The sequence below is a fragment of the Cydia splendana genome, chromosome 15 (assembly GCF_910591565.1).
Source record: "Cydia splendana chromosome 15, ilCydSple1.2, whole genome shotgun sequence".
Taxonomy (NCBI): domain Eukaryota; kingdom Metazoa; phylum Arthropoda; class Insecta; order Lepidoptera; family Tortricidae; genus Cydia; species Cydia splendana.
This window is the reverse complement of record NC_085974.1, coordinates 16,457,070-16,709,947: the sequence shown is the minus strand read 5'-3', so window position 1 is coordinate 16,709,947 and position 252,878 is coordinate 16,457,070. Positions and strand designations below refer to the sequence as shown.

The 252,878-nt window shown below is 38.0% G+C and overlaps 4 protein-coding genes across 6 annotated transcripts; 1 reads left to right on the top strand and 3 right to left on the bottom strand.

Moving 5' to 3' along the window:
• Nucleotides 1–9,368: 9,368 nt before the first annotated feature.
• Nucleotides 9,369–172,251, top strand: LOC134797741 (potassium voltage-gated channel protein Shaw). 3 transcript variants are annotated; one of them, XM_063770097.1, is made up of 10 exons: nucleotides 9,369–9,580; nucleotides 97,486–97,543; nucleotides 117,045–117,179; nucleotides 122,463–122,673; nucleotides 130,791–130,908; nucleotides 152,025–152,219; nucleotides 153,925–154,605; nucleotides 156,119–156,254; nucleotides 165,570–165,695; nucleotides 169,071–172,251. In XM_063770097.1, the coding sequence occupies exons 4-10, from the start codon at nucleotides 122,465–122,467 to the stop codon at nucleotides 169,469–169,471; spliced, it is 1,866 nt and encodes a 621-aa protein (XP_063626167.1). In that variant the 5' UTR covers nucleotides 9,369–9,580; nucleotides 97,486–97,543; nucleotides 117,045–117,179; nucleotides 122,463–122,464; the 3' UTR covers nucleotides 169,472–172,251. The 3 variants fall into 3 exon arrangements, with proteins under 3 accessions (XP_063626167.1, XP_063626165.1, XP_063626166.1); XM_063770095.1 differs by lacking the exons at nucleotides 9,369–9,580; nucleotides 97,486–97,543; nucleotides 117,045–117,179; nucleotides 122,463–122,673 and adding an exon at nucleotides 163,770–163,790 and having other exon boundaries at nucleotides 130,794–130,908; XM_063770096.1 differs by lacking the exons at nucleotides 9,369–9,580; nucleotides 97,486–97,543; nucleotides 117,045–117,179; nucleotides 122,463–122,673; nucleotides 130,791–130,908 and adding exons at nucleotides 131,003–131,023; nucleotides 163,770–163,790.
• Nucleotides 172,252–188,545: 16,294 nt separating this feature from the next.
• Nucleotides 188,546–189,193, bottom strand: LOC134797369 (uncharacterized). Its single transcript, XM_063769591.1, has one exon. The coding sequence runs from the start codon at nucleotides 189,191–189,193 to the stop codon at nucleotides 188,546–188,548; it is 648 nt and encodes a 215-aa protein (XP_063625661.1).
• Nucleotides 189,194–217,721: 28,528 nt separating this feature from the next.
• Nucleotides 217,722–218,873, bottom strand: LOC134797299 (ommochrome-binding protein-like). The gene has a single exon (XM_063769527.1). The coding sequence runs from the start codon at nucleotides 218,834–218,836 to the stop codon at nucleotides 217,871–217,873; it is 966 nt and encodes a 321-aa protein (XP_063625597.1). The 5' UTR covers nucleotides 218,837–218,873; the 3' UTR covers nucleotides 217,722–217,870.
• A 5,016-nt stretch (nucleotides 218,874–223,889) lies between these two features.
• LOC134797768 (ommochrome-binding protein-like) lies at nucleotides 223,890–224,775 on the bottom strand. Its single transcript, XM_063770131.1, has one exon. It carries the CDS (start codon nucleotides 224,654–224,656, stop codon nucleotides 223,916–223,918), a length of 741 nt encoding a protein of 246 aa, XP_063626201.1. The 5' UTR covers nucleotides 224,657–224,775; the 3' UTR covers nucleotides 223,890–223,915.
• Nucleotides 224,776–252,878: the final 28,103 nt, after the last annotated feature.

Sequence of the window (252,878 nt, the reverse complement as noted above, 5' to 3'; positions counted from 1 at the left end):
GATTCACGGGGAGGCACACATAGAAAGATTTAGACGGAAATGTTTTCTGTCTTTGCCGTGCAAGGCACGTAGCGGCGCTAGTGCCGCGTGGTGTAAACTTCGTCGCGTAGAATTATTATAGATGATGACTTGATGACAAAGCTTAACCGGTAGATGGAGCGCTTATTAATTTTTAGAATGTTTTAAGTTATATCGATTACTGATAGTACGATCAGGTATAAATTAAATTAAGTAGTTTAAGAGGATAGACATCGGAATTATAGTAGGGTAGGCAGTGCCTTTTTGCCTTTATGAAGTGCACGCCACTGCTCGCACATCGTATCAGCATTGCGATACAGCCAGGAATTGGCGCCAGAATCTTTGGTACAATGCCTCAGGGGCCTATTTTAGATTTAAGCTAGTAATTAATTTCATTTAGTGGTACCACTGTATATACTTTTTCTCAAATAAAGGAACTTTTATTTAAAAATAAAACTCCGCAATCAAAGCGATCGTTCGAATTGTTCTAATACAATAGGCATTGTGCCTCAGCCGTTTAAAATTCTTATTCTTATTCTGCTTTAAATCGTGCTGCTTCTTTTTTGCAGTTATTCAGAACAGGATCAAAGCGTCTCGGCTTGCCAAGAACTAGTTTTATTGCTAGGAGAGAAATCTTTAACCGTTTTGATATTATTCGTGGATACATACTGCCGTGTTCGAACTTCAAGATATTCACAAGAGACGACACGTACTAGATTCATTCTAGATACGTTGTAATTTAGATATCAACTAGTTCTCTTTTGCAGCGCAATTCGGGCAACCAATGTCACTTTTACGTTAGATAGCGTAAGATATCTATTAGATGTGAATTGGATCTCTAAGTCATATTCTGAGGAAATCGTTCAAGAGTATCTCCAGAATCGAGCAAATGTCATATTTGACAGGTTAGATCTTAAACATATCGTTATCGTATCTTGGTGATGTCTAAAAGATATCTAATAGATGTCTATTTCAAAATCCGAATCGGGCCCATAATCAGTTTTTATCACAGATAACTTTGAAGTTTCCCTGAGAGAAAGAATGTAAATCGTCTCAGTCAATTAAAAGGAGATAATTATTATATAAAGTAATTGATATAAGAAATCATCAAATTTTTAAGAGCAAAATTTAATGACTAAGTGAGTTTTAATATCAAAAAACGTAATTATAGATGCAAAATTTTTTTACCTGTATATGTAAGTGTTATTTTGGAGACGATGATAAAGTATACGTTTGTGTATGGAAAGCATAATGATTTTAAATGACCGCTATATTGTGAGTTTCAAATATCCTTCTAAAATTAAGAAGAAAATGGAGGTTATATTTTGCTACATTTTATATTTTCAATGAAATTATAATTATACAAACAAAAATAAGAGAGTTAACTAGTATATCCTCTAGCCGCCCATACGTCGAACCTTGCCAAGCAAAATGAAAATTTATTTTGTCAACACAAAGTTCAAATTAGAATGGAACAGGAGACCTTTTTATAGGTTTCTGGGCGGCTAGAGGGTATGGGAAAACATGTAATATTGATAAGAAATATAGTATGAAAATGGTCTGAAATACACAATTACAATTTCAAAAACAATACCCTGTCTGTCATTAAAATTCGTCGTTCAAATCTTAGAGCATTTAATAACTGGAGACGTCATTGCTGTCATTTTCTGTACGAAACAGTCTGCCGATTTTTGCGGGTTAGGGGACGTCAAATAAGTACTTATTGCTATTTCTACATGATTTGTACGTAACGTACAAATAAACATGTTATAGAAATAGATATTATGTTTACTACACTCGCTCATACTCTGTTAAGAAAAGTTTAAATTGTTATAAGGATATTGAAGTGTGATTTAATTCTTGTATCTATGAAAATTAAGGTAAGGTAGGCACTTATTTAATATTATTAAATAAATGCCACAAGATAGAAGGACCCTATACCAGCCCTATACTTTTAGAAAGTCAAACATTGACATAGGGCCCGATTCGGATTTTGAAATAGACATCTATTAGACATCTTTTAGACATCACCAAGATACAATAACGATATGTTTAAGATCTAACCTGTCAAATTTGACATTTGCGCGATTCTGGAGATACTGTTGAACGATTTCCACAGGATATGACTTAGAGATCCAATTCACATCTAATAGATATCTTACTCTATCTAACGTAACAGTGACATTGGTTGCCCGAATTGAGCTGCAAAAGAGAACTAGTTGATATCTAAACTATAACGTATCTAGAATGGATCTAGTACGTGTCGTCTCTTGTGAATATCTTGAAGTTCGAATACGGCAGATAGTGTTCATCAATCTATGTTTTTAAATACCATAACATAACACACATCTGTGTCAATTCTCAACATTATGATTTCAACATTCATTTCAAGACAGTTTCAATTTACAAGCAATTAAAATAATTAAATTTCAAATTGAGCCAGAACCAATTAATGAAAATTGTTTATCTAATTTCGTTAGTTTTTAAATTGTAATAGCAATTGTGTTCTCAAATTTTGTATTTTACACTCAAGATTTTTTTTACGATCATTTATTTTATGATATGAACAAAAAGTGGGATATCATTAAATTTATACATATTTGTGTAGGTATGTAGTTTCTGTTTTTTTGTGCCAAATTATTTAGAAACCCAGAGGCAAAACCACACTCAGTCAAGTTTTCTAAAGACACGAATCAAATAACGAGGTAAAAGCCTCGACCCTTGAGTTGTGACCCTTAAAGTTCTCGAAGTAACTAGGAAATGAGGTCCCTGAGGGATCCGGGTGTTACTTGGAACTGGCGTAAATATGTTCAATTTTTTATATCTTATACCTTTAAACGACCAATTCTTGTTTATTTATTCATTTATTCATTCATTCATTCATTCATTCATTCATCATTCATTCATTCATTCATTGATAAATTCAGTCATTCATTCATTTATATATTTATATAGGGTGACCTTAGCCATTGGACAAACCCTGAAATCCCACGTAGGGTTACTTCTCAGAAATGCTCTAACTGTAATATTTTTTTAATTAGAACAAAAGATAAAAAAAAAATGATCAAACAAAAGTTATTTCCAATAATCGACAACAAAAAGAAACACACTGTATTAATCATTGGCAGTGCTTTTGACAATTTGTTTGAAAATGTGCGGCAATCATGACATTTGTCAAAAGTCAGAATCTTATTAATGTCATAAATAAAAAAGATAATATAAACGTGTATATTTCGGGGATCTCGGAAACGATTTCGATGAAATTTGCTACATGTGGGTTTTTGGGGGCGAAAAATCGATCTAGCTAGGTCTTATCTCTTGGAAAACACGCATATTTGAGTTTTTATGTGTTTTCCGAGCAAAGCTCGGTCTCCCAGATATGTTTTTATTATATAGGAGGCAAACAAGCAGACGAATCGTCTGATGGTAAGCGATTACCGTCATCCATGGACAACTGCAACCCCAGAGAGTGAGAAGTAAAAATAGTCCTGCAAAGCGATTTTTAACATACCTTACTTCTAATAATAATGTCGTTTTTATGTAACCGTTAAAAAAAAAAGTATTTAAATAACAAGACTTAAAAACTATTGTTACCTACTTTGACTAGATGTGTTATCTTCGTAGTTCTTTTTTTTTTGTTTTATGCTTTGGCTGTACATACAAGTAAATTTCCACTAACCCGTATAAATGACAATGTGGTTCAGTGAAGGGGACGGACTGAAAATCAGCGCTGCGCAGGCAATTTCTAATGAAATGACTGACGCGGCGTATGCTGAGCCCGTTCCTTTTGCCGCACAAATTCTTTGGTAAATCTTTTATATTATGTAACCAGTGTGCTTTTTGTGTTGCAATAAATGGTTTCTTATTCTTATTCTTATTCTTAAGTACGTTGACGGCCTTTAAGATGGGAGTATGAAGTACATTTTTCCAAAGATTCTAAAAATACCTTTAACAACATAAATAATTGTTATGGCAGGTGTCCGACCTCTCTACAATAGCCCAGTCTCATTGTCCACCCAAACTTCAATCTACAGACCGGTATACTGTTCACTTTTTCTACAATAGTCCCAATGCCTGCTGAGACCGGTTCATGCCCAAGTAGCACAGATAGCTCTATAACTACTCACTTTTAGTTCTATCTAACGCTCTGTGCGTATTAAGACACTTATAAGAGCACACTCGTGGTCCTACAGCTGTATAATAGATCTCAGTGATATTTATATAGCTTAGGGCTGATTAAAAGCTGCATTACGGCTCTGAAAACTACCATTAATACGCAAAGAGTGATATAAAGGTATATTTGCTACGACCCTTTACAGCTTTAAGGGTTATCAAATGCTTTAACCGTTATAAGGTCTGTTTAGTGGATAAAATTACGCCATGTGCTGTATAAGGAGGTAATTGTGGACTTTTATTACGTTGACTTATTAAGGGAGCACAAGTGAACTATTATGAAGCTAATAGACGTATAATGGAACACATGTGGCACATAATACAGCTTGTCGCTTAACATGTTTACCACTAAGCAGCTTTTATTACACTGACTTTTAAGGGAGCACGAGTGAACTAATATGAAGCCAATAGACGTATAATGGAACACATGTGGCGCATAATACAGCTTATCGCTGAACGTGTTTACCGCTAAGCAGCTTTTATTACGCTGACTTTTTAAGGAAGCACGAATGAACTATTATGAAGCCAATAGACGTATAATGGAACACACGTGGCGCATAATACAGCTTATCGCTGAACATGTTTACCGCTAAGCAGCTTTTATTACGCTGACTTTTAAGGGAGCACGAGTGAACTAATATGAAGCCAATAGACGTATAAATGGAACACATGGGACGCATAATACAGCTTATAGCTGAACATGTTTACCGCTAAAGCAGCTTTTATTTCGCTGACTTATTATAAGGGAGAACGAGTGAACTATTATGAAACCAATAGACGTATAATCGAACACATGTGGCGCATAATACGGCTTAGCGCTGAACATGTTTACCGCTAAGCAGCCTATTATACTACCATTGGGACTGTCTGCATAGCGGCTGTTAAAACGTTCATAAGATGCCTTATAACTGTTTAGAGGTTCACTAGTGTATCGAAATAACGACTTGGACTTTATAGTGGGATATATAACAGTCGTATGCTGCATATAAGAATTTTAACGGTTCACGTTGCTTTTTAACATTGACCGCCATTTTATTGTATATAACCTACAAAATTGAAATTGCTTTTCCAACTTTTAAGGGTAACAATATGGTTTTGTGCCTGAGTTCTTAACCTAAATCATTAGTTTAGTACTTCCTATAACGTATTATTAACTTTTTATCTCATAATTCTGTCCGAACCACTGAAATAGTTTTTACACACAGCTTATTTATATCATTAATTTAAATAAATACTGATTATTTTCGTGGCGCACTGAAATTTTCTTAGATAATGTATATATATAATGTCAATAAACTTGCATTCCCAAACATCTTTCTCGCATTAATATATAAAAGATCATGTACAAACATTTAACTAAACACTTTAACAAAATGACTTATGGTGTCGTTGCGCTTAACGTTTTTGCTTCAATATAAATATGTTCACCTCTGCGTTCGTCGTCACTATACTAAATATAATAGCTGATTTTTAAGGCAGAGGTGTAAAAGTATGTTATTAATTATCTTTTATTCAGCCCAACGTCAATCTTTCCCGGTATTAGGGCGCACATGTGACATATTAGCTGAATAAAGGGTAACTGGTGGTCTCTTACCCAGCCAATATACACCTCTTATAACTCCTGTTACCCCTTATAATTCCGTTAAATTGCTGCTACAACGCTCTTAAGTAGCTATGTGAACTTAAGGCTGCCTAATTTGTGCCCATTTAAGAGTTATAAAAGCTGAAAAGACGCTTATACAGCTCTTATGCAGTTTTTATATTCCAGCTTCAAGCGTATTCGTACTTCATTATGCGGCTGCTATACAGCTAATCTGTGCTACTTGGGTGGGTGTCTATTGTTGCACCTGTGAACGGGTTCCAGCAGGCGTTCTACATGACATTAAAGCTCTCCAAGGGGCCTCTACGTGTTGGATGTATATCCCCACGCAAGCCTATCAAAAGAACGGGATTTATAGGCACGTGAAATCCAAAATAATGTAATGGGACTGAACAATAAGATTGAAGTTAAAAATAAATTACTCCTTATTTGATGGAAACGTTCCACGGATCTAATTGCTCCTTTTGTGAAGGTGCCATTAAAAAGGGTTTAATTTTAAAGGCCCTTTTAGCACTTCAGTTCCCTTTGTTGCTTTTCGAAGGATATAACACAATGTGGAGGTTCTGTTGCAATTTATAACGCGGCTCTGAGGGAGAGCAGAATGAGTTACCGAAAAATTACTTTTTCACATTACCTATTCGAAGAAGGGCTTTTTCTTCCCCGCTAGGAGGGATCAAAGTGGCACATTTCTTCCCTGCTAGGAGGGATCAAAGTTGTACTTTTCTGTTCCAGGACACGATTTTTTCTTTCTTCCATACTATTTTTTTTGGTCAAATAATACATATTTTGGAACATAAAAATTTCCTCAGGATTCTACTTTAGAATCAGGATTCTATTGTAGATATTTCCTTGACGGAAATATATCATTTTGATCCCTTTTAATACAAACTACTATTTAAATAACAGTCCAAATTGTACGTAAACTGATATCAGAACTTAGACCATTCAGTAACTGGAGACGCCTTGGCTGCCATTTTCTGTACAAAACAGTCTGCCGATTTTTGCGGGGGAGGGGCACGTCAAATGTATGGCTATTTCTACATGATTTGTACGTAATGTACAAATAGCCATGTCAGACATAGTCAGTCCATAAAAAAGTTTGCACAATTGTGCAAGGTTTTCGGCAGAGGGGTAAGCTCTTAAAGGCGACTCCGGTTATTAAATGCTCTAAGTCTATGCATCATAATGATTTGTGAGTGAGCTTTTCAAAACATCGTGAATGGCGCGCGGTGTTTTGGAAACTCCGTCATGGTTTGTGACTGTTAGCCATTTTGTGAATTTGCAGCAAATCGGTCTATTTTCTACGTCTATTTCAGTTATAGGCATACCTGTGCTAACTCGGGGCACGGACACTAAAGTGATGGTAAGTATTAAAGTTTTTTGAAGTGAAAACTTCTTCAGCGGCGCTGTGCACTTATTGTGATGGGGAAAAAATGTTAAACTCGCGACAGCGTATACGTAAGACGCTTCGTAAGACGGACGCGTGACCTGATCGAAAAACTGTTACAATGTCATTGATTTTTTACTTCTGCCGGCACTCCCGGAGTGCAACCCGTTGTTTTTTACCTTAAGAGGCTCGATATTAGACATGATATTGAACCTGTTTACAGTAATACAGGATTTCTAATAAGCAAATATACGTCAATAAAGTTTAATAATAAACATCGATTAGTATTCGTGCCCCGAATTAGCTCAGGTATAGTTATAGGTATTGGCCTTGGCTCATTATACCTTAAGATGGGACTTGAAGCCAGAAAATTAGAAAGGAACAAAAGATATGGCGCAACGCGCAAAATTTGCGACGGAATGATGGCCATCGCGCGGGTTTTAACGTTTTTCCTCAATAAGATATGAAAATATATTTCTGTTTAAAATTGTATTCGTCATATCCCCTTTACGATATCACTAGCTTTAAATATACTGCTGTGGTATACAAAGTAACTATATGTTACTGAAAATCAATAAGAAAATTATTAGTTTCTATAAAACCAACTTTAACCTAGTAAGGTTTTGGTTTCAGGGTGTTTAATTTTGTGAAAATGTGTAAGAATGTAATATAAAATCCAGGAGTTTTTTATATTAAATTGGCTAAATTTTATATTAAGTTTATGGCGATGCGCTCTATAAAATTAAACTAAGTAGGTACTGTAAAATGGGGTGAGTAGGGATTACGAGGGCAGTTGGGTTATGAATGGGGTGAGGAGGGATGACAGAGGGGTGAGTTGGTTTTTACAGGCTACTGCTACGTAAATTATATATTCTAATAACAAATCAAGCTATTATAATGTTCATAATCCCAAAGTGTCGATCGATCAATTTTCAAAACTCACTTTAGTAGGAAATCTTAATATGAAATGGAACTGAGTACACAAAATCATACAAAAAAACTAAAATTCAAACGACCGGAACATTTATTACGTATAAAAATCAGTTACTACGTGTATAAATAAAGTCTTATTAGTTTTAAAATCAAGTTATAAGTCGTATTTGAAACATACATATTATGCCACTATCAGGCCTATTCGGATTTCGAGATAATAACAAGATCTTGAGACGATTTAGAGATCAACTAGATCTACATTAGATATCGACTAGATGTGACTTGGATATCTAAGTCATAACTTGTCGAAACCGTTCAAGAGGACCTCCAGAATCGCGGAAACGTCAAATTTGACATATCTATCTTACAAATATCTTTAAATTATCCGTATCGTAACTTGTTGAAGTCTAGTAGAAATCTAATTAATTTTCCGAATCGAGCCGTATGTCTTAAATTGCAGCTGTATCTTAAATTGCAACCGTGTCTTAAAACTATCTTGTGATATTAACAGCATAACTCAACTGACAATCCGTATATTCTAAATGTCTCTTCAAGCGACCTACTTTTATGCTTTGACAAACTATATGTCAAACACCCTGTATAGATTTATTATTTCAACCCCCTCCAACCTTTTGACAACACCTTTTGTAGTGTTAACGCATTTCCGCTTACTTAACCCTATATTTCCACATTTCACTAAATTATATTTATTTTCAAAACATCCTATATCATACTACGCTTTTATTCCAAAATCGATCTTAACCTACTTCAATTTCGGTTTATTTTAAATTAAAAGTGAAATAGATATGAGATATACAAGTCGATACACTTAAGGCGCACTGCTACAATCGCAGTGATGCTCAATTAAAATTCGTACGTATAAACCTGTAGCGTAAGAAGGACAAAAACATTAACGTTTTACAAACTTCAAACTTACCCTTTACTCACCCACAACGTAAATTCAACTTTACGTCAACGGCAAAAGGTTTAAATTTCAATAACGCAAACATTGACGATAGGTTATTTAACCGCTTATGTGTGTGTCGATGTAATTCAGGGCTAGTATTCTAAACGCTAAGCAAACGCACGAGAGCATTCGCCTCAAAAACCAGTATAATTACAACCCAGCTCAGTAAGAAACGCGTAAGCATTTCCCACGCTTGTTATGCTGGTTTTTAGAGACGATAGCTCGCGTCAAGTTGGATGTATTACCAATACAGCAGAAACACACAAGCGTACCTCAACGCATGCGTGTGAAAGCCAAGTCTTCAGTACCGCTTCGTCCGCCGAGCTGAACGCACGTCCCGCGAACCGTTACACATTCAAATATGAATATCGAATCCGTACAGTGACATCTATATTCTAGTTACAAAATAGTGTTTTGTTATACAGTGTGTTTGTTTTTTGAGTGTGTTGAATATTTAATGCCACTGGTGGTGGCGTGCGAGTAGTCCGTGAGCGTTATACAGGTTGGTTTTTTTAATTGCTTTTTTGCGTGTGCTTTTGAAACGCAACTATTATAGTTTAGATGAAGGTTTTATAATTCTATTATACTGTATTTTATTTTATAAGTCGCTGGGGATCCGTATTTGGGTCACCGGCTCATTTCACTGATTATTATTTATTCACTGAGGTTTGTTAATTGGATTTGAGCCGTATGTGAGGTTTTTTGACAAAGGTTATACGAAAATCATTTTTATGCAGTTATAAATAAGATTGAATTAATATTTGTCAGATGTTTTAAGTTTAAGTGAAACAGGATGAAATTGTATCTATTTCTCTAACTTCATTTACCTTATCATTAGGATTCTACTTTTTAAATTTCATATTCTCATATTTACTGTATTTTCCCGATGAAGCTCCTCGTTACGGACCGAAACATGTTGAGCAATGTTCTAGACGTATTAAATATAAATAAATAAATAAATATTATAGGACATTTTTACACAAATTGACTAAGCCCCACGGTAAGCTCAAGAAGGCTTGTGTTGTGGGTACTCAGACAACGATATTGTATATAATATATAAATACTTAAATACATAGAAAACAACCATGACTCAGGAACAAATATCTGTATCGTCATACAAATAAATGCCCTTACCAGGATTCGAACCCGGGACCATCGGCTTCATAGGCAGAGTTACTACCCACTAGGCCAGACCGGTCGTCTATTTCGTATTCGAATGTTAGTTATTCGATCTGTTTCCGATATGATACTGATTAGTCAGTGTAAAAAGTGACGTTTTTTTAGTTGAAGAAATGTCACTTTGTAACACTTACAGTAAAATATCATGTCGGAAACGGATCGAATAGCTAAAATTCGAATACGCCTGTTCGACTTATATAAAATACGTGAGTAACTAGTTTTAATATGTTTGTGTCTCTCAGAAGGTTTGTTATTAAAATTAATATCAAAATCAAAATGTTAATTAAATGTATATCATAACTGTGACAACCCTAAAACATTAACAAACTTAATTATTACAAGATACAAAGGGCGGCCCCAAGGCATTCTTGCTACGGCGTAGACCCTGCGTAGGCTCCGTAGCCTGCTACGCCACGTAGGCGGCTACACGGCGGGTACACTCGGATTCAAGCCAACGTTTCAAAAACATATTTACACGCCTCAAAGACACTCGGCCCGATTCAAACTTTAAGATATGTTAATTAATAGATCTAGAAACGATATGGATTATATGTCAGTGTCAAATGTGACGTTTTTCGTTGAAGAAACGTCACATTTGACACTGACGGCTCGATTCGGAAAATGAATTAGATTTCTACTAGACTTCAACAAGTTACGATACGGATAATTTAAAGATATTTGTAAGATAGATATGTCAAATTTGACGTTTCCGCGTTTCTGGAGGTCCTCTTGAACGATTTCGACAAGTTATGACTTAGATATTCAAGTCACATCTACTTGATATCTAATGTAGATCTAGTTAATCTCTAAATCGTCTCAAGATCTTGTGATTATCTCGAAATCCAAATAGGCCTGACTGACAATATGCTCGTACAAATAGTACAGTCACCTCCATTAATATCTTACACAACGAACGCTGCAAAAATATCTGACACGATTTTATTTGTATAGCCATAAGAGCGTGTCACATATTTTTGCGGCCTTCGAAGAGTAACATAATTATCATTACAGGTGACTGTATATTACGATACAAGTGCGAAAAAGTGGCGATAAATTAAAAGACGACCGAAAGGAGTGTTTTAAATCGACACGAGTTGTGAATCACCTATTCGCACATTTTTTTCGTATTGTACTAATTACCGCACTAGTGCGATAATTAGCTCATTATGCAACTATGTCACAGAATAAATAATAGAACTAGGTACAGAAGACTCACTCTCTAACAAAACGCGTCTGTTACGATCAGGACGGATATGGCCGCGACAGCGCCACGCGCGACTTATGGCTAGCCACCAAAATTGGTGTGGAACGAAGGTACTTTTAGCTACCTGTAGCAAAGCGACGAAATCGCGGAGTGAGCCACGCCTGACTATGTTGAAAATTTAAAGGGCCATTATGTAACGTTGTACATTACACACATGTGCGAATAAATACACATTTATTCAAGTTTTGTATACTCATTCACTCATTCATTCACTCGCTCAGCGATATTTGATTCGGAGTTAACTTATCCATTGATGCCATTATGATTCCTCTGAGTACTAAATAATAACGTTTACCCAATACATCTGGAAATGGCAAGTCATTAATCAACCCAACGTACCTATTTCTAGCCAATTTGCTAATGTAATATCGACCTTAACGTGAGGGTTTTAGGTTCAGTTTCAATTGTGATTGTGTACTGATTGTTGACGATAAAGAAATGAAATAGTTGAGGACTGAAATGCTTTTAGGTTTTAATAAGCTTTGACCTCGAAGGTCAGATATAGAGTTATATGAATTACCTGCGCGCGTAAAAGCAATCACGTTTTTAGGGTTCCGTACCTCAAAAGGAAGAGATTTGATTACAGACCAACAGACAGACAACGGTCAGGTGAAAGTAAATAAAAGCTTGTAAAAAACGGAACCCTTATAGGATCACTCGTGCCTCTGTCTGTCTGTCTGTCCGTCTGCCCATTTTCTCCAAAAGTACTGAACCAATTAAGTTGAAATTTGGTACACATATGTAAATTCGTGACCCAAAGACGAACATCTTAATGAATTTTAAACATGGAGACCACTTTTCAGGGGTAAATGAGAAAATTAAAAAATAATGTTTTTATACTATATCGTGTTACACATCATATGAAAGAGATCATTTTGAAAATTTCAATTGTATTTTTTATGTCTTTTTAAAATAAATAGTTTAGAAGTTATTCAAGAAAATACCAAAAATTTACCATTCCTTCCCCCCCCCCTTTTATCTCCGAAACTACTGGGTCTAAAATTTGGAAAAAAAAATAAACAAAATAGTTCTTAATCTATAAACGACAAGAAAACCTATTAGAAATATGCAGTCAAGAGCGAGTCGTTTTTGATCCGACCCCTACGTGTTTTTTAAAGGCAATTCAATCGCGTTTCACATTTAAAAAATACATTGTTAAAAATTGGGTAATGTACGGAACCCTTGGAACGCGAGTCCGACTCGCCTATGGCCGGTTTTTTAAATGTATGCCTGTCTCTTTTGCACGCATGAAATGTTCATATGACTTCACATTTGCTTTTTTTTTTTCAAAAATAAGCTTTCCCGATCTGTAAGAAAAACACGTTCAATTTTCAATCGCTAGTCAAAGACACTATGTAATTCTATTTCTACAGAATGTGTACGTCATAATCATTTACCTGCTTATCTAGAAATCGTTTCAATAACCTGCGCGTATCTTCCACTGTATTATCAATCTTATTAATAAGGAAAAAAGATTCATTTTACAACAACGACGAGGAAGCAAATATCATGGGAAAATGATCGTTCCGAAGGCATTCGGCTACGGACGTTTAAATGACTATAAACGCTCAGTGTGCTCGACAATATGCGTTAAACAAAAAAGGACCTTATAAACATTGGCGCTTACGTCTTTTTTGACAACGCTCCAAAACGAAATTCAATATTTAGTAACGTAAGTTCCGATTTCTTTAAGGTTGATTTTTGTACGCAACGGCACAAATGGTTCACAGTGTTCGCATTAACCTATATTGAAGGTTTGTGTCAGAGGTCGCATCGGGAAGGTATTTTGGACCTTTTGATTTGGATATAAGACTTTTTTATGTTTTAAAAAACAAAGGAACAAGAAATATAATCGAGAAGATTCAAACACAAATCCACAATGATGCTTATGAAAAAACGTGACGACTTTTGAGTTTCATAGCGGCCGCTAGTCGCCGCTTGAATGTACCATTAAGTAACATAGTGAACTGGAAAACACAAAAGGCTGTATTCGGGAGATACGGTAGGTGGTTATATCTTGGATTATACTGTTACAACAGCAAATAATTTACGCAATCATATTATTTCTAGATTTATTGATTGAACTAGTGCCTACGTCAAATCAAGGGATTAGTTGTCAAGCGGACCCCAGGCTCCCATGAGCCGTGGCAAAAATGCCGGGATAACGCGAGGAAGAAGAAGATTCCGAATACTTCCAATGAAATTTGCCATCATTCCAATTTTGGTCGCACTTCATATATTTGACAGGCAATTTTGTACATTTTAAACTTGACTAGCGACCCGTTCCAGATGGCCTACCGCGAATCACGTTCGACGTGTTGCCTTTCTACCGCACTTGTAAATTCGTGCGTAAGTGTGACAGGGAGGCAACACGTCGAACGTGGTTCGCGGTAGGCTCTCAGCTTCGCACGGGTCACACAAAACCTTAACAAATTATACACCTAAACCTTTCTCAAGAATCACTCTAATGGCAGGTGAAAAGCGCATGAAAATCTGTTTAGTAGTTTTTGAGTTTATCTCGAACACATACACGGGTGTGTAATGTTTAATATAATTATAAAAAAACTATCATACATTTGTTATAACGCCATTTGATATATTATTGTATGTTATAATGTAATTTTCATTGTACGTTTCCTTTATTATATAGTGATTTCATCTAAACTGTCATTGATATAATGCCTAATGTAATATAATTTTCAAATAGTATATAGACATGTTTTATAATGACATTTGTTATATTATATTTTTGTATAACGTAACACTTCATACAATTTTATCAAGTATATATACATATATCGTATAACATTTTTTGGCATATTTCATTGACTGATAACGTAAAGTTTTACATACTTTTTATAACTAGTACGCAGGCCTACTGCTTTTGCTAGCTATTTTATTGTAGGGAGGTCGCAGTTCTAACCTAACCTAACTTAATTTTTCACGGATTTCGTTCTGCGGGGGCCGCAGTTCAAACCTAACCTAAACCACTTTTTTGATAGAATATTTTATTCTACGGAGGGTCAAAGTTCTAACCTAACCTAACCCTCCTTTTGTTAGGTAGTTATTCGTTTGTGCGGAGTCGCAGTTCCAACCTAACCTAACCCATTTATGCCATGCAACTATTATGCTACATAAATAATTATGTGATGTCACTTGTTATAACAAATAATATGCTTTAGAGTATGTAATAATTATGGCAATGTATATTAAACGAAGTGTAAATATACCCTATGACCATTATACCAATAATAACATTATGTATACCGTTAATTAGGTATTACGGTAGTATGCCATTTATTACGTTATTCAAAATAACGATATATCAAACTATAATATATGAAAAGTAATTATAACAAATGTAATGCACCCCACATACACACAAACAGACAGACGCGGCGGGGGACTTTGTCTTATAAGGTGTAGTGATAACACTTCTGATAAAGCTAAGAAGCCGATATTTGGCATGATAATCTTTGATAACGTAGCTTTAATTTCAACTGTAGGTTTATATTTAATACAGATTTCTGCACAAACTAGACTCAATTTTTGTGGAATACCTCTGTTCTCTTCTTAGACCACGACTGCTCTGACAAGAGTATCCGACTAAGAAGAAGAGAACCTAGTCGTCGCGAGAACCTTCCACGGGGTGGGTTTTGTACCCTATCATCCAGCACACCAGAGCATATTGTGAACGGAACATTCATACATATACGCACGCATCTTAGTTGCTATGAGTTAAGAATTAAGTTCTCTAAGAGAGGGAATATGAGTATGTTATGTGATGCGGAGAGATTGTATACAGGGGTATTAGACTTAGACGTAGCATTGTAAACAAAATAAAGATAAAATATTTACATTATAATGTGGTGGCACCATTACTAAACCCCGTGATTATTCTATAATGTATGCCATTGCAGTACTAGGGCGATAAATAGATAATATCAACGTGTGAACAGAAACCGGTATTTAATAGAGACTGATAATCTTTGTACGAAATTCTACCGTAAAAATTAGGACACCTCAAGTTGGTTAAGCTTACGAAAGAGAAATAAAATATATGATATGAAAACAAAGACCTTGCGCCACAGTTATGGAGAGAAAGAAAGCAACATAATTATGTAATGATACAAGAGTCAGAAGCCAAATGTACAGTCAGCACCGACAGTAGCCAATGAATCGGACATATCAGTGTCAAGGGTGACGTTTCTTCAAACTAAAACGTCACTTTTGACAGTCATTCCCGATCCATATCGTATCTTTAGCAAATTTTTGACGTTGCTTAAAGTTCGAATCAGACCGGTAGTCTGATCCGCTACTTTTGACCGCTACTACTGTACCACTGTACCTACCTCGTAAGTAATCAATCAATCAACCAAACAATCAAACAAAGCATTTATTTTCAGGCTACAACAATAATAAAAAACTTAAATACTAAAAAATAATTTTCGGGACGCAGTTTTCTGTTGCGGCGTCACTTGCTCTGGTGTAGGATTCGGCAGATTCCCACGGAACCGCCGAAATATTCGGCCAGAAGTCCGTGCTCGCGTTGGCTTCCAGCAGCGGCCGCGGCACGCGCACCACAAACGAACTGAAGTGCACGTAATGGCACGATAGCAGCTGGAACACTTTCAACTCGTAACAGGTCTTCTTGTGAAGATATCCACATCGTCTGCCGTGGCGGAAACATGCAGGCGCGATACGTATAGCGCCGTATTCGGCGAGGCAGCCCTCAGTCCAGATGTAATATCTGACTCCGCTGTGCCACACTGGCTCTTGCGAGGCCGCCTCTCCTTCGACGCCTGTGTGAATCCTTTAGTAGTAATGATGTTTTATGAAATCTCATTAGTTTCCATCTTAGTAACTACTGCACATTTAATGTATTTTTAATACAAAAGACATTATCATTCATCTATCATCTATTTTGACCGACTTAGGATTACATAATGCATCAAAGTGCCTATATCCTGAAACTACCGCTTAGCGGAGCCTTCTATAACAATGAATAGGTACCGAGTTTAATGAAGTTTGACACTCGTTATTGTATACTAGTCTTTGGTATAATGGGTGGCGTTGTATTGATTTTATATGTTTTTGTTTCAACTGTTTATTACAATGTCGTGAGTGGAAACAGTTCATGTGGAAATAACATGTACGGTCGATGTCAAGCATATATTATGTTTACATTATTTTGTACACCTTATTCCATAGGTGATGAATCTTTTTAGGTCATTGGGGTTAAACTGGCGTCTTTCCTGTGGACAATACGAAAATTAACGATTTGGGTAGTTTTCACTGAGGCGTTAAATCATACAGATTTTAAGAGTTAGAAGTTTGAAACATTCTTATATTATAAGGGTTCGGTAAAAGCAGATTTTAAAGTACATTTGCTTTATGACGTCCACAGGAAAGACCCATATCCTTTACCTACATATTATAGGTACCGTAAAATGGTCCTAATTTGCTCCTTGGTGGGTAAGTATGCTTCAATTAAAAAAAAGGACTTAACGTCTAATATATTCAAACAGAATATTGCTATTATTTATGTACTCGGATAAACGAAATTTATATATATTTTGAATTATACGTTAGTCATAAAATTAATCTCTCTTTTTAGATGAGGTCCATTAATTTGGCAAACGATGGGGTAACTTTGCACCCCTAAGTAAACTATAGGTTGGAGCAAAAATACCCCATACAATGGGTATCTTGTGCTCCTTAATCATAGCTTCGTTTTATAAAAAACAACATTTCATAAAGTTGATTTACCGATAAAATATGTTACATAAGACTTCTTATCCCTTCGAGTGGCATTGTCCTCCTCGAGGTCTCTACGGTAAGTGGCGGTGGCCGCGAGACGGACAGACATAACAAGCCGGTTGAATGGCGCAGCCATTTTGGAAAAATATACGTCAAGTGGCGGGGCCTCAACGGGTGATCATCGCGAATTTGGCGCGTGTTAGAAATATGACCGTTTCCCAAAAAAAATCTATGAATGATATATACAAACTATATATCACTGAATTCAGCATAAAATGGGTTATTTGATTGTATACCAATGAATTCTATTCTATTTATGTGAATTATGCTAGACTTGTTCTAATCTCATATTACCAATTTTTTTCTACTTTCATGTAAAAATACGTATAGTTACGAAATAAAACAATTGATTGTAGAAAAAGCAGTCTTTATGACAAAACAATACATTTAACACGATTCACACAGTTTATTTCACTTTTTATCAGTGCGTATTACGTTTGAATGTTCGCGGCTCGACGACGGTCGCCGCGTAATGGGCGAGGTGGGGCAGGAACATCACGTCATTTCTAACAAACTTTGTTTTACGCGGGAATTCGACCGTTAGGGAATACCATCCTTGTTTATTGACGAATGCATCTTGCAAGAGTGAGCAAGCAAGGCATAGTTTTCACGGTTTTATTTTAGGCGCGAAATGCAGCGTCGCACAGAGGCCGCGAGACGGTCTCTGCCAATTACGGGCTTGTTATGACCGAACCTTCTCGCGGCCTCTGCCACGCCGAGGCATATTTAAAAAAATGGCCGCGCCATTTGTCCTACCGTTCAACCGGAGGTGCTGCCACCCGAAGGGTTAATATTCAATTTGTCTGAATATTTAATAATGCCAGTTTAAAAATGTTCAAAATTTCCTTAAAACCGAGCAAATATTGGAGCAAAGTAGGGCCATTTTACCGTAGGTATTAAAACTTTTACTCTAGTTAGTCTTATCCCCCACATTGTACTTTTAATTTTTTGTTTTAACGTACTGCCCATGTATGACACATTTAACCACTAGATAATCTACCAAACTCCATTTACTCACGTTCCTAAAAATACCGTTTACCGCCGTTTTTAACAGTTGAAAAAGTTTTACGTGCCATAAGATCGCGGGTAATAATAAGCAGGGTAATAAACCGGGAACGCGGTTTATGAGGTAATATTATGAGGTAATAAACTGACCGTGATTAGAGGCTGATATAATTGCTTATTTACTAGAGGTATAATTAGGTATATACCTAGATAAAATTGATTGAAGGATATTTTTTGCCATTTCTTTATATGATAATTACTAGATTGCGCCATATATTAATCTTATAAATATGGCAGTAAATTTACTGTGGCTACATAATTTACTTTCACAATCCGCCTCTATTTCAAATTATCTTTGGCTACTCGCATTTGCAGCTTAGGTAGTTATGCTTATATAACTATCTGTATATTTCATTTCATTTAGGTTTTCTTTAATTGGCTGTTAATATCAAATAAAAAAGGAAATTACATAAAGTATATATTACCCTTACTTTAAAAAAAACTTAATTATCTCCCTATTCAATACACAATTTGCAAGAAACATTTTTTCCGTTACCAAATTTCAAATAATGAACAAAGAAATAGGTTGCCAGGGCCGTGAGCGAAGATACGATTGGGTCACACCGCCTATTCGAAATTTAAAAATCTTACTTTGATTTTGTCATTGATTGCTGGTGCTTACGGTGACATTTGATTGGCGACTTGCAGTAGTAGATGTTTGTTACTACGCTACTACTGGAGCTGTTTTTAAAAACGTTCTAGACGCGACAGTAATGTGGTAACGAACTAACCTCACTGTCACTTGTTTGTCATTGATTGCTGAAGCACTACCACCAGTTTTAACATTGACATATTCACTCACGTTTAAGTAACTTACTTTCTATGCATCTCGCTCGTACTCGCATATTAGTGCAAGCGAGATGTATAGAAAGTAATTTACGTAGACGCGAGTTAATCTGTCAATGTCAAAACTGGTGGTAGCCGTACTGGTGACATTTGGTTGGCGACTTGTATTAGTAAATGTCTGTTACCACGCTACTGCTGCGGCGCGGACGCCAGAGCTGTTAAACGTTCTAATCACGATACGACAGTGCCCAATGCAGTAACGAACTAACTTCACCGTCACCTATATCCCTAGTGATCCTAGTGTAAATTTGATTCGATAACGTGACGTGACGTACGCGTAAGTGTCATTTTGTATGGGATTTAGAGTTTCCAAAACGTCCCGCTTGGCGCGCTGTTCAAAATCCCATACAAAAATAGACATATCGCGAACGCTCGTCACGCTGTCGAATGGAATGTACACTAGGGGTTCTGAATGGATTCCGACCACAGCAGCGTTAGATTCTGGAAGAAAAGCATCTACAGAAAACGGACTATCTTTTAAACAACACACATTAAAGCAAACAATAAATAAGTATAAAAAGGGTGCCTTTTAAACTTTCTCTTCTTTGTGGTCGGATCCAACATTCGATATTAGATCGGACAATGTGAACACGCTCTTCCTGTGTTAGGCTACTATACAACCTGTATCTGAACGAAAAGCAATAGGGTATTTTCCTACTAGTCAAATCAGTTACTTTTTTAGAACTGTCAAAACGATTTGCTAATATGGAATTTATATGAAACATTACATCGTGACGTCACGGTCAACTCGCCTACTTTTTATATTTCTATCCGATTTATTAAATAGAACTTGTGTTTAAAAATAACTCTGATCTGTGTTTTTCTAATAATTATCTGGTGCTTTATTTCATGCATGGTGTAAAATAATTTATTTTAAATAACTCAAACCCGTTAATGTTTAGGTCTTACCAAGCAACTGTTCACGCAGGCGATGTGTCATAATCGTAACATATCAATTACATGTACGAATCAAATTGAGATTTTTGTACTGCGAATAGGCCTCAAAGTAAGCTTTGTTATAATTTTCCGCTTGGATTATTGCAAACAAATATTGTTAGCGTTATGCTCTAACTTTTGATGTTACACTGTTGGCCGTAGAAAAAGGTAAATTATATTTGTAACTTTGCCTATGTGCTAGATCAGCGGTCGGCAACAAGCGGCCCGCGAGCCTCCCTGGCTATATTGTATCTATAATATTGACAAACGACAATGTCTGCTAAATCATAAATATTACCAAAGTGCGGCCCGCGTCAACTTCGTTAACTACTATGTGGCCCTTGGCTGCTAAAAGGTTGCCGACCGCTGTGCTAGATGATAAAGTAGAGTGATTTTAAATGTCGTATTTTTCTAAGTCTCTAAGTCTATGTATCGTATGTTCCACCATCATGTAAAAACTACTTCTGACCAATTTCTGACATACAACTAAACTTCTGATCAAAATTCAATTTTATGACGCAGGTGACAACAGGGTAGGTACGTTTACTTTATTTCATTTTCTTATTTTTTTCGTCTGCCAACAAACCACATCATGGTTTGGCAGAAATATCAATGTAAGAATAATTAGTTGTAAGCGCGACTTGTGATTACACACTTATTTTATTTTTTTAATTAAAATTAAATGCCTATGTCGAGGACAGCCTGACAAAGAAAAATAAACAAAAGAAAAGAGTAGAAACATAAATAAATAAAACATAGATAAATAGTGTAAAAGAAAATGTAAAAATGTAGGTATATGTCAGGAATAAAGGCTATTTCTATTCAATTTCAATTCAAAAAAAATAATAAAATAAGCGTTAATCACAAGTATTAAAACACGAACGCTATTAAATTTGTTATAACCAGTTTTTTGCACGGCACTATATAAAAATCAATTACTATTTTTGCAAGGGCACTAAGATAATGGTACATATGTTAAATCGAGCGTAGACGAAGGCTGACCTACTCTTCAACCGCTCAGCTTCAAAAGGTCGTAAAAGCGTCAAGATTATAGAATTTTTTCGTCGTTTTGTGCATAAATATGTATCGTGTTTCTTATTTACGGTTATAGACGCAGGGATTTGAGTTTGTAGGATTTGCGAGCATATGTTAGGTTGCATAATAAAGTTGGGACTAGTAATATCTTTATACTAACTGAAAGAAAGGATGATTCTAGTAAGGGTGACATTTGGAAAGTGTCTGCAGTCGCGTCACTTTTCATATAATATCAGTATTTTTAGAGTTTTGTAGTCACCTAGAAACCCTTATAGTTTCGCCATGTCTGTCTGTCTGTCCGAGGCTTTGCTCCGTGATCGTTAGCTGCAATTTGGCATGGATATATATATCATGCTTTGCGACAGAACGGTAAAATAAAAACTATAAAAATACTTTTTTTAGGGGACCTCCCATTAGGGTGATTTGCTTTTGTATGGAGAAAAAAAAGTAGTAATATTTTTCCTGACTTTGCTCACCAATGGAGTCTCCCCACACTAAAAACTATCTATTTGAATTTTCAAAAGAATCGAATAACGTTTAGAGGTTGCACAAGTTGAAAAGGTAGAGTGAGAACCCCATACATTGCGTGAAAATGAACTATGTTCTAAAATGACAAAATATAATGAACTGATACTAAAATCGAATGAGAAAACTGAATTTTTCGTCTAAAACACGATAAAAGCACTATTCCTCTGGAAACAGGTGGAAAAACTGAAAAATCTTAATTAGAACATTTATCTAGTAACCAGAATCCAAGTTTCCCACTAATTTTAAAATTTATTTATATGTAGAAGGTTCAGTCCCGCCGCTAACTTTTGAACCATGGGTCCAAAAAATATGAAAGAAATCGTAAAACAAGACCTTAATAAATACTTTCAATGAAAAATATAGCGAACATGATCTGTCTAGTCGCTTTTGAGTGATTGCAAAAAATCTTATTTTCTTAGTAAAAAGACGTACAAAGCGCTTGTAATATACATGTACATGATACTACTAATAGCCCCCGTCTAGCCTATTTCGACAGATTATTTTTTTCTGACTGGGCTGCTTCTATCTTCGTAGCGTTTATCTTATTTTTTTCTGAAGGATAATTATAGAATATTTGTAAATTACAACTTCCGTTAGATTAGACAAAGTTTATTTAAATCCCACGGCACAAATTATTTACTTCGGAATGTTTGCCCTCGCCTGATTTTATTCAGCGCGAACTTACAACTATCGGGCGTCAAAGTAAATATTTAGTTTCAGTTTTATTCGGCTGAGGCGTAAACAGAACAAAATGGCTGCCACAGACTATTTGCCATTAGATGCTGCATATACAATGTGTATATTTGGTGTAAAACCAGATATAGAATTTAGCCGTGTAATCATTAACAAAGAAGTTTTATTCATTTACACTTAATTATGGCCCCGTCATTATTTTTAGAAATTATACCGAACAGCGATGTACTGCAAACATGACGAGACATAATATGAAATATCATTACAGGATACGCGCTTTTTATACTAACTGCGAACAAGCGTTGACAGTTACATTAAAAAACTCGTATCTCGTAACTTGTATGTCTCTTTGCATTTCGGACCGAATTATTTTTCGGCTAGCTCGATCTCTACAAGATTCGAACTTTAAGATATGTCAGTTAATAGATCTAGAAACGATATGGATATGATATGTCAGTGTCAAATTTGAGGTTTCTTCAAACAAAAACGTCACTTTTGACATTGACACATCTAATCCATATCGTTTCTCGATCTATTAATTGGCGTATCTTAAAGTTCGAATCGGGCAGTTATGCATTTTATAAATCACAAAATTATTGAGTATCTTATCTACAACCAATTATTTGATCAATACTCAACTGGAAACAACCGAAAATGTTAATTCCATTTTTGTCCCAAATTTATCATGAATAGGAAAGTCTACCCGTATTTATACAACGTTTTACTTACATTATATAGAATTTATTGGAAGGATGTAAGTGTTTACACAGTGGATGGACTCTCAAGCCGTTCCTTAGATCCGATGGGGCTCGGTAAATACTGCTTTGACCCGGCCATTTATTCTGCCTTGACGTGAGGAGCCCCTTTTATTGGATGCATTGAAACACGGAACGGTTATTTGATAGCCTATATTGGCATACATAAAGCTATGGCAAAGTTGTATGTCATACTATATAAAGTTAAAATTAAAGACCTGCCGGCAAATTATGGATGGCTTTATCGATCTTTATCCGCGTGATAAAATAACTGTCAATTTTCACACCGTACGATAGAAAGTAACGAACACCGTTTTATCACGCTGTCACAAACAAGAACGACCATAACATCCGTTCTGTAGGGCTAAGATGGTCGCCTTTTTATCGTCTGTCACCATGCCTGTCACGTTCTAACAAATATGAAAGTGCGAAGACAGGTGATAAAAATGCGACCATGATATATATATTGAAAGATAAGTATTTTAAATCAGGTTTTTTGACGGTGGTTCTTAGACACGTTTTATCAAAATCGGTTCATCCATTTTGATGCATTTTTTTTTAAATTTGAATCTCTCTTCTTCTTCCTTGCGTTGTCCCGGCATTTTTGCCACGGCTCATGAGAGCTTCGGGTCCGCTTGACAAGTAATCCTGACATTTTTAAATTTTGAATGTATACGTTTATATCTTAGAGTCTATTCGGAAAGAGAAGAGTCGTGGAATGTATTGGGCCCCATACATTTCACGACTCTTCTCTTTCCGCACAGACCCTATCTGAGACATAAATATGGAGATAAGCATTATGAATATTGCCTAAACCCTTTTCTATGAGAGGCTGCATGTGACCAACAGTGGTACGTAGTAGGTAACTATAGTACCGTAAAATGGGGTGAGTAGGCGCAAAACTGACATTCAAACTTCGATAACATTTTATTTTTACATATCCAAACTGAATGGTGTATATAATAAGTTTACCGGACGTTTGTATTTTAGTTTTTATTTTATTTTGGGTAGTTCCATTTCATAACTTTGACTATAAACAAGAAATCCCACCTCACCCCGTAGTCCCCCGTAATTGGGGTGAGATGGGTTTTCATACAAAGGTGATTTTGGAAGATTGTTGGATCGATTTTTTTAAATTATGAATATTACTATAGCTCCATTTTAAATTGGAATACATTATTTTTGTAGCAGTAGCCTTAAAATTCCATCTCACCCCCCTTTCATTCCTTCTCTCCCCATTCATAGCCCAACTCTCCCCGCGAACCCTACTCACCCCATTTTACGGTACTTAAAAATTATTATCTTTCTCAATCAATACCAAAATAATATATGTTAATATAACGAAGTTCAGAAAAGGTATAATTTTAACATATTTATGATTTACAAACGTATTCGCTCTGTAAGAATTTTGAGAAGTGGTAGTTCGGTAAGACTTTAAAATGTTTGAAATACTTTTTTCACCTCAGCAGCTCGAACAAGGGTACTTTGCTTCTTAAAAACAGTGAGCAAAATGCGATTTTGCTCACTGAGTCATTTTGTCTCACTCAGTGAGCAAAATCGCATTTTGCCACTGATTGTGTCTCACTCAGTGAGCAAAATGCGATTTTGCTCACTGAGTGAGACAAAATGACATTCAAGTGACCTTTATAGTCATTTCAACATGCGGGGTCTAATACAAGTTCGATATACTTGGGTTCTATTATCTCTGTCCCTCAGGTCCCTCTAGGTATGTTCTCACTGCTTAGGGTGAAAAATTTTGTGTACTACACGAGATCAAAGTTATTTACATCTCGTGCGCTTTTGAATCCCTTACTACGCTCAAGATTCTAAATTAGAAGATTATAGAATCTTTCGCTTGCACGGGACTCAAAATAAGCACTCGAAGAAATATCAAACTTTGATCTCTTGTTGTACAAATAACTATATACCACCGTCTGTTCCAGGTTGTATTTGTGTTTTAAAGCGAGGCAGCTACAAGTTATAAGTTTTGAAGCCTTTGGCTGTTTCTGGCATTATAACTTTGGGAACCATAGAACAGTTTGAGTGAGCTATTTTACGAGTTTATATTTAGTTTTGTTGGTTCCGGTGTCTGTAGTAAGTAGAATTTTATTATTTTTATAATAAAAAACATAACACTACAAGTATATGCCAAATGTCAAAAAAAGGTAACTAGTGCGTGTTAGTAATCACTATCCTTATAAAACAAAGTCCCCCGCCGCGTTTGTCTGTTTGTGTGTTTCTATGTTCGCGATAAACTCAAAAACGACTAAACGGATTTTCATGCAGTTTTCATGCAGTTAGTATAATATAACCAGCGACCCGCCCCGGCTTCTCACGGGGTAAGAAATACACCTAAACCTTCCTAAAGAATCACTCTATTGATTGGTGAAAACCGCACGAAAATCTGTTCAGTAGTTTTTGAGTTTATCTCGAACGTAGAAAGACACAAACAGACAGATGCGGCGGAGGACTTTGTTTTATAAAAAAAATGTAGTGATGAGTAGGTATTTATAGTTCTATACATATGTACTTAATGTAAATTACAATAATAGCTTGAAATAAAGTGTATAAAACAATTATTGGTAAAAAATAATAATCTGACTTTGACACAGAATTTACCAGATTTTCTTACTTACAAATTTTCAATTTCCATTAACTAAATTGTTGAAAAAGCACTCTAAATTTATAGCCACAAGGTCTGCATTACTCTGGCTACATTTCGTACATTGCCGACAGATCTGAAGCAGGGTTAAGTAAATAAACTGAACTAATGTTAAACATCAGAAGATGTTGAAATCCCCTTGATTTGTGAAGTCTGTTAGATACTCGTGGATTCAGTGGAAATATTTAGTCGGCTCACTTATCGCTTGCTCTTATGCCAGCATAGTATTAAACACAGCACACACACACAGTGCAAAAACACAGCACACACAGCAGTACACAGCAGTACACGGTGCAGTGCAGTGTGTGTGCAGTAGAACAGTGTAAAAACCGGACAAGTGCGAGTCGGACTCGACCACCGAGGGTTCCGTACTTTTTAGTAGTTGTTGTTATAGCGGCAACAGAAATACATCATCTGTGAAAATTTCAACTGTCTAGCTATTACGGTTCGTGAGATACAGCCTGGTGACAGACGGACGGACGGACGGACAGCGGAGTCTTAGTAATAGGGTCCCGTTTTACCCTTTGGGTACGGAACCCTAAAAATTATCAGTGGTCCAACTGCCTTTGACGTGTACCTATGCTACTAACAATGCGATGACAGCGACCTAAAAAATAAACGAAGTTTCGGAGTAGACGAGTTACCCCCAATGCTATTCCGACAATGTGCCGACGAATTAATTTTGCCTTTCTACATATTAATTAATCAGTCTTTTACAGAAGGAACTTTTCCCGATATGTTAAAAAAATCAATTATAAAACCGATATATAAAAAAGGCAACAAAACCGACCCCAGTAACTATCGCCCCGTGGCTCTTCTACCAACATCTTCTAAAATATTCGAGACTGCTATGTACAACCGCGTGTACTCTTTTTGTGAAAGGTACAATATTTTTGATGACGCTCAAAACGGCTTCAGGAAAAACCGTTCTACTACCTTGGCTGCATACAAATATATATTAGAAATTTTAAATATACTTAATGAAAAAAAATACGCAATTGGCATATTACTAGATATGTCTAAGGCATATGATATGGTTCAATACGACACACTATTAAACAAACTATATGAAATAGGAATAAGGGGAATTGCACACAATTGGTTCACGTCTTATCTCAAAAACAGAGAACAGTGTGTTGCAATTGAGTTTTTGGATCACACAACGGGCGAAATAGCATGTGTCAAATCTGATCAACAGTCCATCACGCATTCCATCCCTCAGGGTAGTGTAATCGGATGTTTGCTTTTTTTGATTTACATTAATGATATCCCGAAAACAATAGCCCAATATTGCGTACTTTTCGCTGACGATATCTCAATTCTAACTTCATGTAACGACAGCACGAATACAAATCAAGATATAAATTCCATATTAAACTCTGTAATAGAATGGATGGAAGACCACAACTTAAAACTAAATATTTCAAAGACGAAAATTATTCAATTTAGGCCTCATCAAAAAAAACCGCTATCATTAAATTTCGACATAAATGGCATAAAATTGGATTTCGTGGACTCGGCAACATTATTAGGTTTCGTTATAGATTCAAATATCAATTGGAAGGAACATATAGCCAAAATTAAATCAAAATTATCATCTTTCGTGTACGCATTGAGGGAAGTTAAGAGATCTACAGATTTTAACTCCGCGATTACATCTTACTACTCTTACGCATACTCATGGCTTACTTACGGCATCATACTATGGGGAAATAGTACTGACGTCGAAGATATTTTCATCCTCCAAAAAAAGTGTATACGCATACTCGCCAATATAAAAATCCCAGAGAGTTGTATTCCTTACTTTAGAAAATATGATATGTTAACACTAGTTTCCATATACATTTATGAGGTGTGTAAATTTGTCAGGAAAAACCCGCAACTATACACTTCTATCCTAGATCAGACCCGCCGTTACGAATCTAGGTTCAAAAATAATCTAGTTACAGTGTCAGGATCTACAATGAAATTACACAGCACAAGTCCACACGCCATGACAATTAAAATTTATAATAAATTGAGTGACACCTTAAAAGGAGAAAAGAACAATACAGTATTTTTTAAACAATTAAGAAAGAACTTAGTAGACAAATGTTTCTATCATATAGAGGAGTATTTCAGGGACAAAGATGTTTAATGCGCGTAAGATTTGTATTTATTGTTATTTATTATTTATTGTAATTAGGATAATTTAGTTTTTAAGTTCTAGATAATAAGTTTTCTGCTATGCCCCATCCGGGTTTAATAATATGACGTGTATATTTTGTATACTTATGTTATTTAGCATGAATAAATGAAATGAAATGAAATGAAATGTATGCAGCTCGGGTGCGCGCGACCCCTTCCCCCCGTCACCCCCGTCGAACGACTGTATAGACTGTGGTATTAACTTACACACGGACGGACCGATAGACATGACGGACGTCACTAACGTCACTAGGTGACGTTTGGATGTCTACTGCAGCTGTATTAAGGTCACAGTCCATTTCCAACGTCAGCAGCACTACCATTCATTTTACTATGGAAATTGACAATAACACCGACGCGTTCGTACTAGTAGTGCAGATGCGGGCAGAAATGGAATGTTACCCTTACGGTTGTGGCGTTGTTGTTGCCGCTGTATCTGTCATTTCCTTGATAACTTAAATAATAGAATCAACGTCATAATCGCGGCAGTAACGCGGCGGTGAACGTCATTTAAAACGTCTTAATTTCATAGAATTTTGACGTTTATAATAAAACTTGCACTATCTGGGGCCCGTTTCTCAAAAGCTTGTAACTTGTAATACAAGCGGATGTCACTTTTTGACAGCTTTTGTTAGATAGTGACTTCCACTTGTATTACAAGTTACAAGCGTTTGATAAACAGGGCACTGCCGGCCTAGCCAAGGTTACAATCGCTATCGCTTCGACAACGAAAAGCATTATGTCTCTCTATCACTCTTCCATATTAGTGCGACAGTGACAGTTGCGTTTCGATCGCTACGGAGCGTAAGCAATTGGCATCTTGGCTATGCGGCCTGGTCTATCAAAATCGCTGTCAACTTAGCTTGGTCTGTCTACTCTTACATTTTGTAACAAAACTGAGATGCAAACGTGTAACATCAGTAAATTGTGATGTCGACTATGCACAGAACGTTCCCCGGATAATCCGGCGTTCCGGTGTCTGTAGTAAGTAGAATTTTATTATTTTTATATTAAAAAACATAACACTACAAGTATATGCCAAATGTCAAAAAAAGGTAACTATTGCGTGTTAGTAATCACTATCCTTATAAAACAAAGTCCCCCGCCGCGTTTGTCTGTTTGTGTGTTTCTATGTTCGCGATAAACTCAAAAACGACTAAACGGATTTTCATGCAGTTTTCATGCAGTTAGTATAATATAACCAGCGACCCGCCCCGGCTTCTAATGGGGTAAGAAATACACCTAAACCTTCCTAAAGAATCACTCTATTGATTGGTGAAAACCGCACGAAAATCTGTTCAGTAGTTTTTGAGTTTATCTCGAACGTAGAAAGACACAAACAGACAGATTGGGCGGGGGACTTTGTTTTATAAAAAAAATGTAGTGATGAGTAGGTATTTATAGTTCTATACATATGTACTTAATGTAAATTACAATAATAGCTTGAAATAAAGTGTATAAAACATTTTTTGAAAATTAAAAATTAATCTGACTTTGACACAGAATTTTAACACATTTTATTACTTACAAATTTTCAATTTCCATTAACTAAATTGTTGAAAAAGCACTCTAAATTTATAGCCACAAGGTCTGCATTACTCTGGCTACATTTCGTACATTGCCGACAGATCTGAAGCAGGGTTAAGTAAATAAACTGAACTAATGTTAAACATCAGAAGATGTTGAAATCCCCTTGATTTGTGAAGTCTGTTAGATACTGGTGGATTCAGTGGAAATATTTAGTCGGCTCACTTATCGCTTGCTCTTATGCCAGCATAGTATTAAACACAGCACACACACACAGTGCAAAAACACAGCACACGCAGCAGTACACAGCAGTGCACGGTGCAGTGCAGTGTGTGTGCAGTAGAACAGTGTAAAAACCGGACAAGTGCGAGTCGGACTCGACCACCGAGGGTTCCGTACTTTTTAGTATTTGTTGTTATAGCGGCAAGAGAAATACATCATCTGTGAAAATTTCAACTGTCTAGCTATTACGGTTCGTGAGATACAGCCTGGTGACAGACGGACGGACGGACGGACAGCGGAGTCTTAGTAATAGGGTCCCGTTTTACCCTTTGGGTACGGAACCCTAAAAATTATCAGTGGTCCAACTGCCTTTGACGTGTACCTATGCTACTAACAATGCGATGACAGCGATGTATGCAGCTCGGGTGCGCGCGACCCCTTCCCCCCGTCACCCCCGTCGAACGACTGTATAGACTGTGGTATTAACTTACACACGGACGGACCGATAGACATGACGGACGTCACTAACGTCACTAGGTGACGTTTGGATGTCTACTGCAGCTGTATTAAGATCACAGTCCATTTCCAACGTCAGCAGCACTACCATTCATTTTACTATGGAAATTGACAATAACACCGACGCGTTCGTACTAGTATTGCAGATGCGGGCAGAAATGGAATGTTACCCTTACGGTTGTGGCGTTGTTGTTGCCGCTGTATCTGTCATTTCCTTAATAACTTAAATAATAGAATCAACGTCATAATCGCGGCAGTAACGCGGCGGTGAACGTCATTTAAAACGTCTTAATTTCATAGAATTTTGACGTTTATAATAAAACTTGCACTATCTGGGGCCCGTTTCTCAAAAGCTTGTAACTTGTAATACAAGCGGATGTCACTTTTTGACAGCTTTTGTTAGATAGTGACTTCCACTTGTATTACAAGTTACAAGCGTTTGATAAACAGGGCACTGCCGGCCTAGCCAAGGTTACAATCGCTATCGCTTCGACAACGAAAAGCATTATGTCTCTCTATCACTCTTCCATATTAGTGCGACAGTGACAGTTGCGTTTCGATCGCTACGGAGCGTAAGCAATTGGCATCTTGGCTATGCGGCCTGGTCTATCAAAATCGCTGTCAACTTAGCTTGGTCTGTCTACTCTTACATTTTGTAACAAAACTGAGATGCAAACGTGTAACATCAGTAAATTGTGATGTCGACTATGCACAGAACGTTCCCCGGATAATCCGGCGTGAAGGCTATATAGTCGAGACCGCGCCGGACGCCGGATATTCCGGCTCTCTGTACGGCAGAAACACGGTTTGCAGGTTCAGACTTGAAAACGATGCTTAGGATCGAATACTGGATTAACGTATATAATAAAAGTAGCTTTTGTAAATGGTGAAAACTATCCTATGGTTGATAGATCATCGATTTATGACGATTTTTGACCCCCCCCCCCCCCCCCTTAAAATCATCCAAAAATCATGCTTCGAATGACCCCATTTCCTCCTACGTCATGCTACCATCATCCGATGTCCAGACCCCCTATTTATGAATAGCCCAGTACGAATGTTTCAATATTTTATCCGGAATCAAAACGCATTTTTTTAAACTGACATTTAACTAAATATTTTCTATTACAGGTACGAGTAATAACGGAGTTTTCTACACACGGAAACAGGAAGTTTGTCTTATTCAATTTGTAATTACCTTATTTAATTGTATACCTACCTTATTATATTCATTCAGTTTAAAACTGTTCCAAACATCGTGAAATAAAAACTTAATAAATACTTTCAATGAAAACTATAGCGAACATGATCGGTCTAGTCGTTTTTGAGTTATTGCAAGAAACCTCTTCTCTTAGTAAAAAGACGTAAGTACAAAGCGCTGCAAAGGTACTCCCTTATAGATACTTACTAATAGCCCCCGTTTGGCCTATTTTGACGGAATGGTAACTACGAAACCCTACACTGAGCATGGCCCGACATGCTCTTGGCCAATTATTTCTTCAATGATCGCACGTATCAAGTATAAGTCGATTTAATATAAGGTAGCGTCGTTTACTAAACTTATCTCACCGGATAAGATTAGAAGAAGACTCTCTGAATAAAGAACCTACCTAAAAGGCCGTCTCATTTATTGCGAGAGCAAGCGAGTCTCGGTCATCAGTGTGTTGTGACCCTTAGATTTGTACAGTCTACATAGTTTACAGAGATGTTTACAAGCCATCGTTCCAAATATATACTTACACGCCTCTAAGTCTCTGACAATGAGGTCGTGGAAATATATTTTCAAACGTTAGCTTGTATACCTATATTATATCTGTGAACTCGACCGTACCTAGCAATGCGCCAAAGAGAAGTTTCCAAAGTTGCGAAATTTTCCATACGGAATGTTCTCAGAACTTAAATTTTACGAACCATAAAAATTATTCAGGAAGTCGCTGGACACCGCCGTTATCAATTATTTTAACTGACTGTCATATTTACGAGTTTATTGAAATAATACTAATAGTAAATTTTTTGATAATTCTCATATGGAATGTTCTCATGGGAAATTTAATTTAAATTCTCGTGTAAGTTTCCGGAAATTCCCGAGAATGTTACTGAATTTTTGAGAATGTTCTGCAACTTGTACATTGCTAACCGTACCTCTTCGGGACATTTATTTGTAGGTAATCAAAGAGAGGTTTCTTTAAAGACTGGAGACTAAACTCATTAACAGACTGAAGCTTTTACGTTAAACTAACTGGAGTTCTTCAAATCAAAACTCAGAAGATTCGAGTTTCTATCATACCTCTCACCATCTTCGGCTCTTAATACTGGCTCACCCGAGCGATTAGGTCCATCCACACGTTAACTTTTGTGGAGCAACGTCGAGTAAAGGATGACTCACATAAGACCTTCGTTTCCGTGACCTTCGACGGCGCTTCGTTTTCTATGGAAAGCACCACGTGATCACCGATCAACCGTCATAGAAAATGACATGTCGGACGCCTCGGCCCGGGCACGGCCTGGTCTAGCGTGACTCATCTTTAATACTGTACCATAGTAAGTAACAAAATAAATAACCTAATGTTACTTACACAGTGTTGCTCCACAAAAGTTAACTTTGGTGCGGATGCTACCAACTCGCCAAGCATTTGGATCAACATAGCTCAGATCATATCGATAAGGGCTCGCCTTAAGGAGGGGATTGAACGCTATTCCTCGACTAGGTTATCGATATTTTTAGCCTCGATAAATAACAAGAGGAAAAAAGTAACGTTAAACGGTTTTTATGAAGTTGATAACGATTTTATTTTGTGAAAGAAAAAAAACGTTTAACACGGGTATTTAATGCTTGTTAGACTGTTAGTGCCAAAACGGGCGATGTCACTAATTTCCTTGATGTTTAAAATTACCTTCGGATGTGGCGTTGACACCGACGCTGTATGTGTATATTTCTTTGATAACATGGCTGACGTGCACCGCTGCATTACTGCCACGATTATGATATTAAATTCGTCACTCATCTAATCAAGAAAATTGAGAGATGCAGCGCCTGCGTCGAGACCAAAGCAGTAAATGTTGCAACAGTAATGCAGCTGTCATTACCATCAGAATTTCATCTTTACAGTGGCCGCGACTACGCCGCAGTAGTACCTAGGTTGTACTATATGCCTAAAATAACATATTAACAGTAACTATCAGATAAGCTACTGCCTGCAACATAAATAAGAAGCATGCTAGCCTATAAATAAGTTATGTTTAGATTTACTTGCTGTCTCTATACTTGGATACCGGGAATATTTATAACACATCTTCGGTAATGTTTCGTTTCACTTAATCTCCATGCGACCCTCCAACTATCAACTCATCTGAAGGCAATGCCGCTGCTGTAATATTACAGTTGCCTTCCGAATGTCATTAATTCGTATCATTATACTCATTATTAATCGCCACAACATATGTTTCATACAAATGTGTGTCCTAAAGTTGCCAAAATGTTCAATTATGATCTTTTTACCGCGGTATTCTTTTTCATTCTCTTAAGTCCACTTGCACCAAACACTAACCCGGGTTAACCGGTTAAACCTGGAATTACCATGGTTACCAGTACAATTTGGCACTGGGTTAACGGTATAACCGGTTAACTCCGGTTTAGTGGACAACGGCACAAAAATGTCATGTATAAACTCTCCTTATTTAATTTGCACGTCAGAACTTTCAAAGATAACATAATAATAGTATAATAAACTCACGTCTCTCAATCTCATTTTACTCAACCTCATTTCTAAGTTAACCCGTCACGTATATTCAATTCAACTTTTGACACTTGGCAAAGCAAAACCGGCATGTGTGGGGAAATTTAATAGTCTAGTCTGAACTTTCTAACCTTTGATCGTATACGTGCCACGATAGAAGGTGGAATGAAGATAGAATTGAATTGTGGTAAAATATGGGTAAAATATCTTTAGATTTTTTACATTTAGGAATATACGTGTCTGTATAGAACTAAACTCCCTACCGAATATAGGTAGAATTGATAGGTAATATTTTGGCGAGCTCCACCGATGAAGCCAATGAATAGGTACCAGGCACACGACCGGTCAATTTTAAGTTTAAAATGGAAAAGAATGGTGAAATTTGCCTCATCGCAGTACGGTTTATGAATTGTGGTAAAATATCTTTAGATTTTTTACATTTAGGAATATACGTGTCTGTATAGAACTAAACTCCCTACCGAATATAGGTAGAATTGATAGGTAATATTTTGGCGAGCTCCACCGATGAAGCCAATGAATAGGTACCAGGCACACGACTTGTCAATTTTAAGTTTAAAATGGAAAAGAATGGTGAAATTTGCCTCATCGCAGTACGGTTTAAGATGGCCAGTTACATACTTGTAATAATATATACGTAGGTACAGATGTTGTGCATAATTTTTTCCCTTTGTATTTTCTCGGAAACGTTCGTATCTTCAGTCAAGTACTTTTTGTACCGATACTGACTGAAATAGCAAGACACGTTCGTACGTTTCCGTGAAAATACGAAGGAAAATAATTATGCACTACAACAAGTTGCATAACCATACTACGAGAGCTAGAATGTTTTATAAAAGAAACATGCTTGACCCACATTTTAATTATAACTACGGAAGCTTGCTTATCTCACAGAAATAACTTAGAAAAATACCAACTGTTCCTTATAAAATATTCTTCGAGAAAATGAAAAAATTAGACACCTTTTAGTGACGTGATGTCCATCGGTCCGTCCGTATATAAGACAAGGCCTGATTGAATCAGACTCCATGTGTGGGGAAATTAAATAGTCTAGTCTGAACTTTCTAACCTTTGATCGTGTACGTGTCACGAAGGTGGAATGAAGATAGAATTGTGGTAAAATATTTTTAGAATTTTTACATTTAGGCATATATGTACGTGTCTGTATAGAACTAAACTTCCTACCGAATATAGATAGATTTGGTGATGTTTTGGCGAGCTTCACCGATGAAGCCAATGAATGCCAGGCACACGACCGGTCAATTTTAAGTTTAAAATTGACGGAAAATAATTATGCACTACAACAACTTGCATAACCATACTACGAGAGCTAGAATGTTTTATAAAAGAAACATGCTTGACCCACATTTTAATTATAACTACGGAAGCTTGCTTATCTCACAGAAATAACTTAGAAAAATACCATCTGTTCCTTATAAAATATTCTTTGAGAAAATGAAAAAATTAAAAACCTTTTAGTGACGTGATGTCCATCGGTCCGTCCGTATATAAGACAAGGCCTGATTGAATCAGACTCCATGTGTGGGGAAATTTAATAGTCTAGTCTGAACTTTCTAACCTTTGATCGTGTACGTGTCACGAAAGTGGAATGAAGATAGAATTGTGGTAAAATATTTTTAGTTTTTTTACTTTTAGGCATATATGTACGTGTCTGTATAGAACTAAACTTCCTACCGAATATAGATAGATTTGGTGATGTTTTGGCGAGCTTTACCGATGAAGCCAATGAATGCCAGGCACACGACCGGTCAATTTTAAGTTTAAAATTGACGGAAAATAATTATGCACTACAACATGTTGCATAACCATACTACGAGAGCTAGAATGTTTTATAAAAGAAACATGCTTGACCCACATTTTAATTATAACTACGGAAGCTTGCTTATCTCACAGAAATAACTTTAAAAAATTGCATTTGTTCCTTATAAAATATTCTTCGAGAAAATTAAAAAATTAGACACCTTTTAGTGATCGGTCTGTCCTTATATAAGACAAGGCCTGATTGAATCAGACTCCGGATATTTACATTTTCTATATAAAATACTGTTAAGTCTGATAAAAATAAATAAAATACAAAAATCAAATAAGCCTTTATTGCTGCTCTACAGTGACAACCATATTAAGTATTTCTTTTCCGACGATTGGGTTTTGTAACAACAGCTTGTCTTTCGACAAAGGCCCCCTCTAAAGATTGCCATTTCTCCCTATCTCTTGCAAGTCTAATCCATCCTGGGCCGGCCACTTTTTTGAGGTCATCTTCCCAGCTGTTGTCTGTTATATTATAATAAAGTTAATCTGTAATGTTGATGGAATTCTTCATATAGGCATTTTTCTACTCCAGCACTCTAATTTGAGATTAAATGACTGCCAGTGAGATCGAAATCAACTTCATAAGAAGTGCGGCGCACGGGGCCCCGGCGATGTGTTCTTAGGATCCTAACAGCAGTGTTCTTAGGAATATTCATACAATATTATGCAACTGTTTTTTAGGGTTCCGTACCCAAAGGGTAAAATGGGACCCTATTACTAAGACTCCGCTGTCCGTCCGTCCGTCCGTCCGTCCGTCTGTCACCAGGCTGTATCTCACGAACCGTGATAGCTAGACAGATGAAAAATTTTCACAGATGATATATTTCTGTTGCCGCTATAACAACAAATACTAAAAACAGAATAAAATAAAGATTTAAGGCGCTCTTATACTCGAGTTTTACGTTTTTAAGGGGGTGAAGCAGACGCGTGGTAGAACGGGCAGGCGGGCGCCCCGCGCGGCGCACCGCACCATTCCCGCGCAGCACGTCTACGTCCTTATTCTGACGACATCGGTATTCTGAATTGTCAGTTCCGGGATTTTTAGTTCGGCAATTAATATTGAATAAGATTTATTAGTAAATTCGAATTTTGATGAGTACTTAATGAAATTAAAAACCGGAGTCGGCCTCGCCCACCGAGCCCACCGAGGGTTCCGTACTTTTTAGTATATGTTGTTATAGCGGCAACAGAAATACATCATCTGTGAAAATTTCAACTGTCTAGCTATCACGGTTCGTGAGATACAGCCTGGTGACAGACGGACGGACGAACGGACGGACAGCGGAGTCTTACTAATAGGGTTCCGTTTTACCCTTTGGGTAGGGAACCCTAAAAATGGTAGGTAAGACGGTGAGTGTACCTAAATAATTATTAATTATATACAATATGAGTGTATACTTGACTGATCATGTTTTTGTAAAAATCGATTTCGACTGGCAAAACATATTATTTTTTGGCAACCGGGTTTTTTAACCTAATTAGACCCCGCTGAATCCGAAATTACCGGTTGCTTGATCGAATTCTTGACTGGAAGTGAGATAGTTGATATTAAAGGTCCCTTTTTTTAGTTTTTCGTAAATAACTCGTAAACGGTGGCCAATATAAAAAAAAAATGTTAAACGTTAATAATCGACACAACATTTTCAATAAAAAAAGATTTAGTACATTTTTAGCAGGGATCAATATTTAAAAAGATAATAAAGAGGGAAAGTTAATAATAATAAATTCTAAGGTTCCTTGTTTTTATTATTTCGTTAATAATTTGAAAAGTATGACTCATAGCAAAAACAAATTTTACACAAATAATAAACATAAAATTTCCTACAAGAAACATGTAGGTACCACACTTTTCGCTAGGATCAATATTTAAAAAGACAAAGCATCCGGTAAGTCAATTATAATCAATCTTAAAGTCCCTTTTTAGTTTTTTGTAAATAACTCGTAAACGGTGTCCCATAGCAAAATAGGTTTTTATGAATAAATAATCTCCATAAAATTTTCTGCAAAAAACATCTGAACACTTTTCTCTAGGATCAATATTTAAAACGACATTAAAGGAAGAAAGTTAATCACAATCAGTTCACAGGTCGCTTTTTTTTCGTAAATAACTCGTAAACGGTGCCCCCGTTGCAAAAAAAATTATACATAAATATTGAACATAAAATTGTCCACAAAAAAGGTTTTGTACACTTTTTCGCTACGATCAATATTTAATGAGGTATTAAAGGGGGTAAGTTAATTATAATCAATTTCCAGGTCCCTATTTTAAGTTTTTCGTAAATGACTCGTAAACGGTGGCCCATAGCAAAATAGGTTCTTAATGTTAATTAACCCCCCTTGGCTAAAAAGTGGCCTCCATGTTGTTTACGTAAGATGTCCGTCTTTGGGTCACGAATTTACATGTGTGTACCAAATTTCAACTTAATTGGTCCAGTACTTTTGAAGAAAATGGGCTGTGACAGACGGACAGACAGACAGACAGTCGCACGAGTGATCCTATAAGGGTTCCGTTTTTTCCTTTTGAGGTACGGGACCCTAAAAACTAAAAAAAGTGACATGTGAATTGATTGTAATGAACTTTCTTCCTTTAATATCGTTTTAAATATTGATCCTAGAGAAAAGTGTTCAGATGTTTTTTGCAGAAAATTTTATGTAGATTATTTATTCATAAAAACCTATTTTGCTATGGGACACCGTTTACGAGTTATTTACAAAAAACTAAAAAGGGACTTTAAAATTGATTGTAATTAACTTACCGGCTGCTTTGTCTTTTTAAATATTGATCCCAGCGAAAAGTGTTCTACCTGTTTCTTGTAGGAAATTTTATGTTTATTATTTATGTGTAAGATTTGTTTTTGCTATGAGTCATAATTTTCAAATTATTAACGAAAAAATAAAAACAAGGAACCTTAGAATTTATTATAATTAACTTTCCCTCTTTATTATCTTTTTAAATATTGATCCCTGCTAAAAATGTACTGAATCTTTTATATTGAAAATTTTGTGTAGATTATTAATGTTTACAACATTTTTTTTATATTGGCCACCGTTTACGAGTTATTTACGAAAAACTAAGAAAAGGGACCTTTAATATCAAATATCTCACTTCCAGTCAAGAATTCGATCAAGCAAATTCGGATTCAGCGGGGTCTAATTAGGTTAAAAAACCCGGTTGCCAAAAAGTAATATGTTTTGCCAGTAGAAATCGATTTTTACAAAAATGTGACCAGTCTAAATTATTCAATTTGATTAATTTTATAGTCTTTTAAAATATGTTTACACAATTTATCAATCGTGACTGAATTCCGGATAACATATTTGCATATTTATACTGTGATTACCCATTTTATGAAACGTCCGCTAAACTAGCACAGGTCCGACGCTGACAGTGGTCACGGGCGTACTGGCGTGAGGAATAGGCGCAAGGTATTGCCGCGTAGGGTGTAATTTAGTAGGCAAAATGTTGAATTCATCAAATGATGAATGAAAAAATTAACGTATCGATAAAAGGACAAGCAATAATGAAGATTTACTTAAAAGCTATCGACTGAAGTAAGTTTCATATACATTTTCGTCCTAGTACTTTTAACATAAGGAAATAAAGACAGTGTTAGGCATGTTTTCAACTTAAGATTCTATCGAGAAAATAATGAGCCGTCGTGTTTCTGACAAGCAATAACGTAGTTTAAGGACTGAAGTTATACATACTAGAAAATAATGCATGAAATCCTTGTAAAAGTCTGTAAATATGGTGACAAAAAAGTGCATTTTACTACACACCGCGCCTTAAGTGGGGCTCCCATACAACAAACGTGATTTTTGACCGAAGTTAAGCAACGTCGGGCGGGGTCAGTACTTGGATGGGTGACCGTTTTTTTTTGCCGTTTTTTGCATTATGGTACGGAACCCTTCGTGCGCGAGTCCGACTCGCACTTGCCCGGTTTTTTTTTCTGACTTCTAGGCAAAGATCTACAAAGATCTCAACTTCGTTTCGTTTTGTAACTTCGGCCTTTGAATTTCAAGGATCCTTACTTTGTGCCTGTTGCACAAAATACTATTATTTAAGCCGTGATGTTACTATGGCTTTCACATTCAATCTTCTAGTGAATGCATCTTACGTAACGGCGTCTGCGTTGTGTTATAAAGGAACCAAACTTGACCCATATTCAATTATGAAGCCCGCTGTGCTGTCTCAAAGAATGGATACAATTGCTATTTCAAAACTACAAGATAGAAGAACTGGTGGGAGACGGGTCAAGACCGGGATACGTGGAAAGGGGGGAGAGAGGCCTTTGCCCAACAGTGGGACACTCTAGGCTCATATAAATAAATAAATGAGAAGCAATTTCTTTATGCTGCAGTGAAAAGTTATTCATTTCTTTACGGGTTATCCGCAGATGGTCTAGAACGCAAAATGACTAGTGTGTTGTTTTGCCCACTTTTTATATCACCACATTTTACATAGGTAGGTTGGGGTCCCTTTGTTTCCCATAAAGTTTTAAGTCATAATGTATTGTTTGTCATATTATCGTTAGTCATAAAACTGAAACCGTTAACTTTTCAGGACTTTTGTAAGGTTATTCTATAGATAGGTTAGGTTTGTTTTATGGCAATCCTGAAAAGTTACGCGTTTCTGAGAAAAACCAATTATGACTAACGAAAATTCGGACAAACAATACATTATGACTTAAAATTATTTGGGAAACAATAGAGATCCAGGTAGGTTAGGTTCGTTAGGTATCTTCAAATGGCCAAAAGCCAAACAGCACAGAATAGGAGCCCCGCGGAAGCGGGGCTCCGTCGACATCGCTATAAAGTGGAGATAAAACGAAAAAAATAATGTGGGCATTTTGCGTTTTAAACCGTTTGCAATGTAGACTAATTGCGATTTAGGCAAAACAACACACTAGTCATTTTGCGTTCTAGACCATCTGCGGATAACCTATTTCTACGGCTTCGGGTAAAGTAGCAACGAAAACTAGTACCAGACAGAGTAGATATGATAAAGATAGTTTATTATTCAAGTAGGCATATTACAATGCGCTTATGAACGTCAAATAAAGCTACACCGGCTCCAACCCTACACCTCTGCCTCGAGAAGATTTGAATCCCCCCTCAATTGGAGGAGGGTATCCCAATATGGGACCGGCAACAAACTCGGCGGGCCACGTCTTTTCAAAATATTACATCTTATAATTAACATGCATTACGAGTAAATAAGAAAAAATACAATTTAAATTACTATGTAGCATGTTACTCGAATATTCATGACAAATTTCATGTTATTTCGGAATGTCGTCTAAAAAATGTAGCTAAATTCTCGCAAAATACCCCAAAAATGCTATACAGATGTAGTGTATAATTATTTTACATCGTATTTTCACGGAAACGTGCGACCGTCTCTTGCTATTTCAGTCAGTCTCGGAACAAACCGTACTGAGGTTGACTGAAATAGCATGACAAATAAGAACGTTTCCGAGAAAATACGATGGAAAACAATTATACGCTACTTTTGTATAATATTAGAACACAAATACAAGTTTCACAAAGAATTCGATCGATTGAACCACACGCAAGGCCTTGAGGCAAAATCTATTCACTAATTTCCACGAAACTTCGTTAACTCAACTCCTGTTTACAATTCAACTGTTTAAGTATTAACCTTCCCTTGGTATGCTCTTTTTACATATTGCGCTTGCAATTTCAATTATATACTTACGATTTTAAGATCAATTTTGAATGTTAGGTGGGAGTAGATATGAGGTTTTGAAAGTTAAAATCCCCTAAGCATGTTCTTCTACACCCTACGCTTGTAAAATCAATGATATGTTTACGACATTAAAGTCTATTTTTGAATGAAAAGTATCAGTAGATATGAGGTTTTGGTAGTTACCTGCGACGCTAATGTAAGAAAGTCATAAGTGTAATAAACTTAGAATGAATTTACACCTGCCTTAATATTTAACTAATTATGGTATGTACGTTTGTATGAAGAATGTGTGAGTAAGGTAAGGGATAGCGCTAATTGCGGTCCTGCTCTTAATTAATTGTGAGTGGTAACATTAGTAATGAATAGCAAACAGTATAGATACAAGACCGGACAGGATTATTAAAAAAAGCTTTTTGCTTTACAAAGACTTACTTGAAATCGGAACTGACACCAATAAAAATACAATGTTCTAAGTAATAAAATAGATTTTGATTTTCCATTCTAGATAGATTCCATCATAGAGTTAGCAAAGCTCTTCTATATTTCTAGTACCTACAGTCAGCATCAAACTGCTGCTGCTGATGAAAGAACGTCCTAAAAGTATCTGCCAATGGCTACTTTTCCAAATAGAGATATATCTCTACAATTCGCGATTTAAATATCTGTCACGTCACGGGTCTAGCGGGATTTACATTACGAAATTGGTGGCGTGAAATTGATTTCGTGACGGTAGTTTTATCAACAGTTTCACGTGTAATGTAATATTTTCGTAATGCATGCATTAATTGCATGAAAGCAAATCAATTTCGTCTCCTGCGCGATTTTTTGGGGAAATTAGTGTCATGCAACTAATTTCGTAGTGTAAATGCGACGTGAAAACTTAGTGTCTGCGCTGTGCGTTTCGAAACGTGTAGTTTCGATGCTGATGGGGCCATGGTCACTGCAATACTGTGAATTACACGACACTAATTATTTCACGAAATTACTTTCGCATACCTATATCGAAACTACTTTCGTGAACGGTGAAACTGATTTCTACATGCATGACACTAATTTCGTAATGTAAATCCCGCTTTTATGAAGTGTACTAGATGAAAACCCGGCTTCGCTCGGGTAAAATAAATAATAATAATAGATACTCATTTTGAATTGAGTAATTATTTACTTTTAGACTTCAAACCTTCATCATGGCGGTTACATACCTATCTCATCTCAGAAAACTTTAAATCCGTAACATACAGTTATAACTCTAAAAACTTACTATTTCGATATATCTAAAACAAATATGTAATTAAAAAACCTAACCTAACCCACTTTTCTGGTAACAGTTCGGTTCTGTAAGGGTCGCAGTTCTAACCTAACCTAACCCACTTCTGGTTGCAGTTTGGTTCTATAAGGATTACAAGTCTAACCTGACCCACTGTTCTGATCGCAGATCGGTTCTGTAAAAGCCGCATTTATAACCTAACCCACTTTCCAATCTCAAAAGAGGGAACCCTTTTGTACCTACCCTTCATGGCACTAAAATAAAAGTACATATGGAAATTATGACTACGATTTCATTCTTTAATATTAAAGCCTGTCCGTTAAATATTAAATTCGATTACAAAAAAAAATAAACAAAAACTGGATAAGTGCGAGTCGGACTCGCCCACCGAGGAGGGTTCCGTACTTTTTAGTATAAGGCAACAGAAATACATCATCTGTGAAAATTTCAAAAGTCTAGCTATCACGGTTCATAAGATACAGCCTGGTGACAGACAGACAGATGGACAGTGGAGTAAACTGAAATAAAGGTTCCGTCACACAGGCGCGTTTTCCAGGCGGGGCGTGAGCGTTTTATATGAAAAAGCGGCGCGCCCCGCTCATGCGCCGCCCGCAAAACGCGCCTGTGTGACGGAGCCTTAAATGTCATATACTAAGAAAACCGGCTAAGTGCGAGTCGGACTCGCGCACGAAGGGTTCCATACTTTTTAGTATTTGTTCTTATAGCGGCAACAGAAATACATCATCTGTGAAAATTTCAACTGCCTAGCTACCTATCACGGTTCATGGGATACAGCCTGGTGACAGACAGACAGACGGACAGTGAAGTAAACTGAATAAATGTCATATACCTATTAAGAAAAACCGGCCAAGTGCGAGTCGGACTCGCGCACGCAAGGTTCCGTACCATTACGCACAAAACGGCAAAAAAAATCACGTTTACTGCATGAGAGCCCCACTTTATTTATTTTATTCTGTTTTTAGTATTTGTTGTTATAGCGGCAACAGAAATACAATATCTGTGGCAATTTCAACCGTCTAGCTATCACGTTTCATGAGATACAACCTGATGACATACAGACGGACAGAGGAGTCTTAGTAATAGGGTCCCGTTTTTACCCTTCGGGTATGGAACCCTAATAAGAGTGTATAGATTTGTAACCCGTCAGCAATGTAAGTCCCTTGGAGATGCAGAGATCTAGTCTAAAGTCCCACTTACCATCGGCACTAACAGCCTTGTATGCTTGTTTGCCACCAACATGGCATTTTAAAACATATGAATAAAAACTTACTCATTTCATTTGTCATATCCAGTCTAGCATTGGCCCCGGTTAAATATTTATTTAATTTTGTTTTTAGTATTTGTTGTTATAGCGGCAACATAAATACATCATTTGTGAAAATTTCTACTGTCTAGTTATCACGGTTCATGAGATCATGCTGACAGACAGACGGATGGACAGATGGACAGCGGAGCCTTAGTAATAGGGTCCCGTTATTACCCTTTGGGTATGGAACCCTAAAAAGTGATCATGGCCTCCAGTTCCCCAGGCTGGAATCGAACCAGCATCCCCTGCTATAGCAGCAGGTGCCTGTGCCATTCGGCCACCGGGCCCCAGCGGCATAGGTCGAATTTTTCCAAGTATATGCACTACTTACTGAAGGCTTATGGTGCCCCCTGGCCATCCCTGAGCCTAAATTAAATATTTTCTGAAAATAATTTGTTTTGTGTTAATAGGACAGTGAAGTCTTAGTCCCGTCCCATTGCCCTCCCCGTCCCGTCTCCCGGGGGGTCCCGTATTTACCTTTTGTGTACAGAACTCTTAAAAATCAACCTTGTTTACTATGTACTAAGCTTCACTATGACTCTGAAATTTTAGCAGTATATTGTTTTAGTTGTCACCTGACTATTTATTAAAGTCAAACTCTGAAGTTGTTATTTACACTTTTATTTGAATAAGCATAAAATATATCTTATTATATATACTATCTATGTATATATCTTATTATCTTTTAACCTTATATTCAACTTACATTGTCTCCGGAGATCACTTATTAATAAATTAGCTTCATTCAATTCACTTTCCGATTCACTGATACGCCTCAAGTTTGATTCTTTGAAGCTAGTCTAAAGCACACATATCAAATATGTCCACCATACACTGTAGTTGTTCACACTGTTTTACACTGTCCATATAATCAGAGTGGAGTCAGCCGGTTCTTTAACTCGAGACTTTCTTTGAATTACTTTTGTGACTTCTTCTCACTTCACTTTCATCTCGCTCACTTATTAGTTTGTCATGAAAACTCCTTCAAGGTTGCTTTCCGTCCAGGTGGCTAGCAGTGCCATGTTTGAAGCCTTTCTGAAATTAAATACAACTTAGTAGACATATTCAATATAAAATACTTACGCTACCATGTGTTTACATACTAACAGCCTGCAAATATGTAAGGTCTAATCTGGGGCTATATACAACTCGTGGGCAGAACCACGGCCGTAACACGCGGGGCGAGCACCTCCTGCTGGTCCCGCGCTGCCGACTGGCCAAGGCTCGGAAGTCACTCGGTGTCATGGGTGTAAAAATGTATAACACACTTCCGAAAGAGGTCATTAACTCAGCTAGTGAGGCAATATTTGTTAGCAAACTTAAGAAAATGTTAATTGGTTTAGCTTGTTACACTATAAGTGAATTTATGTCGAGAACTGCTGATCTCTAAAAATGATATTATTTATTTATAAGAACTGAACTCAAATGTAACTACTTAATAATTTAATCTAGTGATAAATTGATAATTAAGTAATGTATATAGCTTTGTGACGTGTAAAATTATTTATGATTTTATAAATAAATATCTCAATCTCTCAATATCAAAAAATGTTTGTCCGGTCTGGCCTAGTGCGTGGTGACCTTGCCTATGAAGCCAATGGTCTTGGGTTTGAATCATGGTAAGTGCATTTAATTGTATGATGAGCCCAGATATTTGTTCCCGAGTCATGGATGTTTTCTATGTATTTAAGTAGGTACTTCCAAAGAGACTGAGATTTGTGTAAGAATGTCCCTATAATATTTATTTTTATTTATTTGTCAAATATATTTAAAGTGTTGACACTACATACATAATACTGATTATAAGGTAATGTATGTAGGTGTAAACTATCTCATACGTTAAGTAAAGAGAAATTGGACGTTGCTCACGACGCTATAAGTTATGAACTTTGTAACATGTAATGCTAATGTGTCTCACATATGCAATACAATGAGAACTATTGTCTTATAAATTAACAAAATAATAAAACAAATACTTACTCGCCCAGGTTAAACCCAAATTTTAACATCCGTTAAACTTGTAACTTCGGTTTCTACAAAGGCTGGTAAGTACAAAACGTAATGTAAATCACTGTTTATCGTTATTTATACAATTTTTACACTTCAAACTACACATTTCAGGGTGATTTCAGGCCTAACTGATTTTATTTAGTTTAGATTTCAACATTTCAACACTCAATTATTCAACACAATGTAATGACGTTGACGTGACAGAAGACCGTTCGGAAACTCAAACTCCTCTTTAGAGCGCTTCAATGTCACAATAAATGGGATGGGTGCAAGATGAGATTGACGCCAATTTCTTTTCGGTCGATTTGATCATCCCGTCGACGCCTTTTTAGGCGTAATTAGAAAGAATGACAGAGATAATTTGCGAACTCTGGTGTTCGCGGTTACAATCCAGCTAACTAACATGGAACATATTCTGAACTGAATTCTGAACGCATCCAGCATAGCTGTCAAATCTCAACCAACAAATTGAGCCTTTAGCATTGATTGTCGAAATTTTTTCACTTTTAAATGCAAAATACGCGACAATACGAATTTTGCGGATACATGTTCTCGATTCAAAAGTGATATTTTTTCAAGCTCTTTCGATTGAGCATAATTTCTTTTGGTTTTTCCGTCAAAGCGGCTCGCGTTTATTAATATAGATATCCTATTCCCTTTATTTTTAATCTTTGACGCAGACTTTGTAATGTTTATACTACTGAAAACACCTAAATGTAAGAATAATTTGTTTCTAATACATCAATGCCTACACTACCTACACTACCTACATATAATGTTGACACACATTCCCATTTTGTAAACATTCAACACTTATGTAATTTTGTTAGCGTGTCACACGTCACATGTATGTCGTTTATTATTTACCTACGTTACCTGGTTAGTGGTTAAGTATATTTGTTCCGTAGTACACTTTTTTACCGGACAATGTGCCAGATTGCCTGTCAAATGTCAAAATTTCGACCAAAATCTGTCCTTGGTTGAGGTCTTGGTAGCTCAGTCAGACAGCAGAGCATTTAGTGATTAGAGATTGCACCGGATATTCGGTTACTATCCGGTATCCGGCCGATATTTTAATAGCCGTCCGGATACCAGATAGTGACCTACTATCCGGCCGGATACCGGATAGTAACTTTGCTTAATTTCTGAGTAAACAAATTGGATTTAAGAAACAGTCACGGTTATAATCGTGCTCGTTCATTAAATTTTGAAACCATTTAAATTTAAAACTCGCACGAGCACTCATTTCGAACCTAGAAATGAGTCCGCGCGAACGTTCACTACGAAACATATCAAAGCCTGCACAATGCGCACCTGAAAAACCGAAATGTAGGTATAGTTCCTATAGGCCGAACATCCGGTATCCGGCCAAACAACTATCCGTTGCCTCTCTACTAGTGATCCAGTGGTCGTGAGTTCAAGTCTTACCCAAGACAGTAAATTCTTCCACTTTTCATTTTATTCTAACCTTAATAGCATCGTTTGCACACGTTTCTGCTTGATACAAAATTAGATTTAAGCAAAGCTTGTGAAAGTGTTAAGTATATAAAAGTCATAATTTGATACAAGTTTAACGTTTGAAATAACCCTTGCATAGTCTGGCCTATCAAAATCGCTGCCAAGTTAGCTTGGTCAAAGATAGAATATATGTACAGGGTTTCCCATAAGTGACACGTCACAGTGACACTGGAGGTAGACCAAGCCAAGAGGACCCAAACCAACTTAACATGACCTCTGTAAAAGTGGCACGGTTTTCGAGTTATTGCCAAATTAAGGTTTGTCATGAATTTTGACCGTTTTTACCATTGTTAGTGCCAGTGTGCACTCGGAAAGGTCTCGAAGTTAATTTTTTTATGTATACGGCATCATGAATAGTTAATTAAGATAACAGAATAGGTATTTTATCGATAAACAATGTAAAATGCAAAAAAGTACTGTTTTAATCTTGAATTAAATTCACGGCAAAACATTAATTTCGACTTTGACCACCTGTCGTGAAAAAAAATTACTAGAAAAGCAATAAGCAAATAACTTCAAAATATTGCGCATGTTATGCAGAATCAAAAATGGTATAACACATGTACCTTCCTGCAATAAAATATGAATTATCATCTTTCGAAAGCCTCATAAAAAATAAGTTAAAACTTGGAAATCTGCAATCCGTTGCTACTTAGTAAAAATAACGATTTATGTTAAGATATTTCATTCTGGATACAGAACTAAAAGAACTGGGGTCATGTTAAGTTGGTTTGGTTCCTCTTGGCCTGGTCTACCTCCAGTGTCACTGTGACGTGTCAGTTATGGGACACCTTGTATACGACTCCGTATAAAATAAATAAAGTCTAAGAAAAAAACGCCTCCGAAAATCAAGAAAAAATTATTTCGACAATACGCCTCTATACTAAAATCTCTTTGGCTCGGTCTAACTCTATAATGTCTATAGTTTAATAAAAGATGGCGCCACTATAATCCGTCCTCACCAGCCTACATAGTCTTCTTTTGACGGCAAACTGGTTGGAAAAGCCGATTCCACGATTTCATCAACTTAATCGGATCAAACTCGAACACGGCAATATGTTCCATAATCCATTGGTTTGAGGTTGTGTTTTGTGTGGCGGTTATGTTTAGTTATGGGTTTATGTTTAGTTTCCTTTTGGGTTTGGGCTAAACTTGATTGATAGTGTTTGTTTTAAATACTTCAATGTTGTTAAAAGCTGGACTAATCTATACTCATGTATTTAAATGCATCAATAAAATTGAATTTTTAGTCCGTTCGATTCCTGAACCAGACGTGGCTCACTCCGCGATTTCATCGCTTTGCTACAGGTAGCTAAAAGTACATCCGTTCCACACCAATTTTGGTGGCTAGCCATAAGCCGCGCGTGGCGCTGTCGCCACCTAGCGCCCATATCTGTCCTGATCCTAATAGACGCGTTTTGGTAGAGAGTGAGTCTTCTGTACCTAGTACTATTATTTATTCTGTGATTTCTGTGCCTGAACGAAGGAAGCGAATTTTAAAAATATCTTTGGATGCAGTTTTGTTTCTTTTAAAAAATAAAAAAATGTTCCCTTTTAAGTAAAATGAGCTAACTTACGGTTTTATGGTACTTTCCCTCCAGGGCCCATTAATTTTTTCCACACTGAGTTACATGCGCTGAGTTAAGTCTAAAGAGCGAACGTGGAAACAATTGAAAGGGAATAATAACGGACTTGTAGAAAAGTAGAGAGAGAGGGCAATATAGAGTACTTTTTCCAGAGGGGTGTTCAGTTGTGCATAGGGATCAAAGTCCAATGTGAATTGTAATTATTTATAGTAACTGACATTCGGAACTCCGTAAGCCTGATGCAGGTTAACGCCATCTGTTGGGATTGTCTGGCACGATGTTGACAGTGACAGATAAGACGCCACAGACCATTCGTAGTCAAATATCGATTTTGACAGATTGTGAGATATTTTTCTGCATCGGTAATACCATTATCTATTCTGTTTGAGGAATGGAAAATACTCGGCCTGCAATAGGTTGGGTTGTAATGAAAAATTGAAAGCCAAGCCTGATATTTGAACAATGGATATTCGGCAGTGAATGCGAACATTGGAATTGCAATGTATTGTTTTATTTGTTTTTGTTGGTTGTGTTTTACGTTTGCTTTTAATTGAATGATATAACATGTAGATAGTTACATTTCATAGCATTGACTTATCATTACTAAAGAGAAACCATACTAAACAATGATATTGTCGTAAGCGCAAACTAGACCACGCGATCAAAACGCCGTAAGCGCGGTAAAAATTCATGGCACTTACGAGTTCGCGAGACTCACGCTCCGCTTCTATGGTTAGATGCCAAACCAACATCAACTCATGGCGCAATATTCAGTTAAGGGGCCCACTGATTAACAGTCCGCCGGACGGTATCGGTCTGTCAGTTAGAACAAAAATTTTACAGTTCCGAACAACTGACAGGCCGATACCGTCCGGCGGTCTGTTAATCAGTGGGGCCCTTTAGGATCATAATCGGCACAACAATCGTGGTGCGCAATGGTACTTATTTTCGTCGCGTTGGTTTTTTTTTGCGTTTCACTCGGTAGCAAAGTTTGTTTAACTTAGGAAGCTTAAATGTTGCAAGGTATTAATATTAGCATGAATAACCAGCAACAGGTAGGTGACTATTAAAATGATTAATTAAATCAGGCATTACTTTGCAGAAATCCATAATACAATGAACAAAGTGTAATTGCTTTTATATCACTTAATACTACACTAAAACAAAGTCCCCCGCCGCGTCTGTCTGTTATTGTGTATGTATGTTCGCGATAAACTCAAAAACTACTGAACGGATTTTTATACAGTTTTCACCTATAAGTGATTCTTGAGGAAGGATTAGGTATATAATATGTTAAGGTTTTGTGTAACCCGTGTGCAGCCGGTGCGTCGCTAGAATCTTAGAAGTTAAAGTTTATCTGTACATAAATCCACTAAACATCGACAAGCCCACGCTAGATTTTCGGCATCATTCACATCCGTCACGGGAGCTTTCCCAAAGCTCGTGTCTCAACAAAAGCTCGGATTATCCCTCCAGCCTGTCAGAGCTTCTGACCTTTACTGACAGACTACTAATCAAGGAAGATTTATGAGAGTTCCAAATTAATCTTCTAAATAGATAAAATAGTCGCGTTATAAAAATACCTTAGAGCATGTAGTAACTGGAGACGTCATGGCTGTCATTTTTGTACAAAACAGTCTGCCGATTTTTGCGGGGGAGGGGACGTCAAATGTATTGCTATTTCTACATGATTTTACGTAACGTACAAATAGCCATGACAGTCCATACAAAAGTTTGCACAACTGTGCAAGGCTTTTGGCAGAGGGGTAAGCCCTTAAAGGCGACTCCGGTTATTAAATGCTCTAAGAAAAATACTGACCGGTAAAGCACAGTGTAAAGCTGAGACGTTTGGATAGACTTAGACAAAGAAAAGTCTGCGATGATTTTGATAGCACACGCAGTGCAAGTGTTATTTTAAACGTCAAACATCTATGAAACGATGACGTATAAATATCAAAATCGCTGCAGACATTTCTTGGCCTTTTTCAACTGCAGCTGTAACTTTCAATTTGTTTTATAGAATGAGTGACGTTCGCCGCTGCATTACTGCCGCAAGACGTTCATTCAGTCACTTATTTTGTCAAGGAAATTGACAGATTCAATAACTAAATAGACACGCCATGGCTGTCATTTTCTGTACAAAACAGTCTGTCGATTTTTGCGGGGGAGCACGTCAAATGTAGGTATGGCTATTTGTACACGATTTGTATGTAACGTACAAATAGCCATGTCAGATAAACGTCAGTCCATACCAAGGTTTGCAAAATTGTGCAAGGTTTTCGGCAGAGGGCTCTTAAAGGCGACTCCGGTTATTAAATGTTCTAGGCACAACACATACCTATCTGTAGCGTGTGTGTAGATGATATTGCTTAATGTACGCAGCTGACACCTACTCTATCCGAAATTTATTCAATTCTCAGTAAATTCAATTTTATTCCTAGATATAAAACTCCACAGATTTCTAACCCAAGCATAAGGTAAACGTTACGTAACGTTGAAACATAAACGTCGCATCAGCACATCCAACTAGAATTCCACAGGAAGTGAATGAAGCATATGAATCTCGCTGTTATGGAAAAGAATTTGTTTATTTTTATACATTCAAAATCAGGAATAGAGCTAACCGCCGTATCTTTAAAAATACAGACCAGTTACTGGTTATTTTTGTTACCCAACCATTTGTGATAAGCTTAAATAATTAGTTTTATGTTTGTTTATTTCTTATGCACCGTTCGGGCTGATTTTTATTTTGTTGTTTTTTTTCCGTTAGATTTGGCTGGTTTGAAGAGGTTCTTATTTTGGGCGGGATAAAAAGGTACAAAATGGCAAGTTTTTATAATGTATACAATTTTCGAATTTAAACTGTCGTGAGACATAAGTACTTACGAATATAAAGCTAATTTTACGGCTTAACTCTTATGTTTTAATCACTTCACGCGTTCACAATGGCCGATGGTGAACGCAACTCACACACCTGTAGTGGGGCCATGCACACAGCTCTGCTGATCATACCCGATCAGCTGACAAATATAAAATAGATAAATTATAATAATCCTTTAGTTAGACGCTTCATTACCTTTTCATCACACTCGCTCAGTAAATGTGGAATTGCACGCAGGTTTAGCGGGAGTTATAGAAAAAGCGTTCTCCCTAGGGAGTTATGAAGTTTCTAGTGCCATAATTAACAGTTTTTTGTCTTTATACTTAATTTTTGTATCGCAAGTGTGATGAAAAACATTGTGTGTAACTCGGGGCGTAATAATATTGCAAACTCGAGTCTATAAATCGCTCCGGCAAGCCGTCGCGATTTAACTTACTCTCGTTTGCAATATTCAACTTACGCCCCATGTTGCACAATGTACTATTAACGCATCAATGATTTAGAACAATACTATGTAACTTGAGACATTACGTATAAAAATATGATAATGATTTAAGACTCATTGTAACTTGATACTTTTATTACCTACTTTCACACCATTGAACAAGAATGTAACCTATTAAAAATTTAGTATATATGCCGCATGTTTTCTCAATAAATAAACAGTATTTACTAGTATTTACTCTTGAGTTGTTATTGTATTATACCCCTCAACCAGGGGTGCGAAACTCCTGAGATCGGCCAAACTCGGCTCCGCTCGGCTCAGCATTGCTCCGAGCAATTATTAGGGTTGGCACCACTTGACTTCCTTTTGCGTGCACGACCACAGATAAGATAATCACTTGAATTTTGACAACCCTAAATAGCCGAAAGGGATAGTGCCATTTATTAGAAAGGGATAGCATGATTCGACCCTGAACCGCTGTCAAACTTCGGTTTTGTAGGAAGTTTCCTTTCTGTACGATAGTACTATTATTTATTCTGTGCCTCAACGCCGAACACTATACACCGTGGAGGGGCCCACTGATTAACAGTCCGCCGGACGTTATCGGCCTGTCAGTTGTTCGGAACTGTCAAAATTTTGTTCTAACTGACAGGCCGATACCGTCCGGCGGACTGTTAATCAGTGGGCCCCTTTAGAGCTTGAAAATTTCCAAAATAGGCTCATCAAAACAAAAGGAATCTACTTAAACTAAAACCCGAGATGTAAAGGTTACGTTATTAATACTTCAACGCTCTCTTTCAGTACCGGAAACATGGGCACGGAACGGTAAATATTCTTCGCTATTCATACAAAATGGTTATTATAGAGATAAAGCGTGTGTTACTTACGTCGGTCTCTGTATACACTATTATTAAAAACTTTATTAATTCTACTTTACGAGTATGTTTAGTCTGCGGGTAACAAAAGTTATTTAAACCATTGTTTCTGTATTTAGTTGTTAGTTTTGCAATTTAGTTTTCAATACCGTAGTTTCTTATTGCCTTTTAAGGCGTCGCGCGTGCTCGTTGTATTATACCAGGGCTCTCCAAACCCCGGCCCGCGGGCCAAATCCGGCCCGCGAAGCGTTCCAATCCGGCCCGCCGACAGCGGTCCAATCCGGCCCGCGGGAGCCAGGCTCCAGGTGTTCAGCCCTAACAGCAGCAACCCCAGATACACCCACCCCCCCTCGGCGCCGACGGTGGCCCGCGCGAAAATTCTGAGGCGCAATATGGCCCTCAGGTAAAAAAGTTTGGAGACCCCTGTATTATACGGATATTTACGAGAGATGGCACATCGCTTGCGTCAGACGTGCACGAGCACGGAGAACGGCGAACGGGTAAAAAAATCACACCGTTGCATAGACGTGCCCGCACATGTGCACGTGTCCGTCCGAACTGTACCTCAGTTCGGATTCAGACTACACCAGCAGAATAAAATTATTGCTGTAGTATTGCAAGTGCAATTGCAAATGTCGCAAAACTGGGTAGCAACATCGATTTTCTGGAAATAAATTATTTGCCCGGAACGGTGGGTAGGTACCTACTTGAAATTAAAAAACCGGGCAAGTGCGAGTCGGACTCGCGCACGAAGGGTTCCGTACCATTATCTATAAAAACGGTCACCCATCCAAGTACTGACCCCGCCCGACGTTGCTTAACTTCGGTCAAAAATCACGTTTGTTGTATGGGAGCCCCACTTGAATCTTTATTTTATTCTGTTTTTAGTATTTGTTGTTATAGCGGCAACAGAAATACATCATAGATCTACTATCACAGATCACGAGATACAGCCTGGTGACAGACGGACGGACGACAAAACAAAAATAACCAGTACCGACGGACGGACGGACAGCGGAGTCTTAGTAATAGGGTCCCGTTTTACCCTTTGGGTACGGAACCCTAAAAATGATTATGTTTTGTGATCTGTTAAAGGTGACATTCTGATATTATATTAAGTATAAATGTTATTATAGTTAGTTATCTACAGCCTGGCAAAAAAGAGTAGAAATTAAAAAGTGGCAGCACTGTAGTGTCGTCCCGTTCTCTTATATAAATTGATTTGGTAGGGACGACACTACAGTGTTGCCACTTTTTAATTTCTGCTCTTTTTTGCCAGGCTGTACACGTAGTTATTTTGCTCCGTTTATTCATATTATCATATTGTTGAAGTGAGTTCATTCGCTTGGCTAGAATCTAAGTAATAGGGGAGAGTCGGTTATTTCGTACCAGTTTTTACATAAACATTGTTATTTTATTTATGAAGGCAGTTACAATAGTGTCGCATTATGCATATAAATATCAGTAGGTACCTTGGCTCTATCTAATACCTTCAAACGAGCATTCCTGTTTATTTATTTTTATTTAGTAGTAGTAGTAGTAAAACACTTTAATGTACAAAAATGTATGTTATTTATATGTATATTTCGGAGATCTCAGAAACGGCTCTAACGATTTCGATGAAATTTGCTATATGGGGGTTTTCAGGGGCGATAAATCGATCTAGCTAGGTCTCTGGGAAAACGCGCATTTTTGAGTTTTCATATGTTTTCCGAGCAGCTAGGTCTCTCCCAGATATTTAAGTATTAAATATAAACGTTCTGGGATCATATAAACTTAGTCAAAAAGTTTTATCCAAAGGCTACAATTTAGCGGACGAGTCAGTTAAATTGTACCATTACTATTAAGGTTATATCCATGCAACATTTGCTTTTTGCTTACTGTAAGTAAGTTTAAATATGAAATTTTTATTGCCATATACCTAAATTATACTGATACGATTCGAAAATAATTTTAATTCGTACCAATGCCAGAAACCCAGAGTATCTACTGTGTAAACGACTAGGTATTTTTTTAAATAATCTATAAGTATGAAAATATAAACATAAGTGACAATCTTTAAAACCTACGCGATAAAGCTGTTTATTTATATAATATTGTAGTTGAATCCATTTCATTCCGCTTTTTTTAAATTATCTAGATCATTTTTACTCTCTCTTTCATTATTTTTAAGCCTATGCCATTTCTGGTCATATAGTTGGAGTAGATACACCTGACGACTAGACGTGGCTCGATTTTACCGGTGGTACAATATAGCCGACTCTCCTCTTTGTCTCGATGACTGATAAAACCGCTCAGTGGAGTGTGCAAAATGTATTCACAAATATTACAATATAACTACGGTCTAGACGTTTACCCTGACGTGTATCATGTGTTTTCACGTGAAGGCATGTAATGTGAATAATGAATAGTGTCAATGTGATACCATAAATGAATTTAGCACCCCCGATTTATACGAAAATGATACCAAACACAGCCTAGCAGCTTCACTGATGTAGATATTAAGATAAAATTGAGAGCCCTATATAAACTTTCAAGAGCGGATATCTCAAAAACTATTCAAGATATCGAAAAACTTAACAAATATCAGCTTTTGGTTTGTCTAAGTAATCAGGTCGCTAAGACGCAAAGTTTCGAAGATATAGTGTAGCGAAGGTAAGTGAAAAACCGAAAAATGAGACCTTCTTACCCCCCCCCCCCCCCCCCAAACAAACGGATATGGCAATATTATAAATGCTTTTATTTTATGATTACAGCTATATTTATAATATTTGTATGGTACTATAAATAATAAACATACGTGCATAAATAATAAATAAGTTCAATACTTCCTAAATGTAAAACTTTTCGCTTCTTTTCGCTCTCCTGTAAACCAATGTAAGTGGCGTATAGCACAAACGTATTCTCACCCGACGGTTTATAATAATATAAATCTCGACATAATTTTCAGAGAAATACAACATCAAAGAAACAGACTAAAGAATCCGACATTGCAATTTATATAACACTTAGATCTATGCGATAATCCCTAAAAATCCTCACAAAAACGACATTATCGTAAAACTCACCTAAAAACATTCTTACATCAGTAACAACCAATCTGCTTTAACATGTAAGTCCAACTTGAATGTTCTCCAACAAAAAAATACCTTATCCCGTTCACTTAGAGTTGAAGATGAGTTGTGGGGATTTCTAAAATGGGAGGGGTTAGCGGGAAATCTTCCATGTAATAAACTAAAAGGGACTGGAGACCATTCATATTCGTGAGAGTCCATTATTATATATTTTGGAGCTGTTTTTGCCCAGATGGTGAATATAAATATGCTTTGTAATAAGTATTTGCAAATATATTGCTGGTAGATTCCTCCATTTAATGATGAAAAAATTGTTTACTAACCTGAAGTAATATACCAGATTTTTATTCCAGAAATCATCCCAATAAGGGGTGAAATGGAAGGTGGAAGATTGTACGCGAAAAGCCATCAATAAATTACACAAAGACAAACATTCATCATCATCATCCTCGCGTTGTCCCGGCATTTTGCCACGGCTCATGGGAGCCTAGGGTCCGCTTGACAACTAATCCTAAGAATTGGCGTAGGCACTCGCTTTTACGAAAGCGACTGCCATCTGACCTGCCAACCCAGAGGGTAAAATAGGTTTTATTGGGATTAGCTCAGACAGAGACAAAGATTACAAAATAAATAATAAATAAATAAATAACTGCACCTACTTAATTTTTCTGGTTTAGCTTATTTTTTTACTGCTAGAGAATGCTTTAAACATCAAGTTCGACATTTGGACTATCGTTTATTGTGCAATAAGGATTAAATAAAGAAATAAATATGCAGTCAGTTATATTGGAATATTAAATTTCTTTAAGTACTTACCTAAGTTCAACCGGGATAAATGCGTCACTTGAGGTAAATACGTCTTTTTAACATTTCTTCTGAACGGAACATTTTAGAACTTGCAACCCTCTGTTCGAAATGTGGTCACTTAACTTTTAATGCAGACGGCTATATAATAGTTATTATATGTTGCGTTTCGAAGATATATTCAAAAGACGCATTTATCACAAGAGACGCATTTACCCCGGTTGATCTAATATAATTATTATATTAGCTTTCACTAGTGATAAATAAAATTAAAGCATAATAGGTTCGAATTGTAATTAGATTTGGATCAGCTACATTAAGAAAAACGTAAAGCAAACTCAGTTCTAATTAAACTAAATGAGATTCTCAGAGAAATACCACCTATTCTTTAGTCTTCTGAGGCTTAATCCTCAAAGGCAATTCGCAAAAAATCTAGCTAACGCAGAAAATCTTCACAGTATTTTCTTTTCTAGACAGCAAATTAACTCCAGCTACGCGTGAAACAGCCTTAATAAAGTTTTTCTGCAGACCTTAACCACGAGAGAAACTGGGTCATATTTTAAATTCCGCGAAAAAACATTTTTGGCACCCCTAACACCGCATTGCCGCAGGACTTGGCTTACCGTAATTCTTTTGACACCAAAACGTGCTTTATAGGGTTCCGTACCTGAAAAGGAAAAAGCGGAACCCTTATAGGATCACTCGTGCGTCTATCTGTCTGTCTGTCCGATCATCCCCGACCATATCCGAGTAGTAGTAGTTCCGGAGATAAAGGGAAGGGATCTCCGAAACTACTGGGTCTAAAATTTTGAAAAAAATACACAAAATAGTTATTTACCTATACATAGATGACAGGAAAACCTATTAGAAATGTGCAATCAAGCGTGAGTCGGACTTAATTACTTTTTGATCCGATTACTTAATTGTTTTTGATCCGACCCCTACGGGTTTTTAAAGACATTTCATTCACGTTCCACATAAAAAAATACATAGTTAAAAATTGAGTAATGTACGGAACCCTTGAAACGCGAGTCCGACTCGTACTTGACCGGTTGTTTTTCCTGTAAATTAGATATCTCGGCCGAGAAAGTTAATAGGGCTGTCACATTGTGAAATATTGTCGCTAGTCGAGTTCATTTTATTATTTTCATCTTCATAAAAGAGTAAAATGTCAAACATGTGTTTGGTATGAATAAATAAAGGTAGGAAGGAAAGAGGAATGAAGCGTGTTGGGAATTACTTGCCCCTGCCGTAGAAAGGAGGGATTAAGGGGGTTTGGATGTGCGTGTCTGTTTGGGGTAAGCTGATTGCGTGATGTGTTTCTGTTTAAACATTAATGCTCAAATTATAGGATATTTACTTACAGGGAAAAAATATTTAAGTGATTCCAGGTATGAAGGAAAACCGCTCTTAGTGAGCTTGAATGATACGAAATATTTATTAGTCCCTGGTAGATCTCACAACTAAAGAGACTCAATTGAAACATGAAGGTCAAAAACTTTTTTAAATCCATCGATTTGGCCTATATTATGACATACTTTTATTATGTTTTCTCCTCTCTTTATACTTCTTTTCATACCTCGTAAGACCCAGGGCTATTTTGTCGCTTTTGAATTTGGAACTTTCTTTTATTTCTATATGAGTTCAAAACTCGAATTTAATTTGTACTTGTATTAGTACACGGGGACTTACGAGGTTAAGACTTGTGACGAGCACTGGCTGATGCGCGCAATCGCGCAGGCCTGTGCTGTCTCATCTGTCTACTTTCTATCACGTCAAGAAAACTATCTTATAATACATAATTATATATTCTGGACTTCCACAGACTTACGGCCGATTCGAACTTTAAGATACGTCAAACAATAAATCTAGAAACGACATGGATTTGATATGTCAGTGTCAAATGTGACGTTTCACGTGACACTGACACATATAATCCCTATCGTTTCTAGATCTATTAACTGCCAGATCTATCAGTTGTTCGGAACTGTCAAAATTTTGTTCTAACTGACAGGCCGATACCGTCCGGCGGACTGTTAATCATTGGGTCCCTTTAAAGTTCGAATCGGGCAGTTAACCGATTGCAGCGCCTCCTGCGTTACGTTTAGATTTTACGCGTTTATCCTCATTCAATTTTACAAGAAAACACCAACCTATAATAATATGTTTACGCAAATGATTTCCCCCTTCAGACTACGCATCAGCCTTACCCTTGTCACCGCGTCTCATTCCAATTGAATACACAACGACTTTTGTCGCCCCAAGACACGCGAGATAGTTTCCTTACGAAATAACGAGTGACATTTCCTGAGATTCATTATTTATGTTGACGCGGGAGACAGGATTATAATGTGATGAGAATACACGGGGTTAAGGTATTAGAAATGTGGCGAAATATTATTTCGTTGGGGCGTAAAGCCACAGAATAAATAATAGTACTATACTCTGTATCTTTATGTATTTTAAATAAACGTAAACAAACCATTTGTACTTAAGAAGCCATTTGAGGGTAGATTTTGTTTAGTTTTATTTAAATACCTAAAGATACACACAAACAAAGTCCCCCGCCGCGCCGCGTCTTCTGTTTGTATGTTTGTTCGCGATAAACTCAAAAACTACTGAAAGGATTTTCATGCGGTTTTCACCTATCAATCGAGTGATTCTTGAGGATGGTTTAAGTGTATAATTTGTTAACCCGTGCGAAGCCGTACTTTAATATTTATTTAATATTTCGTATTTAAAACCATAGTAATTTTCTCCAGTTAACGTAGTGTCCAGTAACAATAACATGCAAATTATATTTATTATCTTTAACAAGTACGAGCAAAACTAGTTCGCGAAAACTATAAAGGCAGACGTTGTTAGTCAACAATATTGTCTACTAAAACATGTTTATTGCTCGGTTTTATTGCGAAATAAGGTAGGTACTGTCTACATTCGGAAAACGGTATTCGGTCCGTGCATGACTGTCTGCCGTATTCGAACTTCAAGATATTCACAAGAGACGACATGTACTAGATCCATTCTAGATAGGTTATAGTTTAGATATCAACTAGGTAGTTCTCTTTTGTAGCGCAATTCGGGCAACCAATGTCACTTTTACGTTAGATAGAGTAAGATATCTATTAGATGTGAATTGGATCTCTAAGTCATATCCTGTGGAAATCGTTCAAGAGTATCTCCAGAATCGCGCAAATGTCAAATTTGACAGGTTAGATCTTAAACATATCGTTATGGTATCTTGGTGATGTCCAAAATATATCTAATAGATGTCTATTTCAAAATCCGAATCGGGCCCTGTGGCGCCGCTATAGTGGGTGTAGTGTAGGACAATACTACCAGTTCGCTGCAAAATGGCCGTCGGCGACCGTTACATGATCATGTCACAGGTACTCTCGACAAAAAACAAATTGTGCAGTTTATATTTTAATGGTCAAATTATTTAATATTTTTTGTCTTTGTATTAAATGTAAGTAATACATGTAGTTGTAAAGATGTGTGCTGTGGTAGCAGAGTGGATAAGGCGTTAGAGGGGGTGTTGCGGGGAAGCGGACCGGGAGGTAACGGCCTAACAGCGAACTTGAAGCGAACGCGTAGTATCGTTTATTTGACAGTTGGCAGCTGCCAAATGGTATGAAGATGTCGTCCCACAAAAGTTCATATTGTCACCACGTGTACGTCCCGTCCCCCGCACATAAGTTACTGAATGATCTGAACATGACTTTGACTACTAAATCTTATTGCTGTCGGAATGCACAAAGGTTAAATATTGGGCTGTAACCACGCGCGTCATTTGACGCTCTTGACGGTCAAAGGGTTAAGATATCATGATGTCAATGATGTGTAGATCATTTTGCAAATTCTGCTGCTGACTTTGCTGGCGAAACTTCGAATCACCTTCGGTTGGAAACCTTTTCGTTTAGCTGTTGCTGGCGTTACCTTCGATTGGAAACCTTTTCGCTCGGCTGTCAATAATTTCTTTATACTTTACAGTAGTCATATCGCAGCCACATTACACCTGTCACTCAGCCGACTCAAATAGGCCCCCAAACTGTGAAATGGTTGAGCAACATCATAAATCACCGGAATTTCACTGTCGGCGGAAGCGGGAAAATAGGGAATGAATAAAGCAATTCTGGGGGAACAAGATTTCCTTCGTTGTGACGAACTTATGTTTCGAAATGGCTTCTATATAGGGTGTGGGGATTACTGCGTCTTCATTTGAAGATTATGGTGATGTGACTGGATATGAGGATTTTGTGCCTTTAGTTGATACTAACCTAGAAATTGTCTGGGTAGTAGAACGTATTATTTATCAGAAAGTTCATATTTGACTGAATACAACCTTGATGGTAAATGCTTTAAATGTACTTACCTACTTAATTGTGTTTTAGTTTTAAAACCAATTAAGTTCTGTTTCTTCCTAAATTGTTGTGTACAATAAATAATTATTACTTTACTTTTTTTCACTTTATATTAAATTCGTAATATTCTGTAGTAATGTATTAACTACTGCTAAAAAAACACAAATAAAAAAATATTTATAAAATAATTAGATTTGTTCCCTAGTTTTATATGGAAAGACATGTCTCATGTACAATAAAGTGCTTACATACATACAAACATACAATTATTATTCGAAAAAACCCCTGAAATAGCTATGAACGCAGTTTCCCCAATTAGTGCACGTCTCCTATGCGCCGCACAGTGGAACGAAATGACAAAAAAATGGACATTCGCATTTTTTTTTAAAAACCCTATTTTCAAAAATGCTTTTCGGTTGAAAATGATGTAAGGAATAAAAATTGTTATATTAAATAAGGCTTATTTAAAGCAGAGAAAAATAAAACCTGTTTGAAACTGAAAAATAGGTATCTTATTATAAGAAAACCGTTACCGATCCCGCTTTCTAACCTTTAGAATATTATTCTCCTACTTAAAAATAGTAGAAAATAGTAAACAGCTTATCTCGGTAGGTGCCCGTTTTTGTTTTATAGTCCAGTCAAAAGTCAGTACAAAACAACATTTTTTTAAGTATTTTATTTTTGTATTTTCAATAGTTTAACGGTATATTAATGATAATTTAGTGTAAATAGTTGTCATTTCGTTCCACTGTGCGCCGGCGTGGCGTGAGATTAGTCATAAATGCAAGGGCTATAAACTGCAGCGAGGCTAATTTTGAATGCTAGTTAAGCAGACGAAAAGCAGCTGCAGTAAATAAAGTGTAAACAGTAACTGTGCAGTACTAGTCTAGTCACAATATATATATATATATATATATATATATATATATATATATATATATATATATATATATACATCGACTAGCGCTGCACTGGTCGTTCATAACTGCAGGTTTATGAATGAATGAATGAATAATATTTATTTCAGGACTAGTCCCATATTATGTTAGTAACAAGTTTATACTACTAGTTTAGTAGTTTAGTTTATTTAAGGTTCTGACGGAAGATCAGCGCTGCGGTCTCCGCAGTATTTTATGCTGAGTCAGCGCCTATTTCTTTACCACAACACATGACCCTCTACTTATGTAAAATATGTCAAATATGTAAATTGCTATTATTGCTATTAGTGTAAAATTGTATGTTGCCTTTTAATTTTTTTGTCTCTTGTCAACTTTCCTTTTGTCTCTTGTTATTATTTATTGTGTCACAAAGCATGTAAGTTGTGGTTGAATAAAGATTATATCTATCTATCTATCTAATAAATTTTAAGAATGCAGCTTACCTGTGTACCGGAACGATCATGGCTCCTGTGTATGCCATGGTATAAGTACATGCAGTCATCAGCAATAATATGTTTCTCTACGAAGGCCGCAAAAATATGTGACACGATCTTATGGCTCTACAAATAATCGTGTCAGATTTTTTTGCTGCCTTCGTTGTGTAACATAATAATATTATTGTTGGTGACTGTGATTTTGGGGTTGGTCCCATAGTAAAAGTTGCTCAGTATAATCCCAAAACCTCCCTGGCAACGGGAATGCAGTTATTTTTAGCCACCCTGGATACTCGTACTTGTGGAGTTACAATTTCAATGCATTTGTTATGTATGACGAGCGTTCTACGACTGAATAATATATTCCTACATTAAAACCTGTACAAAGCACAATATTCGCCAGATTAATCTGCCGCTCCCATGCGGGTTGAACCAACACGTTTTTTACTTTATTTTATCTTCTTTTTATAAAGATTTAAGCGATATGGGAGCTTGTCCGTTCTTAATTACTTTCGCATATATTTATTTTTACGTACCAGTAGTTAAGAAAAAACGACCAGTAATAATCAAATGTCATTTTCGCTGTATTATGTCCCGGCGAAACTCATTGGTAGAGTCGGACCAAGCTAATCTTCGGTTACCAAAATCTTGACGCTTTACGCCTTAGAAATCATTTAATTTCATTGACATAGATATCTAGGGACTGGCTTTACGGGCAATAATAATGAGGCATGACAGGGGCCAGTACAGCGGTGCGACACCGCTACAACGCGATTGGTTGATGAGTTCGCATCACGCGCGCGATTGGTTGATGAGATCGCACTACGCGCGCTATTGGTCGCAACTAGTTGCGTTAGACTGCACGATTGGCTGGAATTCGTGAGTAACACCGCTGAACTGGTACCATTTTTAGTGCCCGTAAGGCCCGTCCTTAGATATTATACGTCAATGTTTAATTTACGTTTACATTCTGTACCCATAGTGTACATTTTATTCGATAGCGTGACGTGATGTACGCGTTTGCGTTAAGTCACATTTTGTATGGTTTTGAACAGCGCGCCAAGCGGGACGTTTTGGAAACTCATAATCTCATACAAAATGAGTATTAACGCAAAGCGTACGTCACGTCAAGCTTTCGAATGACAGGGTACAGAGATAACAGAGATAATAAGATAAACAAAAATTTTATAGTTTAGTTTTAATTTTAATGATCAGATTATTTATTTTCTTTGTTATTCAAGTTGTATGTTGTTATTGTTAATAAATCTTATGTTATACAAAAAATATCACATATTTCTTGTGCAGCATTAAGTAACTCAAGATTTTGTACAATTTGTATTGAAGAAAAATGGATATCCATTTGCAAACAAAACAATACATTTTTCAAACAATTGTAAGAACAGAATACACTAAAATATCGAGACGTTTCCAAGTAAGTTGCTAGTAAATTCTAAGATTATTGCAACTTCTATAATATTCAGTAAAATATTGCTTATAAATCTGAAACAGTATTTCAGCGTTAGTTGCGACTTTTATTGTATGTTTTTAGGGTTCCGTACCTCAAAAGGAAAAAACGGAACCCTTATAATACGACCACTCGTGCGTCTGTCTGTCCGACCATTCCCCCCCTTTGTCTCCGAAACTACTGAGTCTAAAATTTTGAAAAAAATACAAAAAGCTGTTCTTTACCTGGGCCATTTTATTTAAAGTTGTCCCCTACACTTTTTTTTCAAAATTGGGCTTTCATATGTTATTTCTACTTAGAATCAATAGCTCTTTTGATCCTAATAGGAGAAAAAAAGTGTCCCAAGATTTCCATACATTTTTCGATATTTCCATTCCGAAACCACCATATTATATACAAAGTCTATGAAAAAATGTTAACGGAATGGGGAAAAAACCTTGGGACACTTTTTTTCTCCTATTAGGATAGAAAGAGCTCGTGATGCTGAGTAGAAATAACATAAAAAAATCCCAATATTGAAAAAAAAGTGTAGGGGACAACTTTAAATAAAATGGCCCAACTAAGATGACAGGAAAACCTATTAGAAATGTACAGTCAAGCGTGAGTCGAACTTAATGTACGGAACCCTTGGAACCCGAGTCCGACTCGCACTTGCCCGGTTTTTTTTTTTCATGGAATAAAAAATAAGGTAGAAATAGCGGCCAAGTTCAAGTTGTGAGTTGAACAATTTTTTTTTTTGGATTCGATTCGGCTACATGGATAAAATTGAACAAATATAAAATTTATTTGTCTCGACTAGGACTACTCTTTGACTTATAGCTTATTTTTTACTTAATACCATTATATTTAATCTATAAAAGTCGCAGTTATCTGTCGTGGTGAGGAAATTTCGCTAGATCGATTACATTTTTACTAGCCTTCGCACGCGACTTTGTCCGCGTAGAAATCGTTTTTCAAACCCACTTTTTACTCCAATAGTTGTTTTAAAAAAAGTGTTTTAAATTTCAAGGATCTTATATTCAAGTCTTGTTGTCCATGAGTCGCAAAAAAAAACACATTTTTGTAAACATTGTTTTGGATTTTTAGTCTCATATAATGTATGTAATATATTACACATTTAAATTTTCATAAACTGTATAATTTTAACGGCTGTCATTATTTCCAGGTAAATTCCAACACCAACCCACCGAGGGTGCTAAACAAGATTGATATATCATCGTAAATGTAAGTGGCAACAGTAATTCATGCATCACGGACACGTGACGTTAACGACCCAGTTGCAGTAATATGTGCAGAGGAGTAGTTTCAATAGCTAGGATATTGGTCGATATTATGACGATTGTACACAGAGAGACCCCGAGACCAAGGCTCGGAACCGGGTTTTTTTTCTTACTAAAAATACCGGTTTTATTACGTCCTTTTTCGTTCTTTTTATTTCATTTTTAATGGGACAATCTAATAATATGAAGTCGTGACGTTAACGACTCTGGCGCAGTAATACGTGTAGTGGAGTAGTTCCAACTTCCAATAGTCAGGATATTGGTCGATATTATGCCGACTGTACACAGAGGGACCCCGAGACCAAGGCTCGGAACCGGTTTTTTTTCTTACTAAAATTACCGGTTTTATTACGTCAGTTTTCGTTCTTTTTATTTCATTTTTAATGGGACAATCTAATAATGTGAAGTCGTGACGTTAACGACTCAGGCGCAGTATAATGTGCAGTGCAGTTCCAATAGTTAGGATATTGGTCGATATTATCCCGACTGTACACACGAGACACCCAAAGACAGGCCGAGAATAGGTGTGTACAGTCAGCAGCAGAAGTTGCTAAGCAAAGGTGTGCAAAGTTACCTTGATACGCTCTTATTCTCTTAATAATAAAGTCGCGTCAAGATCATTTTGAACACCTCACCCGCTTAGCAAATTTTGCTGCTGACTGTACAGTCACCCGCAATAATATGTTCCTCTTTGAAGGCGGCAAAATATGTGAAACGCTCTTATTGCTCTACAAATAAGATCGTGTCAGATATTTTTGCGGCCTTTGTTGTGTAACATATTATTGCAGGTGACTGTACATCCTGCTCCCTTCATAAATCACATAAAATTCTGTTACGTCAGCTTTTATTCAGTCTACAAAAACGCATAGTTAAGTCGACTTTAAGCGGATTTTATTAAAATAATGCAACGTTAGGATGTTTGGAAACTCCCAAAGCGCAAATGGGGATGGAAGTTTTGCGGGAGTTATGCGAAGAAAGAGGGATAAAAAGTAGTGCCGATAGGAAAACTCAATGTGCAAGTTTATATACGGTTTCTTTCGAAGTAGATGGATATTATCTTTATTCCTTTACTTTCTAAGGCTAGGTTTTTTACTACCTATAATATCAATATAAAAGTAAAATATAAAAATTGGCCAAGTGCGAGTCCGACTCGCACACGAAGGGTTCCGTACCATTATCTATAAAAACGGTCACCCATCCAAGTATTTAAGTCCCAGAGCCCCACTTAAGTCTTTATTTTATTCTGTTTTTAGTATTTGTTGTTATAGCGGCAACGGAAATACATCATCTGTGAAAATTTCAGCTGTCTAGCTGTCACAGATCACGAGATACAGCCTGGTGACAGACGGACGGACGGACGGACGGACGGACAGCGGAGTCTTAGTAATAGGGTCCCGTTTTACCCTTTGGGTACGGAACCCTAAAAACACATACAAAAACAAATAAACACACTATAAACAAATTTAACTAATTTGCAAGACCGAAGTGATCCCATAAAGCTGACCACTGACTAACAGGCCGCCGGACGATATCGCCCTGTCAGTTAGAACAAAAATTGGACAGCTCCGAACAACTGACAGGCCGATATCATCCGGCGGACTGGTAATCAGTGGGCCCCTTTAGTGTACCGCGAACAAAGTTTTGTGCGGTACACTAAAAAAAACCGGGCAAGTGCGAGTCGGACTCGCGCACGAAGGGTTCCGTACCATAATGCAAAAAAAAAAACTAAAAAAAAAGCAAAAAAAAAACGGTCACCCATCCAAGTACTGACCACTCCCGACGTTGCTTAACTTTGGTCAAAAATCACGTTTGTTGTATGGGAGCCCCATTTAAATCTTTATTTTATTCTGTTTTTAGTATTTGTTGTTATAGCGGCAACAGAAATACATCATCTGTGAAAATTTCAACTGTCTAGCTATCACGGTTCGTGAGATACAGCCTGGTGACAGACAGACGGACGGACGGACGGACGGACGGACGGACGGACGGACGGACGGACGGACAGCGAAGTCTTAGTAATAGGGTCCCGTTTTACCCTTTGGGTACGGAACCCTAAAAACCGGGCAAGTGCGAGTCGGACTCGCGCACGAAGGGTTCCGTACCATAATGCAAAAAAAAAAAACGAAAAAAAAGCAAAAAAAACGGTCACCCATCCAAGTACTGACCACTCCCGACGTTGCTTAACTTTGGTCAAAAATCACGTTTGTTGTATGGGAGCCCCATTTAAATCTTTATTTTATTCTGTTTTTAGTATTTGTTGTTATAGCGGCAACAGAAATACATCATCTGTGAAAATTTCAACTAGCTATCATGGTTCGTGAGATACAGCCTGGTGACAGACGGACGGACGGTCGGACGGACGGACGGACAGCGAAGTCTTAGTAATAGGGTCCCGTTTTACCCTTTGGGTACGGAACCCTAACAACCTAGGGTACCACACTACAGTAATACCAACAGCGGGGCAGGCCAATTCGAAGTTCAGGGGCCTTATTGCGATTCTGTTTAGGACCTAAACAGAATTGCTAAAGGACAGAGCTATATAAGTCGCATAGTTCCGTCCCTTAGCAATTCAGTTTAGGTCCTAAAGAGAATCGCAATAAGGACATCATGGTAAGGCCTCCGATGTGAAATGCAGCTACATTTAACTAATAGCGGTATCGGTGTGGCCGCCGCTGCATATGTCAATTTCCTTGAGTGCTATATTTGTCTATCGTTCTTCATCAATTCTAATCTACTCAAAGGTTAACTGGAAGAAATCCCATAAAGAGATAAGTTCGCCTTTGTACTGCCTATCCTGTGCCATTGTGTTTTGTACAATAAAGGGTTTATACATACATACTTACATACATAAATAGAGTGACGTTCACCGCCGCGTTTCTAGGAACTTTACAGAATCTGTCAATGTATCTGTCAGACAGATACAGCGGCGTCATCAAAGACGCCGCAACAGTAATGCCGCTGTTGACATCCGAACGTCACCTTGTCTGTGATATTAAGATAAAGATAAGATAAGATAAGATAAAGATAGTTTATTATTCAACTAGGCATATTACAATGCGCTTATGAACGTTAAATAAAGCTACACCGGCTCCAACCCTACACCTCTACATCGAGAAGATTTAAGTCTCCCCTCAATTGGAGGAGGGTATCCCAATATGGGACCGGCAACAAACTCGGCGGGACACATCTTTTTTCAAAACATTACATCTTATAATTAACATGCATTACGAGTAAATGAGAAAAAATACACAATATTACAATATCATAATTTTAACAAATTTCAGAATCAGAATACCGCTGTTTTTTGAATGTTAAGCAGATATTTTCCGTAAATTACATTTACTTCTTAGCCGTGGCTAATCTGTTATTTGCGCTGTAAACCTCTTGATTTAAATTAGCAATTTCGCCGAGTTGGCACCGTCAGGGTTGGCAAGAAGCTTTTGAATAATTTCGTTAGTTGCACAATGTTGTAATTATTATTTAAGATGATGCTAATGAAACTAGCAATCGATTAAATCTGTAGTAGTAATTGGGTAGTTAGGGGTTAGTCGCATCAAAGCTGTGAAAATACTTTGACTAAACCTAATTAAAAAAATACTACAACTCCCGACGCTTGCCATCATGCCGCACGATTTGGGGCTCCAGAGGCAGTACCGTCTTTACCATAATGGCACACGGGGCCCGTGCCCAGGGCCCAACCTCAGGTGGCCCCGAAGGACAGACAGTAACAGTATATTCGATTACTCATAATAAATAGAAGATCATAGTAGAACAATGTTAGTTTAATTTGCTTTCTTTACTTTCCAAAAGGGCCCCAAATTCTTATGTGCCCAAGGCCCCCGCATAGTTTAAGACGGCCCTGTCCAGAGGGCCATCCGCGAACCACGTTCGACGTGTTGCCCCCCTGTCACACTTCTTCTTCTTTGTCGTCACACTCTTGTCAGAGTGGTCGTGGTCGTCATGTCAGGGCCGGTGGCAAGCTTCACAATCTTCACAATTACGTACGAATTTATAAGTGCGACAGAGAGGCAACACGTCGAACGTGGCTCGCGGTAGGCCCTCAGAACGTCGTTGAAAGCGGCACGAGACAACCCATATAACCATTCCAGTCGCAGAATCACAAAGTGGTAACTAAATGTCAGATGTGTCGTAACAGAGTCCACACAATGTGTCTAGAATTGTTTCGAAACAAAGTGTCGTCGCCGTGTCTACACTTTTCCGTAACAAGGTGTCGACACATTTGTGTGCACTTTGCGTGCGGTTTGCGACTAAATCTGACAGCAAATTTGTGACAGCAAATGTCAATATAAAATACCTCTTGAAAACCAAGGTTTGTCAAACTACTATTAGTGTCTCGTGTGCTCGTAATTCTAGTAAGTCATCATGGGCAATGCAAATGATAATAATCGACCGAAACCATATAAACACCCAACACCCGTCAACCTTTTACAGAAAAGTTTTTAAAGAAATTCAATAAGCTACTTAGGTCAGGCAACGAATGCTCCAAAAGTTGTAGAGGGAAATGCTCGGAACACAATTTTTGACTCCGTAACTCGGTTTGACAAGTTAGGAGGTGAACATATCAAAAGTCCCCGGCCGTAGCCCTTGAGCGGGGGGGAGAGAGGGGGCTTTGAAGGTCCCATTTTCCCGTTTTTCGATTATATCTCGGAAACTATGCATCTCAGCGACATGGCCACTTATACAAAATGAAAGTTAATTTAATTTGTTACAAGTTTATTCAGTCAATTTTTTCGATATGTTGAATAGTTTTTGAGATATCCGCTCTTAAAAGTTTATTTAGGGCTCTCAAGTTTATCTTGATATATCTATATCAGTGAAGGTGCTAGGCCGTGTTTGGTATCGTTTTCGTATAAATCTGGGGTGCTGAATCCATTTAAGATATCACATTGACACCATTCCACAAAATAAAAATAAATCTTTTTAGGGTTCCGTACCTCAAAAGGAAAAAACGGAACCCTTATAGGATCACTCGTGCGTCTTTATGTGTGTCCGTCTGAATACACAAAATAGTTCTTTACCTATAGATGACAGGAAAACCTATTAGAAATGTGCAGTCAAGCGCGAGTCGGACTTAATGTACGGAACCCTTAATACGCGAGTCCGACTCACACTTGGCCGGTTTTTTTGAAACTCTTCTTGACGCTTAACCGGTGAACCGATTTCGTTGAAATTTGGTATAGAAATAGTTTGCGTCCCGGAACAGGACATAGGATAGATCTTATAACCAAAATCATCTTTTGAAGGTGTGAAAAGTGGCGTGGAAATTTGTACGGGAAATCAATAACCGCTGAACCGATTTATATGAAATTTGGGATGGTCTACATCTTTGATTTAGTTAAAAATGATGAAAAAACATGACTTCAAACCTAAACTTAAACAGTATTAACTTCAAGAAGTCAATTCTGAATTCCCCCCTACACCTCATTTCACACCTTTAAAGGATGATTTTTGAGATAACTTATTATATCCTGTCTCGGGACTCAAAATATATGTGTACCAAATTTAAATTAAAACTGTTCAGCAGTTTAAGCGTGAAGAGGAGTTTAAAAGAAAGTATTTTAATAAGTTTATATGTTTTTACTTCGGAATGGTGTCAATGTGATACCTTAACTAAATTTGGTACTGCGAATTTATACGAAAACGATACCAAACATGGCCTCGTAGCTTTACTGTTGTAGAAGTCAAAATAAAATTGAGAGCCCTAAATTCTTATTACTTGGCCAAACTTGTGTAGAAGGAAAAGGTAAAATAAAAGTCTTCGGCAGGAATATAAGACACACATATTTTTTTTTTTTGCGTTACTATTTCATTCATCAAATATAAACATACCTTGATTATACTATTCTAGTGAGATCCTCATAGATAAACAAAAACATTTACTTAAAAAATTACAAGGTCGAAATGTCACGGAACTTGTGTGAGTAATATGTGAAAAATAAAAACTTTTATGACAAAAAAAATCTGGACACAATTTAAGAATCACCCAATTGCGTCGAGGAATCATCTGTATTTTTGCTTGTTTCATTACCTCCTCGCTTCTTTTTTGTCCTTTGTATTCTGTAGCAATTTGTTAGATCTGAAAATAAAGATAACTTGCGTCGTCACGGATGTCGATTTATAGGTTTTAGGGAGTGAGTGGAGGGAGATTCGAAAACGATGATCATTTTATAATCCAAGATGGCGGCTACGTATTTTGTCATAAAAGTGGAATCCAAAATAGTCAACATTTTCGAAATCTGCGCCCCCTAAAACCTATAAAACGATATCCATGACGACTTTTATGACATAGTGCATTGCCGCCATTATGGAATTGAAAATGTTATCATTTTCGAAATCTGCGCCCCCTAAAACCTATAAAACGACATCCATGACGACTTTTATGACATAGTGCATGGCCGCCATCTTGGAATCCAAAATAGTCATCATTTTCGAAATCTGCGCCCCCTAAAACCTATAAAACGATATCCATGACGACTTTTATGACATAGTGCATTGCCGCCATTTTTAAATTGAAAATGTTATCATTTTCGAAATCTGCGCCCCCCAAAATTTATAAAACGACACCCATGACGACTTTTATGACATAGTGCATGGCCGCCATTTTGGATTCCAAAATGGTCATCATTTTCGAAAGCGGGGCCCCCTAAAACCTATAAAACGACATACATGACGACTTTTATGACATAGTGCATGGCCGCCATCTTGGAATCCAAAATGGTCATCATTTTCGAAATCTGCGGCCCCTAAAACCTATAAAACGACACCCATGACGACTTTTATGACATAGTGCATGGCCGCCATCTTGGAATCCAAAATAGTCATCATTTTCGAAATCTGCGCCCCCTAAAACCTATAAAACGATATCCATGACGACTTTTATGACATAGTGCATTGCCGCCATTTTTAAATTGAAAATGTTATCATTTTCGAAATCTGCGCCCCCCAAAATTTATAAAACGACACCCATGACGACTTTTATGACATAGTGCATGGCCGCCATTTTGGATTCCAAAATGGTCATCATTTTCGAAAGCGGGGCCCCCTAAAACCTATAAAACGACATACATGACGACTTTTATGACATAGTGCATGGCCGCCATCTTGGAATCCAAAATGGTCATCATTTTCGAAATCTGCGGCCCCTAAAACCTATAAAACGACACCCATGACGACTTTTATGACATAGTGCATGGCCGCCATTTTGGAATCCAAAATGGTTATCATTTTCTAAATCTGCGCCCCCCAAAACCTATAAAACGACACCCATGACGACTTTTATGACATAGTGCATGGCCGCCATTTTGGATTTCAAAATGGTCATTATTTTCGAAATCGGTACTCCCTAAAACCTATATATCGACACCCATCTCGACTTTTATGACAAAGTGTTTTGCTACCATCTGCATGCAAGACATTTCTATTATTTTTACGTACAAAAATGGCCCCCTGTCAACTTTCAATCGAGATTTAATCGATAATTTATTCGATTAATATTCAGATTCATTCAATTTCAATCTATGTTAGGTCGACTTAACTAATCGCGATTAAAATTTGAGAATTAACTTTTTTTATTCCATTAATTAGTCGAATAAACAGTTAATCGATTAATGCCCATCTCTGACCACGGCATTTTTACACTTTGAGAATATCTGAAAACAAATCAACACAAGGAGCCATTTTGCAAATCCAGTAACGTACCAGTAACTTTGTTATTACTTTTGACAGCGCGTGTCATGTGTCAACACAGAGTCGACACAAAGTCGAAACATTGCAACTACTTTGTGACTGCAATATTTCTCAGCCTTAAACCATATTTATACATCATAATTAACAAGTTTCGTAGTATGTAAAGCGTTATTTCTGTTATTTAAGTATAGTATACGCATCGAAGTACTAAAAATGCTTCAAATAATATAGTTATGAACACAGGCACTGAGAAGTAAACAATTTCATTTCCGGCTAAACTAAAACAATGTGGTGGCGCGTTGATTATATTACACTTAGTTTATCAAATCACTCGAGCAGTTTAATTCCCCATAATAATTTAAGTCCTATTGTAATATAAATGCAAACAATATATAATTACGTCTTGTAATCCGTTTTAGAGATGGCGTATTAATGTCACTTATTTTTATTTAAGTATTTTTCCATCTGACAGTTTCCATTTGACAGGAACAAAATGAACGAATGAACGAATGATTTTGGCATAAAGTAGTCGCAAACCCGAAACAATGTGTGCACACGGCGACCACACTTTATGTCACTTTGTGTCATGTGTCGACCCTTCCCCATTTCTGGTAACTGTGTCGACACGGCGACGACTCTGCGACTGGAATTGTGACCGAAACAGACGGTGTCGACACAAGATGTGTCAACACCGCGTCGTAACGGCGACTGGAAATGGTTGTATGGGAAGCGCCCAGCGCCCGAAGATCAGGAAAGGCCGCAAGGTTAATAACATTCATTATAAACATTCTTTCATTCTGGCATACCTATTATCAGCGAAATGCTATATGATCGCAGCCTATTATACATCTTTAATTCATAATAAGTATAGGCTTAATTAAGGTAAACGTACTAGTGCTCGACATGCTAATAATGCCCAATAGATGACACCTTGCTGTCACCTCTATTGACAATGACTTAAGTTTCAAGATGACACCGGGACTGGGACCACGTCGTGCACCAGTACGTACCTTAAACGTATTTAGTTAAATGGGAAGATATTGTTACCATACCATGCTAAATTTATGATTTGCCATACCGGTTTAATATATCTAATTTTGAACATACTACCTATATTAAGTTACGTAGATATATAACTTTATAGGTAGGTTTTTATCTTAAGTTATTTTCATCTTAAAATCTCTCATACTGGGCTTTAGCAACTGCGCCAAGCAACATTTTCATACCGTTTAATATTAATAATCTTCGAACTTATTTCTCTGTGCTTTATTTTCATTTCCAATAAAATATTCCAGAGAAAATCTTTATTTACGCTCCCAAAATTTTCTCTTGATGATTCATTCCATTATAACATGAAGTGTTTATTGCCCCTTATATCATAAAACTCATAATACCGATCGTTCCATTAAAACACATCAATTACGATCATATCACATCGTAATTCATCCAAATGTAAACAGCCATTGTGGACGTCAAACTCGGGATTTCATTTTTATTTGCACACCGCCTCCACATTTTTGCAAACAATAGGCAGGTATTAATCTGTATTTGTATAACACCCGTTATTTTGTAACCGTTATATAAAATACTATTATAGACAGACACTTAACGAATACTTCTTCTTCTTAGTCGGATAATCTTGTCAGAGCAGTCGTGGTCATTGAGATCGTTGTACGGCCTTTTTTGTTGTTTCCCGCCATGCTTCTCTATTTATTGCTTTCCGCACGCACAGATTTAAAGGTGACCCGGTGAGAGCTTTAACTTGGTCGGTCCATCGCATTGAAGGCCGCAATCTGGGTCTTATGCTATCCACTCTGCCCTGAACAACAAGCCTCTCAATGGCGTCGTCTTCCCTGCGCGTAACTTGACCGAAGTAGCTAAGTATACGATAGTGAACGAATACCGAAAGTCTTTGTGTAACCTTGAGCTCCTGGAGAATGGATATATTAGTGCGACGCTGAGTCCATGATATCCGTAGCATCCTTCTCCAGCACCACATTTCCAAAGCATCAATGCGTTTTCGTTCACTCTCTCTTTCACATTTAGGTTAATATATTGATTTGACATTAAAATAAAGGCTATTGCACTATGCTTAACACATGTAACTCAAAAGTCATAACTTGAGTCTTCTTCTTTCCCCTGCCCTTATCCCACGTTATGTGGGGTCGGCACAACATGTTTTTCTCTTCCATTCTCCTCTGTCTTTCGTCTCCTCAGCACACTCCTTTCTTTCTCATATCCTCTTTCACACAATCCATCCATCGTTTTTTGGGTCTACCATACGCTCTCCGTCCATCAACATTCATCCCTAACATTCTTTTACCTATATGGCATTCATCCCTCCTCATTACATGCCCATACCACGCTAACCTAGTACTCCTCATTTTCTCCGTTACTGAAGCTACTTTCAAACTTCCTCTTATATACTCATTCTTAATCCGATCCTTTCTCGTCACTCCACACATCCATCTCAGCATTCTCATTTCCGCTGCGTGCACTCTTCTTCCATCCGCTACTTTCGTCGCCCAGCATTCTGATCCATACATTACAACAGGTCTCACGGTCGTTCTGTATATAACTTAACTTAAAAGTCATAACTTGAGTAAAAGCATTTAAAGTTTATTTCGTAATTTATTATTACATACAAACAAAATTAAAAAGAAAACGAAAATCTTATTTGAATGTTGATATCAAATTACGTGTTATTTCAGAATGTCGCTTTAAATGAGAGCGTCACGACATTGCGCGACTGGCGGCGGCGGCAACCATAGATTGGAGCTTGACACAGCGATCAGACCTTTCGTTCCCACCTATGGTTGCCGCCGCATCCGATCGCGCTTCAATAGGGTATTTTCCTACTAGTCAAATCAGTTACTTTTTAGAACTGTCAAAAAGATTTACTAATATGGAATTTATATGAAACATTACATCGTGACGTCACAGTCAACTCACCTACTTATATATTTCTATCCGATTTATTAAATATAACTTGTGTTTAAAAATAACTCTTATTTGTATTTTTCAAATAATTATCTGGTCCTTTATTTCATGCATGGTGTAAAATAATTCATTTTAAATACAGTATAATACCCTATTGTACGCCAACGGCTAAGTTCGCGTGACTCTTAATATCAGTATGTAAGCAACATTCGATTTTTAAAGTTAACATCGCTCCTTTACTTAATTTTAGTCAATCTAAACCTAAAATTTACCAACTCTGTTTTCACAAGCTGATTTCTTGATCATGCCGCATTGTTTATAATTAGCTTGACATGGATATATGGTTGTAACGAAAGGCTTAATTAAAATAGGGCTGGGGGATTAATCATTTGAGACGCAATCAGGGGATGCTATTTTGAGACATTAGATTTATTTATTTAATCGTATGGCATTATATTATATTCACAGATACAGAGAAATCATAAATCTAACTCCAGAGAATTAATCTACTTGATAGCTTCGTCGTTCAGTTTTATCAGGTCTTCCGGGGGGCCTCCAGTATATCGAGTAGATGGGCACTCTTGGAAAATATGTCGGATACTCTGTTCCTCGGCACCACAGTGAGAGGCAGGGGACTCCACCCAGCCGCAACGGTACTTATTAGGGATGTACCGACTAGTCGCCGACTAGTCGGGAAAGCCGACTATCCGGCCACATTTGTAGTCGGCGATTAGTCGGCGACTAGTCGGCAAAAATGGCCGATTAGTCGGCACTTTATTAGTGAAAGAAAAACAGAAAAAAAAGAAATCAACAGTCAATATTTACCATATGTTTTAGGTTTATTTTACTAAAATACCTATTCAGGGTGCAAACGAAAACTTTTGTTCATATAATTGACTGTTTGATCCTTATCGTATGTTAGTGGGCTGGTGTTTTCCTCTACAGTACGGCTACCACCAGTTTTGACATTGACAGATTAGCTCGCGTCTACGTAAATTACTTTCTATACATCTCGCTTGCACTAATATGCGAGTACGAGCGAGATGCATAGAAAGTAAGTTACTTAAACGTGAGTGAATATGTCAATGTTAAAACTGGTGGTAGTGCTTCAGGTCGATCTCAACTGATTCTCGTGTAATTTCATGTGCAAGTTCTTCATGGAACTATTAATGTTATTGCAAAATTTAGAGACAGTCAGGGCATGTTGCTCGTAAAGACGCTGACCACAGGGGATAGGTTCTTAACTGGCCACTACGTACGGGAAATAGAGCCTTGGAAATACCTCCTACAAGCTGTACTGCCGGTCTACTAAGGATCGTAAAATAAAAGAACTGAAGACAGAAATTTAACGAAGATTCTTGTGATAGGTCTTAGAAACTTGTACAGAACACCTTTTAGCCAAGCTAAATTATGATGAATAGCAGCCAAAGGAGCAAAACTATTGTTTTTCACCTGATCTTATACGAAACTAATGATCTGGCCGACTAGCCGACTAGTCGGCCGACTAATCGGCCATTCGAGCGCCGATTAGTCGGCTAGTCGGCTAGTCGGCCAAATCAATAGTCGGTACATCACTAGTACTTATATAGGGCACAGCGACCGTGGCCGGTGCGCAATCTATTGAGGTTACACCATGTAATTAATACAGTACACAATTTTGGGAACAAATTAAATTATTTATAAGAAATATTTTGATTTGTGTTTTTAAGTAGTCACACTATTTATTACACATATAAATATAAACAGAAACAGATATCGTAGGTATATTAAATATAAAAAGTGACGAATTCGTATAGGAAGTGCAAGCACGAACTGCTCGCCCTTAGGGCCACCCAACACTAGCGTCTTTCGAGCGTCGTCGTCTTGCCAGCGCCCGCGCAACGGCGACGCAACTTTTGCGTTGCGTCAACGCAACGTCGGCGCGACGGCAGCAGCGTTTATCGAGCGCCAGCGTGAACAGCGTCCACGCAGCGACGACGTGACGTCTCTAACGTCTTTCGAACGTCGGCGTCTTGCCAGCGTCTTGTCAACGCCTGCACAGCGTTCTTGCCCTGACGCGGCATATAGTCGAGGAATTGAGATTGGTTCCGCCGTAACGAGATGGCGTAGGGGTTCATGGTGTTAGCCCGGATAGCCGGTTCGAATCCTGCCTTCACCGGTGGAGGGCTTCGTCACTTTTTCTTTTATATTTGACATATACATATATTATTGTCTTCGGTTACCGCGATAGTTACTCATGAAATAAAACTATTGAAACGGATTATATCGCGTATATTGAATTCATACTATATCCCGATGTTTCGAACCCACCACCGCTGACCACGAACGCTGTAAAGGGTTCGAAACGTCGGGATGTAGTATGAATTCAATATACGCGATATAATCCGTTTCAATAGTTTTATTTCATATAACATATTATATTTGTGTATAAGGGAGAAGTGGAAGTTGGAAGGGGTAGACCTCGGCGGACTTTCTCTGATCAGATTGGGGAAATCCTGAAGAAAGGCCAGGTCAAGAGCACCCTAAACCGGCGAGCGTGTATGAGGAATGCTATGAAAGTGAAGGAAGCGAAACAGGTACCTATGTCAGGATCGTAGAAAGTGGAAATCCGTGGTCTCCGCCTACCCCTTCGGGAAATAGGCGTGATTATATGATTATAATTACGATGATGACACATATATTTCAGTTTATTATAGTTACTTAATACAATATTAAAACGATGCACCGGCATTGACATATACCTCTGTCCTTTTAATAATTTATTGGTAACAAATTTCTCCGTCTTAAAACATTTGTTAGACAATAATTTTTAAAACCTTGAAACGTTTTTTTATTATAACAAAGAATACTTTTGTATTACTCGTTAAGTTGACAAAGATGGCAATTAACTCAAGGTCACTTCAAAAGAATGATGATTATTTAATTACAACATTGTATTCTGCCATCGGAACAAAAAAGTAAAATAGGAATTTAAAAAGATACCTGATTCCAACAAATATGAGTATTGTAAAGTGAACTTTAAAGTACAGTGTGTAGAGTTGGATTTAGAACGAAACAAAGAAGAATATTACGAGTTTTTTGTGAGCACTGTAATATGAAATTATACAATTAATTAAGAAGGCCTTGTTTCGGTGGTCTTAGAATAAATTAGAGATTATTAATAATATATTTGAAAATATCACATCAAAGAAATAAATTCTGTTTTCATTTTATTTATAATACAATGGGTTGTACACAAATCACGCGAGGTGTTTTAGGTATTTTTTTATTTAGTATTTTAGGTACCTATTCTTCACGCGTGTATTTTTTTGTTTTTTTTTTCATTTGACCAAATTTTAAGATATTGAGATTTGTCGTGATTTTTTCGTACGACCCTACATTTTCAAATCTCCCCCTTTGTTTTCTGACAATATTGGTTTGCCAGACTACAGTAATTAATAGACAGTTGCTAAACAACCTTACATTAAATTCTTTGTAGTAATTTATTTATATTTAAGTATATTTATTTATTTAATCAAGTGCAAGCTTACAGTACTACACCAATTCACTTACACACTAGAAAAATATATACATGTCAGAAAAATTACAAAAAAACATGCAAACAGAGAAAATGTCAAGAAGGATAAAATTTACAAATTCAGTCACTTAATTAGGTACAATATTTTAGATTTATATAATGTCGACAAAGATGAAATTTACAATTCAGTCAATAACTTACAATATTTAGAATTAAGAAAAAGTCTAGCAGTATTGCATAGGTATGCTAAACTACTAGCAAACATGTCGGCATCTGTGTACTGAGCGAGCATTGAGTGTAGAGTCCGAGTAATCACGCAGTCCAATCTTACAGGGTATGTAATAAGGCAGGTATTGTGCAATATAAAGCATAAACAAGCTCCCGGTCCACTGAGGGATAAAGGGAACAAGAAAAATTTCCCTTTTCGGCCTGGACGAGGCGGCCTTAGGGATTTTACATGAGATAAATTACCTTGGGCGGCAGATCACTGGTCTGTAGATGTAGATAACTTGAAACAAGTTGTTTTTTCTTAAGAAATTTGGAGCTATATTCTGCGATTTAGAGCTAGTGGCTCTGAGATGTAGACCTAGCGATAAGCTTAAAAAAACATTATCACAGCCAACTCACAATTGCCTTAAGGGCCATAGATCATAATTGGCGCTCAAGTCCTTTAGGCCAATTTCCGCCATTTTGAACATGTAGGTATGTATAATAATAATAATTTATATACCACCGGCAGCTTGGACCCTGCCCCGCTGCCGGCGGCACCCTAGGTTAGGTTTTTTATAATGTGTTTATATATTTTTGTTATGTTTTGTAAGTGTTTTTATATTTTACTTTTATACTCACATTGAAAAAACCCTAACCTAAGACCCTAATTGAATAAAGAGAATAATAATTTATATCTTGTGTGTAGGTAGATATATATGTTCGTGGTGTCATAGATCTCAATTCAATCGGATGAGTCGCTTTTAATATCTGGGAGAACGAGCTTTGCTCGAAAAACACATAAAAACTTAAAAAAACCGGGCAAGTGCGAGTCGGACTCGCGCACGAAGGGTTCCGTACCATAATGAAAAAAAAACGGGAAAAAATGCAAAAAAAAAAGCGGTCACCCATCCAAGTACTGACCACGCCCGACGTTGCTTAACTTTGGTCAAAAATCACGTTTGTTGTATGGGAGCCCCATTTAAATCTTTATTTTATTCTATTTTTAGTACTTGTTGTTATGGGTGTTGATGGGGTTGCCGCGATTTTGTAGTGCCTCTGGTATGTTTGCCGAGGCACAAATTGACAGCTTTGCGGCGATAATGCGCAAGAGGTGCGCTTCACTGATGCGTCGCCTGCGCGGCAGCCCCAACAGCATTCTGAGCGTGTTTATGGAGCGCGAAAACGGCCCCATGCTCAGCCGTTGGCAGAGACTGCATGCAGTTATTGTTTAGTTTTTAGTTTTACTTTAGTCTATTTTTATGTTATACTAACACTAGTAATAAGGTTTTAATGTTCACTAACAATGTATGGACCTTTAGTCTGAAATAAATGATTTTTATTTATTTTTTTATTTTATAGCGGCAACAGAAATACATCCTCTGTGAAAATTTCAACTGTCTAGCTATCACGGTTCGTGAGATACAGCCTGGTGACAGACAGACGGACGGACGGACGGACGGATGGACAGCGAAGTCTTAGTAATAGGGTCCCGTTTTACCTTTTGGGTACGGTACCCTAAAAAATGGGCGTTTTCCCAGAGATAAGACCTAGCTCTAGAAAATCTAGCGCTAGAAATCGTTAGAGCCGTTTCCGAGATCCCCGAAATATACCTATATATAAATATATAAATATACAAGAATTGCTCGTTTAAAGGTATAAGATATTTTATATATCGTCGTCTAGTACGAGTATCCACAACACAAGCCTTATTGAGCTTTCTTGCATTGCTTTAATTTTTAGGGTTCCGTACCCAAAGGGTAAAACGGGACCCTATTACTAAGACTTCGCTGTCCGTCCGTCCGTCCGTCCGTCCATCCGTCCGTCCGTCCGTCCGTCCGTCCGTCTGTCACCAGCCTGTATCTCACGAACCGTGATAGCTAGACAGTTGAAATTTTCACAGATGATGTATTTCTGTTGCCGCTATAACAACAAATACTAAAAACAGAATAAAATAAAGATTTAAATGGGGCTCCCATACAACAAACGTGATTTTTGACCAAAGTTAAGCAACGTCGGGAGTGGTCAGTACTTGGATGGGTGACCGGTTTTTTTTTGCTTTTTTTTTCGTTTTTTTTTTGCATTATGATACGGAACCCTTCGTGCGCGAGTTCGACTCGCACTTGCCCGGTTTTTTTTATTCGGGCTATTACTAATTTACAGTGTTTCCTTTGGCCCATTGATACAGCTAATGAATTCAGCGCAATGTAATTAATTATTAATCAACAGCTCCTGTCAAATACTCGTCACTAAACGCGAGGTTTAACTAGACGTCTCAAACTCCTAACTCATTTAAGACGCGCCCAAAACTTGTCACTCCTCGTTTGCTTGGATCAGGACTTAATCCTGGAGGCCAATTCGACGTCTAAAATATCAACTTGATAATATGTTGATTTGAACTTGATAATATGTATATGAGCTTGACACACCTAGTACCGTTATGCACTTAACGAGAGCTAGATGTACAGTCATCTGCAATAATAGTTGCTATTCGAAGGCCGCAACAATATATGACACGCTATGGGTCTACAAATAAGATCGTGTCAGATACTTTCGCGGGCTTCGTTGAGTAACATATTAATGCAGGTGACTGTACATACAGTCAAAGAATTTAATTTCCGACCTTTTTTTTTTTTTTTTTGGGAGGAAAATCCGTTATGGATACCTCCGCACCGCAGGGACAGCGCGGAGGTTATGTCGGACTTTCACCGACTAAAAACCTCCCAGTAGTCTTCCTCGGCGCATTTCGGACGGCTCTGGGATCTCCACAATGAACGCGCCAGTGCCGTCCTAGCGCTATGCCCCTTTGTGGGTCCCCTCTTTTTTCAGTCGCAGTCCCTAGCTGCGACCGTCTCCGACCCCGAGAACCCCTTTTAGTCGCCTTTTACGACAGGCAGGGGAGGGGAGGGGGGGGGGGGGGGGGGACAGTGACAATTTTATTAATATGACAGTCGCTAGAGACCTCATACTATTGTAACTATGACAAAATGGGTAGGAAATTAAATTCTTTGACTGTACTATGATAAGAATTTAACATGACTTAAAGCACTGACAGGCGGCCATACCGAGGGAGATGCATACAAAGTAAGTTACTTAGACATGAGTAAATATGTCAATGTCAAGACTGGTGGTAGTGGTACAGATGATTCGACGGAGCCACGCCGTTTTGTCGCCTAAATAGTGTTTGGTTTTTAAGTTTATAAAATGCGATATGTTAGTCTATAAGGTATTTGTAATATGGACCTTGTTGTCTGATTTAAATTTTAAAATTAAATAAATAAATAAACACACTACATCGTCAAATTTATATCATATCATTAACATATCAAGTCGCCATTCTAAAATGTCGAATATGCCTCCTGCTAAATATCTACGTTCCAAGTAAAAGCTTATCTTTGTTCGTGCACAAAGGTTCTTACAACCTTTTAGTTCAACTTGGAACTGCTAAATTCAATCCCGCAGTTTAAGTGTTTAACTAATGCTATGTGGAGTAATTTGAATCTGATTAGATTGGTTTTTGTGTGAACCGTGTTATTCGATTTGTTCTTGTACGTGTATTTGAAACTCAATTTTGAAAGTTTTACGCAATTGTTATAAATGAATGATTACATAAACCGTAAACTTTACTGGCTGCTTAGGGGGAATCGTGGGGAAAAATAAATGTGGGGTCTCCTATGTCAGTGTCGACGTCGTGCCTCAATGTTCTAACAGATGGCGTTAGGAAGCTAGAACGCAATTAGTTAGAAACCTACATCGCGCTTACGGAGTTCCAAATGTCAGTTGCTATACATACAAGTTCCAACTAACTCTCAGTGGACTTCGGTTCCCAGGCATAACACCCGCCTGTGCGACAGTATCTCGCCGCACTACCCGTCTTTTTCTAACTGTATTAGTTAAAGGGGGACGGGTAGTCAGTCAATCATGTGCTCGTCCGTCTGGAGAGAGTATTCTTTATTGCCCCCTCTCTCTCTTCCTACGGAAACATTGAGTTCCGATTTTTGAAAAATAGTAAATAGATTTTTGAATGCACGCTTAAATGGTTGGCAACCTTAACTGGGCGTTTTCAGAAATAAATATTGAAAACCTGATTCTTTCACATCTGGACGTTCTTGGGCTCATTCTACTCAGAATTGACAGCATTCTCCATCCCACCATTAAAAAAAGATGTCCCAAAATGTCCATTCCATTACGTCACGTTTTAGTATGAAAAAATTTTTCACTTGTATGTGCGTGACTTAGTGGAATGTACAATTTTCATACAAATTTTTGGGACATTTTATTTTATCATCAGAATTGAATATGCTAGTGATTCTGAGTTGAAAGAAACCAAAAACACCGGGATCTGTGAGAATCGGGTTTTCGATATGTATTTCTGAAAACGCCCAACTACACAATCAAAGCGTTCAGGCCGCGTAGCCAAGATGTCAATCGCTTACGCTTCGTAGCGATCGAAACGCAACTGTCACTGTCACAATAATATGGAAGAGTGATAAAGGGACATAATGCTTTTCGTTGTCGAAGCGATAGCGATTGTAATGAATGTTTGCTATTACTAAACCAGAAGCGTTATCAATGTTATCATGGTCGAATTTTTATCACCTGTCTTGCCATGCGTCACTTTCGCACTTACGTATTTGTTAGAACGTGACAGGCGTGGTGACAAATGATAAACAGCCGACCATATTAGCCCTACAGTACGCTTCATTTTAGGCTGCGATCTCCTGAAGCGGAGATGAGAGGTCTCAGTGGAAAGGCAACCTAAAATGACTAGGTTCAATCGTTGTTCGGTATTCACTACAAAAGCACTATTAACTACCTTCATGGCTTTCATTTTCGATCAATATTAGACAAAGCTTCGCCATTATACCTATTAAATTTGCTTGAGATTGTAATCGCAAAATTACCTGCATTGTTACGGCTAAAAATGCCTCATCACGACTCAATAAAAAAGATTAAATAATGCTACCAGCCAGGGCTTCTAAGCTTTTGTTAAGATAGGTGGGTCAAACAGATCAGTGTGTTATGTCTTTCCTGTAGACATACACAAGAGTTAAGGGCTATAAAGGTTAATTTTCTTATTTAACCCTTATCCACGTGAAAAGGTCCTCGTTTTATTTAGAGAACTATGATAAAATCATTGCTTACATGCCCACAAGCTGTTAACTATTGCCCACAGGAGAGAAAAATGTACTGTTCGCGATAACACACTAGTTTTCTCTCCTGTGGGCAATAGTTAACAGCTTGTGGGCATGTAAGTAATGATTTTATCATAGTTCTTTAAATAAAAGGAGGACCTTTTCACGTGGATAAGGGTTAAATAAGAAAATTAACCTTTATAGCCCTTAACTCTTGTGTATGTCTACAGGAAAGACATAACACAGTGATCTGTTTGACCCAGGTGCCTAAAATGATTCTTTATTTGTAGACGTCATAAATGTGACGCAGGTGCAAATTTCAGCTTTTAGCTTATTTACTTCAGGCTCTGCTTTGAGTCAGGACATACGCATTTATGTAGAAAAAAACCGGGCAAGTGCGAGTCGGACTCGCGCACGAAGGGTTCCGTACCATAATGCAAAAAACGGCAAAAAAAAAACGGTCACACATCCAAGTACTGACCCCGCCCGGCGTTGCTTAACTTCGGTCAAAAATCACGGTTGTTGTATGGGAGCCCCACTTAAATCTTTATTTTATTATATTTTTGGTATTTGTTGTTATAGCGGCAACAGAAATACATCATCTGTGAAAATTTCAACTGTCTAGCTGTCACGGTTCGTGAGACACAGCCTGGTAACAGACGGACGGACGGACAGTGGAGTCTTAGTAATAGGGTCCCGTTTTACCCTTTGGGTACGGAACCCTAAAAAAATAGATATAATGTTAACACAAAAATTTGCATGTTACCCATATACATCATAGTTTTCTCCCGATCTTTCCGATTAGTTTATGTATTTCATTTAATACATAAGCAACATCTAATACACCGACATGTAAACTCGTAGGCAATTAAAAACATTTCATTAGCAAATAAAGCGCGATACTCAAGCCTTTAGTTACTTTATAAAAGCTTTAGGAAATTGTATAACAGAGATTAAATGTCCGCTAATGAGCCGTGAGGATTGAAAATTAATTACTTCCCAATCCTGTTTGACCAGAAGGACGTAACTCTCAAGATTAACAGACGATTCAGGGTCGTTTTTGTATTGAGAAAGTGGGTAATTGAAAATCTGTGTCAGCCGCAGTGTCCGAATATGAATGTTTACATTTTGTACGTTTCTTAATTAAGGCGAGGTTTAATTATAGGTAAAGTACTTAAGGGCTCATTTAGACGATGCGAGATCGCATGCGAGTTTCATTACTTTGCTGGTTTTCAAATCAAATCAAATATAATTTATTATCAGGAAACTAAGGCCCATAGTATATATGTACCTTACAAACTAACATACATACAATAGTAAAATCTTACAAGCTAAAAATTATTTCGGCGACACGGCGGTTTTCAGTTATGTCGCAGATTCCCACGGAACCGCCGAAACACCACACCCTTCGACCAGAATCGAGTTTTGATCGGTCGGTTGAATTGGACGTAACCAACAGTCCGCAATGTAGCTAAAATCGCATGCGAGTTCGCGCGCCGTCTAAATCAGCCTTTTGCTTAGTTTCGCTTTGTACGGTCACTGAATATGTTAATTTTATTTTGATGATTTTTATTATGATTTCTAACCTATAAGTAGGTATATCAACACAAGCGCGAGAATTAAACTTTTGGAACTGATCAATCTTGTCTAGTAACAACAACGAAACACAACACACAACACAACACAATCGACACAACACAATCGTTTGGGCACAACGAAAATCGGTCTAAAATGATTACATTTTCAAGTCTATTTCTAGACAAAAACAAGTTTCTTTATAAAATACAACAACAATCAAATGTCACAATCTGTAACGGTCTTATAATAATCTGAGTTTAAATTGTCTTTCTTCGAACGCGTCAATGACAGTTAGCTGATACGATTCCAATATCATTCAAATATCGATTTAGTGTTAGGGTAACATTCCATTTCTGACCGCAGCTGCACTACTGGTACTGAACGCGTCGCTGTTACTGTCAATTTCCATAGTAAAATTGACAGTAGTGCAGCTGCGGTTGGAAATGGACTGTCACCTTTAGGTGCACGTTCGAATCGGCCTGCTACTTATCGACACTATCGTCAACATCTGTCCTTAAACGCGAATACGTGTATCCGTCAGTAACTGTAAGTGGCTCGTGACAGTCTACAATGAGACCGACTGGCGTTTGAAAATGGAACTGTCGAAGTGAATGATGAATGATAGTTCTATGCTAATGCAGTTTTATTCCTTTAAAGACTTTTGATATCCGGCTGAACTTTAAAATGGCGAAGTCGGCCCAACATCAACAATAATTTTTAGTTTTTTTGTTCATTTGTGTTTTAAAAATTGCACTTTTAACAAGTGCAATTTTTGGTAGCTTTTTATGCAGTGAACTAACTTGGAAGTGTGCAGCTAATGAAAAATTACATCTGAAACGCGTTTAACCATTCTTTAGTCAACACCCGGCCGTCCTGGCTATTTTTAAAGTCCAGCAGGCGTATCATGGATGGCTTTATCCGCGTGATAAAATATCTGTCATTTTTAACACCGCGGGATAGAAAGTGACGGATACCGTTTTATCACGCTGTCACGTAGAAAAAATTACCAATATATCCGTGCTGCTGTCACTCTACTAAAAGCACCTACTGAACAACGTCATAATCTCATAAATGAAAACACTATTGACATCGACTAAATCATCATAAATTTGATGGAAAGCTTAAGTACGTAAGAATTGTTTCTTAAAGTAAGATAGTCGTGTCTCTTATGATCTTTTATTAATAATTACAGAATAATAGGGCCTAGTTAACTCATCCTTTATTCTTTGTAATCGAGCTTAAAGACATTCTAATAGACTTGACCTGGTGATTTATGATTATTTAAAGAAGCCAGGTGCTTATTACTGTCTATCTGTCTTTTAACTATTATTGGTTTTTTAATCAATTTAATTCATATTCATTTTAATGTTCATTTCACCAATACTAATGACTCAATTGTTATCGATATAAAGCAACTCATAAATCATAATAACAAATGTGACAACTTCTCGAATTAAATAAACTGGAAACATTTTGTCATAGCCTCCTAAGGCCCAGCCATACAAATGAAAAATCAGAAATATGCCACTGAAATTTGAACCTATAGTATAGGAAATAGAGTTGATTTGCGATTGCGTTGTTGGAAAAATAAACGAAACAAAGCAAAAACGACTCTATCCCGATTGAATAGAATTTAAATTTCATAGAATGAAGAGGTACTATAGGTAGGACCTTGGGCCTTAGAAGGATAGAACTGTGTCATTCAAGAACTGATTCAAACCTGAATGACATTCGAATTTATTTTTTTACCAAATTATATTGGCGATTTTTAGAAGCAATTTTCATATGGCTCGCGTTTTGTACACATATTTATATTTTACTGGGACGTCAGTTTTCCGTGACCACAGCTAATGTAACCTAGCAGAAATGTCGGATTAGAGGTAAAATTATGAACATGGTAGCCATGGTCTTTTTAGTGGATTGCGTTACCTTCGCCTTCCGAGGCCGCTGTTCACCATGACGACGCCACTCCTTCGATTCTCTTTTATAGGGGGAATCATGCAAAACCATTGTTTCGTCCCCGGTAACAATTGACTCCAGAAAACTCTTTCCATGTTTTTTATAGGCATCCAAAACTTCCTGCGAGCACGCTTTTCGTTCACTTCGCTGTAAGCTTGAAAAAAAGTTTCCATTTCCTGTTGTTCTAATCGCCGTGAAATAAAAACCGCAAACAATAGAAACCCAAAATCTATATCCAAAAGAACAGGCTCCAATTTCACCACGGTGACAGGTGCGACAATTGTAAAACATCACTGTTGCTGACGTCACAGGCATCCATGGGCTACGGTTACCGCTTACCATCGGGCGGGCCGTATTCCTGTTTGCCACCATCATTGTTTTATTAAAAAAAACTTTATTATATCGGAAAAAAACAGATATTTCTCTTGCTAAGTTTATGACAATTGTCACAAGAAACACTACAATTGTCACGAAATTCCGACATATAACTCATTACCTGTCAAGAATTACCTACAATTCTTCTAAATCTTGACAATTGTCAGAAACTTCGCAAAAGAAATATCTGTTTTTTTCCGATATAATAAAGTTTTTTTAAATAATGCAATGATGGTGGCAAACAGGAATACGGCCCGCCCGATAGTAAGTGGTAACCGTAGCCCATGGATGCCTGTGACGTCAGTAACAGTGATTTTACAATTGTCGCACCTGTCACCGTGGTGAAATTGGGGCCAGGATAAATGACAATTAAAATGACATATTTTTTTAAAACGGCCAAACCATACCAGCCAGAAATATTTGGACCGCACCTAAGGACTAACTAATAGGTACTCTTTTTAACTTTGTCTGTACCGGAACACCGTGTCAGGCTGTAACACCACCGTTTCCATGGCGGCCGGACAAACACAACGGAAGACGAAAATAGGCCGCTAATAACCAAGTTTTGTGGGTAACCGGCAATCAGGAACATGTGGCAAGAATTTTAATATGGACATTCCAAATAATTATACTAAACGGTGGTAGCCTAGCGGTGGGCGTGCGACTTTCAATTCGGAGATCGCGGGTGCAAACCCTGGCTCGTACGAATGAGTTTTTCGGAACTTTTGTAAAGTTGGCATCAACATATTCTAGCTCTGCCGTGTCACGCACATCTCATGTAACTTTAAAAGTTGAGTTTCGAGATAATTACGTTTAAAGTTTTAAAGATTCAAATGCTGTTATCGTTGACGGTTCATCGTAATTTTTTTATTTTTTCTAATCTACATGTAGGAAATATGGTCACAGAATAGGCCCTTTAATTTTTTTTCGCATAATTGAATAGTTTTAATTTTATTCGAATTAAATGGTTCCGCATGATCAACTCTTCCATACTATAGTGGTCACACGAAGTCATGTAAGTCAAGTTACATGACATACGCGTGATCAAACGTGACACGTATTACTTGACCAATATTGTTGTTGTATAAACCTAGCGCTCGGCCAGTCATGCCTAACTCCGGCAACTTAAGAAACGATGGTGATATTTTGGTTTTGTCAGTCATGCAACTCAAGTTAACTGAGTTGTGCCTGACGCCATCGGCAAAAAAATGAAGTTACATGAGTTAGTCATATGCTTTTCTCAGTAAATAATGAAGATTTTCAATTTTTTCTTTTAGAAGATATATCTTTAAAGGTTTTTAAGACGATTTAGACTGGTTATCCGTAACTCATGTAACTCGAGTTAACGGAGTTAGGCGTGACACGGCAGAGCTGTGCAAGTTTTTCGGACTATCCGCACTTGGTCTTGATTGGTGGTAGGTACGTCAGAGGTAATTTTTTAACTGCATTATATGCTATTGAGTATCATTTTTGTAAATAATAATGTATAAGATCAATTTGGCGTGTCATATACGGCAATTTGTCTTATCTACAGACTACATGAATGATAAAACAACGTGGGATTAATTGTGATTCGAAATGATTAATTATTTATTAGTTATACTTACCTAAAATAAACGCTGACTTATTTTATTGTAATGTAATTGAATGAAATGTAACGAAATTGGACTTGAATAAAAGGCTTTTTTATTTTTATTTTATTTTATAGTTATATTTGATTAATGATGAGGAAATGGATATTTCGATGCATGTACTTCTTTTGTTGTTTTTTTTGACATTTAGATTTTATTCTAGAAACATTCTAGACTGTTTTGTTTTTGTAAAATTCTTAGTATTAAATTTGATCTGTATAATAATCTAATATTACTATGGAATCATCATATATATAAAATTGAAAAACCAGAACGGGATGAAAAACGAAGGTCAACGCGAAATGGCGCCTTACGAATTTCTAAAAAAGTTTTTGACACGTTTCTCGAATACGACGCATGTATGATAAGAAAAAACTGTTAGAATCTATTATCTAAATATGAGAATAGAACTAGAGGATAAAAACTATCGCTTTCGATGCGTATTTAATATACAATAAGCAAAAGAAATTTCATAACAATCTTCATTTTACGACGATCGGCCATTTCTCGGCAACTCTCGGTTGGTTTCGTTTCGGTAGTCCTACAGACAAGACCAAATTATTCGTAAGTTAAAGTAACCTATAATTATGTTTGTCATGTTGGTATACAGTTATTTCGGAGTTTTTTCACACGAAGTAAAATAAAAAGTGCTCTCAACCTCAACCTTAGTCTATACGAGTGACTTATGCCATATATGACTTATCAATCAAATTAATATTATCATATTATTAATAATTTATATTTTGTTGTTTTAAATTTCTTTTTGAGTTATATTATTCAGATTCACTTCACAGCGTCGGCAAACATTGTCCTTCGTCCGGAGAACGGGCTGCCGAGATGGGCCAAAAATACCAAGTTGATAGGAAGTTATAATGTAGGTAGATAAAGTGCATGATCAGATATTTTTGAGCGACGTGATGAATGGACGTCCTAGGTACCGCTGGTACGACGTAGTTGCTCAAGATCTGCTCAACCTCGGCCATGGCGACTGGCGAGAACTATCGCAAGACCGAGAAACATAGCGTGATCTGGTGTCGGAGGCCAGGCCTCACTTTGGGTCGTTGCGTCACCGTACATCCAGAAAGGGAAATGGGGACTACCTACGTTTGTATGAAAAGGCGATTTATGGGCGGTGGTCGTCCATAATTCGTCTCAAGGCGGACATTAATCTAATGAACGTTTTTGCAACTAGGCTTATAAAAATAAATAATAATTTTATGTTGAAACAAGTTTTAAATAAATACCTACGTAGATGAAAAAATACAATATTGCCTTTTAAGTAAACAGCGCTAACTTTCTGGGAATTACAATAGATTCTCATCTTAATTGGAGATCTCATATTGCAGATTTAAACTGTAAAATTGCAAAAACAGCTTATGCCTTATCTGTACTCTCTGAAACATGTTCAGAGAATGTTGTTAAGAGCGCATACTATAGGAATGTATATTCACAACTCACGTACGGTATTATTTATTGGGGTGATTCTGTGGACGTTTTAACTACTTTCAGGTTACAAAAAAGATGCTTACGAAACATGTTTCACTTGGACTATCGTCACTCGCTTAGAAATGTATTCAAGGAAAAGCAGCTTTTGACTTTAAATGGAATCTACATACTCGAGCTTTGCCTCATTGTAAAGCGCAATGGAGAGTATTTCATAAAACTGTCCTCACTTAATGATAAATTACGCATGCAATATAAATACAACTATCGTATTCCAAAGGCCAATAATAAACTAATGGATAAAAGTGCCTATATTGCTGCAATAAAAGTTTTTAACAACTTACCTATTGAAATAAAGTCAGTTGAAGGTAAACAATTTAAAACTATCTTAAAAAAATGGCTTATTAATAGAGTCTTCTACAGCATGAAAGAGTTTGTCGATTATGATGATAGAGTATGATGCATGTAATAACTTTGTTACTAGTTAGGGGTCATCCATTAATTACATCACACGTTTAGGGGGAGGGAGGGGGTCAAGAAAATGTGACATGTTGTGACAAGGGGGAGGGGGGAGTCATAAACTTTGTGACGTCACTTTAACTATCAGTAACCGAAAATGTATTTAAATTATTTTATACGCCAATTATCATTTAAATAACAAGGTTTTGAAACGATAATCGTTTTTATTCGTTTAATTTTATTTCTTAATCAGTTTTGGGTTATATTATTACTAATATTTCTTTTGTCAAAAATATTTTGATGAAATATTAAATAAATATTTGCCGATTTCGTTGATGAAATGTGACGTCACACCAGGGGGGAGGGGTTGCCAAATGTGACCAAGTGTGACAAGGAGGGGGGGGAGGGGTAAAAAAACCTAGAAATTCGTGTGACGTAATTAATGGATGACCCCTTATAGGTTAGTCAAAATTATATTGTACGTCCGTGATGGATAAACTGTTGGTTCATAATTGTAGTATTGTCAACATCTTTGTACACAGTTATACAATAAACTATTATCTTATCTTATCTTAAATCACATCATCTTTTGAGAAATTTGCGAATTAAGTTAAATCCAAATAACGGCTACAAATAAGAAATCCCTATAACAGTTATAAACCCTGGCAGGGTTGAATACATAATAATGTCGGTATTTAACTAAACATAAGACAAACTCTTTATTTCATTTACGCGAGCGGAGCTGCGGGCCCGTCTAGTAATATATAATATTAACATCAATAAATTGCTCCGATAATTAGCTTAAGATAATATATATGTAGGTATATAATAACATCTAACCATTCATTAAGTTGCTATGCGATGGTTGATGCGACAGTTCATTCCACAGTTTAGCTGTCGAATATTTAATCATTCATCACACTCTCTATTCGTAGTCTCTTCATGTTGAAATGGTACTTTGCTTTGGCATTCCCTTCTGTTATTGCAGCTGGTAGCCCAGCTGTTAGATCTCAGCAAACGAAATACCTAGTTTATTTACATTGTGATGGTTAATTTCATCTTTTATTCTAAATGTGGTATGGATTGATTTAATTCAGTCGTCTATGTGAAGTCCAAAAACCGGCCAAGTGCGAGTTGGACTCGCGTACGAAGGGTTCAAAAAACGGCAAAAAATCACGTTAGTTGTACATGGGAGCCCCACTTAAATATTTATTATATTCTGTTTTTAGTATTTGTTGTTATACCGGCAACAGAAATACATCATGTGTGTTTCAACTGCCTAGCTATCACGGTTCATGAGATACAGCCTGGTGACAGACAGACGGACGGACGGACGAACAGACGGACAGCGGATACTTAGTAATAGGGTCCTATTTTTACCCTTTGGGTACGGAACCCTAAAAATCTAATAACTTTTAAAGAAATGTAATAATTACAAAAAAAAAATTAGGTACGAATATAAAATTTACATTTAATTGAAGACTGTAGCCTATGGAGGGTCTGCAGCCAATACATTTGCAACGTTGTCGTGTTGACAGGGACAATGTCACTGCATCTGTCAATTCAGTTTAGGGTTGCCATATATTATTATTATGTCAGTATTTCTCCTTATTGCTTCTTCCCTCTTCAACGCTGAACTGTTCTGTGGTCGTGGTTTCAACGTAACAAACAGAAAAAGTCGAAAATGGTTATTGAAAGCGAATATCAATTATAATTTAAAATCAACTAGAGTTAGAGCAAGAAAAGTCTGCAGCGATTTTGATAGCCCACGCAGTGCAAGTGTTATTTATACGCCGTAATTTCATAGAAGTTTGACGTTTAAAATGACACTATCAAAATCGCTGCAGACTTTTCTTGGTCTAACTCTAACATTAATTACGGTTGACACAGTTTGGAACAGTTGACCCTAAGGGCGGACTGTTTCAAAGTTACGTCCATTCATATTTAACCATATGGGAAGTTTGACAGTTAATTATTATAACAGCTGTTCCCATGTATGTACCTATGTCACTGTCTGTCGCATAACGGGACAACATGGAAACTTCGAGAATTTGGTTACATGATGTATAGCTGCCGATGGGAGCGCTGGTGGCCTAGCGGTAAGAGCGTGCGACTTTCAATCCGGAGGTCGCGGGTTATACCCCGGCTCGTACCAATGAGTTTTTCGGAACTTATGTACGAAATATCATTTGATATTTACCCGTTTGGTTTTCGGTGAAGGAAAACATCGTGAGGAAACCGGACTAATCCCAATAAGACCTAGTTTCCCCTCTGGGTTGGAAGTTCAGATGGCAGTCGCTTTCGTAAAAACTAGTGCGTACGTCAAATCATGGGATTAGTTGTCAAGCGGACCCCAGGCTCCCATGAGCCGTGGCAAAATGCCGGGATAACGCGAGGAAGAAGAGAGAGAGATTTATAGCTGCCGCACCAATCATCGTGAATCGCTATAATGCTGTTGGTGGCCCATTCTGACTAAAGGTCGTATCAATCTCTCTCTCTCTCTCTCTCTCTTCTTCCTCGCGTTATCCCGGCATTTTGCCACGGCTCGTGGGAGCCTGGGGTCCGCTTGACAACTAATCCCATGATTTGACGTACGCACTAGTTTTTACGAAAGCGACTGCCATCTGAACTTCCAACCCTAAATATGAAATGATATTTCGTACATAAGTTCCGAAAAACTCATTGGTGCGAGCCGGGGTTTAAACCCGCGACCTCCGGCACAGAATAAATAATAGTCCTAGGTACAGAAGACTCACTCTCTAACAAAACGCGTCTGTTACGATCAGGACAGGTATGGCCGCTAGGTGGCGACAGCGCCACGCGCGGCTTATGGCTAGCCACCAAAATTGGTTAGGAACGTATGTACTTTTAGCTACCTGTTGCAAAGCGACGAAATCGCGGAGTGAGCCACGCCTGCCTCCGGATTGAAAGTTGCACGCTCTTACCGCTAGGCCACCAGCGCTTCATAAAAGTTAAGCATGTCGTTTTAAATGAAAAATGAAATGAAATGAAAATTTAGAATAATTTATTTCAGGCAACTAATGGCCCATACATAAATACCTTAAAACTAGCATACATATTATATAAAAATTTAAACAAAACTAAAAAAAAAAAAAAAAATATAGGAGCGGCTTTCTGGCAACAAGTTTGTGTGACTCTTAAGAACCCCATTAGTTTTAAGATTCAGTTACCATTAATGGGAACGTCCCATGTTCCGACTGAAATTGAAATGAATTTCAGCTGAATTAATTTCATTTGATGTACAAATTGATGGGTTGAGCTGCATAGCTAATATCTTACGCTATAAAGCTCATGAATTTTAGTTGAGAAATAGCGAAACTGTCAAAAGATAATAATATTTATGGTCATAGCCCGGTTTTTTGGGGGCAAAAAAGTGCCAATGTTCCATAGGAAGAAATTTCTAAATCATAATAGAAGTTATGACTAACGGCGCGATTAGGAAAATGAATTAAAGATTCACTACATATGAAATAGTACAGATATGTGACGTTCCATGGCAAAAGGTACCTTATGGCGGCCGCAATAATATTGGAGCGGCGTTAATTATAGCGTAAGCGCCAACCGCCATAAGGTACCTTTTGCCGTGGAACGTCACATATCTTTACTATTTCATAATCTAGTAAATCTCTAATTCATACATAAGAACTACAAAATTTTTAAGCGCCACTCGCACCATCCCACTAACCCGGGGTTAACGGGTTAAACCGTTGACCCTGTGTCAAATTGTACTGGTCACCATGGTAACTCCAGGTGCCGTGCAGTGCGACAGGAAACCTCCTAGAGTGCCGAGTCTCTTGTCATTCCTCTTGATCAGTTGATCCGGGGGAAAGGTAAGGGTTCTTGGACGGTGCGCCCCGGGGGCAACGGTAAGTAATCTCTTGATTTTCAAGTAATTCCTTACCGGTGCTGCCAATGTCCTGTCGTGGGGGGGTTGAGGGGGTTCCGCACAGGGTGTTCTCTCATTGAGGGAGAGTTCACCCGAGTGTGTGCTGGAGGGGGGCCTTCGGGCCGGGCGGCTGCGGTCGCGGATGAGGCCTTCGGGCCGGGCGCCTTCGGGCGCGTGAGGGCACAGGAATGCCGCTGCCCTGTATAAAACTGCGGTCCCCGTAACTGTCTAGGCAGAGGGCCTATGATGACGGCCGGGGGGGTTGCCACTGCTGGCCGGCGCCGGCGTGGTGGCCACGAGGATGACCACCTCTATAAAAAATCGCTAAGACAACCTGAGGGGGTGGAACCCGGGGTTTTTCCATCTCCTCCCGGCGTGGAGGTTGTCATGAGGGATCAGTGTGTGGTGTCGCCCTGCATACTACCTTCGAGAGGGGGAGCTTCGGCTCCAGGGCCTTTAGGTCCAAGGAGGGGACAGCCTCGGCTGTCGGCAGCAGGCGGTGTTCGCGGTAGAATGCTCTGCGATCCCGTGTTCACCGTCACCATTGCTGCGAGACGGGCATACCGTGGAGGGTTTAGTCGGTATTTAGCCCCTTGGCCACGAGTCCGACATATCCATCCTAGTTCCCCGGCTAGGCGGAATGCCTAAATGCATTACTCCACGTAAAAAAAAAAAAAAAAAAAAAAGGTGCCGTGCAGTGCCGCTAAGAGTTCAATAACCACAATTCTAACATATTTTTCTTTATTTCAGGAGCACACAACCCTTTAAGGGTTGCCAGTAAAACGGCGTTCCTCGCCAGCATAGTCACGTAAGTAAACTCTCCCAAATTAGTACAATTTCTACTAAAGGGGCATCCCTATCACATTCTTTTTTACCTTTGGTAAACTTGATACCAAACAGTTGCTACGCAAAATTCGTCTTAGTCTCTTGGAGTTAAGGACACCGTATAATGCGGTTTAAGTTTCGTAACGGCAAATGCAAAGTGGCACTTCGCCTACATTTCAGCGAGGCATACAATTATTTTATTCTTTTATCTTTATTCGCTTCACGGTTTTAGGGTTCTTTTGTTTTTGCTGAAAGTTTACCGGTTTGAGCAACATTTAATTAGGTTTAGTACCTATTTAATTAACTAATTAGTATAGCAATGTTTTCTCTCTCTCTCTCTCTTCAGTCGTTCCCTCATTCCTGAGGATCGTGATCACTTGGTTTCACATTCTTGATCAGCTGTCTCCATCGGTCTCGATCCATTGTTGCCCTCACTGCTTGAGCAATGCTGCTTTAGCAATGTTTTAGGTAAGTTTAAATTTCAGTTGGGTAAATAATCAATTACTGACCACCTTATACTAAAATGAATTAGTGTCACCTATAAACAGAATTAATTTTGTGTATAAGGTGTCAATAACTGGTCACCCTTAAATAACTCACCACCTTATACTTACTCCGCTGGCTCAGCCTCCCAAAATGAGACTTGTAGACATATTTTAGACATCACCAAGATACGATAACGATATCGACGATGGAAAGGAGAAACCCCTTAAGCGACATTTTGCTAACTTTACAGGAGAGCGTTTAAAAGTATACATTTTCAATAAAAAAATCGTAACTTTTTTTCTAGTTGTTTTAAAGACTTCAGTTCTATGAACGTATTTTATTAAATTGTAATACCTAATCATTAGTAGTAACGTTACTGAAAAAATCATAGAATCTTCGGATATAAATGTCGTTTAATTTAAAGTGACCTTAAGATAAAACCAGAGAAACCCTTTAAGCGACATTACAATTTTTAGGCAGATACTAGAAAAAAACAATGAAACGATCTTTTATATCATACGTATTACTGGAATATTACTTTAAGCAACTATAGTGAGGACAACGTTTTCTCATTATTATTAACTTACTTACTTACTTAAAGAGATTTTTTGGTCCAGAATTGTGTTACCTATGCAACTAATATAATTAATTATTATGTATACCTATTTTAAATCCAATATAAACACAATTATTGATAATTATGTCATCTTAAACGGGTACCTTGTAACCTAAAACCGGAAAAAACAGGAATGTACAGGGTAAACATGAATAAGTAAATAAAACAAAAAAAAAACGATAGCTATTGTTTATTTAAATTCCAAGTTTGTACTTTCTTTAATCACTCTTGTGTTTTAAAAACTTAGTGTTAGTAATTTATTAAACACTAATTGTAATACTAGTACTGGCATACATAATCCTAAATATTAAACATTAACCTCAAATTAAATATGTTACTTCTTAAATACATAATATTAATTATAATAAATGAACACTTATAAATTAACAACAAACTCACAAAATATCGTACATACCTAGCTGTCTGTGACGGCAAACAGCGAGACAACCGCCTCCCCGCGATGTTCGCTGCCGACTGAAGCGACCGACTGGTTACTTCGTGGTCATAAAACCGCCATTTACAGGTATATTACACTAAAATTGGTACACTGATGCGACGATTGACAAGTAAAAGCGATAATTTAAGCCCCAGGATACCTTTTAGATCTTTAACTTAAACGACTAAAGCAAGTTTTAACAACTACATTAAGCGACATAAATGCTAAAATTCTACGTGTCGCTTAAAGGAGCAAATTCTGTCATAAATTTTGTGACAACCAATTAACCGACAGCATTTGTTGTTCATAATACCAAAAGACACGATTAAGCGCCTAACCTTATATATTCAGTATTTGTAATAAACACTTTAACGCCAGCACTACAAATTCAAGCAATATTTAAAATCACTTTAAGCGATCAAGTATAAATTTGTGTGTAGTTTAAGTGACGTAGTTCAAATTTAAATCAAATTATGTGTCGCATAAAGGGGGGGGGGGGGGGGTTAAATGTGTCCACTATTAATAACCTAACTTAACCGACATCAAAGTCATCAGATCGCTACGTAACCCGGCTTAAAAGACGCAGAAAAAAAACTGATTCCAACGGTATATATAACTCAACTACAATCAAAATGTCGCTTAAGGGGTTTCTCCTTTCCCCCGTCGATATGTTTAAGATCTAACCTGTCAAATTTGACATTTACGCGATTCTGGAGATACTGTTGAACGATTTCCACAGGATATGACTTAGAGATCCAATTCACATCTAATAGATATCTTACTCTATCTAACGTAAAAGTGATATTGGTTGCCCGGATTGCGCTGCAAAAGAGAACTAGTTGATATCTAAACTATAACATATCTAGAATGGATCTAGTACGTGTCGTCTCTTGTGAATATCTTGAAGTTCGAATACGGCAGTTGCCCTCCGACACAAGACAGCGCCACTTTTCTCATTCCTGTGCGACCTCTCGCCAATTGTTGCCTCGAAGTTGCCGCAGAACCGCCTCCACCATGTCGCACCAGCGATATCTGGGGCGTCCAATAGGATGACCGATATACACGGTGGCCAAAAAATAAATGCTCCATGGCAACGGGATTGCACTTATTTTTTGGCCACCGTGTACATCGCTCATTGCATATTCGATTGCGATAGAGAGGCAGATAAAGTAATTAAATTTAGTATTTGGCCTCAGAGCTCAGAATAAAGAAACAACGGGTTGCACTCCGGGAGTGCCGGCAGAAGTGAAAACTCAATGACATTGTAACAGTTTTGCGATCAGGTCACGTGTCCGTCTTACGAATTTTCAATATGTCGAATCTGTCGGTCACGTGACCTGTCGCGAGTTTAACATTTTTTCCCCATCACAAAAAGTGCACAGCGCCGCTAAAGAAGTTTTCACTTCAAAAACAATGGCGGAACCCATAACACACGTAATTGTCCGTAAAACGAAGTGCCTTATCCAATTCAATCTTATTCCACCTGCTCTTTTCCTCAAATGTGCTTTTCTTATCGTGTTATGTTCCTTCGCGTAGAATCTGTACCTAATAGCATATATTTCGTAAGATAATGTTTAAAGAAAATTTATAAGTAGGTTTTTCATGACATAATGGTTTAAGGGTTACATTGAATCGCAAGGAAACAGTGATCATCGATTTTTAAACTATAAGGAATTGGTTTCTGAACGCTTTCGAACATCAAATAGTCATAAGTCATAATAATCAGTAATCCTAGAGTAAATTTCATTTGATATGACGTGAAGTACGCGTTTGCGTTAAGTCAGGCGTGGCTCACTCCACGATTTCGTCGCGTCACAACAAGTACATGCGGCCCACACCAATTTTGGTTTCTAGCCATAGTAGTTGCCGCGCACCGCTACGGAACGAACGCCTGCTCGCGCTTGCGCCACCTAGCGGTCATATCTGTCGTAATAGACGCGTTTTGTTAGAGAGTGAACCTTCTGTACGTAGTACTATTATTTATTCTGTGGTTAAGTGTAGTTTTGTATGGGATTGAGCTTCCAAAAGCTTGGCGCGCTGTTCAAAATCCCATACAAAAATAGACAAAACGCAAACACGAACGCTCGTCATATTGAATGAAATTTACACTAGGGTTTGTAATATATGTAGTTTAAATTATTATTATCGTTTTACTGTTGAAGTCGGCATATAATGATAATATATATTATATTCTATAATCACTAACTGCGCGATTCGTGAAATGAATTAGAGATTCACTAGATTTGAAATAGTAAAGATATGTGACGTTCCACGGCAAAAGGTACCATTGCCCCGGCTGAATATTGAAGCGGCGTTAATAATAGCGTAAGCGACAGTCGCCATAAGGTACATTTTGTCGTGGAACGTCACATATCTTTTACTATTTCATATCTAGTGAATCTCTAAATAATTTCCCGAATCGCGCCGTAAGTAGAGTAAGTATTAGGTACTAAAACACAAATTCATCCACAACTTGAAAATGTTTTTTCGATTAAATTTCCCATTTGTCTCTCGAATTACTCAATTTAAGGGACGGGCTTCTATAAATGACCCTTCTTTGAAAATATTAGGCCAATTGATCCTTCGAGTAACTCAACTACCGACCCCAGGGAAAGTTACGAAGGGAAAGTATACCCAATTCCCTTGATCAATGTCAATCATCCAATTTTATTATTATAATTATTTAAAAAATAAGCAAATATTTTTAGAACGTTTTTGTCTTTTGTTTTATTTAACCAGCTTTTCGGTGAAGGGAAACATCGTGAGGAAACCGGACTAATCCCAATAAGGCCTAGTTTACCCTCTGGGTTGGAAGGTCAATGACAGTCGCTTTCGTAAAAACTAGGGCCTACGCTAATTCTTGGGATTAGTTGCCGAGCGGTCCCCATGCAGGCTCCCATGAGCTGTGGCAAAATGCCGGGACAACGCGAGGAAGATGATGATGTGGTCTTTATTTTTCAAAATTATTTACTACTTGGAAAGCTGAATGCTTAAAATTTTATTATGGAATAAATATTTCCTAGTCGCAAACCAAACTAATTCGGGGTCGTAAGACTACTTACACTTGCATAGTCGTAGCAGGAGTGAAAGAGATGGTAATGTGATCTCAGTCGTCATTTTGGTTTGCTGATATTATATATATATATAGTATGTAGTATGTCGGTGGACGAAAGCGATACAAATAAAACCACCTGAGTAGGCTTTCAAAGGAATCTATTTAGATTTCCCTGTGAAAAGGAAATACGCAAAGGGTGTCCCCATTAAGCGTAGTTTAGGCTGAATAACGGATGACTCACGCTAGACCGGGCCGGGGCCGGGCCGCAGCTTCCGGCGCTTCGTTTTCTATGGAAAGCACCACGTGATCACCGATCAGCCGTCATAAATGACATATCGGTCTAGCGTAAGTCATCCTTTAAGCTTTCAACTATAAGCAAAATTCAACTATTTAATTTGTTATGCTAAATGAAAATTAGTTAGTAGGGTTGATAATTTATGCTTTTGAAAATTTAGCAAACATTTTGGTTCGTTTAGATTACTCTTGATACAGTAGGGCAAAACTCTGCGTAGAGGGCGTAACTAGCACAATCCCAGGACCTACCGCGAAACACGAAAAACTAAAGTTCAGTTTCTGCCTCTCTATCACTCTTGCCTATTAAATCGATAGAGAGGCAGATAACGAAATTTCGATTTTCGCGTTTCGCGCTAGGCCTCCTGTAAACAAACCGCCTTGATGCATTCATGTCATAGTGAAAACTTGTCAAAAAACTGTTTAAGGCCTAGTATGTATAAGTTACTCTATGGTTTACTATGTGCACTAATGCTGCACTCTGGCGGCAGAACATTGCAGTAATACTCCCTATTCATATTTTATCGGTTAATATTTTAGCCGTGAAACTGTCAGAGTATCAAGTATTAATAATATTAGCACACTCATGTGACATTTTACCTTATCAAAAAGCTAATATTTCTATTGCCTCAATATTGGAGTAGATATCTGAACGCATTATGACTGAAGGTGGCACTCTAAAAATATTAGCCGATAAAACGTCGAGTGACACGATATCATTGCTGTCAGAGGGGATGTGTTATTCAATATGTGACATAGGTACTAGTAAAAACATCTTTCTGGAGTTAGTTTCGTACATCATGATAATATTTACCTACTTTTACCTGTATGTAAATAATATACAGTGGAACCTCGCTAAGACGAAATTCTCGTTAACACGAAATAAAATGCTACTCCCTTCCCTTCAGAGACCAAAACCTCCATAACTCGAATTATTTATCCTCATTAAAACGAAGTAACCAACGATTCCCTTCACGACTATTCAGTAAATTTTTTACCTCTATAGGTAATTCGAAGTTATTTACTAACAAACCTCTGTAACTCGAAAAAGACTATTTAAGACTGTATTTGATGTATTTCTATAATTACCTCTCTAACACGAATTTTTCATGCGTTTTACCACTGTAACTCGAAACCTCTTAAAGACCAACAAAAACCTCTTTAAGACGAAACCTCATTTAACACGTAGTTTTTGGCGTTTCCCTTGAGATTTGGGCTATCGAGGTTCCACTGTATGTATTTTGTGTAGCAGTAACCGCATACTTTATCCACATCTCCATTACTGAAAACCCCAGAGTGCGTCTCGTATTATCTGATATTTTATATGCAACAGATACCGGTTTAAAATTTATGTGGTTTAACCCTTTATACCTTCCGCCTCCTTCGTACCAAGTACGTCAATCCAGATCCAAAAGCTCATAGAAACCAGTATAATCGAGCTCTCTGATTACGTACAGTTGCTAAAGATCTGTAGGTCAGCTTATAATGGTCTACGATTAGTCTTCATTCGCTTTCGTATGGGTACGTATCAGGCATCACGACCCTTGGGATATTATCAGGTATGTATTTATGACCCTGGCAATGTGCTTTTAAGGCGTACAAATATGTGCGTCATAAGTACTTATAAAACGCCCTATAATATTCACTTAAGTATACGACTACAAAGACGGCTATTGTAGGTGTATTCTGTTATGAAAATATATTTCTTAAATTTTTTTTTGTTCATTTGATGATCCAATAATACACCCATAGGTATATTATTTATCAATTATCATATCACCCTAAGATAAGATAGTTTCAGTCAGTCCCATAGTATATTGTGGAAGACCTATAAATTACTAGCGACCCGCCCCGACTTCGCACGGGTTACACAAAACCTTAACAAATACCTAAACCTCCCTCAAGAATCACTCTATTGATAATTAAGTGAAAACCGCATGAATATCCGTTCAGTAGTTTTTGAGTTTATCGCGAACATACATACACACAGACAGACGCGGCGGGGGACTTTGTTTTATAAGGTCTACACCTTAGCGCCACTTGCACCATCGCACTAACCCGGGGTTAACCCATTGTCAAATTGTATTGGTAACCATGGTAACTTCAGATTTAACCTAACCCCGGGTTAGTGAATGGTGCAAGTAGCACTTATGGATATTCACCTCATAAATCATGGCATGGGTAAGGCGTTAAAATACTCACTGTACACCTATTTCGATTAAAAAAGTATTACTTTTCAATAAAATTACAAAGAACAAAGGCAGCCGAGAACTTGGCTCAAACTAATCTATTCTTCAGAGGATAAGAACTTTGAGATCAACCCCACAGTAATTAAAGCGGGTTTCATAAAAAGGGGTCATTAAAAGTGTCAACTTGGGAACTTCCTCACTTCAAGTTGGTGTTCACTTATAGTTTGTTACCTAAGGGACTTTTATCACTATATTAACCGACTATGCGAACAACTAGAGCGTGCGACTTTCAATCCGGAGGTCGCGGATTCAAACCCCGGCTCGTACCAATGAGTTTGTCGGAACTTATGTACGAAATATCATTTCATATTTACCAGTCGCATTTCGGTGAAGGAAAACCTAGTGAGGAAACCGAACTAATCCCAATAAAGTCTAGTTTCCCCTCTGGGTTGGTAATTTACTTTTCACCTCAGCAGCTCGAACAAGGGTACTTTGCTTCTTAAAAACAGTGAGCAAAATGCGATTTTGCTCACTGAGTGAGACAAAATGACATTCAAGTGACCTTTATAGTCAAATGTCATTTCAACATGCGGGGTCTAATACAAGTTCGAAATACTTGGGTTCTATTATCTCTGTCCCTTTCACACTGTTAGCAAAAAGAAACAGACGAAAAAAGTTCAAACGACATTCAACGGTATATTGACTGTTTATAATAGACCCCCAAAAACCTCAGAACGCATCGTTCCAAATCACGTACGAGCTCCGTACGAGTATGAATTCTTAATAATTATTTAATTAAAATAAAGATTAAACTGATAAAAATACTATATTTTAGGTATTTTATTGTACAATTAAAATAATGAACTCAACAAATAAACAGATTATCTCGCAAAATTAATTATTTTACTTTTAAGAATTTCTACTATAGTTGACAAATAGTACGAATCCGCAATTCGGACCGTATCTTACAAAGTTTTTTTTTTTTTTTAAAGTTGTCGATTGAAGTGTCAGTTGATGTTCGTTATTTCGATATTATTTTACTGAAATTTATTATTACGTTTTGTTTTCGTGTTCGATTGCGGTAATTAAACTTAATTGTTTGTATATCTTAAGAAAACATGAGTGCATAGGTATTAAGTGACGAAGAAGGATTACATTTTTCAAGTTGTCTAATAGGTATGTTCTCACTGCTCAGGTGAAAACTTTTGTGTACTACACGAGATCAAAGTTATTTACATCTCGTGCGCTTTTGACTCCCCTACTACGCTACGCTCAAGATTCTAAATTAGATTCAATCGCTACGCTCGTGAATCTATTATAGAATCTTTCGCTTGCACGGGACTCAAAATAAGCACTCGAAGAAATACCAAACTTTGACCTCTTGTTGTACAAATAACTATAGTCTTAATAATTTTCTTAGCCTCACATATATAGTTAGTCACTATTTTACATCACATGACATCCCACCATGCAAAAACATTTTCATGTAAAATGTTACTAAAACTAGACTATAAGGCTCGCACTGTCAAAAAGTTACCAGATCTCATGGAGAGCCAAGCTTCTAACTCTACAAGCCCTAACTTCACAAACTCTACAGTGTAGAGTTTGTGAAGTTTGACTAAGGTGTAGAGTCTACACCTTAGTCAAAATAATTACCTATGTGGTTTGAAAAACGTAAAACGACGTAAAACGGAAAACGTATAATTTTGTAATTATTCGGACACAATAATTATCTATTTAAAACATAAGTCGAAAAACTTCAAGGAGTTATTACAGAAAAGTGGTCTCCACTTATATTTTTTCTGTCAATTAACGGACTATTAATGACTATATTAAATACGAATACTTTGATTGTTTGAGACCATCTAAAATACAATGACGAAAGTTTGTAATTAGATATTTACTGATGTTTTTTTAAATATAGATACTTATACATATTGATAATATTAAATATATGTTTCGCTCCATAACGAACAGCTTCAACGGGAGTCCGCGTTGGCAGCTGCTTACATTTAGCACAACAGTAATAAAATAAAATAATACGATATATGAATGAATGAATGAATGAATGAATGAATGAATGAATGAATGAATGAATGAATGAATGAATGAATGAATGAATGAATGAATATGATATGACCATGAATGAATGATATAACCATGACGTGACGTCATTATTTGTTGGCATTTAAAACGAACCGTTTTAGGGCTTTGTAGGGATATGTGACTCACAGGCCAATTCAAATGTACACTGACATTAGAATGATATTTGAATCATAATATTTACTTATCGTGCGTCTCGCCCGTGCGAATGTATGTACGAACAAGTATTACGAGCGAAATCCACGATATTTTAATGACATCAGTTAGATGTCAGTCTGATATCATGTACGTTCGAATTGGCCGGTCACAGAAGTTACTTAATAGGGAATATTACGCGAAACTCCGCGTAGGGGGCGCCACTACCACTATAATTCAATTGCAAAACTGTCTACAATGCTTACCCGCAGAGCAGCCGCAGCGGCTCGCCAGCAGGAGACTGATAAACTCCAACTTACCTTGCTGGAGTTGAAAATATCCAAGGAATCTTGTGCTCAATTGCTCAGTGAAAGGGAAGACAGTGAGAAGGAACTATTATTAGTACTTAATAGCAATGATAAGCTTAAAAAGGAACTTTGCTCATTAGAAGCTGACTACAATAATGTAAATTCAGAGCGGGCCCGGCTTCAGGAGACGGTTGACAGGTTCACTGAGTGTAGTGCTGCGTATGAGCAGGCCCTGAAGGACATCAACTCATTGGAGAGAGCACTGCACGACGCCCACGAACAGATCTATGAGCTACAGGAGGCCCAACACAATGCAGCAGTGGCACACTCTCAGAGCTTGTTCGAAGAACTGGTCCGGCCCGACTCTCAGTTGGTTGCCGCACCAATTGAAAACCTTGTGGCCCCTACAGATTTAGCCTATGATACTACCACACCAAGGTTAGTAAATTGCAGCGGGAACAAACTAAAGAAATATATTAAATTAAATAGACTCATAAAAAAAAACCAAAACTTGTCAAAAATAAATAAATTGTTTTTTAAAAAATTGAGATTTTGTAAAATTAATGTTAATTTAGTGGATAAGTTAGATTTATATTCTGCCCAGTTAGAAAATAGTCAATTGCAATATGAAACCGACACACAGACTTTAAAATTAAAAATTCAGAGTTTGGAGGATTCCATAGAATCCTTAGAAAAAATAAATGAGAGTTCTAAAAAGGTGATTAATGAATATTCTTTGGCCATGGATGATTTAATATCCCAGATTAAGCTTAATTCAGAACGGTTTGAGTCACTGACCAATGCCCAGTCATGTACTTGTAAGCAAGTGACTGAACATTCGTCGACCAGTTTACTCGACCTAAGCCTGTGTGACGGTTTACCACAACAGCATGTAAATGATAATAGCTCCTTCCACACTACACAACAAAGCACACCTAAACCTAATGTTATTATGTATTCTGATGAAATTGGAAGCAATATGAGCTCATTTTTTAGCTTTTACCTAAAGGGACTTAGTACAATCAGCAATTGTCTGCCTCACAGTAGCTTTGAAAATATCTTAAAACAAATTTTAAATGACAGTAATATTAATTCTAAGACAACACTGCTTATTCTTATGGGGAATAGGGGTAATGTGAACAAAAGTAATTTAATTAAATACTTTGAACAGTTAAACTCGCTTGCAGTGCATGAAATTATTTTTTTCACATTCCCCTATTGTGAGCAAATGTCAGAGGCAGAAAATACCACTAGACATAAGTTAAATATATCTCTATATAATCTTTGTACATATAGTAGTAAGTTTAGCATAATTGACACCAACAATTTTGTTAGTAAATACCATATGCCTATGGTGTTTTTGACTAAAGGCAAGTGTTGCCTTTCAAATTATTACAAAAGACAAATAGCTTTATCGCTATCATATTTACTTGACATGTCTGCCAAGAATTTGGCAGACAATTCTGCTCCTATTGAGCAGCCCAGTATGAACATGGAATTGGTTCCAGTCATAACCAATGATTTAATAGATTTAAACTAGGTGTTAAGACAAAAGATTCTGTCTCTGGCAATTTAGTTTTAAATAAATATAATGAAAAATACTGCAAACATGGAAAGTATATCCACCTGGTGCATCAAAATATTCAATGTATTAGAGGAAAAAATTTACAGATAGAACTTTTTTTGAATGATTTTAATATTGATATTTTATGTCTTACTGAACATTGGTTAAATAATAATGAATTAATGCCCCAATTTAATAATCACCAGGCGGGAAGTTCGTTCACCAGACTTAGTTCCATACATGGTGGGTCATTAATTATATTAAATAGTCAGTTAAAATTTAAGGAACGTAAGGACATTGTATCCATGTCTGTTGAACGGACTATAGAACTAAGTGCAGTAGAATTAGAGCAATTTATTGTTGTCTGTGTGTATAGGCCGCCATTAAGTAATTTTGAATTATTTGAAAACATAATGGAATCTGCCCTACTTAAAATATCATCTTCTAGTAAGAAATTGCTTATATGCGGCGACTTTAATGTAAATATTATGGAAAATTCAACAATGTCTTGTAGATTATTGAATCTTTTTAAATCTTGTAATCTCAACCACATGTTTATGGAGCCCACTAGAGTGACTGCTACTAGTGCAACCTGTATAGATAATATTTTCACAGATATTTTTCCTATTGCTAAAAAAGTTATCAGCAATTTAGAATCAGACCACTTAGGTCAATTAATGGTATTTGAGGCATTAAGGAAAAATACCATGAGAAAACAAATAACTTTTGTACCAGTAACCTCGGACCGCGTGGAAAGAATGAAGCTAAGTTTAGTTCAGGCGCTACCCTTTTTGTCTTCCGATATGAGTCCTAATAGTATGTATAATTCATTCTTTCACACTTTTATGGATCATTATAATGCGATATTCACCTCAAAATCGGTCGTAGTTAGTGGTGCATCAGTTTTTAGTGAGTGGGCTACTGCGGACTTACATCAAAGAAGACGTGAACTGTATGCCTTATACGAGGAACGGCGGTTTAATCAGAGTGATGAATTTAAAGAACATGTGAAGGAGTATTCGAAGAAGTTTAAAGTAGATTGTCATATAGCTAAGCGAAATTATCTAAGTCAGAAAATAAAAAGTAGTTCCGACATTGTTAAAGCAACCTGGAAAGTTATAAATGTGGAGACTGGTCGCTCTAAACACACAATTAAAGAGCTTAAACTAAACATTGATAACAAAATTATAGATTCCAATTTAGAAGTAGCTACAGAATTTGAAAAATTTTTCACCGAGGTACCAGTATCCACAACTAAGGATTTAAATTCATCACCCTCATCTGCTGTTACATTATTAAAACATAACGCTCCAGAGTGTTGTGGAGACCTTCATTTTGAACATGTTTGTACCTCAGATGTAATAAAGGCGTTTAAATCAATTAATGTCAAAAAAACTAATGACCTCTGGGGAGTCTCTGTCCATGCTGTCAAATCCTTAGTAGAAATTGTAGCGCCTGACTTGGTAGTTATATTTAACAACAGTGTTGATTGCGGCGAGTTTCCTGATCTAATGAAATATAGTAAAGTAATTCCTTTATTTAAATCTGGTAGCAGCTCTGACCCCACTAACTTTAGACCGATATCTGTGCTACCAACATTTAGCAAGATTTTTGAAAAATTAGTTCTTTCTCAATTAGTACGACATTTTAACGTTAATAATTTGATGCATAATAAGCAGTTTGGTTTTACACGGGGTCGCTCAACAACCGATGCCGGTGTTGAGCTAATTAAGCATATTTTCGATGCCTGGGAGGAGTCACGAGATGTTTTAGGTGTCTTCTGTGATTTATCTAAGGCCTTCGACTGTGTTTGTCATGAAACATTAATCAGGAAACTTCATTATTACGGAGTTAGAGGATCGGCACTGAATTTACTTAAGTCCTACTTAAATGGTAGAATACAAAGGGTCGATGTGAATGGACAGCGATCACCTGGGTCATTGGTCTCTATGGGTGTACCACAGGGGTCAATATTGGGGCCTTTCCTGTTCCTTATCTACATAAATGACTTGCCATTCCTTGTTAAGACCCACCATGATATAGTATTGTTTGCAGACGACACCTCACTTATTTTCAAAGTCAAACGACAGCAACAAGCTTACAATGATGTAAACAATGCCATTTCAAAAGTAGTAAATTGGTTCAATGTTAATAATTTATTGTTAAATGAGAAAAAGACTAAATGTATTAAGTTTGTCACTAGTAGTAACGTAAGGCATGTGCAAACAAGTGTCATTGTGAAGGATGAGGAATTGGAATTAGTTGATAGTACAGTTTTTCTTGGTATAACTTTAGATTCTAAACTCCAGTGGGGTCCCCATATTGCTACTCTTTCGAATAGACTGAGCTCTGCAGCTTTTGCAGTGAGCAAAATCCGTCAGTTAACTGACGTGAAAACAGCTCGATTAGTATATTTTAGTTACTTCCATAGCATTATGGCATATGGTATTTTACTGTGGGGCGGTGCTTCAGAGATAAATACCATTTTTGTTCTGCAGAAGAGGGCTATTCGAGCAATATACAAAATGAACCATAGAGACTCACTTAGAGATAAATTTAAGGAAATTGACATAATGACAGTGCACTGTCAATACATTTATGAGAATATTCTGTATGTACATAAAAATATTGTAAATTTTAGGAAAAATTGTGAAATTCATAATATTAATACTAGAAATAAACATAAGCTCGCAGTGCCCTTCACTCGGCTCCATAAAATTAAAAAATCATTCATGGGTAATTGTGTAAGATTTTATAATAAACTTCCAAACCATATTACTGAATTATCTATTAATAAATTTAAGAATTATGTAAAGCGTAAACTTATTTCTAAAGCTTATTATACCACACAAGACTACATGAATGATATTACAACGTGGGATTAATTGTTATTCGAAATGATTATTTATTTATTAGGCATATTTGATTAATGATGAGGAAATGGATATTCCGATGTAATACTATCTACTTCTTTTGTTACTTATGCTTTTTTTTTGACATTTAGATTTTATTCTAGAAATTCTAGACTAGTATTTTTTTATACAATCTTTTTAATGTTTGACGATCCTTTTGTGAAATTTTTAGTGTTAAATTTGATATGTATAATAATCCAATTTTATTATGGAATAATATTAACATCAATAAATTGCTCTGATAATTAGATTAAGATTAATTACGATTCATAAGAGCTTGTTGCTAGGCCTACATGAATAAAGTATATTTTGATTGATTGATTGATTATCCATCACAATCTGGGCCTTATTAACAAACCGCCTTGATACATCAATGTCATATTTTATTGTCTGTGAAAACTTGTCAAAAAAACAGTTTAAGGCACAGTATGTATAAGTTACTCTATGGTTTACTAGCTAGCTTAGTGCTGCACTTTGGCGGCAGAACATTGCAGTAATACCCCCTATTAATAACGGCTATTAACTATATTATTATGATCTGCCACAAACGCTTTAAGAAAGGAAAAATCCAACATCAATGAGCCGGGAAATAGCGTATTATCATCTTAAAAATAGAAAGTCACCGTCCAATAATTATTTTTCTTGGACTCAGTTAGCCGGAAAAATTGGAAGGCAAATTATTAATCAATGTCTAGTTAAGGCCTTATCAGAATATACTTGTCATTGTGGGGTTGTTAAAACAATAAAAAATCAATTAGATAATAATACATGATTGGTTACCCGGTTAAATTTTGATAAATAGGTCAGAAGAATTGCAGAAAACGGCATTTTTTGTGTACAAATCAATACCAATTTTTTGATGTTTTCAAGGAATCACACTACTATAATTATAACCGCGAATGTGATATTAAAGAAAAAGTGACCAAACCTTCCGTTGGCCGAGGCCAGAATCGAACCCACGTCTTCAGCTTAAAGGTTGACTCACGTTAGACCGGCCGTGTCTGGGCCGGAGCTTCCGGTACATCGTTTTCTTTGGAAAGCACCACGTGATCACCGATCAGCCGTCATAAAAAAAGACATATCGGACGCCTCGGCCCGGGTACGGCCCGGTCTAGCGTGATTCATCCTTTAATCGCTTTCACAAATTCTTTATTTGTGTTAGAGATTTCTATCATCCAAAGAACTTCAAGCATTTATACGATTGAATCGATACGATTCAACACTTCGACGAAGCAAACACTCGTCAGATTATCGGCCTTGATTAACGAAGTTGTGGCCATTGTAGGGTTGAATCGATCGATCGCGTGTTTATGGGCCCCTTAATTAACAGAGTGACGTGCTTGGGGTTAACTTAACGTCGGGGGCAAGTCACAGAATTAACTGACATTTAATATACATACATACATACATACATCACTGGCTCAGTGACCCAAAGAGGATCTTGGCCTCTGACACAAGAGAGCGCCACTCTGCCCTATTCTGCGCCACTTCACGCCAGTTGGGTATTCCGAGGGCGGACAGGTCTTTTTGGGCTTCGTCACTCCAGCGGACATTTAATATACATATAATTTATTTCTTACTATGGTTTTAATTGTAATGGATTTTTATTCTTTTGATTTTTGTAATTAATTTTGACATTACCGGTGGTGTAATGTTAATATAATTGTATTTGCATGCATTGTACCTATTATGTTTTATCTGCAAATAAATGATTGATTGATTGATTGATTGATAGATTGAGAATTATGTAATAGCGTTAGGTTCTTTTTACAAGCTTTTATTTAATTTGTATGCATACTAAGTATGTAACTAATGTTTGTAAGGGTCAAATCTTGCAAATTAAATTTGACCCACTTCCCGGTTTCCGATGAAGCTGAAAATTTGCATGCATATGTAAATCGGGTGAAAATGTAATATAATGGTACAATCGAGCTGATCTGATGGAGACAGGAGGTGGTCATAGGTAGGTGTAAGGTACTCTGTGATAAAAAAACGCAACCTAATTGTGTTTGGGGTTTTTAGAATTGTCACGAAAATTGTCTAGAAAAGTACAGTCAGCGATAAAAGCTTGTACCAAAATAGAAATTTTTGCCAAAAACTTATTAATGATTATTGTTTTTATATGTGTATTTCGCGGTCCTCGGCAAGGTTCTTAAGGTCCCTGTAAGACACGATATTTGCTTTTGCTTTTAGTTGTTGTGTATAGCTTGCTCGTGGTTTTCCTCTTCCTCTCCTAGCTTCGATTTTGCCTAGTATAGTGACGAGGACCGCGAAAACTGGCGCATACTCCACCGACAAGAGCCATGCTCTTAAATAATGACGATGATGATATGTGTATTTTCAAACACATTCCAACAGTATTGCCAATATTTTAAAATAATGTTTATAAAGCATAGACAAACCGCTAGAGATAGGCTAATAGTCCAAAGGCTATATTATGTAGTTATATTATGCAATACCCTTGTTTACGCCGTCGTTCTATAATAAATTCAATTTTTACATAATAGGTAATCCATTTCTTTGCAACGTACAGTCGCCATCAGATATATCGGAGCGGCCAAGGTGTTCACAATATCTGAACACGCGCTCTAACGCCCTGACAATAGAGGCGTGTTCCGATATTTGTGAGCACCTTGGCCGCTCCGATATATCTGATGGCGACTGTACCATAGGTACATATACTGAAGAAAAAAATGTTACGTTATTTTCTGTAAGTAATCATAAAAATCGTAAAAATCTGATGGAGATTGCATAGCGGCGCTTAAAACTTCGGAAGTAATATTCACATCTATTTATATGCAATTAACGGCGCGATTCGGGAAATGATTTAGAGATTCACTAGATATGAAATAGTAAAGATATGTGACGTTCCACGGCAAAAGGTACCTTATGTCGGCTGGCGCTTACGCTATTATTAACGCCGCTCCAATATTCAGCCGGGGCAACCGATACCTTTTGCCGTGGAACGTCACATATATTTACTATTTCATATCTAGTAAATCTCTAAATCATATCCCGAATCGCGCCATAAATCTCGTTTATAATAAACCCGTGAATTCCTCACTAAAAAGAAAGCTAACTATTACTACACCACCCACTCCAGTTCAAAATACCACGTGTGACCTTACATCAGTTGAATCGATATACGGTTGCCGGTTGCCACGCCACCGAAATGCCGACCCATTTGCTAGGTCAGTCAGGGTCGGCGGCTGGCCTTTTTAAAATGCCGCGAGTGAAAATAAGAGTGAGTCTAGGCAGAATAAAGACGGTAAAGTGAAGGAAAAATAAAAAACCGGTCAAGTGCGAGTTGGATTCGCGTTCCAAGGGTCCTGTATACACATCGGTAACTCGTGGCACTTGACAGTTTCTAACAGACTAGTGATGTGACAATGTTCTTCCTATACGAGTCGAGAAAAAGAAACCACCAAACAAAATATAAAATAAAAAAAAGGAAATAATTAAACTAATCTTTTAAGTGCTACCTAAATGCCACGAGTTACCGATGTGTAGTCCCGTACATTACCCAATTTTTAACAATGAAATGTCTTAAAAAACCCGTAGGGGTCGCCGGTCGGATCAAAAACTAAGTAATTAAGTCCGACTCACGCTTGACTGCACATTTCTAATAGGTTTTCCTGTCATCTATAGCTAAAGAACTATTTTGTGTATTTTTTTCAAAATTTTAGTCCCAGTAAGTAGTTTCGGATAGACAGACAGACAGACAGACAGACAAACAGAAAGACAGATAGACAGAAAGACAGACAGACAGACGCACGAGCGATCCTATAAGGGTTCCGTTTTTTCCTTTTGAGGTACGGAACCCTAAGAATATTGCTTTGCGGAATTTAATGGAAATTGATAGACACGTTGCTGATTATAACCTGTTTTGATTAAGATTAATGTATTACACATTGTTAAGAAATATTTTTCTTGTGTAGGTAATATTATAACGCATCAATATAATAAAGTCAAGACCAATCATAGTAAAAGTCAATCTGTTAGTCAGTGGTTCGTAATTAGCAATGTACAAGTTGCAGAACATTCTCAAAAATTCAGTAACATTCTCGGGAATTTCCGGAAACTTACACGAGAATTTAAATTAAATTTTCAATGAGAACATTCCTTATGAGAATTATCTAAAAATGTACTATTAGTATTATTTTTCTCAAAAATGGACGGCAAAGCCGACTTTGCCGTTTAAAAAATAGGTTGCGAAGCGCGTAGTTTATGGTCAGTCAAAAATTAAAAAGTTAAAAACATTGCAGTCTCGATTTTGGGACTGCAATGTTGCATACAAATTCCATTATTTGTCGAGTTCCAAACTTTTTAAAAGTTGAAATGGCCATATCAAATGAAGGCACAGGCCCATTAAACAGCCAAACAGATGATTAGTACCGCGACTATTTAGCTGTCTCAAATAGGTTGGCGTATTTTCGGCAGAAAAATACACTTTTCTTTTTTTATTAAAAAAATAAAAAGGCGGCGAAGCTAATTTTTTCAATTGTTTCTACTTTTTTCTGTGAAAATATATACGTAAGAAAGTTGCTTTTGTAAAATATTTCTATGATATTTATATTTCTTGCACCATTTTTGAGAAAAGCACTATATATGACTCGGCTGGAAGGCTACTTGCTGGCTTCGGATTCAATTAAACGGACTCCCAAGGTCGTCCGTTTAAAACGAATCCTCAGCCTGCAAGTAGCTACTTCCGAGCCTCGACAATAATGTACTATTAATAAACTCGTAAATAAGACAGTCAGTTAAAATAATTGATAACGGCGGTGTCCAACGACTTCCTGAATAATTTTTATGGTTCGTAAAATTTAAGTTCTGAGAACATTCCGTATGGAAAATTTCGCAACTTTGGAAACTTCTCCTTGGTGCATTGCTATTCGTAATCAATAATCACATAGGTACATAAGAGTGGGGTTTCAAACCAGGATATTAGAACGAAACAAAATTACACTGCTATGTAGTAATATCAATATCCAGAGGGTAAAACTGGTACTACGTTTGTATGGAGAAGCCGTGCTCCACTAACTTCTTGAACTGTGGATTAATATTTAATTTAAAAACTATTCCTTTCTGAAACAGAAGACAAGAGACGCAACCAGTGACCAGGTATCTTCTTCTTTATCAGTCCTCCATTACTAGGATTAGGATCTTGATCACTTGGTTTTGCAGCTCCTGTGATCAGTCTCCATCGGTATCGATCTCCCGTAGGCCTCACCGCTTGGTGGAGTTTGCCTGAGGTAGCCTTCTTAACTTGGTCGGAACATCTAGTTGGTGGGGTCCCTGCGGTCTTTCGCCTTCCACTTTTCCGAGCGCGACCATTTTCTCCAAACTTTCATCTAAACCAGTATTAAAAGCTATGTTTCTTTGCCAACAGGATTGCCGGGAACAGCAGCGATGTGCCCCCACACCAGGTTCAGCAGACTTGAGGGCGACTACATAGCAGTGATGTGGAGGCGTGGGCAGAGTCGGTCGCCGTAGTCTACTGTGTGAGGGAGACGGGGGATCATCGGTAAGCTTACTGTTAATCATTATGCAGATGAAAGAGTGACAACATCGTAGAGATTGTACTTATTTAAGGCAGACTCGCTAGCCGTAGTCTACTGGGCTAAGGGAGGCTTTGAATGATTGCTAAGCTCTCTTTCTCATAAACGATATCATTATACAACTTAGGGAATACATGTTTTTTTTTTTTAATTTGTATTTAGATTATAGTCATCATCATAGCTAAACTTACTGGGAAAGAGCCAAATCACCAAGAAACTAAGTTAAAAAGATAGTGGTTTATAAAATTTATACGAAACTAACAAATATCGACTATCAGCAGGTATAAGGTGCAGCGGGGCAGCTTCGTCTGCTGGGTAATTTCAACGAATCGAAATATCATCCATGTTTTACATTATTAACTAGAGTGCCATATATGTCCAGATAGCGACAAATATGTGTTGTGTGTGACTTAAGTTAATAATGTAAAACATGGAAGATATTTCGACTAGTTGAAATTACCGAATCGCTAAACTTAAGTGGCAGTGGGCGGGGCACATTGCCCGTAGAACCGATGGCCGTTGGAGCGAAAAGGTTCTCGAGTGGCGACCACGTACCGGAAGGCGCAGCGTGGGTAGACCCCCCACAAGGTTAAGGTCGCAGGAGTCCGCTGGATGCGGGTGGCGCAAGACCGGTCATTGTGGCACTCTTAGGGGGAGGCCTATGTCTAGCAGTGGACGTCCTCTGGCTGATATGATGATGATGATGATGATGATGATGATGATGATGATGATGATGATGATGATGATGATGATGATGATGATGATGATGAAATTACCCCGCAGTCGAAATTGCCGCGCTGCACCTTACTCGTATTATCAGCCATGTCAAAATATGTTTTGATAGCAATTTGGCTCAAAACATGGAAGGTCGTGAGCTCCTCAAAGCCTTCTCAAAGGTCAACAGTGCTAATGATTATTTTCAAGAAAATAATATAAAAACCGGCCAAGTGCGTGTAACACTCGCGCACGAAGGGTTCCGTACCATTACGCAAAAAAACGGCGAACAAATTACGTTTGTTGTATGGGAGCCCCACTTAAATATTTATTATATTCTGTTTTTAGTATTTTTTGTTATAGCGTCAACAGAAATACAGCATCTGCGAAAATTTCAACTGCCAAGCTATGAAGGTTCATGAGATACAGCCTGATGACAGACAGACGGACAGACAGACGGACAGACGGATTGACGGACAGACGGACAGACGGACAGACGGACAGACGGACAGACGGACAGACGGACAGACGGACAGACGGACAGACGGACAGACGGACAGACGGACAGACGGACAGACGGACATACGGACAGACGGACAGACGGACAGACGGACAGACGGACAGACGGACAGACGGACAGACGGACAGACGGACAGACGGACAGACGGACAGACGGACAGACGGACAGACGGACAGACGGACAGACGGACAGACGGACAGACGGACAGACGGACAGACGGACAGACGGACAGACGGACAGACGGACAGACGGACACACGGACAGACGGACAGACGGACAGACGGACAGACGGACAGCGGAGTCTTAGTTATAGGGCCCCGTTTTTACCCTTTGGGTACGGAACCCTAAAAATCATTCAAAGGTCAATCAATCAAATAATGTGCATTGTCACTGTGTGAACCTTTGCCAATTTAATAAATCGCATCTGGTATGTTCTGTCACTTTTGGTGCTTTCGAGAATTCACTGCCCGATTCGAACTTTAAGATACGTCAATTAATATATCTAGAAACGATATGGATTAGATGTGTCTGTGTCAAAAGTGACGTTTTTGTTTGAAGAAACATCACATTTGACACTGACATATCTCATCCATATCGTTTATAGATCTATTAAGAGCCAACGGGAGTGGTCATTTCTCCATACAAACGTACTCCTCGTTTTCATCCGTGGTTTTTGAAGCTAGAGCAATGATTTTTTCAACACAGATTAATATTGTCAATATCTGTGTCGGACCGTTTTGCTTTTTTTGATATTTTTGTTTTTTAAGGCGCTAGAGCCCTTCAAAAATGGCCAAAATGGCCTAATTGACTATGCCGCAATGAGAGGCGTGGCATTCAAAACTGATATCAATTAGCCAAAAAAGCAAAACGGTCCGACACAGATAATTTCATAATCATTTAGATTTCCAAATTTGGTTACGATTGGTTAAGTTTTGGAGGAGCAAACAGAGGAGTACGCATATCGGGTCCTTGGGAAAAAAAGGGAGATCCTATAGGTATATTTCCACAATTTGTCGCACACTATTGCAGTATTGTGGAGAAAAAAAACATACAACCGAATTGATAACCTCCTCCTTTGGGATTTGGAAGTCGGTTAAAAAGGAGAATGTTTACAATTTATTGGAAACAATGTATGTGATTTGACAGTGACAGCAACTCTACTATGGAGGCGCCACCTGGCGTGATAAAATGTCAGTTATGCCTCCTCATTCTATCTGTAGTGGAAAAGTAGGATATACGATTCAAAACTTGTCAAAAATCGATTAAAAACCTTTTTATTTTTGACATCTGTGAGACATCATCTCAACGTAAGTGTTACTCTGAAACCACGTCAGTAGTTAGAAAACGTTATTTAGATATTAGATAGATTTATGAATAAAATTTGAACTGAATGTTTTCTTTTTTTTTAAAGCCCTCTAAGACCTCCATGGACTCATTTACTTATGACTTTTTTCAGTTAGCATTATTAAGTTAAGTTCAAGCTGCGAAGAAACCATATTTTCAATATAGAAATTATTATTCTTTATAAATGTGGTCGGACTGCAAAAACTGCCTGGCTAAGGTGAGGCCGACCAAGACATACGTCAACAGGCTTATTTTAGCTATTATAATCCGTTTGTTTCATTCTATTTTTCGATGAGGTAAATTGTAGCTCTCACGTGGTACCACAAAATTGGTCGGACACAGGAACCTGCCAACACAGGATTTGGCCGACCACTTTTTTTTTACTGTCCTCAAAGGCAGCTATTGTACCATACAAGTTTCATACGATTTTGCGATAAAAAATTTTTGATGATTTTTGTATAAATTTGGTCGGACTGCAAAAACTGCCAGGTTAAGGTGAGGCCGACCAAGACATACGTCAACAGGCTTATTTTAGCTATTATAATCCGTTTGTTTCATTCTATTTTTCGATGAGGTAAATTGTAGTTCTCACGTGGTACCACAAAATTGGTCGGACACAGGAACCTGCCAACACAGGATTTGGCCAACCACTTTTTTTTTACTGTCCTCAAAGGCAGCTATCGTACCATACAAGTTTCATACGATTTTTCGATAAAAATTTTTTGATGTTTTTTTTATAAATTTGGTCGGACTGCAAAAACTGCCAGGTTAAGGTGAGGCCGACCAAGACATACGTCAACAGGCTTATTTTAGCTATTATAATCCGTTTGTTTCATTCTATTTTTCAATGAGGTAAAATTGTAGCTCTCACGTGGTACCACAAAATTGGTCGGACACAGGAACCTGCCAACACAGGATTTGGCCGACCACTTTTTTTTTACTGTCCTCAAAGGCAGCCATCGTACCATACCAGTTTCATCCGATTTTTCGATAAAAAATTTTTGATGATTTTTTTATAAATTTGGTCGGACTGCAAAAACTGCCAGGTTAAGGTGAGGCCGACCAAGACATACGTAAACAGGCTTATTTTAGCTATTATAATCCGTTTGTTTCATTCTATTTTTCGATGAGGTAAATTGTAGCTCTCACGTGACCCAATAAATCTGGTCGGACTGCAAAAACTGCCAGGCTAAGGTGAGGCCGACCACTTTTTTTTTACTGTCCTCAAGGTCAGGTATACTACCATACAAGTTTCATTCTATTTTTCGATGAGGTTTTTTTTGATGAATTTTTGTCCAACGTTTTTGCCATTTGTACAAAATCTGCCAGGTTAAGCCTAGGCCGACCAAGTGCGTTGGAAGCTACTAAATGTCAGGTACCTCTACAGGGTAGGTATATTCTATTTTTTGATGAGGTTTGTTTCATGCAGCCGGCCACCGGACTATCGTTTCCTCTACTCTACCCTGTCGTCTGTATTTTCAACATTCCAACCCATCCGGTGTCCAAGTAAAGCGTCCATCCTTTTAAGGTCTTCCATCGTCCAAAGTCGTCTATCTTTTTAGGTCTGCTTGCGCCCCAGTCTGCACAATCTATCTGGTGTTTCGTTCACCTTTCAGGCTGCATGCGGCAGATACAAATATGTCCAGCCTAATTCCGCTTAAACATCTACACCCTCTTAGATTTTATGATCTTAAAAATTAATTGTGAGAAAAGACAAATAAATTGCAGGAATTATGTTATGTAACATATTTTTGATAAGAATGGTGTAATCATTTGTTCATGACACCACTAATTTTTTTCTATAAAATGTTAAAAGCACTAAGTACACAAAACTAAATAAAAGATTTAAGAAATGTAGTACCTAGTGTAACTACATTATTACCTCGTTTTTGGGACAAAGTATTATTCTTACATTTTCTCGTGTTCACATAATGTCCAGATGCAAAAAGTACATCAGCTGAAAGCAGTTTTATGCTCTGTTTTATTTTTACATTGTACTCTGTGGAAACATCAGCCATATTATAGAGTTGCTGCAAGTTTACTTTGTTATACGTTAGTTTCATTTTAACCAGAGTCTAATTAAATAAAGAAAACTGACAGTTATATATTATAGTAGTAAATATTTGTACAGTTGAAATGCATACTTATTTTCCATCGTATTTTCACGGAAACGGACGAACATGTTTTGCTATTTCAGTCAGTCTCGGTACAAAAAGTACTGAGGTTAACTGAAGTAGCATGACAAATACGAACGTTTCCGAGAAAGTACGATGGAAAACAATTATGCACTACATCATTATGTAATCCAGCAGATTCGAATTGGCCTGCTAGTCTCTGCGAAACATGTCGCGCGAGTGACTAAAAATATGTGAGTTAACCTGTAAAATTAGCTTCAAGGATGACTCACGCTAGAACGGTCCGGGGCCGGGCCGGGGCGCCCGAAACGTCTTTTTCTATGACAGAGGTGATGATGATCACGTGATGCTTTCTATAGACAACTGATCGGATGCCCCGTCCGGGTCGGCCGGAGCTTCCGGCGCCTCGTTTTCTATGGAAATCACCACGTGATCACCGAGGAGCCGTCATAGAAAATGACATGTCGGATGCCTCGGCCTGGGCACGGCCCGGTCTAGCGTCATCATCCTTAAAACTTCCTTCCCTTTGCCCTCAGAAATGAATCTCCTAAACATGGACGCGGAGAACCGCGTGGTCCTCAACGTCGGCGGGATCCGTCACGAGACGTACAAGGCGACGTTGAAGAAGATCCCCGCCACCCGTCTGTCGCGGCTGACGGAGGCGCTCGCCAACTACGATCCCGTACTCAACGAGTACTTCTTCGATAGGCATCCTGGAGTGTTCGCGCAGGTCCTCAACTACTACAGGCAAGTGTTGGGACTGTTGTCATTCTGTCGCGACTGACGGAAGCGCTCGCCACATACGATCCCGTGCACAACGAGTACTTCTTCGATAGGCATCTTGGAGTATTCGCGCAGGTCCTCAACTACTACAGGCAAGTGTTGAGACAAAGGTTTCGGTCACCGTTGCCACTAACGCCAACTATAACGCCGAGCTTAAAGAGTAGGTAGGTACTGCTTTTATAACTGTCCCGTACGGTACACCTAGAAATGCCAGCCTTCTTTTATATGCAAACTACTGGTAAGGCTTTATTGATGTACGCTTGTATGTTACTACTTATACATAGAAAACAACCATACTACATACGCCAACCAACCTTAATAAACTTTAACAATGTTGCTTCATTGGTAAGAATGATCCTTTGAAATATGCTTCTTTGAACTACTTATCCAATTATTGTGTTTCTTCATTTTGCCACGGCTCATGGGACCCCAGGGTCGGCTTGACAACTAATCTCATGATTTGACGTAGACACTAGTTTTTACGTGTTCAATTATTGTGTTTAAGAAATGTTATAAATCATAACTCATAAGGATTCATAGTCATTAGTTAAATTAAATTAATAGTTTAAAAAACACGCTAGGAAAACACGCTAGCTATGATACGATGTTCCATCATGAATTTCCAGTTCATATCTTCCGGCTCCATCATCAGATCAGTTAGTTCGACAGTACCATATTATTGTATTGTCATCAGAACTACATACAGCTGCCAATTTTCATGACGCTACGATCCTTGGAAGATGGTTAAATTAGTTACCTTAGATGCCATTACATAGTTAGTTACATACAGGTCGACCTAATAAAAGCGTGTTAAAAATCCAACGCTTTGAAAAACCAACAAAATCAAATGAAATAGCCAAGAAACCCCTAAAGTTATCTTTCGGATTGGCTTTTCAAGTAGTGCTAGAGCATAAATGAAGCTCTTGAGCCGAAAATGGGGAAAAGAAGAAAATCGCCACAATCTTGAGTGCCACTTCACGGAGGCTTCTTCTGCGGAAAATTATTTCTAGTGAACTTTATTTTTTATAAATGAAATGTTTTTTTTTTACCTTCAGGATTATTTTTTACTAGTGACCCTGCCTATGAAGCCGATGGTCCCGTGTTATGGTCTGGCCTAATGGGTAGTGACCAGACAGGTTGTAAAAATTGTCAAATATTCCAATAGCAATAACATTGCAGCACAGCTATTCTATCGTATTTGGAATGATACCTATTTGTTTTGCTTCCAAAGTGCCTACTAAAAGATGTATCAAGACCTACAAAGAAATTGCAAAAACTTAACATGTCACAGTTACATAACAAGAAGGTTTAATTTCGCTTGACCTGTCGCAATGTTTTATTCAATAGAAGCATTTCCTACCTAGGGCTAGGACCCTTGATATTCGTACAACATGTGTGAAGTAAAGGTAAAATGGACAAAACTTTTATGAAATGACATACAAAAGGTTTGGGTAAGGTTAGACCGGGAAGGTCAGTCACAAAGAAAACTGGGAAAACGTCTGAATTGTTACAAAGGTTGTTGCTTTATTATCCATATTAGAAAAATACAGGTATCTTGGTATATTTTTGAATAAAGGTATAACCAGTACCGTCTTCAGCATATGGGCACACGGGGCTTCCTTCCTCAGGGGGCCCCGAATGACAGACAGTAACAGTATATTTAATTACCCATAATAAATATGAGTAGAAGGTCATAGTAGAAAAATGTTAGTTTAATTCGCTTTCTTTACTTTGCAAAAGGGCCCCAAATTCTTATGTGCCCAAGGGCCCCAGCATAGTTTAAGACGGCCCTGGGTATAACGAGTGAAAAGGTAGACAAGGAAAGCCTTCCAAATCAAAAGTCGTGGGTCCACGCCTTATGTCGTGGGTAATTATTTAAAGTGATAGTAGCCACTTAGTTAAGCCTACTTATTGTCTTCTTACCCTACTTAAGTTTCGAGAAACCCAGTACGGGTTCGGGTCAGGGTTCGAAGCACGACCTTTAGTTTGGAAGCCGCACGCTTCACCATTTGGCTATTTTTGACCGAGCGAGTGCGAAGCGTCTCAGTTTCAGTTTCGAAAATGCTTTCTTAAGTCCGTATTCTTCTCTGCAAATGCGACCGCATTTCTCAACCGATTCTCGTGAAATTATGGGAGTAGTTATGTTATCGATGCTCAACCGATACTCGTAAAATTATGAGAGCATGTTATTCTTTTTGACATTGGAAATGTCTTTTCGTTCGCTCCAGTATAGGCTCCGATTTCACGAAAAAGTGCGATCCCCTTATATCTCGGAAAGTTGTGAAGATATGATATTAAAAAATAGGCTCAAAAGACGCATAATCACGAGAGCTGTAAGGTGCAAAGATAATTATTCGCGAAAGTCAAAAACAAAAAAAAATATGGTCGAAATAGTGAAAATAAAATTAAATTTTTTCCGAATTTTTGATTTTGGTGCTCGATAATTTGGAAACCAAGAATGATATCAAAAATTTGAGAAAAACGGCTATGGACAATTTAGTCAGCTACAATTTGAGCCTAAAACAAAGATGATCGGGTTAAGGGTTTGCCCTGTAGCCTAACCTTAAAATAGTCAAAAAGTCAGAACGACATTTTTCACATGACATGTATGTATAGTATTCATATTTCGCAGAGTTCGTTATCGGTGTTTGTTGTGAATTATCGATAGGGAGAGGGAGAGGGAGAGGGAGAGGGAGAGGGAGAGGGAGAGGGAGAGGGAGAGGGAGAGGGAGAGGGAGAGGGAGAGGGAGAGGGAGAGGGAGAGGGAGAGGGAGAGGGAGAGGGAGAGGGAGAGGGAGAGGGAGAGGGAGAGGGAGAGGGAGAGGGAGAGGGAGAGGGAGAGGGAGAGGGAGAGGGAGAGGGAGAGGGAGAGGGAGAGGGAGAGGGAGAGGGAGAGGGAGAGGGAGAGGGAGAGGGAGAGGGAGAGGGAGAGGGAGAGGGAGAGGGAGAGGGAGAGGGAGAGGGAGAGGGAGAGGGAGAGGGAGAGGGAGAGGGAGAGGGAGAGGGAGAGGGAGAGGGAGAGGGAGAGGGAGAGGGAGAGGGAGAGGGAGAGGGAGAGGGAGAGGGAGAGGGAGAGGGAGAGGGAGAGGGAGAGGGAGAGGGAGAGGGAGAGGGAGAGGGAGAGGGAGAGGGAGAGGGAGAGGGAGAGGGAGAGGGAGAGGGAGAGGGAGAGGGAGAGGGAGAGGGAGAGGGAGAGGGAGAGGGAGAGGGAGAGGGAGAGGGAGAGGGAGAGGGAGAGGGAGAGGGAGAGGGAGAGGGAGAGGGAGAGGGAGAGGGAGAGGGAGAGGGAGAGGGAGAGGGAGAGGGAGAGGGAGAGGGAGAGGGAGAGGGAGAGGGAGAGGGAGAGGGAGAGGGAGAGGGAGAGGGAGAGGGAGAGGGAGAGGGAGAGGGAGAGGGAGAGGGAGAGGGAGAGGGAGAGGGAGAGGGAGAGGGAGAGGGAGAGGGAGAGGGAGAGGGAGAGGGAGAGGGAGAGGGAGAGGGAGAGGGAGAGGGAGAGGGAGAGGGAGAGGGAGAGGGAGAGGGAGAGGGAGAGGGAGAGGGAGAGGGAGAGGGAGAGGGAGAGGGAGAGGGAGAGGGAGAGGGAGAGGGAGAGGGAGAGGGAGAGGGAGAGGGAGAGGGAGAGGGAGAGGGAGAGGGAGAGGGAGAGGGAGAGGGAGAGGGAGAGGGAGAGGGAGAGGGAGAGGGAGAGGGAGAGGGAGAGGGAGAGGGAGAGGGAGAGGGAGAGGGAGAGGGAGAGGGAGAGGGAGAGGGAGAGGGAGAGGGAGAGGGAGAGGGAGAGGGAGAGGGAGAGGGAATTTTATTCGTGAGCACACGCTGTTTTGGTCATCGGACTCGTCTCGATGAGCACTTAGGAGAGTAGTACCCAAGATAGAGCTGATGCTGAACCCTGGCTGTACCTAAAGGAACTCAGGATTGTTGCAACATAGGCACACGCTGTTTTGGTCATCCGACTCGTCTTGATGAGCACTTAGGAGAGTAGTACCCAAGATAGAGCTGGTGCTGAACCCTGGTTGTACCTAGCGGAACTCAGGTTTGGTGCAACATAGGCACGCGCTGTTTTGGACACCCGATTCGTCATGATGATCACATGGTAGAGCATTACCCAAGATAGCTGATGCTGAACCCTGGTAGTACCTATTGGAACTCAGGTTTGGTGCAACATAGACAAACGCTGTTATGGTCATCTCTCGTCGCGTCAAACTGCTGTCAAAAAATTTCATATCTTGCAGCAAATGGGCTGCTGCCGATCAAGACTCGAGTGACGATAACGGCGATGTGGCTACCACTTCTCGAGTTGACTACGGATTTGCCGTGTAATAATTTTCTTATACTTTGAACATTAATATATCCTGCTTATTAATCGAAAAATGAAATATGTACCTATACTTATGCGCCACGGCGAAAATTATTCAAACTTCGATACGCGTGTGGAAATTTTGCAATTTGTTTGTTTACATGCGTTATGTCCAGGATACTTGTGTTAGTCTAAGAATAAAATAATTATCATTCAACGTTGTAGTTTTATTTTGTAACTTTTTCCTTATCCAGACTTTCTCGTCGCTCAGCGACAATATTTTTTCGAATTCCGTAGATTCATTTCCAATGTGCTCGATAGTCGTGTGAGGCACGAAATCTGTGAATTTTTTTTGGTAGATTCCATTTTTGGAGGATTTTCAAACCGGCGGAGCTAGGTGATTCACGAAGTATATAATATACGTATAGACAAACCCAATAAATATGTAAAAATATAACAGTATAGTACTTTCAAAGAAGAAATACGCAGAAATGTTCACTCACTACAATATTTTCTGCCTTTTTCTCTGAATCGCTCTCAGGGATATAGTACGCACGTCCCAAAGCTCTAGGCTAATCTAGACATGACGCAATATATTCCTGTTTCGAATCGTCCGTCCTTCTGTAAGCCAGAGATATGCAGAGCCGCTGATTTATATTGAAACCCAAAGGCGAATATTTAAACTCTGTGTATAGAAACAGCTAATAAATTTTAAGACACAAATTCAATGCAAAAGCAAAGCAAAATCATAATGACAGAAAAGTTAATTCATTAATTTTAATAAAACTCATAAGCAAAAATTCATAAAAGATAATTTTATAATATTAATCGTCCACAATAATATTTTGGGCTTGAAATTTGAATTATTTAAGATATTGAAGAGCAGATAAAATCACCTTCACAATAAAAGCAAACATACTTTTTGAGATATCGTCGAAAAAAGAAATATCTTCTTTTTTCCGCCTTTTTTTTGTCAATCACTTTTGAATTTTTTTTTGTGCTAATAAACACTTCGAAAAAAAGCAAAAGGAACTTCAGAAATTCTCTTCACAGAATTCTTAATGTTTAAAATATTTAAACATCAAAAAAACAACTTGCAAACAGCCAATCATTAATCATCTCCAACAAAAGCAACAAAGGCAGAAATGTCACAAATTGGTCGCATAATAGTAACTAAGTCCATGAAAATTCACTGGGCGTCGTCCAAATATTATTTTACGGTAAATTGTCACCTTACGCCCGGCTGTCTACGCCCGTCCTTATCTTTTTAATGAGGACTTTTGTTGCAAGAAACCTTCTGGCAAAGGCCTATAACTCATGAAACGAACATAAAAGTATACGGTACCAATGGCAACGCACAGGCGACGAACTTATGTCGAAATTATTTTTTATTTCTGATCGTGTTCAATTTAGAGGTTTGTTAAATCTGAATTGGGATTTAATAGTAAAGTAGTTAACAATTGATCCAGGTGTAATTAATAGTCTAAAATTAAATAATTAAAAAAATATATACAGTGAAACCTGGATAAGTGAGACTTCAACGGACGAGCAGATTTGTCTCGCTTAAAGAGGTATTCCACTTACCCAGGCTCTGAGTTAGCCAGGTACAAATAAATTTCTGTCTCATTTACAGAGGGTCCCATTAATAGAGGTGAGAATAGAGGATATATCTCAGTTATAGAGGTGGTTAATAAGGTATTTTGTAATTATCTTTAAATGTTTAGGTAAAATAATCCTTGTCCCTAAATATTTTTTAAGTCTGTTTTAATATTTCTTTGAATTTATTATGAATGATTTTCCAAAGGATTGAATTTTTCAATTAAATTTGATACGGACTTCATTGCGTCTTAGAAATTAATTAAATGAAAATTTGTTTATTCTTGTTACTTATCAAGTTTTCAGCTTTCGTTTCGATAGTTTTAACTACATAAAGTAACTAAATGAAACTTGAAGTCGTTTAGACACAATTAAGCAAATGCGGAATTTGTGGATAGACTAAGAGTTAGTAAGAATACGGAAATATATCAATAAAGTCCAAGTTAGAGAGGTCATAGATTGACGTTATCTCAGATACAGAGGTAATTCGTATAAAATTCTAAAAAAACAATTAGGAAAATGTTATCTTATAAATATAGTCTCAGTAAAAAAGGTAAAATACACTCTCTGTCTCAGTTATAGAGGTAAATGTGACTATAAAATCACAACAACTAATCCCAGTTATAGAGGTTCGTTTTATCTCACTAACAGAGGTAATTCAGTGCTAAAGTGTCGGGACCGCACCATGAGTCCCAGCTATAGAGGTTTCTCACTTATCCAAGTCCCACTTAACCAGGTTTCACTGTATATGCTTAATACCTTATAATAAGGTACCGAAATTAACAACAAGGAATTTTATTCTTCTATAAACTTAATACTGTACATTGTACAATTAAAAAAGACTACAGAGCAAACTTACTTTAATCAACCACCTAGTCCTTATCAAGCTCAATGTGGTTGTAATTGTACTTACAGATGTAATGCATAGTTGTTTTCCATCGTATTTTCTCGGAAACGTTCGTATTTGTCATGCTACTTCAGTCAACCTCAGTACTTTTTGTACCGATACTGACTGAAATAGCAAGACACGGTCGTACGTTTCCGTGAAAATACGATGGAAAATAATTATACACTACATCTTTATCAAAATGTACTTTTTAAATAAATCACATCAATGCTTCAACACAATTGCAAGAATCTTACTTTCTTCAGAGTAATTCTTACAAGTTTCTGCCTCAGAGCCCTCCCCTCGTGCCACGAAATTCAACCTTTATGGGATGATCAAAAGGCACAAACGTATTTGAAATTCGACTAAACCGTGAACTGTGAATAGGTAAACCTTTTTTATACCCTATTTCAGAAGGAATAAGGTTACATTTCGAAAGTCTCACGAAGAGATGAGGTCTTTTAGCAATAATATCTTTGGATGTTAAAGAATATGGAGTTTGAATAATGATCTTATTCGAGAGCGTAACATAGGAAGTATTATGAATATTATTTCTTTTTCCTAATCGTTTCTGCTGTTACTGACGTTTTCTTCGGAGGAATTGGAAATAAAAAATTTATTAATTCACATTGTGAATTGTGATCAAGGCAATTCGGCAATTTTATTTGTCATACAAGCTTGTATTGATTTTCACCGAGACAATTCTAATAAACCCAAACACAATTGCGTTGTTTTATCTCAGCGTTCCTATAGCCACCTTTTGTATCCATCATCAGATCAGCTCGACGGTACCATAATATTGCATTGTCACCCAATTCCATCATACACCCAGTTTCAGCTCAATCGAAGATTCGAAAGTGGGTCTAATTTAGCTTGTAAGATTTGACCGGAACATACATACATACCCATTATTATTTACTAAAACGAAACTTTTTTTTTTATTTATTAGGTAAACAAACAGTCACTACAAGAAAGGCTTAAATATAAAGCATTTTTAATACTATTTACAGTATGTGTGACCATCACCGTTCACCACTTATTACAATTAGGTAGGTACTTTGATTATTTGGAGCTTATACCTCTGGAGCTTAAAGCTCCGGAAGGCTTGACAAGATTAAGATAAACTTAATCGCGTATACTTAATTTTTAAATTTACTTCAGTAAGTTTCCGTATAAATCGTGACAGTTTAAATCAGGGCTACCTCTACAACATGCATACATGTCATACAGTCATACATACATTCAAGTTAAATAAAAGCTTGTAAAATAGTTCTGAGTAGCAACTTATTGTTAACTTGTACGCAGGACGGGCAAGCTTCACTACCCCACGGACGTCTGCGGGCCGCTGTTTGAAGAGGAGCTGGAGTTCTGGGGGCTGGACGCCAACCAGGTGGAGCCCTGCTGCTGGATGACCTATACGCAGGTTAGTAGTACCATTTACTGTCACAGACGTCTATAGGGAGCGGCTGGAGTTCTTAGGGCTGGAGGATGGATGCCAACCAGCTCCACAGCCTTGCTGCTGGATGACCTATACGCAGGTTAGTAGAACCCCATTCCTCCAGGAACTTCATCAGTACTCTGTTTAAAGAGCAAGAAATGCCGCGCTGCTATAGGACTTTATAGCCATCAACGGCATGCGGGACCCCATAAACACAAGCGCCGCAACAAGCATGTACAACAGATGATGTGGCCAATGATGATGATGAGGACCAAAAAGACAGATAAACATGTTTTAAGACAGAGAGAGGGCAATAGAGTCTGGCAATAGGCCTAATGAGAGTTAGAACTTGAATATATTTCAACAGACATTAGGAACTCCGTAAGAGCGATGTAGGAGACGTATGGTACTTCACTCATTGTATGCAAGTAGCTCTACTAACGCCATCTGTTAGAATCTTGTGGCACGACGTTGACAGGCAGAGGAGACGTAACAAGTGCTAACAACCATAAAGTGTTCTTAGTAACCCAACATCGGACACGGCACAAATGGGGTAAGATTGGCGTATAGATTGGCGGCAGTTACTAATTATTTTTAAATATTCACTTATATGAATGTTATTGTCATAATTTCTTAAGCTATAAGAAGTGGACTTGATAGGGCCGATATGTACAACAGTATAAAGATGTTGTTAAAAAAAAAAAAAAAGTGCAAAGGCTTGATTCAACACGCGAAAGAAATGCCATCGAATGGTATTAAAAACGAAATTAAACTATTTTTTATCAAGCGGATATGACTGCAGATACCTTTTGAAACAGCGGTCCAATGGCTGTTAACCAACTGAGCAGTTGAGCTTATCAATTACCTATTACCACACGAAATTAATTCCAAACACTTTAAAAGTATTTGCGAAATGGCCATTAAATTTTTACCTAAATTATAAAACTGTTTTAATTGTTACTAAAAAGGCTTGGCAATGATTAATTAGGCTTTTAAGAATTTAATAAGGTTTTAGGCAAATTAATTGAATACTTTGAGTGAAGCGTCTTAAACCTGTTAAGTCGCGTTTGAAAAAATGTAATCACTGAATATATAGTTAGCGAACTAAAATTAAGAAATTTAATTACGATTTAGGATAATTTAAAATAATTAGTTCCAATGTAATAATTTTAAAAAGATTAATTTTTGACATATTTTTAATTCTTAATACTTCGAAATGATTAATATTTAATACATTTTAGGCAAGAATTTACAAATCGAGAACATATACAAGAATCCAGTAAACTAGCAGGTGGTGCATAGATAATTTTCCCGGATTCATAAGTTCAATAGAGTGGCCACCCTACTCGCCTGCTCTAAATCCAATGGATCAAAATGGTTTGTGGTCAATCTTAGAGACAAGGGCCTGTGCTACTAAACACAAAAGTGTAAACGCTCTAAAAGTTTGTGTATCAAAGCGAAAGGAGGGTATTTTGAAGACAATTAATTTTTGTTGCATAAAAAGACTGTAGTTTTAATTTTTAACTTACTTTGTACTAGTTACGTAAATACATAATAAAATAATTAGAAAAACCGTTGTCAACGTATTTTTGGGCCACCCTGTATATAAATACCGACCGACGACCGGTCTGACCTATTGGGTAGTGACCCTGCCTGTGAAGCCGATGGTCCCGGGCTCAAATCCTGATAAGGGCATTTATTTGTGTAATGAGCACAGATATTTGGTTGTCTTCTATTTATTTAAAAAGTACATATTTAACACAACACAAGCCTTCTTGAGCTTACCGTAGGGCTCAATTTGTGTAAAAAATTACCTATAATATTTATTTATTATTTTTTTTATTTTATATTACCCAATTAAAACCTTGAGACCGATTCAGATTTTAATAACTTGTTACGGATTTGAACCGGTTTTGATACGACCATGACGATCGTCTTGGTGGTTGACGTGCATCTCACATATGACCAGACATAGAAGTTTTTGTGGCATAAACGAGTGTTTGAGAAAATGAAACATCGATAAATCTGTTATCGATAAGTCATAGATTAATAGGTACAGTCACCTGCAATAGTATGTTACACAACGAAGTCCGCAAAAATATCTGACACGATCTTAATTGTGGAGCCATAAGAGCATGTCACATATTTTAGCGGCCTTCGAAGAGTAACATATTATTGCAGGTGACTGTACCTATTTAAAAATGTTACTCTACTTGCTGTAGGTAAGTTACCGAGAAATTTCAATAATGCAAATCAATTACAAAGCGCTACATAATTTCTTTATTACATATATTAAGTACTTAAAAATTAAAACGTAAAATGTATACAGTACCAAAAATATATCAAAAGTTAAGTTAGTTAAACTCATTCTTTTTGTTTATAATTTGTATGTTTAATCTATTGTAATCTAAATGTTTTTACATTAAAATTTATATAGAAATAAGAAAATAAAAGAGAAGAAGATATCGAACGTACGTGTTGTGTATTTCGCGGTAGCTATCTTCTTATAAAATGTAATAAATATCTAAGTACATAACGTTAGGGTAACATCGATAACAGACATGTCGATATTTCATTTTGTCAATCACTTTATTTTACCACAAAAACTTCTGTCTGCATATGACTTTCACTTCATTTCGCATGTACCAGACAGCGTGAGCGATCTTCAAGGTCATATCAAAATATCAAAACCGTAACAAGTTGCGATATCTGAATTGGTCTCCTTTTAGGTCTCTGCTTGTATAAACGACTCCGTTTAGTCAAAGATGTATCGGGATATTAATCAGTGCTAAACCCAGAGACGGATATTCCACCAACTATTTCAAAGAGACTCCGATGAACCAGTAAAATTGGACTCACTGTGTGATATACTCGTGTATGCCAGCCTTAAGTGCATGATGTCACTAATCTGTGGTCTGTCTCGCTCTTCTCCAATATGGCGTTATGATAGTAAGATCGATTAAATAGTGTTCCAATAAAGAATGCAGCATTAATTAATTGCGTGTTATTCCAAGATACTACACACTGATTGCGTATATTTATTTGTTAATAATAATAGGCTAGATAACAAGTTTTTACTTAAATGCTATCAGTCAAGCAGGTTTGTTTTGAGAATAAAATATATACCTATGATGATGATGATGCATTCCTGTTATCCCTCATTAGGGACATAGGGCTCGCAGAAGAATTCTCCATTTGTCACGATCTTGAGCGGCTTCTTCCAGCTCTTTCCAGCCGAGTCCAGTTGAGCTAACCTCTTTCTCAACTGATCGCCTCCATGTAGTACAAGGCCTCCCCCACCGCCTACTGCCGGCCGCATGCCAGCGGAGACCCTGCTTGGCCAGATGGCTGTCCGGCCTACGGAGTACGTGTCCGATCCAGCGCCATTTCCTTTCGATGATTTCCCTTCCTATGGGCTTCTGCTCCGTCATCTGCCATAGTCTGACGTTTGAGATGGTTCGTGGCCAGTAGATCCCTAGAATGCGTCGCAGGCATTTGTTTACGAACACCTGCAGACGATTGGTGACATCTTTCCTCACAAGCCATGTCTCGCAACCGTACAGCAGGACCGACTTGACGTTGGAGTTGAACATCCTGATTTTCGTACGTCGAGTTATCACGGTGGACGTCCATACAGGCTTCAGCTGCGCATATGCTGCTCGCGCCTTGTTGATGCGCGATTCAACATCGCTGGCCGCTCCCCCTGAAGGGTCGACCACACTCCCTAGGTACGTAAATCACTCTACTTGCTCAACTGCTTCACTGTTGACATAGACTGTCGCTGCATCCAAGGTATTAAGGCGCATGTCCTTTGTTTTCGAGCAATTTATGCGCAGTCCTTCGTCCGCAGCAAATCCCGCAAGGTCATTGGTCGTGGATTGGAGATGTTCGCGTGACGTTGCGAGTAAACAAAGATCGTCGGCAAAGTCAATGTCTTCGAGGCTTCCTCTATTCACCCACGGGAGCCCCCTCCTCTCTTGACTTGTTACTCTGCGCATCACGTCGTCCAAGACAATGAGGAACAACAATGGCGACAGCAAGCAACCCTGTTTCACCCCAGCCGTGACAGGTATACGGTCTGACAACTGCCCTTTATGCATAACTCTACAAGAGGAACCCATATAAAGATTTTGTATTATTTTTATGATCTTGTCTGGTATACCTCTTTTCCTCAGTATGCGCCATATACTTGCCCACTTGACTCTGTCAAACGCCTTCTCGAAGTCCACAAACAGAGTGAAAAGTTCGCTGCGCATTTCATTGCACTGCTCCAAAATCATACGTTAATTTGGTCAATGCAAGACCGCCCTGCTCTAAATCCACTCTGCTCGTCCCTTAACGTGCTATCGACAGCTCTCGCCATTCTGTGTAACAGGAACAGGATAGGAAAATATATACCTATATATATGGGATTCATTGCATTTAAGCATAATAAAAGAGTCGGGCGTAGAGGCCGATGTAAGTGGCGCGCTGCGCGCGCTCCAATGCCGGGCGCCTTCAGCACCCGACGTAAGGGGCGCACTACTCGCGCTCCAATGTCAGGCATCTTCGGCCCTCATATTAAGAGACTATTTGGATGCGGTTCCGCAAATTGCTCCAGTATGTGAGAAATACGTGCATAGTGCTATCTCGCTCACACATCAATGTGATAATTGACCAAATTGACGGGATAAATCTAAACATGCTTACTATGACTTTTCCACACACAATTGATTTCATTACGAGCCTAATAAATACCTCCATTCTTACATCCACCTTTCCAGATATCTGGAAGTTAGCAGTTGTGACTCCCTTGCCTAAAGTATCGAACCCATCTGTGCTTTCAGACCTTAGGCCTATAAGTATACTACCTTGTCTGTCCAAAATAATGGAAAAAGTAGTATGCTTACAGCTAACCGCCTACTTAGAAAACAATAATATCCTACCAGATGTCCAATCAGGTTTTCGGAAGGGACGTAGCACTGTGACCGCATTACTCGATGTCTCTGATAACATTTTGGATGCTCAAGACAAAGGAATGTGCACTATTTTAGTCCTCCTCGATTTCTCAAGAGCATTTGATTGTCTGAATATAAATCTGCTTCTTTCCAAATTGAGTTTTTACGGATTTGATCACAAAACTGTAAAGTGGTTTGAAAGCTATTTACATAATCGATCACAAATTGTGAAAGTATGTTGCAGTGACGGATCTTCATTTTTATCCGAAAAAGCTGATATAACAAGAGGAGTTCCACAGGGATCGGTGATCGGCCCACTCCTGTTCATATTATACTCTGCAGATATAGGGTCCCACATCACGCATTGCAAATACCATATATATGCAGACGACATACAAGTGTATATATCATGTAAGCCAGCTGACATTGACAGTGCTATAGAAAAATTAAACCAAGATCTCACCTCAATAGCATCATGGGCCACAGAAAACTGCCTGTTGCTTAATCCAAATAAAACTAAATACCTAGTATTTGGCAGCAGGCAACAACTGGCTGGTGTCAGTATATCAACGGATGTTACGCTAATGAATACACCGGTTGAGAGGGTGTATGAAGCGCGTAATTTAGGTCTCATAATGGATTGTGGACTACGTTATGAGAAGCATGTCTCCGAGGCCATTAGGAGTTGTTTTTACAAGCTTAAAGTTTTATATAAAATTCGGCCATATTTAAGCGAAAACCTCCGCTGTCAACTAGTTGAATCACTTGTCCTATCAAAATTAAACTATGTGGATGTAGTGTTTGGGCCTAGACTTCTTGCAAAGACAAAGAGACTCATTCAACGTGTTCAAAATGCCTGTGCTCGCTTCTGTTTCAATATTCCGTTGAGAGCTCACGTGACACCATTTCTGAACAGCCATAAGATCCTCAAGATGCAACACCGTCGTAAACTTCATTTGGCTTGTCTGCTCTTTGGTGTGCTTAAATATGGTACTCCGCCTTATCTCTTCAATAAGCTTTCTTGTATTAAGCTCCGCGAGCGCCGTAACTGTGGAATTCAATTGTTAATGCCACACCATGCCACAGCAGCGTTTCGGGGAAGTTTTCGCTATGCCGCGTCGAAAGTCTGGAACAATATACCTCCGCCTTTGAGAAACCTGCAAAGTATTCATAGCTTTAAGTCAAAGATTAAACTGTATTTACTTAATCACCAACGTAGCCAAGAAGCCTACAGACTTGATACCAGCTGCCTGTAGTTTGTAATTTTACTTATGCTTACCTCAAGTGTTTTGTTCCTTTGGCCTGACAAGGGTTCATCATTCCTTTACGCCATACTTAGTAGAGTGCTGTTATGTTAGTATTTCGTACATTTTCGTAAATTCGTCATCCTACAATGCTGTTTTGCTAATAAGCTAATCTTACAAGATTTTTTAACGTAGATTTCATGAACGCTCGATATTGGTTTGGTCTGACATTGTGACATTGCTTTTTAGTTAGTGTAGCCACCGTTGGCGCTAATAGTATATACAGCTGTAATGCTCAGCCAAGATATGGTCGGACCGGATCGATACAGCGATTTAGAGCACGATGCTTGTTTTTGTATTAATTAATCTTAATTGTAAATAGTCGTTATGTTGTATCTTCTTGCTGTGTAACTTTTTTTCTTATTTAACTAACTGTTTACTGTATGTTATTTCTGTCTTTTTTCTTCTTGTCTGTTACCTTCCGTGATTCTTCTCACTTGATGGTCTCATCGGAAGATCAGCGCTGGAAGCCACCAGCAACATGCTGAGATGGGGCCATTTCGTGGCACTTTAATCTTATTTTGTGTTTTCTTTTATACTATGTACTGTTCCGATTGTTTGTGCTTACGAATAAATCTATTCTATTCTATTCTATTCTATAACCACGATAGTAGTAAAGGCAATCAAGATCACGAATAATCGGTCTCAATTCGCTACCGCTCTGCACCCATTAGGAGCACAACCAAATAGGAACACAGTGTCGATTGACCGTGTCCGACCGAAGGCTTCGCAAATTGTTTGCACTTAATCACCACTCTATTGATCGTTATTTAATCGCTACATCTATTAACTAAGTGTGAGCCTGATGGATCGGATCTTTAAAGGGGCCCACAGATTACCAGTTCGCCGGACGATATCAGCCTGTCAGTTGTTCGGAGCTGTCAAATTTTTCTTTTAACTGACAGGCCTATATCGTCCGGCGGTCTGGTAATCAGTGGGCCCTTTTACGTTACCAAAGAGAGCTGTTGCTATCAATTTAACAAAGAATATGAACTACTTAAGAAAATGAAATTTCAACGCTTTTTTTTCTATTTTTTTTTTTCATTTTAAGTCGTTGGTGCATATTTGACACTAAAGAGTTTGGACTTTATCATAACATTTTTAAAATGTTTAATTTACCTATAACTGCACCATAGACTAGCACTATAGATATCACATTAACCTCCCACCGTCCTAAAACTAGTACAAATTATCTCCAATTAAATTTAAATAATTAAGTATTAGCAGCTAGAGCAGAGCAGAGCTTTCTGTTTTGTTTCGTTAGATTTAAAACGAAAAAAATACCAATTATTTTTTCTACTAACGATACGGATCTTCCACATAAAATTCTACGTTGATTTTAACTTTTCTCTAGTAGTTTTTATGTATGCAAAAAACACTTATTCATACATGCCGTGAGAAATCCGAAGCTTTCCCTTCTACTCGTACATCAGTCAGCTAAAAACTTAATTCAAAATCCAACATCTGAAACTTTACATAATCTGACTCTGACACGTAGCGAACTGAAATTCAGTACATATGAAAGCACTCAGTGAGAACATTTTCAGTAAATTACGTAGTTTATCCGATACTATGGATAGTGATAGCAGTCGTCTACTTTGACGTTGAAATCGTGATAATACTGTATCAACTGTATGTAGAATAAACGTATAAAAATGTGGAATATTAAGAGTCACATGAACCCGCGGCGAAAATGCCGCCTCCATACAATACAAGATACGTGCTCATTTATAACAAGATGCTTAAATTATCTATCCGAAACACTGACATTATCATAATATATTAAATTTTGTTAGTAGTAGTAGCAGTTGCACCGCCCACAATCTCTCTGCTTTGCCTTAAGGTTGACTGGTAGAGAATGATTTTGGCATTAAGTCCGCCTTTTGTACGATAAGTTTTTCTTTTGTGCAATAAAGTTTAAATAAATAAATATCTAATCCATATCGTTTCTAGATCTATTAATTGACGTATCTTAAAGTTCGAATCGGGCAGACAGATACGTGCAATATGTTAAAAGAAATAATCGTTTAGGAAGCAATCGCAAAATAAAGACGGTGGCAAAATCGTTAAAACTTCGGACCGATAATATGGAAGTTTCGGCCCAATTTCCGGGCTGGCGCGCTTTGTGAACTCGTTTACTCTTTATTTTCTTCTTTATATGTACATTTATAAATGAGAAAAATTGTATATTACATATACAATTTTAGGCAGTAAAGTTGGTAAGAAATGTCTCACACGTAATTGCCAACATGTGATCTGAGGCTTGCTTTTTTTACTTACTGGGAAAAATTTATTAACATCAATAAAATTAAAAACTAAACTAATCTAAATTAAAGTTAATCTAAAAAAGGCCCCCGCGGCATTGTGCCAAAGATGCTGGCAGCATTCCCTCGCTGAATGGCAATGCTAATGCGCTGCGAGAGAAAGCTGCCAGCTCTCTGGTCACCGGTAGTATCGACCAGCTTTTAGCACAGTTCTTTAAAAAGAACATGTGCGCTTGGACCCTATTGCCCCAGTGTCTCGACACCGAATGCCACAAAATGCTTTCTTATAGTTACTGACCGAAGTGTGTAGGTATACTATTTTTCTGTTCGACGGCGCCGGAAAGCATCAACTTCGTTTTAGCACAGCGAGTCTAAAGCTGACGCTTTCTGGGCTAGCACAACAAAAATTAAAAAACTCTTATCTTTAATACATTCATGCCACTTGTAGTTTAAATTAATATACTTAGGTCGAGCTACTAAACTTATTTTATATACCTACATAGTTGCAGCTAACTTCAATTCAATACCCTAGAGTTCTAAGAGTTGGTGCACTTTTGAATAACTTGCTTACCCAATCTACATTTTACATTAACCAGATTAAGCTTTCAGTCTTGCAGCGGAAAATACCTTATTTCTGTATGTATGTTATGTTATTTTATTATGGAGATAAGGAGTAATATTTCATGCTGTTAGTTTAAAAACCGAACAAGTGCGAGTCGGACTCGCCCACCGAGGGTTCCGTACTTTTTAGTATTTGTTGTTATAGCGGCAACAGAAATACATCATCTGTGAAAATTTCAACTGCCTAGCTATCACGGTTCATGAGATACAGCCTGGTGACAGACGGACGGACGGACGGACAGCGGAGTCTTAGTAATAGGGTCCCGGTTTTACCCTTTGGGTACGGAACCCTAAAAATGGTGTTAAGTTTGGAGAAAGGAGGGAGGAAGTTGCGAGAATTTACTTCGAGTTTCAGAAGTTTGAATGTGAATTGGAAGCCAGAAAAAATACGATGTTTTTTGACGACGAAAATATGGTTGCCATTATTTCATCAACAACAATATAGGTATTATGTTTATATTTTATTTTTGAGTTTGTGTATATTGTTTATTGCCATTTTCTATTTACGATTGTTAGCTTGGCTAGGCCCCTAGAGCCGTCCGACATCTGAGGGCCTACCGCGAACCACATTCGACGTGTTACCTCTCTGTCGCACTTGTAAACTTGTAAGTAAGTGTGACAGGGAGGTAACACGTCACACGTGGTTCGCGGTAGGGTAACATTCCATTTCTGACCGCAGCTGCACTACTAGTACGAACGCGTCAGTGTCAATTTCCATAGTAAAACGAATGGTAGTGCTGCTGTCGTTGGAAATGGACTGGGCCCTGGGACTGTAGGCCCTCTGCAGGTGCGGGCGTGTCAGCGGGACTTAGGTATTCGCAGGGACGATGATGACAATGTGGTTAAGGACGTTAAGGACGTTGTAGGTACAGCCGGCCTAGCCAAGGTGACAATCCCTTGAGCTACGACAACGAAACGCTTTATCTCTTTATCGACGACCGGTCTGGCCTAGTGGGTAGTGACCCTGCCTGCGAAACCGATGGTTCTGGGTTCGAATCCCAGTAAGGGCATTTATTTGTGTGATGATCACAGATATTTGTTCCTGAGTCATGGTTGTTTTCTATTTCTATTTTGTTGTTGTATTTAAGTATGTATTTATCTATATAAGTATGTTTATATCGTCGCCTAGTACCCATAGTACAAGCTATGCTTAGTTTGGGGCTAGGTCGATCTGTGTAAGATGTCCCCAATATTTATTTATTTATCACTCGTCCATATAAGTGCAACAGTGATAGTTGCGTTTCGTTCGCTACGGAGCGTAAGCAATTGGCCTGTTGGCTACGCGGCCAACACACGTTACACGTATTCAGTAGGTACCGTCTTTACTATAAGGGCACTCGGGGCCTGTGCCCAGGGTCCCCATCCTCAGGGGGCCCCGAAGGACTGACAGTAACAGTATATTTGATTACCCATAATAAATAGAAGATCATTGTAATTTTTTTTAATTTAATTAGCTTTCTTTACTTTCCAAAAGGGCCCCAAATTCTTATGTGCCCAAAGGCCCCAGCATAGTGTAAGACGGCCCTGCACGTATTTATCTACCGCTCATTATCATCACATGCCAGACGAATCTGACGGATACAGCTCTTCCTCCCTAGGTAATATTACAGAGTCAAGTCAGAACTCCAACTGTCTCGGACCAAGTTTACACGTTAGTTCAAACATAATCAACAAAGCGTCCACCACGAAGGAATTTAAGCCTCCAGAGATTATCATCCATAACGTATTAAGCGCCACAGTTTACCTATGATAATAAGCTCTTTTATATACGCTATGTACGCCACTGACTTCAATGTGATTTAAGCTTTATCCGGACTAACGTAAGATTCATTAACGCTTGGCATGTATGACGAAAGCCGTCCACAAAGGCGTCCCTTCCCAATGTTATAGTGGTTTTGAACTCTATATGTAAGATGTAAGATTTACAATCGCTTGGCAAGCTTTATGAATATGTATGGGGATTACAAATGTCACCGTTTTGGTCCTTTTGGGGCGCTTACATATTAAGGGGTTTAATTTTAGTTCGGAAAGTTCTGGACTCAAAAATGTAGCTCGTTATGTTGATCAAATAAGTGGAGTAAAGTTTGAGTTAATTTTAGGTCATGTAGTTAAGTACTTGGGGTTTTCACTCATTTAGTTATGGTTATGAAATTACAAAGTTGACATCTGTATTCAAAATTCCAAAATATGTACCCGTTATCAATGATATTTTAATTATTTTATAGCTATAGATAGATACTCAATACATAAGAAGCATAAAAAATACTTTCATATTTATATATACTTATGTCTACGAATGAATCTGTTTTTGTTAATTAATTTTCGCATTCCTTCCATCTTACCCTCTCTTTTTCTTCTTCTTTCTTCTTCTTTCTCTTTTATTACCCTCGTTGTTGTACAGTAGCTTGTCTCATAAATCTCATTCGGTATGCGGGAGCTCGTTAGCACGTGCGCAGTCACAGCTTGCCAAGGCGCGACTAAAAAGCAACTGTACCATGGTATAATAATATACTCCGCCTGGTACTCCATTCCCGTCTTTTCTAGGTCACCTAACTGACACGGGCTTACGTCATCATGCGACAGCGCTATATGATAATATGCGATAGCGCTATATATAGCGGCCATGTTGTTGTGACGTAGCCCCGTGTCACTCTGGGAATGGAAGACCATGTTTTATTAGACTATGAACTGTACAATTTGTACAATCTCTCAAATTTTGGAACGCCTACAAAATATCTGGAGACTATAATATCATTGGCCATCATTTACTAAAAAAAAGTCAATAGCTGTATTTACTAAGCCCTATCCTATAGGTTTGCTCAGTATAAAAAATAGGTATTAAAATAAATATACCCCCAAAGACAGAAAGGCCTGCCCATGGTATAATAATATACTCCGCCTGGTACTCCATTCCGAGATTCGCGTATAACCTAACTGACACGCGCCTACGTCATCATGCTGTTTACAGGTTCTCAAACTTTGAAATGTGGGAGAATTTTAACCAACGGTGAAAATTATTTTAACGGCATTAATTTTAAGTTATTCATGTAGAAACATAGTAAAATAAAACAAATCTAATGTATTAAATTAAACTTTATTTATCTATACAAGACAAACGTTTAAAAAACTAATTCACAGTTACACATTAATTACCAAGCTTACGACGTGAAAAGTTTGGAAAACACTGCGACTGCTGACACTGAGCGAGAAGGAAATAACAATTAACACGCGTTCGACAAGGATGACGGTCAGGGCATGAAGTTATCTAGATCCGAATTGTCAAATGTGCACAGCGCTATCCTGTGTTGCCAGTAGTATAAACAGAATTACCCGAAAGTCTGAAATTTCTTTCGTGAATCGGAAGATATTGCTAACGAGTAATTAAAAATGACGTGTTATTGTAAAATTGAAGCTAAAATACATATAAATGAAAATTATAAAATTAAGTATAAAGAAATATTTTAACTTATTAACCATAGGTATAATGTACCCATGTAACATGTTATGTTGAAATAAAGTGGCAATGTTATTGTGACGTAGGCCCGTGTCACTCTGGGAATGGAAGACCATGTTTTATTAGACCATGGGCCTGCCAACACTTTCCTACAAACTTAAGCCGTTTTGAGTGAGTAGGACAGATTTATTGGGTGTGAAACGATCAGCAGCAGCGTTGCAGGTGCATTTACGAAATGCAGGTGTTAACAGAAGTATTGCATTATTGACAGTTGCATTATGCCTGCACCGTAGCTGTTGAATATTTTAGGAGGTGCATTGAGAAACGTAAAATGTTGTAGCAATTTGATGCCAATATTTCAGGCTTGGTGATAAAACTATTTAGAATCGAATATTGAAACTAGATTAATCGACATTAAATAAATAGATAAATAAATGTTAATATACACAGATCGAACTAATCCCACAGTAAGCTCAATAAGGCTTGTGTTGTGGGTACAAGACGACGATTTTTTTATATATTTATTTTAAATATTGTGATATATAAATATTTAATATACATAGAAAACATAGATAACTCGGGAACTAAATATTTGTGATAAATACAGAAATAAATGCCCTTATCATAATTCGAACCCGGGACTTCCTACTTCGTAGGCAGGGTCACTACGAGCTAGGCTAAAAGACCGTCAAGAGTACATGAAACGTAGTAAAACTATAAAATATATAAAACTTTCGCGTTTAGAACACATATTAAATCACATTTATAGACGGGTCTATAAATGTGATTTAATATAAAACTATAACGTCATAACTAATAAATTAAAATTTAAAAAACTCCTACGTTAAAAATTGATAGATCGATCTTTATAAACCGTAGCTAAGATCCACCGCCAGGAAACTTGCTTTCACGTAGAAAAAACCGCATTGAAATCAGTCCATCCGCTTGAGAGCTACGATGCCACAGACGGACAGACATAAGCGTCAAACGTATATTAACACCACTCTTATTGCGTCGGGGGTTAAACGAAATTCTATTAGGGCCACTTGCACCAATCTGACCAATCCCACTAATCCGGGGTTAAGAGGAACAACCGTTAACTCAGTGTCAAAATGCTGTGCTCAGTGGCAAACTGGCAACCATGGTAACTACAGGTTTAACCGGTTAACTCCGGGTTAGTGAATAGTGTAAGTGACCAAAAATAGCGAACGCAATGTATTAGCTACATTGCGTTCGCTATTTTTGGTCACTTTCGCAATATGAGGGAAAAAGTTCCGAAACCAGCTGTTGTCAACCTTTTAATATCGCCAACACGCTGAGCCGAAATGTCATAACTTTGTAATAAGCTTTCACTTAGTTACAGGCTTACAGCGTTTGCGTTGGGCAGCTCGCTGGCGAAGTTAGGGTAGCGTTATACTCGGCTGGTCACAATCAGTAGTTTAATAAAGTATGAAAAACTGTATGCGAACTGGTTTTTTCCGAACTAGTTAATATTGTTAGTAGTCAGTAGTATAGTTGGTAGTTCCGTATTGTTAAATACAATTATTTTGGATATGTCGTGGCCAGAATTTGATAATACATAATTATAATGAAATGAATATTTTAGAATTGATCACTTCATGATAAATGGTTAGGTTAGGTTTGACTTCGTGATATGGCCAACCGATTATTTCATGAAATGATCAATTCTCAGATCTGGCCACGACAGATATATTGATGGAGTCATTCAATTGTTATTTTTTAGTATTTTTTAACAATAAAAGTCATTTTCGGTAGCAAAATTGTTAGGTACAGATTTTTAATGGTGAATCTTAGAGCTATGTTCGTGATTTCTTTCTATCAAGCGAAAGTTGCTCTTGAAAGCCTCATAATTACTGTTCATATTTTTTGGCAACCGTATGTATAATGATCTATATAAAAGCGCTACGATTTTTCAAAAACTCTGCTGGCTAAGCCCACGACACCTTAAATACTATTATTTACATATCAAAAAATATCATATTAATTACATACAAAAGTAATAGAACACGTCAAAAAGTTTGTTATTCAGTTTATTTGTACCTATACCTCGTCTGGTCACAAAATTCATATCACACGAGGGAAAAAGTTAGTTCCAAATTCAGCTGTTGTCAACCTTTTAATATCGCCAACATGTTGAGCAGAAATATGATAACTTTGTAATAAGTTACTCGGTTACGGTGTTTGCTTGGGGCAGCTTGCAGTGCGTCCGAATGAGCGAAGTTAGCTGGAAACGTTCAACTCGGCTGGACACAGTAAATTACATTGCTCAGTAGTCGTTTTCTAAGATCAAGAGGAAAGTACAAAAATTACAAAGATTATTTCTAAAATTGGGGTAAGAAATTATGTACCTGTAGAACCTAAGTACGTATTTTTATTTCAGATATCCATTAGTTGAACTCCTCTGCATTGTCTTAAGTAATATTAAGAAAACTTGGTAGGTTAGCGAAATCAGGGTGTTATGCCCCTGTGTGACTGCTATCCCAAAAAGTAATGACAGTTTTAATTCTTTTTAAGAAAACATGTGACTTAGTAAGTAGAAAGAATGGAGAAACGGACTTGGTAAGCGAAAAAACTCCTGTCTAACCACAAATAACTGCCAATATTGGTGGCGAGATGTAAGAAAAGTATGTTACGCAGAAGCTGGCAGAAGTTAGCGAGTATGTCAGTTTGACACTGCTAAGGCAGTCGGGGTAAGGCTACTGTTTACTGTATAATCTACTGCGACACTGGCTTTCGCAACCTCGGGTTTTTGTGTTGATAAAAGCCCCGGGCGTGCCGGTGAAAACATTTCGTAAACAGAGTGTGGGAAAATTACTAATTTCACAACGTGGAAAGTAATTTTCTTTTATTTCATTTGGGCGACTGTTGCTGGTATTAGGAAGGTCAGTTTGGCAATTTTTATACCGTTCGCTTTTTGGTAAAGGAATATCGGAGTCCATGGGGTCCCAGAAAGTAATTTGTTTTTATATTTTATATTTCACTGGGGCGACTCAAAGGTATTAGAGAGGTCAGTTTGGAGATCATCATCTTCCTCGCGTTGTCCCGGCATTTTGCCACGGCTCATGGGAGCCTAGGGTCCGCTTGGTAACTAATCCCAAGAATTGGTGTAGGCACTAGTTTTTATGAAAGCGACTGCCATCTGACCTTCCAACCCAGAGGGTAAACTAGGCCTTATTGGGATTAGTCCGGTTTCTTCACGATGTTACATGATGTGTTCGTGTGTCACAATATGGTGTAGAGGTCAGTTGGGAGATATCGTTTTTAAATTAAAGGAAAAATGGAAAAATTCTCCGCTGCTGGCAGGACCCGATCTTGCGTCCCTAAGGTGTATAAACAAGAGGAAGAAATGGAACATATTTGACGCTCTTCTACAGTAAATGAAAATGCGTGCGTTACAAATAAGGGTGCCAAAAATCGTGCGAACTGGAGGGATCAGTGGATGCATTTAATCGGGGGCTTCAGCTTGAACACAGCAACTAAAGACGCAACTGGGATATATGGTCAGATGAGACGGAGATAGAGAGATAAGCCCTCATATGTTATAATTCCTGCCATTAAATGTCAATATTTACATGATTTTGCACTGCCTCTAATTTATTTTTTCTAATTTATTTATTTAGTTTCTACTGGCCTTATTGCATTAAGTTGCCTTTTGTACGATGTATTTCTTTGTGCAATAAAGATTATAGAAAGAAATAGTCATTAATTTCACTCTGAAATCAGCGTATTCTTTCTATTTTTAGGTTTTCATCCAAGTGAATACTTGGGAACATTTAAACTTGGAACAAACTTTTCGTTTAAAGGGTTTCCCTCTTTTCTAGAGGTATTGGAAAAATATCAACCGTGCTGTATAAAACATCTCTGATCAAATCGGTACCTTCATTTTGTGTTGATAGTGTATTGTACCGGTTGATATCGTTGGTACGCGGATGATATCGTCTTGCTATCGAAAAATGCAACAGACCTTCAGGAAATACTCTGTCAGTGGGTAACACGCATAGAAAGCCACGGGCTACGTATAAGCCGGAGTAAAACCGAATATTTGGAATGTAACTTTGGAGGCACAGAAGAAACTGGGTGCAATATTTATATAGACAATCAAGCACTACCCAAAGTGAACAGTTTCAAATATCTAGGGTCGGTACTTACTTCTGATGCAAAAGTTGATAAAGACGTAGATCACCGTATCAACACCGGATGGCTTAAATGGAGATCATTATCGAGTGTCCTCTGCGATCACAAAATGCCCATCAGAGTAAAAGGGAAAGTGTACAAAACGGTTGTTCGACCAGCCATGACATACGGAGCAGAGTGCTGGACCTATAAGAAAATACATGAACAGAAACTCCACACAAGCGAGATGAAAATGCTCAGATGGGCGGGAGGAGTGACTCGACTGGACAGGGTCAGAAATGAATTTATTAGGGGACCATAGTTGAAAAAGTAAAGGAAAGTCGATTGCGCTGGTATGGCCATATTCTTAGACGTGATGATGACCATTCTGTTAAAAAGGCCCTAAATATACCCAACCAATCCCGAGGAAGGGGAAGACCACCCAACACCTGGTGGTCAGACATGCAGAAAGAGATCCGGAAAGAGAACCTGAGTACGCAGACAAGCCAGAACAGAGCACTCTGGCGCAGACATACAAGGAGACCCGACCCCAGATAAACTGGGAAGAGGGACAGGCAAAGAAGAGAAGAGTGTATTGTACCGGTTGAAAGTAAAAATGATTGTACCAATTTGATCGGATATATCTTATACCATTAAACGAACAATTCTTCTATTTGTATATTGATATATTTCGGGGATCTCGGAAACGGTACTAAGGATTTCGATGAAATTTGCTGTAGGGGTTTTCCAGGGCGAAACATAGATCGATCTCTGGGAAAATGCGCATTTTGAAGTTTTTATGTTCTACGAGGAAAGCTTGGTCTCCCAGATTTAAGATTCTTCTTCTTCAACCTAGCGTTTTCCCGGCCTAGCGCCAGGGTCCGCTTTCCTGCTCAATCTTCTCTACTTTGCCCGGTCTTCAGCATCATCAGGTGTGAGATTGTTCTCTTGCATGTCTGCTGTCACGACGTCCAGCCAGCGCTTCTTAATTTAAGATTTAAGATGGCTGTATTATATAATTGTCATGCATATATTAAGCTACATATATACAACTGACTGATTGACTGCTATTATTGTTACCTTCCGTTAAGTCGGATAATAGGAAATTTCAAATGTCCATAGTCACAAATACTATACACAAGTCCGTAGCGTAGCCTATAATTATAATTCAATATGATACAATTTTCTTATACGACCTAACTCAGTTCGGTGAATTATTTGTCATGTACCTACACACTTCGATAACACAGCACAAATAACCCTATTATATTACATTATATTTTATTATATTAATATACAATAATGATAAAATAAGTAGGTTACGCCCGGCCGCCCGCGGCGTAAATTTCATTATATCCCGCTCATTGTTGTCACTCAATACATTTTTCGCATCATTCTCTACACAAAATATTGTATCGATAAATGTTTGATTCACTGCTCCAATGAGTTTGCGGTCGCCGAGTCCATAAATATTTTAAATATTTTAAATATTTAGGCCGATTCTGTTTTACAATTTGATATAGTTTTCATTTTATTTTGATCGCCTAAGAATGTTGGATGTCGTGATAGCGGACTTGGAAGAGAACAATCTCACAATTAAGGATTGTGAAAGGAAATTTTAGAAGATTGAGTAGGAAAGCGGACCCTAGCACTAGGCCGGGAAAAATCTAGGTTAAAGAAGAAGATCTAAAGTCATGCCATCAAGCATCACGTGCACCAATGAATCCGTGGGATTTTTTCTGCTTTGTCCTCAGCATCGTAAGTTCCAATGTGCATTATAACGTACATTGTACACTCCATATTAATCTAATTAGAACCTTTCATAAACCAAATAAAGTAGCATTTCTATTGTTTAACTGCTTTCGCAATTAAACTAAAATCATTACAATTTACTTATAACAAGTTTAAAATAAATAATAGGAAAATGTATGGTGAGCCTTACGAGGCTATACTGCAGAACCGAGATTTAAATCCACGATTTTCGACCACCACACTAATATAAACCGTTAAGGTCATATCAAAATCATATCAAATCTTTAAACACAGAATCGGCTTCATTATCTTTACGTACGGACAAATTGGTTTTGCCAAGCAGTTAAATGCATTCATGCAATTGAGATTAAATTGAATTGGATTCAGTGAACTTTCCAAGCTTTATTTTCGCTGCAGGATGGTGAAACTTAACACACGCCTGTGTGATAATTATTGGTAATACCAGTTTAAAAACAAGTCTTTATCTCGCTGAATTTTAACCGGATTTCGACAAAATGAAGCACAGCTCTAGTTACTTTTTTATGATTAACTCCAACAGAGCAAGCGTTTATGTTGAGTTACCTTTACAGTGATACGTTCAGTGGCGTAGCTAGGCGTGGGCAAAGTGGGCCGTCGCCCACGGCCTTGAGCCCCGAGGGGGGCCTCGCGCGAGGCCCCTTCGGGCACAGTGAAACAAAAGGGCCTCGCAGATGCGACTTCGTCCACGGCTAGATTCACGCTACGCCACTGGATACGTTATCAAGAGCAAGACAAAGTAAAGAAACACACTTATTTTTAATGTTTCTGACACTTAGAGACCTTTACATCTCTAAGTCAACTTAGGCTAGTAATTATGTGAAGCTATACTGTCTTTTTATGTAACATACGAGCACAAAATGCCGTGTCTTACAGCTACTCGTACATGTTATTACTATTTTAATATTATTATAGGCCGGTAGCTTGAACATGTCATGCTCGCTTAAAAGTCTTTGCTTACGGTGGCGTCGTTGATCGGGTCGCCACTTTCCCGAATGAAGGTTGAGGGAGGCGATGGCTGAGATACGCGTCATACTCGTGAACGGGTGCTGTTTGTGGAGACTGGTCTGTTTAAGCTAACACAAGCTATTATACTTAGTAACTTTATTTTTATTAATTAATTACAGTGAGACGCCTCATTCTGCTCTCGTATGTTTCTTTTCTCTTAATGAATGTATTAATTATACAGGATATTGACTCTTGGAGACCCTATACATCTCTAAGGATAACTTGATAAACTATATAATCTTATAGTTCTGACACCTAGAGACATTTACACCTCTAAATATTATAGTTTTTTTTTGTATTTTGTATCTGTATTTTTTATGTAATTCGACATTAAGAGACCATATACATCTCTTAGTAATTGTAATACGTTAGATTGAATTCTTAGTTTTATTTTATAAAATTGTTGATGTTATTATTTTTGCATGTATGTAAATTCAATGATGACGTGTAAAAGTGCCCTTGTGGCCTATTTGCTGAATAAATGTTGATGTTTGATGTTTGATGTTTGACTCAGTACCTACATTCCAGCTGGAACGTTTACGAAAGCATCACGCATGATCATTTTAGTCTTAACCTGTAACCTCCTAGAAATCAAAACTTGCCAAAAAAATTTATGACAATTAAAAATATAATGAAACGAAAGGCCTTTTTATAGGCCTCTGGGCGGCTAGAGGATAAAATGGGAGCCTGGGGTCCGCTTGGCAACTAATCTCCCCTGAATTGGCGTATGCACTAGTGTTAGCCTCCCACTACGATGGCCTTATTGGGATAAGTCCGGTTTCCTCACGTTGTTTTCCTTCACCGAAAAGCGACTGGTAAATATCAAATGATATTTCGTACCTATATAAGTTCCAAAAAAACTCATGGTAATACCGCATGGTATTGGTAGTAGATTGCAGTCGTGGGTAATTTAATGTGGGCAAATATGTATTAAACAATCCTTCCAAGCAACACCCATTAGGTTTACATTCATCCCCATTTGTACCAAAAACCTCAAACACATTAATCGCCTCTCCAGTAAATTTATTACAATTAATTCCTTCAAAGCGTATACCCGTTCCCTAGTAAAACTTTTCTCTTTGAGGAATGGAGCCAACTTTTCAATGGCCCTCCAACCACGGGGCGAGTTCAACGTAAAATTGGGTATCACTCTTTGACTTCGCCTCCCCTTCTTGAAGTTTGAATACATTCGTTCCCTAATTTTGCATAGGTTTACTTTTTATTTCTGTTCAGTTTAATGTAGATGTTTGAACATTCTCTCCTCCAAACAGCGCCATCTGTTAAAGATTATGTTAAAGTTTTCGTTTATCAAAGGTAACTCTTATTGAATTTGGGTCTTTACAATAGTAATTATAGGAAGCCAAAGAGCCCTTTATTATAATAGAAAGATTAAAGGCAATGAAAGGGCCCTTTGTCTTCTTAAGAAAATAAAAAAAACTTGAATCGAAAAATTTTAAACACATTGAAAAAGTTACCTTTTATTTCTTTCGGGTTTCTGAGACTGACTTTGACTGATTAACAACATCCTCTATATATTTTTTCATCTTACCAATTTAAGGTTGAACAATCTAACATTCTCTTTTGTCCGCAGCATCGTGACACCCAAGAAACGCTGGCAGTCCTTGACCGCTTGGACTTGGACACAGAAAAACCTTCTGATGAGGAGGTGGCTCGCAAGTTCGGCTTCGAAGAGGACTACTACAAGGGCACCGTGTCCTGGTGGCAGCAGCTGAAGCCACAGATGTGGTCGCTCTTCGACGAGCCCTACAGCTCCAATGCCGCTAAGGTATTTTCATAGCCTCGTGCACCCACCATACAAAATTATAGCCAAGGAAGTTAGAATCTAGTTGTATTTTCAATTGGGTTGAATTTCATTTGTTCGAAAATTTTACTAGCCAAATCAAATGCTACCTACTTTGTTTTTAATGAAAGTTAATTTTCCATCGAAACTGAGTGTACATCCTGATGAACTGTAATTTTTAAGACATGTTACTTTTAAGACAATATTTAAGGACGTTGGCATAGCTCAGAGAGTTGCAGCGGGTGACACATTGCTCTGACTGACAACAGCTAGGTCAAGAATATTCTTAAAGTGGTGACTTTTTTAGTCCTGTTAGTCCCGTATTTTTTAGTACGGGACTAACCGGACAGAAAACCGAGGATTAATGAGGATATTTGTGGCTTTCCATCATAGAAGGATTATACTTCATTCATGTACAATAAGGACCCTTTTATTCGGTTGGAATTTCATTTGGAAAGGTTGCCCTTCTGTGCTGGAAAGCCACACTTGTCTGCATATTATTTAAATAGCTATTTTGGGATTAGAATGTATTATGTTAACTCAACTGGTCAAATTATACAGCTTTATAGATTATTCAGGTTTCTTTGAATCTATCACCAACAATGTGTTCTTCTTTATCTTCAACGAGACTCCATTTTAAGATAAATACATGGCTGGCGGTTTGGAAAGAAGCCAATAGTTAACGAACTGAATAAAGCTTATCGTTACATGATATTTGATGGACGTAAGTATACAAAATGTCTGTTTCCTCTTTAACTTCATTCGCATTTACCCTGATTGATGTACTTATAACCTGTCAAGGTCAAAATATACAGTTGAGGTACGTTTTAGGAGTTATTTACATACCTATTATATTTAATTTTGCTATGAAACAATTTAGCTAATTCAAAGCTAAACTTACTTATTTGAAGAAGTCATATATGCCTTATTAATTATTATACACTAAATTGTATTTCTATATGTGATTTATATGTACAATATTATCATTTTGAATTTGTTTTTGGATAAATCGAATAGGTATCTAACGAACACTAACTAAAATGTCAAATAAAACAAAGTTGTCGACCTGTAATTTCTCACAAAAGCTTAGCATTTCTTGAAACAACAAGGCAAATGAAACGAAACAACTTAAAGGATTTCTCTCAAAACCTCAACAATAAGAAAATGTTACATTAACTAGCGGTACAACTCAAAATGTAATTTAAATTCAAGGACATTTCCTGATATTTAAATAATTTGAAATAAATGAAGCTGTATTCCTTGGGGTTGTAATCCGTTGTCTCGAGGGTCTTACATACAATGTACCTACATCGATTTGGCAGAGTGTTTCCCAATTCAAGTAGGTTTAATTGAAATTTATGCTAATAGAAGCTCCTTTGTCCCGTTTTTAGTTACCTATATAATTGACGATCTTGAACATGGCTATCATTGTTTTGATTCAAACTAATTCACACGCTAAATTGGCTGTTTGAGTAATATTTAAAAAATGGATTACAACAATTGTTTTTTTTTTTTTCAGTATATAAGACGTATAAAATGTCTCTTTGAATTTCGTATGTAATACGTATGGTATGTAAGGTAATCATGATTTTTTCGGCGTCTAAAACTGATCTATAATTTAATTTCTAATCTTTGATTTTCTCAAATACGTGTAAATTGTTGACTAACCAATGCTGTTTTTGTCTTTCAGGTAGTAGGCGTGATATCAGTGTTTTTCATATGCGTGTCCATCATATCGTTCTGTTTAAAAACCCACCCGGACATGAGAGTGCCAGTGATAAAAAACTACACAGTGACGACCGCGAACCAAACGCAGAGCTGGGCGCTGGACAAAGTACAAACGAACGCCCACATTGCGTTTTTCTACATTGAGTGTGTGTGCAACGCGTGGTTCACCTTAGAAATCCTAGTGCGTTTCATATCGTCCCCAAACAAGTGCGAATTCATCAAATCCTCTGTCAACATCATCGATTACATCGCCACCATGAGCTTCTACATCGATCTTATTCTACAGAAATACGCTTCACACGTAGAAAATGCTGACATCTTAGAATTCTTCTCTATAATAAGAATCATGAGGCTCTTCAAACTGACGCGCCACTCGTCAGGCTTGAAGATTCTGATTCAGACCTTCAGAGCATCAGCGAAGGAGCTGACTCTGCTAGTATTTTTCCTAGTGCTCGGTATAGTGATATTCGCGAGTTTGGTGTACTACGCGGAGAGGATACAGACGAACCCGCACAACGACTTCAACAGCATACCGTTGGGGCTGTGGTGGGCGCTGGTTACCATGACGACAGTCGGGTACGGAGACATGGCGCCGAAGACCTACGTGGGGATGTTCGTTGGAGCACTGTGTGCCTTGGCTGGTGTGAGTATTAATAAAACAGTAATATAAATCAGAAATGCTGCGTGGAAGAGCGTTTTTTGTAAGCTTATTTTATAAAACAACAGTTTTTCTTGTTATGATTTAAACAAAATAGCCAAAGGACGGGTAAATTGTTTTATGTTCGCATTAGTCTGAAGTCAGATGATACAAAAACTTTCGAATACCTAACAAGCTAAGCAAGAATTGCCACAGCGAAATAATAATTTATATATTTCTGTTATCAATTTAAAACAAAAGATATCTTGGTTATTGTTAAAACTTTTTTGGTTTCGCCTTTGGCAAATTAGTTTTTTAAAGGACGACGACACGGAATATGGAAATTATAAGGTCCCCAGTTTAATGTAACAAGAATCATGTTACATGATTCACGATTTCACATACACATCTATACATATACATATGTAAGTATGTAAATGTGATGCATCACTGCGTAAGCGTCAAGTTTCCACCTGGATGACCTTTAAATGACCAATTATTGACATTTCAGTACCTAATTAATGAGTCAAAGTTAGCAGCACAAGGTCCAATATTCCAGCCACATTTACGAAGCTAAATATCAACTTTGACAGTGACTGACTTGTACACCTGTGAACAGCTTGTAAAGTTTAAAACTTGCCGTTTCTCGCCAACTTGTAGTGAAGTTTTTCCACGCTTTGAATAGTTGCAAGTTGCAATCACCTAATGTATCTGGTTTTAAAGAGGTAAACTTTGAGTGAATTTGAAACCAAAATATGTTCGATAAGGATCCTAACCGTTTCTCGCCAACTTGTAGTGAAGTTTTTCCACGCTTTGAGTAGTTGCAAGTTGCAATCACCTAATGTATGTAGTGAATTTGAAACCAAAATATGTTTGATAAGGATCCTAACCGACTTTTAATAATCTTTTTGCATTTTTTTCGGGAACATTTTTCTATTCTCCACAGCATGACCGAGGTTTGAACCCGCAATGTTCCTAATTGTCATTGATGATCGTCAAAAAGAGAAAATGTTCATTAACTCCTTTAAAATTTCAATTGCTTGACTTTTGAGGACATAATTTTGTAATGATGCATCATACAACACAATACTCTATTAAAATCTACTCTCGCTTCTCCAAAAATTTATCAACGTGCTATTTAGAACTAGAATTAAGGGCATAAAAATTATTACAGGAAATCCAGTTGAAAATTGTCGGTGGAACTGATGAAAGCCTCCTTGAATGTATTGGTTTTTTATTTAATTCTCATGTAATTGATCCTTCATCCTCCCCTTGTCGCCTGTCTTCAATTCTTATAAAAATATATTATAAAGTGCCATGACGGATCAAGTATCCAATTATTTTTCTTTTACCGTTTCCCATTCTTATGCATGATATATGATTTCGCTATATCTAACGAACACAATTTACTTAACAAATGAAATGAGCCAAAATTTTCTAAAAAAAATTACATTTATCTATAAAAATTATCATACATGTACAAGAGTAAAACTTATCAGCGAACAACTTTTCAAAACAGGTGCTGACGATAGCCTTACCCGTGCCCGTCATCGTGTCCAACTTTGCCATGTACTACTCCCACACGCAGGCGCGGGCAAAGTTGCCCAAGAAACGGCGGCGGGTGATCAACGTTGAGCCGACTAGGCCCCCGATGCGTAAGTGTTTACAGTTATCACATGTGTATGTTTTTTTTTGTGTAGCGCAGCACTATTTACGGTTTATTACCCGGATCATATCCGGATTCAACAAGTTTGAAATAGTCCAGATCTAGATCAGGTTCTAGTGCAACTTTCATCACTTTATGCAGTTGGATTCGGATTTACAAACCTAAGCTCACTCTTCAGGTACCGTAAAACCACCCAATTACAGTCCAAATTCTCACAAATTAAAATACTTGTGGTCAAAAACTAAGTCAAATATCTTGGTTTAGGTGTGACTATATTTGAAATAATTTTCTTAGTTCTGAGGTAACATTAACGGCTTGGCCACGATATTGCGCGACTGGCGGCGGCAACCATAGGTTGGAGCAAGACACAGCGATCGAACCTTTCGTTGCCGCCGCCGTTGCCGCCGGTCGCGCAAACTCGTGGCCGGCCGTATCGGCTCGGCCACGACATCGAGCGACTTGCGACGGCGGGAGCGATAACCATAGGTTGGAGCGAAAGGTCCGATCGCTGTGTCACGCTCCAACCTATGGTTATCGCTCCCGTCGTCGCAAGTCGCTCGATGTCGTGGCCGAGCCGTATATGTTTCTCAAAATGCGGAAAACACTTAAGGGGCCCACTGATTAACAGTCCGCCGGACGGTATCGGCCTGTCAGTTAGAACAAAATTTTGACAGTTCCGAACAACTGACAGGCCGATACCGTCCGGCGGACTGATAATCAGTGGGCCCCTTTATGGCGTTATTCATAAACGCGTTACTGGCCTGAATTAGGTATGAATCGTTTGTCTTTCGACTTATGTATTTGCAAGAAAGGGATAAAATATAATTTAATTAAATCAGGCCCGTAACGTTTTGTGAATAAGGGGGTTAGAATATAAGTACTAATTAATATAACATTGGTATTGGTACTTAATTAAGTGTTGAACTTTGGGACCATAGGTGTAGTATTCGACTATAGTTGAGTGGTTTTACGGTAACATTTAAATTGAGCAACTAACTGACTTAACCAAATCCTACTGTCACTGCTTATTTCGATAAAGCTTTCCTTTTTTAAAATAATTTCCACCAACGGAAATGTTAAATCATAAAAGATTTAAAGAACTCTTCAACACGCTTGCTCATAATGTCTTATTACGCCGCTTTTAGGCGCATAAATAAAGTTATTACACATTTTTCATTATAGCACTGATATTCTGTTAATTTTTTAGGTACCTACACTACCTATTTTTTCCTACTTTTACTTATATTTAAATGCAAATAAAACAATTTAAACCAACACATTTCCTACATAACCAAAGAGTAAAAATATCTGAAATAAAATAGGTACCTATTGTACCTACAGTCACCTGCAATAATATGTTACTCTTGAAGGCCGCAATAATATATGACACGATCTTATGGCTCTACAAATAAAATCTTGTCAGATATTTTTGCGGCCTTCGTTGCGTAACATATTATTGCAGGTGACTGTACCAATCAAAATGAAATCAAATGAAATTAAATATTATCAACGATAAATATTATCTTTCTTGTTATTTAAAAGCCTACTTCAAAAGTCGCAAATGTGTTTCAAAACTTGTCAGAAATAAAGTTCAATTGTAATTAAGAAACCCGTTTGGCCTCCGAACTCAACAGAACTTCGCAACAGCTGTCTGCCACAGGCGTCAGCTGCATTAATTATTTAAAAACAAATGGAGGAACAAGACTTTTATTTACAGTCGTAAATTCAGTCGTTTGGAAAATAAGCTTGGGATTTATTTCGGCGAAAGTGCTTGTTGGGTAAATACCTACATTTTAGAGGCTTGAAATATTTGAACGCATAGTTTTGAGACAAAAAGCGAATTTTTTTAGGCATGAAGCGAGTTTAATGTAATAAGTATCTAAGCTTTGCGCCGACTTTGCAGTGATAAAATGTGTAACTGCCACAAAAAATATAGAAATTGACGTTTATGGTAACATTAATTTCTACCCTCAGTCGCTTACCAATAGGAAATATAACGCAAAACTCTGCGTAGAGGGCGTCACTAGCACAATCACAGGGACCGCGAAACACGAAAATCGAAAGTTCGATTTTTGTCTCTCTATCACTTTTGCCTATTCGATCGATAGAGAGGCAGATAACTAAATTTCCATTTTCGCGTTTCGCGGTAGGCCACCTGTAAACAAACCGCCTTGATGCATCAATGTCATAGTGAAAACTTGTCAAATACTGTTTAAGGCCTACTAGTATGTATAAGTTACTCTATGGTTTACTATGTGCACTAGTGCTGCACTCTGGCGGCAGTACATTGCAGTAATACTCCATATTGGTGCAGAGCTAGCTTGGATTGCCACTAAAATTGCTGCATTGTAGTTTTTACTCCATTTACTAGGTCATAAGGTTTGACAAGTAAACACAATTTCAAAACTTGCTCAAATACGTACCGGTGCCATAGTAAATAAAGGGAAAATATAGATTACAAAACGTAATTCGATATTTTTTACTATGGACAAAAATTTCTAAATAAAGTTTATACCAAGATAAACTCAAGGTAAAGTTAGATTGGAATTCTAATTCAAAACAAAGCTTTGAATTTTGATACTCGAGGTATCAAATTTCCTGTTCATTAAAGTAGAAGTCGACATTATTTGATTAAGAGCGATGAAACGATTTATGTCGGAAATGTCGCCGCAGCCACCTGGAAGGTAAGGCTGCGCTGGCGTCCAAAAAACTCGGTGTGCTCAATAAAGCGAGGCGATACTTTACTCCGGGGCAAAGACTGCTGCTTTATAAATCGCAAGTCAGACCCCATATGGAGTACTGCTGTCACCTTTGGGCAGGAGCACCTGGATGCCAGCTTGGACCCTTCGACTCAGTCCAAAGGCGCGCTGTGCGAATCGTCGATGATCCCAAACTCACAAGCCGTATTGAACCTTTAAGTCTAAGGAGAGACTTTGCCTCCTTGTGTGTATTCTACCGCTTGTACAATGGGCTGTGCTCTGAGGAACTATTTGACATGATGTCAACGGCCGCTTTCTATCACCACACCGCTCGCCGTCGGCAGGGTGTTCATCCTCACACCCTAACCTAAATGGTCGCGTACTGTGCGATTTAAGAGGAATTTCCTCCCGCGGACGCTCCGGCTGTGGAATGAGCTCCCTTCCGAGGTTTTCCCGAGGGTCTACAGTATGGGGTTCTTCAAAAAAGGAGTGTACAGGTTTTTAAAAGGTCGGCAATGCGCATGTAACACCTCTGGAGTTGCAGGCGTCCATAGGCTACGGTGACTGCTTACCACCAGGCGGGCCGTATGCTTGTTTGCCACCGATGTGTTTTTTAAAAAAAAGTTTTTAAACCCCTCTTGTATCTACAAAAGGATTTAGGTTATTTCTAACGGTATCTTCTTCTTCTTCCTCCTCGCCTTTTCCCGTTATACGGGGTCGGCTTTCCTTATTTTGAGTCTCCAGGCAGTTCTATTCTGAGCGTCTTCCTTACGCAAGTTAAGGCTTTCCATATCCTCCATAATTTTCGTCCATGAGGTATGTGGTAGACCTCGTCCTCTTTTTATAGTATTCATGGATAGGCATTTTCTGACGATATGATTTTCCGGCCTTCGCATTATATGACCATACCACCTTAGTCGTGCTTCAGATATTTTATCCGTTATGGGTGCGACTTTAAAGCTGCCTCTGATGTATATGTTACGTGTCTTGTCCTTAGAATCTACCATCAGTTTTAACATTGACATAACGCTCACGTCTACGTAATTTACTTTCTGTACATCTCGCTTCCACTATTGCTCGCATATGCGAGTACGAGCGAGATGCATAGAAAGTAAGTTACGTAAACGTGAGCGTTATGTCAATGTCAAAACTGGTGGTAGCCGTACTTAAGTGTCGCCCCCGCTGACCACCGAAGCATTCGCATTTCTGTTGTGTGTAGCTTCTGTTCATGGCATTGTTTGACTGGCCAGGCTTCGCAACCATACAACATCGCTGGTCTTACTGCTGCTTTGTATACTTTGCCTTTAGTTCTAACTGGCATTTTAGCATCACATAGGATTCCTGTAAGTGATCTCCATTTGCACCAGCCTACCGAAACTCTGTGAGCAATGTCTGTGTCAATCGTCCCATCGTTGGATATTTGTGACCCAAGGTATTTGAACACATTTACTCGCGGAATCTCAGCATCGTCGACGGTGAGATGGATATCTGGTGATCGTGATGGGGCGGTGGTTTTGGTGGAGGCAAAATCACAGACCATGTACTCTGTTTTTGTCCTGCTGATACGTAACCCGTTTTCTTCCAGCGACTTTGTCCACTTGTTTAGACTCTGCTGAATCTCATCACGGTCGTTGGAAATCAGAACCACGTCGTCTGCGTATAGGATGTTCCATGGGGTATTAGGCTCTTGAATATTTGCGGTCAGATAGTTCATAACGATATTGAACAATAAGGGGCTAAGTGCACTGCCCTGATGAACGCCTACATCAATCTTAAATCTTTCGGATATTCCGGCAGGACATTTTACCCGCGTGTGTAATCGTATATGATTCATAATTGGTACATATTTGCCGTGACTTATTTTTCAAAGGTGTTTTTCAATAAAAAGACACGTCAAGATTGTTTACCTTTATTCTAATGCAAAAAAAATGAACTATAAATAAAAACACAACGCATATCCAGGCGGCTTAGCACGGTCGCGTTTTTATCCCTTGTCACCATGCCTGTCACGTTCTAACAAGTATGTAAGTGCGAAAGGGACGCGCATAGTGATAGTCGATAAAAATGGAACCGTGCTGAGCCCGCAGGACACAACATCCACCTGATCACCTTCACCCAACTTATATTGGTAATTATCAAATGCTAGTTATATAGGTACTTCGCAATATAGTTCTGGATTTGAACCAACGATCTCAGATTTGAAAATACCAATAATCCAGCAATGTTTTTTTACAATCAAACATTTTTTGATGAAAATGTATGTTTTTTTATCAAATAGTACACTCAAAATAATTTGAAAAAAATACCTATTGTACTTGTGCCTTTATTCTCGTAAATTTTACCAAAATAATACTTAGCACTTAACTTAAAAAAACCGGTCAAGTGCGAGTCGAACTCGCGTCCCAAGGGTTCCGTACTGCACACATTTTCGAACGAGCGAGCAAAGCGAAGTTCATAAGTACATTCAACTGTTCATTCAATTGTTTCACACACGGCTGGCTAGGGGCACGCCCCGGCTTTTCCGTGTTTTTTAACTGAGCTATCAGAGGATATAATATTTAAAACTTCCGCGTTTTGAACACATCTGAATAAATACATTTTTGAATAAATTTTGCGTTAGACCCGTCTATAAGTGTTAATATATCTTATAGTTAATAATCTATAAATATGTATCAGAGGATAGTTACGCAATATTTTTTTTAAATTTGTTCTAGTATTGTGTTAAGCATAGTGCCTACATTTTTTTGCATTGGTTAGGCGGATCTCTGTTATTTCAAGATAACAGGGCTATAACCGCGAAAATCGAAGTTCGCAAATTGCTGGCATTTCTCTTTGTCACACTAATTACGGTTTCATTGGAGTAAAAGAGAAATCTCCGCAATTTGCGAACTTCGGTGTTCGCGGTAGACCCTCTGATATACGCCAGTTCAGCCTTCTCATTTAGCTACTCGTGCTTAAACCAATTATTTGTTATTATGAGTGGAGACCATTTCAGCCTCACATCTTTATCTGTAATATGTCTCTTTGTGTTCTGTATACTTCTTGTTTCACATTTTATGTTTTTTTTTGTAATGGAATGATGTGTTGCCTGAATAAATATTTTTCTATTCTATTCTATTCTATTCTATTCTATTATTATTTGTTCTGTTTGAGCACTAACCTCCTACAGCTCATCCTTCGACCTTACGTAGAGGCGTACCTCTCTCGGATGCTTCAGGCCTACGGCCCAACGCAGAGCTTGGCCTTCGACCTTCGCACTAGCTGTCCACACCACGTTTCACGTAAACAATTGCGGTTGTGGCCCTGATAGAGCTTATCCGCAATTCTTATTCTTAAGTCCGGCTCACGCTTAATTGCAGACTTCTTATACGTTTTTCCAGTAATCTATAGGTATCGGGCCCAATCGCTTAACAAAAGATAGAACCAAATCGACGATCTCCTTTGCAGGAAGCATGCACATGTCAGAGGCTCCGGGCCTTCAGGGTCTTCGACCTTCGCATTCAGACACTTGTACTATAATTTTATTGTTCTGTGTTTGAGCACTAACCTCCCGCACCTCGGCCTTCGGCCGTGCGTTTCAAAAAGTCTCTGGGGGACGCTTCGGGCCTTTGGCCCTACGCGTAGCTCGGCCTTCGGCCTTCGCAAAAGCTGTTTCACGACGTTGCACCACGTTTCATGTAAACCATTACGGCTGTGTCCCTAAAACAGCCCAACCGCGTTTTTTTAGGGTTCCGTACCCAAAGGGTAAAACGGGACCCTATTACTAAGACTTCGCTGTCCGTCCGTCTGTCCGTCCGTCCGTCCGTCTGTCACCAGGCTGTATCTCACGAACCGTGATAGCTAGACAGTTGAAATTTTCACAGATGATGTATTTCTGTTGCCGCTATAACAACAAATACTAAAAACAGAATAAAATAAAAATTTAAATGGGGCTCCCATACAACAAACGTGATTTTTGACCAAAGTTAAGCAACGTCGGGAGTGGTCAGTACTTGGATGGGTGACCGTTTTTTTTTGCTTTTTTTTGTTTTTTTTTTTTATTTGGTACGGAACCCTTCGTGCGCGAGTCCGACTCGCACTTGCCCGATTTTTTACTTAAGTCCGACTCACGCTTGACTGTAGATTTCTAATAGGTTTTCCTGTCATCTAGAGGTGAAGAACTATTATGTGTATTTTTTTCAAAATTTTAGACCCAGTAGTATCGGAGTTAAGGGGGGGGAAATGGTCATTTTTTGCCTATTTACTTAAATAACTTCTAAACTATTTCATATAAAATTATAAAAAAAATACTTTTGAGATCCTCAAATTAAGCCCTTTCATTTAATATGTAAGACGATATGGTTTGAAAAACTTTATTTTTTAATTTTCTCATATTCCCCCTAAAAGTGCCCCCTATGCTTAAAATTCATTTGTTTTTATTACATGTCCGTCTTTGGGTCACAGACTTCCATATGTGTACCAAATTTCAACTTCATTGGTCCAGTAGTTTTTGAGCAAATAGGCTGTGACAGACGGACAGACAGACGCACGAGTGATCCTATAAGGGTTCCGTTTTTTCGTTTTGAGTTACGGAACCCTAAAAAGAATGACTTTCTTTTAAACAAAATTTTTATAACTCGATATCAGAATAACTGTTTTTGACATTCCTTTAAAAATATTGGCATTCATAAACACTCGTCTGTTATACACATTAGTGTCTTCCTAGATGCACTTTTACACAATATGTTAATAATTCTTGAAATTATTAATAAATTCTACCCCTAAAACAGTTATTATTTAATGTCGTATATCCCTTTTCACCCAAGCTGCCGCGGGGAGAGCACCAGGTAAAACAAAAACTTTTCAAAATTGTAGTTTCTTACATAGGTATAATTAGTAACTATCAATCGTTATTGTTACTAGTGTAGATAATTCAATCTAGATAATTAACGACTAACCACACCGCAACTCATAGCAGCGTATACGCAGTGGGTATAGTCTTTCGATCTGTAACTGGCCCTGAGCCGCTAATCGGGGCCAGTTACAAATCGACAGACTATAATTCTACGACAAGAGTAACGCGAGTCACCATTTTATTGCAGGTTTCTGTTATTCATGATACAAAATATAAGTATTCATTTATCTGTAGAGAAATCTTACTTGACGCTTAAATTTGCTTAATTGATGAAAAAACACGCAGCGAAATCGTGCCTCGTTTATTTTTTGAGATGAAGAATGTGTGTCTCGTGCAACGTGTTAACTCCATATTTTTGGTTAAGTACAGCTGCGTTTTTGCATGGAGAAATTATGAATGAATTCATTAATAAATTCGCCATGCACTTTTACGGCTGATGGTACGTGCTGCGTTTAAACTAGCTTACTTTTTTTACTTTTTAATTCGGTTGTAAAGGAGTATAGAGACACGTTTATTTGTAAGTAATAATAGTATTAGTATGACTTGGAACTCCGGTAGCCGTTTAAGAAGTGTAAACACTCTTACGGTAGATGTCACTAGGGTGCCCTTGACCCATATGGTGGAAAGATTTGCTGGCTATGGATGAGGTCTTGGTGGCTCAGTTGGCAGCGCGCTGGAGTATCGATCCAAAGGCCGTGAGTTCAAGTCTCACCCAAGACAGAATTTTTTCCACTTTTAAATTTATTCTAAGCTTAATAGTAGCTGTATCAAGCTATCGAGTTAAGCGTAATAATCTGCAGTTGCGACATTGTGAATGGTTTAAGTATCTGGTTTTCTTTATAAGATGGTCTGGAAATTCTGGAACTAAACATTTTTTCATGTCTGTACTGCAGAGTCTTAGCTAGATTGCAAATGCAACTTCAGGGAATGTTTTAGAAATTTTAATTTGTGACAGCGCTCTAAACACTAGGTTTTTTTTTAGATATATCTGGAATGTCATTACCTTAGCGTTAAATCTCCTCGTTATGTTCTCTCCTATAGTATGTATCTTAAGGTATTTAAATTAAAGTAAACATAATTTATTAAAAAAACACGTATTTCATGGTTACATTCATATAAAACAAAGACATAAAAATAGTGATAGTTTACATGTGCCTGAACTAGGATTCCCTGTTTCAGGCGTGAAGTATGGCAAACATTGTTCAAACTAATTAATTTTCACTTACAATAAACACATTATAATTTAGCAACTTAATACAATAATACATTTATCGTAATAATTATCCTATTTATCCTGTTGTAAATTCAATCATAAGTAAACACAAATTGTAAATTTTTTGGTAGCATTTATTGGTTAACCAACCAATTACAAAACCACCTAGATCAGTCACTGTACGACCTGACTTTAACCTGAATTTATTTGATCGTGTAATGTTTTCATCTACCCTCAACAACTGGCTAAAGGAGCCATTTGAGGGTAGATTTTGTTTACTTTTATTTAAATACCTAAAGATACAGACTATATTTTTTTTTCAGCTTGAGAAAGATATGCCCTAATATTAAAATTATTCGTTTTTTATTTAGAACTTTAAGTTAGAGTTAAGTTAGACGCAAACGACGTACTATCATTATCTTATCCCATTCCCTCCCCCCTCCCTCTTAGCTGCGACTTAAAAATTATACGAATATATAAAATAAATTTATAATCCAGGTGCACCAGGCGGTCCAGGTTGTCCCGGCGGTGCGTTGCCCCCAGGAATGGGACCTCAAGCGGTGAACCGCCGCATGAACGCCATCAAAACCAACCACCCCAAAGACATCATAGGACCTAATATGGGTAAGACTTGGATTTAATATAGCTTCTACAAGACTTGCGGAAATTGCACAAGAAGGTTTTGGATTAACTATGTCATAAATGACAATGGAGAAAATACAAGTTTAAAGTTCCTAATAAAAATATTCAATAGACAATAAGATCCTTTAAATGTCAACAAGACAAACAAGACAAACATCTAAATAATTTAAATCACCGACAGCTAATAATTTAAGTACAAATTAAAATCAATCTATTTTAATGACAGATGCAAGATTGACTTCTCAAATGATTCAGAACCCCTCGTGTAAATTTCATTCAATAGCGTGACGAGTTGAAAGCCTATTTAATTGATAAGACATTTTTAACGGTTAAGGAATTCTACAGTAAATTTAACATTAAATAATTTCGTAAATAATGACATTTGTGATGTATAAGTTTTAAAGTTTTTTTTTTGACATTTGTATTTATTATTGCTATTTTCTTCTTCTTTCCTTGATCTGGTTATGTGTTTTTAATTTAGTGTTAGTGTTTTTTAGTTGAGTGTTTAGTGTTAGTTGTATATTTCGTAGTTCTATTGTGATTTTGTTTGACATGTGTTATTTTGACATTAAAGAAATTGAATTTGAATTTGAATTTCAGCGTTCGCGTTTGCGTTATGTCTATTTTTGTATGGGATTTTGAACAGAGTGCCAAGCGGGTCGTTTTGGAAACTTTAAATCCCATACAAAATGACACTTAACGCAAACGCGTACGTCACGTCACGCTGTCGAACGAGATTTACACTAGCGGTACTTGTTTGTAATAAAAACAAGTTTGTAAATTTCCGAAAGGTTTCTACATAAAGATTTGCCCTTCCGGCTTCAACAAACCTAATCCGCTCAAACGCGTTTAATACTAAGATTTGCTTCATAAAACAAAGAAGTTTTCAACACGCAGAATCTTACAAACTGGGTCAAGTGAAAGGAAGCTCCAATGTTAATCCAATTTTTTCAAAGCAACTTTGGGTTTATGCACTTAACAAGGAAATGAAGAAGTTTGGTCGTAGGATTACAAAGTTCGGTTTAGAAGTTGGATCATTTGAGATACACTTGTTGGACGTATGAAATGTCTTTATTGTTTACGATATTAATGATAATTATTTAAAGAGCCACTGTATTTTTTGTTAAATTCGTTTCAATAAGGTAATTGTTATTTAATTATAGGATATCTAACACATTTTCTTGTACAGTCAAAACAACAACAAATTGATAGTGATGACACTGATGACCAAAGTAGCCAAGTATTTTTATTTAGAGTCTGCGGAAAGAGAAGAGTCATGGAATGTATGGAGCCCAATACATTCCACGACTCTTCTCTTTCCGAACAGACTCTATGTCGTAACAAGGTGTGTTACCATAGAAGTAAGGATGTGTACAGATATATTTGGCTTCTTTGGCGGTCACTATATATGATGCCGACTGTATAAAATTCAACACTCAACTTTAGATTGTGTGTGACGTTTCTAGATTTTTTGTTTAGCCATTTTCACAAGGCAGGAGCACTTAATCTATTATTTACAGACAAACAACAGCAGAAGAATGTGTAAAGAATGAAGCTTGCGTTATAATACACTAACAGACTCGAAAATAACATAACAACTAAAAGTGTCATCATAATTTAACATTATGTTTGCATTTTGAATTAGTTAATGGACTAACTTTTTTAGTACTTATACAAATATAACACTGCATTTCGGATTCAGATAATTTCGGTTGCTAGAAATAATAATTGGGTCAACATTTTATCAACAGTACCTTATGTGTTTAAAGCTATGACGAAATACATTTGATAATATTTCTAACAAAAACTGCAGTGCTGAAAATGTTAATCCAAATGAATCATGCGAATGTAAAATACTCACAAAATTAATTGTAGCTTATGCAATGTAATCCTCCACAGATGGTGATCGTAGCGAGCTAGAGGCTATGATCCAAACAACACCAAACAACTGCAAAAGAAAAAACTTAAACATGCTTTAGAAGCATCACAAAATCGGCGCCGTCGGAACTCCGAAGGCTTTCTATACTGTCGCCTGCACCCGCGGACTTAGCTCACAGGAATGATCTAGACTTCACTAATCAATCATCATTAACCCCATAATCATTGCACAAACGGCAATCTTCAAGCAGCACAAGGAGCCGACTAGGTTCTTTCGCTTCGCCAGAGACCGAAGGTTCGAGAATTTGACATTCTTGGGTTGTATGACCCTGTCCCGCGCTAGTATAGCCGCTTCCCGCTTTAACCTAATGGATGTTGTCGTAGCAAATAGAAATTATGACACCTCCAGTTATTTTCTTCTTTACTTGTCCAAAATATTCAACAGCTTTATCATTTGCTCGTCTTAGACGAGGTAGTAAATGATTTATGATGAACATAGCACCTGTTACGTTTGTCGATATGATTATTATTAACTGGGGGTTTCAAATAATTCTGGTTTCTTGCGTCGCTTGTCATTTTGAACGTTTAACAAATTTCTGTGTCAGTCACCAGTGCCTGGATTGCTTTAGTTGTTCATTAGGATTAAGAGCGCTTTAATATGTTTATAGTGATTGTTCTTGAGTTGCGAGTGACCCCGAAGTATGTTTTCAGGCAACAACCACCAAACAGCTATCAAAAACAACATTACGTCTCCCGAAGCCTCCAACACACCCACTCCCAACACTGCGGTACACATCCGAAACAAATATACGCTTTACACTAACTGCCTTACAACTGTAATTTTAGACCAGATCCTATAACTCAGCGGTCGGCAACCTTTTAGCAACCAAGGGCCAAATAGGAGTTACCGAAGTTGACGCGGGCCGCACTTTGTTAATATTTGTGACTATATCAGACATTGTCGTTTGTCAATATTACATAAAAAATAGCCAGGGAGGCTCGCGGGCCGCAAGTGAGAGGTTCGCGGGCCGCATGCGGCCCGCGGGCCGCTTGTTGCCGACCGCTGCTATAACTTATGACTAATTTTATCTAACATAGAATCTTGCAAAAGTGAACTAGCTAGTAAATGTTTAATAATACCTACAGCAATTTTTAATGTCTTATTGTGTTATTCGATATTTGCCTAGAATAGTTGGTGTCTTAATCGTAATGTAATTTTTTTCTGTGTCAACTTCTCTAACTTTGTATATGGGTTTATGTTATTCATTAGGTGGATTCATGGCATTGTGGTCCTATTTATCTATATCTTCTTCCTTATAGTTATCCCTCTATAATACTGATAATGTGAAACAATCTTATTACTACCCGAAATTTACCAGGCATGACAGCATGAACGTTTCTGCAATATGAGTGTTAATGTATAATGTCTAACATTGCTATTTTTAATGACTCCTGCTAATTATATTTCAATTCCAACAGTCGCAAGCCTGATGCCCGGTCTGGACATGTCAGTGACCACACGCCTGTCCCCCAGTCCCCGGGACATGAGTCCAGCTCTGGCCATAGCTCTCCCCATGATGAAGTCAGTCAACATTGTCCCGGCTCAATGCTTCGACAACATGGCTTTCCACACCGAGAGGGTTGAAGACAAAGACAGTGACAAGGAAGATACTCTCAGCAAGCGTTCTAGTCAACAATCTTTCGAAAGCGACAACACGCTTAGAGTAAACAATTACAAGAACGGATACATGAATAAGAGTGTCGAAGAGAAAACTGATTGTAGAACGCCGTTGCTTCGAGATCATAAGATAGAATCGCTGGATGAGAATAAACTTCGGGAGAATAAAGCTGAGAAGAGAAAGTCATCCGCTTCAACATAACAGTAAATATTGTAAATAATATTGCAACCGCTATTCTAAACTTTATTGGATAAGGCCGTGGAGTAATAAAATATCTTATATCGCAAATTGTAGCACATGAAATAAAAACAGTTTCAAGTGTGCAATAATTTACAATGAGCCAATGTTGCTCCATTGCCTTAATCTATTGAGACCAATAGAACTAAGCATGCTTTAACTAATGCAAGTAAGATTAATGTCCATTCATACAGTGCAGAGCAAAACAACGTATGTTAAACCAAACAGAGTATTCAAACATATGTATTGTCTAGTAAATTAAACTTATCTTTAACTGTACAAGTTTCGCGTAGTTTGGGAAACGACATGCCTTCGTATCCAGTGTTAAGAGTAGACTGTGAGAACTACAAGTATTATATATCACCGATTCTGATTGAATATTTAGCAAAATGCGAAGGCAAAAACTGTTCAGGCACGTACAATGGCGTTTAGTAATGTTATAAAAATAAGAAATATATTTCTTGCTTAATAGTTACATCATGGCAATTTTTTACGAAGCGGTATATTAAGGATAGAGACATTATTTCTGTGTCCTTTGTTACACATGTATGTTCAGTAATGTCAGTGTCGGAGAGCCATCGCTCGGGAAAGAAATAAATATTTGACTTTCAAAACATTCTACTCGTAGGGGGTACTGCCAAAAACCAAAATCGAAATTTCCTTTTCTGCCTCTCTATGGCTCAAATATACAAGAGTAATAGAGAGGCAAATCACGAAATTTCGATTTTCGCAGTATGCTCTCAGATTTTATTGTGTTTGATATAATCGGTGATGTATGAGGACTTGTAGGTATTATCGTGGATAATGTTAATGTTCAAGCATTCAAGGCCGTGATAGCTGTAAGATAGTTAAGAAGTGCTTGGAGCACTTGCGATTTACACATACGTACGAATATTAGTAAATAGTTGCCTATCACAAACTAGAGTAAATGTTACGTACCTTTATATACCTAAATTGAACAAATCGATCTTTTTGGCTGAATTTTATCAACTGTTTCTCTATTAGCCTTATCAAAATTGTCGATGAAACCAAAAGATTAATTTCTTACTTAAAAGCATCGTTGCCATCGACAGTAATTGGGACCACCGATTTCATTTTTAACAGTGTTATATTTTTTGTATTGGTTAAAAAGAGTACCTAAGATACAAAAGCGAAGTAAAATTATTATGTCTTGGATTTTAAGCGTATCGTATAACCATCTAAATAACAACCCAAGCCTTATTAAGTTTAATATGGGACTTAGTCGATTTGTGTAAGAATGTCCTATTGTATTTATTTATTAAAACTCCGTTGAATTAGTGTGGAAGTGCTCTTAATTAATTTTCATTCGTCTCGTATTTCGCAGCATCAACTTTTGTTTGGCATAAATCTGAAGGCGGTCGCTTTGTACAAAATTCCAATTTAACATTTGGTCAAATTCCACGCCCGAATGTCAGCTGTTTTCGAATTTTATTTGTTCGAGGCGCAATATTTGCCTGCAAACATTTTGTAGGTGTTTGCTAAAATACAGCAGCTTTTTCGCCGCAAGGGTTTTGGATTTATTATTTCGACCCGCGAGGGCTGCCAAACGGGCTGTTACAAAAAATCTGTGGCATACGTGGTTGTAACATATGAATATAATCCAATATAAAATGAGACATTCTTTTTACGAGTTGACAAAATTAAGTCAAAGGATCGATAGCATGTAGTTATTATAATCGACCAGGATTCGGTAACTATAAACCATTAACATATATTAATAGTTGAATTAAAGCGTTTATTCGAATGTTAACTTCAATACGTTTCCAGTCCATTAGCAGAACTTTGTATCGGGAAGTTTTTCTTAGCGTAAAGTTTTTTATGCGTTTTTATAGAGGCCAATTCTAATTTATCAGTTTGTTACGGTTTTGAACTGGTGTCGATATGACCTTGAACTACTTTTACTTCATTTCACATGCACCAATCAGTGTGAGCGATTTTAAAGGTCGTATCCAAATAAGATTAAAACCAACAAGCTATTACATCTGAATTGGGCTCATAATCAATTTGTCAGTCAGTAAGAACCAAGAAAACTATACTCATCCTTTTCTTTTGTGTGCAAGTACTAGTGTAAGCAAAGATAGTATGATTCTATCTGTCTATGATTGAAATGAGACAGTCTTTTGACAAACTATACTAATAGAACTTTATGTAGAAGCAACCATTGAGTTATAATTACTATAGAGAAGTCATACCAAACAATGAAATTGTCGCAATCGCAACCTGTACCACGCGAACAAAACGTCGTAAGCGCCGTAAATTTCATGGCGCTTACGCATTTAAGTGGCGAGGTTCACGCTCCGCTTCTATAGTTTGTTGTCAAAACAACAACAACTCATGGCGCAAAATACTTGTTCTCTGTGCCAGTTCCATACATAGTAATATTAGTTCAATGGAAGCAACCGCTGCAACTAATGCTCTAGTCTAGCGGAAAGCTTACCAAAGTTCTGGATATCAACAAACATGAAACATCAATAAACATGAAACTACAATTTTCATTAACAACAGACTAGTCTAGCTTCCCGAACAGTTCGATTAAGTATACAATCGATAAAGTTTGTACATATAGCAAACATAGTATTAACATTTTTGTATCTCAACAGTTTCGATATAAATTAATCACTAGATACACATATCATGGCACTCTCTCATTCTTGGTGTTACTTTAAATGTAAATAAATATACTTATCATAATTAATAGTTAAGTGTAGATAGATGTGAACCAAGTGGTTTTGCTTTTAAATGTAATTTTTTGTTACTTGTAATAACTAAGGGTTAAATATTTATTTGTTGCAATTTTGGACGATAAATTGAAAGTACGCGTCTAAACTCAGGGACCCTCGATGTTTTATATAAAATTGTTATCGATAAAGGAAACATAAATTAGACTGCTTGTAATTGGTTTCAGTCATATCGAAAAACTTTATTGTTTAAAAGTTTATTGTACGCATAAAATGCAATAACATTAAATAAAATGTAGATAGCACGATACTGTTTATAAAAATATTTGTATATACTTTTAGGCTTGTATAATTTACGTAATTTATACCCAAATAATTTTAACTGTACCAATTAGTGTCATATAAAATAATGTTAAGTCTCGTAGTGATTCAAATTTAATTAAAATGTTTTATGAAATTTATAGCTTGCCACGAAAATGATTAGTAGCCGAAATGGAGCTAGAGGACCACAACAGTGCTCGATTCATATTAAATATTTGTTTATATATTATTTAATTATGGCCAAATGTTAAGGATGACAAAGGGGCCCACTGATTAACAGTCCGCCGGACGGTATCGGCCTGTCAGTTAGAACAAAATTTTGACAGTTGCGAACAACTGACAGGCCGATACCGTCCGGCGGACTGTTAATCAGTGGGCCCCTTTAGAACGGTAATATCCGGGCCGAGGCGTCCGACACTTCTTTTTCTACAGACAGCAACTTTATACTGGTCACGTGAAGCTTTCTATAGAAAACGAAGCGTCGGACGTCTCGGCCCGGATCCAGACCATTCTAGCGTGAGTTATCCTCAAAGTTCTGTTTTCCTTTACTTATATTCGACGGTAACGATTTATTGATATTTTCATGGCACATATCAGAATCTGATCGTTTCAGATTACATTATTGACATTCATTTTGCAAATTATTGGTTCTTTGTCAAGAGCTGTCAAGATGGCTCATATTTCCGATCCCAAAATGAAATGTTATAAATGACCTTCCACTTTTTAATGTTTATTACTGAATAATTATCATGTGACGTCGATGCGGCGAAGACCATCTGTCAGATCAGACCTACAAGCTCTTTCGTCACTTCTAACTCTAGCGCTACATACTTACTCCCCTTACTAAGGGTCTTTCCAACCAAAAATTTAATGCTAATACAATGTCTTACCATGTTTTTTTTGCTAATTTTTACTAAAAAATGTTTAAATGAATGCACAAAGCCTATTTTGGCAAAACATGGCCCAATAACTAGGTTAGTTACCTATGCACAAAGGGTAAACACCAAAATACTATTATTTCAAGTATTTTTATCAAAATTGTATGAAATGAGCGAAATTTTTCCGTTTATGTATTTAAAATAAGTACCTAGTACAACATTTGATCGTTATATGATTCAAAATGTAAATCTTTATAATAACGCATTAAAAAAAGTTGAAATTAACAGTTATTCCCAGATAGACATGGGAACAAACATAATAATTTATCATAATCATAAAAGGTAGATTAACAGTAGTTAATCACTTATCATAAGTTTTGTTATTGAATAAATCTTTTCCTACAATTTTGTTAATGTTTTCATCTAATTTATACGGGAAATTTTGTAATATAACATTATTGCTTAAATATAGAGTATTGACATCAAATTTACTTATTCTGGTAACAGTTTATTACCATAATATTTTAGTTCTTTAAAAAACTGCAGTGTGCTCGTTAGGGTTTATATGAAACCTCTGGGGCTTGGTCTATTTGAACTATGAAAAGTAAATGGTATAACATTTCTATGAGTAGCTTTATTAACGTAACTAACTAAAAACGTCTGCGAGCGCTAATATTTTTTTATATTAAAGAAAAAATATCCTCTCATATAATTTGAAAGACATCTAAATAGAGAACGAATCACGGTAGAACGGCCCGGGTCCGAACCGAGGCGTCTAAAAATCGTTTTCTAAAGCATCACATGATCACTGATCCCAACCCGGGTACCTCTAACCCAAGTAAAAAGCTGAGCTAGCTTAGTAGATATTCACGATTTTATAAAAAGAAATCTTTTATGTAGGTAACTACACTTTTATGATAACTTTATAAAAAATTCCAATGTAAGTACAAAATATTCGGCCCCAGGAGTTACAAATATCCCCAAGCGATGGTTTTGTCCCGAAAATCACGAGCAATGCTAGGATAAGGCTTCACAGTGAGTAAACAGGGCTTGTATCTTATTGTATAGCATCTATATATACATATACAATTTTAAAAATACAAAAACAAATTATTTGAAATATTGTTCATTAAACATGTGACATTACTTTGTGTGTTTTATTTCATAAACATTCAATAGTTCAGAAAATGCTTATGTAGGTTGTTTTTCTTTTTTATTTGCCATGCCCTAACGGACGTCGGCGACCACCTTTGCCATCTCCCTCCTGCTCTTAGCCATTCTTACCAGCATGGTTGCGTCATCCACGTTCGTCCATTTTTTAATATTGTCAAGCCAGGTGAACCTTCCTTCTTCCCCTTCCCCTCTTGCTATCAATTTTTCCTTCTGTAGGTTAGAATATTAGATTAAAATATGCAAAAAAAGAAACGCTTTACAAATTATCATTCTGAATCTTTTCATAGTTATCAAAGTATTTAAAGTTATGGCTTGCCAGAAAGATTCACATAATATTTGATACCTTTTTTTTTATCATTTATTTACATACAATATATATACAGTGGTACTACTAAACGAAATTAATAACTAGTTTAAATCTAAAATAGGCCCTTGAGGCATTGTACCAAGGATGCTGGCGGCATTTCCTCGCTGTATCGCAATGCTGATACGTTGTGCGAGGTAGCCGCCAGCTCTTCGGTCACCAGTTACGTCAACCAGACGCTTCGCGATTTCTGCGAACAACTTATGCGCGCTGGGACCCATGGACCTAGAGTTTCAACACCATAACTTACTAAATTTTAACTACTGTGATGAGATGCGTTGTCGCAGGATGCTAAATCTAAACATAATCTAAATTAAGAGATACTTGGGTATCGTAAAATCTCCCAAAGCTTCCAACGATGGTTCGAAACTTGCTCACACCTATGAATTATCTAAAGTGTCGTTTTGTAATCGAAACTTGAATTATTTCATATCCACTGTATTGGATAAACGATATTATCTGAGGATTCTGTGTTTGGCTAGACAAAATGACAATCATTTGCAGAAAACGAAACGAACCGCCATTGTCTCTCTATGGCTCCTCCGTATTATTACGATAGAGATAGATAGCGTTTCGTTTCGTTTCTCTGCGAACGATTGTCGAACGAAGTATACATATATCTGCGGGCGCAGCATGGTTCCATTTTCATCGCCTGTCACTATGCCCGTCACTTTCGCACTTACATACTTGTTAGAACGTGTCAGGCATGGTGACAAGCGATAAAAATGCCCGTGCTACCGCCGCTGCAGTGGTATCATGCTCGCATTTTTATCACCTGTCATGTCATGCGTCACTTTTGCACTTACTTACTTGTGAACGTGACAGGCATGGTGACAAATGATAAAGAGCCGGCCATCTTATCCCTTCTGGTAAGTTAGGTACAGACATAAAAAAATTACGATCCTAACCCACTTTATAATCTCGGTTCCAAATCCACGTAACGTAAAAATATGGATAAGATCCATCAATCTTAGCTTAACTCGGAGCTGGTTGGAAAATCCTTTTACAAGGATTGTGAGCATGTATTTTACAATGGATATACTTTTACAATGGACGTAAGATACTTATCTCCGTATTGTTAGCTTTAACAATGCATTTGTAAGGTAAAATGTAATTTGAGGTCGATTGTCAAGACAGATAGGGAGACAGATTTATATTTATTCAATCTGTGAGAGGGATGTTCTTTGAAATTCTTATGTAGGTACAGTCATCATCAAAAGTAACGTGTCAGACTAAGCAGCAAAAGTATCTGATCATTCTCTCAAAGCTTAACTTAAAGAGACATGTCTCTAATATGTTCTACTATTGTGATTGTGATTGTAGCTGATATTTTGAACGAAAACTGTAGAGATTTACCTACAGTCAGTAATTCAGCATCAAATAGATAGTGACGGCCAAATATACTATGTCATCCTTTTACATTTACGCTAAGCTCTAACGTTGCGCAGAATGTTAATGTTAAAAATGGCAGTGCGCACCAAATTATTTAAATTTATATCACCTATTACCGTTTGAATGACCAAGGTCATACCATATCAAGCGAAACAGTTTAAATTAATAGGGTTTGAAGCAGGAATTAGCGTTATTACCGAGACCCTGGCGATTATGTGTCATAATGATTCTAGGTTTAGCGTAAAGGATGACTTACGCTAGATCGGGCCGGGGCCGGACCGGAGCTTCCGGCGCTCCGTTTTCTATGGAAAGCACCACGTGATCACCAATCGGCCGTCATAGAAAACGACATGCCGGTCGCCTCGGCTCGGACACGGCCCGGGCTAGCGTGAGTCATCCTTTAGGGTTATTACCGAGACCCCGGCGATTGTGACTAGGTTCAGCGTGTAATGAGTCGATTGTTGTCAGTCAGTCAGCCTTGTCTTACACTCATAACCGAAATTAGGCAGAATAAACTGACAGTCGTTTGAAAATGTATATTACAATCCTAGGGCAGTAAAGTAAGATATGTCTCAGATCTGATATCATATACTGACCACCGGTCGTTGATGACCGGTCTGGCCTAGTGGGTGGGGTAGCTGCCTGTGAAGCCGATGGTCCTGGGTTCGAATTCTTATTCTTTATAATCGTCGCCTAGCAGCCATAGTACAAGCTTTGCTTAGTTTGGGGCATATATATATATAATAATAAATATTAGGGGATATCTTACACAGATCATGTGTAAGATATCCCCTAATATTTATTTATTTATATACATATAAGTCGACAGACATATGCTCTGAGACTTTCTTATTTACTGGCCGAGGTATATACCTACCTATTTTTCTCTCCCATGAAACCGTAAAGCGGCAACTTCGCTTAGCGCAACATCTGAAATCGAGTATCCCTAACCCCTTATAATGGTCCCTCAAGCACGGCTTTGTACCGTACATTGGGGTGAGTAGGGTCAAAACTGAAATTCAAACCACGATAACATTTTATTTTTACATATGAAAACTGAATGGTGTATATAGGTAATAAGTGTTCCGGACGTTTGTATTTTAGTTTTTATTTTATTTTGGGTAGTTCCATTTCATAACTTTGACGATAAAGAGGAAAACCCACCTCAAAGGTGATTTTGGAAGATTGTTGGATCGATATTTTTTTATTATGCGTATTACTATAGCTCCATTTTAAATTGGAATACATTATTTTTGTAGCAGTAGCCTTAAAATCCCTTCTCACCCCCCTCTCAAACCTTCTCTCCCCATTCATAACCCACCTCTCCCCGCGAAACCTACTCACCCCGTTTTACGGTACTATGTAGGTTCCATTATGTACATAATTGATGAGTTCTCTTTTCGTAACAAATGTATGGACCTTGACCCACTGTAGGACCGAGCGCATTAGTCAGTAATGTAGGTCGAAGACATTACACTCAAATATACTGTGAACCTTGTGTATTACTGGCTTTTACACTGTCTCATACATGAAAAGTAAGAAAAGTTTTCTCCCACTCTAGGTACAGCCTAGGTCCCACAAGGTGGCCTGACGACCTGGTTAAGGTCGCAGGAGCCCGCCGGATGCGGGTGGCGCAAGACCGGTCATTGTGGCACTGTTTGGGGGAGGCCTATGTCCAGCAGTGGACGTCCTCTGGCTGATATGATGATGATGATGATGAGATACAGCATGTATCATGGTTGCATTTTTATCACTTGTCATGTCATGCGTCACTTTCGCACTTACATACTTGTTAGAACATGACAGGCATGAGGACAAACGATAAAAAACCGACCATCTTAGCCCTAAGGCCTTCTTTCATGCGCGAGAGGGCTTAGGCTATTTATTAGGTAGTTCGGGTTGCTTATTTTAAATATCGAAATAAATGAAAATGTCTAGCTCTTGATTATTTATTTTGTAACAAGAAGATGAAGATATTGAAGATGCTATATCGTGTAAATTAATACTTCCTTTGTTTACTTTCTTAATATAACAAATGTAGAATATCAGTATGTGCTAACAAACTTCCAGTATACATAGCAATTTATTGTATCCTTCAACATCGCGACAGTCGGCCATTTTGGTTGCAGAAAACAAAATACAAGTCTTGATGCTTAGAGCTTACCTACAGTGTCGGGCAAATAAACAGGGCGTTATGAAGGAAATGTCAAGTTGTGCTTAAATTAGACGAGGTGTTGCGAGGATAAACAGAATGAATAAGTTTTTGGCAAAAATTTCATTTTTGGTACTAGCTTTTATCGCTGACTGTACTTTTCTTACGACAGACAACTAATACTCATCGAGACAATTCTAAAAACCCCTTACGCAATTACGTTGCGTTGTTTAATCACAGAGTTCCTATGGCCACCTCCTGTCTCCATCATCAGATCAGCTCGATGGTACCATAATATTGCATTGTCATCCGATTTATACATGCATGCAAAGTGTATGTTACAACCGTCTATGCTATCTTCGTAATTAGCATTCCTCACCAGGGGGATGATTGTTCACTTCGGCTACGTTAATTTTAATTTTGATGCCATTTTTGTTATTAGCGGCTCAAAATACTATGAAAACGATACCCATATTTATATTTTTTGAGATATCAACCCTATTGGGGACTTTCCCCCTCTTAGGGGTTCAATTTTCAAAAAACCTGAAACACGTGTTTATTACTCATTTATCTTTAGGAATACTCCTGTGAAATTTGGAATAAAATAGTCTAACTTATCTTGTTTCCCCATACAAACTTTGGACCCCCATTTCACTCCTTTAGGGGATGAATATTGAAAAATCCTTTCTTAATGGACACCTAGACCTTATAAGGAATCTCACCTCACCTAAACCTAAACCTTATAGTTGCCAAATTTGGATTTTCTAGTACCAGCGGTTTGGGCTGTGCGTTGATTTAAGTCAGTCAGTCAGTCAGGTCTTTCACGTTTATATATTTAGATTATTATATATTTAAGAGAAGGTATTTGTAATCTTATAATTTTGTAGCTCAAAAAATTTACTTTAAGGGATTTCATTCTCAAAAGTCTGGATCACGTGTGGCTGTAAATCAGCGTGTATGTTACAACCGTCTACGCTATCTTCGTAATTAGCATTCCCCACCAGGGGCCATAGTTCACGTCGGCTACGTTATATTTTAATTTTGATCCCATTTTTGTAAGTTTTGTAATTAAAATAAATAAATAAAATAAAAATAAAAAGAGCTTTATTTCATTCCTTACATTACACATTACTTATAGATGTAAATTTCTAATTTATTATGTCAATTCAATGTTTTTTTTTTTTTTTTTTACTTATTCGAATTAGATAGACACATGCATTATAGATTTTCAATGAAATTAATGTTTTATCAATTATTTATGTCACGTAATTCTTATTTGATTAATTTAATATCTAGTTATATATTTATAAAATTTTAATGTAAGTTTTGTAATTAGCGTCCCACAAAACCATGGAAATGATACCCATATTTATATTTTGAAATTTCAACCCCATTGCACCCCCACCAGGGGATGATTGTTCACTTCGGCTACGTTAATTTTAATTTTGATGCCATTTTTGTTATTAGCGTCTCAAAATACAATGAAAACGATACCCATATTGATATTTTGAGATATCAACCCTATTGGGGACTTTTCCCCCTCTTAGGGGTTCAATTTTCAAAAAACCTGAAACACGTGTTTACTCATTTATCTTTACGAATACTCCTGTGAAATTTGGAATAAAATAGTCTAACTTATCTTGTTTCCCCATACAAACTTTGGACCCCCATTTCACTCCTTTAGGGGATGAATATTGAAAAATCCTTTCTTAGTGGACACCTAGACCTTATAAGGAATCTAGTTGCCAAATTTGGACTTTCTAGTCCCAGCGGTTTGGGCTGTGCGTTGATTTAAGTCAGTCAGTCAGTCAGTCAGGTCTTTCACGTTTATATATTTAGATTATTATATATTTAAGAGAAGGTATTTGTAATCTTATAATTTTGTAGCTCAAAAAATTTACTTTAAGGGATTTCATTCTCAAAAGTCTGGATCACGTGTGGCTGTAAATCAGCGTGTATGTTACAACCGTCTACGCTATCTTCGTAATTAGCATTCCCCACCAGGGGCCATAGTTCACGTCGGCTACGTTATATTTTACTTTTGATCCCATTTTTGTAAGTTTTGTAATTAGCGTCCCACAAAACCATGGAAATGATACCCATATTTATATTTTGAAATTTCAACCCCATTGCACCCCCACCAGGGGATGATGGTTCACTTCGGCTACGTTAATTTTAATTTTGATGCCATTTTTGTTATTAGCGTCTCAAAATACAATGAAAACGATACCCATATTGATATTTTGAGATATCAACCCTATTGGGGACTTTTCCCCCTCTTAGGGGTTCAATTTTCAAAAAACCTGAAACACGTGTTTACTCATTTATCTTTAGGAATACTCCTGTGAAATTTGGAATAAAATAGTCTACCTAATCTTGTTTCCCCATACAAACTTTGGACCCCCATTTCACTCCTTTAGGGGATGAATTTTGAAAAATCCTTTCTTAGTGCACCCCTAGATCTTATAAGGAATCTAGTTGCCAAATTTGGACTTTCTAGTCCCAGCGGTTTGGGCTGTGCGTTGATTTAAGTCAGTCAGTCAGTCAGTCAGGTCTTTCACGTTTATATATTTAGATTTATCTGTGTCTGTGTGTGTGTGTCTGTGTTATCTGTATGTCTTTGAATCCTTATACTGTAAGGTTTCTATTGCCCTGCGCAAAATAAACTAAATTTCTCTTCCCTAACATGATCTTATACGTTAATTTACAGGTAGAACAGTCACGTCACCTAAATCACCCTGTATAGCCTCACTTAAAACTTACACCTGCGAAGCTCATCTTAGGGTCGTTTCCCGAATGGGGTCGTTCCGGCGATGGGTGCTTTAAACAATCGTAATGAGCTTTAAATTAGACGTGTAGGATGAGGTTAAGACGAAACAGGAGCTGAGTTTTAAATATTTTAGGTAAATATACCCGTCTCGCTAACGGAAGCGGCACCTAAAAGTAGTGCGATAAGGACAAGGCGAAAAATCCTGCGTAAAAATCTCAAAAATCGAGGTTTCGTACTCCTCTGTTTCCTCCTCCAAAACTTAACCAATCGTAACCAAATTTGGAAATCTAAATGATTATGAAATTATCTGTGTCGGACCGTTTTGCTTTTTTGGCTAATTGATATCAGTTTTGAATGCCACGCCTCTCATTGCGGCATAGTCAATTAGGCCATTTTGGCCATTTTTGAAGGGCTCTAGCGCCTTAAAAAACAAAAAAATCAAAACGGTCCGACACAGATATTGACAATATTAATCTGTGTTGAAAAAATCATTGCTCTAGCTTCAAAAACCACGGAGGAAAACGAGGAGTACGTTTGTATGGAGAAATGACCACTCCCGTTGGCTCTTAAGTGCCTGGTGTAATAGGTATTGTACCGAGAGCACATAATAAATGATAGTACTGCCGTACAGAAAGGAAACTTCCTACAAAACCGAAGTTTGACAGCGGCTCGGGGTCGAATCATGCTGTCCCTTTGTATGGCACTATCCCTTTTGGCTATTTAGGGTTGTCAAAATTCAAGCCATTATCTTATCTGTTGTTATGCACGCAAAGGGACGTCAAGGTGTGTCAACCCTAATAATTGCTCGGAGCAATGCTGAGCCGAGCGGAGCCGAGTTTAGCCGAAGTCGGGAGTTTCGCACCCCTGCCGAGAGTTTGTATTACCTCAGGGTAATTAACATAGCCCGGTTTTTCGGGGGCAAAAACTTACCAGTGCTAGTGATTATAAATATCAACTCGAAGTGTTATCGATATCGATAGCAAGCAATTTCTTAATCATAATAACAAATGTGACCCATACTTGAAACAGACATTATTTATTGAGAGTTATTCTTTAATCTGAATTATTACCTATAATTTATTGAATCTAAAAGCAATATAAATATTTTCTAATTCTTAAATTATCCCTCTTATTTTCAACACCATAATGCTAAGCATTAAGCAATGTTGCGGTTACCTTCACAATATGTTTGTCAATTTTGTCACACAAATAAATAACATCATATCGTGTGACGTCACATTACCGTAGTGACGCCACGGCGTGATAGATGCTCGCCGTATTATTTATGTGTTGTGATAAAGAGCCATTGTCGAGTTCTGCTTGACGTGTAAAATGTTGGTAAAATATGGTCGCTGGTCCTTGATAAAATACGAAGGTAGTTTTGTTATAGGTACTACACTCGATAACACGCCATTCTGTGTTGCTAGGATCAATTGTTTTATGAAAATACGAGCTTTTGCCAGCGACTTTGTCTGCGTGGAATCAGTAACAGTAGCTAAAGTATAACGCCTGGATAAAGTGTAATAGCAATCATTCAATTCGATAAGTTAATGCTTACATCCATTATCAGACAATTTATTAACTGTCTCAATTCCCCCCCCCCCCTTTTCACTCTCTTTAGGGATGATTTCCGGCATAAAAACTATCCTAGTCCTTCCCCGGGACTCAAGCTATCTCTATGCCAAATTTAAACTAAATCCGTTCAGCGGTTTAAGCGTGAAGAGGTAACAGACAGACAGACAGACAGACAGACAGAGATTTATAATATTACTAGCTTTTGCCCGCGACTTTGTCTGCGTGGAATTAGTGACAGCAGCTAAAGTAGATAATGCTAATAGCAATCATTCAATTCACGTTGCTTACTTCAATTATTAGACAATGCATTAACTCTTTCAATTCCACCCCCCTACTCTCTTCAGGAATGATTTCCGACATAAAAACTATCCTATGTCCTTTCCCGGGACTCAAGCTATCTCTATGCCAAATTTAAACTAAATCCGTTCAGTGGTTTAAGCGTGAAGAAGTAACAGACAGACAGACAGACAGACACACTTTCGCATTTATAATATTAGTATGGATTTGATAGTTAGTAGTATTAGATTTGAAGTATGACTCAGCTTCCAGCGCTTCGTTTTCTATGGTGACCACCACGTGATCACCGATCAGTCAGCCGTCATAGAAAATGACATGTCGGACGCCTCGGCCCGAGCTCGGCCCGGTCTAGCGTGAGTCATCCTTTACTCAGCTGAGAGATGCTTAGAATTTTATTTTAATACCGTAAAACGGGGTGAGTAGATTTCGCGGGGAGAGTTGGGTTATGAATGGGGAGAGAAGGGTTAAGAGGGGGGTGAGAAGGGATTTTGAGGCCACTGCTACAAAAATAATGTATTCCAATTTAAAATGGAGCTATAGTAATACGCATAATAAAAAAAATCGATCCAACAATCTTCCAAAATCACCTATGTATGAAAACCCCTCTCACCCCAAATACGAGGCACTACGGGGTGAGGTGGGTTTTCCTCTTTATCGTCAAAGTTATGAAATGGAACTACCCAAAATAAAATAAAAACTAAAATACAAACGTCCGGAACACTTATTATATACTCCATTCAGTTTTCATATGTAAAAATAAAATGTTATCGAGGTTTGAATTTCAGTTTTAACCCTACTCACCCCATTTTACGGTATCTTATTAAAATTTTAATATCTTAGTGTTTTGTTATTACATTAAACATGTCGATAAAAAAATGATCCTTCAAATATCCTAAGATTACCCTGTAACTCTTAACATGTAACACTTAAGCAGAAATCAGTCTTAACTGAGCTTGTTCCAAGTTCTTTCCCTAAGTTAGGGTAATTACTGGGCAAAGAATGTTCACAAGAACTTACCCCTCAAGTTGAGTTCGTCAGTGATTGATGTTTCTTTAGGGATGGCCCTGAAGTTATATAACATGATCCTTGTTAAAGAAAGGACGCGTTCCATATAGATTTAGCGTACATTGACCCGACTGTTGACATCTCTATTGCAGTTAAGCTTTAAAATTGGAAAAATTACTGTCTTGGGTGAGACTTAAACTCACGGCCTGTGGATCGATACTCCAGCGCGCTGCCATCTGATAATAAGATCTGATCTGATAATATGGTGGAAAGATTTGATGGCTATTGATGAGGTCTTGGTGACTCAGATGGCAGCGCGCTGGAGTATCGATCCAGAGGCCGTGAGTTCAAGTCTCACCCAAGATAGTAATTTTTTCCATTTTTAAATTTATTCTAAGCTTAATAGTATCGTTCGCAGACGTTTCTTATTGTTAAAAATTATAATCTCTATTGCACTCCCATAGTTACAAATTACATTTGTGTTTTTCTGTTGGTTTTATTATAAAAATGTTTACGTGTTTATTGTATTGTATTTATATAATTCAGCAAAAAAATTGTGACTCCCGTCATAACATAAAGCCTCCATATTCACATATGTAAATTGAATTTCAATTAAAGTTACAAAGTTCGCAACTCCATGCTTTTACCCGGCCTGCTTCAAGTCAGGAGGCCGATTTTGCTTTAACAATCACTACACCTTATAAAACCCCCCACCTTACACCTTATAAAGTCCCCTACCGCGTCTTTCTGTTTGTGTGTTTGTATGTTTGTTCGCGATAAACTCAAAAACTACTCAACGGATTGTCATGCGGTTTTCGCCTATCAATAGAGTGATTCTTGAGGAAGGTTTAGTTTAATCAGTCACTTATCAATTTATATACTTTAGTGAGACTACTTAATACGCAAATCAAAATATTTATTAAAATAATTTGAATTGTCCCCTAATTATATCGAAACCTAATCAATTTTTGTAGTAGAGAATTGGCCTCAAGAATTTGAATACCCCGAACAGCCAAACAAACTTTTCGGTGCTTTCAATTTTTCGCCCCCTTTAAAAGTATTATAAGGTAGGAGGTGCGAGAATCGCAAATCACTTACACAGTCGATTAGGGAATTGATAAATGGCCTTAAGTTAGGAACGACAACGGTATATTTTTTCAGGCGTATTATTATGGATCGCTTTATCCACGTGATAAAATAACTGTCACTTTTTAACTCCGCGGGATAGAAAGTGACGGACACCGTTTTATCACGCTGTCACGTAGACAAAAACGACCACATATCATCATAATTTAAGTTGCAATCTGCCAAAGAGAATTTACAAAAATTGTACTCTTAAGTTTCCGTGAAATGTTCTCGGTATTTTAACACACCTTTCACTGCGTATATTTGTATGTATATGTGCTTCAAATCTTCTAACTTAAATATGAATCACTTTTCGGTATCTGATTGAGCTGAAAATTGGCATACTTCACTTCCGTATTTCCAATGACAATGTTATAGTATGCAAACATGGAGCTGATCTGATGCTGGAGTCGGAAGGTAGCCAAAGGTTTCTTCCGATGGAAAAACATAAACACATTGAGTTCTCTAGAAAGATCTCGAGATTTGGTGGCAATAAAAATGAGTATCGAAAAACATCTTTGACGGTAGTAGGTAACTTGTTTTCATGAAGGGGTAATTTATTGAGACAAAAAATACAAACAATACTTGTTTTCTACACGTTTCTTGCCAAACTTTCTGACAGTTTCGATTTCTCTGACACTTGAGATAGGCGCCAATGAGTGATGTAAATATTAAATGAAACAGTTGTCAACGTTGAGTAATAACCTATTAGAAGTTTTTAAGAACTTGGATGAGAATTTTCTCATGTCAGTTTCTAGAAATATTCCCAATTTTCGACCTAAATGTCTAGTATATCCAACAGAAATATTCGACAAAAATGCGCATATTATAAAAAGAACTCTGAGCACGTCGCTCTCGCTGTTCAATCCTAAATAAACAAAGACGGGGAAAAATTAATGGGGGATAATCTAAAAGCAGCTGGGGATTATTTTAAATGGAACCAGTGTCCTAATGTACGCGTGTTGTATGTATAGGTGGAGGCAGTACACACAGGGGGTTATTTCGAATCGTATTTGGTCTAAAGTTTAAGTTTGGTCGTTTTTCGATGAAGGAAAACATCGTGAGGAAACCAGACTAATCCTAATAAGGCCTAGTTTCCCCTCTGTTGGAAGGTAAGATCACAGTCGCTTTCGTAAAAACTAGTGCCTACGTCAATTCTTGGGATTAGTTGTCAAGTGGACCCCAGAGCCATGAGCCGTGGCAAAATGCCGGGATAACGCGAGGAAGGTGATGATGGTGATTAGGTCTAAAGTTTCATCGAAGCTAAGGTGAAATGTAAGGTAAGTTGAATAGAAAAGACGAAAAGCTGCATTCAAGAGATACGGTACCTACCGTTATGGAAATACCTACTGTTACATGCTAATAATTTACGCATTCACATTATTTCTGAATTCAATACTTCCAAGTTCCAATGACACTTGACAACATTCCGATTTTGGTCGCACTATTGATATTAGTCAGTTGACAAGCAATCGTCCCTAAATCGCTATTAAAAATGCGGTTTTGTAGGAAGTTTCTTTTCTGTACGGTACTAGGTACTATTACTTATTCTGTGCCTCAACAAAAAACGTTATTACTAACCATCTGTCGCTCAACACATGTCGTCGAGAGGGTGTCGGAACTTCCCTCATTGCTCAGAAGTTTTCCTTCCAGATGTTTTTTGAGCTCGGTCATCTATTCGATAATATAAATTATGTGCTAAGTCAGTGGTGGCTTGTGTAGGTTTTATTAAGATAGGAAGGATTCTTGGAATATTTCCTAGATTTTTTTTATGATAAAGGAGAAAAATAGCCAAACGGATCACCCGATGGTAAGCAGTTATCGTTGTGCATGGACACCTGTAATACCAAAGGAGTTGCAGGTGCGTTGCTGGTGTTTAAGATGGGGGTACGCTCTTTTCTTGAATAAACAATAATCAATGTGTAAGCAGGCTCCAGTGTGAAGGCTAGCCTCACTTCTCCGTATGCCACACTTAAGGATGACTCACGCTAGGCCGGACCGGAGCTTCCGGCGCTTCGTTTTCTATGGAAAGCACCACGTGATCACCGATCAGCCGTCATAGAAAATGTCATGTCGGACGTCTCGACCCGGGCCCGACACGGTCTAGCGTGAGTCATCCTATACCTTGCTTGTAGAGCTTTTAATGAAAGAGCTGCCGTGATACAATTTCGGTATCGGTTATATCGTTATCGAAAATTCTATCTATCTATCTATCTGTGATTAGATAGGAAATATGGCGACCCGGCATCACTTATTCATGGGGTTGGCCAATGATTGACTAAAACTATAGATAAGTTATAAAAATTAAACTTACCGTTCCGTACCCAAAGGGTAAAAACGGGGCCCTATTACTAAAACTCCACTGTCCGTCTGTCTGTCACCAGGCTGTATCTCATTAACCTTGATAGTTACAGTTGAAATTTACACAGATTATGTATGTCTGTTGCCGCTATAACAACAAATACTACAAAGTACGGAACCCTCGGTGGGCGAGTCCGACTTGCACTTGTCCGGATTTGATTATTACCTACTATTAGTGTAGCTGAACTTCATACTGGGGTCTATTTAGACATTGATTTGTGTTTATTGTGGGTTCATACACTTCCTACTTGCGTTTAGTGGCAAAATGTACGAACTCTCAATAAACACTAATAAATGTGTCAACAGGCCCTAATATTAAGGCCAGCCACATTTATCCATATGGGTGTGTAATGATCGATATAAAAATAATTAATATATTTTCTGTAGATATAACAACATTTAATATAATTTCAGAAAATATAATAACTCATTTTGTATAATATACATTTGGTATATTATTAAAATGTTTAATATCATTTTATATAATTATCTTTTGATTTAACACTCATTTATTATAACGATCATTACGATCATATGATATAATGCTCATTTATTATAATGCTAGTTATAAATATCAGTTCGTTATATGTAGAAAGAGTATCGGTTTTTGTAGTGTGTAATAGTAAATGTGGAATTATGTATCTAATACAATTATATCAACAAAGGTTATAACAATTCTACTTTACATGAAATAACTTTATATCATAAATTCGGTATAGAAAATATGCATTATAACTTCAAGAATGTTATGCTTAATGTTATTAGATCAATTAATCATTAAGTATATAAAATGATAAATTATATCATATGAAAATATATTATAAAATAAAATAAAATAAAAATTAAAATTCTTTATTTCAGACCAAAAGCGATCCATATTTTGTTAGTAACATTTTTAGACTTAACACTATGTTAGTAACCTATATCTACTTAGACCTACCTATGACTAGTTCTGCCCAGTACTTAGTGAGCGGGCAGTCGAGGCGCTCGTCTAACGCCCTCAGCATGCTGTTAGTGCTGCCGCGCACACGTCGTAGTAATGACGCCACTCTTTTCCGTCTAATGGCATAAAAGTCGTCCGTTCGCGCCTCGGCGAACATGCCTGACGCGCTACAGTGCCTCGGCAGCCTTAACAGCATCCTAAGGATGTTATTGTATTGGACTCGCAACGTGTTGTAGGCCCTTTGTGTAAAACTTGCCCACAGCCCGCACGTATAAAACGTCTGACAATACGCTCTAAATAGCGTCAGCTTAACTTGCGTATTACAACGTGCGAATCTGCGGGCAAGCATGTTGCCCCTTATAGACATTGCCCTCCTTTCTCTTTCTATGTCTAAATCGTCTCTTAGTTCATTATTAATTACATGACCTAGATATTTAAATTCATTTACAACCTTAAGAGGTATGCCTCCCAGCACGATCTTAGGTACAGTGGTCGGGTTATACTTTCGTGCCTTAAATACCAACACCTCACTTTTTCCTGCATTGTACCTAAGACCATGCCGCTCAGCGTAAGCCTCGCACCTCGCAAGTAGTTTCCTGATCGAGTCAACCGAGGGTCCCAGCAGCACCATATCATCGGCGTAACTGATATTGTTAAAGCAAGCCTGACCAATATGACAACCTATACGCATGCTGCTGAGGTCCCCGATTAACTCGTTCATGTACAAATTAAAGAGGACAGGTGAGGAAAGCCCCCCCTGCCTCACACCACACTGAAGCTTATACTCATCAGAGTCTACTCCTGCCCATCTCACCCGATTGATCTGGTTGCTGTACCAGTACCTTAACAGATTAATATATTCTTTCGGCAAACCTGTTTTTTCTACTTTATCCCAAAGTATGTCGTACGCAACCAGATCAAACGCCCTGGATAGGTCCAAAAAACATGCATATATTGGCGTGTTTCTGTCCCTATAGTACCTGACAGCCTGCTTAAGGCACAATATAGCGGTTTCCGTTGACAGGCCTGGCCTAAGTTGCCTAAGTGGCCTGGCCTATATTAAGTGTTGTTATATCATTTAATAATTATACTAAATAAGCGTTATTGTAACTGATATTATAATAAAAATGTTTATAGCCATCGATACGCACCCTATCCATATTGACTTAACCCTTAAACAGGTTGTGTATCTATAAGTACCACATAGCAAATGATTTTTTTTTGGCGAGCTGAGTAAATACAACGACCGCAAAATGTCATTGCCGTAAAGTCTATTAAGTGGGTGATATCGGAACGGAAAAAAATTACAGGTGTCATAACAAATTTCTTTGAAAATTTAGTTGTCAAGTTCAAATCGACAACAAATGGCAGTTTTTGTACGTTTCTCCCGCTGTATAAGTTCGCTACGCCGAAATAAAGTACTGTAAGTATTTTGTTTTGTATTTTTATGGTAGATTATTAGATAATGTATGTGTAGTAAGTCATAACTTACCTTAATTATTGTTTTCTGATAAAATATTCGATCTAAAAGTTTGTGGTTCGTATGAACCCTCTGCCCGTCTGGGGCACGTTCGAGTGGTTTATAAGTGGCCTCTGCCCTGCAGGGAGTTTACATGCCATTTAAGGGTAAAATTCATTACTATGAATGAACCCTCATAGTACAAAAGTAATATATTTTCCTTTGGTTTTTAAATTAAATATTTATTCAACGGTCAATCTTACGAGCCACGACATCCATGCGAGCCAAGAAAGTGCTGGCAGTTAGTGCATTTTGTGACGCAAGTGTAAATGTGATGTGCACATGACTTGCCCTTAAAACTACTCTGTATGGCTAACAAGGCAGTGGCCATATAAGGACCACGTAGCACCATTGGTCACGAGCAGTGGGCATATAAAAACCACCGGGTTTTTTTTATTGAATTAGGGGTAGTAAAAAAAATCAAGAAATTACTTTTCTTTTTAAGCTATTACCTACCCGAATCAGTAATCAAAAGTAAAAAATGCGTCAGGCCTGTTTAAGGGTTAATGTCAATATTTGAGTATATTTATTAATAACAAACAAAATGAAAAAAAATAACTAAACGTTAAAATTAAAACTAAACTATAACAAATCTTAAACTAAACTTATAAATTAAAAAAATGTTCCTCAGGTCACCTTTATGCGTTATGGTGCCCAGAAGGCTGGCAGCGTTACCTTTTTGGATGGCCAGGCTTATCCTCTCGGCTGTCAATATGTACCATACTGTATACCATATTGTAGATTTGATGCTCTATTTTGGGTTGATTTATCCAGTAACCTATATTAAACTGTCTCGCTCGGTGATAAGGGTCAACAATCAAATACTTAGTTTATTTTGTGTCCTAATTAGTCAATGATTAAAGGATGACTCACGATAGACCGGGCCGGGGCCGGGACGGAGCTTCCGGCGCTTCGTTTTCTATGGAAAGCCGTCATAGAAAATGACATATCGGACGCCTCAGCCCGGGCTCGGCCCGGTCTAGCGTGAGTCATCCTTAACACAAGGAAAAGAAAAGTTAAAGTTTTTCGCATCTATCACTTAATTTACTCTACATGATAATGAGTAGATTTTACCGCCATGGTCACCGAATTTCTGTGACAGGTATATATAGATGGTCAAACCAATTTGTCAGTCAGTAAGAACCAGGAAAACTATACTCATCCTTTTCTTTTGGGTGCTAGTACTAGTGTAAGACAAAGATACTATGATTCTCTCTGTCTATGATTGAAATGAGACAGTCCTTTGACAAACTATGAGTACTTTTCATTGATTTTGTGGCGCTTGTTTACGTATCGAGTTATTTATGACGACGAAATTCAGCCTCGAATACATAAGTTATTTGATTACTTAGTAGCACAGAATAAGTACCTAATAGTACTACCGTACAGAAAGGACACTTCCTACAAAACCGAAGTTTGTCAGCGATTCAGGGTCGAATCATGATATCCCTGTCTAACTTATGGCACTATCTCTTTCGACTATTTAGGGTTGTCAAAATTAGGGTTGTATTTAGGGTGGAAGCGCTGGTGGCCTAGCGGTAAGAGCGTGCGACTTTCAATCCGGAGGTCGCGGTTTCAAACCCCGGCTCGTACCAATGAGTTTTTCGGAACTTATGTACGAAATATCATTGATATTTACCAGTTGCTTTTCGGTGAAGGAAAACATCGTGAGGAAACCGGACTAATCCCAATAAGGCTTAGTTTCCCCTCTGGGTTGAAAGGTCAGATGGCAGTCGCTTTCGTAAAAACTAGTGCCTTCGTCAATTCTTGGGATTAGTTGCTAAGCGGACCCCAGGCTCCCATGAGCCGTGGCAAAATGCCGGGATAACGCGAGGAAGAAGGAAGAAGGAAAGGTTGTCAAAATTCAAGTGATTATCTTATCTGTGGTCGTGCACGCAAAGGGACGTCAAGTTGTGCCAACCTTAATAATTGCTCGGAACAATGCTGAGCCGAACGGACCCGAGTTTGCACGAAGTGAGGAGTGTCTCCCCACTGTTAGTAGCTCCTCCATAGACCAATAAAATGAAAGACGAAATTATATAAAACAGTTCTCATACCTACTATTAGTGTAGCTGGCCATCACTACACATCGGTAACTAGTGGCATTTAGGTAGCACTTAAAAGATTAGTGATGAGCACACATCGGTAACTCGTGGCACTTGACAGTTTCTAACAGACTAGTGATGTGACAATGTTCTTCTTATACGAGTCGAGAAAAAGAAACCACTAAAAAAAGGAATTAATTAAACTAATCTTTTAAGTGCTACCTAAATGCCACGAGTTACCGATGTGTAGCCATCACACTGGGGCCTAATTACACATTCATTAGTGTTTATTGTGTGTCATACACTTGCTACTTGCGTTTAGTGGCAAATGTACGAACTCTCAACAAACACTAATAAATGTGTATAATATCATATCATTCCACGTACTTAGTCCAACAAAACGTTAATTTATTAATTCTGTGAACTAAGTAACTAAGCAATTCAGAGCCGCGTAGATTACCCTCGAGAATTAATTATGGGGATGTCAACGTTTAATTAATAAAACTAACGAAGAGGCTACAGTTATACTGCTACTATTTTAATTAACTTTAATTTTTAATTATATCATGTAACATTCAATAAGATTTTGTCCATGGTGTACACTTAAATATGCCCAATGATCAAGGCTCGGAACCGGTTTTTCTTAAATCCCAAAATAGCCCAATATTTTTAATTATTTTATGGTCTTTATGTAGAACTAAATCGTGTATTTAGGTAAAAACTTCGTATTATTAGATTGTCCCATTAAAAATGAAATAATATACCAAAGAACGAAAAAGAACGTAATAATACCGATATTTTTTGTATGATGAATAAACCGGTTCCGAGCCTTGCCAATGATGATGTTGGCATTATCTTTTGCTTTTTCTTTTTAAAAGATAGAGCGGGTAGAAATTTTGTATGCAATACCTCTATTATACATTTAGTTACATATTTGAAATATTTATATAGTGTGACACGGCACTTTGTATGGTTAGTTCAGTTTAACGTTTTTAGGATTGTCTCGAATATAGTGTAGTTTTGTTCTATGGCAAGGAAGTCTTTGATGTAGCAACAATATACATGACGGGCATTCAGCCAATAGGAAACAAATTGAAGCTGATGGTGTTGCTACTTAAAATTAAATCCTAAATTTATGGAATAATATTAATAAATATTTAAATCAAAAACTTAATTTATAAATACAAAATAGGTTGAAATATATTCAAATAATTGAATATGATTTATTTCTTTGGGTTATACTTGCATATAAAATTATTCCATGAATTTCATTAGTTACTGTTATTTTGATTGTGTCATCCCAGGGACAGAATGGTTTGAGATCATTTCCTGGCTGGTTTTCGCCCTGGATGGGCATCTTTTATACATAGAACAGTGAAGCGAAGTACATCATGCTCTGGTAGCATCGATCAGAGGCTTGGTTATGCAGTAGCCGCTGCATCCATGAGCTAGGGAGCTCATGCTGTTGTTATTTTGCCACAAACAGTAAGTAGAATATGATAATATATAGATGTCCTCAGGTGCAACTCCTTGTTGAATCTTTGTTTGACCATTTCGCTTTGTTTCCAGTCTGCTGGTAAAACAATGTTGGTGGGAGGGAATATCAGAGCTGTGAGATGAGTCCACTCTAGGAATTTCCAGCTGGTGAGAAACTTAGATCATATAATGTCTCTTAGGTTAGCAGAGCACATGCTTCTAGTTATTAATCTTGAATTGTTTCTTTCAGCTGATTGGGGTTTTCGTTTTATGTTACTACGTATGTGAAATCAGTTCGCATATCAGAGTATGGAAGTCTGTCCATATTCCTAAAACTTCAAGTGTGTCTGGTGAGCAGTTCGCCATAAGAATTTCGCTCTTCTGCTGGATGGAGGTGACGTCACCTTCAAACTGAGACCTTAGTCCTTCGGCGTTGCTCTGCGGTGTCGGGTCAGATTCCCGCTGCAGCAAATCAGCTCCGGCACAGCGGAGGATCACACGTCGGGCTTGAACTGGTGGAACATTGTTATGAGGTTGGTGTACGCTTTCCTTCCGTCCTAGAAGCATTTCAAAATTTAAAGTTAAAGAATTTAGTAGAATCATATGTGATGGCAAATGATAATTTAGGGACTAACAAATTTAGATAGGTCTGCTTGTAAATCATTTTAGAACCATTTCTGGCACGACCCAGCTCTGTCGTCTGACATTATTAAAATAAGGTGCTTATGCTAGCTAAATGATTTACATGTAGAATAACTGCCCATGTTCGAATTAGTAATAAATGATGTGTCACAAAAACTAACTTTCATTCATGTCCTTTATTGCCCTGAATAGTTGATGGAAATAGGTTTAGCACCTGCTTGAGCTTTTGGTAAGATTTAGTTTTTATTTAATTTAGTAACTTTAATTGTCCGTGAGTTTCCTCAGGGAAAGCCCACAGCCGGGCAAGGAATATTTACGTGACAATAGTAGGTAGTTATGAATATTATTGTATGGCCCCTATAGGGTAGAAAGCGTCCTCCATCTTATTCCATGTTTGTCTGTCTTGGGCAAAACTTCTACACGTTCTAAATTTAACTGTATTACAATTTTTAATACCAACGAAAACCAGTACAGTACCAGACAACAGATAGGTACCTACATGTTAGAGTTGATCCACATATTACGTCTAAGCAACAGCCCCTCCCACTGTAATTGTGACAGTACCTATACTCTGTATCTTTAGGTATTTAAATAAAAGTAAACCAAATCTACCCTCAAATGGCTCCTTAAGCTAGTTGTGGGTAGATGAAACCATTACACGATCAAATAATTTAGGTCGTTCAGTGACTGATCCAGGCGGTTTTGTAATTGGTCGGTTAACCTATAAATGTTATAACTACCCGAAAATGTACCAATTGTATGTTTACTTTTATTTAAATACCTACATAAAGATACAGACTACGTATTAATTTCAAGGAAAAAGTGTGACAAGGGGGATGGGGGGGCTAAAAGTCGAAGCTTTGTGTGGTGTTTTGTGTGTTGATTGTGTGTGTGACTTGAATGTTCATGACCTATTTTATTTTAGAATGTCGTTTTAAAATGAGAGCGTAAATTCGATTGTATGGCGGCGGCTAGGTTCGTGTAGCTCTTAACTTATAAGGGCATGGCACACTGCGTCCGATTCGCACGAGTTTGAACGAGACAACGCTATGCGCGTATTATAGCGACATCCCGCTCGCGCGTCGACGTGCGAATCGGACGCAGTGTGCCATGTCCCATAACGTCCTTCAAAACTCAGTTACCTAACTTAAAATCATATTTAATTACTTACACAAACCGGGTCTACTGACTAAGACTGAGTCTTTCCGTAACCACAGCTGGTGCAACTCAGCTGAAACGTCGGAATTTAAGGTAATAACAATGAAAATATATCGCGATAGACCCGTTTGTGTAATTAAATATGTGTACAAAACGCGAGAGTTCAACTTAAAATCCCCAATTCGTTAATGTCAATGAGCAGCAATTACAGTGGGCCCGGGCCCGGGGGTATCAATTAAGTATAGTATCAACTAATTCTTGCCGCGCGCTATTCTGTGGGGAAATAACCAGTTAATTGCTAGCGGTTACGGTTGCTGCAGTCTAAGTTAAGAGAGATTTGCAACAACACAGTGCAATAAGGAATACTTTAACAACGAGTCAAATAGTAGCTAATAATCAAAACCGGCCAAGCACGAGTCGTACTCGCACACGAAGGGTTCCGTACCATTACGCAAAAAACTAAAATCACAAGTATTTGTTGTTATAGCGGCAACAGAAATACATCATCTGTGAAAAATTCAACTGTCTAGCTATCACGGTTCATGAGATACAGCCTGATGACAGACAGACAGACGGACAGCGGAGTCTTAGTAATAGAGTCCCGTTTTTACCCTTTGGGTACGGAACCCTATAAAAACATTGGGTACTGCTGCAGCGTTGAGACAGGCGATGTCACTGTTAATTTCCTTGATTGATGTCATCAGATCCTGACTTGATGGGGATCAAATAAAAACATAGCCTTTCAAATAAAAATTCTAAATGCTCTAATAGTCTCCGAGTAATGAACATGAAAAAAAAAACCTACGTACAAAAGGGTCCGATTAAGGACCTCCCGACACTCCTCTGAGGACCCTTCCATACACTCGAAAAATATCTACCCGTCTCTTCCCCAAAAAAACCGGACAAGTGCGAGTCGGACTCGCCCACCGAGGGTTCCGTACTGTTTAGTATTTGTTGTTATAGCGGCAACAGAAATACATCATCTGTGAAAATTTCAACTGCCTAGCTATCACGGTGCATGAGATACAGCCTGGTGACAGACGGACGGACGGACGGACGGACGGACGGACGGACAGTCTTAGTAATAGGGACCCGTTTTTACCCTTTGGGTACGGAACCCTAAAAATGGGACAGATTAAAAGAAACTGTCCCTAAAATGATGGCTACCATATTACCCTACGTATCTAAACACATGTCCCGTAAATCTTTTGTAAATAGCCTAGTCAAATTTAGCGCCCGATCCGAGTGGCCGCAACAAAGAGCTGCGGTGAGCGCGGCTTTCCTGAATGGACGTACAAAATCGGGACGAAAAGAACCAAACCAGGGCTCGGAAACCGTTTTATTTTTCAAACCGGTTTCGGTCATTCACCCAGGAACGAAAATGATTTCGTTTCCGTTCGCGGTTACCGGTTAAAGAACTGTCTATTGAGATACTGATTTATGCCAAATTCGTTCGCCTTCCGTTTTTGTGGAACGAAATTAACCGGATAAATTGCAAATATCGAAGCGTGGTCCACAAGAGCAGAGAATGTGCATTGCAGTCTCCTCTGACTCCTGACAGAACCTGCATGTCGCATATTGTTTCTTGCGACGAGTTTAACCGAGAGTCTCTGAAAGCCAAGAGTAACCGGTATCGGTACCGGTACCGGTTCGTTCCTTGCGAACCATAAAATTCAGTTCCCTCATCTTACCGGTTAGGAGAGAGAACTTATTTTTTTAGTTCGCGTTCGCGCTTTAACCGGTTTTTTAATGAACGAAATAATATAACGATTTGGGAACGATATTAACAGGTATATCAATACCGGTTCCGATCCCTGAACCAAGCAAAGGGGACACGATATAGTACGGAAATCATTTTACAGGCCAATTCGAACTGACATCAAACCGATATTAGAATGATATTGGAATCATAATTATCTACCCTTCGTGTAAATTTCATTCGATAGCGTGTCGTGACGAACGCGTTTGCGGTAAGTGTCATTTTATTTTAGATTTTGAGTTTCCAAAACGTCCCGCTTGGCACGCTGTTCAATATGAGACAAAAATAATACAAAATGAGACAACGCCGCGTACGTCACGTCATGTTATCGAATGAAATTTACACTAGGGGTTCAGAGGGCCTACCGCGAACCACGTTCGACGTTTTGCCTCCCTGTGATACTTACATACGAATTTACAAGTGCGATAGAGAGGCAACACGTCGAACGTGGTTCGCGGTAGGCCCCCAGTTAGCTGTCATTCGGGCAGTGTCCTCAGCCTCACACTATTAAAACGTCAAACTAAATTGCACCCATGACATCTACCCTTAGAGCATTTAGTAACTGGGCTATAACCGCGAAAATCGATGTTCGCAAATTGCGGGAATTTTTCTCTGTCACTATAATTACGCCTTCATTGGAGTGAAGGAGAAAGGTCCCCGCAATTTGCGAATTTCGGTTTTCGCGGTAGCCCCTCTGGAGACGCCTTGGCTTTCATTTGCTCTACAAAGCAGTCTGCCGATTTTTGCGCGGGAGGGGCACGTCAAACATGATTTGTATGTATAGCCATGCAAGATAAACGACTAAACGTCAGTCCATACAAAAGTTTTCACAATTGTGCAAGGTTTTTGGCAGAGGGGTAAACTCTTTAAGGCGACTCCGGTTATTAAATGCTCTAAGCATCTACCTACTATCTACTAGAAACAAACATTTTAATAGTAGAGAGAGAAATTCACGATAAAATCAAAATAAAACACACTCCTTTAACTTGCAACGCATTTGAAAGGAGCTTTTATTTTCACAGACGGCTAAATGGTTTAAGGATAGAGCAAATAGTCCCCTATTAATCACGTGACACCCCCCACCACTATCCATTGTAAGGGAAAATCAGTAACGGAATAGGACCTCATTAGGAGTGATAACATAGTATACGATTTGTTAGGAGCGTCCATTTCTATTGGATTTACTTCACTTTTTTTTCTACTTAACTGGTGTTCTTTGAATTAATGTCCATACGGGTAAGTGTGGCTGCGGGATAACTGTGGCTGGCCTTCGCATTGGGGTCTGTTTAGTAGCGGATTTGCAGTCTTTGCCGCCCTAGGCCCCAGGCCCTGTAGCCGCCTCTTTCTCAGCACCCATCGTATTGACTATATTTTGAGTTATTTCTTGTTTTCATCAGGGATTTTTTTGTCACAATTTGCCGCTCATAATATTTCGCCACCCTAGGCCCGGGCCTACTGGGCCATAGGGAAAATCCGCCACTGGGTCTGTTAACACATTTCTTAGTATTCACTGCGAGTTCATCAATTTGCCACTACGAGTAAGTAGCAAGAACTCGAAATAAACACTAATCAATGTGTAAACAGGCCCCAATATCTTTATATGAGCCAGCCACACTTGTGTGTGGTTGGCTCATATAAAGATCATTATAACACCATAGGGTTATCCCTATCAATCAATCAATCAATCAAAGCATTTATTTTCAGGCTACTAAGGCCCATAGAGGCCTATGGTGTCATTGTGTGACTTACGCTGTATTATAATATTTTTCAAATGGGGTTGGCCGGTGGAAGTTTTTAGCAGATGGCGCCATCATAGCTTGCCCTGTCAATCCCTAGAATTGTGTCAAATTTTTGTTTTTTTAATACCCTGGCCAGCCCTTTAAGCCAAATCTCATAGAAAAAGGGGCAAGCTATGATGGCGCCATCTATGCAAACCTTTGACAGTTGCAAACCCCATTCGATGGTTAAGATGACAGCTGTCATTTCAGTACATTTTTGCGAGAGTTGGCGTTTTTAGGTTATAAATTATATGGAGATGAAACCTGTCATCCTACCTATATAATATAAAAATATTATAGACATCTAAATACTTAAAAATTACAGATTTTCGTTTTATCGTAGTGAGGCGTGGCTACCCGTATCTTCTGATCTTTTCAAAATCCATTCAGTACAGGTAAGATGAAAAAACATCAAACTCACCCTAAACGTCACCGTTATTGACAGGGTACCCAACTTTCTCGGCTTTACTGCCGTTCTCGTAATTTACGACCCGTTCTCGCCGAGATTGTATTAAAAATCGCCCAAGTTGGAATCAGATTAAGTCTGGGTAGATTTGGGTGATAAAAGTGAGACGTAAATGTCATTACAATTCATTATAACCAAACATAATCGAAGAGATTAAAAATACTTTTGGGTAAACTGTATTACGCCCAAGTTCGAAATATGTGGGTATACAGGTATTAAGAAATGTCGTATTCGTATATTATATCTACTCATACTCATTTAAGTATGGATAATATTCTTCAAATATTACATGTCAACATCATAAAATACATTTATATCGTAAAATCATTGGAAATAGTAAAAAAATATGTTTAGAATTAAAACTACACACGTACCTCTATTGTAACGTCACGATCACGATCAAGTACCATTTGTTTCGTACGAAGAGTACGATTGTTACGGTACGGTAGTGTCAAATGTGACGTTGTTCAAACAAAAACGTCACTTTTGACATTGACACATCTAATCCATATCGTTTCTAGATCTATTAATTGACGTACCTTAAAGTTCGAATCGGGCAGTTAGACTTTGTCATATCTGATTTTTATTTGCTTCAATACAATGGGTCACATACACACAGACATTCGATGCTAAAAAAATACTAATTAATAAAAACTTATCATCTACGTAAATCTTATTTCAATATAATAAGGTCTACTAATGGTAAATCGTGAGTGAGCAGTGACAGTTCCATATAATACGTCTTAACTTAGTCAAGTTATTCATTGGAAAAGTAACCCATGTCTCTACGGAATAAAGTCCAAATGAGAATACCTACTTGTTAACTACTTTATTATGCGTCGAACTGTCTGCAAATACTATCTAAGTAAATTATACGATTAAAAATGAACCTACTCTCGTCATTTACACAGTTTAAATTTCAATAGCAAGTTCATATAAGATATGCGTTTTACGAAGTAAGTAAATGAGCGTATAATGTAGATCAATTGCACTCCTAGCGCGTTGTTACAAAAAGGCCGTAAGTCTCATAATGTTTTTGAAGACATGTGATCTTTTGTTCTTGAGTAAGTTATTTAGCTTGAGGCACGTAGCCTCTGTACGTGCTGTAAGTTCAGACTTCCAACTCCCAAGAATGCTTGCAGATTTAGTTCTGATTTATTCATAAAATGGTGCATAGTCGTGTTTCAACAGTCTTTTCCAAGTATTTACCGAATTTGCTTGCTGCTTGCTTGCTTGGGTGTGTTTGGGGCTCCATCCACCTGCTATTTAGTATATAAATATGCGATTTTTCTTGTTACTAAAATAAAAGGAAATGCCAGTTTTACTTTCCCCCTTTGAAAGTAAAAAATTGTGTACCTATCCTTAGATTTATTTCATGCAAAATTTTAAATAAAGAAGACTTTATCATATTGTTAGGGTTCCGTAACTCAAAAGGAAAAAACGGAACCCTTATAGGATCACTCGTGCGTCTGTCTGTCCGTCTGTCACAGCCTATTTGCTCAATAACTACTGGACCAATGAAGTTGAAATTTGGTACACATATGGAAGTCTGTGACCCAAAGACGGACATGTAATAAAAACAAATGAATTTTAAGCATAGGGGGCACTATTAGGGGGAATATGAGAAAATTAAAAAACAAAGTTTTTCAAACCATATCGTCTTACATATTAAATGAAAGGGCTTAATTTGAGGATCTCCAATATATTTTTTTATAATTTTATATGAAATAGTTTAGAAGTTATTTAAGAAAATAGGCAAAACATGACCACCCCCCCCACCCTTAACTCCGATACTACTGGGTCTAAAATTTTGACAAAAATACACATAATAGTTCTTCACACTGACAGGAAAACCTATTAGAAATCTACAGTCAAGCGTGAGTCGGACTTAAGTAAAAAAACTGCGGTTGGGCTGTTTTAGGGACACAGCCGTAATGGTTTACGTGAAACGTGGTGTAACGTCGTGAAACAGCTTTTGCGAAGGCCGAAGGCCGAGCTACGCGTAGGGCCGAAGGCCCGAAGCGTCCCCCAGAGACTTTTTGAAACGCACGGCCGAAGGCCGAGGTGCGGGAGGTTAGTGCTCAAACACAGAACAATAAAATTATAGTACAAGTGTCTGAATGCGAAGGTCGAAGACCCTGAAGGCCCGGAGCCTCTGACATGTGCATGCTTCCTGCAAATTAAGGAGATCGTCGATTTGGTTCTATCTTTTGTTAAGCGATTGGGCCCGATACCTATAGATTACTGGAAAAACGTATAAGAAGTCTGCAATTAAGCGTGAGCCGGACTTAAGAATAAGAATTGCGGATAAGCTCTATCAGGGCCACAACCGCAATTGTTTACGTGAAACGTGGTGTGGACAGCTAGTGCGAAGGTCGAAGGCCAAGCTCTGCGTTGGGCCGTAGGCCTGAAGCATCCGAGAGAGGTGCACCTCTACGTAAGGTCGAAGGATGAGCTGTAGGAGGTTAGTGCTCAAACAGAACAAATAATAATAACAAATAATTGGTTTAAGTACGAGTAGCTAAATGAGAAGGCTGAACTGGCGTATATCAGAGGGTCTACCGCGAACACCGAAGTTCGCAAATTGCGGAGATTTCTCTTTTACTCCAATGAAACCGTAATTAGTGTGACAAAGAGAAATGCCAGCAATTTGCGAACTTCGATTTTCGCGGTTATAGCCCTGTTATCTTGAAATAACAGAGATCCGCCTAACCAATGCAAAAAATGTAGGCACTATGCTTAACACAATACTAGAACAAATTAAAAAAAAAAATGCGTAACTATCCTCTGATACATATTTATAGATTATTAACTATAAGATATATTAACATTTATAGACGGGTCTTACGCAAAATGTATTCAACATTTTTTTTATTTTGATGTGTTCAAAACGCGGAAGTTTTAAATATTATATCCTCTGATAGCTCAGTTAAAAAACATGGAAAAGCCGGGGCGTGCCCCTAGCCAGCCGTGTGTGAAACAATTGAATGAACAGTTGAATGTACTTATGAACTTCGCTTTGCTCGCTCGTTCGAAAATGTGTGCAGTACGGAACCCTTGGGACGCGAGTTGGGACTCGCACTTGACCGGTTTTTATTTTTTATTCTTATACCTTTTAATCCCTTATTATGTAGCAGTAGGCCAATCAAATTAGATTTTTTCTAGGAATGAATTCCCAGCAAGCTGGAAATCGTCTTAATACCTTCATTTGGTTCTAAATTAGCATAATCCGGGTTTGCTCCATTCCAGGAGTTGTGGAAAAAATTTTGCTCTTTTTCAGTTTTTTGCTTGTAGTTCAAAAACGGTACGTCCGACGGAAAATTTGCACTAATCATGATAAAAATTTACATCTGAGAATCCGAAAGGTACCTTAATATGAATTCGTAGTCAAAGATTGTAAAAAATGGCCGCCACTTTGTTTTTTTTTTTGTAAAATCGTGTTAAAACCCGATAAACAAATTCACATGTGTCTGATCCACAACAACCTTGCTGGTAGTAACATTGTAATTGATGGTGGGTTCCTTCTACATCGAGTGGTTTTGTCAATCTAAGGTAAAATGCATCTCCCAAGGCTCCCAAAATTTATCCACACCTCCTGGGATGGAGCAAACTCTGATTATACGCATTTAGGATCTAATGAAGGTATTAATTTGGCCGATAGGGTCGAAAAGAGCTCGAGTGGAGACCACGGACTAGCAAGCGCAGCGTAGGACGTCCACCCACAAGATAGACAGACGACCTTGTTAAGGTCGCCGGAAGACGCTGGATGCGGGTCGCTTCCAACCGGTACGAATGGGGGTCCAAGGGGGAGGCCTATGTTCAGCAGTGGACGTCTTATGGCTGAGATGATGATGATGATGAAGGTATTAAAATAATTTCCAGCTTGCTGGGAATTAATTCCTCAAAACGCGTTCTTTGGATCTAATTTTTACTGGCCTATTATACATGTACAACGATAACAGCTTTGTACCTTTACGTCGACTGGCAGAAACCCAATTTAAGCAAACGAAATAAAACTCCATAGACCCACTTCCTTAGACGAAGTATCTCAATGTTTTGATTACGTAGCATTTACGTCCCTGGGGCGTTCAAAACGCTCGTCTTCATTATGTGAAGATAACATAACGTGCCCAGGGGACGGGAATATACTGTAATACTTCACAAATTTACTGGAGAAAGCTTGTTTGCACTTGTTTTATCCTCTAGCCGCCCATACGTCAAACCTTGCCAAGCAAAATGAAATTTTATTTCGTCAACACAAAGTTCAAATTAGAATGGAACAGGAGACCTTTTTATAGGTCTCTGGGCGGCCCGAGGTTTATACAGGGATTCAGATTTAACGACTTGTTACGGGTTTGATCTTATTTAATACGAGCTTGAGGATTTTCTTAAGTCAGTTCAATTTCAATTGATTTATTGAGTATAACAACGAACATTGTGTTTGAATTTCTATTATAAATAACTTAACCTTATTTACAATTAATGATTAAAATTAAATAGAGTTAGACCAAGAAAAGTCTGCAGCGATTTCGATAGCCCACGCAGTGCAAGTGTTATTCATACGTCATAATTTCACAGAAGTTTGACGTTTAAAATAACACTTGCACTGCGTGGGCTATCAAACTCGCTGCAGACTTTTCTTGGCCTAACTCTAGGTATTACATCATAATCCATGTTCATTATTTTAATTAATTACATACATTTCATTTTCAACTTATTCATTACCAACATATACTTATACTAAGTATATGTGGATATTTATTTATTACTGTGACAAACACAAAAAATCTTAAATTTCTTAACTCACAAAAATGAATATTATTTTAAATGACCTTTCGCAATGTGTATTGCGTAGGACGGGTTTGTTATAAAACATTACACTCCTGTTTTTGGGCAGTCGCGTAAAAATATGGTTTTCACATCACCTAATCAGAAAATGGATTTTTCTTCCCTGCTAGGAGGGATCAAAGTGGCACTTTTCTGTTCAACGACATTTCATTGCCAGCATAAAATATGAATATTGGCAAAAAAGAATAGAAATTAAAAAGTGGCAACACTGTAGTGTCAACACTAAGATTTTTTGATTTTCCTCATAGTTGACGTGAAAAGCAGTATGTGTCACACGGTATCAAAATTATTTCGTCTTGGGCGTTAACACTTGAATCCCTCATTACGCTCAGGATTCTACTTTAGAATCCCTCACTACGTTCGGGAATTTAGAGATGGGTCGCGGGTATTTACCCAATTTACCCACCCAGGTAAATACCCGGTAAATACCCATCTACCCGGTATTTACCCGTATCTACCCAAATGGACGAGTAGATTCATTTCTTGTTGCACATGTCGATTTGTGTTAAAGTGGAGATATAAACCGAGTTAATGGCTGTAATTATTGTGTGTCATTTAAAATGTAATGGTTTAGTTGCAGTTGCAGTTGTAACTAAGGAATTTTTAGTACAATTTTGATAAATATTAAAAAAAGGCCGTCATAAGAGTATTTTTTTTAGACTTGAGTAAATTATCGTACTTATACGTTGATAATACACATTCCAACTTCGGTCGGCGGGGGGTGTGGTTGGGGTGAGGGGGGCAAAAGTGAACTTTTTCATATTTCTTGGAATCTGTCATTAATATCGAAATGTGTTGTATGTACAAACTAAAGTAGACATAATTTTCTACAAAAAAGGTTATATACATTTTTGTCCTAAAACTAACTGTGTTTGACTTATAAGCTTCACAAGTTGGGATACTGCACATTTTTTTTTTATTATCATTCATAAGTATTCTTTATTTTCATCTTTCTAATGTATATTAAAAGCATTTTAAAACATTTCCGGAAGCCAGGGATTGATTTTACACGATTTTTATAATTGGACTGATATGTTAAAATCGAACTTCACCTCATAGCAACCTTTTCGTAATTAGTTTGAACATACATTTTATGTAACATTATAAAAAAATACTTAAATTAATCTTATTTATACTCACATACCATTAAACACATCAAATTTAGAAGAAAAACGAAAATACCCGCGTATTTACCCGCGGGTAGGTAAATATCGGGTATTTACCGGGTAAATACCCGCTGTCGGGTATTTACCCGGGTAGTTACCCATCTCTATTCGGGATTCTATTGTAGAATCCATCGCTTCATTCAGGATTCAATATACGCCCTTGACGGAAATATATCATTTTGATCCCTTGTAACACAAATTACTATTTATGTGAGATTGCCTACAAAATATCAACGAGCATTACCCCTTACTACTCTAAACATCGCCAGATGGCGCTCAGACAGATACTTACTAACTTCGCACTACTTTATACTAATTTAGCCGTCCCCGACCAATGTGGACTTGATTAAACGGACTAATCTAGGCACCTAGGAGCTCTAGAATATAGATTAGGTAATACCAGATAATGTAGTTTCTGTGTTCTGCTTTGTATGGGTTGTATTATCTGATTTATTGTAATAGGGTATTTGACTGTACATATTTAATATAAATTATTTTACACCATGCATGAAATAAAGCCCCAGAAGATTAATATAGAAACGTAGACAGCAGTTATTTTTAGACGCAGTTTCTATTTTAAATCCCGTATAAAACTATAAAGAGTAGGTAATTTGATTGTGACGTCACATGCTAGTGTTTCATATAAATTTCATAGTAGCAAAATCGTTTTGACAGTTTGAAAAAAGAAACTGATTTTACCAGTAGTCAAATACCCTATTATTGTGAGAAATATCTATTGTTTGTTTAATAGGCTTTAGTAGATACTAAAACGTATTAAACAAACAATAGATATTTCTCAGAATACAATTCAGGGGTTAGATAAGGTTCATAGTTACGGGTAAATGTGGTTGCGCGATAAGTGTGCTTGGCTTTCACATGAATTATGCGGCGGTAGCACGGTCGCATTTTTATCGCTTGTCACTATGCCTGTCACGTTCTTACAAGTACGAAAGTGACGGGCATAGTGACAGGCGATAAAAATGGAACCATACTGCGCATGTATGTTAACAAGTTGATTAATGCTTAGTGCAAGTTTACACATTTGCCACTAAAACGCAAGTAGCAAATGAATGAGGATGACGACCGGTCTGGCCTAGTCGGTAGTGACCCTGCCTATGAAGCCGATGGTCCCGGGTTCGAATCCTGGTAAGGGCATTTATTTGTATGATGATACAGATATTTGTTCCTGAGTCATGGTTGTTTTCTATGTATTTAAGTATTTATATATTATATATATCGTTGCCTGAGTACCCACAACACAAGCCTTCTTGAGCTTACCGTGGGGCTTAGTCAATTTGTGTATAAATGTCCTATATATATTTATTTATTTATTTTTATATATTTATTTTATTATTTATTTATTTATGATATATATCCGAACAAAAAACTATTCAAGTTGCAACTGACATTTTCTTTAAACGATTTTCACTTGTCTGTGCCCCCTGATCTGCTAGACCTCCAGAAACTTATAACAGTAGGTAAACAGTAAACGTTAGGCCCGATTCGATCTTTAAGATACGTCAGTTAATAGATCTAGAAACGATATGGATTAGATATGTCAGTGTCAAATATGACGTTTCTTCAAACAAAAAGACCTTTCAAAGAGACTCGGGGACGCAACTGGGGACCCAAGAGCTGGCAGTTACCTCGCTCAACGCTTCAGTCTGGCAGTTCAGCGGGGTAACGCAGCCAGCCTCTTGGGGACCTTGCCGCAGGGGCCTTTTTTTAGATTTAGTTTAGTTTTATTTTAGAATAGTTTGTTTTTTATTTAGTTTAATTTTAATTTTAAGTTGTTTTTATTTATTGTTGTTTGGCATGTTTTTGTACCATATATCTTAATAAATCTACAAAACCTCACTTTATTATAGCTAATGAAACAACTTTCACTACATCTGTCAAGCCTCATACTAAACCTATGACGGATTGCTTACATCACAACACGTCATTTGATCCCCAATATTACATCCCTGCAAACACGTTATGTCAACAAATGTAGCAATTTCGTCACATTCTTATATTATGTATCCACTTATATTGCGCGCAGCTTGCTAACAGATGTAAGGGTTACGTCAGGTGTTATAAATATGTCACAGCTCGGGTTAACAAAACCTAAACTAGTGCATTGAGCTGCATAACCCTAAAATCCTCTGTACAGATTATTGTTTCTACTGTGGAAAACTTAAGTTTTACAGGCCATTGAAAAAAAACAATCGGGACGATGGTTTTAGATTCTCATACACATGGAATCTATCAATGTACCAATAAGGCAAAACGAATATCGTCAACCGAGTGGCATTACAATTGTGCAAAACGTTTAAGTTGATAAACCAAAACCGCGCGGGTAGTTCGAAAAATTCGCGCGGCTGAGATGTTTATGTCAAATTTAGCCAGTCTGTCTTCAAGACCACGGGGCTTCGAGCAACGCTGGCTTCGGACATGTTGGAAGGGAAGAGCCCAAGCGATATCTTACCGTACAAATCATTCTGCCATTTTTTGTGGGGGGAAACGTGCACACAGTCGCACTTTTCACTCACTACATACAAAATCCAATCTGTAATGACGACACAAATACATAGAAAATTACACACGTCAAAGAGAAATCTTGCAAAACTCGATCTCTTTTTGTGTACGGATGAGTTACTACATGCATCGCATCGCATCGCATTCGGCAGAGGGGAAATAGTACGAATGCCGCCTCCCTTCCCGGTGTTGCTCGAAGCCACGCGGACAATGCCGTCTTCGAAACGTCGTAGGCAATTCTAAATTTTAATTATACGCGATTAAGTCCCGTTTTCGCAAATATAAGGCACAGAATATACCGAAGATCAACTTGGTTTTACTAAAAGCGAAGAACATACCTATAAAGTTATGGCGTGAAATGCGAACCGACGCTTCAGGATTCTCGGAATTCTTCAAGTTTCGCGGTTATACACCGATTTGTAAGTTTCCAACTTCTGCAAATTCCTCTGTTCATAATTTTGTTACTTACTTAAAGGAAAACCGATATTTTCTTTTTCTATTGGGAAGGGGTATCCAAACGAGGCTCTGATCTGTTAAATATACAATTTACAACTAGTGGTGTGCCGCTATCGAAGATTTAAGTACAATGTAGTTATTATTGAATCAGGCGGGAGTGTGCATTTGATAGGACCAAATGGCGGGAAAGAGGAGAGGCCTTTGCCCATCAGCAGCAGCTAGAGATGGGTCGCGGGTATTTACCCAATAAATACCCGGTAAATACCCGGTAAATACCCGGTAAATACCCATCTACCCGGTATTTACCCGTATCTACCCAAATGGACGGGTAGATTAATCTCTTGTTGCACATGTCGATTTGTGTTAAAGTGGTGATATAAACCGAGTTAATGGTTTTAATTATTGTGTGTCATTTAAAATGAAATGGTTTAGTGAAACCTGCAGTTTTAACTAAGGAATTTTTAGTGCAATTTTGATAAATATTTAAAAAAGGCCGTCATAAGAGTATTTTTTTAGATTTGAGTAAATTATCGTACTTATACGTTGATAATACACATTCCAACTTCGGTCGGTGGGGGTGTGGTTGGGGGGAGGGGGGTAAAAGTGAACTTTTTCATATTTCTTGGAATCTGTCATTAATATCGAAAAGTGTTGTATGTACAAACTAAAGTAGACATAATTTTCTACAAAAAAGGTTACATACATTTTTGTCCAAAAACTAACTGTATTTGACTTATGAGCTTCCCAAGTTGTGATACTGCACAATTTTTTTTTATCATTCATAAGTAGTCTTTATTTTCATCTTGCTAATGTATATTCAAAGCGTTTTAAAACATTTCCGGAAGCCAGGGAATAATTTTACACGATTTTCATAATTGTACTGATATGTTAAAATCGAACTTCACCTCATAGCAACCTTTTCGTAATTAGTTTGAACATACATTTTATGTAACATTATAGAAAAATACTTAAATTAATCTTATTTTATACTCACATACCATTAAACATATCAAATTTAGAAGAAAAACGAAAATACCCGCGTATTTACCCGCCGGTAGGTAAATATCGGGTATTTACCGGGTAAATACCCGGTCTCGGGTATTTACCCGGGTAGTTACTCATCTCTAGCAGCAGCGATTACTTTTATAGGCTTATAAAAAAAAATGTTATTCTAAGGTAACGTGATCGGTAACATTCTCCACTGAAGTACACTTTTGGTACTAAGCGATTCAGAGGTTTAATTACACAAACGGGTCTACCGCGATATAATTTCATTGTTTTTACCTTTAATTCTGATTTAATTCGACGGGTACAAATTATCGTCTACTTGGGGACCAGTGATTCAAATGTTGAAACCAGCGGATATATCTTCGGACCAGTGTACGGATACTGTGAGTGTTGCGTGTCGTGCCGTGGACAATAAACATTAAACTTTAACGGGTAGCTGCAATTTCTTTGTCTACCCCAAACATTTTTATAAACTAATTTCGGGTAGTTTAGTGGTGTTTTATTAATATCTCTGTTGACATTTGTTGGGACGTCAGTCTTTCCGTGACCACAGCTGGTGCAACTCAGCTGAAACGTCGGAATTAAAGGTAAATACAATGAAATTATATCGCGGTAGACCCGTTTGTGTAATTAAATATGTGTACAAAACGCGAGAGTTTAAAGTGTTATAATCCAGAGGTGGTCCTTAAAAACCGGGACACATACTTTTGTGAACACATATTATAGAGACATAAATTTCTGGGAAGGAGGACAGCAAAATGCAACGATTGCACTAATAATTAGGTAACTATTGAATTTATTTTCAGATTAATACATAGTGATATAAACACAAAAATCTTAACCTAAATTTAACTACTAATTCCTAATCCAGCTAACACACACAAAGGACTATTCACAAGGGGGACTAGGGATATTGAATTGGTATTGTATTTTCTTTTCCGAATACGCCCCAACTTCCACGTGTTCGATATCCGCGAATGAATTCAATTTGACGAAACAATCATTTGACTAAAGACCGTGAAATATTCCATGGCCCTCACGTATTCCTGCCTGTTCCGGTTCAATAAGAATTCCTTTGTCGTATAGATAGATGAATAATTTAGGGATGTGATGATGTGGTGTATTTTAGCTATAGGTACCGCAGTCTGATAGGAGCAATTTTGGGTTTGACCAGGCGTGGCTCACTCCGCGATTTCGTCGCTTTGCTAAAAGTAGCTAAAAGTACATCCGTTCCACACCAATTTTAGTGGTTAGCCATAAGCCGCGCGTGGCGCTGTCGCCACCTAGCGGCCATATCCGTCCTGATCGTAACAGACGCGTTTTTGTTAGAGAGTGAGTCTTCTGTACCTAGTACTATTATTTATTCTGTGGTTTGACGTTAAATAGTGCGTGGACAAATAAAAGTTGTTATACCGGGTGTTGCCTGTAATACGAGCAAATAATTAAAACATATATTATACTCCTCAAACTATAAAACTTTTTTAACAACTTTTAAAAATTATGAATTCTTTACACTCATTCATACAAAATAAATATTGACTTCAATGTACGCTGACATGAGTGTATGACATTATCACGCTTTGAACATACAAAATTTTCAATACATTGCGTCTTATAATAAACTTTAAAACCGGCCAAGTGCGAGTTGGACTCGCGCACGAAGGATTCCGTACCATTACGCATGAAACGATAAAAAAAACACGTTTGTTTTATGGGAGTACCCCACCTAAATATTTATTTTATTTTGTTTTTAGTATTTGTTGTTCTCTATAGCGGCAATAGAAATACATCATCTGCGAAAATTTCAACTGTCTAGCTATTATTCTCCAGTTCTCCGGTTACAGCCTGGAGACAGACAGACAGAGGGACGGACGGGCGGACAGACGGACAGCAGAGTCTTAACAATAGAGTCCCGTTTTTACCCTTTCTGTACGGAAACCTAATAATCAAGATATAAGTTATTTTTAAAAGTTGCTAAACGAATGTTGGTCAGTTTGAGGAGTACCGCCCACTGTTTAATTTATTGGTCCTCCTGTTACAGGAAACACCCGGTATAACTTTATATCGACAAACTTTGACAAATTGTTTTTTATACTACGTCGGTAGCAAACAAGCATACGGCCCGCCTGATAGTAAGCAGCCTTCCGGAGCCTATGGACGCCTGCAACTTCAGAGGTGTTACATGCGCGCTATGGCAACCTTACCCGCCGTTAAAAAAAAAAAATTATACACTTCCTTTTATTCCATTCACACTATATGTATTTTCACCAAATCGTAACGCTTTCTTCAGATCAAATCAACCGCAACCATTGACAATCTTGTCACGCGTTTTCCTTCCTAACAATATTTTACCAGCGAACGGAAACCTACCTTTGGTCCCTTGAGCATAAAAGAGTACAATACGTCACCCGCAGGCTTGCATGGTGATTGTACTGAAAAGGGTCCGGTTCGAAGGACCATCGTATTTTATATTCTGTCCACAACGCATTATCAACCGTATGTAACATTGGAAAACTTATTCAATTGTTTACCGTATTAATGTACAATAGAGTACCAGTTTAAACTGGTTTTCTCATTTCACAATTTTAGTTGTACAGCCATTTTAATTATAGGATATGAATTCGATCCATATTTAATCCAGATCGAATTCATATCCTATAAGTAAAATTAGGATCGTCTGTGAAAATTTCAACTGTCTAGCTATGACGGTTCATGAGATACAGCCTGGTGACAGACAGACGGACAGCCGGACAGACTACGGAACCCTAAAAACTGTCTCACATATACGTTTAAGCGTTTCCTGATTGCTTAGTGTACGAGTAAAATCCGGCTTCCTATATAAATAGTTTACAAAGTCGCACTTGTTAAACAATCACATCCTTGTTACACATCCCTTTTGTTTAAGACCGACTTGTTGATAAACAGTACACGAATAACATCAGCAACACAAAATTTCATAGTTAAGCGTTTTTGCAAAATAAACTATCACACCAAACGATACATCGCAAGGGAAGTATCACAAAAGAACTTAATAGCAGTGACCAGTGACCACGTACCTACTCGCATCAAGACAAGCACAACCGCCCTTGAAAATTTTGCATTAACATATCAGCATAATATTATCGAAGTATTCGCATCCAGAAGTGACTTAAGTACTTCCAAAGTCTATAAACATAATTTAAGTTACCTACGCTACTTTCATGAGTTCAACTCCAATTCAGTAATGGAATTAGTGCTCCTTCTCATTCTTATAACAACCTCCGAAACAGTTGACAGAAACACAATAGAATATTTTCATAAGCAACAATGCTATTTAAAAGATGTGTTGGCCAGCATTCACCACAGCCCAAACCAACTGGCCGTCCACACGAAGACAAACACCTTGTACTTCAGCTCTGATGTCGACGGTGAATACGTGCCTGTGAAACTCGATATTGACAGTAAAGACCTCAGGGTTATCAAAGGCGTTAAAGACGCTTATGCCATAGCAAGCAACAACATTGATGATGAGATATACTTCGGAGGAAGCAACGGCATCCACAGATACCGGCCTGTCGATAAAACTCTTACGAGCTTAGCAATCACAAATTTAGATATCTGGTGGCTATATTTCAACAAAAACATATATTTCATCCAGTTCCCTCATTTAAATGTGTACGTGTACAAAGATAGAACGATTAAGGTTGTGCGCCAATTGAAAAACACGAAAGTGAATCAATTTGTTTTTGATAGAGAAGGCTACATTTTTTTTGTGAACGTGTCTGGGTTGTACGGTGTCAAGAAAATTTCACACGAGCATGTCTTATTGCGCGCTAAGCCTCAGTTTTCAGGCATGGCCTCAGATAATAAAGGTGCAGTGTTTGTGAGTACCGACACTGCTATATATGTAGTGAATAAGACTGATCAGAAAGTTCAACAGGTTGTGCGTGTCCCTGGAGTGATGGCCATGGCGTTTGATAAGGAGAACCATCTGATCTACTCGGACGGTCTGGAGTTGGTGAGATTGTTGGCGGTGACGGAAAAAAGTGAAGATGGTGACACATACTTCTGTAATTAAATCTTGTGATGTGTAATTAAAAACATTTGAAATGAAATCGTACATTAATAGAGTTAGGCCAAGAAAAGTCTGCAGCGATTTTGATAGCCCACGCAGTGCAAGTGTTATTTTAAACGTTATACTTCTATAAAATTATGACATATAAATAACACTGGCACTGCCTGGGCTATCCAAATCGCTGCAGACTTTTCTTGGTCTAACTTTACCTACTTGTAGTGATCTACGAGTCGTATTTACAGTCTGCTCAATTTTGTTGTCGTAAAAACTAGTGCAAGTCAAAACAGGCTCTATTAGAATTCTTCTGAATTTGTTTTCCATTTCTATTAGCTAGAGTTAGACCAAGAAAATTCTGCAGCTATTTTGATAGCCCACGCAGTGCAGTGTTATTTTTTACGTCATAATTTCATAGAAGTTTGACGTTTGACTTTTCTTGGTCTAACTATAGCTAAGATATTTAGGCTAATTATAATTGTAGTGTAAGATCAATTTGCATGCCTAATTGTGGCGTAATATGCAGTCATGAATTTGTAAAACCTACATTACACTACTAACGCACTGAGTCAGCTAGCTACATGTATTTTCTAACACATTTAGCCAGAATAATGTCGATCAGGTGATATGATCACCGTCACTGAACACAATTTATAATCGAATTAGTTTTTCTTTTGGGTACGTACCGCGATTGAAAGTACCCCAACGCTAAGCTACAAACGCTTTTGCGAGCAGAGTGTAATAAGGTGGTGGTTCTAGTGCTCGACATGCTAATGCCCAATAGATGACACCCTGCTGTCACCTCTATTGACAATGACTTAAGTTTCAAGATGGCATATACTGGGACCGCGTCGAGCACCAGTACCACCTTATGTAGTAAATCCTTCGATCATATAAGGGTGTATGTGTATATACAAGCTTCGTGGGTGTCGTGCGATATTACCCGCGACGTTATTTACGACGGGCCGCATAATTGGATGGCGACAAGTGGGTCAGTGGGTTCGAACCCGGGCAATCACTCTGCGTGACTTCACCTAGTCTATCACTACACGTGCGGTCGTAGGTATATGTATACATACGGGTACGCGTATGTATATACGTAGGTATTAGGCTAGCAATGTACAAGTTGCAGAACATTATCTAAAATTCAGTAACATTCTCGGAAATTTCCGGAAACTTACACGAGAACTTAAATTAAATTTCCAATGAGAACATTCCCTATGAGAATTATCAAAAAAAGGACTATTAGTATTATTTTAATAAACTCGTAAATAAGACAGTCAGTTAAAATAATTGATAACGGCGGTGTCCAGCGACTTCCTGAATAATTTTTATGGTTCGTAAAATTTAAGTTCTGAGAACATTCCGTATGGAAAATTTCGCAACTTTGGAAACTTCTCCTTGGTGCATTGCTATGTTAGGCTATAATTCTAATAGCCTGAGAAATAAGCAGTAACAAACATGAACTTTATTTACCACGACAGATAACACGTAAAAATACCTACATATTAAGACATTACAAAAATAAATATCCGCGAAAAAAATATAAATATTGAATCACACAAAACATGTGAAAAGAACAGAAACAGAACAGCATAGAATTAGTTTAGTTTAGAATTAGGCAATTAGGTTAGTTTAGGATTAAGAACCTTTATACTGTTTTAAGTGAGACTAAAAATTATTCAACCACCGATCGCCTAAGAAGTAGCGCTGCGGAAGTGGAGATGGATCGGTCATACCCTGCGAAGAGGAGATACGAACAACGCCAGTATCGAGTTCGAGTGGCGGCCTCAGGGCGGGAAGCGAGCCCGCAAACGCCCTGTGCACACCTGGAGGCGCAGCGTAGAGAACGAGCTGACAGCCGTAGGACTGAGCTGGAACGAGGCGAAGACGGTTGCTCAAGACAGGAGGGCGTGGAAGGATCTTGTGGAGGCCCTATGCACCTCCGGGGTGCCCTAGGACAGACAACAAGAACAACAAAAATTATTCACCACAAATAAGTAGTTAGTGCGTTATTTAAATAGTTGAACTTCTGTTAAACATAATCTGCAGTAAGTTTCTTATCACGTCCAACCAACTTGCAATAAATTCGTTAAATTGGCAGTAAGCTGGCTATATCATACTTGAAATTGTGAAGGGTGGTCGAAAGGGTATTAAAAAAAAACGGTGATTTATATAAAGATTAATTTACATTTGTGGAAAATATTAAGGGAGTAAACCTGCGTCGGAACGTCGGAAATAAAGGTACCCGACAAAGTAAATTCGCGATAGACCTGGTTTTAATTATGTTTTAATAATTGGACTTAATGTTCATTTGTAAAACTCCTACTTAGAGACTCCATTGTAACTTTTTTGTTGCTCTGAATTGTAAAATAATCGTAATCATTCCAGTCACGCGCGAAACTTTGCATGGACGAAGCTGGGACGAAGTGGGTCCGATTCATAAAATATATGCGGTGCCTTTGTAAAAACAAACCAAGCATTGACTAATCGATGAGTTGCCTGCTAGATTCGATAGGTGAAAGAGAAAAATTAGATACTTTATCTTGCTACATATTGTCGACCGTAGGGCTAAATCTAGGCATAGAGAAATAAGTAAGGATAGAGTGCTAACTCCATACATCAGTTTTCTTACCAACACGCGGGTTATTTTCGTAGTCAACATCTAGCGTCGAGTAGCGAATTTATATCAGTACTGCTAATTGACAATAGATGTCGTGACGAATGAAACGTCTGATGCTCACCAATTTTCAGCTAATATTGAGAACTACACTGCGCTCCAGAACACGCATAGCTGACGTAGGGGAGAAGACCGCCAGGCTGATGTGGGACTGCGCAGGTCACGTCTGCTGCATGCATCCGGATAGGTGGGCTAGTATAGCCACCAAGTGGATGCCGCAAAATAAGCGCGGACGACTTAGACACCTTCATTAATAACTGGCCGGAAAAAGCTCAACAACGGGAGTCGTGGAAATCAAGGGGAGAGGCCTTTGCCCAGCAGTGGGACACATTAGCAGCTATTTAAAAAAAAGTTAGCCGACTGGAATAAAATACGGTTGCCATGGTTGGTGGCGATATCTTGGAATATTATGTACACTCACTTAACTCGCTGAAGCTTAAAAGTTCAGCTGATATTAGTTCTAGCTACCACTTTGCGATGATTACAAACTAAAATACAACCAAAAAGACGAAACCATTTCATGCATGAAATCCTTACCTATATAAAAAATATAGGGTATTGTCTTATAAAAATCGAGGAAAACGTGTCACCGTCTACTCTGTGCGACAAGGGAAAAGGGTTCAGCTCTGAATCATTAATTCCGAGTTTTTGTCGAATATCCCAAGGGTCTACCAATCGTCCTTTCGATAATAAAATTATCATTATAAATGGAGACGTAACCTCCATTGTTTTCTTTCTGCAATATAGGATATATTTATTATCATTCGTTCTAAAATATTAAAAAGATTCGGTGGAGGGACATTCCAAAAATAGGCCTTGTCAGAGACGTGACGCGTATGGCAACTAACTATTTACCTAACCGTCGAATTTAAAACTAAGTTATCATGCCAATGAATTAGCTTCTTAACTTTATCAGAAGTGTCAAAAAATAGCGTCACGTTTTTGGAATTTTAATTTTACTTTCTAATTTTTACTTAAATAAGTAAAAAAATTGAACCATACATAGATCCAATGAATAAACATCTAAATTCAGTATAAACTTTCACGATTTTTACACATTATTAAATTATAAAAAGGGACTCGCGTATAATTAAGTTTTAAGATATACCTCCGACGTTTCGAGGACGACGTTGTCCCCGTGGTTTCGGAGAAGACTCAATTATACGCGATTAAGCCCCGTTTTATAATTAAATAACATCTAAATGATTAAAAATGAAAACACTGGTTCATGTCTTGTTTGTATTCCAAATAAATGCACATATTTTAATAACTACATGAAAGTGTGCATGGAAATGTACTAACGTTGTTTAAATAGTCATAAAAATCCATTATCACTTGATATGGTAAAAGGGTTCTGCTGTCCACTGCAAATGGATATAAAAATCTTTACTATTTCCTTTTATATTTTTATGCCAGCATCATTCATGTCACTGTCAGTAGGTAGGTTTTTGCACAAATTTTCTTAACATTGCACATGAAAGTGTAAGACAGTCATGTTTGCGTAAATACAATAACCAAATGTGTTGCGAACATTATAGACACAAAAACAGGTTTTTTTTAATGATACCTAATTAATGTTCCCCGATCAAGTACAAAGATAACTTTTGTTTTATGTTGGTAAAAAAATCACAGAATACAAAATATAGGTTACTCCTGATTCCAGTCCGTTCAACAATTGAAACTTTGAATACTTAAGATAATTTTAATAGACCACTTCATAAAGTATTTCAAGCATTTCGTTACAAGGAGTTTAATGATAATGAATTAGGGCATTGATGTTCTTCTTCCACTATCGCCTTTGGTTTTGGACTAACAAGCATCGTGAAGACTTCACAAACCGTCACATTTCTCACATCGCCAGGAAGAGACTTCCTAGATTCATTCTTCTTTATTCTCTTCTCCATTGGCAGAAGACGGACTAGCTCACGAGAATCAGAGTAAATCAAGTGGTTGTCTTTGTCAAATGTCAACGCTAACACACCTTGGATGCTCACAAATTTAGCCAACTTCTGATCTTTCCGTATGTAGTAAATGCCACTGTCGCTGCATACGTACACTGTACCATATATGTTAGTGGTCATTCCTAAAAATTTTGGTGTGTTTCTTAGTAATACCACCTTGGTGTCGTCTTTGCCAACTCTGTAAAGACCTGTACCGTTTATAAAGTAAATATTCTTTTCTGAATCGAAGACAAATTGGTTCATTATGCTGCTGTGAAGCTGTTCTAGCAGCCTTATCATCTTGCATTTATACACATAGGCCTTCAGGTCTGGAAACTGTATGTAATGTATATGATTCCGTACCACTAACCACCACACGTCCAACTGCTTTATATCGAGTCTCTTGAGTTTGCTGTTCAACTGGCTATATTTATAAATGCCATTACTTCCACCAAAATACACATCGCCAGTTTTATCATCCGTAGCTATAGCAAAAGCATCTTTAACGCCTTTAAGCAGCTTTAGCTTTTTGGTATCTATGCCGATCAACGCTGGGTTGAATTCCCCTTGGCCAGCATCAAAGCTGAAGTACAAGGTGTTAGATTTCTTGTCCACTGCTATCTGATTAGCGCTATGGTCGATAATGACAAGTGATTCCCTTAAATGGCACTTTTTCTCATCAGCTGAAATTATATGGCAGTATTTTCCACCTTGTGTTGATGTCGCGTGGAGAATCAAAATAATCTTCATATATTTTAATATCATCGTAGTTCATAAAATCTTGATTTTATTCTACGATAATATTTATAAGCACACGAGATGTATTGATGCGTCCACTGGTAAACTGGAAATAAAGACATCATCAGATTCCAATGTTTATGTTTTTGATTGTTATTTACCAATCGTTCACGTTCTTCTTACAATATATTTACAAACTACATTCTAGTACTAGTCATTTCAATTCACCTAGTAGGTAAACAAATAATGTATATTTTTGTCATAAATATATTCTGTCAGTGGAGTAGGTATGTCTACAAACGCAAGAGTACGAAGCAAAGAGAATACATAGTATAGAGGGGTCCTGTCATAGCAAATTTTGTAGTCACAGTAAATTTACTGCCATCTATCGACACACGACTAAAACTCAAAATGAAAACGTATAAAATTATCAAAAAAATTTATATATATATGGATAAATGATTTTGTTATTTTTATATCATTTTGACCCATGTTCATTCACTGATATCTATGTGTTAAATTTGTTAAATATCAAAAGGTGTCGTCACGCCTTCTAGCCGAGCATAGGCCAAAGGTGAGTGCGCCATCTATCCGAGAATGACTTTTTCTTGATTTCCGAGGCACGTTTTTTCCTTAGACTTTATTCATCTTATACGAAGTTACATATGTCTTTGGTACGAAGCGACAAAAGAGCTTGTAGGCGGCCTTACCTAATAGAGTTAATAGACGGTCTTCTCCACATTGACCCTAGACTAGAATCAATTACAATATAAATTATTTAGAATCAAATACAAAAATAAAATCAATAATAATTATCTTTAGTAATTAGCGGGTGCTCTAACTTATGAGTTCTAAGTAATCATAGAAATTGAGAAAACGTTGACATTATATCCCGTAATCATGTGCCGAATACAATTACATTAACGACGACGTGTGACGTAATCTAAAAACTGACTTAAGTTTATAACTAATCTTAATCTTACCAGCATTTGTGTATCCGTGGGCCACGGCACAGAGCGGCTACCGCGAAAACCGAAATTCGCAAATTGCGGGGATCTTTCTCTTTTACTCCAATGAAGGCGTAATTAGAGTGACAGAGAAAAATGCCCGCAATTTGCGAAATTCGATTTTCGCGGTTATAGCCCAGATTCAAAATCCATTCAACATTCTTCGGTTTCAATGACGTGCCGTGCAACCATGAACGTGCAACGCTACCCTACCCGTCTTCCTCTACCCTGCACTAGCGTCGTGTTCTTGTTGTTGCTCATTAAATTTATGGTTTTTTTATAATTTTACTGACAATTATGCATAGGTACATACTATACTTACTAATTATAATTTAACAGAATCAGGCTTAAAAGATTGTCTAAAGCAGTGTTTCCTAACCTGGGGGTAATTACCCCCGTGGGGGTAAAACTGGTATTTTGCGGGGGTAATAAGCTGACCTAATATGACAATACAACAAACGTACACGTTTTATTTTTTATTACCATTGGGAGGAGGGGTAAAATCAGGTTCCCTAAGTTAGTCATAGCGGTGACTGGACTGAAAAGGTTAAAACCACTGGTCTAGGGGCATGACTTGGATGTTAGACCAATTTCGAATCATCCTCTCTCTGTGACTTACAATTTGCTTTCTCCCGCACATAACATTCTCAAATTCTCAGTAGACCTCCAGCGGTTTCACGGTTTTTTTTTATATCGAGAAAGTTTTAAGCATTCGTGTTTTCCGTTTGTGACAAATCTCGTATACTTAATATAAAATTAATAACATATAAGGTGGTGGTACTAGTGCTCCACATGCTAACTAATGTCCAATAGATGACACCCTGCTTTCATTTCTATTGACAATGACTTAAGTTTCAAGATCACATGTATTGGGATCGCGTCGAGCACCAGTACCACCACCTTACCCCAAAAGCATATTTGGACGTAGTTCAGCGTAAAAGATCCATCCTGTAAAATTTGTCATTTAAATGAATGACTTTTCCGTTTGACAGAAAGTTCCAAGTTTACTAACAGATTTTTGTGGATTGGATCTTTTACCCTAAACTACGTCCATTTGTTTGTTTTCAAAAATCCGATGCAGCGTCTTAAATCCCGTTTTCTTAAATAGGTAATAAAATAAATGTATGTTTTTATTGCCTGATTGTTCAATTTGCTATCGCTCGTTAAGTGAATATAATATGCCGCAGATTTCATTTAGCGTCTCGGACTGTCTTATTGGAAATTCCGCTTATTGTCCTGCGCAGCGCCGGCGTGCTGCCATCTGGCCCCAATTTCACCACGGTGACAGGTGCGACAATTGTAAAATCACTGTTGCTGACGTCACAGGCATCTATGGGCTACGGTTACCACTTACCATCGGGCGGGCCGTATTCCTGTTTGCCACCATCATTGTATTATTTAAAAAATCTTTATTATATCGAAAAAAACAGATATTTCTTTTGCGAAGTTTCTGACAATTGTCAAGATTTAGAAGAATTGTAGGTAATTCTTGACAGGTAATGAGTTATATGTCGGAATTTCGTGACAATTGTAGTGTTTCTTGTGACAATTGTCATAAACTTAGCAAGAGAAATATCTGTTTTTTTCCGATATAATAAAGTTTTTTTTAATAAAACAATGATGGTGGCAAACAGGAATACGGCCCGCCCGATGGTAAGCGGTAACCGTAGCCCATGGATGCCTGTGACGTCAGCAACAGTGATGTTTTACAATTGTCGCACCTGTCACCGTGGTGAAATTGGAGCCTGGACATTTCTATTTAAAGTTGTACCCCCAACTTGCATTATAGATTTTGGAATTCTTATATTATTTCCACTCGGAATCACGAGCTCTTTTGATCCTAATACGAGAAAAAAAGTGGCTCCAAAATTTTTGGTGCGTTTTGTTACGGTCATAGAAGGTTGTATTGAAAACCGTAACCAAACGGACCAAAAATTTTGGAGATACTTTTTTTCTCAGTAAAAATGGAAAAAGCTCGTGATTCTGGGTAGAAGTAATATAAAAATTTCCAATTATACTTAACACAAAATTTGTTGGTAAAACTTTAAATAGAAATTCCCATCTTCATTTTGCGGAACGATTCTAGAGTCTGTGCGGAAAAAGAAGAGTCTGGGAATGTATGGGGCCCAATAGTAACAGTATAATGTTATAACGAATGCGTTTATTATTAACTAATACATTATAATATAATTCATTGGCCCATATGCACTTGTAGTCATACTAATTTTATTGGGAAATAAACAGCTTACAATTTTACAAAAACAATAAATTAAAACAATTAATCAAAATACAAACTAATCAAAAATAAAACTACACTAAATTAAAACTAAATCTAATAAAGGCCCCTGTGGCAAGAATAGTACGTACTTTAATTATTATTCTCTTTATTCAATTAGGGTCTTAGGTTAGGGTTTTACAATGTGAGTATAAAAGTAAAATATATTTATTATTATTATTATTATTTTACTAAATAAATCTTTATTTACAGGTTTACTAATATGTGGCCGAAAATTGTATGGCAAATTATCACTACCCAAACTATTTTTCCCATAGTATCATTTGGCAAAACTATCAGACGGCAGACCAATGTTTCGCATATATAACATGTCGCAAATGATTATTTACAATATTATTGTATGGCAAAATATTTAGTTGGTCATGTTTCAAAATGTCTTTTATTGTTATGTCGAATGTATTGATAGGCATAAATTATTTTTCGCCTAATATTGTGAATAACCTACCTATCTCTGGGAGCAGATTCGTTTTTAGGGTCACCAAAAAAAAAATAACCCTAACCTACCTATCTCAGGGAGCAGATTCGTTTTTAGGGTCATCAAAAAAAAAATAACCCTAACCTACCTATCTCTGGGAGCAGATTCGTTTTTAGGGTCACCAAAAAAAAATAACCCTAACCGACCTATCTCTGGGAGCAGTTTCGTATTTAGGGTCATCAAAAAAAAATAACCCTAACCTACCTATCTCTGGGAGCAGTTTCGTTTTACGGGTCATAAAAAAAAATAACCATAACCTACCTATCTCTGGGAGCAATTTCGTTTTTAGGGTCTTAAAAAAAATAACCATAACCTACCTATCTCTGGGAGCATTTAGCAAAAAATGCTAAATATAGTTGTGATCCAATAATAAGTATGCGAAATTTCAATTTGGGCAAACGTTATTTAACAATAAATAGTTAGGTATAATAAAACATTTGCTTAGTAACTATTTTTCTAAATAAATCGTGGTAAATTGAACATCTGCTAAATAAAATTGTGTTCAAATAAAAATTATGCTAAATAATAATATGCTAAGCATTGGTTTGCCAACTAAAAGTACTGCAATAAGTTGGTTGGGAAGTGAAATTAGGCGAAAAATATTTCGGCGAGATGGCAGTACACCTTATTTACATACAATATACCGGGTGTGGCCTGTAACATGAGCAAAAAATTAAACTGTAGGCTGTACTCCTCATACTGACCAACATTTGTTCAGCGACTTTTAAAAATAACTTGTGGTTTGATTTTTATTACACTTTAATGTTTATTGTAAGACGCAATGTATTGCGAATTTTGTTATGTTTAAGGCGTGACAAGCAACGTCAATCACACTAATATGGCGTGGCGATGGCGTCCATTGAAGATAATATTTATTTTGTATGAAAAATAGGGAGTCTAAATACTTCATAATTTTTAAAAGTTGTTGAACAAAAGTGTCACCGTTTGAGGAGTACAATCTATGTTTTAATTCTTTGCTCGTGTTACAGGCCACACCGTGTATATACAGTGGTACTACTAAACGAAATTAATAACTAGCTTAAATCTAAAATAGGCCCTTGAGGCATTGTACCAAGGATGCTGGCGGCATTTCCTCGCTGTATCGCAATGCTGATACGTTGTGCGAGGTAGCCGCCAGCTCTTCGGTCACCAGTTACGTCAACCAGACGCTTCGCGATTTCTGCGAACAACTTATGCGCGCTGGGACCCCATGGACCTAGAGTTTCAACACCAAATGGTACAAAATGGTACTCTCTACCGAGGCTCTTATATTTGTTAGGTAGGTACTAAATTTACAATTGAACACATTCTTAATATCTAGTCACTTTCTACTTCACCAAAAGAATATTATTAACATTTGAAGTTTTCACACCATTCTTATTAGACATTGGCAAGAGCCGAACCAACTGCCGAGAGTCCGAATAAATCATGTTGTTGTATCTATCAAACGTCATCGCCACAACACCTGGTATATCAGCATACTTAACCAGCCTTAGACCACCTTTAATATAGTAAATACTCGCATCAGTACTTATAAATACTTGCCCGTCATTATTTGTGGTCATCCCGAAGAAATGTGGAGATTTTCTCACCAGTCTAACTGTGTCATGGTATCTAGAAACTCTGTAAAGTCCCGTCCCATTGATAAAAAAGACATTTCGCTCCGCGTCAAAAACGAACTGATTCATAGTGACATTATGGACTTGACGAAAGCGTTTGATGTTAAACAATTTGTAGACGTACGCTCTAGAGTCTGATAGTTGGATGTAATAGATGTATCCTCTTAAAATTAACCACCGAACAATTTGGTTCAAATGCAGTCTTTGCACTTTCTTATGTATCCCCGTGAACTTGTAAATTCCTTTGCTTCCTCCAAAGTAGACGTCACCCGTTTCGTCGTCAACTGCCACAGCAAGGGCGTCTTTTACGCCTTCAAGTAGTGTAAGCCTTTTAGTATCTATGTCAAGGACCGCAGGGCTGAATTTCCCGCGGCCGTTATCGAGGCTGAAGTACAGGGCATTTTTGTTCTTATCCACCGCTAACTGGTTGGCACTATGATCAATCATCATTAGTAACTCCTTCAATAAGCAATTTTTGCTGTCATCGTATACGATGCTGCATTTCTCTGGTTCTCGTGCGAGGGTTACTTGGAGTATTAAAAGTATTTGTAAATATCGCTCGAATCTCATTTTCTTGAATCACTGCACCTAATAAAACAAAGTCCCCCGCCGCGTCTGTCTTTTTGTGTGTTGGTATGTTCGCGATAAACTCAAAAACTACTAAACGGATTCTCATGCGGTTTTCACCTATCAATAAAGTGATTCTTGAGGAAGGTTTAGGTGTATAATTTTTCAACCCTTGCGAAGCCGGGGCGGGTCGCTAGTAATAAATACACTTTTCAGCAACAAGAATGTTTGGTTATAATTTTATCACGCCAGCTCCATGCAGCTATTTTTTACCTCCAACATAGATATTGTATCTAGTCTTCTCTTTCTGTCTGTTTTTTTTTAGTTACACCTCTTAATTATGAGTTCTTTAGACGTCCTTTTTAATTTTATATGGTTTTTACCGTTTTTTACTTCTCAAAGTTTTTTATTACTTTACAGTTTTCACTTATATAGTAAGTAAGGCACTATTCTTGTCCGATTAATGCAGTGAGTAAGTGGCAAATGAATCCAATTATTTTCGATACATCGTTGTAGGTTGTCGTGATATCTCAAAACATCACAACTAACAATGTGTGTTTATAAAGCAACAAATGAGACAATAAGTTGGTATAAAAATATCTTCTTGGGTCAAGCGGAGAATTTGCTTTGAGAGAGATCCGTTTGATACTTAATCGTTTGCACTAAGTATACCTACCTATTCGATAATAGAAAAGAATATAATAAAAAAAATAGATGGGGGAGTTGGAGTATCGACCTATATTCTGTATCTTTAGGTATTTAAATAAAAGTAAACAAACAATTTGTATATTTTCGGGTGCTGGCTTAAGGAGCCATTGTAGATTGTGTTTACTTTTATTTAAATCTATCTATACATTTAATAAAGCTGAAGACGGTCGAAAGTCTGTACATGGAAGATAATTGAAAAAAAGTTGGCTGGGGATACTTAGAATCGATAACAGTACACGTTCCAAAAGTTTTTAGAATTTTTGTCTGTTTGTCTGTTTATCTGTTTATCTGTTTGTCTGTTTATTTGAACGCGCATCACGTGAAAACGGCTGAACGGATTTTGATGAAAACTTTACTAATCTGTCGAGAAAATCCCCGGCCAGGTTATAGGCTATAAAAATTCAACCCCTAAAAGGGGGGGTAGCCGCAACACTCGATTGACTTAAGTTTGCCCCTGAATCTTATGGCGCTACTTAGGAAGGAGGGGCAAACTTTTTTCAAATATGTGCTACCACTATTGAGTACCCTGGTAAACTAACAGATGGTGCTGAATTTAATACGTTGTGACATGAATAAGCCACCGACGAAAGATTTTGCCAAATTAACTAACTCTAAGTTTAAAAGAGTGGGTAATAGTATGGGTACGGATATCAACAAAAATAATTGAATAATTATGTTGATTTAATAAATTAATAATACAACAAAATTAAACGACAGTAAATTAATTGCCCCTCATTGCACAGTGCCATCTTTTGGGGAACTGAGTAAACATTAAGTAATCAAGAAAACTTAGTTACGTAGTGGTAAAATAAACACACATATCATATCAACACGCGTATAATTGTATAATTATTTAAAATTATTAATTTTCTCCATCATGAATTATACCTAATCGTAATTATATCGCACCCATATCAAATCCATATTCATACGTATAATCGCCTCCTTTAAGCACTTAACAATGGCCACGAAGGTGGGTACTTTGAAAAAAAAACATTAACCCTTTTAGGCAAATTAAGCACTTGCTTAGGGCACCACGTCTAGGTGGCACCAAAACCGTAGGCAAAAAAAGCGCAGGGCTGCATCAGCATTGCAGTCGTCGTGGAGTAGGTACATACATGAAACTTTTATACGTGTACAAGTACCCATCTAATAACGAAGGGTCGTAGGGATCAAGTAAGAGAGTGAGGGTACGTAAGAACATCTCCAAGTAGGCTTTCGATTTGACCTTACGCGGAGGCCCTTAAAGTCATGAAAAAAAATCATGCTTTTGGGCTTACGGCCAGCCGATTTTTTCGACATAGGTTACCGATTTTATAGCGAATTTTGCTCTCTTGCACGCCAGATTTGTCCTGATCCTGAGACCTAACTGTCAAAGTGTTATAAGGGGCCCCGTGAAAGCCGAAAACTAAAAGCATCTTATCAAGTAGCGCTTTCGAGTGAAGCCAAAGAGCGAGCAGTAGAAGAGTCGTGATTACATGCATAGATTCGATTTCAAGCCACTCTTTTGCAGTTTGGCGTAAGGTCTTATGCGAGGTCTTCTGCCTTATGGCAAAGTTGATCTTCTGCCTTAATTACACTCGGGCGTGGATCCAAATCCAAGCTTTCCTCTTTCGCAGCTGGGCCTTCTGCCTTGCTCACACTTCGCCAATTGAATTCACTTGGTCAATTTCAAGCTCTGCTTTCTTGCATATTTTCTGTATGAAAACAACCTCGCTGAGACCCTTAAATGTCGAGCCCTATGCGAAGCTAGGCTGATAGAAAACTGTCCCATCCCTTATCTGTATGAAATCCTGGATTCGAGCCTGATTGGGACTAAAAGTAAAAATATACAACTGTCTATCAAATTGCGTTTTTTATATCGAAAATTTTCGCGCTCGCTTCGCTCGCGTTTACAATAACATTATAAGGTATGATAAAAGTGACATTCGGGTGGCGACTGCAGCAGCATTACTCTGTTGCAACGTTACTGCTGCAGCACTGTCAATTTTCGTAATAAAATGATGTGACTAATTTCCATTCTCAGATCAGCTGTAATGCGGCAATGAACGTCACTCAACTTACCAAAAAAATTCAATGTAATCTCGATGACCCTAGGGAGAGTGGGCACCATGGTCTAGAAATGCTTAGGGCATCAAAATATCTTAATCCGGCACTGGTCGTTTGCGGAGTCAAACGATTTGGGACTCGCATTTAATACGCATTACCATGCCTTCCAGAAAAAAATCCAATCATTCGCGAAAGTCTCGCAACGCATTGAGGTTACAAGGGGCACGTGGTCTTCCTCAGGAGTCTGAAGAAGACCACGGTGAGTGGCGCTCTAGCCAGGCAGGCCGCTTCGCTTTCGCTCGCGCGCGTATACCTTACTGTATCGTCCGATATACATCTACTACTCGAAAAAAACTATTGATTTTGGAATGTAGTTTTATTTTGTGGTACCTAATTGTAAAATATTTTATCTGGACTGCAGTCCTCTAGCATATCCATCTGTCAACTTTACTTCAAGTTCCGCCTCGAGGGGAGAGGGAGAGAAATTAGGATTAGAAATTAGCCGCTTACTGACACAGACCGAATTACACGCGGGCGGAGCCGCGGGCACAGCCTAGTACCTAAATATACAGAGTATAGTTCCAAACATAGTCTCGTATTTTTACAGAGAATCGAACCCAAGACCGTTATTAACAACAAATTGGTGTCCAAATAATTCTATCGCTTTGTAACAATTAGTTGGACTAATTGTTTTAATCACTAATTGGTCAGAATCCGGTCTCGGAGTCCCCTTCGAAGATAAATTAACTTACGAGCTTAAGTTGTATTAGGGCTTTGGTTTCCTTCTAGTGGCCTATTCTGATTTGTGATAATTGCTACCGTGACCCTGATACAAACTACCCGCAATTTGTATTCTTATGCCGGCTGTACACACTCCTCGAGAGCCTCTCGCCGAGAGTTTCGGCACGGCATCGCTCCGATCCAATCGGAGAACGGCGAGACGAGACAAAGAAGAGTGACACGAGAAGGGAGGCTCTGTCTTGACGAGTGTGTAGTTGTGTACAGCCAGCATTAAGTCCGACTAACGCTTGACTGCAGACTTCTTATAGAGTTTCCAGTATTCTATAGTTTTTGAGAACTATTTTATGCCGGCTGTACACGCTCGGCGAGACACCCCGAGACAGGCCGAGAGCGAGTGTGTAGAGACTGGTCTCGTCTTGTCTCGGTCTTCCTTGTCTCGTCTCGCCGTTCTCCGATTGCGGTCGGTTTTTTGCGACCGAGTCAAAGGGTCTCGCTGCTCCTACGAGGGCAGCGAGGCAGAGCATGTACACACTCATTGTTAAAACAGATATTCGTGTAACTAACCGACAAAAATCTATGAACAAATTGGGGGTAGACGTCCCAAATACAAATTACCACCACACGTATGTTAAATATTATTATCAATAATTACCCGGTGTGTTTCTGTAAAGACGCGTTTTGGTGATCAGCCGTTAAAATGTTCCAACAAGACTGAATTGCAGTTTTTGGAATTTTACCAAATGGAAACAGACCTATGGAATCCAAAAGACGTGAAACATAAAAATAAGCAATATATCTACGATGCTTGGGTCCGAATAAGTGAGCTAATTGATTTGGGTTCTTTTGCGGTGCATAGTAACCATCCACCTCCTTCTTCTCCAAGGCTTAGTATTTTTTTTTAATGATATACGCCTAAATCATTATAGTAGCTAGCAGCACAGAGGCAAATCGCGGCAACAGTTTCTATGTCCATCGTGGCGGGCATCCGCGGTTTAAATGATTCAACGAGTGTGTACATGGTGTGCTCTCGTCGACAGCTTCTCGCCCGAGACTCTCGGCGAGAGGCTCTCGCCGAGCGTGTACAGCCGGCATTAGGTGTTTTGTATTTTTCAAAATTTTACGCCCAGTAGTTTCTGAGTTAAAAAAGGAGCAAAGGTAATTTTTTGCCTGTTTATTTATATAGCTTCTACGCTAGTTATCATAAAATTATGAAATAATATATTTGAGATGCTCTTAATAGATATATGATATGTAACACGATATACATGTGCGATGTAGTTATAGTAAAAATTCATTTATTTAATTATTTTTTCGCGCACAAGTGATCCTATAAGGGTTCCGTATTTTCCTTTTGGGGTATGGAACCCTAAAAACAACATATTTTATTTAATATCTGAATACTGCTCTGGTTATTTTTAATACATGATTCTAATTATGTTTTAATGCACATGATTGATGACGAAAAAATCGACTAAAACGACATTGTCAACTTTGTACGAACAAATAAAAGGAGCACAAACATTTTAGTAGAGAATGAGTCCATTTATTCTCATTCATGCTCGAATTTTCTTAAAGTCGAATCAACAAGTGGATGTAACTTGAGTTTTTCACATTCCCCCTGTTGATTGTAATGGAAAATTTCGCGCTATTCGTCTTATCGATGGGACACCACAAGGTTAGGGTATCACTCCAATTGCCTCAAATCATGAAATTGAGAACAAGGTGGAACATTTCTAGAGACTGAGCTGAAAGGATAGTGTTATCTAAGTGATCTACAATCGAGTTCTTATAATCGTAAAGCTGGATTAAAAAGGGCTAGCCAAATATTGTTGACAGATATTTCCTTGTTGTCAGTTGTCAATTTATGTCATTCATTCAAATTGTTTGCGGTTTATAAGGGGTTTATTTTAAATAATATTAATAATGACTATACCGAGTGTTACCGAGTGAGATCCGCAAACTACTATTTAAGCTCTTAAACAATTACGACGATGTGCGAAGTCGAAGTGAAGCGTGGTATAACGAAAAACTGCAATGTTTACAAGTCGTAAACAATTTAGTAGGTTGGTGCTCTATATATTTTGATACTTTAAGGACTAATTCTAACATTTACCTATAACTTTGATTAAGTACGTGAATTTATTAATACCTGAATCTCATAAACAGGACAAGTGTGTAAAGAAAAGGATAAAACTAGAAGTTCTGAAAAATATCAATAAAATCAAAACATAGGAACGTAAACATTTATTTATTTGTTTATTTAAAACTTTATTGCACATAAAATTATAAGTACAAATGGCGGACTTAATGCCATAAGGCATTCTCTACCAGTCAACCACTGGGCCAAAAAGAGACGGTTGTTAGGTGCAGGTTTTATAATAGAAAAATTAAAACGATAATCACAAAACTACTACTACTAGTACTACTATTTACAAAATAAACACTAATTAACATTACGATGAAATAATAAACTTACACATATACTTTATATGATACACTTACATAAATACCTACATATATACATACATTATACATGTACCTACTCTGAAACATTACTTATATTTCGCAGATAAATGCTTACGCAGCATGCGCTTAAAAGTCAATTTACTCTGGGCTTTCCGGATGTTGAGAGGAAGGTTATTCCACAGGCGTATCGCTTGAACAGTAAAAGAGTTGGTCAGAAAACCGGAACGATGAGGGGGAATAAGAAGCTTAAGGCTGCGGGAGGTACGGAGAACACAACTGGGCGAGCAGTAACAAATTTAAATTTGGATCTGAGATATTCAGGTGTAGCAGGGTCAAAAAGAAGAGAATAAAGAGTACTTAACAGTCTCAGAGATCTACGCTCACGAATGGGAAGCCAATCAAGTTGCTTACGATAAGCTGATATGTGATCGTACTTCCGAAGGCCAAATATGAACCTAATACCGTTGTTGAGCAGTCTATCCAGTTTGCTAAGGGAGGTTTGAACGACATTGGAGTAGCAAACATCAGCATAGTCGATCACGGGAAGGATAAGAGCTTGAACGAGTAGGATCTTTGTGCTTATTGGCAAGAAGTTTTTATACCTGTAAAGCGCTCTCAGCGTGTTCGTCACTCTGCGACATACATCAGACACCTGGGGTTCCCACGTAAGGCCACTATCTATAACCAACCCCAGATTTTTCACTTTAGGTGACAGCGGTATCACGACATCCTCAAACCTGATCGGTGGTATGCTATTCAAATCTATCAACGCGAGCATCCGTGGGCTCCCAAGCACGATGGCTTGACATTTGGTTGGGTTAACCACGATTCCAAAAGAACGTGACCATGCAGAAAGGCGGCTTAAATTACTATTCATGATAGAGACTGCATGATTCATGTCCTTTACGTTCGCTTGTGTGTAAAGCTGGAGATCGTCAGCATAAAGATGGTAAGAGCAGCCAATGTGAGGAGTTATCATATTGATAACTAGCTGTGCCCGCGGCTCCGCCCGCGTGGAATTCGGTCTGTGTCAGTAAGCGGCTAATTTCTAATCCTAATTTCTTAAAGTTGACAGATGGATATGCTAGAGGACTGTAGTCCAGATAAAATATTTTACAATTAGGTACCACTAAATAAAACTACACTCCAAAGTCAATAGTTTTTTCGCCCTTATTCAAATTTTACACGTGATTTAAACGACAGAGTAGGTAGTAGGTGTATATCGGACGATACAGTAAGCCGTAAGGTATAAGCGCGCGAGCGAAAGCGAAGCGGCCTGCCTGTGGCTAGACCGCCACTCACCGTGGTCTTCTTCAGACTCCTGACGAAGACACGTGCCCCTTGTAACCTCAATGCGTTGCGAGACTTTCGGGAATAATTCGATTGTTTCCGGGAATGCATGGTAATGCGTATAAAATGCGAGTCCCAAATCATTTGACTCCGCAAACGACCAGTCCCGGATTAAGATATCTTGATGCCCTAAGCATTTCTAGACCATGGTGCCCCCTCTCCCTAGGGTCATCAAGATTACATTGATTTTTTTTGGTAAATTGAGTGACGTTCATTGCCGCATTACAGCTGAGAATGGAAATTAATCACATCATTTTATCACGACAATTGACAGTGCCGCAGCAGTAACGTTGCAACAGGGGACCTAATGCTGCTGCAGTCGCCACCCGAATGTTACCTTTATCACTTCTTAGAATGTCATTGAAAACGCGAGCGAAGCGAGCGCGAAAAATTTTCGATATAAAAACGCAATTTTATAGACAGTTGTACATTTTTACTTTTAGTATGGAAATCAGTCACATCATTTTATCACGAAAATTGACAGTGCTGCAGCAATAACGTTGCAACAGAGTAATACTGCTGCAGTCGCCATAGCTTAGAAAGTGATTGAAAACGCGAGCGAAGCGAGCGCGAAAATTTTTCGATATAAAAACGCAATTTGATAGACAGAGTTGTACATTTTTACTTTTAGTATGGAAATCAGTCACATCATTATATCACGAAAATTGACAGTGCTACAGCAGTAACGTTGCAACGGAGTAATGCTGCTGCAGTCGCCATATCTTAGAAAGTGATCGAAAACGCGAGCGAAGCGAGCGCGAAACTTTTTCGATATAAATAGGCAATTTGATAGACAGTTGTACATTTTTACTTTTAGTATGGAAATTGGTCACATCATTTTATCACGAAAATTGACAGTGCTGCAGCAGCAACGTTGCAACAGAGTAATGCTGCTGCAGTCGCCATATCTTAGAAAGTTATTGAAACGCGAGCGAAGCGAGCGCGAAAATTTTTCGATATAAAAACGCAATTTGATAGACAGTTGCACATTTTTACTTTTAGTATGGAATCAGTCACATCATTTTATCACGAAAATTGACAGTGCTGCAGCAGTAACGTTGCAACAGAATAATGCTGCTGCAGTCGCCATATATTAGAAAGTGATTAAAAACGCGAGCGAAGCGAGCGCGAACATTTTTCGATATAAAAACGCAATTTGATAGACAGTTGTACATTTTTACTTTTAGTATGGAAATCAGTCACATAATTTTATCACGAAAATTGACAGTGCTACAGCAGTAACGTTGCAACAGAGTAATGTTGCTGCAGTCGCCATATCTTAGAAAGCAATAGAAAACGCGAGCGAAGCGAGCGCGAAAATTTTTCTATATAAAAACCCAATTTGATAGACAGTTAGACAGTTGTACATTTTTACTTTTAGTATGGAAGTCAGTCAGATCATTTTATCACGAAAATTGACAGTGCTGCAGCAGCAACGTTGCAACAGAGTAATGCTGCTGCAGTCGCCATATCTTAGAAAGTTATTGAAAACGCGAGTGAAGCGAGCGCGAACATTTTTCGATATATTATTAATTTATTAAATCAACATAATTATTCAATTATTTTTGTTGATATCCGTGTCTTCTAAACTTAGAGTTAATTTGGCAAAATCTTTCCTCGGTGGCTTATTCATGTCACAACGTATTAAATTCAGCTCCATCTGTTAGTTTACCAGGGTACTCAATAGTGGTAGCACATATTTGAAAAAAGTTTGCCCCTCCTTCCTAAGTAGCGCCATACGATTCAGGGGCAAACTTAAGTCAATCGAGTATTGTGGCTACCCCCCCTTCTTAAGGTTGAATTTTTATAGCCTATAACCTAGCCGGGGATTTTCTCGACAGATTAGTAAAGTTTTCATCAAAATCCGTTCAGCCGTTTTCACGTGATGCGCGTTCAAATAAACAGACAAACAGATAAACAGATAAACAGACAAACAGACAAAAATTCTAAAAACTTTTGGAACGTGTTCTGTTATCGATTCTAAGTATCCCTAGCCAACTTTTTTTCAAATATCTTCCATGTACAGACTTTCGACCCTCTTCAGCTTTATTATATGTATAGATTGAAAAAAGGAGAGGTGATAGAATGCCGCCCTGTGGAACTCCAGAAGAGAGATCACACCAGTCAGAGAAGCTTCCGTCAGCATGAACTGATTGACGGCGATCTTGCAGATAGGAAGAAAACCACTGAACCGCCGACGATGACATATTTAAGTGACTAAGGCAGGGTAGCAGAAGGTCATGTGTGTTTGTCGTTGACTGTACTTTACGTAGTGGTAGAAATTATGTGTGCTGACTTTGAGTGCACGTCAACGTATATTTAATTTATTTCCTTAGGTACCTTACGTGTGCACAGAAAATCAAAAATATTTTCTAGTGTCAAAACTATAATTCCTAACTGCACAAAGTGTGACCAGCCCAAGATTTTTTGAATTTTCCACCAAATCTTTGTGTTAAAGTTCAGTAGCCAGACTCAATCAGTGACAACCCTACAAACTTATTTACATTTTAAATTGACACATGTCATGTCATTCAATAGGATCTACTTGCTAGGGTTGAAACATACAGATTTTTGCCAAAACCTCCCTGGCAACGGGAATGCACTTATTTTTTAGCCACCTGTATAGAAAACATCATATTGCTAAGTCTGTGTGCGATAATCTACAAGCTCCAGGCCATCGTAATTCGTAGATCAGGCATGAAGCTTATTTGCTCATGCTAAGTGAAAGCAAACACACACTGTTTATGTAATTACGTGCCCAATGATGCATATGTGTACCTACTGTTTAAATACCTGTTATTAAATGTAATGTGGTAAGGGGATATTCATACAGGATAATTCGAACTGACATTAGAATGATATCTGAATGGTGTCATTTAGCTAGCGCGTCTCGCTCGCGTCAATCTTTACGGACAAATACGAGCGAAATGCAAGATAACTGAATGACATTATTTATATGTCCTTCTGATGTAAGTGTAAGTTCGAATCGCCGATCAATTATACATTTTGTTATAATTCGCGCGTGCAATTCGCATGTACTTGTTCGTACATGTTCGCAAGACGCGCGGTAACTAAATAACATCATTCAAATATGAATCTGATGTCTGTCTACGTTCGAAATTGGCCTTAAGGGGCCCACTGATTAACAGTCCGCCGGACGGTATCGGCCTGTCAGTTGTTAGGAACTGTCAAAATTTAGTTCTAACTGACAGGCCGATACCGTCCGGCGGACTGTTAATCAGTGGGCCCCTTTAAGGCTAAGATGGTCGGCTCTTTATCATTTGTCACCATGCCTGTCAGGTTCTAACAAATATGTAAGCGCGAAAGTGACATGACAGGTGATAAAAATGCGACCATGATACCGCTTATGAAAGTTACAAGACTAAAGGCCTGTGCACACCGGCTGCGTGTGCGTGACGTGCACGTGCGCGTGCAGCGTTGTAGTATACAGATCCTTATGAGAGACGGCACACCGCTTGCGTGACGTGTGCGTGTGCGGCTCCAACATTTTAGCGCATGCACACGCGCACGTCACGCACACGCAAGCCGGTGTGGCTCGGCTTTAAAGATTAACAGGCAAGTGGATCAAATTCATGGCATAATATTAAGGACAGACATGATTATCCAATTGCTAATTTGACAAGGTTAATTTAAGCCACAAATACAGAGACGGCACATGTGTCAATGGATGTGAACAAGGAGTGTTGATATTCACTTGGCAAATGCAAATGGATTGTTTAACATAACCCTAATTAAATAAGCCTAGCGCAAAATATGAATGATTTGATATTAATTTGAGTGCTTCCATTATTAATCTAGCCCCAATATATGAGTATCTATCAAATTAATATAATTATCATAAATATTACTCAGATCTAGTAGAGTTATATTGTAAGTAATAATTACATGGAATACCACGACGGACTATTTTTTTGACCTTTACCAATGTGCCTCCTTTGCTCTCCACTGGGTAATTGTGCTCCAACAATTTTTATATGATATTACATTATATCACAACCTCATTTAGGTAAGTGTTAAAACGTGATAGTAGTGATGGTCTACTTTAAAGGATGACTCACGGTAGACCGGGCCGAGGCGTCCGACACGTAATTTTCTATGACGGCTGATCAGTGATCACGGGGTGCTTTCCATAGAAAACGAAGCTATAGAAGTTCCGGCCCGGCCCCGGCTCGATCTAGCATGAGTCATCCTTAAAATTGTATATATACCTATCATCATACCACAATTAATACAATAATTTTCGAATCATTTTGGCGACACAGCGTAATTAATGCACCTCACATCAGGAATTAATATAAAAACATCTGCAAGTTCAATATATACCCGTAAAACAACAAAGTATTTCATGAGAGTACGGTGCATACAAACTAATCTAACTTGCCTGCGATGATCCCGGCCGCCTATCACACAAAAGCTGGTTTTAGCGAGCTTTGCTCCCGCCTTAGTCTTCAAGGTTATTTTATTTTTCAACAACCCCAAAAACGTAATTAGGTACACAGCAACTCTCGGGTCAAATATCCTAACTTTCGCGTCAAATATTTCGGCCATATTTGATTTCAGATAAAAGTTGAAACATGCTTATTTTAGCGTATTCTCTACGATAACACAATAATAAATAATGTCCTAGATTTTTCCCAACTTTCGGGTCAAATATCTCGGCCATTTTCGATTTTAGAGAAAACTTGTTCCTATAAACATGCTTATTTTAGCGTTTTGGTTGAAATTTTTCTGTCTTTTACGATTCCTATATATTTTGCACTTTTGGTAAAAAATTCTCTTTTTTTTGCACCCTCTTTGCTTTAGGCCGACCTTTAATTTAAAAATTTGAAGTATCACTCGCAGACATTTCTGCTTGATAAAAAAATAGTTTCAAACATGTTATTCCAGAATGTCGTTTTAAAATAAGAGCGTAACTTCGATTGTATGGAGGCGGCTAGTTCGTGAAGAAGGATCGGCGTCCATATTTCTGAACATTGTTCCACCACGTGATACTTCAGACCGGACGGTGTAACAGGCGTCCACATTTCTGAACATTGTTCCACCACGTAATACTTCAGACCGGACGGTGTAACAGGCGTCCACATTTCTGAACATTGTTCCACCACGTAATACTTCAGACCGGACGGTGTAACAGGCGTCCACATTTCTGAACATTGTTCCACCACGTAATACTTCAGACCGGACGGTGTAACAGGCGTCCACATTTCTGAACATTGTTCCACCGCGTAATACTTCAGACCGGACGGTGTAACAGGCGTCCACATTTCTGATCATTGTTCCACCACGTAATACTTCAGACCGGACGGTGTAACAGTTGTCCACATTTCTGAACATTGTTCCACCACGTAATACTTCAGACCGGACGGTGTAACAGGCGTCCACATTTCTGAACATTGTTCCACCACGTAATACTTCAGACCGGACGGTGTAACAGGCGTCCACATTTCTGAACATTGTTCCACCACGTAATACTTCAGACCGGACGGTGTAACAGGCGTCCACATTTCTGAACATTGTTCCACCGCGTAATACTTCAGACCGGACGATGTAACAGGCGTCCACATTTCTGAACATTGTTCCACCACGTAATACTTCAGACCGGACGGTGTAACAGGCGTCCACATTTCTGAACATTGTTCCACCGCGTAATACTTCAGACCGGACGGTGTAACAGGCGTCCACATTTCTGAACATTGTTCCACCGCGTAATACTTCAGACCGGACGGTGTAACAGGCGTCCACATTTCTGAACATTGTTCCACCGCGTAATACTTCAGACCGGACGGTGTAACAGGCGTCCACATTTCTGAACATTGTTCCACCACGTAATACTTCAGACCGGACGGTGTAACAGGCGTCCACATTTCTGAACATTGTTCCACCGCGTAATTATACTTTTGTTCGTATTGGCTGAAACACCATTACATAAATAACGAACTTCATTTAAATTGCCACGTAACATTCAGCTTTCAGCTTTCACGTAGGTATATCCTATTTGGATTTCAGCGAATTGAAGATTGCTATTAATAGTTGACAAGTGTAATACTTTATAGAACGATATTCTTGTATCAGCGTCTAGTCGACTCTACGGCTGCTGCTCGACGCAGCGTTGGCGCAACTGCGCCGCGACGCCATTTTCCATAGCCCTAACTGGACGCCTACGCTCAAAATACGCTAGTGTGTAGGTAGCCCTTTCTGAACCCAAAATCCAACAAATGGAAAAGATAAGCAAATTGGGTAAGAGAATTAAGAAGCGTCGGCCACATATTAGATTGACTATCCCACAGGAGAGCTGGATAATTCAGTTTGTAAGGAGAACTTGTAGTTATAATTACGCTAGCCTTTGCATCCTGCATGTGACTTCGTCTGAGTAGAAATTGTTATGTTACCGGCACCAATCATGGAACATTTAAGATAAAATTTTGAGTAATTTTGATATTTCACCAACACCTGCAAAATTTCTACCGCTTTAAAGATGACTCACGTTAGACCGGGCCGTGGGCTTACTAAGTACCAAGTCTTGTCTATGACATGACGGGCGATCACGTGTATGCTTTCCATACAAAACGATGCACCGGAAGCTCCGGCCCAGACTCGGCCGGATCTAACGTGACTCATCCTTTAAGGTAGACGTCCACAGGGCCGCATCGGACGCATCGCACGCAACGGATTTTAATATTCTTTGTATAGAAAGTCACACAAGTGCGTCCACTGATCCGTTACGAGCGATGCGTCCGATGCGTGCGATGCGGTCGTGTGTTAAAATAATAAAATAATGAATAATCAAATGCGAGGAAAAATAAAATGCTTGAAGTATTTCCACCTTTTCTTATGGCAATATTTGCGTAGCCGTCAATGGCGATGGTTCAACCTTTTTGCACGTCCATCAACGAACGGACAGCCATTGTAGACACACAAAGCCAAGCTGCTTGCTTATCTGTATACTTCAAACTCTAGCGAGCGATTGATCAAGCTAACAGGAATATGATTTAAACTTTCACGATTTTTACTCATTAGTATTCACAAAGACGGGTTCTAATCGTGTAAAATTAGGTTTCAATTTACCTCCGACGTTTCGAGGTGTCACGTAAATATTCCTAGCCCGGCTGTGGGCTTTCCCTGAGGAAACTCACGGACAATTAAAGTTACTAAATTAAATAAAAACTAAATCTTACCAAAAGCTCAAGCAGGTGCTAAACTTATTTCCATCAACTATTCAGGGCAATAAAGGACATGAATGAAAGTTAGTTTTTGTGACACATCATTTATTACTAATCCGAACACGGGCAGTTATTCTACATGTAAATCATTAAGCTAGCATAAGCACCTTATTTTAATAATGTCAGACGACAGAGCTGGGTCGTGCCAGAAATGGTTCTAAAATGATTTACAAGCAGACCTATCTAAATTTGTTAGTCCCTAAATTATCATTTGCCATCACATATGATTCTACTAAATTCTTTAACTTTAAATTTGGAAATGCTTCTAGGACGGAAGGAAAGCGTACACCAACCTCATAACAATGTTCCACCAGTTCAGGCCCGACGTGTGATCCTCCGCTGTGCCGGAGCTGATTTGCTGCAGCGGGAATCTGACCCGACACCGCAGAGCAACACCGAAGGACTAAGGTCTCAGTTTGAAGGTGACGTCACCTCCATCCAGCAGAAGAGCGAAATTCTTATGGCGAACTGCTCACCAGACCCACTTGAAGTTTTAGGAATATGGACAGACTTCCATACTCTGATATGCGAACTGATTTCACATACGTAGTAACATAAAAACGAAAACCCCAGTCAGCTGAAAGAAACAATTCAAGATTAATAACTAGAAGCATGTGCTCTGCTAACCTAAGAGACATTATATGATCTAAGTTTCTCACCAGCTGGAAATTCCTAGAGTGGACTCATCTCGCAGCTCTGATACTCCCTCCCACCACATTGTTTTACCAGCAGACTGGAAACAAAGCGAAATGGTCAAACAAAGATTCAACAAGGAGTTGCACCTGAGGACATCCATATATTATCATATTCTACTTACTGTTTGTGGCAAAATAACAACAGCATGAGCTCCCTAGCTCATGGATGCAGCGGCTACTGCATAACCAAGCCTCTGATCGATGCTACCAGAGCATGATGTACTTCGCTTCACTGTTCTATGTATAAAAGATGCCCATCCAGGGCGAAAACCAGCCAGGAAATGATCTCAAACCATTCTGTCCCTGGGATGATACAATCAAAATAACAGTAACTAATGAAATTCATGGAATAATTTTATATGCAAGTATAACCCAAAGAAATAAATCATATTCAATTATTTGAATATATTTCAACCTATTTTGTATTTATAAATTAAGTTTTTGATTTAAATATTTATTAATATTATTCCATAAATTTAGGATTTAATTTGAAGTAGCAACACCATCAGCTTCAATTTGTTTCCTATTGGCTGAATGCCCGTCATGTATATTGTTGCTACATCAAAGACTTCCTTGCCATAGAACAAAACTACACTATATTCGAGACAATCCTAAAAACGTTAAACTGAACTAACCATACAAAGTGCCGTGTCACAATACCCCTCTCCCCGCTGTTGCGTTTTACCAAGGGTAAAACGCTCGCTGTCCTCAGCGACTATCTAAATCTAAATCATGTGTCACAAGAAACGAAAAAAAAACAAACAGAACAACCTCAACCATACTTAGTATGGGAGAACCCAAACAAAACCACCACCGAAGTGATTGCCGCAAGATCGAGATTGCTATCCAACAGAAAAGCCAAAGTAAACCACATAACTCCACACAACTACACGTACCAAAACCAATAAACTAATAAATTTTGAATTTTCTATCTCGAACCCACACAACCTAAATACAAAAAAAAAATGTGGTATCCGCCAGCCGGAAAAATCCACACCGCAGTATCCAACTATCCAGTAAACCATCCCTTGGTTCTACCAGCACAACTTTACCCAGTTGCGCTGGCAAAACCAAACCAACTGCCAGGACCGATGTTCAGCATACTCAAATCTTCTCCGCTAGACCGGGCAAAATTAAAATCAAACAATTCCTACTACAAGTTTACCTATATAAACTAGAGTAGCTTAATACGAAATTGCATTCCAAACAAAATTCTAAATATCCAAAATTACTAACCGCTAGTTAGCTAAATTATAATTACGTGTTATGTGCCTGAGAACGTGTGCTGAGAGATAAAAATAAACGGACTACATAACCAAACCGAAAACAACGTCTGCGGTATGCAGTGCGCGCCCTGCGATACCTCACAAAATAAAGCCTGTCCTTCTCACACCAAAAAAACAACGCCAATCCACACATGCACGGCATCCGCCACGTATTGGCTAAAACCATCAGCACCATAACACCCAAATTTCTGCGTGACCTCGCACGACAGCAAAAAATAATCCCACATTAAAGACAACGCTCTTGACGTTAATTGTCTATGGTTGCGCCGCTCCATACATTCATCGCTTTCAGTTCGTAGCATCCTTCCACGTTCATACTGTGTGGTGAAACAGTTATACCTGTTCGCCACGTCTCTGACAATTGGTGATTAAATATGACTTTGCAATATTTAACACTGTTGCTAAACTACAACCATAAAAACCTGTATGAGCTCTATTGTTCAGTCAACGGTGGCGGCGCGGCGAGCAGTACCCTGTACGCGGGCCGCACGTCCACCGTTCACCCTGTTCAGTCAACGATGGTGGCGCGGCGAGCAGTACCCTGTACGCGAGCCGCACGTCCACCGTTCACCAAACCAGAAGCTGCTACCTTCCCTTTCAGGTCTTTAATGTGCCATGATCCTATACAGTGACCATCTTCCGTCTCTAACTCGTAGACTAAAGGCGACAACACTGCCTTTACTCTACACTTAACATATTTCGGGGCGAGTTTCGCCATCCTGAAATTTTGTGCGTCACTCTGCACATAATTACGTTTCCATACTAAATCGCCTACTGCAAATTGTTCTGGACGTCTTCTCAAATTATAATTCCTAGCATTTGTTTCGTGTGCTCTCAATAAACGTAACCTAACCTGATGAAAAATATCCTTTAAAATCCCGAAATTACCCGCATATTCCTCCCTAGGTACACCTGGCTCGTAGTCCCTATCTGTGTCCTTATAAAACGACCCATTGATAACTGGCTCTCTAGCATGAACTAAAAAGAAAGGAGACTCATTTGTGGTTTCATTTACTGCACTGTTTATTGCAAACTGAATTTGGTGCAATTTTTCGTCCCAAGTCCTATGGTTCTCCTTTACGTACGAAGCTACAGCTGTCATGACCGTTTTATTGTATCGCTCAACCAGGTTTACCTGTGGAGTATATCGAGGTCCGTAAAAAACTTTAGGTACGTTATAACGCTTCATCAACTGTCTAAATTCCGATCCCGTAAACTGAACTCCGTTATCAGTAATTACGGTTTCGGGTACACCGTGCTTCAAAATGACATGGTGCTCAAAAGTCTTCGCCACCAACGCGCTGGTTGCGCGGCGAAGCGGAAAAAGAAGCGTATACTTTGAAAAGCAACACGTAACCACAAACAAAAACGTAAATCCTGCACGAGAGCACGGAAGGGGACCTACCAAATCAATACTTAACGCTAACATCGGTCGATCACATACTTTTGGCTGTCCCATCAGACCTGGAGTCGCTTTCTGTGAATGCTTATAGGCTGCACAGGTATCGCAAGCCTTCACGAAATCGACAACGTCTTTGTACATCCCTGGCCAATAGTATGTCAACGACAACCGCCTATGAGTTTTAAATACTCCAAAATGTGCCGCGGTTGGTTCGCAATGATTCGCGTGTAAAACAACGTTCCTATCACCCTTGCGCACTACCTCTTTCCAATCAAACTCTCGCAAAATATTATACTTGTTTTTACTCAACCGGTACAATTTCCCTCCCCTAATACTATAGTTTGGGAAATTGGCCGGCAAAGTTTCACAACCTTTAAACGTCCTGTCATACCATTCGTCAGTCACGTCGTTAGGATTCACTTGGTCCACGGCGTCAACCTTCATGAGCCTGGACAGCGCATCAGGTACGACATTGTCGGAGCCCTTCCTGTGCTCAATATCAAAATCAAATTGAGACAGTCTGCAACCCCAACGTGCCAACCTTCCCGATGGATTTTCCAGGTTCATGAACCACTTTAGTGACGCGTGATCCGTAATCACCTTAAACCGACGCGAGCCTAAATACGCTTGGAACTTCTCAACCGAAAACAAAACCGCAAGAGCCTCTCTTTCCGTCGCGCTGTAATTCCGTTCACACTTGTTCAGAGAACGACTAACGTACGCAATAGGATGCTCCTGGCCATCAATAGTCTGTGAGAGCATGCCACCTACGCCATATGAAGATGCATCAGCGTGTACCGAGAACACTTTGCTAAAGTCTGGAACCGCCAGAATCGGAGCTGTCACTAATGCATTCTTCAAGGTGTTGAAAGCGTTATCGGCCTCAACAGACCATTGAAAAGCCGGGGCGTTCTTCCCCTTTGAAGTTAATTTATTTAAAGGCGCTGCTATACTTGCGAAGTTCCTTATAAACCGACGGTGCCAAGAGCACATGCCCAAAAACGTCTTTACTTCACGAGAAGTCGTGGGTATGGGAAAGTTCAAAACGGCTGAAACCTTCTCTGGGTCAGTTCTTAAACCTAATTCATCAACGACATGACCCAAGTACTTAATGGACTGTCTAAAGAACTTTGACTTGCCGAAATTTATCGTTAAATTAGCCATTTTCAACTTTTCCAACACACGGTTCAAAAGAAGCAGATGTGTCTGAAAATCTGACGAACATATGACAATATCGTCCACGTAACAGAACACCATACCATTCTCTATGTCACTGGTTATGTTGTGGTCAATGAGTTTATCCATGAGCCGTTGTTGTCGCACACTCGCGCCACACAACCCAAAAGGCATGACTTTAAATTTAAATATCCCACGACCAGGGACACAGAAACTAGTTTTCTCCTGCGAACTTTCATTTAGCGGTATTTGCCAAAACGACGAGCTCAAATCAATGGTCGACAGGTACCGTGCTTCCTTTAAGCTATCTAAAATTTGCGGAATGTATGGCATGGAATACGAGTCGCCCTTTGATACTGCATTTAGTTTCCTACAGTCTAAGCAAAACCGCCAGTCCCCATTTGGCTTCTTCACTAAAAGTGCCGGGTTGTTCCAGGGACTTTCGCACGGAGTAACAACATCTAACTTCAACATCCGGTCTAATTCGGAACTTAAAGCTGCACGCTTCTCAGGAGAGAGCGGATACTGTCGCGTTCTAATAGGCTGGGCATCGCCAGTGTCAATTACGTGTTCGACTAACGACGTCCTACCTAATCCTTTTTCCTCGAACGAGATATCCTTGAACTTCCCTACCACTGAGTCGGCTAGTTCTTGTTGTGCTGAAGTTAAATTGTCGTATGCCTGAATGGTATTCACCGGATTTACTGAAATCAGGGGCGTATTTTGAAATTTGGCGCCCCGGGCCAATACGTTTTGCCGCCCCAGAAGTCAAGGAAGAAAAACAAAATGCAATCCGGCATGCCGCCCCTGGGGGTTGGCATATGCCGCCCCTGGAGGTTGGCGCCCCGGGCCATGGCCCGGATGGCCCTAGGGTAAATACGCCCCTGACTGAAATACTGGACAAACTTAAATAATTGTTTGGTCTTTCTATGTAGTCGATGCTGTCAAATAATTCTGGCGCTAAATTAAATGCGCGCCAGAAATCCACGCCTAAAATAACGTCCGGGACAATACTGGGCACAACATAAAACTGAATAACCTTTGTAACATTTTTGAATGTTACCGGAACAAAAATGTACCCCAGTGACTGGACTACGACGCCATTTGCAACGCTACATGTATTAGACTCCATTCGTTGGAGCTCAAATCCAAACTTAATAAAATCTTTATAAGACTGCCGTCCTAAAATTGAAACTGCAGCTCCTGAGTCTGCCAAACCGTAAATGTCAAAATTACACACCTTAAGTTTCAAATATGGCCGAATGTCACCTTCCCTAGGTGCGAAGAGAATCGTAGCAATCGAATTATAACTTAAGAATTTTTTCATTGAAGCACTCAATTTATCCGGAAAAATATTGCTACAATTCGGCCCTATTCGTTTTTTGTCTGTGAAACGGAACGTATTTCCGCGCTTTGACTTTGACGTTTACGATCTGTCTGTGTTGTCTGTGACTGCCGTCTCGGACAATTCCTCGCTATATGATCTTTTGTACCACATGAATAACAAATAATGTCGCCTTTAGATGGTTTAGCCCTGCATCTCTTAAAATCATGCGCAGTGCCACCGCATTTATAACAAGTAGGAACCGTGGCAGAGTTCTGTGCATGTGTGGGTTGCGTGGACGAGCGTTGAACGTTCCTAACAGCGTTACTTTGTTGCCCACTCGATTTCGCTTGCGCTGGCGACCTACTAAATGTTTGTGAACGCTTGCTACTACTAACATCTACTGCGTTCACCTGTTTGGACTTGGCTTTATATGCGAAATCACTGCTAAGTGTGTGAGCCGAACCAGACTTGTTGGGCTCAACAAAATACTGCGTACGCTGTGATGCCTGCTCTAATTTCCTACAACAATCCTTCAGCTCGGCTATAGAATCAACCTTTACTAATGCCAGTTGTTGTGAGAAGCTAGGCCTAATGTTATTCATCAAAATCTGCAACTTTTCCTCCTCCGGCAATGGATTCTTCAAGCGACCAAAAAGACAAGACATAATTGCAAAATAAATGTGCACTGGCTCTTCTAAACCCTGTGTTCTTGCAAGAATCTCACACCTAAGGCGAAAATCAAAGTTTGCAGGCTCAAACTCATCTAATAAAATGGTTTTTAAGTCATTCCAAGAAGAAACTTGTTCTTTTATACCTCTGTACCAAAGCAAACCCTGATCAACAAACAATTGAGCTGCCGAGTTAAACAAAACCACATCTGACACACCATAAGCCAACTTGAGTTCATCGACACGCTCTAGGAAAGACCTCGGATCCGTGTTACCATTAAACTTGACTCCCCATTTAGCCACATTTTTGTCTCCGGAGCAGTGAACTTGCAGCTCCCTAGTAGGGACTGCCTGTGAAACCTGAGTCACTGCTGCCACACTGTCGCTAGAGCTGCTGCCTGCCTGCCCTATACTGTCCAACTGTGCTAACAAAGCGTCAAGCCTATTTGTGAATTCAATCTTCTGAGCCAACTTCCCCGGATCTTCATCCACCTGAACCCGCAGAAGCCTGAAGTACAAATGACTACCCAAAGCCTTCGACCTGTTCCCGGAGTATATATCCTTCAACTGAACAAACTTAGCTACTAAGGATGACAAATCATTTAACTTATCTGAAATGATTTTCAATTCTGACTCCGGGTTCAAATCTGTATCCAAAATCTCATCCGGCCGACACTCACCTACCAAATTCCTCAACTGTTTCCTAAGACCCTCAACTGTTGAGTGTGGTGTCTCTGACCTGATCTTAACTTCATAAATCAATTCATCGCGCAGCAAAGAGTGAAATTGCACAGAAGTGGCCATTGTATAATAACTTAACTCAAAAATAAATATGATGGCAAAAGATTTACAAATCCAACACACACTATTGTAGTCTGACAATTATATTAAACAATGTTATGTCAATGTGTTTTGCTATGTTTTACCTTTTATCTGTGTGTATGTATATTTCCTTGTCTTTATTGAACTAAATTTTCTGACCCAAATATAACAGTGAATGCAAAACCAAATTTGTTCACAATTTAAAAAAATCGTTCAAAAACCAAGTAAAGGTGTGTGTTTGTAAATTTAACAATTTTTTTTTTTTATACTTTCTAATAAAATATAACAACTCTTTTTGGATTAGTTTATTTGTGTGTAAGATAACCTGTCCTATATATGTTTACTGTTATTAAAAAACTTTCGAGTCAAAATGTCTGAACTTATTTATACAAAGCTTCTCAATTTTTAAAGCAATTTCTGCACGAGCTTAAAAGCTTCTCGAACTTCACCTTAACAAAGTGTCAACTCAACTCAATTGCATTACTCATAAAAGCTCAGCTACAATAAAATTTATGTATGAGCACTGAATTATACACTAAAATTACACACTATTTTTAGAATGCTCAGAAAATATGCACAATAACTTAAATTACAGCCTCTTAAGTCTAAATCTCATGCATTAAAAGTAGCCAAATGGTACTAAAGTTTGACACTTTACTTCCTGACAAAAACGTCAGCACATATGTAACTAACTGAAAATTCAAGCATTTACTTCTAAGTTTTTACAAAATTACTGAATATCGTGCAATAATTTAGGCAAAACTCAAAGTGAAACAGCTAAAGCCTATACTTAACGTTGTCAGAGCGTACACAAGCAAAGCACAAGCTCAAAATTTTACCTAAACGTAAGTACTACTAAAACTTTTTTTTTCTATATGTGATGGCAGTGATACAAACTGATTTATGATGGAAATAGGGCTTTAAGACGGAATCTGTGGGCGCCAAATTGTCACGTAAATATTCCTAGCCCGGCGGTGGGCTTTCCCTGAGGAAACTCACGGACAATTAAAGTTACTAAATTAAATAAAAACTAAATCTTACCAAAAGCTCAAGCAGGTGCTAAACTTATTTCCATCAACTATTCAGGGCAATAAAGGACATGAATGAAAGTTAGTTTTTGTGACACATCATTTATTACTAATCCGAACACGGGCAGTTATTCTACATGTAAATCATTAAGCTAGCATAAGCACCTTATTTTAATAATGACAGACGACAGAGCTGGGTCGTGCCAGAAATGGTTCTAAAATGATTTACAAGCAGACCTATCTAAATTTGTTAGTCCCTAAATTATCATTTGCCATCACATATGATTCTACTAAATTCTTTAACTTTAAATTTGGAAATGCTTCTAGGACGGAAGGAAAGCGTACACCAACCTCATAACAATGTTCCACCAGTTCAGGCCCGACGTGTGATCCTCCGCTGTGCCGGAGCTGATTTGCTGCAGCGGGAATCTGACCCGACACCGCAGAGCAACACCGAAGGACTAAGGTCTCAGTTTGAAGGTGACGTCACCTCCATCCAGCAGAAGAGCGAAATTCTTATGGCGAACTGCTCACCAGACACACTTGAAGTTTTAGGAATATTGACAGACTTCCATACTCTGATATGCGAACTGATTTCACATACGTAGTAACATAAAAACGAAAACCCCAGTCAGCTGAAAGAAACAATTCAAGATTAATAACTAGAAGCATGTGCTCTGCTAACCTAAGAGACATTATATGATCTAAGTTTCTCACCAGCTGGAAATTCCTAGAGTGGACTCATCTCGCAGCTCTGATACTCCCTCCCACCACATTGTTTTACCAGCAGACTGGAAACAAAGCGAAATGGTCAAACAAAGATTCAACAAGGAGTTGCACCTGAGGACATCCATATATTATCATATTCTACTTACTGTTTGTGGCAAAATAACAACAGCATGAGCTCCCTAGCTCATGGATGCAGCGGCTACTGCATAACCAAGCCTCTGATCGATGCTACCAGAGCATGATGTACTTCGCTTCACTGTTCTATGTATAAAAGATGCCCATCCAGGGCGAAAACCAGCCAGGAAATGATCTCAAACCATTCTGTCCCTGGGATGATACAATCAAAATAACAGTAACTAATGAAATTCATGGAATAATTTTATATGCAAGTATAACCCAAAGAAATAAATCATATTCAATTATTTGAATATATTTCAACCTATTTTGTATTTATAAATTAAGTTTTTGATTTAAATATTTATTAATATTATTCCATAAATTTAGGATTTAATTTGAAGTAGCAACACCATCAGCTTCAATTTGTTTCCTATTGGCTGAATGCCCGTCATGTATATTGTTGCTACATCAATGACTTCCTTGCCATAGAACAAAACTACACTATATTCGAGACAATCCTAAAAACGTTAAACTGAACTAACCATACAAAGTGCCGTGTCACAGAGGACGGCGTTGTCCCGTGGTCTCGGAGAAGATTGGTTAAAATTGAAATCAACATCTTATAGGCGCGCGAGTATTTCGAACTACCCGCACTTGGTCTTGGTCGATTAAGTCCCTTCGTTGTGAATAATAATATTAATAATGAACAGGATTTTGGTTTTATATAGAAAACTTCTTCTAAATCCTTCACAAAAACAAGTCGCTGTTGCTAGGGTCTCAGCGACTTGATAGGTACATTCTTTGTAGTAACTATAGGTATTTGTACGTAGGCGAAAATGTATATACTAGAAATGTTTTTGTTTCCGCATTTTCGTTAAAAGAAACAATGACATATTTTCCTTATTTTTCCTCACGAACAGAACATGGCAAGTCACTCCGCTACTTGACACTTAACACCGTACCAAACTACTCGCCGAACGTTCCGATCCGTTTGCACAACAGAAAGAAAGGGCATTCATTAACTACCCTTGCTCAACCTTTACATGTGTCAGTTATTGCTATCGAAATCGCCTTGAACACGTGTTCGTCGTGAAATGAACGTCGTTCATTTATTTTGGATTCTAGATGAAAAATAAACGGTCCACGAATCTCTTTTCCAATAAGGTTAAACGCTAAAGGGGCCCACTGATTACCAGTCCGCCGGACGATATCAGCCTGTCAGTTGTTTGGAACTGTCACCTTTTGCGTTTAACTGACAGGCTGATATCGTCCGGCGAACTGGTAATCTGTGGGCCCCTTAAAAGGCCAACGCTACAGGCCCTGCTGTGAAACAAAGTTTAAAGTGATAGGAAAGTAAGGTAATTCAGTTTAGACGCAAGATTTCAAATAAAAATATCACCTTTTTTTACTCGCGCGAACGCTCTAAAAGCTAGATATAGTTGGTCAAACCAAATTTGTCAGTAAATAAGAACAAAAAACTATAATCATACTTTTCTTTTGGGTGCTAGTACTAGTGTAAGACAAAGATAGTATTATGATTCTCTCAATCTATATTTGAAATGAGACAGTCCTTTGACAAACTATAGTAATATAACCAAGATAGTAATGCCGTAACGTAATTAGACCCGTTGGTTGTCAATTAGTGGCGCTAATAAAAACTGACGAGGCTTTTAGGAACGGAGAATAAGAGGGACACAAATTAATACCGGAAACAGCATGAGATGTAGGCATCTACACGGCAAACGTGCTAAAAAATATCTACACTAGAACCAAATTATTAAAATCTTGCGTCTACAAATGTGCAAGTTGCGGAAAGTTTCCACAAAATTTTAAAAATGATTCATAAAATATCTAGAAAAAAATTTCTCTTTAGAAATGTATTCGTTTTCCACAAAAAATATCTTAATTAAGGGGCCCACAGATTAAGTACCAGTTCGTCGGACTATATTAGCCTGTCAGTTGTTCGGAACCTTTTGCGTTTGACAGGCTGATATCGTCCGGTGAACTGGTAATCTGTGGGCGGGTCGTTCTACCGTTTCGTGCCGATTTGGTGTCCGAGCCCACATCAAGCCTTAAAATTATATTTTTTACATGTGGTTATTTTTAAAAGGTATGTGTATGTGGTACGGAAAATGCGCCAGTTTTGGAATTTAGCTAAACCTTTAATAATCTCTAATAACCTCTAATGATCTATTAAATAAAAAGTAAAAACATGCGAAAAATTCATTTCCCTCGACCTAAAATGGCGTACCATTGTGTTCGAATCTAAACGCGCCATTATTCACGAATAACTGTGATTGCTACGTGTTTTTACTACCTTAGTCTACCGCAATACGTCAACGAAGGAGGTTTCGCGCTCTTGATTTACGAGTAATTTAGGTTCTCCTCACCGGAAAGGCACTTTGTCACGGTTACTACTCATTTTTATCCATTAAGTAATTTGGTGCTATATATATTGCAAAAAAATCACCTTGTTAATAATCTGTTAGCATTTTGGTATATCTTCATTACTTTTACTTGATGACATTCTAGCCTTAAAGACGATAAAGAAATTTAAAGAAACCGTCGAAAGTTCATTCCACTCCAATTCATCCCTCTCCATTTCTTCCAATATTTTCGGGTGAAGGAAATGAACCAGTTTGGAAGGAAATGAACAATAATTTTGTATGACAGATGTGATACCTTTTTATGTTTTTAGCCTACAGCCCAAGAGTTATATGCACACATACGCTCTTAAATCATAAGTCTCATGCTTTGAAACGTATGTATATCCAATTCTTTCGACTTCGTTAGACCGTTTAACAGAGTTTCAGGGTATAGGTTTTTACCTATACCCGACACTATGTCATGGGAATCCTGCATATAAATAAGCAGATAGGCGCGTAAGTACTTTGTGGATATTGCATATAAATAAGCAGATAGGCGCGTAAGTACTTTTTTTTCATGGCAAATATTGTAAATATATCGGATAGATACATCATATTTCCAACATTTTATAAATGCGGAACATTTTGGACAGATGACCCTATTGAAACTTATCTAACGCCTATTAATGAAATAATTATGCTAATTAAAATACTGAAAACTTTTGATAGTTCTTGAATAAAGCTCAAGAGCGAGCCCTCTGACGCCAGATATTTATGAGGAGAGTCTCACAAAGATCTGCTCCCGGGAGCCTCTTCTTGTGCTAAGTTAAAAATACGGGTTGGCCGTATCAGGGAAATTTCTTGTAACTTTGTAACCGTCTAAAGGCCAAGCTTTAGAAAAATCTAGAAAGTTCATGAAACAATGGTCCAACACCATCTAGAACTGGTGAGGAGCGTCCCATTCCCACCCCTTTTTGCGAGTTCCGCAAAGAAAGAGCAAGCAGCTCGGAGCGTCCGATTGTGGCGCGCTTTCCTGCGAGGCTGAAAGCCGAGCTTTCGCAGGAGAGTAGACCTTAAATTGTTTCAATGCCCAAATGCAACCGATGCCGAAAGCCGGGCTCCGCAAAAGGTGTTAAAAATTTATTTTAACTATTGGCAGTGGGCACAATCGTGCGAGGTCAAAGACTGAGCTTCAATGGAGCTGACCTCAAACAAGAACCAATAGCCGAATGTATTAAAAAGCAAGGCCGAAGGCCCGGGGGAGCTTCAGATAGGGGCACATTTCCGTGCAAGGCCAAATATAAATCTGCAAGAGAGCAGAACTTTGCTAAGTGAGGCCCAGTCCGTCTGATCACGTTGCGCTTCCATAGAAGACCTAACTTGAGAACTAAGAGAGCTTTAAATTTAACCAATGTGGTCTCGGACCCTCCTGCGGCTTGACCTTTGCATTTTTCCTCGAAAGTGCGACTTGTTGAGTCTACAACCCTATGGAGTTTGTTATTTATAATAAGTATTTTGATTATTGGGGCGTACTCGGCCTTTGGCCTCTATTTACACAGGGTTTTGTGTTTTGTAGAGTACGCTCTTCGACTTCCAATGGCTTTAAAGCTCAACATTGTGTTTGCGGTCCGCTAGTTTGCTTTTTAATGCACAATGTACTATAAAAAAACAGCATCTGCCCTTTACAAAGACGGCTAAGTCACATTACCTACATCGATACTGGATAGTTTAAAATTATACCTCAGTTCTTTCCCGAATAATATATTTTATCATAAATAACGATTGTTTTTTATAACAATTTGTAGATAATTTAAGCTTTTTTAATTTCATTTATGTAAGCAGTTTTTTACATTACAAATCTCATTATTATATGTTTCTAGTTCTGACAAATAATGAGACCGAAAACGAATACTGAAACATCGTAAAAAGTATTG

Bases quoted from the DNA above. Each gene is read 5' to 3' on its own strand.
- LOC134797741 (XM_063770097.1), top strand. From the start codon at position 122,465: ATGAATCTCCTAAACATGGACGCGGAGAACCGCGTGGTCCTCAACGTC. The intron at 152,220-153,924 runs GTATTTTCATAG...TTTGTCTTTCAG, and splicing joins ACAGCTCCAATGCCGCTAAG to GTAGTAGGCGTGATATCAGT. The intron at 154,606-156,118 runs GTGAGTATTAAT...TTTTCAAAACAG, and splicing joins CACTGTGTGCCTTGGCTGGT to GTGCTGACGATAGCCTTACC.
- LOC134797768 (XM_063770131.1), bottom strand. From the start codon at position 224,656: ATGATGATTGATCATAGTGCCAACCAGTTAGCGGTGGATAAGAACAAA.
- LOC134797299 (XM_063769527.1), bottom strand. From the start codon at position 218,836: ATGATATTAAAATATATGAAGATTATTTTGATTCTCCACGCGACATCA.
- LOC134797369 (XM_063769591.1), bottom strand. From the start codon at position 189,193: ATGGTGCTGCTGGGACCCTCGGTTGACTCGATCAGGAAACTACTTGCG.